Consider the following 251,262-nt stretch of genomic DNA (forward strand, 5'->3'; position numbering starts at 1 on the left):
CCCAAAGTGTTGGGATTATAGGTGTGAGCCACCACCCCGGCCAAATTTTTTTATTTTTTTGTGGAGACGGGGTCTTGCCATATTGCCAGGGCTGGTCTCAAACTCTTCAGCTCAAGCAATCCTTCCACCTTGCCCTCCCAAAGTGCTGGGATTACAGGCATGAGCCACTGTGCCCAGCATGCCTGGCAATTTTTAAGTGGATGCCAGACATAATTTTTACCTTGTAGGATGCTGGATATCTTTGTATTTCCAAATATTCTTAAGCTTTTTACCTGGGATGTGATTAACATAATTGAAACTAGTTTGACTCTCTCTTGGGTCTTATTTTAAAACTTTGTCTTTTTAAACTTTTAAACTAAGACCAGAGTTGTGTTTTGTGTAGGCTTCATGTTTCCCCACTAGCAAGCACTCAGAACTCTCCCTGATTGCCCGTGAGTTATGAGGTTTTCCACTTGGGTGGTGGAAGCTATAGGAATTGTTGTCTTTAACCCTTTCAGCCTGTTCTTTCCTCAGGCTCAGGTATTTATGTCACACATGTGCTGATTAGTACTTAACTGAATACTCAAGGCCAGGGCTGTCTACAGTTCTCCAGCATTTTCTCTTACATCGCTTTCCTTTCTGGTACTCTTTCCTGTTGACTCTAGCTGTCTTGCCCTCACTGGACTTCCAGCTCCATCTCCTCAATTCAGTGAGCCTGCTAGGCTCCACCTGGATTGCCCCAGCTGCTAATATTTCTCCAGCAATCATGGGGATCGCCTTGATTATTTCTCATCTTTCAAGAATTTCTATTCTACCAGCCTAGGCAACATAAAATAATTTTTAAAAATAGCAGGGTGTGGGCCAGGCGCAGTGGTTCACATCTGTAATCCCAGCACTTTGGGAGGCCGAGGTGGGTGGATCACGAGGTCAGGAGTTCAAGACTAGCCTGGCCAACATAGTGAAACCCAGTTTCTCCTCAAAATACAAAAATTAGCTGGGCGTGGTGGCAGGCACCTGTAATCCCAGCTACTTGGGAGGCTGAGGCAGAGAATTGCCTGAACCCGGGAGGCAGAGGTTGCAGTAAGCCGAGATCGCACCACTGCACTCCAGTTTGGGCGACAGAGCAAGACTCCGTCTCAAAAACAACGCCAACAAAAACAACAAAATAGCTGGGTGTGGTGGCAAATGCCTGTAGTCCCAGCTGCTTGGGAGGCTGAGATGTGAGGATCACTTGAGCCCAGGAGGTCAACGCTGCAGTGAGCTATGATCGTGCTACTGGACTTTAGCCTGGGTAACAAAGTGAGACTGTCTCTGATATGGTTTGGCTGTGCCCCCACCCAAAATCTCATCCTAAATTGTAATCCCCATTATCCCCACAGTCCCCATGTGTCAAGGGAGAGGGGGAGGTAATTGAATCATGGGGGTGGTTTCCTCCATGCTGTTCTTGTGATAGTGAGTAAATTTTCATGAGATCTGATTTTTTTTTTTTTTTTTTTTTTTTTTTTTTGAGACAGAGTCTCACTCTGTCACCCAGGCTGGAGTGCAGTGGCGTGATCTCGGCTCACTGCAAGCCCCGCCTCCTGGGTTCACGCCATTCTCCTGCCTCAGCCTCCCTAGTAGCTGGGACTACAGGTGCCCGCCACCACGCCCAGCTAATTTTTTTGTATTTTTATAGAGATGGGGTTTCACCGTGTTAGCCAGGATGATCTTGAGCTCCTGACCTCGTGATCCGCCCGTCTCGGCCTCCCAAAGGGCTGGGATTACAGGCGTGAGCCACCGCGCCTGGCCTGATCTGATGGTTTTATAAGAGGCTCTTACCCCTTTACTGGGCACTTCTCCTTCCTGACACCTTGTGAAGAAGGTGCCTTGCTTCCTTCCGCTTTGCCTTCCACTATGATTGTAAGTTTCCTGAGGCTTCCCCAGCCATGCTGAACTGTGAGTCAATTAAGCCTCTTTCCTTTACAAATTACCCAGTCTTGCCAGGCACGATGGCTCACACCTGTAATCCCAACACTTTGGGAGGCCAAGGCGGGTGGATCACTAGGTCAAGAGTTTGAGACCAGCCTAGCCAACATGGTGAAACTCCATCTCTACTAAGAATACAAAAATTAGCCAGGCGTGGTGGTGTGTGCCTGTAATCCCAGGTACTCGGGAGGCTGAGGCAGGAGAATTGCTTGAAATCGGGAGGCAGAGGTTGCAGTGAGCTGAGATCGTGCCACTGCACTCCAGCCTAGGTGACAGAGCAAGAGTCCATCTCAGGCAACAAAAATAAATAAATAAAGTACCCAGTCTTGGGTTTGTCTTCATAGCAGTGTGAAAACGGACTAATACAGTCTCTAAATACAAAAGAAAGAAGAATATATCTTTTGTTGCCTGGTGGTCAGTGTCTTGAGAAACATTTGCTATATGATTTCCCTTTTCTCGGTTGTTTCAGTAGAAAGAGTAAATCTAGTCCCTGTTATTCCAACCTGGCCAGAAGCTGAAGTTCTTGGCCCCAACAGTCTTTTTTTTTTTTAGATGGAGTCTCACTCTGTTGCCCAGGCTGGAGTGCAATGGCACTATCTCAGCTCACTGTAACCTCTGCCTCATGGGTTCAAGTGATTCTCCTGCCTCAGCCTCCTCAGTAGCTGGGATTACAGGTGCCCGCCACCACACCCAGCTGATTTTTGTATTTTTGGTAGAGATGGGGTTTCGCCATGTTAGTCAGGCTGGTCTCGAACTCCTGACCTCACGATCTGCCCTCCTGGTCCTCCCAAAATGCTGGGATTACAGGCGTGAGCCACCACGCCTGGCCGACCCCCACGGTTTTTTTAAATGAGTGGCTACTTTTACATATACTAGTCACTTTAATCAGTTTATCTCTGTATATGGTAAAACTATTAAGGTGACTATTAATTCTAGGCACTTTGTAAGAGGTCCTTCCACCACTACCTTTCATCTTGTTTTCCATAGCAGCTGCACTTACATTCCCACCAAAAGCGCACAAGGGTTCGTTTCTCCAAATCCTTGTGTAATTCCCATTCCTTTTAAAATAGTTTTAACATATTTGCTTTCGTTTTTTGTTCTTGTTTTTGAGAGACAAGGTCTTGCTGTGTTGTCCAGTCTGGTCTTGAACTCCTGGCCTCAAGTGATTCTCCTGCCTTGGCCTCCGAAAGTGCTAGGATTACAGGCAGGAGCCACTGCACCCAGCCCACATTTATTTTACAATCTCTTTATAAATTATGCTATTGTCTCAAGTTATTGTGGGTGCTAATTTTCCTGTTTATTAGGTCTGCTGATGGTTAAATATGGTAGATCGTTTCCTTGACTACTTTATGTTTTTCTATTGTGAGCATTCCATTTGGCTTGGGTTGTAACGATGTCTCTACAGAGAAGTTGTGCATGGATATTACTTGCCCAGGACCAATTTTTGCACTGCTTTCTTAGCTGAAGCTATCAATACCAGGAGGGCAGCACAAATCCCTACAAATCTAATCTACAAATAAGGTTCCCAAATCCATTCACAGTGTAGGCTTACAGTTTTGATTTTCCATGGTTGACTTGCCCTGATCCTCACTTCTATGCATCCCAGGCAGAGACAAGCTTCCTTTCTATTTCTCTGGACTGTTGTACTGAACAGTTTCTAGAACTCTCTTCAATGAATATATAGTCTGGGAGGAGTATCCAGTCTTTTTTTTTTTTTCTCTCCTTAAGACAGCACCTCACTCGGTTGCCCAGAGTGGAGTGCAGTGGGGCGAACATGGCTCATTACAAGCTTAAGTGATCCTCCTGCCTCAGCCTCCCAAGTAGCTGGGACCATAGGAATGTCACCACACCCAGCTGATCTTTTTATGTTTTGTAGAGACATGGTCTCACTTTGTTGCCCAGGCTGGTCTCGAATTCCTGGGCTCAAGCTATCTTCCCACCTCAGCATCTCAAAGTGCTGGGATTACAGGTGTGAGCCACCACACCCGGCCCTCCAGTCTTTATACATGGGCTTCAGTTCCAACTCTCAGGGCCACATGGACCCAAGGTTCCATCTCCCATCATTACATGTGTAGTAAAACGCAAGTCTCTAGCAGCTGGGTCCTGTCTGTATCCAACAACCACCTCCAGGACAAGAGAGACATCAGGCCACATCTTATTGCTCTGGTTCCCTTTTTGTTTTTGACTCCTGAGGATTTCCTCTTACACGTTCAGCAATGAATGTACTTTTTTTTTTTTTTTTTTGAAACGGAGTCTCGCTCTGTCACCCAGGCTGGAGTGCAGTGGCAGAATCTCAGCTCACTGCAAGCTCTGCCTCCCGGGTTCATGCCATTCTCCTGTCTCAGCCTCCTGAGTAGCTGGGACTACAGGCGCCCGCCACCACGCCCGGCTAATATTTTTGTAATTATAGTAGAGACAGGGTTTCACCGTGTTAGCCAGAATAGTCTCAAGCTCTTGACCTCGTGATCCACCTGCCTCGGCCTCCCAAAATGCTGGGATTACAGGCATGAACCACCGCGCCCGGCCAGCAATGAATTTACTTTCTTTCCCTGTGTGCTTGCTTGCTTCCTTTCTTGTAATATAATAGGCAGGGTTTTCTGGTGTTTGTGTTAGAAAAGATTCCCAGCCAGGCGCGGTGGCTCATGCCTGTAATCCTAGCACTTTGGGAGGCCAACGCAGGAGGATCCCTTGAGCTTAGGAGTTTGAGACCAGCCTGGACAACACAGGGAGACCCTGTCTCTATTTTATGTAACTACATTTAAAAGATAAAAATAAAAAAAGTTTTTAAAACGTTCCATACTAGCTCAGTCTGACGTTGGAACCAGAAGAGTTTTTATACATAAAGGGCACAATCCTGATAATTTCCCTAAAAATCTGCAGACAGTCACAATGGTGAATGAAACTCTATTGTAGGAACAGAATGGTGTGGGCTGCTTAGAAACAACAGTTTTCTTTTGTTTGTTTGTTTTACATACAGGGTCTTGTTCTATTGCCCAGGTTGGAGTGCAGTGGTATGATCACAGCTCACTGCAGCCTTGACTTCCTGGGCTCAAGCAATCCTCCCATCTCAGCCTCCCAAGTAGCCAGGACCATACGCATGTGCCATCACACCCAACTAATTTTTAAATTTTTTGTAGAGACTGGAGGGGGTCTGTCATTGATACAGGAGTGGGGCAGGGAAGTGCTGGGTAGAGAAAGGCAGGGTCCCTGGCGAGGGCCCCACCCATGGACCCAGGTGAAGACAGGCACTCCTGTTTTTGTGCCCAAATGTTGCATTTTCCAAGACCACTCTGGCCCGCACACCCCCCATCTTGTGCCTATATAAACCCCAATACCCTAGTGGGCACACATACAAATGGCTGGATATGCAGAGGAACACATCAGAAGAACACACGGACGCTGACAGGCCATCAACTGCAGAAGGATGCGGATGCCTAGGGAAATTCAGCTGAGGGTGGTTGAAGGAGAGCCAGGCAACTCCAGGGGAAGACCACCTTCCCACTCCATTCCCCTTCTGTTTCCCCACACATCTGCTGAGAGCAACCTCCACCATTCAATAAAACCTTGCACTCATTCTCCAAGCCCATGTGTAATCCGATTTTTCCAGTACACTAGGGCAAGAACCCAGGATACAGAAAACTCTCTGTCCTTTCAATAAGGCAGAGGGTCTAATTGAGCTGATTAAAACAAGCCGTCTTCGGACGGCTAAACTGAAGAGCACACGGTAACACACATCTACTGAGGCTTCGGGAGCTGTAAATAGTCAACCCTAGATGCTGCTGTGGGGTTGGAGCCCACGCTCCCCACTACCTGCCCGTCTGTATGCTCCCCCTAGGGTTTGAGTTGCAGGGCACTGAAGAAGCAAGCCACTCCCCCGCTGTCACACACCCTGCTAGGGGGATAAGGGAACTTTTCTTGTTTCATTACTATGTTGACCAGGCTGGTCTTGAACTCCTGTCATCAAGCAATCCTCCCACGTTGGCATAAGTGCTGGGATTACAGGTGTGAGCCACTATGCCTGGCGTAAACAACAGTCTTCTCAGTGCTTTGACTCATCAACATTTCAAAATATTTTGGGTCCATGCTTGAGCAGGGGGTTAACATGGAGAAGACAATGGGGGCTGTGAACTTGTGAAGAGGGGGCTATCACTTGAGGGGAGGACTGGACTTGCTTACTTGCTCCTGAAGGCAGACTGGTACTGGAAGGGGAAACTCTGGCTTCATGAGGCAGAAACTTCTCCAAATCATATTAACGTGGGAGCAGCTCTTCACCCCAGGATTTGGTGATCTTGATACCTGGTTTGTTTGCTTGACCCCTGTTCAAGCCAACAAGCCAGGTATCAAGACCACAAAAATACAGTTTTTTTCTTGGGTGAGGGGAGAGATTTTTTGTTTGTTTAGACAGGATTTCTCTCTGTTGCCCAGGCTGGAGTGCAGTGGCTCACTCATGGCCCACTTCAGCCTTGAGCTCCTGGACTCAAGCGACCCTCTCACCTCAGCCTCCCTAGTAGCTAGGGAGGACTACAGTTATGCGCCACCACACCCAGCTAATTTTTTTTTTTTTTTTTTTTTTTTGTAGAGACAGGATTTTGCCATGTTGCCCAGGCTGGTCTCAAACTCCTGGGCTCAAGCAATCCTCCCACCTCAGCCTCCCAAAGTGCCGGGATTACAGGCATGAGGCACAAAAATACTGTCGATAGCCAGAAAAATAATGTCTTAGCAACTCACATCCATGTTAGTTGTTTGTTTCTAGGTCTTGCTAGCTCAAATTCCACTTATCAGTCTTAATCACCATCTAAAAGATGCCTTTGTTTTTGAGAATCCATGTGTTTGTGTAGGTTCACCACTTTCTTTTAATCTTCTGAATACCTAAAATAAACCTTTGAAATCTAGATCAAGCACAGTCTAGGTTGAGATGAGAGAATACTGAGCGGATGGTTGTGTATGTATCAATGTGTAGAAAAAGGCATCCATTGTTATGGCAACCAGCATCCTTAACTGATGCAATCCTGTTCCCAATAATATGAGATGTGATTAAAAATTGACACTGCAGCAAGGAAGAACACATGCAATGCGTTGGCGTGGCAACCAGAATAGTTAAATTCTGCATAAATTTAAACCTGTCGATCACAGCAATTTGGAGAATTTGCCTACATTTCATTAGGAACCCTTTTCTCATCTGGCCTGGGAGGGAATCAGGAGCCTGGAGGTCTGACATGTGGCCATGACTTAAGGCCAAGTAAAATCAAGGGATTAAATTAAATCATTGTTTCTGTAAAAACAAGGGATTAAATTAAATCATTGGTGTGGGAGAGGGGGCTGGATGGTGGTCTGTACCAAAAGTTACCCTGTTTTCATCTGCATACCCTACATCATTTAGTCACTCAGATATTTATTAAGCACCCACTCTGTGCCCCGCTCTGGGCTAGGTACTAGGAATACAAAAACTAGTATTTCCTACCCTCTTGGAGCTTGAAACCTCTTCGCCTCTTGAATTACTCAAATCTATGTGAAGTGCCAGCTGTGGTATGTGTAAGCGAGACAGGTATCTTGTGTTACCAGAACCAATAACAAGGAGATTTGATTAATTAGAGAGATCAGGTGGAGGCGAAGAGATCAGTCAAAGTGAAGCAGAGAGGGGCAGTGACTGCTACACCACCACAGGAACCCAAACTGAAAACGACCATACGCCATCAAGTGGGTGATAGTCTTTACCAATGTCGAAATGGAGGACCTGGGGGATAGTGATGTTACCCAGCCCGTGGCAGTGGGGTCACCCAAAAGTAGACGCGGCTAATGCCGCTCTTTATGCCCGGCAGGGCCAGGACCAGAGCCCCCGCACGAGGGTTCCTCTCTCCGGTCGCACGTGCCCTTCACCCTTCCTGAGGCCGTTTTCTGACGCTCCTGAGCTCCCCTCCAGGGTGAGGGCAGGCGCGGTGGGAAGGCGTTGGACAGAGCAGACACTCGGCTGGGGTGCGTGCCTGGGTGCAGCCTCGTCTTTTGTCACTAACCACTCAGCTCGGTAGCCCTCCAGGCTCTCTCTTCGAGCTCCGCGGTCCCTGCGCCCCCGCTGCGCTCTGCTAGCTGTGATGCAGGGGTTCGGGGGCAGGAAAAATCTCGACCCGCCACGCCCGTGCGGCAAACCTGTCCTAGGTTGAGGGGGCATGAGGCGCGCACAACCAGGGCCTCGAAGGCAGGCAAGAGGGCGCGGGCGCCACAGAAGCCGGGGCCTGCGCCTGGGCCGTGCAGATGTGCCCGGCGCTCGGGCCCCGCGCTCTGCGTCCTGCAGGGAGGCGGACCCGCCCCCCCGAGCGCGCAGGCGCGCGGCGCCCGGCTCGGACCGTAGCTAGGCGCTGGGCGGCCACCGGCTGGCCAAGCAGGTAAGCACCCAGCGGTGCGTGGGCTCAGATCTTGCGTCCCCTGGGCGCCGCGCCACCCCGCTCCGTCCAGGGCGGCGAGGGCTCAGGTCTGTGGCCCCGGCGTCTCGCTCCTTCCGAGCGCCTCCGGCGGGGGGCGCGGGCTGGGGAGGAGGTTCGGGAAAACGCCGGGGAAAGCGGTCTGGGCGGAGCGCGCAGGGGACCAGGCGGGTGCGGGACTCCAGGCCCAGCCGACCCTGCGGCGTGGCTTCGGGCTGCGATCAGGAGGGGCGAGGAGGGTGGAGGCTGCGTGTTTGGAGATACGCAATCAATTAAGAGTTTTTTTATTAATGGAAAGGTGTGGAGGGCGGGGTTTTGGTTTTCTTGGGAAATGAATGAGTCATTTGGCAAACTTTCCTACCATTAATTTTCGATTTTTATAATGGAATATGGAATTTTTTTTGTTTCTCTTTTTTTTTTTTTTTTGGCCATAAAGAGAAAGAATAAAAAGAATTCCGCCATTTTAGCGTTTTAAAAAGTAACCGTTCTGCGGAACTGTCGGATCAGTGACCGCCCCGCCCGCCTTTGCCTATACCAGTCCCGGGAGGCTGGTGGCGGGTCCCGATCCTGGAACCCTGCGCTCAGGGCCGCTTCCGTCCCCTCCCGCGTCCGGGAAGCAGCTGCGGCGAGGGGCGGGGCCGAGGCCCCAAGTTTGTAGCGCTCAGCCTTGCTGTGTGTTGTTTTCTGGGTAGCTGTCGAGGGCTCTACTCCCCACCCAACACCTATAGTGAGGACATTTATTGGTCGTTTTTGTACACAAGGCCTTGGAAGGCAAGGGATTGAGAAAACCTTGTCAGACATCAAGAGAAAATACCCATGGACACATTCAGCCAACAGATATTTATTGAGCATCTGCTATGTGCACGGCTCTGGGCTGGGGCTACAATGGTTGTTTTAGGTCGGGTCCTCCGAAACAGACTCCGATAGCAAGATTTGAGTGTAGGTTTATCGGAGTGCTCTTGCGAATATCACCAGTAGGGGAATGACGGGTTGGGCGGAAGAAGAAGCTGAACTGCCGATGTAGTCTCAACAGAGGCCTCAGCCTGACCTAATGGAAGCTCTGGAACTGAGATGGCCCTGCAGAGGTGTTCCAAAGTAAGGCAAGGGGGTGGGGTCTTTACACCTCATAGCAACTCGTCATTGGCTGGCGGCTTCTAGGAGAGCCTTCAAGTGAGGTAGCTCCCTAGGCTCAGAGCAGTTCCAAGAGAGGCTGACGGCAGAAGGCTGAAAACTTTCTTCAGTGTCCACCAGAAACCCAGACTCTTCTGAGTCCCCCCTCACTTCATGGCAGACTCCTTCTCAGTCCCTTTTGCTAGACCCTTTTCTTCTTCCCAACCTATAAATGTGGGTGTGCTCCAAAGTTCCCACTTTTTTCTTTATACTCAGTTATGTGGTTTTTTCTTTTTTCTTTCTTTCTTTCTCTCTCTCTCCTTCCTTCCTTCCTCTCCTTCCCTCCCCTCCCCTGCCCTCCCCTCCCCTTTCTCTCTGACAGGGTCTTGCTCTGTCGCCCAGGCTCGAGTGTAGTGGTGTGATCATAGCTCAAGCAACCCTCCCACCTCAGCCTCCCCAGTAGCTGGGACCACAGGGGTGCACCACCATGTTCAGCTAATTTTTAAAATCTTTTGTTGAGGCTGAGGCCTCACTATGTTGGCCATGCTGGTCTCAAACTCCTGGGCTCAAGTGATCCTCCCACCTTGGCCTCCCAAAGTGCTAGGATTACAGGCATGAGCCACCAGGCCTCGCCCCAGTTCTGTGGTTTTAAATGCCATCTACACATGCTGGTCTTCAAATTTATACCTCCAGCCCTAACCTCATCCATTATCTCCAGAATATAAGCTTCATGAGAGCATTTTGTCATGTTTGTGACTGTAACCCCAGAGCACAGAATGGTGGTGACACCTACTTGGTCCTCCCATGCTTGCTGGAAAAGAGGCAGCGAACCCAAACAGAAACGTAGTCTTCAAATCCAGCTTCTTCAATACACCTGAGATGTGACAGGTTTTGACACAGAGTGAAATTCTTTCAGAAGTAACCACATTCACTCTTAACTGCCAGTGTTTCAAATAAAAAGATTAACTCTATTTATTTATTTATTTATTTATTTATTGAGACAGGGTCTCATTTTGTCACTCAGGCTGGAGTGCAGTGGCGCGATCTTGGCTCACTGCAACCTCCACCTCCTGGGTTCAAGGGATTCTCCTGCCTCAGCCTCCTGAGTAGCTGGGATAACAGGCGTGTTCCACCATGCCCAGCTAAATTTTTGTATTTTTGGTAGAGATGGAGTTTCAACATGTTGCCCAGGCTGGTTTTGAACTCCTGGCCTCAACTGATTGGCCTCCCAAAGTGTTGGGATTACAGGTGTGAGCCACCACGCCTGGCCTGCCTGGCTAACTTTTATACTTTTTGTAGAGATGGGGTTTCACCATGTTGCCCAGGCTGGTCTCCAACTCCTGAGCTCAAAGCGATCCACCCACCTTGGCCTCCCAAAGTGCTGGGATTACAGGCGTGAGCCACCACGTCCAGCCTAACTCTATTTAAAGGTATTTAAAATAGTACAAGTACTTCAGCTGTGCAAAGCAAATTGGAATTGAAATTCAGGGAATTATGTTTTATAATTTTCTTTCTTTCTTTCTTTCTTTTTTTTTTTTTTTTGAGGTGGAGTCTTATTCTGTTGCCCAGGCTGGAGTGCAGTGGCATGATCTTGGCTTACCGCAACCTCCACCTCCTGGGTTCAAGCAATTCTCCTGCCTCAGCCTCCCAAATAGCTGGGATTACAGGCGCCTGCCACCACACCTGGCTATTTTTTTTTTAATTTTTTTGTGTTTTTAGTAGCAATGGGGTTTCACCATGTTGGTCAGACTGGTCTTGAACTCCTGACCTCAGGTGATCTACCCACCTCGGCTTCCCAAAGTGCTGGGATTAGAGGCGTGAGCCACTGCGCCCAGCTAATTTTTTTTTTTTTCTTTAGAGACAGGGTCTCGCTCTGTCACCTAGACCGGAGTACAGTGGTGAGATCATGGCTCACTGCAGCCTTGACCTCCCGGGCTCAAGCAATCCTCCTGCCTCAGCCTCTGGAGTAGTTGGGACTACAGGCATATACTGCAACACCTGGCTTATTTTTATTTTTTAATTTTTTATAGAGACAGAGTCTCCCTGTGTTGCCTAGGCTGGTCTTGAACTCTTGGGCTCAAGCAGTCCTCCCACCTCAGCCTCCAAAGTACTGGGATTACAGGTGTGAGCCACTGCATTGGGCCCATACAGTGTTTTTTTGTTTTGGTTTTGGTTTTTTGTTTTTGAGACGGCGTCTTGCTCTGTCTCCCAGGCTGGAGTACAGTGGGACGATCTCGGCTCACTGCAACCTCTACCCTCCACCTCCCGGGTTCAAGCGATTCTCCTGCCTCAGCCTCCCCAGTAGCTGGGATTACAGGCACATGGCACCAAGCCGGCCCCATACACTGTTTTTTATTAACAAGTTCAAGTTACTGAAATCCAACACAAGGACTTACTAAGCACCTACTATGTGCCAGGTACTAAGTGTTGGGGATACAGCAATGAATAAGACAGACGGTCAGCATTTATGTGGAGATGACTGATCAAACACAGAAATAAATAATTGAAGATCACTATTGATTATAATGAAGGATGAGAAAGAAAGAAATATATAATAGTAATGAGACAGATAGTGGTGGGATGGGGTGAGGGGTGTGCTGCTGCTTTAAATTCCTTGGTCAGGCCGGACTCGATGGCTCACGCCTATAAACCCAGCACTTTGGGAGGCCGAGGTGGGCGGATCACCTGAGGTCAGGAGTTCCAGTCCAGCCTGGCAACATGGTGAAACCCCGTCTCTACTAAAAATACAAAAAATAGCCAGGCTATGTGGTATGTGCCTGTAATCCCACCTAGTCAGGAGGCTGAGGTAGGAGAATTGCTTGAACCTGGGAGGCAGAGGTTGCAGTCAGCCGAGATGGTACCACTGCCCTCTAGCCTGGGCAACAGAGTGAGACTCCATCTCAAAAAAAAAAAAAAAAATTGGTAAAGAAAGACCTCTTCTGAGGAGGTGACTATTGAGTTAAGGCCTGGAGGATGGGAAGGAGCCAGTCAAGCAGAGAGCTTGGGGAAGAGCATTCCAGAGGGAGGGAAGAGCAAGGGCAAAGGCTGTGAGTGGGAATGTTGGTCAAGCAATAGAAGGAAACCAGAGTCTGTTGAGTGCAGAGAACAGGGGAAGAGTGGTGGAGGATGAGGCCAGAGGGAAAAGCAGAGGTCAGATTTTCTAGGGCAAAGCACTTTGATTTTACTGTAAGGGCAATAGAGAGCCACTGAAGAATTTAGATAGGGAAATTATGTGATTTGGTTTATGTTTTTAAAACTTTTTCAACTGGAGAGTAGACTGTAGGGGTGCAGGAAAGGAAGCAGGGAGATGGGTTAGAAGGCAATTTCAGAAGTCCAAAGAGAGCTGATGTTGGCTGGGACTAGCATGGCAGCAATGGAGATGGAGAGAAGTGGTTAGACCTTCAGTGTGTTTTGGAGGTAGCACTGACAGGCCGATTTTAATACGTCTAAAGCTGTGCTGTCCAATACAATAGTCATAGCTACTGTTGCTATTTATTTACTTATTTCTTGTCAGAGACAGGGTCTTGCTATGTTGCCCAGGCTAGCCTCAAACTCCTGGGCTCAAGCCATCCTCCCGTGTCAGTCTCCAGAGAACTTGGGACTACAGGCATGCACCACTGTACCTACCTTCTGGTCACTATTTAAATTTAATTAAAATTAAATAAAATAAAAAATTCAGTTCCTCAGTCATAGTAGCCCATTTCAAGTGCTCAGTAGCCACATGTGGCTAGTGGCTACTGTGTTGGACAGTTTAATTATTGGACATTCTCATTATCACAGAAAATTCTACTGGACAGTGCTGGTAAGGCAAGTAGGACAGTGGTCAGTACATTTTAGGTGCTGAGTAAATAGATATTAAGTATATTCTTTGTATCTCTAGGTCTTTTTCTTTATGTCTTTACCTGTTGAATGAACTGTGAAATGCTTCTACTGCCTTTGCATTATTAAAACAAAATCACGTACTGACTTGACTGCGTTTTCGTACACTATGTCTTTGCTCTTCAGATGCATACATTTGTTCAGCAGATGTCTGAGTGCCCACCCTGTGCTTGGGGTTGGAGGGAGTGGTGGACAGGGCCATAAAAGAACATGATCAGGAAAGATCCCACCTCCCAGGAAGATGAACCCTGTATGGGTGAAGGAAAACCTGGTACTTGAGGTCTCTGAATCCCCAGAGGGAGGAGGGAGTGATTCCAGTGGGGATAGAGGTGGGGTCAAGAAAAAGGTGAGTTTGGATGTGGCCTGGGCTATGTCCTGGAGACAACTGGCCACACAGAACCTTGACCTGAGTCATGCTCCCCAGAGTCAGTTTTGTACATCACAGTTTACAAAGTACCCTCACACATGCCACCCTACCCATCCTTACCATCCTTACAGAGACTGGGGAGGTGCAGGGCCTGGCCAGAACAGGAGCCAGACCTGATGCTGGTCTCTGAAGACACCCTACTCCCCACAGGACTGAGGCCTTTCTCTGCAGGTCACGGGTTTGAAGGTGGCTAGCTTCTCAAGCCCCATCCCTTCACATCTCCATTGCTGCTGTAACAAAGGTCCCCACCTGATCACCCTGGGGGCTATGTTTGGCTTGTAGGCCTGCCAGGATGGAAGGGCATGCTGAAATGGAGATGCTGAGGACACTGAAGGGGCCTTCCACAGGGGAGGTCAGCATGCACTTGGTGGCCGGAGACAGCCCTGGTTCTGGTCCTCACCTGCCCGCAACTGCCTTCATCATTCCAGGTGAGTCAAGCTAGGGTAGGAGTCTGGGAAGGAAGAGCATCTCTGTACCTGCTCAAGCAAGTGTGGATCCTGGAGAGGGGATGACCGTTTTCACTCTCCTCCACCTGCCTTCCTTCACATGCCTACACATGCATGGCCGGATTGAGGTAGGGCCACTAGACTCACCTGTGTCCTGTCTATTTATATATCTGTTTACAGCCAGTTCGGCCACCCTCGGCCTGCCCAGCAGTGCCCTGGATGTGTCTTGCTTTCCCCGGGAGCCAATCCATGTGGGTGCCCCGGAGCAAGTGGCCGGCTGCGAACCAGTTTCTGCCACCGTCCTGCCGCAGCTTAGCGCCGGGCCGGCCAGCTCCAGCACCAGCACAGTGCGGCTTCTGGAATGGACAGAGGCCGCGGCCCCGCCCCCAGGGGGCGGCCTGCGGGTCAGTGTCTGTGGGGATTGGCTAAGCCTCGTAAACCACAGCCATGGGGCGGGGCTTACAGGCCCGGAGGCCGGACCTGAGACGGAAGTGGGGGAAGCTGGCTCAGATGATGGGCCCTAGGGGTGGGCTTTGAGTGAGGGACTCTCGGGGCGTGGCTTGAGTTGAAGCACTCCTAGGCCCTGGGGACTATGGGGGCGTGGCTTGGAGTGAGGCACTCTGGGACTGGGCCTGTGGGTGTCTGGGGCGTGGCTTAGACTGGGGCACCCTGAGTGGGCCTGTGGTAGTTTGGGGGCGTGGCTTAGAGTGGGGTACCGTGGGACTGGGCCTGTGGGAGCCTGGGGGCGTGGCTTAGAGTGGGGCACCCTGGGACTGGACCCCGCAGGTGCTTGGGGGCGTAGCCTGGAGTGAGGGTTTGGCTGGTATAGCTTGGAGTGAGGCGCCCTGGCGTGGAGTCTTGAGGCCTGCTGAGGGCGTGAGCTGGCATGAGGCGAAGAGAGGGCCATGGCACCGACTCCGAGGTGGGTCAAGGACCCGTACGGGAGTCGCAATCCTCAGACCCTCCCGCGCTCCAGTTCCGGATAAGCGAGTATAAGCCGCTGAACATGGCGGGAGTGGAGCAGCCCCCGAGCCCCGAGCTGCGGCAGGAAGGCGTGACCGAATACGAAGATGGCGGGGCCCCGGCGGGAGATGGCGAGGCGGGCCCCCGACAGGCGGGTAGGAGCCCCGCTCCCCAGGCCCTGAGCTGGGCCCTGTGCGGGTGGGGCGAGGCCTGAGCCCCAGAAGGTTCGGGGGCGGGGCCCGGGGTGGTCCTGGGGTGGAGAAGGCTGGAGGAGGCCATCCGATGCGGAGATGGACCCAGGCGGAGGCAGGGCCTGAGGGGGCGTGGGCGGAGCCTGAGTGTGGCTGCTATGGGGAGGGAGGCCTGAGGCCCATTTGGCCCCCGCAGAGGACCACCCCCAGAATCCTCCAGAAGATCCCAATCAGGACCCCCCAGAGGATGATAGCACCTGTCAGTGCCAGGCGTGCGGGCCTCACCAAGCCGCGGGTCCAGAACTTGGTTCCTCTAATGATGGCTGCCCTCAGCTGTTCCAGGAGCGGTAAGGGGAGGAGGTCGCAGCCCTACTTGCTCCACCTTCAGCCCCCAAAGCCTCATTCCTGTTCAGGGGTTAGGAGAGGGGCTGGGTGGTGCAGGGCGGGTGGTTCTTTCCCTAAGGCTGGCCCTTCCTCAGGTCAGTCATAGTGGAGAACTCCTCAGGCTCTACCAGCGCTTCTGAGCTCCTCAAACCCATGAAGAAGAGGAAGCGCAGGGAATACCAGAGCCCATCAGAGGAGGAGTCGGAGCCAGAGGCCATGGTAGGAAGAGGGCAGTGGGGAAGGGAGCGGGAAGCTATAGCCTATGCCTCAATTCCCACTGTCCCCTCCATCAATCCAGATTATGGAGCTGGGCCAGAGAAGACATGCATAATGACTCACTCATCATATTTTGGGGTCCCATCCTGAGTTAGGTCCTATACCTGGTTGAAGGGAAATGAATTAATCACTCTCTTGATTTTCCAGAGCTCCCATCTCAGTTTAGTGTCAAGGTTAAGACATAGTCAGGTGAACTAGCACCCAAAGTACATGTGCAGGCAGCTGGAAAACTCCATCACTGGAGTCCAGTGCCTAGGCCAAAGGCCGGGGAACACCCAGGGCTCTAGCTGCAGAAGCTGGAAGGGACAGAGCATGAATTCTACTGGGCGTGTAAGAGCATCACAAAGGAAGTTTTTGTGTACTCAGTTTGTCTACCAGATAATAAGGAGAGTTGTAGTCAGGCTGTTTAATTAGGATGTGCATGCTCATGTGAGTCTGTGCTCAAGTGATAGGGGGATGTCTGCTGGAGCTGCACTCCTGCTGGCGGCCTAGAAGAAATTCTGCCTGTTTGGGGCAGAACACCACATGGCCAGAGAGCCAGGTAGGGGCCAGGATCAGACCCTAGGGCTTCATCCCAAACCATGAGGAGAAGAAGCTGGGATCAGGCTTGCCTTCTACAGGAGAAGCAAGAAGAAGGAAAGGACCCAGAGGGACAACCCACTGCTAGCACCCCAGAGAGTGAGGAGTGGAGCAGCAGCCAGCCTGGTACGGTGGCTTGTGTGTATATATATTCGTGTGAGGTGTGTATATACCTTTGGAGGTGTGAGGCTGAGAATGTGGGTTATGATTGTGATGGTAGGTTGTACATGCATAAATGAGCATGAGTTAGTGTGTGTGAAAGAGAGAGAGACAGTGAGAGACTATTTTGGGTTTGTGTATTACTGTATGTGTTTTCTTGGGAGTTATATCATGTGTTTGTTTATCCTCTATTATCCAGTCATGACTAGGCCCCAGTGCCAGGGAGATCTTGGCTCAATTTTTGAAGACTTGAGTAACTTTTACTGGCACCACATGTCATTGCTTCTCTTTAGTGGTGGGGCAAGCCTGCACTGGTCATTGGTCTAACATTCCTGTTTGGAACCCTATTCTCACTCTTTGATTCTAAGAAAAATGGAGCAGAGGTCATTCATATCTCCAACCTTCAGGCCTTCTCAATTACCATCTCCACATTTCCCACGTGACAACTGTCAACTGTAGCTAAGTAGCATACTTGTAATCACATAGATACTGTGTAGCAGTTTGTTTAATGTCTCTCTTCTGCCCTCAAAACCATCAACACAAGGACAGTATCTGTTTTTTTTTTTTCTTTTTTAAAATGTTTTAAATTAAAATTTTTGGAGGGTGACCGGGTCTTGCTCTGTTGCCCAGGCTGGAGTAAAGTGGTGCAAACACAGCTCACTGAAGCCTTGACCTCCTAGGCTCAAGCAGTCTTCCACTTCAACCTCCTGAGTAGCTGGGACCACAGGTGCATGCCACCATGCATGGCTAATTTTTTAAATTTTTTTATAGAGATGGGGATCTTACTTTGTTGCTCAGGCTGGTCTCGAACTCCTGGGCTCAAGCAGTCCTCCTGCCTAGGCTTCCCAAAGTTCTGGGATTACAGGTGTGAGGTACCACGCCTGGCTGTCTTTTTTTTTTTTTTTTCTTTGAGACGGAGTTTCACTCTGTTGCCCAGGCTAGAGTGCAGTAGCGCCATCTTGGCTCATTGCAACCTCCACCTCTTGGGTTCCAGCAATTCTTCTGCCTCAGTCTCCTGAGTAGCTGGGACTACAGGCACATGCCACCACATGTGGCTAATTTTTGTGTTAATAGAGACAGGGTTTCACCATGTTGGCCAGGCTGGTCTCGAACTCTTACCTCAGGTTATCTGCCCACCTCAGCCTCCCAAGTGGTGGGATTACAGGAGTGAGCCAAGGCACCCAGCCTTTTTTTTAATTTTAATTTTTAATTTAAGAAATGGAGTTTCACTCTATTGCCCAAGCTGGCATGTAGAGCTGTTCACAGACACACTACAGCCTGGGACTCCTGGGCTCAAGGGATCCTCCTGCCCCAGCCTCCTGAGTAGCAGCGATTATAGGCATGTGCCATTGCACTTGGTTCTTGTATCTGTTTTATTAATCATTTTATCCCTGGTGCTTAGCTAGAGCCTGGTATGGAATAGGTTCTCAATCAGTGTTTGTTCAGTGGATGAATGGATTGAATGGATGATTGTATGTTGATGGTTTCTCTTGGACTATGGCTTAGTTGCCTCAGTCACTGTCTTTCCCGTCCCACAGAGAACCAGACAGATGAGGTCATTTCTTAGGACATTATCCTGCCTTGATGGATCCAGTGCCAGCTGGAGGAGCCCAATCTGCACCCAGGGCTCTGAACTTTTTATAGTGCTTCTTCCAACTTCTGCCCATTGTAGCTAAACCAGAACTTCACTATTATGTCTCACCCATGGTATTCATATCAGAAGGCAAAGGTTTAGCTCTCTTTGGTTTATGGCCTCTTAAGACTTATGCAGAGGAAAGAAGCAGTGTCTTAACTCCTGTGGGCTCAACTGCTGTATCTTACTTAGATAAATAGATTCATAAATCAACATTCTTTTAGCTGGGTCCTGTTGACCAGTACAAATCTTTTGAAGCATACTACTCACTGTCTCAACTGTGAATATTAGTGTGACATTTTCCCCCAACGCCTTTTTTTTTTTTTCGTTTTCCAAGGAAAGAAACTGTATCAGTAGACAGAAGTTTGCATCTATGACTGAAATGTTTTCTCATTTTCAGAGTCTTCTGACAGAAGAATCTGGGGGATAGGAATGGGGGTTGGGATTGCTTGAGTTTCTTGTATGTGGGAAGAATCTATGTTTGAGCTATACTCTATTTGGCAGTTTGATGGCCAGCTGTTCAATTCACGTCCCACAGACCTGACATACCTAGTGCTGACGGAGTGCTCCAGTAGTTTAAGAGTTAAAAACATGTGACTCATATGCCCATTCGGGCCTTCTGTCTCATAGATCTTCTCCTTTTCGATAACCATATTTTGTGAATGATGATTTTCTAACACACCATTGCAAGTTTCTACAACTTACTTAGTCGTTAATAGATATTCTGACTGTGTTCACAGTTATAGTAGTCCCCTTTTATCTGCAGGGAATACATTCCAAGAACCCCAGTGGACGCTTGAAACCATGGATAGTACTGAACTCTATGGATACTGTGTTTTTTCCTATCCATACCTACGATAAAGGTATGATAAATAATACACTTTAAGGCCGGGCACGGTGGCTCATGCCTGTAATCCTAGCACTTTGGGAGGCCGAGGCAGGCGGATCATGAGGTAGGAGTTTGAGACCACCCTGGCCAACATGGTGAAACCCCATCTCTACTAAAAATACAAAAAAAAAAAAAGCCAGGCATGGTGGCTCGCGCCTGTAATCTCAGCTACTCGGGAGGGTGAGGCAGGAGAATTGCTTGAACCTGGGAGGAGGAGGTTGCAGTGAGCCGAGATTGCGCCACTGCACTCCAACCTAGGCAACAGACCAAGACTCTGTCTCAGGGGAAAAAAAAAGAAAAAAAAGAATACACTTTAAGGCTAGGCATGGTCCCTGTAATCCCAGCACTTTGGGAGGCTGAGGTGGATGGATCACTTGAGCTCAGGAATTCGAGACCAGCCCAGGTAACATGGTGAAACCCTGTCTCTGCAAAAAATACAAATATTAGCTGGGCATGGTGGTGAGCATCTGTGGTCCCAGCTACTTGGGAGGCTGAGGCTGGAGAATCGCTTGAACCCAGGAGGCAGAGGTTGCAGTGAGCTGAGAGTGCACCACTGCACTCCACCCTGTGTGACAGAAGGAAACCCTGACTCAAAAAAAAAAAAAAAAAAAAAGGCTGGGCGCAGTGGCTCACTCCTATAATCCCAGCACTTTGGGAGGCCGAAGCGGGCGGATCACCTGAGGTCGGGAGTTCGAGAGCAGCCTGACCAACATGGAGAAACCCCATCTCTACTAAAAATACAAAATTAGCCAGGCATGGCGTCGCATGCCTATAATCCCAGCTACTTAGGAGCCTGAGGCAGGAGAATCGCTTGAACCTGGGAGGCGGAGGATGCAGTGAGTTGAGATCGTGCCATTGCATTCCAGCCTAGGCAACAAGAGCAAAACTCCATCTCAAAAAAGAAAAAGAGATGAGGTCTTGCTGTATTGCCCAGGCTGGAGTACAGTAGTGATTCACAATGCAGTCATAGCACGTTGTAGCCTCAAGCTCCTGGGCTCAAGGGATCCTTCTACTTAAGCCTTCTGAGTAACTGGGACTACAGGCACCCTGCTCTTGGTTTTTTGTTTTTTCTAAATGGTGTCTTTTAAGGAGCAGAAAGTTCGTTTTGATGGTGCCCAATTTGTCAATTTTTTAATGATTAGTGCTTTTTCCATACAGTTTTATAAGGTACCGGTTCTTAATAGCTTTATTGAGATATAATTCACACACCATACAATTCATCCATTTGAAGTGTACAATTCAGTGGGGTTTTTTTTTGGTGTATTCACAGAGTTCTGTAACCATCACCAAAACATTTCCATCACTCCCAAAAGAAGTCCTATATATCTATTAGCCATCATTCCCCCTAAAGACCACCAGCAGTCTGCTTTCTGTATACCAGATTTGCCTATTTTGGACATTTCATATAAATGGAATTATATATTGTGGTTTTGTATGCCTGGCTCTTCACTTAGCACAATGTTTTCAAGGTTTACATATTTTAGGCTGTATGTGCTTCTTTTTATTGCTGAATAATATTCCATTGTATGGGCATACCACACTTTGTTTATTCATCAGTTGATGGACATATGGATTGCTTCTACTTTTGTGCTATTATGAATAATGCCAGTATGAACATTTGTATACAAGTTTTTGTGTGGACATATGGACTCATTTTTCTTGGGTATATACTTAGGGGCGGAATTGTTCAGCCATATGGTAACTCCATGTTTAGCCTTTTGAGGAACTGTCACACTGTTTTTCAAAGTGTCTGTACCATTTTACATTCCCACCAGCAGTATATGAGGATTCCAGTTTATCCCCATCTTCACCAATGCTTGTTATTATCTTTTTTATTATGGTCATTCTAGAGGTTATCAAGTGGTATCTCATTGTGGTTTTGATTTGCATTTCCCTGATGGCTAATGATGTTAGCATGTTTTCATGTGCTTATTTGCCATTTATATATTTTCTTTGGAGAAATGTCTATTCAGATCCTTGCCCATTTTTAAATTGGGTTTAAAAAACAGATTTTATATTGAAATACAAGGACTGCCATATGGAGTTGGTGAACAAGTTGAGAATATGAGTGTGTAATTCAGTACCAGACATGGATCAGTATGCTACTTAAAGCAGCACTTACTTAACTGTGGTCCTTAATCTAAGTTCACATGCAAAATTCTGTGACTTGTTTATGTGAATTGTCCATGGCTTTCATTACATTTTCAAAAAGGGTCCATTTATACTTCCTAGAAACCAAAGGCAATTTTAATGGCTGACACCAGGTAAACAATAGACTATAACATTTTGGAGCCCAGCCTCTTCAGTTTGGTGTTCCCAGGCGTAGATCCCTATAAGGCACATGTTAAACATAAGTATCAGGCTCTTGGTTAAACTTTCAGTGTCTTAAAATGAACTGATTCTGAATTGGCTAACCATGCTCTATAGGAGAGGCAAACACACAAATATCTCTGTAGCAAATTGAAAGCAAAAAGACCCAGCACATAGTGGTACCCTGATGACTGCTTGTAATTAATTGATTCTTGAATCTTGGCATTCTGTTCTTCCCTTTACATTTTCTGTAGACATTGTAGTGAAAGGTCTAGAGCCATTAATTTTTTAATTATCTATACTGAGATAACTGAAAGTATGCTGAAGAAGCTTCCCGAAGGAATAAGAAAGGAAAGAAGATGGGAGGGAAGTACTGTGTTGGTTTCTAGGTTTGCACCATTGAGGAGCAGGGTTGAGGCAGGAGGAGGAAGAAGAATAGAGCTAAGAGAGTGTGGTAAGAAAGAAATGCCAAGATGGAATGGGTGGTTGGGAGCACATGAAGATCAAGAGTTGAAGAATAAGAATAGGTCATTGGATTTTGACCTTAGTAACTGAAGAGAGCAATTTCACTAGTGTGTAGAGGTAGGCATGAGACTAGGTGATTAAGAAAGGAATTCATCAAAAGGGCGTAAAGTTCATAATACCCCCTTTTAATTATTTTATTTTTTATCATTATTTTTAGAGACAGGGTCTTACTGTGTTGCCCAGACTGGCCTTAAACTCCTGAGTGCAAGCAATCCTCCTGCCTCAGCCTTCTGAGTAGCTGGGACTGCAGGCATACACCACTGCACCTGGCTCCCCTTTTTTATTTATAGTAAACTTTATTTTCACTGATATTCCATTTAACGTAATTTCAAAGTAGCTCTGTGCCCTAAGATGAGCAAAAGAACAGATATCCTAAATATCATAAGAGATTTTCTTCACACTGTTCCTCTGAGCGCAGCATGAGGTTTCAGAGCCCCCAGTGTTGCCACTTAACATTTTATTCCTTGAGATTTTACCTATAAGATACAGAAAGAGGCCGGGTGCAGTGGCTCACGCCTATAATCCCTGCACTTTGGGAGGCCGAGGTGGGTGGATCACGAGGTCAGGAGATTGAGACCATCCTGGCCAACATGGTGAAACCCCATCTCTACTAAGAATACAAAAATTAGCCAGGCGTGGTGGCGGGCGCCTGTAGTCCCAGCTACTCAGGAGGCTAAGGCAGGAGAATCACTTAAACCCGTGAACCAGAGGTTGCAGTGAGCTGAGATGGCTTCACTGCACTCCAGTCTGGGCGACAGAGCAAAATTCCGTCTCAAAAAAATGATACAGAAAGAAGATATAATATCAATACACAAGAATCAAACTGTATTAGGGTATCTGTGGGATTGTAATGGTAACTGAGTTTTTCCCTGCTAAGTTTTTTTTTTTTTTTTTTTTTTTTTTTGGAGACAGGATCTGGCTCTATCACCCAGGCTGGAGTGCAGAGGTGCGACGTCCGCTCACTGTGACCCCCGCCTTGCAAGACTCAAGCCATCCTCCCTCCTTAGCCTTCTGAGTAGCTGAGACTACAGGCGCACACCACCATGCCTGGCTAATTTTTGTATTTTTGTAGAGACAGGGTTCCGCCATGTTGCCCAGGCTAGTCTCAAACTCATGATCTCAAGCTGTCCGTCCGCCTTGGCCTCCCAAAGTGCTAGGATTACAGGCATGAGCCACTGCGCCCGGCCAATGGTGTCTTTTTTTTTTTTTTTTTTTTCTAAAGTAAAATGTCAGATGGCCGGGCATGGTAGCTCACGTCTGTAATCCCAGCACTTTAGTAGGCCAAGGCAGGTGGATCACTTGAGCTCAGGAGTTTGAGACCAGCCTGGTTAACATGGCGAATCCCATCGCTAATAAGAATACAAAAAAAAAAAATTAGCTGGGCATGGTGGTGCACGCCTGTAATCCCAGCTACTCAGGAGGTTGAGGCAGGAGAATCACTTGAACCTGGGAAACGGAAGTTGCAGTGAGCCGAGATCCACCACTGCACTCCAGCCTGGGTGACAGAGTGAGACCCTGTCTCAAAAAATAATAATAATAATAAATAAAGTAAAATGTCAGAATATGCAAAAATGCTGTACTTATTTCTGTTAATACCTTGAAAATAGTGGAAGTTTGAAGATTTTTAATTCTTAAAGAGTCCAAGCCGGAAGATGACTGCTACTGATGGGGTTTGTTCAACGTACTGATTCCAAGCTTGGCGACCATCAGCAAACTGGTACCTGCAGTTAAACCTGGAGACATAAATTTTCCAGAGTGGTAGAATCTCATTCCCATAATGCCAGCCAAGGTCTCAGACGTAGCAAGGAAAACCCAAGCATCCCTTGGATCCTGAGAGCTGATAAGCACCCAGGCCTGTTAAACCCCCAGAGAGGAATAGCATTCTACCTGCTTTTGCATAGTCAGTGATCCCTCCAGCAATCAGTGCTGCCTAGCCAAAACCCAAACCAGTGCAAAGGCACTAGTGGACCAGTATCCTGCGGCATTGTTCTCTTCTCACCCTGTCCTGTGCAGACAGTAGACTATAGCAGGCCTGCATTTGCACTGCTCTCCTGAAGGTCTGTACTGGTCAACAAGATCTCCTTATCCTTTTAATATCTATAGGACATTTTAAAATTTCTCTTATTTTCTTTTTATTTTTGACTTTTTTTAAAGATAGAAATAGGGGAGGCCAAGGCGGGCGAATTGCCTGAGGTCAGGAGTTTGAGACCAGCCTGGCCAACATGGTGAAACCCCATCTCTACTAAAAATACCAAAAATTAGCTGGGCGTGGTGGCGCATACCTGTAATCCCAGCTACTCGGGAGGCTGAGGCAGGATAATCACTTGAACCGGGGAGGCGGAGGTTGCAGTGAGCTGAGATCGTGCCACTGCACTCCAACCTGGGTGACAGTGAGACTCCATCTCAAAAAAAAAAAAAGAAAAAAAAAGAAACAGGATGTCACTATGTTGGCCAGGCTGGTCTGGAACTCCTGGCCTTAAGCAATCCTCCTACCTCAGCCTCCCAGAGTTTTTCTTTGTTTATTAATCAGTCTTTCCAGAAACTTACTAATTTTATTTGTCTTTAAAAAAAAATTTATTTCCATTTTCTTTGGGTTAATTTTACTTTTCTAACTTCATGAGACAGATTTATTTTGATTTTTAAATTTCATTAATTTTAGCCATCCTCCTTTTCTAATATGTTTATTTAAGGCTGTCATTTTCCTCTAAATACTGCTTTGGCTGCATCTCAGTTTTTGATACATAGTTATTTCCATCGTTGTTCTTTTATTTAACAAATACTAAGTGCCTCCTATGTACCAGATAGTGGGCTAGATGCTAAGAGTTCAGAGTAAGCAAAACACAGTACTAGCACTTAATGAGCTCATAATCTAGTTGCAGAAATAGATATGTCAACAGATTATTATGTAACCATATAATAAGTGTTATGTTTGAGGTATGTAAATACGAGGGGCTGTCACAGAACAAACTCTGCCTGCTGGAGTATAGAAAGGTTCCATGGGGTAGATGGGATGATATTCATCCATCCATCCACTCATCCATCCATCCATCCTTATAGTCATTTAACAAGCATTTGTTGTGCATCTATTTTATGTAAGTCTTGTGCTAGGTGCTGGAACTATGGCTACGTCTTGAAGGATGTGAAAAAAATAGGCTAATAGAACAAGGTGGGGGTGGGATTTTAAAGCAGAAGTATCAACCTATGCAAAGGCACAGAGGCACAGGGGCATGGAAATGCATGATGAAGCTGGCATGATGGGGAGTAGCTAGTTCACCAAGGCTGTGTGTGGTGTGGAAAGGTGTTTAGATTTTTGGGTTTTGGGTTGGAAATGAGAAGCCATGGAACTTAAAGAAAATAAACACGTTTTTTCATTTGATATGTATTCTGGCAGTAGAATAAGTGTGAGGCAGAGACCAGTTAAGAGGCTTTTGGACTAGGCTCAAAGCAAGGACAGTAAATGTGGAGAGATGGATATAGATCCAAGAGATAACTAGGAGTTGGAATCAGTAGAATGGAAGGATCCTGGGGAGTTAAAAAAAAAAAAAAAGGCATAAAGTATCACTTCCAAGTTTCTGGCTTGCGTGACTGGATGAATGGATGGTGGTGCCATTGACTAGGGTAACGAATACCGAAAGGGCCACAGGCTTTGGCAGAGAAGTTACAAGTTTGGTTTTAGATCAGGCTGAGCTTGCCAAAGAAAGTGCTATCCAAGAGCATCTGGTCTAAGGAAGCAGGAATAAACAAAGGAGCATTTCTGGAAGTGGAGAGAGGATCAGTGCCACCGCTAGCCAATATGGTACCTTCGTACAAGTTATAAAAAAAAAAAGCATCTCTCCTGGGCAGACCAATTAGAAAAGGGCAACCTTTCTTCACAGTAGACTCAGCCACTTGGCTTGGCAGAAAGCCCAGGATGGATTTTAGCCCCATTCACACCCTTGGCTGGGCACCTATGTATAGTGCACAGATTATACAACCATACACAGGAGCCTTGGGACTTACTTGGGTTTAGGGATGTGCCTAAGGGCTCAGCCCATTGTTCAACAATAGAAAAAGGAGGCAGGAAACTGAATTTGGCTGGGGGGGTTGGTCAGGGAAGGAATCTAGTAATTGCTGAAGGATTTGGTGGTCAGGCCTCTTTCCAGTGGATTACATTGAATCTTGTCCTCACCTGTGAAAGGGGTTACTATGAGCCCTCCCTATCATCTAAGGGCATTATGAGGACTCAAGGAGACCATGTATATGAAGTCTTTCCGGCATCTCTGTACCCCCAATTTCTAGTACCAGACATGGCACACAGGTTTAACCATTAAATGGTAAAAGGAATGGTGAAGGTCAAATGAAGAGGTGCATAGTGGTAAACTGAAGAATGTATACTTGGTAAGTGTTGTGACTAGTGAGCAAATATGAAGATAGTACAGGCCCAGGGAGGGACATCTTCAGGGGACCAGTGGTAAGAGATAATGGCAGATAAAGAGGGTGTTGGTCAGAGGTGTCTGCTGTGGCATGGGGGTCTCAGAGCTTGGTCTCTGGAGTATGGGTAAAGGGAAGCAAGCTGAGAATTGAAGCACCAAAGAGCAGCAGAGGCGCCTGAGACAAGAAATCTGGCAGGTAGTCAGCCCCTTAGCTGATGTTACGGTTTGGGAAGAGTGAGGCAAAAAGAAGAAAGTCATCCAGGGAGGAAGAAATGGCTGTTGGGAAGGGTTCTGTCATAGTAGAAGAGATTTGGGAAAAGTGAAGAGGTCTTATGCATGATGATGTGGAATCCCAGTGGCAAGAAACAGCAGGATGATGGCATCCTGAAGTCTACTCTCTCTTCTCTTTGCCCTACTCAGTAAGAATGGAGGAAGACTGAGTGGGAGAACTGGAGGGTTTCTTGAGGGAACATAGTAGGTGATATGTTATACTCAGGACAAAGGATAGCCGGAAGAGATGAGCTCTAGATTGGTTTCCGCGTAGGTCCTTGAGAGTTTGATAGCTTGCTTGATCCACTGATGAACAAAATATCTGTTGTGACCCAACTGGATCAGGCAGTTGAGATCTCAAGGTTTGGTACAGTGTCTGAGGAATTTAGGCAGCTGCAAGACAGGTGCTTCTAGGCCGAGTGCGGTGGTTCATGCCTGTAATCCCAGCACTTTGGGAGGCCAAGGCAGGCGGATCACCTGAGGTCAGGAGTTACTGGCCAACATGGTGAAACCCCGTCTCTACTAAAGATTTAAAAAATAGCCATGTGTAGTGGTGGGCACCTGTAATCTCTACTCGGAGGCTGAGGTAGGAGAATGGCTTGAACCTGGGAGGCAGAAGCTGCATTGAACTGAGATTGCACCACTGCACTGCAGCCTGGGCGACAGAGTGAGACTTTGTCTCAAAACAGACAAACAAAAACAAAGAACAGGTGCCTCTAGCCACTTAGGTCCCAACTAAAGCAAAAAGGGAAAAAGCATCTTCCTGAGAGACAGACCACTCCAAGCCTGAATTATCCAGGGTAGTAGCCAAGAGAAGCAGAGCTAGAATCCAGTCCTACAGCCTTAGTGAAGACCCAGGAAGCACTGGTAACAGAAGTCCAGCACTCTGTATTTCATAAGGATCTTTTATACATAGATCTGACTTAATCATCATAGTGATCCTGTATGGTGGGTATCTGCATTTCACAGATGACAAAATAGAGGTGTAGAAGTTTCTAGAAGAAGCTGGAGCTATTTACCTAAGGGATATGAATTGATTCTTGTGAGTTGTTACGTCTTTAGTTGTCTGTAGCCTTCGATTGGAGGCAGCTCATGCTAATCTGGTCAGCCTACATGTAACTGAATATTCTAGCCTTTAAAGGGTGTTTGTCCTCTGTTAGAGGCTAGGACTCCACCTCAGGTTAGATGGAAGGTGCTGCAGGAGTATTCATCTCCCTCCCCAGGACCCTGAGACTTGGAGGCATGGACAGGACCTGGGCTGTAGGTCCTGACCATAGTGTATGTGTGTTAGTGTATGTGTGTGTGCACATAGGCTGTGTGTGTGCACATAGGCTGTGTGTGTCTGGGAGGGCTGTGGAATCAGTATATCCACTCTGGGGGTACCCATCAAGCACACATATACACATTTGTGTAAGTCTCTGTAAGTGTTCAGGGGAAGAAGGATCAAAAAAGTGTTTCTTTTTTTTTTTTTTTGAGACAGGGGCTCCCTCTGTCACCCAGACTGGAGTGCAGTGGCATGTTCTCGGCTCACTGCAGCCCCCGCCTCCTGGATTCAAGCAATTCTTCTGCCTCAGCCTCCCAAGTAGCTGGGACTACAGGCGTGTGCCACCACGCCTGGATAATTTTTGGTTTTTTGTTTGTTTTTTGAGACAGAGTCTTGCCCTGTTGCCCAGGCTGGAATGCAGTGGTGCGATCTTGGCTCACTGCAACTTCTGCCTCCCAGGTTCAAGCAATTCTCCTGCCTCAGCCTCCCGAGTAGCTGGGATTACAGGCATGTACCACCACGCCCAACTAATTTTTGTATTTTTAGTGGAGACGGGGTTTCACCATGTTGGCCAGGCTGGTCTCGAACTCCTGACCTCAAGTGATTCACCTGCCTCGGCCTCCCAAAGTGCTGGGATTACAGGCGTGAGCTACCATGCCCAGCCGTGTTTCTTGTTTCTCCCAACCCTTCCACTTCTTCCTATTTTCATGTTTTCTCTCTCATTTCTCTTTTTCCTCTCCTTTCCTTGTGAGTTTAGATGGCATTGTGATTAAGTTCTCTGGCACAGGACTTGTCACTCAGCTTTGTCATGTCAGAGGACAGGGTCCCTCTGTGGCTGAGACTTTGTAACTTCAGTCAGTTGCTGAATAATCCAAAGTACTTCTGCTGACAGTGGCCTGAGCAGGTGGGGGGGAAGTGACGGGCAGAATTTGGTGTAGCCACACCTGAGACTGAGCCTCCCCTCAGCCCCGTGTCTGGCACCATCATGGTGGGTGGGACCAGAGGGTACATGTGAACACAGACAAAGATTTGTTTTGGGGGTGAAGGTAGAGCTTGGTCAGGGGAAGCTGAAGAAAGTCATATATCAGGAACAGCCCAGGAGTTAGCCTGTCTGTCCCCTTTCCACAGCAACAGGTGAGAAGAAGGAATGCTGGTCGTGGGAGTCCTACCTAGAGGAGCAGAAGGCCATTACTGCTCCAGTCAGCCTCTTCCAGGACGTGAGTTGGACAATTTCCCCGTAGGAACAGCTTGTCTTCCTAGCCTAGGGACACACCACCAACCTCAGGCCTTCTGGCGTTTTCTGTGTCAGGCATGCCTCAGTGGACTGGCAGAATGGAAAGGGAGAGACTGTTTAGGGGCCCAGAGTGGAAAAGGGCCCGCCATAAGGGGCTGGCAGGGTGGGAAGAAACAGAGAGGTGGAAGCTAGGCTCACTCATCACTGGGCCTGCAGACTTTTGAATTCTGGTGACTTCTACTCAATTCAGCATTGATCTTTCCATGACTTTGGTGAGAGGGAGCCCTTGAGTCCAGCCCTGACTCACCCACATTTTTCAAGGGACCTGGGAGATATTCTCTCTCTCTCTCTCTCTAGATCCCTGTAGTAACGATCCCCAAATAAGTTGCCCCTTTGGAAATACCAGGCGGGTGGGGCCTAAAGGCAGCTCCTTCACCCCAAGCCCACTAGGCAAGGATAAGGCTGGATGGAAGCTGGGTCCTCTCCACTCTGTGCGTTGACAGTCCCAGGCAGTCACTCACAACAAGAATGGCTTCAAACTGGGCATGAAGTTGGAAGGCATTGACCCTCAACACCCGTCCATGTACTTCATCCTCACCGTGGCTGAGGTGAGCTGGGGCTTGGTACCACCTTTCTGATGATGTCTCTCAGTGCAGATTGATGGATCTTGCTGGGGACATAGAAGGAAACACCTCCCTCCCCTCAGAGCACACACAATCTAGTAGTGGATGAAGCTGGAATACATAGAAAGCTTAAAACAACAAAAACCAGATGGAGTTCATGGGACAGTCCTATTACTGGATGAATGTATACTGTCCACTCTGGGGGAGCTTGAGGAGATCCCGAGGGCCAGGGATGTTGGCATGAGTCAAACAAGGTCTTTGTCCTCTAGGAGCTCACAGTTGTCTGGGGAATCAGCCAAATAAACATGTCAGTGACATGCCACAGGGGTGGCAGCAGACTTGAGCTGGGAGGCACAGTTGGGTCAGTTCTGTCTGAGGAGCAGCAAAAGCATAGAGGAAGGGCCTCCTTTGCAGAGTCTTGAGAGATAAGTTGTGAATAAGGAGGGAGCTCCAGGCAGAAGGAGCAAAGTGGGCAAAAGCCCTGGGGCACGGAACAGACTGCTACCTTCAAGGAATTGCCACTAGCTCAGCAAGACTGGAAGCAGAGTGCGAGTGGGGAGCAGTGAGAGAAGGTAGCAGAGGGAACGGTCATCAGGAGCCCTCAGCAGTCCTGAGCCTTGGTGGCTGCCCTCGGAATTCTGTCCAGGGCTCAAAAGGGCAGGAAACTGTCATAGGGTCCACCTCCCTTGCATCCAGAACTCAGGGCTCATGAGTACATGAACTGTCCTCACTGTAGAATAGGACAGGATGGGGTACAATTGGGAGGAAAGAAAGGTGGGGTTGGGGAACCTGCTAGCGTTAGAGCCCCTGAGACCACCAGACTGGGCCAGGAGAGGTGAGGGAGATGGGAAGTGGGGCATCTCCTGACATTGGAGTTCCTGATTCCCCTCATGGGGCCAGGTATGTGGCTATCGCCTACGCCTGCACTTTGATGGGTATTCTGAGTGCCATGACTTCTGGGTCAATGCCAACTCCCCTGACATTCACCCTGCTGGCTGGTTCGAGAAGACGGGCCACAAGCTGCAGCCTCCCAAAGGTAAGGCCTAGCTGGGTTGGTCACAGTGAGGCAGTGAGTCCTCAGACCCTTCGCTTCTTCCCCTTGGGTCCCCGGCTTCCAGCTCTTTTGTTTTCTGACCCTGTACCCTGTTCCAAAGCCAGCCTCTCTTCATCGCATCCTGATGACTCTGCGCTGGGGCCAAGTTGACCAGAAGCCCTAGAACTTCCGCTTTGCACTTGCCCTTTGAGTGTCTACTCAAGTCGTGTCCTGCTTCAGTAGTGGGGGATCCCTGGGCAAGTTCTTGAGGGTTGGGGGGAGGTCCTCAGGCATGCCTGATTCTGCTGCTTCACTGTGGGGTGCCCTCGCTGTGGCCCAGCCTCTGCACGGCGCTCTGTTCATCCCCCTCGAGGGGCCTAGGTTACAAGGAGGAGGAGTTCAGCTGGAGCCAGTACCTGCGCAGCACAAGAGCTCAGGCTGCCCCCAAGCACCTGTTTGTGAGCCAGAGCCACGTGAGTGCCCCTGAGTGAGAGTGGATGTCACTCCCATGTGCCAGAGTTCACTGCAGCTGGCCCAGGGTATCTGACTCATCAGAAGGGAGCTCATGTGCTGGTTCTCTCAGCTTTGTTCTGATCTCTCATATCAGATGGGAGGGGCACAGCTGGGCAGGGTCCAGGGCCAGAGATGGGAAGCTGGTTATAGGTTTTTCCCGACTTCCCTCCCTCCTTTGCTACTGCAGATACCCTGTCCTCACATCCCCTTGGAGCCCCTGGCCCACTACCCTAGTCTGAGCACTGAGATGTCATTGCTCATATATTTTTGCTTTGGCTTGCTCTGCAGTTCTTTGGTGTAAGGTCAATGCCTCTATCCTGGGAGCTTCTTTTTCTTTCCTTTTGCCCAACATTGAGACTCTTCCATTTATTTCCAACAATTCATCCCTTGTCCTTTCCTCTGTTGTTCAAGGCAGCTGGCAGCTTATCCAGCAGTTAAAGTATCTCATAATCCCAACCAAAAGGCCTAAGAGATACAGGGAGCCTCCATTAAAAATATCATACTGGACCAGGTGTGGCGGCTCATGCCTGTAATCCCAGCACTTTGGGAGGCTGACGCGGGTGGATCACCTGAGGTCAGGAGTTCAAGACCAGCCTGGGCAACATGGTGAAACCCCCGTCTCTACTAAAAATATAAAAAATTAGCTGGGTGTGGTGGTGGGCATCTGTAATCCCAGCTACTCAGGAGGCTGAGGCAGGAGAATCGCTTGAACCTGGGGGGCGGAAGTTGCAGTGAGCCAAGATCACGCCATTGCACTCCGGTCTCAGCAACAAGAACGAAACTCCGTCTCAAAAAAAAGAAGTATATATCAGTCTTACTGGCTGGGTGCGGTGGCTCACACCTGTAATTCCAGTACTTTGGGAGGCTGAGGCGGGAGGATCACTTGAGCCCAGGAGTTTGAGACCAGCGTAGGCAACATAGTGAGACCCCATCTGTACAAAAAATGTCATTAAATTATTAGCTGGGCATGGTGCATGTGCCTGTAGTCCTAGATACCACAGTAGCTAGCTGAACTGGGAGGATTGTTTGAGCCCAGGAATTCGAGGCTACAGCAAGCTATGATTGTACCGCTGTACCCCAGCCTGGGCGACAGAGTGAGACCCTGTGTCTAAAGAAAAAAAACCATATTGAATGTCTAGAGTTCCCCTGGGCCCAGGACTCCACCATGCTCTTCAGGCAGAGACAGTTACTCCCCTACCCCAGTCCAGCCCCAGAGTTCATACTTGCAAGTTCCCAGGTGACAGGTGGGGTCCTGCCTGCTGTTGTGACAATGAATGCCGACTTTTAATTCAAACTATTTAAATACTGGCCCCGCCATTGACTAGCATTGTGTTCTGGGCCAAGTGATTTAACTTCTTAAATGGGAATAGGGTTGTTGTAAAGGTCCAAGGAGGTGATGTCTTTTGAAGCTTACATGGCAGGTACTCAGTTTATACTGGTTCCCTGTCTGCCTCTATGCCATAGATGTCCGCTGTTTCTTCCCAGCCACCCCACTGTTGCCACAACTGCCTCAGGACAAGCTGGGAAGGGCTTGTCTGGGTAGGGAAGATTTATACTTGGTTCACCAGGTTCTTTGGGCGAACGCATAGCCTCCTTCCAGGCACTTACCTTCTGACACAAGCCAGGCCTCTGAGTGCACCTTGGAGGCCAGAGGTTCCTGAGTGCCTCAGGGCTCAGGTTATGATTCTGCCCTGGAGGGCCCTCTTTCCCAGCTTATTTCTCCTTCCTTTCTCACTGCCCACACCCCAGGCTTTCCTAGAGAACCTATTCCTTTGTTTGCCAATGGGCTCTGGGCTGGTCTTAGCCAGCTTGGCCCTGGCCGTGGCAGCTCCTTTTTTTCCCCTAGAGTCCCCCACCCCTGGGCTTCCAGGTGGGCATGAAGCTGGAGGCTGTTGACCGCATGAACCCGTCCCTTGTCTGCGTGGCCAGTGTGACCGATGTGGTGGACAGCCGCTTCCTGGTGCACTTTGACAACTGGGATGATACTTATGACTACTGGTAGTAGGAGGGCCCAGACTTGGCCTCAGGGGGTGAGGGGATGGCAGGGGGCAACTGCTTTCATATCTCAGGTACCATGTGGCACCACTCAGTCCAGTTCTGACATTCAGATCTTCCTCCGGTTGGAAGATAATTGAATTGAGCTTTATCATAAGAAATACAGCTCAATATTAAATGTTTCATCTAAAAATACCATGGTTAAGATGAGCAAGCCCCTATGATTCATGATTTTCCCTTAGATATTATGGTGATGGTAGAGTTTGTAATTCATGTTGCAATTTTCTAACTTTGTCCTTGCCATCTGTCTCCCTCTCACTAAGAAGTAGATGAGTGTGGGCCCTGAGCCATGCTTTCAGAGGATGGCAGGCTCAGGGCCTCAAGTTTCTCTTGGGACAGTGACATGTTCTTGGATTTCAGGTGTGATCCCAGCAGCCCCTACATCCACCCAGTGGGCTGGTGCCAGAAGCAAGGAAAGCCCCTCACCCCTCCACAAGGTGACCCTGCAGCCTGAGCAAGCCCCCTTTCCTAAGCCTGGCTCTGCTTCCCTCTCCACTGACCCCTCACCAGTAGTGCCCCAGTAGCTGGCTCTCTAGGGTCAGGGTGAGAGAACAGACATGTCCTGAAGCCTCAGCTTCTTGGCCTGGGAGTTGAGAACCCTTTGATTTTAGGAGACTCCTGTCAAACCCTGACTCCATTGGGGTTTAGGGGAAGAAAGTTACATGACCATCTCAGCAAGGAAACAGGGAATCAGAAGTAAAGAAAATGAGTCCTTCATCCTGGGAGTATTGCATTGGCCCAAATACAATAGAGATTGAAATGGGGCTGGGGTGGGAGCAACAGGCCAAGAGTGACAGGAGTCAGGGTTCCCAGACAGCCCTGTGAACTATTAGGGTGGTGCCTTGCTTGGTTCTACTAGCACCCATCTGCCTGAGGAGCCCAGTGCAAGGAGCTGGCTGTGGTGATGGTGGGAGAGATTCTACTCCAAGGGCTTCTGTCCCTTCCATGTTCCTGGTCCTGCCTGGGGGCAGAGGGCTTCCGCAGTACACCTGGGTGGCTAGACATTGCTCTCATCCTCTCCTCCAGACTACCCAGACCCTGATAACTTCTGTTGGGAGAAATATCTGGAAGAAACTGGGGCCTCTGCTGTCCCCACCTGGGCCTTCAAGGTGGTGAGTCAGTGCTCCCTGTCCCCAGAGCTGAGCTCAGAAAGACATGGAGCACTCAGCTAGCCAGGCTGGGGCCCTAGCCTTCTCCTTTGGGCAGGCCCCAGTTTCCCCAGGCACAGCATTTGGGCTCCCTCTGTGGGGCTCAGCTCTGCTGAGCTGCGCCTTGGCCTGAAGGCAGCTGTCCCCTCTGCAGCGACCCCCTCACAGCTTCCTGGTCAATATGAAGCTGGAGGCTGTGGACCGCAGGAACCCAGCCCTGATTCGCGTGGCCAGCGTGGAGGATGTGGAGGACCATCGGATAAAGGTGGCTCTGGGACCCTAGGGCTGGGAAGTGGACAGGCCAGTTGGGCAGGAATTCTGTAGACTGTTTAGAGGTCAGGGGCATCATGGCATGAGAGAGATGAAGCCAAAGATCTTGAATCTCATTCTTGCCTCATCTGTGACTTATTTTTGTGGGCTTGGACAAGTCATTTTCCCTCTCTAAGCCTTACATCATCTGTAAAATGGGCCTAATAATCCTCGTCCCACCTAAGGATTGCCAGTGGGAGATGCCAGTAACTTAATGAGTGATGCCCTTGGAAAATGTGGTGGCCAAGACTGATCATTGCAGGCTTGGCCCCTTGGTTCTTTCAATCCAGGATCTTGCTTCTGACAGGTCCCAGGGATGGGGAGAGGACCTTCTGGCTGAGCTGGGCTCCATGAGAAACGCCTGACTTCCAAGAGCCTTTCCTCCCCAGATCCACTTTGATGGCTGGAGTCATGGCTATGATTTCTGGATCGACGCTGACCACCCAGACATCCACCCTGCCGGCTGGTGCTCCAAGACAGGACATCCCCTGCAGCCTCCTCTCGGTGTGTACCCCTAGGGCACTCTGATCTTTTCCTTTCCCCCTAGGTTCTGACAGTCCTATAGTTTGCCTACAGAGCTCTGACTCCCCATGCCCAAATATGACACAGGGGGCTCTGATGCCTACCATGAGTTCCGGAATCCCCCATCTGCCCCACCCCCGGACCATCTGCTACACTAAGCAGTGCTTCTGGCTACCCCAGTTGTCGGGGTTTGGGGTGTTGAGGTGCAAAGGGGCAAGCTCACTTGGTTGCATGTGCTTCAGAGGTGGTCAGGCACCCAGGGATTTCTCTCAGCATCTAGCAGAGCCACACTGAGCGTGCACTGTTTGCTAAGGACATGATGGCTTCCTAAAGTAAATTCTGATTGTCTGTGCAGGCAGGGGTTAGAGTTCAGGTCACTGGGCTGCTCAGCCCCATTTTCACCCTTAGGATTTCCCTTCCTTATTTCCCTGCTGCAACCGTGTTTGTCTCACATGGGGTGTTGATCCTTCTTGAATGTTCTCCAAGCATAGGCAGAGCCTTAAAAAAGTTACCAAAGTCTTGGGGATGAAAACAAGAAAAAGAACTGAGAGTGACATGAATCTGCCAGATGTGGCTTCTAAGGTATGGCTACACCCAACCAGCTCTGAGTGGCTCTTCTCCCCCAGAGTTCTCTCAGAGACTGAGGGCATAGCCTGCAGGTTTCAACAAAGTATTAACATATGAGAGCTAAGCCCTCCTTACCCAGAGAGGGGCAGATATCCAGTAACACAGAATGGTGTCACAGCCAACGCAGGGCCCTCATCCTTGGGGAGTGGGTTTCTAGTGCTGATCTCCCCAGTGGAAACTGCTCCTTCCGTGCCCCACACTCCCCACCCCCAGGACTCCATGAGGACCGCCTCCTTTCTGCTCTTTTAGGACCCAGAGAGCCCAGCTCTGCCTCCCCTGGGGGCTGTCCCCCTCTCAGCTATAGGAGCCTGCCCCACACTAGGACCTCCAAATACAGCTTTCACCACCGGTGAGTGAAGGTTCCTGGTGAGAGACCCTCAGCGTTGTTTTGCACTTACTGCATGCAGGCGACTGGGGTCCACCAAAACACACTCCAGTTGGGACCAGGGCTGAGGAGGGCTCAGCGGGGACCAGTGGATTCAACCCAACTGAAGTCTCTTCTTCCCCAGGAAGTGCCCCACTCCTGGTTGCGATGGCTCTGGCCATGTCACAGGCAAGTTCACAGCTCACCATTGCCTCTCAGGCTGCCCACTGGCTGAGAGGAACCAGAGCCGGCTGAAAGCGGAGCTGTCTGACTCGGAGGCCTCAGCCCGCAAGAAGAACCTCTCAGGCTTCTCCCCAAGGAAGAAGCCTCGCCATCACGGCCGGTATGGGGGCCAGGGAATCAGGGCCCGGGCTTCCTGGGGGTGTGGGGCCTTGTAGCCTCTTGGACTGGGCCAGACACTGATTCCCTGCCATGGACCTGGTCCGTCTTTCTCCAGAATTGGACGCCCTCCGAAGTATCGAAAGATTCCGCAGGAAGATTTCCAGAGTAAGTCTGGGTTATCTGCTCCTATGTCCTCCACCACAGAGTGTTCACAGCGAGTGCTCTGTCATTGGTGGGATGAGACAGACTTCCCAGAGTGGGAGAAGCTAGAAGGAGGGCTGTGCCTCTTCGTTTGAGATACTGAGAGCGCAGAGCAGTGGCAAAAGCAGTGGAGGGGCCTTGAGTGACCTTGGGTTCCAATCTCATGTCCCCCATGGCCTTGCTGTGAGTCTGTGGGGAGGGTACAGAGCTTCTCGGGGCCTTTGGTTCTCACTGTGCAGCAAGATGATGCTCCTGCTCTTCTCTGATTCTAGGCTTCCTGGGAAGGAGGCCATGGCCATCACTTTCTACCTGTGTGACCTTAAGCAAGTCACTTAACATCTTTGAGCTTCAGTTTCCTCACTTGAGTAACTGGATAAAACCTGCCTTTCCATTGTCAATACCTGAAATAACAGTGGTTACTACCACTGCTTACTGAGCATCTACTATGGGCCAGGCACTATACCAGGTTCTTTACACATACTGTGTCTAACTCTCACAAGAGTTCTCTAACATGTATATTGTTCTTCTGTGAGAGGAGGAATGTGAGTCTCAGAGGTTGATGTCACTTGCCCAAGGTCATTCACCTTGTAAGGGGGAGAGCTGGCATTCCAACTCGGATCTGGCCTGACTCCTCCTGCTGCATGCTGCTGGTATAAGAGACATAAAGCACCTAACCCAAATGTCAGTTCACTTCTCACTCCCCTTGCACTAGCGTGCTTGCTGCTGTAACAAAAATACCATAGACTGGGTGGCTTACACAATAGAAATTTATTTTCCACAGTTCTGGAGGCCAGAAGTCCAAGATCAAGGTGTTGGCAGGCTTGATTTCTTCTGAAGCTTCCCTCCTTGGCTTGCAGATGGCTGCCTTCTTGCTGTGTTCTCACATGGTCTTTCTTCTGTGCACAAGCATTCCTGGGGTCCCATGATGTGTCCAAAGTGTCTCTTCTTGTAAGGATACCAATTGAATTGGATTAGGGCCCATCCTAATGACTTCATTTTAACTTAATCACTCTTTAAAGGCCCTTTTTCCAAATGCAGTCCCATTCAGAGGCACTGGGGGTTAGGGCTTCAGCATATGAATTTTGCGGGGACACATTTTAGCCCATAACATACTTCAGGGGGAGGGGCATAGTGGCTGAGCCCTCCCCTAGGTGGTGAATTCATCTTACATCTTCAGCCACTAGTACAGGGCCTGATGCACAGCAGGGATGCCTCAGTTGAATGGAATGCATGTCATTTTAAGGCTAAAAGAGACCTTGAGAAATCACCTGGTTTAGTGCACCTTTGGCAAGACCCAAGCTGTCCCAATTCTTCAAGAACAGTCTCTGTAACCTGGGCAGTAAGTAACATAGTGATAAAAAGCATAGCCCTGAAGTCAGACTACCTTTTACAGGCTGAGAGATCTTGGGTGGGTGACACTCCTCTCTGAGCCTCACCTTCCTCATCTGTAAAATGCTGATAATAATCGTACCCACCGTATGATGTGGTGAGAGGCTTAACTGAGATGTTCCATGTGAGGTGCTTAGCACAGCTCCCTGCCAGTATTATTAGTCTGAGTCTCTTGCCTCACCTCCTCTTGCTGTCATCTCATACTGTTTCCTCTTTGTGGGAACAGAAGCAATTTCTTCAGCCTTAGACCTGAGTGATGAGGGTCTTGGCCAGCACCTCAGAGTAAGGACTCCTAAGGATCAAACTGCAGTGGGCACCTCTTGTACCCATCTGTGGTACCCATGGTCAAGTCCACTGCAGGACCAAGTTCTGACCACCAGAGGGCACTTGCCTACTGTGTTCATCCCAGAATTAGGCTGTAGAATTCTTGGGAAGCTACATCTTTCCAGAGGCTGAGACTATGTCACGGAGCTGGCAAAGAAGGGCTCACCCAGATCCTTGAGGCACTTCAAGGATAGAGCAGGGGTCATTGCCCAGGTCTCACTTCCACAGGGCACCCCTGCTCTTCTAGCTGGCCTGTCACCCAGAAGAACCACTGGTCACTCTGGGTTTTGTTCCAGAGGCAACTTCTTACATGCTGGTGGGTAGACCTCCTTAGTGTAGGCTCTGAGGTTTGCTGGTGAACAATTCCATAGGAAGATCTGCCTGGAGAGGACAGGGCTTGGCTGGGCTTAGTCTTTAGGCCTAGGAGTGTCAGCTACTGAAGGAACTGAGGAGCCATGTCTGAGGAGCCATATCTGACCTGCAACTGGATGGTCTGCAGTTAGATAAGACACTGTAACTGCTGGTAAGCGCTCCTGGCCTGTGCTCTTCCCTGTGCTCTGGGGAAGAAAGATAAGGAGAAAAGCTCCCTACAAACTTGATGTTGTCTCCCAAACCCCACCCCAGGGTATGAAACCCAGATACAGGGTTTCAGAGAGGGAGTACCTGGGTGTACCAGAGGCCAAACCTGTGGCCAGGTAGATGAGGTGCTAGTGGTGCTAGCTGTCATGAGAGATGCTGAGTGTGCCCCAGACGGGCCATGAGAGGAGCTGGCTGAGCAGGGAGATGGGCTGTCTGGGGTATGGGCAGGTATTAGGATTTCGCTGATGAACAGAGAGAGCAGCAGGAAGGCAGTGGCACAGAAGTGTGGTTGGTAGGGCTGAGGATGGAATCCCAGAGGCTTTGTGGGTGAATGGAGGTGGAAAAGCCAGGCTGAAAGGCTGACACTCAGGGAGAGAGGGCAGGACAATCTGTGACCAACAGGGAGGGTCTTTGACAAGAGGGCACTTGGAGGTGCTGCATTGATGAGCATCTGGAATTAGCACCAGGAGAATAAAGAGCCAATGCTCCTGGACCATGGACAGAGGCTGGGAAAACCCCTTGGGAAAGTGGCCACATTGCACAAGGCCGGCCAAGGCTGACAGCAGTGAGTGGGGCCAGGTTTGTCAAAGCAGCCAGAGGGGGATGAAGTCCAAGTTGGCACGTGCCAGGCCCCACCAAGGGGGAGGCCAAGCTGAGCAGCATCGGTCATCAGCTCAGTACAGCTGCTTGACCTAGGAGGTTGGGGCCAGTGATCCCAGAGGCAGACCAGGAAGCAAAGCCACAGGCAACATGGAGCTGGGGAGTGGGTCAGGGATCACCCTCTAGTGCTGGCATAGGCAATAGTACAGACCGGGCTGGTGGAGGAAGGGGAGGAACTGGAGCTTGAGGCAATGGCAGTGGCCAGAGGGGTGGTCTTCAGCCTGGTCAGGGGGACTGTGATTCTGAAGCAGAATCACCCTGGCTCTGAGAAAGTTGGTCGTGGCCCAAAAGGACTCATGAGAAGAAGAGTAAACAGAGTGGACTTCTGACATCAAGGCTGAGCTTGTTTGGATGTTAAGGACCCTTTTGATGGTTGGCATCTAGAAAATTATGTCTTTAGAGATGCTGCAGCAGCTCCAAGAGAGTATCCTTGCAGGGCCCAGGGTGGTGCAGCCTCAGAGAGATGGGGTGAGGGTCATTCCGAATAGCTGACCTGAGAGTCTTTAAGAGAGTCACTTTACCAGCAGGAGTGAACACTGTGTGAGGAGTCAGGAGATACGGCTCACCCTCTTGACTCTACAGGCTGTCAGAAGGGGCCCGGAGTCCTGTCTACTCTGCCAGCCAGTCTCCTGAGTGGTGTGGGTATGCATGGGCTTCGGGAACAGTTTAGTCATCCTCGTTGGCCTGCCAGCCTCTGCCTCTGCTTTCCAGCCCTCACGCCTGATGTCGTGCACCAGTCCCTGTTCATGTCAGCCCTGTCGGCCCACCCTGACCGCTCACTCTCAGTGTGCTGGGAGCAGCACTGCAAGCTCCTGCCAGGAGTAGCGGGCATCTCAGCCTCGACAGTCGCCAAGTGGACCATCGATGAGGTGAGGAGCGAGGGCCCTTCTTTATCCTTCTCTTCCTCTCCTCCTCCCTCTCACCATACCCTGGTGGAAAGGCCCAGGTCAGGTAGAACCCGGTACCACTCCTGGCACTACCTCTTGCTCATCTGTCCTGTGCACAGTCCCTTCTAGCTGCCCAGTAGGGGCTGACTGAGACCCTTCCTGATAGGCCCATCATGGCAGAGGGGGCGGGGGCTGTGCTGCTGTTTCAGCCAGAAATCCAGCAGGAGAGGCAGGCTTCAGTCCCAGGCCTCAGAAGCAAGGGGCCCAACTTGGCACATCTGCCAGCATAGAAACCCTAGGATCCTTTTAGGCTGGTGAGAAAAAGCAGCATTGGCACAGCTCAGAAGCACCTAGGCTGTGGAGGCCAGCTCTCCCTACATGCCTAAGCTCTGTCCCCTGGTCAACATGTCATCTTTGGTTTCCAAGGTCTTCGGCTTTGTTCAGACCCTGACAGGTTGTGAGGACCAAGCACGCCTCTTCAAAGACGAGGTAAGGTGCAAGTGCAGAGTGGGAGACAGAGCCGGGGTCACTGTCCTTAAGACGGCAGGAAGCAGGTGCCCTCCCCAGCGTCACTTCTGCTAGGGAGGGACCCGTGTTGCCCCACCGGGCAAGAATAGTCAGAGTGACCCATGTGTCTGGGAAGACTCTAGTCTGGACTGTGGCCCAGCTTGGGGACCTTGTGTGCTCAGATCATCTTCAGGAAGGAAAAGGCATCCTGGAGACAGGAGTCCATTCACTCCTCTGCTCTCTACCCACTCATTTGCTTGCCAAACTTAGCTTTGCCAGTGATAGTCAATATTAAAGTGTACTTTTTTTCCCTTTAATCCAATATAGCTGATAATTAAAGTGTATTTTGAATGACACAGATATTGTGATTTACTGCAAGGATCCTAACACACACTTAAAATCAAGAGCCAAGGAGTAGTGAGTTGTAGATAAAAAAAGAATGTCAGCTTTGGAGACAGTCTGGGTTTAAATCCCAGTTCTGTCAATTTGAGCTGTTTACTGTCTCTGAGCCTACATCTTCTTGTCTGTAAAATGGAGATAAAATGGGTTTAATGAGGTCTACCTTGCAGAGCCATTGTGAGCATTGGAAATGATGAATGAATCATACCAGAATGTCTAGTATAATTACAGTCATGCATTGCTTAACGATGGGGATACATTCTTAGAAATGTGTCACTAGGCAATTCTGTCATTGTGTAAACATTATAGAATGTACTTACACAAACCTAGATGTTATATGTATTTTTATTTACATGTATATTTTCACATGAAAAACCAAATGTCCCAGCATTATTACCGAATGTCAGCCATTTCCCCTACTTGATCTGCAATGCCAATATCAAGGGCCATGTATCAGGTTTCTGTATACGTTCCACTATAATCTTATGGGACCATGGTTTTAAATGTGGAATCATTGACAGAAATGTCTTTATGTAGCATATGGCTGTGTATCACTAGTATATAATAGAGCAATATTATGGAGGAATATGTAGATCTAATCACTTTACCTATACAAAATGACTGCTATGGTGGGAACACAATAAACACCAGTTTTGACTTTTAGTGCATAGTTGACCTTAAGTAAAGAACTTTGTCGGCCGGGCGCAGTGGCTCACGCCTGTAATCTCAGGACTTTGGGAGGCCAAGGTGGATCACCTGAGGTCAGGAGTTCAAGACCAGCCTGGCCAACATGGTGAAACCCTGTCTCTACTAAAATTACAAAATTAACTGGGTGTGGTGGCATGCACCTGTAGTCCCAGCTACTCGGGAGGCTGAGGCAGGAGAATCACTTGAACTTGGAAAGAGGAGGTTGCAGTGAGCCGGGATTGCACCACTGCACTCCAGCCTGGGCAACAGAACGAAACTCCGTCTCAAAAAACATAAAAAGAAAGTAGTTGGCTCTTCTTGCCCTGGAAGAGTGTCTGTATCCAAGCCCAGCACAGCCAGTTTCCTCCTTTGAGCTGTGTGTGGTGGAGCTCCCAAACTCCTCCCACTTCCAGGTGCTTTCCTTGCCCTCTGTGTTGGTGATCTTCTCTTCATGTACGTGTCCAGAGCTGAACTCCCTGTTTTCGATGGCCTCTGGCCAACATAGAACACACCGGGGTGCTGCTCCCCTAGAAGTGTTTTAATTGAGATAAAATGCCTATAGAGAGATAGGCACACATCTTGAAAGTACAATTTCACAGGTTTTATGACATGTCTGCCCTTGAACTCAACACTTCAATCAAGGTACAGACATTTCCTCTCGTGTTAAGTCATACAAAAAAATTTAACAAAAAAAAAAAAAGAAAAGAAAAAGATACAGACATTCCCTCATACCAGAAAGTTCTTTCTCAGCCCCTTTTAGTCAGTCCGCACCCCAAAAGACAACCACTATTCTAATTTCTAGCGTCATAGATGAGCTTTGCCTGTTCTGGAACTCATATAAATGGAATCATAGAGCATGTACTCTTCTAGGTCTGTCTCTGCACAGTGTCATGTTTTTGAGGCTTCTCCATGTTGTTATCTGTATCTGTAGTTTGTTTATTGCTGACTGGTGTTCCATTTCATGAGTATACCATAATTTCTTGTTAATGGTCAACATTAGGGTTATTTTCTCTTCCCCTAGATTTGAACCCTATTTTTTTGTTAGCAAAACTTAAGTTTGCCCTAGCTTTATTATAGCCACATCACACTAGTTTGGGGTTCATAAAAGCCCCCAGGTGGTTTTCATGTCAACTACAGTCGAACCAAATTTTCCAGTGAGTACTTTCACCACTGAGTTTTTTTTTTTTAATTAACCTAATGTAAAACTTTACATCCACCCTATTAAATGTTATCTGGTTGGTTTCATAGCCTTGTTTTAAATCTTGATTCTGTCATCTATGATGTTAATAAGGCTTTCCAACCTCATACAGCTTGCACATTTGATAACTAAGCCTTCTGTGTCTTTGTCCAAGTCTTAACATGTTTTATGAGAAGGCAGAACCACGTGGCACCCTGTTTCAAACCTTTCTGTAGGTTGACCACAGGTCATAAGTCAACACTCTTCGAATGTAGTTGTTCAGCCAGCTGCAGAGCCACCCAAGTTTCATCCTCCAGCCTATGCTTGGCTTTGCATTCTCTTCTTCTTGTGACAAGGGTTGTGTCTCCCAGGAACATCTGCTGTGTCTCTTGGTTCAGCATGGTCTGTGATATAAAAAACTAGTGGCCAAAGGGAGGTGTACTGGTAGACTGCCAGCATTAAATAGAATCTCAGAGTGGAGCAGGACCTTTATGGGGTCTGAGGATCACCATCTCCAGTGTCTGGCCCATGTCATCAGTTTCCCCATGTAGGACAATGCTCCAGGAGTGGGCTCTCTCTGGCTTAACTGATGATTGGGTATTCAGGGACACCAATCAAGATGCTCTCCATCTGGGACACAGACCAGCCAGTAGAGGGTTGCTTCATGAGTGAGGAATTAGAGCAAAGTGCATAGATGGTCTTATGGTTGTTCTGTACTGGTGGCCCTAAAAGTAGTCTGTCCAGTCCTCTCTTTGTCATCTTTATTGTAGCCATTGTGTATTTGTCTAATTCATCAGCAAATAATTATTGATGTCTGCTTTGTGCCTGGCCTTGTATAAGGTGATGTGATACTGAAGCAGGTAAGAACAGGTCCCTGCTCTTAAGGTTCTCTGCATGGTAGGGGAGACAGAATTGTAAGTTGTTGCTCCTGGTGGAGTGTGGTAAGGGCCGTGAAAGACACATGTGCAGGTGTCCTGGGAGCCCAGAGGAAGGGGAGGACAGAGAGGGGCCAGTGGGCTCTACTAACTGTGCAGCCAGATGTTTACTGGCAGCTTCCTGCTTCCCAAATGTCTGATTTTCTTGGGCTCCTGGTAGACCACACCTTTCTGCTGTGAAAGCATAGAAGTCCCAGTGGGGTTTTGAAAGTGCCAATTAAATCTTAGCTTGACCTGTGTTAAACATTCCATGTGTGGCTCTCTCAAGATCTATCCAGATCACCTCAATTTTAGGAAATTCCCTGGACCTCTCCACAGCACTACAGGCTGTTGCTTAGGGTGGATTATTGTATGGCTTATTTTATCCATTTTCCTGTTGATTTCCTCTGTCTTCAAGGTCAGAACATGACCCTTTTCCTGATCATATGACTCAAAACTCCCGATAACCCACCAGCACACAGACAACATCTTAGATTTTCTGAGGTCATTCCATTGTTCCCTTACCTAGTCTCAGACTGCCAGACCACAGACTCTGGCCTTTGCTTTGAAGAACCTGGAACCTGGGCTTTGGCAGTTACCGTGGGTGAGAAATCTCAGGCGATATACAAGGAACCATATACCAGTGGGTTCTCTGAATGATAAGAACTGAAATCCTGACCGGGGCGGTGGTTCACTCCTGTAATCCCAGCAATTTGGGAGGCCAAGGCGGGCAGATTATTTGAGGTCAGGAGTTCGAGACCAGCCTGGCCAATGTGGTGAAACCCAGTCTCTATGAAAAATTTAAAAAAATTAGCCAAGCATGGTGGTGCATGCCTGTAGTCCAGCTACTCGGGAGGCTGAGGCATGAGAATCGCTTGAACCTGGGAGGTAGAGGTTGCAGCGAGCTGAGATCGTGCCACTGCACTCCAGCCTGGGCACAGAGCAAGACTCTGTATCAAACAAACAACAACAAAAAAAGAAAATAAATGAACTCCTGTAAGAATCCATGCTTAACTCTGCCAGGGGTTCCTTTCCTTCATATCCTGAACTTCGAGATCTCCCTGGCCAGGCTTTGTGATTCAATGGGACCATCAAGAAGGAGCCCCAGAGGCCAGGCATGGTGGCGCACATCCGTAATCCCAGATGTCAGGAGTTCAAGAGCAGCCTGGCCAACATGGTGAAACCCTGTCTATACGAAAAATACAAAATTAGCCGGGTGTGGTGGCACATGCCTCTGGTCCCAGCTACTCAGGAGGCTGAGGCAGAAGAGTCACTTGAACCCGGGAGGCGAAGGTTGCAGTGAGCTGAGATCATGCCACCGTACTCCAGCCTAGGTGACAGAGCAAGACTCAGTCTTAAAAAAAAAAAAAAAAAAAGGTGGGGAGCTCCAGAGCCAGACCGGCATGAGGTGTCTGAATCTGGATGTTTCTGCACAGACACATCTGCTGGGGGTCAGCAAAGAGAGCTCCTCAGGTCCAAGGGAGCTGCCTCCTGGGATGACCACTTGGCATCCCCCTCACAGCTCCCAGTGTCTTAGGCAAGCAGTATCTCCAGTGCTTCCCCATCGAGGGGGTGCTGGAGAGAGAATAGAATGGCAGACTCCTTGAGAAAGGGGGAAATGGGCTTATTCAGCAGACCCTGGTCTTAGACCTGAGAAGCCGCTTTTCACTTGAGGGGTCATTTTGGAGCATTAGAAAGGAAGCTTAATGCAGATAATCTCATCGGTGTGTTTGGCTACTAGACTTTTCATTTTCTTTTGGGGGAAAGGTTTTTAGCCATCAGAAGTGCCAGTTTTCAGAGCCTCCTTGGTTAGTGAATTGGGAAAGACCAGGTAACTGTTTTCTCAGAGCTGCTGGGGGGACAGATATATGGGGTTCATTCCCCCACTCTGTCCTGCCTCCGTTTAACCTCTAAGGTTGCCAGCCTCTCTGAGATACAGTCCTGTTGTCGCCACACCTCAGAGATCCTTTCATTCATTCTTTCTGGATTTACTGAGCACCTGACTTATGTCAGGTAAGCAGCCCCCTGGTGCTCCTGGAAGGCAAATGAAGAAATACGTACAATTCAGGGGAGTTTGTGGAACTGTGTGAACTCCAGACAGAGTGGAAGGAGTGGGCAGTTCTGACTGCTGGGGAAGCATGCTGACAGTGAGCAGGCCTTCCTGGCAGGGGTGGTAGAGGGAACAGAGCTGCAAGGCAGAAGACACCCAGTTATTGGGGAAGGGTCTGTAGTGCAGTCTGTGGAGCTAGGTGTGAGGAGGGCTCACTTGGAACTGTGGGGCAGGGCCAGGCTTGGGCAGCATCGCCCCCTGAGCTGCATGAGTCATGTCCATAGGATACCCCTACCCAGCTCTCACAGTGATTAAGAACACAGGTCAGCACTTATAAGCTAGGTATATCTTGGGCAAATTCTGTAGCCTGTCTGCCTTGGTTTCCTCATCTGTATAATCGAGATAATGCTGGTATTGCTTCATAGGGTTATTGTGAGGATTAACTGAGTTAATACACAACAGGTGCTTAGGAGCGGTGCCTGGCACGTAAGAAGCAACATAGAAGTGTTTTCATTGCTATGATGCTTGAGGGGTGAGCATAGGAGGGATGGCGTCTCCTCAAAAACAGGGTCCCCCAGCTCAGTCTCTTGACCCCCACAGCCTGCCTCCCAGCTCTCTTCATTCTATCCCGTCCTCCACAACTGACCAACTGACTTCCCTCCTTGACTCTACCCATATACCTAGCTACTAGAATTAACAATTACTAATATTTTCCATATTTGTTTCACCTATATTTGGATGAAGTAATTTTAAGTAAATTTTAGACATCATGACATTTCACCCCTGAGGACATAACTTGCATCTCTAAAAACTAAGGACTTTCTTTACATAACCACAATATTGTTATCCCACTACCAAATTGCAAGTAACTCCTTTATATCATCCAATACCCAGTCTGCATTCATATTTCCCCAGTTCTCAGGATACTTTTTGCAGTCTTTAAGCCAGAATCCAAACAAGGCCTACATAATTGGTTTTGGTTTTTATGTCTCCTAAGTTTCTTCTATTCTAGAAGAGCCCCTCCCATCCTTTTTTTCCTTTTTTAATGACTTTTTTTTTTTTTTTTTTTTTTTTTTTGAGACAGAGTCTTGCTCTGTCGCCCAGGCTGGAGTGCAGTGGCGCGATCTCGGCTCACTGCAAGCTCCGCCTCCCGGGTTCACGCCATTCTCCTGCCTCAGCCTCCCGAGTAGCTGGGACTGCAAGCGCCCGCCACCACGCCCGGCTAATTTTTTGTATTTTTAGTAGAGGCGGGGTTTCACTGTGTTAGCCAGGATGGTCTCGATCTCCTGACCTCATGATCCGCCCGCCTCTGCCTCCCAAAGTGCTGGGATTACAGGCATGAGCCACCGCACCCGGCCAATTGACATTTTTAAAAGTCTTTCAGAATGTGGTTTTTTGGATTTGTCTTGTTGCTTTCTAGTGGTGTCACTTAACTTGTTCCTCTATCCCCTGTATTTCCCATGAACTGAAAGTTAGATCCAAAGGCTGGGTTAGATTTAGGTTAAATTTCTCACTGTCACTGTCTCTGTTTCTCTCTCTGTGTCTCTCTGTCTCCCCCTGCCCCCCTCTGCTTTTGGCAAGACTAGTTCCTAGGTGATACTATGTACTTTGTACTGCCTCATGTCGGAATGCACACAATGTCTGCTCGTCTTGCTGTTAGCAGCACTAAGGTTGACCAATGAGGTCATGTGGGGACAACAAGAGCAGGTTTCTCAAAGCCACTGTCTGTGAGGACTCAAAAGACATTTTGCGGATACAAATGCTAAACCTCAGACCAGTCAGCAGAAAGAGAAAGAGAACAAGTGTGTGAACACGGGGAAACCAGTGGCTGTCTTTCTTTCCTTCTCCGTCCCCATTGCTGTCTTCCTTTTTTCCTTTCTCCCTCCCTTCTCCTTTCTCCTGGTCCTTTCTCTCCCCTTCTCTCCTCCTTCCCTTTCTCCCGCATATCCTTTACTCCTACTCCCCTCCCCCATTCCCCATGCACACCCCTCCCTTTCCTTCACCCCTGCCCCGTGACCCTTTCCACCTTCTCCACTTTCCACCTCCCTCCCACAACCCCTCAGATGATTGACGGCGAGGCCTTCCTTTTGCTGACACAGGCGGACATTGTGAAGATCATGAGCGTCAAGCTGGGCCCAGCCTTGAAGATCTATAACGCCATTCTCATGTTCAAAAACGCCGATGACACCTTAAAGTGACTGGCCCAGGGCTGGGCCCTCCTGCGGCCCCTGCTTGGCCTCCCTCTCCAGCTGATGCTCTCTTCCTGACCTGAGTTCCTCATACCCCACACGTCCCCATGCTCCACCTATATCTGACCAGGGCTGGTCCTTCTTAGAGGGTGCATGGGAGCTGAGGAGCCCTGGGGAGGGTAGGCACCCAGCCCCAAGTCCTAGAGCTCATTCGCCACCAGGCATGTCGGTGAGGGCGTGACTGGCAGGGGCATTACTCATGGAGTCAGTTGGACTGTGGCAGCCCCACAGCCCCAGTGGACTTTTATTGTATTACCAAAGGGTCTTTTTCTTGGCAGTGGAGGAGAGACTAGTAGAGCAGCAGTCCTTCAATCTGAGGCCCCTTTCCCTCTTTTGGTATCTCTGTGTACTTTTCTCTCCTTGGCTCCTTTCCTCCTGCCAAGAAGTGACCCCACCACAAACGTATTTACTCCTGGAGGTACCTCCTCCCTTTCTGTCTGCTGGTTTTGCTGCCCTCATTCTGCTGCTTCGTTTCCTGGGCAGTGCCCCCAGCCAGACCCCACTGGCTCTTCCCCCTGAGATATGTGAACCTCGGAAACATGTTTTCATAAGATCCCTTGGAAGTCTCTAGCTGCCTTTCTCTCTTTTGCCCAGAATTGAGAGATTCTGAGCCAAGATGCCTTCCTGAACTTACCCAGTTCTGGACCTGTTGGCATTTTAGTGTCCCACGCCAAGTCCAAGTTCCAGCAGAATGAGCAGGTGGTTTGAGCCTGTTTTATAGATGGCAGAGGTTGAGGTTCCACTGCTGTTTTCCATACACCCTTCATGTGTTGAGTCTGGGAAGGAGTAAGCCTAGCCTGCCAGTAGCCTAGGTTAGGAGACCAGCATAAGGATTTGTTAGACAATCTCGGGTCTTTGGCCAGAGGGGCAGCTCCAGCAGGCATAGTGGTGCCTGAAGTTAGGAATACTGTCCTCTCTGTAGCCTTGGACCTCAGCCAAGGTATTGCCCATGGGGTGATGGCTCCAGGCCTGCCAGGCCTTCTGCCATGAGAATGTAGCACTCTGTGTAGCACACACCCCCATGACATCATTCAACCTGTCCCTTAAATGTTGACCACTAGCTCTTGCAGCGTCTTACAAAGACGACTTGAAGTTGGGAGTTAGGAAGGTGAACTTTTCTATCTGAATTCTCCGGGTCCCTGAAGCCCTCCTTGCCGCTCTCCACCTGCCTTGCACTGCCAGCTGGGTCCCTGCTGGGGCTCTGGGACTTCCACTTCTCAGTCCACATAGGAACCCAGCTTCCACTGAGTCACTGCCAAACCTGCCTCCCAGCCTGGGTGGGAAGGGGGAGAGCCACTGGTAGGAGCCAGCCCCACATGGAGGTGAGGAGCCACTGCCAACCTCCCGTGCCCAGGTGCTGATGTGGGCCTGCAGAGTGTGGGGCCGGTGCCTTCCCCCAGACACCCCTTCTCTCAATCATGTGATGCGTGTGTGTGTGCATGTGTGTGTGTGTGTGTGTGTGACACTCTCAGAAGTGTTTGACAGGGTGCAGATGTGAGGCTCAGTGTTGGGAAAATGCCAAGGGCTATTATCATTAAAATTTGAAGCTTTATTTTTCCCTTAGAAGTGGGAAACCCAGAGCTCTGTTGATTTCCTACCACAACCCAGTAGGGGCCTCTCTCTCCCATGGGCTGGACAGCTTTTTGAAGAAGCCATTCAGCTCCCACAGTTGAGCTCCCACAGGGCTTTAGGTGTCCGTTCCCTTTCAACTGCTCAAAGGCAGCTTTGAGCACAGCCTTCCTGGAAGGAAGCTAGGCAAGACCTGCCACACAGCGAAGGTTGGGTTTACAAGGGTGACATGGGTACCCCCTTGGCCAAGAGTAAAGAAGAACAAGTCTAAGCCTTGCTTTTATCTTAGTTGTCTGGGTGGTAGCAGAACTCATCAGCTCCTTATCCTCAGTCTGTTCCTCTAAAAGATGAGAGATGTTCACTGACTTTGTGCAGTGAGAAGGCAGCAAGTACTCACGGCTGGTGCTGTGGGACCTCACAGCTTCTAAGGAGAGGGGCTGGGAGGGCCTTTGCCATCGGATCTGCCAAGCACCTAATGCTTGCCTGTGGTGAAGGCAAGATGGACCAAGGGCCTTGGAGAAAAGGGCTCCCAGGCCTCTGAACTTTGAGGCCTCAGCACTTTCTGCACTATTGTCAAACTCTTTGGAAAGAAACCAAATCATTAAAAAGTAGAAAGAAATCTGCCTCTTGTCTGCCCTACTGCCCCTTTACCCACACTCTGTCCCCAAATGATATTATTGCACCTTGACCTGGGAGCGCAGAGAGGGGAGGGAGTTGGCAGAGACTTCTGGTGCCCTCTGCCCTCCTAGCAACAGGTGCCACTTATATTTTGGCCCCTGGCAGCCTCGCCCAGCCCCTGATCAGCCCAGGCCTAGGGCAGTTAGGACCTTTCTGTTTATTTTCTGAAGCAGAGAGAATGATCTCAGAGTTTGCAAATGAAGCCTTTTTTGCACTTTCATTCACATGCACTTTGGTGGGGTTACATTTTTGTACTTGCCTCTTGTGTGTGCACATGTGTGTATGTGTTCTTTAAGAGAATCTTCTGGCTTAAGCTAAGGTGACTCTTGAAGGAGAAAAAGTTACAAACAAAATGTGGTGTGATTTGTCAGTGTATCAAAACAACATAAATAAACTTGAACAACTGATAACGCAACCAGAGTCTGTTTCTATTTTCATGATAAAACATCCAGAGAACACAAAATGGTTATCAGTAGTGGCATTACTGAAGAGACTAAAGTGTTCTCTTTGTTGTTAGTTAGGGGTCCTTATAGTTTTTAAGGAAAGAAACAAAGGATAAGGATAAATGGTTATCTGTCTGCACTGAAAGTGTAAACAGTGGGAACTCCCAGAGATCAGTGTGTAAAAGGGCCTGATCTTTAACATTTGATAAATGGTCAAGGGCAGAAAATTCAATGAAACCTGTAATTTTTAAAATAATAATATCAGCTGGGCACAGTGGCTCACACCTGTAATCCTAGCCACTTTGGAGGGCCAAGGAGGGAGGATCACTTGAGGCCAGGAGTTCAAGACCATCCTGGGTAACGTAGCTAGATCCTGTCTCTATAAAAAAAAAAAAAAAGTATTTTTTATGGTGGCGTATGCCTGTAGTCCCGGTTACTTAGGAGGCTGAGGCGGGAGGATCACCTGAGCCCAGGAGTTCGAGGCTGCAGTGAGCTGTGATTGCATCACTGTGCTGTATCCCAGTGCTCAAATAAAAAATGAAAACATCAAACTTTCAGATGGGGAAATGTCAACCTGAAGAGTTAGATTTTGTTAAGCTTCCCAGAGACTACGAGCAGGTGGGAAGGTGGCACCTTTCCCACCTTAAAGTGTTTGATCACTTTAACTGCTTTCTCATCAATATCCTTAATTTCTTTGCCCTGCTGCTGTTCCAGATCACTTGTCTAGAAGCTCCAACCATGGAGCTGTCCGAGAGCGCATCCTCTCCACACCACAACTGGGAACCTACCTGACCGAGATTGGTGCCATGATAGACTGGTAGTCCCTGGCTTCAATGTGAACTGAACCCTCAGGGCTACCCAGGAAGCACGTAGGGTCTGGGGGCTTTAGCTCTGACTTCCCTTTTCATGCTTCTCAAACCTCCTACCCCATTGTCTTGACAGATATCCTTACCATCCATGTCACAGAGAAAGTGGAAGTCATAGGAAGAAACACCTTCACCTTCCTGCTGTCTCATCTGCATGTCTCCTCCCACCCCCATTCATTCTGTTTCTTTCCTATTACAGTGGAAGACTTGATGCTTCCACTTGTCAGAAGCTAATCTTCTACTAGCCATGGCTGCAATAAAAGGAAAAGAAACATCAAGAGACAGGAAGAGGCTTTTGGACATTTAAAATGGGATTATGGAGATAAAAATTCAACACAAGGGTCAAAAGATAAAGTTGAAGACATTTCCCAGTAGGCAGAATAAAAAGAAAAAGAGAGGCCGGGCCTGGTGGCTCATGCCTGTAATCCCAGCACTTTGGGAGGCCAAGGCAGGCAGATCACGAGGTCAGGAGTCTGAGACCAGACTGACCAACGTCGTGAAACCCCATCTCTACCAAAAATACAAAAATTAGCCAGATGTGGTGGTGCGCTCCTGTAATCCCAGCTACTCAGGAGGCTGAGGCAGGAGAATTGCTTGAACCCGGGAGGCAGAGGTTGCAGTGAGCCGAGATTGCACCACTGTACTCCAGCCTGGGTGGCAGAGTGAGACTTCACATCAAAAAAAAAAAAAAGAAAGAAAGAAAAAAAGAAAGAAAAGATGAGAAATGGGAAAGAAGAAAATATCAGAGGACTAGTTGGAGGCCCAAATATATGATTAATAGAAATTCTAATAAGAGAGAACCGAGAAAACAAATTATATCAAAAACAAACAACAAACTTGTATACTGAAAACAACAAAACATTGCTGAGAGAAATTCAAGAACACCTAACTAAATGGAAAGAGATCTGTGTTCATGGCTAGGAAGACTTAATATTGTTAAGATGTCAATATTACCCAAAGATATTTACATATTCAATGCAATCCCTATCAAAATCTCAGCTGATTATTTTTTTCTTGCAGAAATGGAAAGACAGATCCTTAAATTCCTATGGAATTGCATGAGGCCTCAGATAGCCCAAACAATCTTAATAAAGTATAACAAAGTTGAAGAACAAACCGATTTCTTTCTTTCTTTTCTTTTTCTTTTTTTTTTTTTTTTTTACAGAGTTTTGCTCTCGTTGCCCAGGCTGGAATGCAAAGCCACAATAATCAAAACAGTGTGTTACTGGCATAAGGACAAATAGACCAATAGGATGGAATTCAGAGTCTAAAAACAAGTCCATATGTCCATAACCAATTGAAATTTTTTTTTTTTTTTTTTTTTTTGAGACAGAGTCTCGCCCTGTCGCCCAGGCTGGAGTGCAGTGGCGCGATCTTGGCTCACTGCAAGCTCCGCCTCCCGGGTTCATGCCATTCTCCTGCCTCAGCCTCTTGAGTAGTTGGGACTACAGGTGCCCGCCACCATGCCCGGCTAATTTTTTGTATTTTTAATAGAGGCGAGGTTTCACCGTGTTAGCCAGGATGGTCTGGATCTCCTGACCTCATGACCCACCCGCCTTGGCCTCCCAAAGTGCTGGGATTACAGGCGTGAGCCACCACGCCCAGCCTAACCAATTGATTTTCAGTAAGAATGCCAAGTCCATTAAACGGGGAAAGTACAGTTTCTTCAACAAATGGGTCTGGGGTAACTGGATTTATACTTGTAAAAGAATGAAATTGGATACCTACCTCACCCCGTATTCAAGAATTAACTCAAAATGGATTGATGACCTAAATATAAGAACTAAAACTATAAAACCCTAAGAAGAAAACATAAAGGTATATCTTCATGACCTTGGAATTGGCAATGAATTCTTAGCTATGACACCAAAAGCATAAGCAACAAAAGAAAAAATAGATAAATTGAACTTCATAGCTGGGCACGGTGGCTCACGCTTGTAATCCCAGCACTTTGGGAGGCCGAGGTGGGCAGATCATAAGTCAAGAGATCGAGACCATCCTGGCCAACATTGTGAAACCCCATCTGTACTAAAAATACAGAAATTAGCTGGGCGTGGTGGCACACGCCTGTAGTCCCAGCTACTCGGGAGGCTGAGGCAGGAGAATCGCTTGAACCCGGGAGGCGGAGGTTGCAGTGAGCCGAGATCTCGCCACTGCATTCCAGCCTGGGCAACGGTGCAAGACTCTGTCTCAAAAAAAAAAAAAAATTGAATTTCATAAAAATTTAAAGACTTTTGTGCATCAAAGAACATTATCAAAAAAGTGAAAAGCACCTACAGGATGGAAGAAAACATTTGCAAATTTTACAAGGGTTTAACATGTAGAATATATAAAGAACTCCTAAAACTAAGCAACAAAAAGCCCAGTTAAAAGATGGGCAAACAACTTAAATAGATATTTCTCCAAAAAAATACATACAAATGGCCAGTGAGCCCATGAAAAGTTGCTCAACATCATTAGACATTAGGGAAATGCAAATTAAAGCCACAATGAGATATCACTTTCTACCCATTATGATGGTTATAATTTTTTTAAAAAGGAAAGTAAAATGGTGAGGCTGTGGAGAAATTGGAGCCCCTGTACATTGCTAGTGGAGACATAAAATGGTGCAGCTGCTATGGAAGAGAGTTTGGCATTCAAAGCGTGATGTAGGCTGAAAAAAAGAGTTTGGCAGTTCCTTCAAAAGCTAAGCATAGAACTATCACATGATTCAGCAATTCCACTCCTAGTATATACCCAAAAGATTTGAAAACATACTTGAATGCCTATGCTTATTGCAGCATTATTCACAGCGGCCGAAAGATGCAAACAACCCATGTCATCATCAACAGAAAACAAAATGTGGTCTATCCATTCAGTGGAATCTTAATTCAGTCAAAAAAGAATAAAGTTCTGATACTTGCTACAACTGGATGAACCTTGAAAACATGCTAAGTGAAATAAATGAGGCCGGGCGTGGTGGCTCATGCCTGTAATCCCAGCACTTTGGGAGGCCAAGGTGGGCGGATCATGAGGTCAGGAGTTTGAGACCAGCCTGGCCAACATAGTGAAACCCTGTCTCTACTAAAAATACAAAAAATTAGTTGGGCGTGGTGGCAGGCGCCTGTAATCCCAGCTACTTAGGAGGCTGAGGCAGGAAAATCACTTGAACCCGGGAGGGGGAGGGTGCAGTGAGCCGAGATCGCACCACTGCACTCCAGCCTAAGCGACAGTGCAAGACTCCGTCTCAAAAAAATAAAAAACAGACACGAAAGAACAAATATTCCACATATATGAAATATCCAAAATAGGCAAATTCATAGAGATGGAAAGCAGATTAGAGGTTACCAGGGACTGTGAGGAAGGGGAAATGTGGAGTCATTGCTTAATAATTACAGAGTTTCTCTTTGGGGTGATAAAAACAGATTTTTTACTAATTAAATAATGATGATGTTTATACAACATCATGAATATACTTAATGACACTGAATTGCACACTTAAAAAATGGTTACAATGGCAAATTTTATATTTACCACAATAAATTTCCCTTTAAAAGAGGAAGACATAGGATCCAGGAAGCAAGACACACCAAGGAAAGAGACAAAGGGGATTTGCAGGCCAGTCACCGGTGGCTCACGCCTGTAATCCCAGCCCTTTGGGAGGCTGAGGCAGGTGGATCTCTTGAGGCCAGGAGTTTGAGACCAGCCTGGCCAACATTGCAAAACCCGTCTCTACTAAAAATACAAAAAAGTAGCTGAGTGTGGTGGTGAGCGCCGTAATCCTAGCTACTTGGGAGGCTGAGGCAGAAGAATTGCTTGAACCCGGGAGTGGGAGGCTGCAGTGAGCCGAGATTGTGCACTCCAGCCTGGGCGACAGAGAGACTCTTACTTCAAATGAAAAAAAAGGCGGAGGTGGGGACGGGTTTCCAGAGTGATGGCAAAGGAAGGGCCAGGTTCACCTCTGGACAGCTGTCTAGGTGAGAGTATGAGGATGAACGGCTCTAAGAAAAATGGGGGAAAAAACAAACTGAAACTGGTATATTGATGTATCAAGAGGATATTTTAGCTTTATCAGAACGTTACATACACATAATTATATATAATTCTCTAATAATTATATATATTGAATATGTTCAATTTCTAAAACCAAATGAAGCAACCATAAATTCAGGAAAAGCTGAAATGTGTGTTTGGATGGGCATAATCTAAGTATTCATGTTCCATAGTAGGAAAGAAGCCACTTGAAAATGTTTTAAACTGAAAAATGGAAGAATAGAAGTATAAGGCTATTAAGATACATGGAGGTAAATACCAAAGAAAGCAGCTTAAAAAGATGAGGAATGGGGCAAGGAACCGATCTTTTTCATTATTTGATTTTACACTTTGTACAATTATCACTTTCTAAAAATGTTTCCAGAAGGCAAACTGGGGCCCATATCTGGGCTATGTATGAGCTCTGTTGCCCAAGAGTCTGTTAGCCCATGTGGGTAATAGATTTTTCTCTGGTGGCCCGGTGTCTGTTATTCCCTTTGCCCATGGGTGAATCTGCAGGTGGGGCTGGGGGTGGGAATAGGGCTGGAGTCAGACTAAGGACAGAAAAGTGGGCTGAGGAATGTCAAAGTGAAGGGAATATTTCTGGAGGTAGATTTCCATTGGTTAAGTCTCTTGCTTTTCCCTTATGCCTGAGAACATGACTTTTACCTTCATACCCAAACAACAAAGTCTAGCCAGGGAGGGTGGGAGGGGAAAGAAGGAAGAGAGGAAGATGGGAAGGAGACGCATATCTGCAGTGGCCTATCTACACATATCTGCACGAGTGACCTTGGCTATTTCCTGCAGTATCACTGGGGGGAAGGGCAAGTTCAGCACTGCTGCTAGCCACGTTGGTTGGCACAACTTGTTACAGTCATTTGGTAGAGAGTTCATAATTAACCCAGCACTCACACTTAACAGGAGTTCATCTGTCAGAAATACTAGCGGAAGGCCACAGGATATTAAAGCAGAGATGTTTGCTGCAGCCTTGTTGAAATATTGTGAAACTGCTAACAGTCAAAATGTCCATCAGAAGGAACAGTGAATAGGGAATAGGGGTTGTGAAAACTCCACACTATGAAGTGTGGTGCAGCTGCTTAAAAGATGTATATATGAAAAAAAGTGAATTACTGATGGCCCATTTTCTGGAAAAAAATGGATGCAGTTATATAGATTAATACATATAGATTAAGATTAATATACATATAGATTTAAGACATAGACAAAAGTCTGGAAGGATTGTCACCCTTTTTTTTTTTTTTTGAGACGGAGTCTTGCTCTGCCGCCCAGGCTGGAGTGCAGTGGCATGATCTTGGCTCACTGAAAGCTGCACCTCCCGGGTTCATGCCATTCTCCTGCCTAAGCCTCCCGAGTAGCTGGGACTACAGGCGCTCGCCACCACGCCCGGCTAACTTTTTGTATTTTTAGTAGAGACGGGGTTTCACCATGTTAGCCAGGATGGTCTCGATCTCCTGACCTTGTGATCCACCCGCCTCAGCCTCCCAAAGTGCTGGGATTACAGGCATTAGCCATGGCGCCCAGCCGGATTGTCACCCTTTAGTTAACAGCAGCTGCCTCTGGAAATGAGATTGAAGATGGGCTGGAGGGAAAGCTTTCACTTTTTATTTGACATTCTTCTGTAAGTTGGAATTATTTGATACACTTTATGCAACCAATACCAGTATGTGGCATGTTTGGGGTTTTTTTAACCAGCTCTGGAAGAGCAGAGGAGAGGGAGCTTGGTGGCACAGCAGCAGCAGCAGGAGCTCTGGAAAGGGCAGGACCTTGTGCGCTGCCCTGATTTGCTCTGTGCACTTGGGCCAGCCACCTCCCCTATCTGGACCATGGCCAGACACATACTGCTATGTGTGTTGGTGGAGGTGGGGTGTGTGGCCATGCGGGGCTCCTCCGGAGCACAGCAGAGCAGCCGGTGTTTAAGGCACCAGAATTACCAGAAAGTTGTTGACATTTTAATGGAAAGGCAATGGAGGAAGCAGTGTGAAAGTCAGCCTGCTCAGGAGGGGTCACTGGGCAGAGCTTTCCTTACCTGTCCAGGGGTCCAGGCCCTGCCTGTGCCCTGAGTTAGAACCCAGGGCCGGCCAGGCGCGGTGGCTCACGCCTGTAATCCCAGCACTTTGGGAGGCCGAGGCGGGCAGATCACAAGGTCAGGAGATCGATACCGTCCTGGCTAATGCAGTGAAACCCCATCTCTACTAAAAATACAAAAATTAGCTGGGCGTGGTGGTGGGCACCTGTAGTCCCAGCTACTCGGGAGGTTGAGGCTGGAGAATGGCGTGAACCTGGGAGGCGGAGCTTGCAGTGAGATCGCGCCACTGCACTCCAGCCTGGGCGACAGAGCAAGACTCTGTCTCAAAGAAAAAAAAAAAAGAACCCAGGGCCTGGGAAGCTTTGGGTCAACCCCTGAGAAAGCCTTCCCTGTTCTCCAGGGTGAGCTCATCTCTGGTTCCTGAGCCTCAAATCTCTGAAGGGCAGAGTGGGGCATAGGTTTCAACTCAGCTGTGATTCTCCCAGAACGGTGCCAGGGCAGTGCTAGGTCGGGTAGGCTCTGGGTGGCAGTCTTCGGCTTAACACAAGAAATTGCCAGACGCTGGCTCAGGGGGAAATGAGCTGCCCAGTCCTGGAAGTTTCCATGAAATGACTGAACATAGGGGCTGGTGGCCCCCATTAGGGAAGGGGTGGAGGAGAGTGTTGTGTGAGACCAACCTTTCAGTTGCTGGTTCACTAGGTTCCAAGCGAAAGGGAAGATGACTCAGCGGAGGGAATCAGGGAAGGCTGTGTAGGAGTCAGCACTTAAGCTGGACCTTGAGAGAGTGCGGCAGTTCCAGTGTTGAAAGGGACTTCAGAAACCATCCCTCCAGCAGGACACACCATCCATCACCAATTCACATGAGGCTCAGGGAGCTGAAGTCAGTTGCCCATGGTCACATAACAAGTTGTGCTTTAAAAAATTCAGAGAGTCCCCCAGGCAGGGCCCATCCAGGAGCCAGTGTGTGCAGCCAGCTTGGTAATTCAGGTCCAGTGGTTAATTAGTAACTGGAAGGCCCCGAAGCCAGCTTCCAGCAGGCAGGGCTGGGAGGTTGAACTTGAGCCGGTTTGGGAGCCAGGAGCGAGTGGGTGACAGGTCATTCCTGACTGGGAAGGTTGCTTGACAAGTCAGGATTGTGCCTCCAGTCAGAAGGACCATGAAGAGAGAGAAGAGGGCAGAGCCGTGCATGGGGCTGCTCCCCAGGACCTGAGCAGGAACCTGGAGTTTTCAGGTGAGAGGCTCACCTGTGAGCAGGATACCTGCCTGCTGGCCTATTGGTCTCCAGATTGACTAGTTACCTAGCTAACATCTTTCCTAGTACCTGTTTACTTTCTTTCCTTCCTTTCTTCCTTGGCAACTTCTTTCCCTTCTCCCTCCTTCCTTTCCTTCCTTCCCTCCCAACTATCTGCTTTCTCGGCTGCCTAATTTTCTTCCTCCTTAACTAACCAACTTACATCCTCACTTCCTTCCCACTGACTTCATTTTTTCCTTTTCTAGCTTTCTATTGTCTTCCTGAAATTCCAGGCCATGGGCTTTGCAGTCAGATGGCCTGGGTTCAAATCCTGGTATGTCATTTATTAACTGTCTTGATCATGTCACTTCCCTGTCCTTGCCTCAGTTTTCTCCTCCTTGAAACAGGGACGATGATAGTTCCTAACCCGTGGGGTTGTGGGAACAAAATAAGATCAAGTTGGCACTTGAACTGGGCAGGCGTGTAAATGAACAAGTTACAGTGAAGACAGGGACAGCAGCAGGAGAGGGTGCATGGGATCGGAGGGTTATCTGGCTTCCAGGAAAGGCACTGAGAACAGGTGAAAAGGTGAGCTGGAAAGACCAGGTTTGTTGGGGAATGTTCCAAGGAGAGAGAACTGTGTGACACTGTCCCACCCCCACACCCCATTTGGCAGGGCCAGGGAGCTGTAAGCAGGTCCATGTAACAGTGGGACAGAGGGAGGCAAGTCTGGGCTGTGGCAAGTTAGGAAAGGGACAGGCTTGAGGACTCATGGAGGGGCTTGAGTGGGAGTTTGCGGAGTCTGAAGAGTTAGGAGAATATATTGATGTCCAGCTTCTGGCCAGAAAATTAGAACACCGTGGTGCGAGAGAGAAGAAAGCCTTAGGAACTGAGGGCTGCTTAGGCATGGGGGTCACAGTCAAGGTGATGGGGGAGGGTGTGATGGGCCATGGGCATGCCAGGTTCCCACCAGGAACTCAGTACTTGAATATTAACTCAACAGCAATATCTTGAGAAGCTTTACACAATAGTACAAAGATAAAAGTTAAAATAACCGGCCGGGTACAGTGGCTCACACCCGTAATCCTAACACTTTGGGAGGCCGAGGCAGGCGGATCACCTGAGGTCAGGAGTTCGAGACCAGCCTAGCCAACATGGGGGACCCTCGTCTCGACTAAAAATACAAAAATTAGCCGAGCGTCGTGACACATGCCCGTAATCCCAGCTATTCGGGAGGCTGAGACAGGAGAATTGCTTGAACCCAGGAGGCGGAGGTTGCAGTGAGCAGAGATTGCGCCACTGCACTCCAGCCTGGGCGACAGAGCGAGACTCCATCTCAAAAAAAAAAAAAAAAGTTAAAATAACCTAACCTAAGAACCCGCTGTGACCTTGGGTCATGACCCTGCAGTCTTTTTTTGGCAGCTGTGCTCACAAATGTGTACGTGCAGACATGTCTTTTGTTTTTCTTTTACAAAATTGGTACCCCTACAACACCTACTATTTTGAAACTTGGTTTTTTGCTTGATATTGTATCACATGTATGTTCCTGTTTTGGTTTATATAGGTTTTATATAGTTTTTGGTTGTGTAATTTTCCACTTTATATATGTACCAACATTTATCAATTCATTTATTGATTCATTAGTCAAATTGTACTGGGCATCTACTATATTCCAGGCCCTGTGCTCAGTGCTGAGGATTCAATAGTTGAACAGGAAGTATTTGCCCTCCTGGAGCTGATGTTCTAGTTGGAGATAGAAAATAAAAACTAATAAATATGTGATAAGGCATCAGTGCTACAAAGTAAAATATAAAGTAGACAAAATGTATAGGGAATGAGCAGGACTGGTATCAGAGTGACTAACCATCCTGGTTGGCCCAGGACTATAGCGGTTTTAGCACTGAAACCCGTCAGTCCCAGACAAACCAAGATGACCTGTCACCCGTAATCAGTACAAGCCTCTCCAAGAGGTGACTTTAAGCGGAAGCCTCTATGACGTTAGTGGAAAACAACCATGCAGGTGCCTGGGGGAAGAGTGTTGTAGGCAGAGGGAAAACTAAGTGCAAGGGGCTGGAGGCCAGAGAGCACTTAGTGTGTCTGAGGGACAGCAAGAGAAAGGAGAGAGGCTGAGGGCAGTCAGGAAGGAGGGGAGTGGAAGCCAAGGAGGAGATGGAGACAGCAAGCCAGGTCATATGGATCTCATAAACCATGGTAGAGGCTTTGGATTTTTTTTTTTTTTTTTTTTTTTTTTTTTGAGACAGAGTCTTGCACTGTCACCAGGCTGGAGTGCAGTGGCGTGATCTCAGCTCACTGCAACCTCTGCCTCCCGGGTTCAAGCTATTCTCCTGCCTCAGCCTCCTGAGTAGCTGGGACTACAGGCACATATCACCACGCCCAGCTAATTTTTGTATTTTTAGTAGAGACGGGGTTTCACCATGTTGGCCAGGATGGTTTCGATCTCTTGACCTCATGATCTACCCGCCTCGGCCTCCCAAAGCACTGGGATTACAGGTGTGAGCCACCGCACCCAGCTGAGGCTTTGGATTTTAATTCTAGGTGTCTTGAGAAACCACTGGAGTTTTTGAGCAACTAAGGCACATGATCTGATTTACATTTTAAGACTTACCGTGGCTTTTCATAGAGAAAGATTGTAGTGGGTAAATGGAGAAGCAGGGGTCAGTGGAGAAGCCATTGCAATAATCCATTCAAGTGACAACGGGGGCTCAGGCAGGGCGGTTGCAGCAATGATGGTGAGCAGCAATGGTTTCTGGATATATTTTGAATGGAATTTTATGATGGAGTGGAGGCGGAGTGAGGGTGCAAGCTTTCTAGAATGAACTCAAAGTTGCTGGCTTGAACTTTTGAGTAGGCGGTAGTGCCATTATTGAGGCTGAAGACTGAGGGAGGAGCAGACTGGGGCAGAGTGGAAGGAATATGAGTCAAGACCTTTGTTTTGGACATGTTAACTTCGAGATACCAGCCAGGCGCAGTGGGTCACGCCTGTAATCCCAGCAATTTGGGAGGCCGAGGCAGGAGGATTGCTTAAGCTCATGAGTTCAAGACCAGCCTGGGCAACATAGTGAAACCCTGTCTCTACAAAAAGTACAAAAAAAATTAGCCAAGCCTGGTGGTGTGTGTCTGTGTCTATAGTCCCAGCTACTCAGGAGGCTGAGGTGGGAGAATAGCTTGAGCCAGGGAGATAAAGATTGCAGAGAGCCTAGATCACTCCACTACACTCTAACCTGGACTGCAGAGCTAAACCATGTCTCAAAAAAAAAAAAAAAAAAAAAGATTGAGATGCTTTGGCCGGGCACGGTGGCTCACACCTGTAATCCCAGCACTTTGGGAGGCAGGGGTGGGTGGATCACATGAGGTCAGGAGTTCGAGACCAGCCTGGCCAACATGGTGAAACCCAGTCTCTACTAAAAATACAAAAATTAGCCAGGCGCAGTGGCGGGTGCCTGTAATCCCAGCTACTCGGGAGGCTGAGGCAGGAGAATCGCTTGAACCAGAAAGCGGAGGTTGTAGTTAGCCGGGATTGTGCCATTGCACTCCAGCCTAGGCAACAGAGTGAGACTCTTTCTTAAAAAATAAATAAATAAATAAAGATTGAGATGCCTCTAGACATCTGACTAGTGAATTGTCAAGGAAGCAGTTAAATATTTAAATCCAGAGTTCAGGAGAGAATCAGAACTAGGCTGGGCGCAGTGGCTCACGCCTGTAATCCCAACACTTTGGGAGGCCGAGGCAGGCAGATCACTTGAGGTCAGGAGTTCGAGACCAGCCTGGCCAACATGGCGAAACCCCATCTCTACTTAAAAAAATACAAAAATTAGCCGGGTGTGGTGGCGGGCACCTGTAGTCCCAGGTACTCAGGAGGCTGAGGCGGGAGTATCACTTGAACCTGGGAGGCAGAGGTTGCAATGAGTTGAGATAGCACCACTGCACTCCAGCCTGGGTGACAGAGCAAGACTCTGTCTCAAAAAAAAAAAAAAAAAAGAAAGAAAGAAAAAAAAAGATTTGGGAACTGACAAGTATAGTTGGTTAAACCATTAAAATGGTAGTGATCAACTAAAGAACAAGTACGTGTAGACAGAAGCCCAAAGACTAAGCCCTGGGATAGGCCTATGTTTAAGGATAAAAAGAGGAGGAAAATCCAGCACAAGAGATGGAGGAAGAGCAGTCAGTGAGCTAGAAGGAAAACCAAGAGTTCCTAAAGCCAAATGGGGAACATGAGCGCACCAAATTCTTCAGAGAAGTTGACTAAGATGAGGATGAGGAACTCATCACTGGCTTTGGCACATAGAGGTCACTGGTCCACGGTTTCATTGAAGTGTTGGGATGAGAGCCCGTTTGGAACGGGCTCAAAAGAGAACAGGAAGAGGACTGGAGACAAGGAGTCCAGACAACTCTTTCAAAGAGTTTAGCTGAAAAGGGGTACAAAGAAATGGGACCATATCTGGACACGGTATATGGTCAAGAGAGGGAGCTCTTGCAGCTGGCAAGTGTTCTGAAGTGCTCTGTGGTGGGACACTTAGGTTACTATTAGCACAATTATTTTGCTGTTATAAATAGTGCTGCTGAATGAAGGCCACATCAGGATCTTGTTTTTGAAAATAAATGTCCTTGTTCTGGGTATGTGTTTTGTCAACATGACATCCTGCTGATCATGAATTGGTTCCACGTTTCTATTTTGTTCAAGATGGAAGGCTTTGATACTGTGCACTCAGGTTTTCTCTGGTCAACACTTCCAGATCCTCCGCATTTCAGAACCCACAGAGAACCCCTGAGGCCCCTGGGCTCAGTTCCCTCCCTGACCAACTTTCTGGGCCCTAGCCCCGTGTGTCCCTCCCCTGTAGTATACTGTAGCCACACAGAAAGTTTGAGAAGGGCAGGGGCTGTGGGCCCATCAACTCCTTTATTCTTGAGAACATCTGCCTACCCCTCGGGATCCTGGGGAGAGGAAGGGACCCTGTGAGAACCTAATGACCGCCCCAGGCAGCAAGGCCTTCATGAGCCAGGGTGCTCTCTGGGACCGTTTCTTACGCAGCAGGAGAGTCGTGGGCCAACCAGGCCTGCCCTGAGGACTGGGCCAGAGCCCTTGAGGGGCCCGCAGGGAAAGGCCGAAAGGACCAAGTGCTCATTAAAGACCAAGGCAGGCTGGACTGAGCTAGACACCCAGGCTCCAGGTTCCTTCCTCTGAAACATCTGCAGGTTTTTGGGAGGCGAAGGGCTCTCAGCTGCCATGGCTGATGTCTGGGGACTTTTTCTTCAGCTCCAGATAGTCTACACAGGGTTCGTATACACAGGCCCCCTAGACGCACGCATGCGTGCGTGCACGCGCGCACACACATAACACACACACACCCCAGAGTAAATTCACTGATATACACCACTATGAACACACACAATGACTTACCTATACACACATTAATAGACACCCATACTGCTCTTAACACACACCTTCAGACATCCACACAGACTCACACTCACCCACATACACACACACTGACACAGCATATTCACATACAAAGATACACACTGATATGTACCACACAGAGACACGCTGAAACACATCCATATACACACCACACACACTGAGATACAGTGACACACACAGTCACAGATGCACAGACATATGCTGATGTAAATGTACAAATGTGGTCACACTGACACATACATGCAATCATCTACGCAGACTCATAGAAACCGACACAAATACCTGAAATACAGAGCCACAGACAGACACACACGGAAGCACTCTATGCACAAAACACTCACACAGTACACACCATGCTGCACATACCCTGACCCAAACAGTCTAACAAGCCCTGAGGGTCTCCAGGGCTGCCCTGGGGCTATTGCCCACCCCTCCCACCGTCCCCGCTAGGGTGAGATGGTGTTCCCCAGGGAACAGAAGTCTCCAGTCCCATCTTAAGCTCTGCTGGATCCCGCGTGACATCAGCTAGCCCCCTCGCGGCTGCCGGGAGCTGTGAGCTCTGTGCTGGGGCCAGGCCGGCACCAGGCACAGACACTTAGGCCCTTGTTGGGAGAACAGAGAGAGGCTCTCTTGTCCACTGCCTGTCTTCGGTTCCAACTGCTGGTTCTCCTAGAGGCCTCTCCTCAGACTCGCAGGTATGTGGGACCAGGGAGGCCAGGTCCTGGCCGAAGGGCCACTGGGGTCAGCCCAGGAGAGGGTGTGGCAGTGTTGTGGGCTGTTTGCAGGAGCACACACGTCTGGCATTGGCTAGGGGCAGGCTGTGCTTCCTTAGCAGTTCTGCAGCTTGCTCTTAAGGCTTGGCAGGGCTGGGCCTCTGAGGGAAGCCTGGGCTGGGGGATCCTCTCAGTTCCCCTTCACTTTCTCTGTTCCCAAGAAGGCCATGAGGTTGGTGCCTCCAGGACCCCCCCTTGTAAAGATAGGAAATCTCTACTCAGAGAGGCTGGGCTGCAGCCCAGGCCCCACAGTGGGCCAAGACTAAGGTCTTGAGATGCGCGGCAACTGGGCTCTCAGGTGAGATCTCTGCTCTCAGCCTTTGCCAAGCAAGGATGAGACTGTGGGGCCCCAAGCAATCTGTGGCGGGGCCTGGGCACCCTGGCCCCGTCTCCCCTGCAGGGTGGAAGCAAGGAAGACACTATTCCTGGCCACATAGATCAGCTGGTCACACCTTCTGTTGTTTGGCCCCGAATAGATATTGGCCAGTCTTGGGTCTCTCTGTGGCCCCAGCCCAAGGCTTCCAGGGCAGCTGTCTTTCCTGAGGCATTGGGCAGAATTCCTTGTGGCAAGGAGATCGTAGCACAGAGCCCAGCTGGGACTGCGCACAGTAATTCAGGGTTGCCATTGTTCCTCTATGGGAGTCCGGAGAGCCCAGCCTGTGCTTCACAAGGCTATGTGGCCTTAGGAAGGTCCTTTTTTAGGCCACAGGCCTTCCATCTGTGAAATGGGGGATGGGTTCAGACTTTATGCCCTGAAAAGATCCTTCCAGCCCTGGCCATCTTGGACTTCTGGAGCTACCCTGGCTCACAGGGGTCTTGTTGCCCTGGGTGTCCCCAGTTCTTGAAAAGAATCAGCCTGGGAGGGGCCACACCCTGACCATCCCCCTTTATCCCTTCTGAGATGTTTGTTAGGAAGTCTGGGTCCAGGGGATATCATTTCTTGTTCCATCCATGCAGGGGTTGCTTACCTCTGGGGTAGGAAACCCTCAGGTGGTGGCAGGTGCACAGGTAGGGGAGGATGGAGAGGGCAGTGGTGCCTGAAGCCCTGGATGGGCGGAGCTGACCCCCCAACACCAACTCTCTCATGCCTGCTCCTCCCTGTCCCCCCAGAGCTGCCTGATCATTGCTACAGAATGAACTCTAGCCCAGCTGGGAGCCCAAGTCCACAGGTGAGTGGTTCTTGGTCCCCCACCCATCATCAGGGGGCTCACTTCTTCCCAAGGCTAAGGAAATCTGTGGGTCCCAGACAATGTCAGGGGCTGAGAGGGTTACTGCGAGCACATAGAAATGAGCCACTTGCAGGGTGAATAGAGTAGAGATTTGAAATAGGGCTTCAAGATGAACTGGAAAAATCATGAGATTTGTCATGGAGACACCTGGGTCGTATCCCAACCTGGTTGCCTGTGAGACCCTGGGCAACTCCTCTCTGGGCCTCAGTTTCCTCGCCTATTCAATTAGCACAACAGCCAGCTGCCTCCCAAGGCTGTTTTGAGAAGTGGGTAAGATGGTGGATAAGTGGATTTGTGGGTGGGTAGAGGGAGGGAGGGAGGGAGGGAGGCGGGCAGGCGGGCAGGTGAAAAAAAAAGAAAAGAAAAAGGCAGGCAGGCCTAGTAGAGTTGTTGGAGAAGGGATCAGGGCCTGGGCCAGGAGAAAGGGAGGTAGCCAAGGAGTAGGGATCTGCTGATCATAATCACTTCTTTCTTTAGCCCTCCAGGGCCAATGGGAACATCAACCTGGGGCCTTCAGCCAACCCAAAGTGAGTTCTGGTCCCTCAAGCACCTTTCCTACTTGACTCCCCTCATACCTGGCTCCCCTTGCCTTGGGAATAAAATCCAGATTCTCTGGTCTAGCATTCAAGACTCTCTGCCATCTGGGCCCAGGACCTTTCCCCAGCTTTATCTCCCACAAATTCCTCAGCCTCTGCCCATGCTGAACCCTCTTCCTGCAATGCCACCGAAATGTCTGCATTGTTAGCAACTCCCCACACTTCAGGCCCTTCTGAGGGGCTTTGGGTACCAGAACCCTGCCTTCTATGCAGGCCTTCTGTGCAGTATGTCTGGTTTTATCTCTACCCTCTGCCTGTTGTTTAACTTGAATTTGAGTTCCCCTGGGGCCCGGGTGAATCTTACAAGCCCTCTTTCGGCTGGGAGAACATGGGGTTCTTCGGGGGTGAGGAGGCATGGCTCCTGGAAGGCGCTCTGTATCTCCCCATTCTAAAGTTAAAAAGAAGCCCAGGTTTGTTCTCAGGCACCAGGTTTCCAGACGTTGCAAATGCTGATCCGTGTTTTTCCCTCTTCCCCCAGTGCCCGGCCCACGGACTTCGACTTCCTCAAAGTCATCGGCAAAGGGAACTACGGGAAGGTGAGTGACTTGGTGAGGGTGGGAAGCCTGGGTCTTCCCTTCTGCAGCCTCTTCCAGCCCCTGCTGCCACTTGTATGTATGAAGAGAGAGCACTCGCACCTGCAGACAAAAGCAGGGGCAGGCGGGAGGCCTTGTACTGCTGTTGGGAAGTCCAAAGTCACCTACAGGGCCTCAAATTCATGTTTCTGCTCAGGTCCTACTGGCCAAGCGCAAGTCTGATGGGGCGTTCTATGCAGTGAAGGTACTACAGAAAAAGTCCATCTTAAAGAAGAAAGAGGTACCAGAGCTCGGGCACAGGCATTTCTTCTTCTGCTTCTCAAACCGCAGCCTAGGGTGGCTTTCAAAGATGGGTCCCACCTCTGACAGGTCCATGGGGCTGGGTGCAGAAGTGGTCACAACAAAGGGTAGAGGGGAGGTGGTACGCAGGATGCTGGCCCTTCTCAAAGAAAGCAGGCCAAGCCACCTCACCACAGGGCTTTCAGGAAAACCAGCCTGGCTTTGCCTTCCCCTGGGAAACACAGGCTCCACGATGGACAAGTCTTCTGCCTGCTCCAAGTGCCAGGCTCCCCATCTGTATAATGTGGAGCCCCACTTTATTCTCTCTGAAGACCCTTCATGCCATCAGGCCATATGGCTGGAGTGCAGTAGTGCAATCACAGCTCACTGCAGCCTCAAACTCCTGGGCTCAAGCAATCCTCTCGCCTCAGCCTCCCAAAGTGCTGGGATTAGAGGCATGACCTACATGCACAGCACATCATGGACTTCTTTTTTTGTTGTTGAGACAGAGTCTTGCTCTGTCACCCAGGCTGGAGTGCAATGGCACCATCTCAGCTCACTGCAACCTCCGCCTCCTGAGTTCAAGTGATCTCATGCCTCAGCCTCCCCAGTAGCTGAGACTAAAGGCACCCGCCACCACTCCTGGCTAATTTTTGTATTTTTAGTAGAGATGGGGTTTTGCCATGTTGGTCAGGCTCCTGGCCTCAAGAGATCCCCTGGCCTCAGCCTCCCAAAGTGCTGGGATTACAGGCATGAGCTACCACACTCAGCCCCATCGTGGATTTCTTGATGCCTCAGCTGACCTGAGTTCCTTTAACACCTGACTCCATTAGTAGGCCAGAGCAGGCCCAGAGAGAGGATTGCATAGGAGATCGGGGGACTCAGAGAAAAGAGAGATTAATGTTAACAAGGTCTCCGTGGGGGGTGGAATGGGAGGTCTTCCTGAGGGAGGCAGCGGTGCAGCTGGCCTTGATGGTGGGATTCTGATGGTCTGAAAAGAGGGTGTGACATCCAGGAAGAGGAAATAGCATGAGCAAATGCATGAATATGGATAGTGCGTGGCTTCTTTCCCTCAGGAACTCATTTATGTAGGCATCACACATGCTTTGCTTTTCACTCCAAGGGCAAGAAGCTCTGATACAGGGGCTAGAGCTGTGCCCTCATGAACTAGCTTAGGATGAGGCTGACCACCCTGAGCCCTGAATACTAAGGAAGGAACTTGGGCCTGGCTCTAAGGGCAATAGGGAGCCATTGTGGGTGTTTGAGCAGGGGCATGAGAAAGTCCTGGGTAGGATGACCCCCACCCACAAGCTTATATGGGCTGAGCCGGGATAAAAGAGGCTGTTGTGGGCTGTGACATGGACCCCTCTCTTTGTGACTCCACAGCAGAGCCACATCATGGCAGAGCGCAGTGTGCTTCTGAAGAATGTGCGGCACCCCTTCCTCGTGGGCCTGCGCTACTCCTTCCAGACACCTGAGAAGCTCTACTTCGTGCTCGACTATGTCAACGGGGGAGAGGTGGGTGGGCCCACAGGGAGGCTTCCCTGGGCTGGCTCTCGGCTGGGAGCTGTCCATCCCACATGCCCACTGCATGCCAAGTTCTGGAATGATCTCACTTCATCTTACAATAGACCCATTTTGTAGCTGAAGAAACTGAGGTTCAGGGAGGTAATCATTTGCTCAAGGCCACCCAGCCCATACCTGGTAGAGTCAGGACTTGAATTCAGGTCTGTTAGACTCCCCACCATAATGCTTTCTTGCCTTCCTCATTCCGAGTTGCCCATAGACGCACTTTGATAGACCCGGGAAAGGTCAATGCTAAGAGGAGCTCGTGGTCAAGGTTTCTAGTGCTCCCATTTTGCCCCATAGGCCACAGGGTGGGATTGACTGGTCACTGTGGTTAACAGAGACCTCAGGCCACCTGGTGACCCAGAAGCACAGCTGGGACAAGCAGAGCTCCCTCCTGGGCTTCACTCTGTCTCTCTGGTCAAGATGCAAAATGTAGTGGAGCTCCAGTCAGTGACCCCAGATTTAACCTGCGTGATCTCTTGCCTTTCAGAATGATGCTAAGAGGGGGGTTTTTGTCCTGCATCCCTAAGTGAAGGGCTTTCCATGCCAGCAAAATAGTCCAAAAACATTGGCCCGTGGGTGGATCTAACCTGAGCTCAGTCTGACAGCCGTATCATCTTATCGCCTGGATTGATGGAAAAGCATAATCTTTGAACCACGCAGGTTCAAATGCCAGCTCTGCCAATTATAAGCTACATGACCTTGGGCAAGTCACCTAACCATTCTGACCCCTCCTAGCTTCCTCTTACATGAAACTAGCATGACACTTGTACCTTGAAGGTTGTCATGAGGATTAAATAGGAGATGTGGAAGGGCCTGACTTGGAACCTGGAACACAGGAGGTGCTTAAGCAATGCTAACTCATCTCTTCTTCTGCTGACTCTTTGGACACCCGGGACTGCTGTGTGGGCAGGGGCCAGCATGCGCTCTTTTGGTAGGAAGAATGCTGCAGGTCAGAGAGGGAGTGAGCTCGCAGCCGCACAGGGCAGGGAGCAGGTGCACCCTAGCCCTACAGCAGCCACCCAATAACTCCTGTCACACTCCTCCTCCCCTCCAGCTCTTCTTCCACCTGCAGCGGGAGCGCCGGTTCCTGGAGCCCCGGGCCAGGTTCTACGCTGCTGAGGTGGCCAGCGCCATTGGCTACCTGCACTCCCTCAACATCATTTACAGGTGAGGCCTGCCTGTGGCTCAGAGCCAGGACCAAGCCCTTCTTGCTCCAACAGCTAGGGGTTGTGTGGACACTAAATCCTGATGAAATCCTGGTGGACTTGGTCCTTTGTTTTGGGTGGGGTTGGAGTCTCCTCCTCCGAGGTCCAAGTGCCCAGCCTTTCTGGGCTCTCCTTCTGCATCTCTGGCAACCTCCATGAATAGTTCTCCTGCCGGGACCACCCCCCGCCCAGGTCTCCAACTCTCCTCACTAAATGGCTGAGACACCTCAAGGCTGTTTTCTCTTATCTTCTGCAGGGACCTGAAACCAGAGAACATTCTCTTGGACTGCCAGGTTGGTGTGTGTGTGTGTGTGTGTGTGTGTGTGTATGTGGTTGCACAGGTACACTATCTGACCATGAGTCTGTGTGCATGGGTGTGCATGCATTGTACATGTATGCATATAGGTAGAGGAGGCATTTGAGCATATGTGTGTGTGCCCATGCACATGTACACACATACATATGTGCACATGAGACTGTACATGTATATGTGTGCATGCATGTACATAAGGGGCAGGGGTGGAGCCAGGTGGAGGCTGGTGGAGTTTGTCTTAGACTGGGCTCCATGGAAACAGACTCTGAGATGGAGAGGAGGCAGAAGCTTTATTGGGGAACATTCTCAAGAGATAACACTTTTAAAGGGGTAAAAAAACAGGATTGGGCAAAGGAAGAAGCTCACCTGCATTGTGGTTGCCAGTGGGGCCTCGGCTGATCTTGCCGGCAGGGGGAGGGCCTGAGCTGGGGTGGGTCTCTAGGATTGTCCCAAAATGAGACAAAGAGGATGGGCCTTTGTGCCCCTGGACATGGATTGCTCCTAGGGAGGGGGCATAACTTTGGGTGCGGGCAATGTTCTAGCAGCAGGGGGATGGGGATAGGCATGGTTCTTCTGTAGCCTGGTTTCAGAAGAGGGATCCAGGCAGAACCCCACAGTATCTACTCACTCTACCTTCCTGCCCAGCTGCCACAAGGTGTGATTGCTTTCTGAGTCCCCAGCCTCTGTCTAGGGGTTTTCTGTCCACAAGCTGCCACTGTTGTAGGGGTGGGTCTGAGTTTGTGATGAGCCGTGGGCAAACAGTGGAGTGCCCACCTGGCCCCCTGTGCTGCTCCTGGCATCCAGTCCAGGAGCCCTGGGTTGGAGTGGAGCCTCCAGCCTGTGCCTGAGCATCAGATCCCACAGCTGCTGCCCTGGGGTGTGGCATCTGGGCTTTGGGGGTTAGGCCTGGCCATACCCTTGGCTCATACCACCCTCCAGCCCATGCCCTCCGTCATTCTCAGGGACACGTGGTGCTGACGGATTTTGGCCTCTGCAAGGAAGGTGTAGAGCCTGAAGACACCACATCCACATTCTGTGGTACCCCTGAGGTAAGCGTAAACATCCCAGGAGAAGGGGAGGTCATGAGTGGGTGAGGCCACAGCTCCTGATTAGAGCCAACAGGTTACAGTGAAGGGGACTCACTCCTTTGACCCAAACACTTCTCCTGAGTGGGCTGTACACTGAACTTTGGTTTCCTCATCTATGTAATGGGGGCACCAGCTCTAGGACTGCTGAGACCCAGCCAGCTAGCTGCTGGTGAAGCTCTACCGCAGTGCTATCCAGTAGAAATAGAAATAGAAACGCAGGCTGGGCACAGTGGCTCACGCCTGTAATACCAGCACTTTGGGAGGCTGAGGTGGGCAGATCACCTGAGGTCAGGAGTTTGAGACCAGCCTGGGTAACATGGTGAAACCCCATCTCTACTAAAAATACAAAAAATTAGCTGGGCATGGTGACGGGCACCTATAGTCCCAGCTACTCGGGAGGCTGAGGCAGGAGAATCGCTTGAATACAGGAGGCGGAGGTTGCAGTGAGCCAAGACTGTGCCACTGCACTCCAGCCTGGGCAGCAAGAGTGAAACTCCATCTCAAAAAAAAAGAAAAAAGAAAGAAATTCAAACCACATAAACACTTTAAAAATTTCCAGCAGCCACATTTAAAAAGTAAGAAAGTAACAGGTGAAATTAATTTTAATGATGTATTTTATTTAACCCAATATATCCAATATTCTCATTTCAACATACCATCAATATAAAACTGGTTGAAATATTTTATTCCTTTTTTTTTTTTCTAACTAAGTCTTGAAAATCTGGCATGAATTTTAACACTTACAGCCCATCTCAATTTGGAGCAGCCACATTTTAAGTGTTCGATAGCCATGTGCAGCCAGTGGCTGCTATATTGTACACTACTGATCTGCAGGGTGAAGGCCACGTGCAACAAGAGGGCCTGGCCTGAGTGTTAAGACCTGGGCTGGCAAGGGTAAACCACAGGTCCGTGTCCATCTTCCAGCTGCCAAGAGCCTGGAGGGTTACAATTTGCAGATCTCAGCAGTCATTTAGACATGTCTATATGTCCCGCCAAGGTCTCTCTGCAGCCCTGAAGTTAAAACCTTTCTTTGGGCCAGGCGTGGTGGCTCACGCCTGTAATCTCAACACTTTGGTAGGCCGAGGCAGGCAGATCACCTGAGGTCAGGAGTTCGACACTAGCCTGGCCAACATGGCGAAACCCCGTCTCTACTAAAAAATACAAAAATTAGCCAGGTATGCTGGCAGGCACCTGTAATCCCAGCTACTCAGGAGGCTGAGGCAGGAGAATCGCTTGAACCTGGGAGGCAGAGGTTGCAGTGAGCCGAGATCGGGTCATTGCACTCCAGCCTGGTGGACAAGAGCAAGACTCTGTCTCAAAAAAAAAAACAAAAAACTTTATTTGAACTCCCACCAGTCTTGGACCTTGGACCTTGGACCTGAAGGGGTCCCCAGTGGCTAGACAGACGTCAGGGTGAGGGTTGGAGGGCTGAGGCTACAGACTGGGAGACTCCTCCCCACCTGGCATGAGACAGGACCTCAGCTGCTCTCTTTTTCTCCATATGCTTGAAAAGCTGGGTCTTAGATCTAATGGCCTCCTCACTTTGGTTCTAGGGTAGCTGATGGTCGGATGAACTCTCTGAGCAGGAGCCATGGTCTGTGTTTGGGTATGGTGGGTGGTGTTTGCTGGATAAAGCCAGCGCCCCAAAGCCTGACAGTCCAGCCATCCCTTCCTTGGACGTTGCTAGGGACGGGAACAAAGGATATGGAACCCCAGCTCATGTAGGAGACATGTGGCCCCAACACATCACCTTTACCACGACTCAGCCACTGCCATGGTGTTGGGGGGCATAGGCAAGAGTAGCCATGGTTGCTCCCATTGTTTGAGGGCCAGCACATATGTTAGCATCTTAGAACAGCTTCTAGGAGGGATTTGGTATCTTCACATTTTTAGGATGAAAAAACCAGGGTCTGAGAGGTTAAATGCCCTGCCTGAGACCACGTACCAACCACGGCTCAGGTCTGTGTGACTCTGCCCTTCCCTAGACCCACACAGTCTCTCAGAGCAGCTTTTCCTGTTGCTGAGACCTTGCCCCCGACTCGGTGGCAGAGACACCAGGCTAAGAAGTCAGTAAGCCTCTTTTTTTTGTTCCCAGGTTCTCTTCCTCATGCAAGGCATAGAGACATGGTGTACATTTATTTATCAATAGCTCAGGGGTCACCCCCTCCTTCCTGACCCTCTCGTCTGACCCTAGGGTTTCCAGCACAAGGATATGCCACATTTACTTTTACTTACACTCACATTAGTCTCCACACTGCCCTGTGAGAGTACTCCCGGGGCCTTCCATTCCCAGGACACGGATAGCCAGTTGAATGCCCTTGCAAAAATAGAAAAAGGCATCCCCTCCGGGCAGACTAATTAGAAAAAGCACCCCTTGAAACAAAAATAAAGTTGCCGGATAATACCTTTGAACTAGTGTTGCGGCTTGGTGAGTGGATTACAGCCATGAGTGCAGCCCCCTTTACCCTTTTGGCTGGTGCTTTTGTGTGGTACACACCATGTAAATTGCACAAAGCAGTCCTGGCTGACCTCTTCTACATCCCCAACCCATGGCAAAGGGCCCTGCAGAAAGCAGGCCTTTGCTGAATGACTGATGCATGAACACACGCACAGCCACAGAGCACACGCACAGCAGGGTCAGCTCTTGGTCATCTTCCTCCAAGTGCCTTATTTACAGCTGGGGCAACTGAGGCTTAACGACTTATTTCAAATAAGTGTGTTTCCTTCTAACAGTACTTGGCACCTGAAGTGCTTCGGAAAGAGCCTTATGATCGAGCAGTGGACTGGTGGTGCTTGGGGGCAGTCCTCTACGAGATGCTCCATGGCCTGGTGAGTCAGGGGTAGCCATCTACAAGGGTCATCTGGCTAGGGATGGGTCTGTCTCTCATGTGGTCTACACAAGCTCTGTCCAGGAAAATGAGCAAGCCATCTCTTCATTCCAGACTAAAAAAGATAACGCCAGGGCGAATATGCGAATTTTTTTTTTCAATAATGTTAGTTTAGGCCAGGGGCGGTGGCTCACATCCATAATCCCAGCACTTTGGGAGGCTAAGGCAGGTGGATCACCTGAAGTCAGGAGTTCAAGACCAGCCTGGCTAACATGGTAAAACCCCATCTCTACTAAAAATACAAAAATTAGCTGGGCGTGGTGGCGGGCACCTGTAATCCCAGTTACTCGGGAGGCTGAGGCAGGAGAATCACTTGAACTTGGGAGGCAGAGGCTGTAGTGAACCGAGATCGCACCACTGCACATCCAGTCTGGGTGACGGAGACTCTGTCTCAAAAAAAAAAAAAAAGTTAGTTTACAACACACTGTCTCACCTTGGGTACCTCAAAATAGCCTTTGGAGGCTGACACAGCAGGAAATGGAGTTATTCATATTTTGCTGATAGGGAAATTGAGACCAAGAGAGATCACAGTCCTGATAGGTTGTGGAGCCAACCCCTGACCCCAGTCCTAGGCTGCCTGCTTAGGTAGAGGCATGTGTAGATTTGCCCTAGGCCATGCTTTGCTTTGAAGTGGTTTCACCAGCATAGCTTGGTCCCTAGGAAGGAACAGGCTCTGTGGATTAAGGGGAAGGAACAGCTGGAAGAGGTGTGGGAGGAAGAATAGTAAGAAAGAGAAGAGGACCCTGGGTATGGTTTGGGGCCTGGCTGTCTTCCTAACTGTGCCGCATAATTGCTCTGAGCCTTGTTTTCTTATCTGAAAAATTACAACTCTCTTGGAGGATGGTTATGAGGCTGGGGTGAAATGATTAAGGTGAAAGTGCAAATGTTGCCAAATGCAAAGTTGGTGCACAAGCTAGATGAAAAGAGATGGGCCTCACGATGGTGGGAAGAGACTTCTGACCTTCCTAGCAACTCTCTCCATGTGCCGGAAGCCTGGAGTCCTGTCTCTTTCCAGTCTGCCATGCGAGCCATTGCACAAGACAGGGGTCATACTGAATCCTCCCAGCCGCCCACCTTGCTCCAAGTCTCCCCGAGCCTGTGTTCACTTTGCATGGGTGATCCTCCAGCTGTTCTCCCTCTCTCCCCAGCCGCCCTTCTACAGCCAAGATGTATCCCAGATGTATGAGAACATTCTGCACCAGCCGCTACAGATCCCCGGGGGCCGGACGGTGGCCGCCTGTGACCTCCTGCAAAGCCTTCTCCACAAGGACCAGAGGCAGCGGCTGGGCTCCAAAGCAGACTTTGTAGGTGACCTACCAGTGGAGCACTGGCCCCCATGGGGCTCGCAGCTTCCTGCAGAGGCAGCTCAGAAGCACATTAACACGCATCCTGCTGCCTTCTAAAACCAGGCGCTGCTCACTTGTTCATTTGGAAATTCACTACTGCTACTAGCTGACTACTTTCTCTAGTCTAGTTCTCTTAGTCAATCGATATTTACTAAGCACCAACTATGTGCCAGGTATTGAGCTAGGTGTTAGGGATTCAATAGGCTGGGTCTCTGCCCTTATTAAGTTTGGGGTGGGGGCCGGGTGCGGCATACACGCCTGTAATCCCAGCACTTTGGGAGGCCAGAACGGGTGGATCACCTGAAGTCAGAAGTTCGAGACCAGCCTGGCCAACAATGGTGTAAACCCTGTCTCTACTAAAAATACCAAAAATTAGCTGGGCATGGTGGTGGGCACCTGCAATCCTGGCTACTTAGTAGGCTGAGGCAGGAGAACCACTTGAACCCGGGAGGCGGAGGTTGCAGTGATCTGAGATCATGCCATTGCACTCCAGGCAGGGCAACAAGAGCAAAAATCCACCTCAAAAACAAAAACAAAAAAAGTTTGGGATTGGGGGCAGGCAAAAACCCCAAACATTATATACAATTATCACAAGGTATGACAAGTGTCAGGAAGAAAATGAATAATGAGCTGAGATAGACAATAATGGGAGGGGGGGCAAATTAATAGCGGCATGATCAGGGAGTTCTCTCTGAGGAGGTGACAATTAAGCTGAGGCTTGACGGATGAGAAAGAGGCAGCCATGAAGACAGCTGGGCAAAGGCTCCCCAGACACAAGGCACAGCATGTGCAGAAGTCCTGCTATGGGAACAAGGAGGAGAGTGGCCAGTTTTAGGGTGTTTTGAGCAGAGGTCTGGCATGACCTGATTTAAGTTTTTAGAAGATTCCTCAGGCTTCTTTGCAGAGAGTGGACTGCACTGCATCTGCTTTTTTTTTTTTTTTTTTTTTTTTTTTCGAGACAGAGTCTTGCTCTGTTGCCAGGCTGGAGTGCAGTGGTGCAATCTCGTCTCACTGCAACCTCCTCCTCCCGAGTTCAAGCGATTCTCCTGCCTCAGCCTCCCAAGTAGCTGGGACTACAGGCACCCTCCACCACGCCCAGCTAATTTTTGTATTTTTAGTAGAGACGGGGTTTCACCAAGTTGGCCAGATGGTCTCGATCTTTTGACCTTGTGATCCGCCCACCTTGGCCTCCCAAAGTGCTGGGATTACAGGAGTGAGCTACCATGCTTGGCCTTTTTTTTTTTTTTGAGACTGAGTCTCACTCTGTCACCCAGGCTGGAGTGCAGTGGCACGATCTCAACTCACTGCAACCTCCATCTCCCAGGTTCAAGCAATTCTAATGCCTCAGCCTACTGAGTAGCTGGGACTACAGGCACCCGCCACCATGCCTGGCTAATTTTGTATTTTTTTAGTAGAGACGGGGTTTCACTATGTTGGACAGGCTGGTCTCGAACGCCTGACCTCAAGTGATCTGCCCGCCTCAGCCTCCCAAAGTGCTAGGATTACAGGCATGAGCCACTGCGCCCAGCCAGCACTTGCTTTTTACAAATATCTGAGTACTTCTTCCTTGCCAGACCCCAGGCTGGGCAAATGGGATATAGGGATAAATGATTCATAGTCCATTCTTAGCAAATTCATTATATTCATTCATTAAAGTGGCACTTTAAAAATAATCCTACTTTTTTATTCAACACAAGGTAATTTGGATTTACAAAAAGAAGGCCGCAATATTTTCTCACCAGGAGTTTGCTTTCTTTTCTAACATAGTGGTTAAGATGAATGGACTAGGCCAGGTGCAGTGGCTCACATCTGTAATCCCACCACTTTGGGAGGCCAAGGCGGGCGGATCACCTGAGGTCAGGAGTTTGAGACCAACCTGGCCAACATGGCGAAACCCGGTCTCTACTACAAGTACAAAAATTATCCAGGTGTGGTGGTGGGTGCCTGTAATCCCAGCTACTCAGGAGGCTGAGACACGAGAATTGCTTGAACCTGGGGGTGGGTGGAGGTTGCAGTGAGCTGAGATGGGCACCACTGTACTCCAGCCTCGGCAACAGAGTGAGACTCTATCTCCATATCTCCAAAAAAAAAAGATGAATGGACTATGAGGCAAACTACCTGGGTTCAGCAGATCCCTCCTTCACTGCTTACTAGTTACAGGACCTTGGACATGTTGCTTAATTTCTGTCTGTGAGCCGCAGTTTCCCCATTGTAATAACAGCACCTAACATAGCTGTTTTGAAGATCAAATGGATTAGTATTAATGTATGCAAAGTACTCTCAGCAGTGTCTGGCACACAATAAGTGCTTTTTAAGTGTTTGTACCAAAAGCTTCACATTCCAGTTACTGTAAATCGTAACAACATTTAGGGCATCTGCTGCCTATTCCTGGCCAGCTTAAAGAATAGGAGCTTCCGTGAAGATGTCTCCTGTTCCAAGCAAAAATTTGTATCTTAAAAAAATACATATGACTCTTAAAATAAGTTATACATTCACATAGATCAAAATTCAAAGGGTACAAAAGAGTATCTAGAAAAAGTCCTTCCAGCCACCCAGTTCCTCAATTCAGAGGCAACCAATGTTACCAATTTCTTGGGCATTCTTTTTTTTTTTTTTTTTTTTTTTTTTGAGACGGAGTCTTGCTCTGTCGTCCAGGCTGGAGTGCAGTGGCGCGATCTCGGCTCACTGCAAGCTCCGCCTCCCGGGTTCACGCCATTCTCCTGCCTCAGCCTCCCGAGTAGCTGGGACTACAGGCGCCCGCTACCACGCCCGGCTAATTTTTTGTATTTTTAGTAGAGACGGGGTTTCACCGTGTTAGCCAGGATGGTCTCGATCTCCTGACCTCGTGATCCGCCCGCCTCGGCCTCCCAAAGTGCTGGGATTACAGGCGTGAGCCACCGCGCCCGGCCTCTTGGGCATTCTTTTGGCGGCTTTTTTTTTTTTTTTTTTTTGAGACAGAGTCTTGCTCTGTTGCCCAGGCTGGAGTGCAGTGGCATGATCTCGGCTCACTGCAACCTCTGCCTCCCGGGTTCAAGCGATTCTCCTGCCTCAGCCTCCCAAGTAGCTAGGATTACAGGCACACACCACCAAGCCTGGCTAATTTTTCTATTTTTGTAGAGACGAGGTTTCACCACGTTGACCAGGTTGGTCGTGAACTCCTGACCTCAGGTGATTCACCTGCCTTGACCTCCCAAAGTGCTGGCACTACCAGCATGAGCCACTGCACCCAGCCTCTTACGGAGATATTTTGGATCTGGGTTGTTAACCAGCCCACTGGGGTTCCTGATATAGGGAGGTGGAGAATAATTATTTGAGAAACACAGATAGAGGATGTGATGGAAAGAAGTTGGTGCCAATGTTGATTTTGATTAGGAAAGGTGGTGAATCATGACCAGGGCTGAGTCCTAAAATCTGGGTGTCTGGGAATCTGAAGGTCTTCTTGGGGGCTTTATTTTTCAAACCTTCCCTAGTGAGTTGATTTAGTCTACTTCTCTGGTTTGCATCCTGGAAAACTCAAGATGTACTGAAGCAGAGTGAGGGGAGGGGTCTCCAAGCTCCCACTGGTACTCCCCCACCCCCAGAGCAGATTCCGATGTATTATTCACTGACACCCCCAAAGCCTAGCAAAGGGTTCGTTCCCAGAGAAGGTGCTCAGTAAATAGTTTTGGAATAAACAGATGCTGTAGTGGGGAGAAGGGTTTGGATTCTGGATGATGAGAGAAACTTGGCTGCAAAACTCTCTTGTCCCAGGAAACTAGCCAGAACTGCAAGTTAATTTCCAGTTGACAGCCAGTTGCTGGTGGAGCTCTGGAGGATGTGGGGGTGAGGTGAGAGCACCCATGGGGAGGGCTACTTCTAACCAGAACCTTTTTTCTGCACTTCCTGCAGCTTGAGATTAAGAACCATGTATTCTTCAGCCCCATAAACTGGGATGACCTGTACCACAAGAGGTTAACTCCACCCTTCAACCCAAATGTGGTAAGAGGTCACAGCATTCTAGACTCTGGATTTCCGGGGCTGGGGGAGCTTGCTATGCTTGCCAACTCTCCTTATCTAGATGGAAAAATTGGGGGTCCAAGAAGCTCAGTCATTTGTCCTAGGCTACACAGTCAGTCAGAGACAGAACTGGGCCTGACTACAGGTGCAGCTCTTGGATAAACAGCCATGTTGCTGCTCCTTTGTCTTGAGCACCAATAAATAACTCTGGCTGCCGAGACTTTTACAGTTTGTGAAGTGCTCTGTGTCGCACAGCACACCCACATAGGGCCAAGCCCTCTAGAGATATTTTATCCTTTTCTATTTATAGACTTTTTCCTGATAATAAAAATGACATATATCCTTATAAAAAGTATGTAAAACACTGGCCAGGCACAGTGGCTCACGACTGTAGTATCAGCACTTTGGGAGGCTGAGGCGGGTAGATCACTTGAGGTCAGGAGTTTAAGACCAGTGTAGCCAACATAGTGAAACCCCATCTTTACTAAAAATACAAAAATTAGCCAGACATGGTGGTGCACACCTGTAATCCCTGCTACTAGGGAGGCTGAGGTGGGAGAATAGCTTGAACCTGGGAGGCAAGGGTCACAGTGAGCCAAGATCATGCCATTGCACTCCAGTGTAGGCAACAGAGGGAGACTTCATCTCAAAAAAAAAAAAAAAAAAAAAAAGGGAATGTATGTAAAACAGAAAAGTTTAAAGTAGCAGTGGGGAAACGCTTATTATCTCACTACTTAAGGGAAACCACTGGCATATTTCCTTCCAGTCACTTTTCTATGTGTTTTTTGTTTGTTTGTTTTGTTTTGTTTTTTTTCTTGAGATGCAGTCTCACTCTGTTGCCCAGGCTGGAGTGCAGTGGCACAATCTCGGCTCACTGTAAGCTCTGCCTCCTGGGTTCATGCCATTCTTCTGCCTCAGCCTCCTGAGTAGCTGGGACTACAGGCGCCCACCACCATGCCCGGCTAATTTTTTGCATTTTTAGCAGAGATGGGGTTTCACCATGTTAGCCAGGATGGTCTCGATCTCCTGACCTCGTGATCTGCCCGCCTCGGCCTCCCAAAGTGCTGGGATTACAGGCGTGAGCCACCGTGCCTGGCCTGTTTTGTTTTGTTTTTAACCTAATTAGGTCCTACTTTATAGTATCTATATGTGTGTGTGTGTTTATTCATCTATATTATCTTCCTCCTTTTTTGGCTAAAAACTATGTTATAATTTCCTCATGTCATACAAAATTTTATAAATACAATTTTTAGTGGCTGCATAATATTTCCATCTTATGTTGGTAACATAATTTACTTACCCATGTTCCTAATGGCAATCTTATGGTTGTTACTATGTTTTTTCTTTATCATGATGTGCTGATGAACAGCTTTAAGTATATGTCTTTGCCCAGAATTCTGGTCATTTCTTTAAGATGGATTCCTTATGGGGAATTCCCAATGCTAATGTTTTTTAGATTCTTTTTTTATTTTTTATTTTATTTATTTATTTTTTTGAGACAGAGTCTCGCTCTATCGCCCATGTTGGAGTGCAGTGGCACGATCTCAGGTTCAAGCAATTCTCATGTCTCAGCCTCCCGAGTAGCTGTGATTATAGGCATGCGCCACCACGCCTGGCTAATTTTTGCATTTTCAGTAGAAACAGGGTTTCACCATATTGGCCAGGCTGGTCTCGAACTCCTGGCCCCGAGTGATCCACTTGCCTTGGCCTCCCAAAGTGCTGGGATTACAGGTGTGAGCCACCGCACCTGGCCATTTTTAGGTTGTTGATTCACACCACCTTTTCACTGTGTGGAAGGGAGAACCATCTACTTCCTACCAGCGGCACTTGCTGGAGAATTCTCATCTTGCTTGCACTCTGAAGCATGTGTGGTTATTGTTTTTTACTTTGCAAATTTGGTAAGTAAAAAACAGCATCTCTTAATTGTTTTAATTTATATTTCTTTGTCTTATAGTAAAGATGGTTAGTTTTTTAAATTTATTTATTTTTTGAGACAGGGTCTCACTCTATCACCCAGGCTGACGTGCAGTGGCATGATCTCTGCCTATTGCAACCTCCACCTCCTGGGGTCAAGCCATCCTCCTACCTCAGCCTCCTGAGTAGTTGGGAGGTGGGTGCCACCACACCTAGCTAATTTGTATTTTTTGTACAGATGATGTTTTTCTATGTAGCCCAGGCTGATCTTGAACTCCTGGGCTCAAGTGATCCACCCCCTCAGCTTCCCAAAGTGCTGGGATAACAGGTGTGAGCCACCACACCTGGCCAGTTTTTATTTTCATTTTTATTTTTATTTTTATTTTATTTTATTTTATTGAGGTGGAGTCTCACTTTGTTGCCTAGGCTGGAGTGCAGTGGCACGATCTCAGCTCATGGCAGCCTCTGTCTTCTTGGTTCAAGCAATTCTCCTGCCTCAGCCTCTCGAGTGGCTGGGACTACAGGCATGTGCCACCACACCTGGCTAATTTTTGTATTTTTAGTAGAGATGGGGTTTTACTATGTTGGCCAGGCTGGTCTTGAACTCCTGACCTCAAGTGATCTGCCCACCACAGCCTCCCAAAGTGCTGGGATTACAGGCATGAGCCATCGCGCCTGGCTTTTATTTTTATATTTTTGAGATAGAGTCTTGCTCTGTTGCCCAGGCTGGAGTGCAGTGGCACGATCTCAGCTCACTGCAACCTCTGCCTCTCCAGGTTCAAGCAATTCTCATGCCCCAGCCTCCCGAGTAGCTGGGACTACAGGCACTCAGCACCATGCTTGGCTAATTTTGTTGTTGTTGTATTTTTAGTAGAGACGGAGTTTCACCATGTTGGCCAGGCTGGTCTCGAACTCCTGACCTCAAGTGATCTGCCTGCCTTGGCCTCCCAAAGTGCTAGTTTTGCAATGTTAATTGGTAGTGGCAGTGTGAGTGAAAGGAGTCCTATTGGAGGTGGGCGTGTGAAGCTGTGTGGTCTACCTGTAAAGCATGGTGCCAAGCCCCTTCCATCGAAACAACCTGCATACCAAACACTGCCAATGTTAATTCACCATTTACATTTCTCACTTGTTTAATTACCTGTTCATGAACTTGTCTTTGGGCACTGGATCAGATAGGATACACTCGGGCCAGGCACCAGGAAAGCTTCTTTTCCTTGGGATTTTAAAAAGACAGTGAAGATAATGTCGAACTTATACCCTGGAGAGAGAACCATACATGGAATACTAGGCAGAGATGAATGGACTTTAGAATGAGACACTCCGGAGCTGGATTCCTGGTTTTGTCACCTACCATTTGTGAGGTCTTCAGTAAGTCTCTTTAGTATCATTTTCTTCTACAGTCACACAACTAATAAGGGCCAGGATGCACATTCTGATCTTGGAACTCTGAGTGCTGGGCTGGGACTACCTTGTCTTGTAGCCTTATTGAGAAGCTAGAAACTGTGATCTGTTTGGCTCCATAGACCTATTTGCACACTAAAGCAGATTTGCAAGCCCTTCCCCTTCCTCACCTGCTTACTTCATAAAACCCAGGCCTCCTCCACAGAGAGACTGTATTGGTTAGCTCTTGGTGTATAACAAGCAACTCCAAAGCTAGGTGGCTTAAAACAACAATCTTTTGGCTGGGCATCGTAGTTCATATCTGTAACCCCAGCACTTTATGAGGCCGAGCTGTTAGCATTGCTTGAGGCCAGGAGTTCAAGACCAGCCTGGTCAACATGGCGAGACCCCCATCTTTATAGAAAAATAGAAAATTAGCCAGGTGTGGTGCTGCATGCCCAGCTACTCAGGAGGCTGAGGTGGGAGGCTCGCTTGAGCCTGGGATGTCGAAGCTATAGTGAGCTGTGATCATGCCAGTGCACTCCAGCCTGGGTGACAGGCAAAAAAGACCTTGTCTCTTAAAAAAAATTATTTTGTTTGGATTCTATGTGGTTTTTTTTAAAGTCTGAGTCAGGCCAGCTGGTCTCTGTGGAGCTCTCTCATATCTGTGGTCAGCTAGTGGGACAGTTGGCAGTTGTTGATCTAGAATTGCCTCACTCCCATGCCTGGGAGTTGGCAGGCAGCCAGGGCAACTGAGTTCTTCATGAGCCTCTCACGCTCCAGCAGGCTAGTCTGGGGCTGTTCACATGGTGGCCTCAGGGTTAGAAGTACAGCAAGAGAGCAACTCCTGATGTGCAATTTTCAAGCCTCTGCTTGTGTCATATTTGGTAATGTCCCATTGGCCTAACCAAGTCATATGGCTAACTTACATTAAAGGAATGGAGAAATAGACTCCACCTCTAGATGGGAAATGGAGAATTTGTGAACATTTTTGTAATCTCCCTCACAGGTCTTCCTCCAAAATAGCTAAAGCAGCCCCAGTCAATCTCCACCATATCACCCTATTTTATCTTCTTCATAGGACCTATCACCATCCTAAGTTACCTATTTGTACATATGCTTATTATCAATCCTCCTACCCCCTACACAATGTAAGCTCCATGAATGCAGGGGCTCACTTTATCTTGTTCTCCTGTGTTCTCAGCGCCGTGAACAGTACCTGGTAGGCATTCAGTAAGTGTTATGTTGATTAACTGACTTGCCTAACGATTGGTGTGGAGGCAGAATACCAGGGGGTGAGAGGAATCAAATGATCAATGTAAATGCACAGGAAAGTGACAGTCAAGTATGGATGACTGTGAAGCATGGGGCACTCACAGAGGCCTGACATCCCTCTCTGAGGATCTGGGCTCCTTTGGCAGCTCTGAACCCGGTGTTTTCTTCTCATCATTGGCTTTTATTGACAGACAGGACCTGCTGACTTGAAGCATTTTGACCCAGAGTTCACCCAGGAAGCTGTGTCCAAGTCCATTGGCTGTACCCCTGACACTGTGGCCAGCAGCTCTGGGGCCTCAAGTGCATTCCTGGGATTTTCTTATGCGCCAGAGGATGGTGACATCTTGGATTGCTAGAAGAGAAGGACCTGTGACACTACTGAGGCCAGCTGGTATTAGTAAGGAATTACCTTCAGCTGCTAGGAAGAGCGACTCAAACTAACAATGGCTTAAACGAGAAGCAGGTTTATTTTTTCCACCACATAAAAGAAAAATAATGTTTCGGAGTCCAGGACTGGCAGGACAGGTCATCAGATACTCAGAGGCTGTATTTCTGCCCTGCCAACCTTGACAAATGGCTTCCAATGTTAGGTTTGCTACAAGATGGTTACTGGAGCTCTAGCTGCCAATTTTGTGTTTAGGGAAGGGAAAATGGAGGAAAGGGGAGAAGAGCAAAGGGAGCTTTTAAAGAGCTTTCCCAAAAGCTCCACCCAATGACTTCTGCTTCCATCTCACTAACCACCCACCCCTACCTGGAATGGAGGCTGGGAGATGTGGCTTATTTGCTGGGTACGTGACTATCCCTAATAACAAAGGGGTTCTGACACTAAGACAGAAGGGGAGAATGTTGGGTAGGCAGCCAGCACTCTTTTACCAGAGGGCCTCCTGGTGTTTGGATTTTGATCTCGATGTGTAAAATGACAGAGATGTAACAAGCTCATAGGGTATCAATATCTCTTATTGTTCTATGTTGATGATATTTGTCTTTGTTGTGGGTAATACTGGACATTTGTTATTGGGTCTGGGTGCCTGGTATCTGAACCCCTTCTTGTCCCCAGAGAATCCCCTATTTTATGAGACTTCATGGGGGGGGGCAATAACTACCTCCACTTAAGAGTACCTGAAAATGCTAGACACTGACTTTCCCAGCCTCCCCTTAGCTAGGGCCAGGCATGGGGACCAGGGATAAACCTGTGCCACATTTTGACTCAGGGAAGGGATCGGGAGCGCTCTTTTGTGTGGTAACTGTGACAACAGTACCCGCAAAATTGAGTTCCTGGTGTAGAAGTGGCAAGGATGCAAACTGTAGCAGTTGGTGCTCAGTGGCAGCAACGCCATCAGACCAGCCCTGCAATGTCATTCCTGGAAGCCTCAAGTCTTTTTTTTTTTTTTTAAGACAGTCTTGCTCTGTCGCCCAGGTTGGAGTGTAGTGGTGCTATCTCAGCCCACTGCAACCTCCGCCTCCTGGGTTCAAGCAATTCTCCTGCCTCAGCGTCCTGAGTAGGTGGAACTATAGGCACGCGCCATCACACCTGGCTAATGGTTTGTATTCTTAGCAGAGACAGGGTTTCGCTATTTTGGCCAGGCTGTTCTCGAACTCCTGACCTCAAGTGATCCTCCCGCCTCAGCCTCCCAAAGTGCAGGTATTACAGGTGCGAGCCACTGCACCCGCCCAAGCCTCAAGTCTTGTCTAGCTTTTCAAATGATCTGAGAATTTCTGATCCTTTTTAACACACTCCTTTTTTGCTTAATTGGCCAAAGTTAGCTTTAGATCGCCTGCCTATGCTTGGCTAGTTGCTGTACTAGACTCTTCCATGTCTGTTACAAATTTTCCATCCAAACAACCCTGAGGTAGGAATTATTACTGTCCCCTTTTTACCAATGAAGATGCAGAGTCAGAGAAGCTGTTCCTTGCCTGAAGGTCACATAGCTAATGAGGGCCAGAGCTGGGACTTGGAGCCCTACAAGCTGGCTCCAGGGCTCTCACATTGAACTTTTGTGCTGATCTGCTTCTCACCCTGGCTATTAGGTCCAGGCAGAATGACTGCCAAAATCTCTAGTGAGGAGCTAAGTCAAAAGTTGGCTGGAACAAGCCAAGTATAAGAAATGGGGTATTGAAGAGGAGACATTGAACGGGATGCCGCTCCTGGTCTGAGCCTGGCTGCCAGGTTCATGCCGTGCTCCACCGCACATCGGGGAGCTCAGAGCTGGACAGAGCTGGAGGCTGCTGCAGACTTGATGCCTAGAGCTTCCTGTCCACCATGGAGCTCCATATGTTCAAGATTAGTCTTTTTTTTTTTTTTTGAGACTGAGTTTCGCTCTTGTTGCCCAGGCTGGAGTGCAGTGGCACGATCTCGACTCACCGCAACCTCCGCCTCCCAGGTTCAAGCAACTCTCCTGCCTCAGCCTCCTGAGTAGCTGGGATTACAGGAATGCGCCACCAGGCCTGGCTAATTTTGTATTTTTAGTAGAGACAGGGTTTCTCCATGTTGGTGAGGCTGGTCTCCAACTCCCGACCTCAGATGATCCACCCACCTCGGCCTCCCAAAGTGCTGGGATTACAGGCGTGAGCCACCGCACCCAGCCAAGATTAGTCATTTCTAAAGATAATTCTGATCGGACAGAACGTGAGCGGTAACACCTCATAAATTCAGAACACCCTGCACTTGTGGGATGGATTGTGCTTCCTTACTTCAGTGGAAAAGTGGTTCGTTTCGGCTGGGCGTGCTGGCTCACACCTGTAATCCCAGCACTTTGGGAGGCCGAGGTCAGGAGTTTGTAGACCAGCCCGGCCAGTATGGTGAAACCTTGTCCCTACTAAAAATACAAAAATTTAGCTGAGTGTGGTGGTGCATGCCTGTAGTCCCAGCTACTCGGGAGGCTGAGACACGAGAATCACTTGAACCCGGGAGGCAGAGGTTGCAGTGAGCCAAGATCGTGCCACTGCACTCCAGCCTGGGCGACAGAGTGTGACTGTCTTATTAATAAATAAATAAATACGAAAAGTGGTTTGTTTTTTTACAAATGTGTGGTTCATACTCCTGGGTGGCCTTATTAGCTTTTTTGGTTGGGAGACAAGGGAAGGAACTTTCTTGGATCAGTGTGTGCTGGTGATTTTATTGCCTTTTCCTCTTAATTCAATCCCACTCTTTCCCTTCCTCAAGTCTTGTTCACCCAGCCCCCTGCCCCAGGAATCACGGGGAAGAAGTCTGGGAGACCATAGAAAAAACACCAATGACACTGAGCTATTAGAGATCAAAACTGGGTCAGGAAGAGTTCATGTTAAGCTTTCACATGTGCTAAGAACGCTGAAAGATACACACTGATTTCCATCTTAATAGTGCCGGATAATCGACAAATTTGGGACAAGATGAGGGAGAGGTCAAAATCCCCCTAACTTCCCAAAGCAAAAAAACAAGAGTATAATGATCAGAAACGTAATAGTAGTGTCAGAAGCACACAATCAGCTGTGGACGGTGAAACATATAATGGTTCTATCTGTTCTGAGATTGTAAAAGCACAATTATTTTCATCAGGCTAAAAAATAAAAATGAAAAACTATGCTGTTGAATGGAACATGCTACAACCTGTGTTTATTGAGCACATTCCAAGTTTTATATGCATTATCTACAATCCTCACTATAAGCCAGCATTTAGAAATTATGAACTTCAGACTGGGCGCAGTGGCTCACGCCTGTAATCCCAGCACTCTGGGAGGCCAAGGCAGGCAATTCACGAGGTCAAGAGTTCAAGACCAGCCTAGCCAAAATGGTGAAACCCCGTCTTTACTAAGAATACAAAAGTTAGCCGGGCATGGTGGCGGGTGCCTGTAATCCCAGCTACCTGAGAGACTGAGGCAGGAGAATTGCTTGAACCCAGGAAGCGAAGGTTGCAGTGAGCGGAGATCATGCCATTTCACTCCAGCCTGGGCAACAGAGCAAGACTCAGTTTCGGCAAAAAAAAAAAAAAGAAAGAAAGAAATTATTAACTTCACTTTACAGATAGGATACATTTGCTCAGAGATTATGAAAACTGCCCAAGGTCACCCAGCTGGTACAAGTCACAGCGAGGAATTGAACTTGGTGACAACTACTGATTCTAAAAGTCTTACTCTTGCTTTTTTTTGGGGGGGCGGCGGGGATGGAGTTATGCTCTTGTTGCCCAGGCTGGAGTGCAATGGTGCAATCTCAGCTCACTGCAACCTCTGCCTCCTGGGTTTGAGTGATTCTCCTGCCTCAGTCTCCCAAGCAGCTGGGATTACAGGCGCCCGCCACCACACCCGGCTAATTTTTTGTATTTTTATTTTTATTTTATTTTTTATAGAGACGGGGTTTCACCATGTTGGTCAGGCTGGTCTCGAGCTCTTGACCTCAAGTGATCCACCTGCCTTGGCCTCCCAAAGTGCTGGGATTACAGGCGTGGGCCACTGCACCCGGCCAAAACTCTTACTCTTTCTGCAATCTCCAACAGTGGGAGAAATGCTCTGGGCAGGTGCTGTAGCAAACACTGACTGCATATCAGGCAGAAAGATCCCAAGATTTGTCCCAGCCTTCAAATGGGACGGCCTACTCTCTCTTCAGTGAGAATACTTCATTTCCATTATTACCTTAACTGCAAACTGTATTCACCCAATTCTGCACCAAAATACAGCATCCCCAAGAAGATAACTTTTTTTTTTTTTTTTTTTTAAGAGACAGAGTCTCACTCTGTTGCCCAGGCTGGGGTGCAGTGGAGCGATCATGGCTCACTGCAGCCCGAACTCCTGGGTTCCAGCGATCTTCCCACCTCAGCCTCCCAAGCAGCTAAGACTACAGGTGTGTGCCACCATGCCTGGCTAATTTTCTTTTTTTATTTATTATTACTATTATTATTGGAGAGAAAAGGTGTTACTGTTACCCAGGTCCCAGACTCCTGGCCTCAAGCAGTCCTCCCACCTTGGCCTCCCAAAATGCTGGGATTACAGGCAGAAGCCACTTCATCTGACCAAAGAGAATTCTCAAATCACCCTCTTCTCCACTTTCTTTTTTGAGACAAAGTCTCACTGTGTTGCCTAGGCTAGAGTGCGGTGGCACCATGACGGCTCACTGCAGCCTCAACCTCCTAGGATCAATCAGTCTCCCACCTCAGTCTCCCAAGCAGCTGGGACTACAGGCGCGCGCCACCACGCCCAGGTAATTTTTCCTATTTTTAGTAGATACCGGGTTTCGCCATGTTGCCTAGGCTGGCCTCGAACTCCTGGGCTAAAGAGATCCACCTGCCTCAGCCTCCCAAAGTGCTGGGATTACAGGAGAGAGCCGCTGCGCCCGGCCCGTCTCCACTTTTAAAATTTCGAGTGACAGAAATTGTGGAAAGCAACACGAGTTGTATGTGTTTTAATATCCTAAACTCGAAGACAAACATAAATGTAAATAAAAACTGTCAGAGCTCTCTGCAATCTTCAGTTTGGGTCTTCCAGGCTGCTGCAGGGTTGTTCACAAATCCACACACCTCTAAAGGCAGGCACAGAGCACTTTCCTGGGTAGTCGGGTGGCCTGTTGGTAGTTGCAGGCGTCTGGTTTCCCACCTTAATGGCGATGGCAGGGCAACCTGTATTGGTGGTGCTTTTGCACAAGCAGTTCTTTCTGCCCGGAACGCCCTTCCCCAGCCTTTGCCTTAATGAATACCACTCTCTCTTCAAATCTCTGCTCAACAGGGGCGCCTTTTTGACCAGCTTAGTCGTTAGACTCCCTAATACAGTTCATAGTTTTCACATTTTTGTAGAATCTATTCAAGTTCTAACTCCCCGCCATGCTCGCCGGCGCTCAAGCCTAGTACCATGGCAAGCAAAGATGCGGAGTTAATAAAACAGAATTATACGCTGTTATCATTCTCAACACTAAACCTGCGCACCCTTTTCCGTTAAGTAGTTCCCAATAGTCCACCCCAGCCTTCCGCCCGGCCCCGCCCTCGCCTGGCTCCACTCTGCTCCTGCGCCTTGGGAATCGAAGCTGGGGCGTTCTCCAACCCCCCCGCGATGGAAGCCTTCACTATTCTCCTCCCTGTGGGTGGAGGGAAGTTTGGGCACTTGGGTCCTACCGTTGTTATTAGTCTTTACTCGTAATTGAGACTAAAGAACAAAATTAAATGGGTTTATTTTTGGTGAAAAGTTAATTCTCCTTATGTTTGGATTTGCCCCTCATGCACCAAATGGTACAGCCCCACATCAGTCAGGCTGCCTACCCCTGACGCCTGCGACGGAGAGGCGCCTTCCGTGATGTCGTCATCACGTCGGCCGGAGCTAGCGCTGCGTCTTGGGCCACGCCTCCCGGCGCACCGACGCGCCTCTCCGGTTACTAAGCGGCCTTGGATACCTGGCCGCGGGATGCTGGGCGGCGTCAGGTGACCGGTGGTCGCTGGGCCTCAGGTAAAGGGCTCCAACAGTGGTGGGCCGGCTGGGGCGTTGGTGCGGCCTGGGAGCTGGCGAGGGACTCGCCACACTCTTCGAGGCCGCTGGGCCGGTCATAGAACATCCAGGGTCCCCCGGGGTGAAGTAAACTGTGGGCGCGGACGTAGCCCGGGTTCCTGGCGCCCCGGCTGGGCGCCCATCTCCACGGCCTCGGGTGGTGCAGGTGTTTAGTCGTTCCGCTGACTATGAAAGAGCATGGGACGAGGAATCGTACAGTCTTAATCTCTCTTCTGTCGTGGCTGCGACCCCTCGGTATTCATGTGGGAAAATACTGATTTGACTGGTAATGTTATTGAAAAGAAAGCGAGAGAATGGTTTGGCAGCGTTACCCAAATATTTGTTATTTTTATAGTTTTAAAGGCCTTATACTGTTATTAAGGAAATGCATTTCTGACTAAGTCTGACAGTACAGGAACGCAGACCTGCTACTCTCACCAGGGGCTGAACTAACAGAACAAAAAAAGATAGATGTATCACGGTGGTGGGACCATGGAGGGGGCAGTTTTTGAACTGGACAAAACGATGTTAAAGTGCTTAAAGAAGAATAAATATGTGAAAGTAGCCAGGAAAATTCTAAAATTAATGCTAATAAGGGAGATTAGCTCTCCAGAACCACCAGATATTATAACATAAAGGTATAGCAATTAAACTAGCATAGAAGATGGGTGCAGCAGTGTGGGCCCGTAGTCCTGGCTACTTGGTAGGCTGAGGCGGCAGGATCCCTTGAGCCCAGGAGTCAGAGACCAGCATGGGTATCAAAAGGAAACCCTGTCTCTGAAAATAAATAAATTAATTTAAAAAGTTTGGAACTCAGCAGGAGCTTACAGGTAGATAAAATATATTAGAACTCAGAATAAGAGCGATTTATATATAGGGATTTATTATATAGGCGAGGTGGTACTGTATTTCAAATCAGCATTGAAGAGATGAATTGGGGTCAGGCAGCTTTTTTAGCAATTTAGAAAATAATTAAACCAGTCGAGCGAGGTGGCTCACACCTGTAATCCCAGCACTTTGGGAGGCCAAAGCGGGTGGATCACTTGAGGTCAGGAGTTCCAGACCAGCCTGGCCAACCTGGTGAAACACCGTCTCTACTATGGCGCGCGCCTGTAATCCCAGCTACTGGGGAGGCTGAGGCAGGAGAATTGCTTGAACTTGGGAGGCGGAGGTTGCAGCGAGCCGAGATTGCACCACTGCACTCCAGCCTGGGTGACAGAGCGAGACTATGCTTTGAAAAAGAAGGAAAAAAAAAAAAAAAGGAATGAAGCCCATTTTGAGCACCACAATAATTTCCAAATGGACTAAAATTTAAATGTTAAAAAATTACATCACGAATTAGCCGGGTGTGTTTGGGCGCCTGTAGTCCCAGCCGCTTGGGAGGCTGAGGCACGAGAATCTCTTGAATCTGGGAGGCAGAGGTTGTGGTGAGCCGAGATCGTGCCACTGCACTCCAGCTTAGGCCACAGAGCAGACTCTGTCTCAAAAAAAAAAAAAATTACGTCATGAAGTACTGAAGTAAAGCATTGTTGAATTTATTTATAATCTTAGAATGACAAAAAACTCTTCTAAATGTTTCATGTCATCCAGAAGCCAGAAAGGAAAAGATTCATACTTTTAACTCTATAAAATTTAAAATCTATATGGCCTGCAAAATTCAACCAAACCAAAAAAACTACCAGAAGCCAAATAAAGTTATGAAAATGTTTGTTTAATGATCAATTAGAAAATTATGAAACCCGACTGGGTGCAGTGGCTCATGCCAGTAAACCACCACTTTGGGAGATTGAGGTAGGAGGATCACTTGAGGTCAGGAGTTCAAGGGCAACATAGCAAGACCTTGCTTCTACAAAACATTTAAAAATTAGCTGGACACTGGTGCGCGCCTGTAGTCCCAGCTACCCAGGAGGTTGAAGTGGGATGATTGCTTGAGCCTGGGAGGTCAAGGCTACAGTGAGTTGTGATTGCAGCACTGCACTCCCAGCCTGGGTCACAGAGTGGGACTTTTATCTCAAATAATAATAAGAAGAAGTTTTTAAAAAGAAAAATTTAAAGAGAAAAATGATCAAGAGTACCTGGACAAGAAAATCAGAAGAAATACAAGTGGCAAAAATCTATAGCAAGAGACAACTATCTCACTAACTTCAAAGTGGAAATTAAAACAGTAATGAGGGGGGTTTTTTGGCCCTTTATTGGCAAACATGACAAAGACTGGAAATAGGATTGTGTGGAAACAGAAGTGTGTTAGTGGAAATATCAATGAGTATAACTTTTTGGAGGGCAATTTGGAAATGATTTACTCAGCCATTCAATAGGTAAGAATCTCTACAAATATGCAAATTGCAGAAAAACATGTTGTTTAACATTGATGTTTTTAGTATTGTTTTAGAAAATATTTGATAAAAGATGTCAGCCAGTAGATGACTGGTTAAATAAATTATGGTAGATCCATAAAATGAATACTGTGTAGCTGTTTTTGTTGTTGTTGTTGTTTAAAGACAGGGTCTTGCTGTGTTCTCCAGGCTGGAGTGCAGAGTGGCGTGATTGTGGCTCACTGCAGCCTTAACCTCTTGGGCTCAAGCAATCCTTTCACCTCAGCCTCCCAAATAGCTGGGACTACAGATATGTGCCACCATGCCCTGCTAATTTTTTTTGTAGAGATGTGGTTTTATCATGTTATCCAGGCTGGTCTGGAACTGCTGAGCTCAAGCAATCCTCCCACCTCAGCCTCTCAAAGTGCTGGAGTTACAGGCGTGAGCCACTGCACCCAGCCCTGTGTAGCTGTTTAAAAGAATATGGTAGATCCATGTGTACTGACAAAGAAAGATGTCAAATATACAAGGTTAGGTGAAACAGGTGTTTCAGAATAATGCATATGGTAAGATCCTATTTCATAAAATAAAACTGTAAGTTAATATATGTATAAAAAGAATCTCGAGCTGGGTGCAGTGGCTCACACCTGTAATCCCAGCACTTTGGGAGGCCAAGGCAGGTGGATCACGAGGTCAGGAGTTTGAGACCAGCCTGACCAACATGGTGAAACCCCGTCTCTACTGAAAATACAAAAATTAGCTGGGCATGGTGATACGTGCCTGTAATCCTGGCAACTCAGGAGGCTGAGGCAGGAGAATCGCTTGAACCCGGGAGATGGAGGTTGCAGTGAGCCAAGATCACACCATTGCACTCCAACCTGGGAGACAGAGCAAGACTCCGTCTCAAAAAAAAAAGAAAAATAGAATCTAGAAGACTATACCCCGCGTTTAACAGTAGTTAGCAGTAATGAATCAGGTTGGAAACATGGTCTTGGGACACAAGAGCAGGGTGATGGCAGGGCAGGGCCATAGGTGTAGGCTGTTGGGAGGATCTGGGCAAGAGGCAGAAAGCAAAAGCGGGTAGGGGAGGGCTGGGTTGGTTTTGGTCTTAGGTTTCTGTGCTATGCTTTTGCATTTCACTCTCAACCTTTGAGAATTGTAGGAGTTTCCTAGATAGGTTTCAGTTGTATACCCTTTCTTGATAAATTAGTAGTAGAAGGCAACTATTTATTACTTTTAGGGTCTTTGGAATATTGTTTATTGATTTTCTGATCCCATCTTTCTTCCATAAGGTAACCATGGAGAAAGAGCTGCGGAGCACCATTCTTTTCAATGCCTACAAAAAGGAGATATTTACCACCAACAATGGCTATAAATCCATGCAGAAAAAACTTCGGAGTAATTGGAAGATTCAGAGGTGACTGACCATGTATATTGTTTTCCCTTCTAAATGATATTGTCCTGCTGATAAAGCTGAGAAGTCTTTATTTTCTTAGGTAACATAGATTGTTTAGGTGGGAGAAGCTCAATTTAAAGATTATTCAGAATTAGGTCTGGCGTGGTGGCTCACACCTGTAATCCCAGCAGTTTGGGAGGCTGAGGCGGGCGGATCACGAGGTCAAGAGATCAAGACTGGCCGGCACGGTGGCTGACACCTGTAATCCCAGCACTTTGGGAGGCCAAGGTGGGCGGATCATGAGGTCATGGGTTCGAGACAAGCCTGGACAAGATGGTGAAACCCCATCGCTACTAAAAATTAAAAAAAAAAATTAGCCAAGTGTGGTGGTGGGCGCCTGTAATCCCAGCTCCTTGGGAGGCTGAAGCAGAGAATTGCTTGAACCCGGGAGGCAGAGGTTGCAGTGAGCCGAGATTGTGCCACTGCGCTCCAGCCTGGGCAACAGAGTGAGACTCCGTCTCAAAAAAAAAAGAAAGATCAAGACCATCCTGGCCAACATGGCGAAACCCCGTCTCTACTAAAAATACAAAAATCAGCTGGGCATGATCGTGCGTGCCTATGGTCCCAGCTGCTCAGGAGGCTGAGGCAGGAGAATCACTTAAATCCAGGAGGTGGAGGTTACAGTAAGCCGAGATTGCGCCACTGCACTCCAGCTTGGTGACAGAGCGAGACTCTGTCTAAAAAAATAAAAAAACATTATTCAGAATGAAATAAATTCTTATTAAAACGTCTCTTGGGCAGGACGCGGTGGCTCATGCCTGTAATCCCAGCACTTTGGGAGGCTGAAGCAGGCAGATCACTAGAGGTCAAGAGTTGGCGACCAGCCTGGCCTACATGGCAAAACCTCATCTCTACTGAAAATACAAAAATTAGCCAGACATGATGGTGCATGCCTATAATCCCAGCTACTAAGGAGGCTGAGGCACAAGAATCCCTTGAACCCAGGAAGTGAATGCCTGCAGTGAGCCGAGATCATGCCACTGCACTCCAGCCTGGGCAACAGAGGGAGACTCTGTCAAAAACAAAAATTAAAAAAAATGTCTTTCGAAATCAGCAATTAGGATATTATTAAAGCAGCATATTATTAAGTTGTTTTCCAAATCACAAGCCAAAAGATTATTCTAATTATACACATGTAGCTTTTTAAGATGTTAGAGGCTTTCTTCGTATTTTGACTCAGGTCAGTACTAGGGAAAGGAAACATGAGAATTAAATGAGAATAACTTTGTGTATGTGCATGTTTTTCTTAATAGGTGAGGATATGTAATCATACAAGCTAATGGTAGGGCTGATTGAATTAGTAGTTGAAGACTTCCTTATGCTTTAGCATGGCTTGATTTGAACACCTTGACTTACTGGAAGTATTTGAACAGAGGCCAGATGACTCTGGGGCAGGCCTGTAGAGGGAATTCTCACTTTGGGAGAGAGACTGGACCAGTTACCTGTAAATCCCTTCATCTCTGAGCCTCTGTGGCCTCTGCTTCCAAATAGTTAAGAGACTAAAATAATACATAAATTGGTTTAAATTATGGACCTCATATTTGCTTTTAAAATTGTATTTCTAGCTTAAAAGATGAAATCACATCTGAGAAGTTAAATGGAGTGAAACTGTGGATTACAGCTGGGCCAAGGGAAAAATTTACTGCAGCTGAGGTAAGAAATATCCACTAAAGAAGGAATATGGTGAAATGATTAGGAGTCTGAGCTTTGAAATACCGGATTTGAATCCCCCTTCACCACTTACTGTGTGGCCTTAAGGTAGTCACTTCATCTCTCTTTTCATCATGGAGTTGTGATGATTAACTGAGATACTCCATGTAAAGTACCAAACACATAGTGTGGGCCAATTAAATATTAGCCACACTTCTTCTTTTTTTTTTTTTTTTTCTGAGACAGAGTCTCGCTCTGTCGCCGAGGCTGGAGTGCAGTGGCGCAATCTCGGCTCACTGCAACCTCCACCTCCTGGGTTCAAGCAATTCTCACTGCCTCAGCCTCCTGAGTAGCTGGGACTACAGGTGCCCACCACCACGCCCGGCTAATTTTTGTATTTTTCGTGCAGATGGGGTTTCACCATATTGGCCAGGCTGGTCTCAAACTCCTGACCTTGTGATCTGCCTACCTCAGCCTCCCAAAGTGCTGGGATTACAGGTGTGAGCCACCGAGCCTGGCCACTAGCCACATTTCTTTGCTGTATTTTTGCTTTGAAAATAGGAAAATTCCGCCAGGCGCGGTGGCTCACACCTGTAATCCCAACACTTTGGGAGGCCGAGGCAGGCAGATCACCTGAGGTCGGGAGTTCAAGACCACCCTGACCAACATGGAGAAACCCCGTCTCTACTAAAAATACAAAATTAGCCAGGCGTGGTGGTGCACTCCTGTAATCCCAGCTACTTGAGAGGCTGAGGCAGGAGAATCGCTTGAACCTGGGAGGCGGAGCTTGCTGTGAGCCAAGATCGCACCATCTCACTCCAGCCTGGGCAACAAGAGCAAAACTCCATCTCAAAAAAAAAAAAGAAAAAGAAAGAAAATAGGAATTCATTTAAAATAAAAGTGTTTATTATTCTAGTTCATGGAATGGATAAAGAATGATAAATGTAAGGCCCAGAATACAAATGACAAGTATTGGTGAGAGTGGGAAGTTATTGGAACCCTTCCACACTGATGGTGGGAATGTAAAATGATGCAGTCACCATGAAAAACAGTATGGTAGTTCCTCAAAAATTTAAGCATAAAATTGCCATATGATGGCTGTGTGTGGTGGCCCACGCCTGTAATCCCAGCACTTTGGGAGGCTGAGAAGGGTGGATCACTTGAGGTCAGGAGTTCGAGACTAGCCTGGCCAACATGGTGAAACCTCATCTCTACTAAAAATACAAAAATTAGCCAGGCGTGATGGTGTGCGCCTGTAATCCCAACTACTTGGGAGGCTGAGGCAGGAGAATCACTTGAACCTGGGAGGCGGAGTTGCAGCGAGCAGAGATCGGGCCACTGCACTCCAGCCTTGGCAACAGAGTGAGACTCTTTCAAAAAAAAAAAAAAAAAAACTGCCATATGATCTAGCAATTCCACTTCTGGGTATATGCCCAAAAGAATGGAAAACCAGATCTCAGAGATAGTTGCACACCTATCTTCCTAGCAGCGCTATTCACAATAGCCAAAAGGTGGAAATAGCCCAAGTATCCATCGGCAGATGAGTAGATAAGATATGGTATATACATACAATGGAATATTATTCAATCTTAAATAGGAAGGTAATTCTGATACATGCTACACACGGATGAATCTTGAGGACATTATGCCAAATGAAAATAAGGCAGACACAAAAAGACAAATACTGTATGATTTCACTTATGCAAGCATGAGGTACGTAGAGTAGTCGAATTCGTAGAGACAGAAAATAGAAGGGTGGTGGTTGCCAGGGCCTGGGGGAAGTGGGGAATGGAGCGTTGCTGCTTAATAGGTATAGAGTTTCAGTTTTGCAAGATGAAAACAGTTCTGCAGATTGATTGCCTAACAGTGTGAGTATATTTAATACTGCTGAACTAGGCCAGGTGCGGTGGCTAACACCTGTAATCCCAGCACTTTGGGAGGCTGAGGCGGGTGGATCACTTGAGGCTAGGAGTTTGAGACCAGCTTGGCCAACATGATGAAACCTCATCTCTACTAAAAATACAAAAATTAGCCGGGCTTGGTGGCACATGCTTGTACTCCCAGCTACTTGGGAAGTGGAGGTGGGAGAATCGCTTGAACCTGGGAGGCGGAGGTTGCAGTGAGCCGAGATTGCGCCACCGCACTCCAGCCTGGCGACAGAGACCCTGTCTGAAAAGAAAAAACAAACAAACAAAAAACTGCTGAACTATATACTTCAGAATGGTTAAGATGGTAAATTTAGGAAAGATTAGGTGTGTTTTTTCACAGTCAGTAAAACAAAAAACCCAGAACATAGAAAGAGCCATTTTACAGAGAATGGGAAGTACCTTTGTGCTGAGAGAGAATATGGGGAGTAGAGAGGTTGAGGCAGGGCAAGGCCAATGTGGTCCTTAGATTGAGGCAGGCCAAGGTCTCCTGCTGTTACTCTGGGTGGTGCCATGGGGAAGAGGTCCACTGGGGAGCATTTCTAGTGCACTTTGTTTCTCAATTTGATTGCAAGGTGACCTTCCTCGCTGGGAATGGCATGGAGAGGGACATGATTGTTTGATCAGGTTAATTGACAGAAGGAGTAGAAATTACCATTGGGAATGTGGAGGTAACCAGCAACTCCTACCCACTGAGACCCTGAGGGATATGTACACACAGAGGGCAGTGGCCTGCAGAGCAACACTCTATTGCTTGTTGGGCTTCGGCTCCATCTCCCCATCCACCTAGCGAAGCCAATGAGAGAGTTGGCCTGATGTTTGCCAGGGACCAACCAGCCTCAGGAACACAGGGGCATCCAAAGAGAGGGTCAGAACCTGGTGCCTGGGCCTTTTCCCAAGTGGAGATGGGTGCCAGGCCAAGCCTTAGTTTGGGCTTCCAGGGATGGTAGGCTGATGCATCCAAGAGACACAAGTCCTTCGAGAGGCAAATTTGATGTAACTTTAGCCTAATAAAACGTCCTCTCCCAGACCAGTCCCTGACACCATACCTTCTCTTTAGAGTTGGAGTGAGGTGGGAAGAAAAGGGAAAAAAGCTGTTAGCTTTTTTTCTAGGAATCAGCATTCCTTTGTGTTACAGTTCTTCCAATGGGCTCATGCTTGTGAGATCACTGCTTTCCTTGTCATTGCTGCTGGCCTCCTAGACTGTTACCCCTGGAGAGCTGTGTGATGCCTTTTTCATGTTGACTTCCAGAAACTTCTGTGACAGGACAGACATCATATGTCTGATATTAGATGCTAGTATCATGCTAGAAACGAGGCTGAACAGTCTTTCCTTATTTCCACCTCAACTACATTGACGCATTACACTAGCTTTGTGGTGGTATTCAGTTACGACCAGGTAACCACGTGGCTGAGACGAGTATTTTCCAACCCTAACAGACCAGCATCCACCTATATTACAGATGCCAACTTTGTTACCCTGAATTGAAATGCAAAGATAATCTAACCCACCACCATTAAAAAAGTAAAGCAATATAACTTCCTAACTTTAATGTACAGAAATTAAAGGATGATTTATAAAAGAATATGTGTATTTCAAATTGTAAATGTTTATGCATATATATACTAGAAGAATATACATATTTCAGTTTGTTAATGCTTGGTCATACATGCATTAGAACACTTCTTTATGTTTGACATTTTGAAATAAATGTTTAATAAGTATGTAGAACTCCGATGAATGGGATAGGTACATATGCAGACTGGTGGAAGTGACGTATTGGCAATTCAAATCATGAGCCGTGTTGCTGTCGGTGATGTGATTTTTCCAAAATACTGACTAACTCTTGGTAAAGTTCTACTTTTTTTTTTTTTTCTGAGACGGAGTCTTGCTCTGTCGCCCAGACTGGAGTGCAGTGGAGTGATCTCAGCTCACTGCAAGCTCCGCCTCCCGGGTTCACGCCATTCTCCTGCCTCAGCCTTCCGAGTAGGTGGTACTACAGGTGCCCACCACCACGCCCGGCTAATTTTTTGTATTTTTAGTAGAGATGGGGTTTCACCGTGTTAGCCAGGGTGATCTCGATCTCCTGGCCTTGTGATCTGCCCGCCTTGGCCTCTGGTAAAGTTCTGTTAATAAAAAGAGTATAATTCTTCTCTCAGTTTACATGGTAGTTGGGTACCTCCGAATTCAGTATATGTTAAATCGTGCAAAAAATACTTTGTACAGTATTTACATAGAATTTGAGCTGGGCGCAGTAGCTTACTCCTATAATCCCAGGAGTTTGGGAGGCCGAGGCGGGTGGAACACCAGACGTCAGGAGTTTGAGACTAGCCTGGCCAACATGGTGAAACCTTGTCTCTACTAAAAATACAAAAATTAGCCAGGTGTGGTGGCAGGCTCCTGTAGTCACAACTACTCAGGAGGCTGAGGCAGGAGAATCACTTGAACCCAGGAGGCGAAGTTTGCAGTGAGCCGAGATCGAGCCACTGCAGCATGGGTGACAGAGCAAGACTTCATCTCAAAAAAAATAAAGAAATTGGAGTTAGATTTTAGGCTAAGCTTCTTTTGTTTGTTTGCTTTTTCTTTTTTAAACCTACGTGACTATCTGAGAAGATATTCAAATGCTGTGGAATAGTTCTTTACTATGTGGGACTGGTCTGAATATTGCAGGACCTTAACTTCCCTGCCCTTCACCCACTAAAATGTCCTTAAACATTAATATTATGGCATTAATATTTTGCCATATTAATATTAATATTATGGTGATCCAGAATACATGCTAGATGGTTTAAATGCCTCCACTGAGAGCCACTGGCCTGGATCATCCAGTCTCGATTACCGGAAATACCTCACATTTGCTGCCACACTAACAATGTGAATGCATTCTAAGCCAATTTCTAAAATTTAAGTCTGCAAAATTAATCTTTCTTCCTGTTTTTGCCATAAAGAAATAAGAAACCTCCAGTTTGTACCAAATATCCATTCTTTTGTTAGAAGGGTCTCACTTACGTGCATAGCTGGAAACTGGGTCATAATTCATGGAAGCTCCTTCAACTTTTGCCCACCTGTGTTATTGCACACCACATCCTTCATGTATCTTTTTCTTAAAATGCCAGATGGACAATAGTACACAGTAGATACCAATAACTACTATATACTCATTGCATTTAGGCAACATGGACAAATCCCAGAACCACATAATCATGAAAACCAAGTCCCAGTAGAATTTCCCAAGCAAAAGCTATGTTCTGAGAATATATATTGCAAACTAGACCTGGCTTGCTATTATCAGTCATAGAACATAGCATATATTTAGGGCTATCTGGGAAGAGGAGTTTGAGAGGAAATCAAAAGGAAGGAAAAGGAAGATGAATTTAGGGAGAGATTCAGTCTGTTGTTCAGGGTCCAGGATCATGCAGTTATAACCCATTTGTTTTGTTTTTCTGTTGTTGTTCCAAAAAATGTTTACTAAGGATCTGTTACACACCTAGTAACAGGTCCTAGGACTAACGCTAGGGATCAAAGTCAAATAGCACATGATCTCTCCACTCGAGGAACTGATAGTCTAGGGGAAATGACACAAATGGACCATCTACCAATAATGATCAATGTTCTATGTTCCACATTTCTACAGAAACACAGAAAAGAGGCATTGGATTATTGGGTCCAGAGGAAATGGACTTTGAGCTGATTTTTATTTTATTTATTTATTTATTTATTTATTTTGAGACAGAGTCTTGCTCTGTCGCCAGGCTGGAGTGCATTGGCGCATTCTCGGCTCATTGCAACCTCCGCCTCCCAGGTTCAACTGATTCTCCTGCCTCAGCCTCCCGAGTAGCGGGGATTACAGGCATCTGCCCCCACACCTGGCTGTTTGTATTTTTAGTAGACACGGGGTTTCACCATGTTGGCCAGGCTGGTCTCGAGCTCCTGACCTCAAGTGATCCACCCACCTCAGCCTCCCAAACTGTTGGGATTACAGGCATGAGCCACTGCACCCCGCCTTAATTTTGATTTTGAAATAATTCATTTTTTATTTTGTTTTTTTTTTATTGTGTTTCGTTTTTGAGATGGAATCTTGCTCTGTTGCCCAGGCTGGAATGCAGTGGTGCAATCTCGGCTCACTGCAACCTCCACCACCTGGGTTCAAGCAATTCCCCTCCCTCAACCTTCCAAGTAGCTGGGGCTACGGGTGCATACCACCACGCCTGGCTAATTTTTGCATTTTTAGTAGAGACGGGGGTTTCACCATGTTGGCCAAGCTGGTCTCGAACTCCTCACCTCAAGTGATCCGCCTACCTTGGCCTCTGAAGATTCATTTGTTTTATACAGTGTGGGGAAGGCAGGGGGAGAGGAAAATTCAGGGAGCATACAAGAGCGAGAGGGCCGTGCTGTGGCAAATCTAGTCTGGGCAGTAGTTTCCAAAGTAGGATGCATGTGATGAATCAGTGGGGTGCCAAAAGGAAATTATGTTTATTATTCATATTTTCATTACCCTTAAAACATTTCCTTTTTGGGAGTTGTTTTGAATTATAAAGTACATATTTTATATAGAGATACATACATACTGAATGTATTTATATACATGTTCAGATTTTTTTCTGCTGGAGTGCTTGATGAAGAAAGTTGAGAAACTATTTGTCTGGACCACCCACCCCAGATTTTCTCAGGCTAGACCAGCAAGATCAACCCTAGATTTTTCTCCCTTCCCCAGCTTTGTGAAAATGAGAGAGCTTCCAGGAGATAAGCAGAAAACATGCGTTTCTCTCTATGGTTTGGTTGGTCAATGACCTTGAACAGAATTCCTCCCAGGTGTGGTATGAAATGACTTCATCCTGATATCCTCTGTGGGCAGTCAAGAGAAGGCATTGTCTAAATCAGTGGTTCTTAACTAGGGGTGATTCTATTTCTTCTTCTCCTGAGGGAACATGTGGCAATCTCAAGAGACATTTTTGGTTGCCAGGGGAAGGTAGGTACAACTGGCATCTAGTAGGTGGAGACCAGGGGTGCTGCTGAATGGAGAACTGAGTGCTTCCTTTAGTTAAGTTTTTCACTTTTGACTTGCTGTCTAGATAGTCAGCTTTGAAATTGTCAATTTACTTTGAGTATTTTGGAGCTTTATGCTCAAAGACAAGCTTGGAGATCCTACATAGAGAGTACTTTTTATCTTATATACATTTATATGTAAATGCCTTATAGATTTGAAATATGTATTTTTCATCTAGTTAAGGTCTTATTCATGGTATTTCGGGCAAAAGTCTTTCAAGTATATTCATAGATTGCTTTTTTCCTTTGTGTAGTTTGAAATCCTGAAGAAATATCTTGACACTGGTGGAGATGTCTTTGTGATGCTAGGAGAAGGTGGAGAATCCAGATTTGACACCAATATTAACTTTTTACTAGAAGAATATGGAATCATGGTTAATAATGGTAATTAGTATTATTATTTTCAGTAGAGGCAGTACTTTTCTATCTATTATTTGATATCATAGCCCTCTAGGTCCAGTGGCATAATGGAAAAAGCCCTGGGCTGTGTGTGCGTGTTTTAATGTTCCATTCTCATCAGCAGTCTGAGCCTCCTAGGCTTGGGCTGCTTCCATTTATAAAGCGAGATGGATTGGAACCAAGTTCCAGGGTGCCCTTCAGGTCAAAATTGGTATGAGTCTATAATATCGAATTTATTTATAACCTAAAATATACCTCCTTCTCTTTTTCCCTCATAGATGCTGTGGTTAGAAATGTATATCACAAATATTTCCATCCTAAAGAAGCTCTAGTTTCCAGTGGAGTCTTGAACAGGTAAGCATGTTGAAAGCAGAAATATCTTGGCCAGGCATCGTCGCTCACACCTGTAATCCCAGCACTTTGGGAAGCCAAGGCGGATGGATCATTTTGAGATCAGGAGTTCCAAACCAGCCTGGCCAACATGCTGAAACCCCATCTCCCTGTCTAAAAATACAAAAAAAATTAGCCAGGCATTGTAGCAGGCGCCTGTAATCCCAGCTACTCGGGAGGCTGAGGCAGGAGAATCACTTGAGCCCGGGAAGCAGAGGTTGCATTGAGCTGAGATTGCACCATTGTACTCTGGCCTGGCTGACAGAGCGAGACTTCATCTCAAAAAAAAAAAAAATAAAGCAGAAATATCCTTACACATAACTCTTATTTCTTCTACATAAATCTTCCCTCGTCTCTTCTCATACATTCTTTTCACTGCCCCTTCTTCTTTCTTGCCTTTTTGTTTTGTGTTATTATAATTTATTTTACTATATTACTACTACTCATTCATCAAATTATTTTTCTTCATCTTTTGAAACTTACTTCACATTCAATTTATTTTTTGTTTATATATATATGTATTTTTTGAGACAGAGTCTTGCTCTGTTGCTCAGGCTGGAATGCAGTGGTGGGAACACAGTTCACTGCAGCCTTGACCTCCCAGGCTTAAGCAATCCTCCCACCTTAGCCTCATACTTGCTGTACTAATGAATGCAGTGTGAAATTCTCAAATTTTTTTTGTTTACTAGATTTTAATTTTTCTTCTTCAAGGGAAATTAGCCGAGCTGCAGGAAAGGCTGTGCCTGGGATCATTGATGAGGAAAGCAGTGGAAACAATGCCCAGTGAGTGTGTTTTCTGATGCCACATGAGGAAGATGTATCGTTTTGGAGTCTTCTTTTTCAAAATGAAAAGAGCTTTTGTTTCTGGTTACAAAAATAATCAGAATTTGAACAGTTCAAGAGGAAAAAAGTAGAAGCTCTGCACTGTAAGTCCATGCTCCTCCCCCTGAAGGTAGTCTTAATATAGTATTTAGGCCCAGCACGGTGGCTCACGCCTGTAATCCTAGCACTTTTGGGAGGCCGAGGTGGGTGGCCCACCTGAGGTCAGGAGTTAGAGACAAGTGTAACCAACATGGCAAAATCCCATCTCTACTAAAAATACAAAAATTAGCCAGGCGTGGTGGTGTGCACCTGTAGTCCCAGCTACTCGGTAGGCTGAGACAGGAGAACTGTTTGAACCCCGGAGGCGGAAGTTGCAGTGAGCCAAGATTATGCCACTGCACTCCAGCCTGGGCAACAGAGCACGACTCCATCTCAAAAAATATATAGTATAGTATTTAGATTTCTAGGTTTTTTTTTTTCCATGTATAAAGTTATAGGTGAGTACCTCTTCATTTTTAATGACTGGATTAAATTGGATATATCCCAGTTTATCTAACCAACTCCCTATTATTGGACATTTAAGTAGTTTATAATGTTTTTCTTTAATAATACCACCTAATGTTTGTCAAGCATCGACTGTGTGACAGGCATGTATTACCTCATTTAATCCTTACAACTCTGGAAAGTTAGAGATGAGATACAGAGATGTAATTGCCCAAATGCACATGACTACTCTGTGTCAGAACTTAGATGCAAACATAGGCAGTCTATTCTAGAGCCTGCACTCTTAACTTCTGTTCCGTATTGTTGTTATAAACAATTTTATAGCCGGGTGTGGTAGCTCACTCCTGTAATCGCAGCACTTTGGGTGGCCAAGGCGAGTGGATCACCTGAGGTCACGAGTTTGAAACCAGCCTGGCTAACATGGCGAAACCCCGTCTTTACTAAAAATAGAAAATTTAGCTGGGCGTGGTAGTGGGCGCCTATAATCCCAGCTACTGGGGAGGTTGAGGCAGGAGAATCACTTGAACCTGGGAGGCGGAGGTTGCATTGAGCTGCCATCGTACCATTGCACTCTAGCCTGGGGGACAGAGGGAGACTTCGTCTAAAAAAAAAAAAAAAATTATATTTGTCACTATAGATAATAAAGCACAAATGAACATCTTTTTTTTTTTTTTTTTTTTTGAGACGGAGTCTCACTCTGTCACCCAGGCTGGAGTGCAGTGGCATGATCTCAGCTCACTGCAACCTCCGCCTCCCAGGTTCAAGTGGTTCTCCTGCCTCAGCCTCCCATGTAGCTGGGATTACAGGCATCTGCCACCACACCCAGCTAATTTCTCTATTTTTAGTAGAGATGGGGTTTCACCATGTTGGTCAGGCTGGTCTTGAACTCCTGACCTCAGGTGATCCACCTGCCTCGGCCTCCCAAAGTGCTGGGATAAGTGAACATCTTTGTATGTACAGTTTTGTGCACTTGTGGTAGTATATATATATTTTTTAATTGATCATTCTTGGGTGTTTCTCGCAGAGGGGGATTTGGCAGGGTCATAGGACAATAGTGGAGGGAAGGTCAGCAGATAAACAAGTGAACAAAGGTCTCTGGTTTTCCTAGGCAGAGGACCCTGCGGCCTTCCACAGTGTTTGTGTCCCTGGGTACTTGAGATTAGGGAGTGGTGATGACTCTTAACGAGCATGCTGCCTTCAAGCATCTGTTTAACAAAAACATCTTGCACCGCCCTTAATCCATTTAACCCTGGGTGGACACAGCACATGTTTCAGAGAGCACAGGGTTGGGGGTAAGGTCACAGATCAACAGGATCCCAAGGCAGAAGAATTTTTCTTAGTACAGAACAAAATGAAAAGTCTCCCATGTCTACTTCTTTCTACACAGACACGGCAACCATCCGATTTCTCAATCTTTTCCCCACCTTTCCCCTCTTTCTATTCCACAAAACCGCCATTGTCATCATGGCCCGTTCTCAATGAGCTGTTGGGTACACCTCCCAGACGGGGCGGTTGCCGGGCAGAGGGGCTCCTCACTTCCCAGTAGGGGTGGCTGGGCAGAGGCGCTCTTCACCTCCCGGACGGGGCGACTGGCCGGGCGGGGGGCTGACCCCCCCACCTCCCTCCCAGACGCGGCGGCTGGCCAGGTGGGGGGCTGACCCCCCCACCTCCCTCCCGGACGGGGCGGCTGGCCGGGCGGGGGGCTGATCCCCCCACCTCCCTCCCGGACGGGGCGGCTGGCCGGGCGGGGGGCTGACCCCCCCACCTCCCTCCCGGACGGGGCGGCTGGCTGGGCGGGGGGCGACCCCCCCACCTTCCTCCCGGACGGGGCGGCTGGCCTGGCGGGGGCTGACCCCCACCTCCCTCCCGGACGGGGTGGCTGCCGGGCGGAGACGCTCCTCACTTCCCAGACAGGGTGGCTGCCGGGTGGAGGGGCTCCTCACTTCTCAGACGGGGCGGCTGGGCAGAAACGCTCCTCACCTCCCAGACGGGGTCGCGGCCGGGCAGAAGCGCTCCTCACATCCCAGATGGGGCGGCGGGGCAGAGGCGCTCCCCACATCTCAGATGATGGGCGGCCGGGTAGAGACGCTCCTCGCTTCCTAGATGGGATGGCGGCCGGGCAGAGACGCTCCTCACTTTCCAGACTGGGCAGCCAGGCAGAGGGGCTCCTCACGTCCCAGATGATGGGCGGCCAGGCAGAGACGCTCCTCACTTCCCAGACGGGGTGGCGGCCGGGCAGAGGCTGCACTCTCCGCACTTTGGGAGGCCAAGGCAGGCGGCTGGGAGGTGGAGGTTGTAGCGAGCCGAGATCACGCCACTGCACTCCAGCCTGGGCACCATTGAGCACTGAGTGAACCATACTCCGTCTGCAATCCCGGCACCTCGGGAGGCCGAGGCTGGCGGATCACTCGCGGTTAGGAGCTGGAAACCAGCCCAGCCAACACAGCGAAACCCCGTCTCCACCAAAAAAAATACGAAAACCAGACAGGCGTGGTGGCGCGCGCCTGCAATCGCAGGCACTCGGCAGGCTGAGGCAGGAGAATCAGGCAGGGAGGTTGCAGTGAGCCGAGATGGCAGCAGTATAGTCCAGCTTCGGCTCGGCATCAGAGGGAGACCGTGGAAAGAGAGGGAGAGGGAGACCGTGGGGAGAGGGAGAGGGAGTGGGAGTATTTTTTAGGGTAAATTTCTCAGCATTGAAATTTCTGGGTCAGAGGTCTTCCAACAGATGGGTTACCAAATGTAATGTGTTACCAGATGTCTCTCAGGGAGGTGGTACCACTTACAGTCCCTATGAGCACACACCTTTTTCCTCTCTTGCCAGCATGGAGTATTCTAGTAAACATCATATCTCTTTCTTTTAATTTGCATTTTTTTAAATTATTAGTGCATAGGATGACCTTTAAAGTCTATTGGCTGATTGTATTTCTTCTGTGAACTTCATGTTCATTGCTTTTTGGCCATTTTTCAATTGATGGTTTGTCTTTTTGCATTCATTTATAATACCTCTGTACTTTGAAATATTTTACCCAATAAAAATTGACATTCTTATGTAGTTAAAGCATGTTACAAAGTTTTAGTAGTGAAAATAATGTGGTCCGGGTACCGTGGCTCACCCCTATAATCCCAACACTTTGGGAGGCTGAGGCAGGCAGATCACTTGAGCTCAGGAGTTCAAGACCAGCTTGGGCAACATGGCGAAACCCTGTCTTTACAAAAAAATAAAAAATTTAGCCGGTCGTTGGTGGCTCACACCTGTATTCCCAGCTACGCAGGAGACTGAGGCTGGAGAATTGCTTGAGCCCAGGAAGCAGAGGTGGCAGTGAGCCGAGATCGCGCCGCTGCACTCCAGCCTGGGTGACAGATGAGACTCTGTCTCAAAAAATATGTAAATAAAATGAAATTTAAAAATAAAATAATGTGATTGGCTGTGTGCAGTGGCTCACACCTATAATCCCAGCACTTTGGGAGGTCGAGATGGGCCAATGGGTTGAGGCTAAGAGTTCAAGACCAGTCTGGGCAACATAGTGGGACCCTGTCTCTACAAAAAAAAAACCCTGAAAATTAGCCATATGTGGTGGCACACACCCATTGGCCCAGCTACTCTGGAGGCTGAGGCAAGAGGATTGCTTGGACCCAGAAGGTTGAGGCTGCAGTGAGCCGTGATCATGCCACTGTACTCCAGCCTGGGTGACAGAGCAAGACTATCTCAAAAAAATAATAAAATGTGGTCATAGTTCAGAAATAGTTTTAAAAAAATAAATAATACAGATTAAAATTAGACCAAAAACATATATGGAGGGTGGGGATTATTTGTGTATAGTAAAAGTGGCATTTCAAATATTAGAGATGGATGGCATAATTCTGGGTAAACATTTGGAGAAATAGTTTCATTTTCATACCACACCCCAAAATGTATTCTGGATAGGCTAAAATTTTTAATATTAAAAATGAAAGCATATGCCGGACGCGGTGGCTCACGCCTGTAATCCCAACACTTTGGGAAGCCGAGGTGGGCGGATCACCTGAGATCAGGCGTTCAAGACCAGCCTGACCAACATGGTGAAACCCCATCTATATTAAAAAAAAAAACAAATTTAGCCAAGGATGGTGGCGGGCACCTGTAATCTCAGCTACTCAGGAAGCTGAGACAGGAGAATCACTTGAACCTGGGAGGCGGAGGTTGCATTTAGCCGAGATCACACCATTGCACTCCGGCCTGGGCAACAGGAGCGAAACTCCGTCTCAAAAAAAAAAAAAAAAAAAAAAAAAATTAGCCTGTCGTGGTGATGCATGCCTGTCATCCCAGCTACTTGGGAGGCTGAGGCAGGAGAATTGCTTGAACCCAGGAGGCAGAGGTTGCCGTGAGCCAAAATCGCACCACTGCACTCCAGCCTGGGCAACAGAGCAAGACTCCGTCTCGAAAAAATAAAATAAAATAAAATAAAATTAAATTAAATTAAATTTTAAAAGAAAGCATAGAAGTACTTAAAGAAGCCCAGGTACGATGGCTCATGCCTGTAATCCCAGCACTTTGGGAGACTGAGGCAGGCAGATCACCTGAGGTTAAGAGTTCAGGACCAGCCTGGCCAACCCCCATCTCTACTAAAAAATACAAAACTTAGCCAGACGTGGTGGCACAAGCCTGTAATCCCAGTTACTCGGGAGGCTGAGGCAGGAGAATTGCTTGAACCCGGGAGGCGGAGGGTGCGATGAGCCGAGATTGCACCACTGCACTCCAGCCTGGGCGACAGAGCGAGACACCAATGCAAAAAAAAAAAAAAAAACCTTAAAAAAAATAAGTGAATATTTTAAATTCTTGGAGTAGGGAAGACCTTTCTTAGTAGAAACAAAGTAAAGTCATAAGGGGGAATATGTATAGCAATATAATTCACAGAGTTAATATTTTTGACTGTCAAGAATCAATCTAGGCTGGGCACGGTGACTCACGCCTGTAATTCCAGCACTTTGGGAGGCTGAGGCGGGCAGATCACGAGGTCAGGAGATCAAGACCATCCTGGATAACACGATGAAACCCTGTCTCTACTAAAAACAAAACAAAACAAAATTAGCCAGGCGTGGTGGCGGGCACCTGTAGTCCCAACTACTCGGGAGGCTGAGGCAGGAGAATGGTGTGAACCCGGGAGGCGGAGCTTGCAGTGAGCCAAGATCACGCCACCGCAATCTAGCCTGGGCGACAGAGCGAGACTCCGTCTCAAAAAAAAAGAAAAAAAAAAAAGGAATCAATCTAATTATTTCACTTTGTGTCAGCTTATCCAACTGGTATAGGTAAAAGAACTGTAGACTTGGAATTAGAAGGAATTGTTAGAAGTTCCTGATTCCCTCTCTTACTTGCCAAGGGTGACCCAAGGCATAGTAACTGTTAGTGTCTGTTTCCCTATCTGTGTAGTGGGGATAATGTTAACCTTACAAAATTGTTGGAAAATTTCAGTAAGGTGATATTTGTGAAAGTGCTTTGTAAAGTTGAAAGCCTAGTGCCCTACCTGTTGTTGCGTTATGACTTTGTAATTAATTATAGTGAAGGGAATATGTCTAGTTGTTCCTTTCCTGGATTATCCAGGAAACAGCTTCCTGGTAGGCTTTGAGGTATGGGCTAGTCCTGCTTCTTGCTTTGAAGTATCTTTGCCTGTTGGAGTCTCAGATTCTCCTTTATCCTTATTTCCTGTTATGTCCCTTCTCCCTTCTCTCACTCTGCTGTAGCCACACTGACTTTGTTTCAATCCTTAAATAAGTGAAGCTTGTATTCATCTTAGGGACTTTACACAAGCTATTCCGTCTTTTAGGAAAACTCTTTCTGAAACTTTTCACTGAGCTAATCTTATTCATTCACATGGTTTGGAAAGTTCTGTTTTAGGGATGGGTGTTTAAGTTTATACTTAGTCTTATCAAAATGTCAGTCTCATTTTTTTTTTTTTTTGGAGACAGAGTTTCGCCCAGGCTGGAGTGCAATGGCACCATCTCATCTCACTGCAACCTCCACCTCCTGAGTTCAAGCAATTCTCCTGACTCCCGAGTAGCTGGGATTACAGGTGCCCGCCACCACACCCGGCTAAGTTTTGTATTTTGAGTAGAGACAGGGCTTCACCATGTTGGCCAGGCTGGTCTTGAACTCCTAACCTCAGGTTAGTCTGGCCTAGTCTCATTGATTTTTTTAGTAGTAATAAAAGAAATACAGGAGTGTAAATAATAGCAAATAGGCCGGTCACAGTGGCTCACACCTGTAATCCCAGCAGTTTGGGAGGCTGAGGCGGGTGGATCACCTGAGGTCAGGAGTTTGAGACTAGCCTGACCAACATGGTGAAACCCCATCTTTACTAAAAATACAAAAAGTAGCCGGGCGTGGTGGTGCACACCTATAATCCCAGCTGCTCGGGAGGCTGAGGCAGGGGAATTGCCTGAACCCAGGAGGCAGAGGTTGCAGTAAGCTGAGATCACGCCATTGTACTCCAGCCTGGGTGATAAGAGCAAAACTCCATCTCAAAAAAAAATAATAATAATAATAATAATAGCAGATAGTTTTTATCTTGCTACTCAAGTGTCCGTTCTCCCTTATGCCTTGAGAATCATCTTCCATTGATTGCATTTTGGGAAAATGTGGGGGATAGATGTGCATTGACCTCCATATGACTATTTCTCCCACCTACTTTTTCTTCCTCCATGGACAACTGCTTGTTTTCTTCTGCTTCTGGCCCAGAGATCATGGGCTGTAATCCACCTTGCTGGGATACTGCTGGAGTAAGGGTAGAAGGTGGAGTTTGGAGAAGGTGGGCCAAGTACCACTTCTCTTTCATAGTATGACAACAAAAGTCATAGGGTAGATGAGATTTTACTGAAGGAATGGGGAAGATTAACACCAGAGGGAGGCCGGGCCCGGTGGTTTATGCTTGTAATTCCAGCACTTTCGGAGGTCAAGGTGGGCGGATTGCCTGAGCTCAGGAGTTCAAGACCAGCCTGGGCAACATGGTGAAACCCCGTTTCTACAAAAAATATAAAGATTAGTAGGTGTGGTGGCATGCACCTGTGGTCCCAGCTACTCAGGGCACTAAGGCAAGAGAATCGCTTCAGCCCAGGAGATTGAGGCTGCAGTGAGCCATGTTCATGCCACTGCGCTCCAGCCTGGGCAACAAAGTGAGATCCTGTCTTAAAAAACAAAACAAAACAATCAAACAAAAACACTAGAGGGAAATAATTTTAAACTTAAGCCAAAAAGAATTTTTGTTGTCTAAAGAAAAAGGGAAATTAAAATCTCTATGAGGAACCCCTCATGGGTGCTTCCCCTATACCCCCTCCCCCAGTTTCTAACCTTATGCTCTGGTGTTGAGATCTGTGTTTCTCTCCATTCTGAGAGCACTTCCTTCAAGCTTTGCAGAGCTCCATCTTTGAGTAAAACCCTAGCCCCTCCTACATGGGTTGGCTTCACCCCAGAATCTGTACCCCACCTTTGCTCCTCTATCCCACACCCTCTCCAGGAGTACATTGCCCCAGGTCAGACCAATTCACTCTAGATAATCTAAGACAAGTCTTTGTTAGGACAGTGGAGAGTAGAGGAGGGACTCCAAAGCAGATCTGTGTAGAAGTGTCCATTGTAGCGTATATTTATGCCTCTGTTCATGTGACATTTAACTGGTAACATACCCATCCAGTGACATACATTAATTCTTAGAGATAGCACTAGCCAAACCTAAGGAAGAAGAACGTATTTACCACTAAGATATAGTTATGCAGAGCAGCTTGAGTTCAGTTCTTGGATGAGGCCCCATCCTCTTCCTCCTCCCTCCATCAGGGGCTTCTTTAGTTCTCCCAGTTACAGTCATTTACACTTTCCTGTTAATTTACTTTCATGTTTTTTAAAATGCTTTATTAAATGTGTAGCTAGAGTTGTCCCAGTTTTTAAGTTAACAAACCAAAGCTTAGAAAAAATTTTTTGTTTGATAATGAATCAAAGAGTGTTACTCGGCTGAGCACCGTGGCACACGCCTGTAATCCCAGCACTTTGGGAGGCCAAGGCGGGCAGATCACTTGAGGCCAGGAGTTCACGACCAGCCTGGTCAACATGGTAAAACCCTGGCTCTACTAAAAATACAAAAATTAACTGGGCGTGATAGCAGGCACTGAGGCTGCAGAACAGCTTAAACCTGAGAGGCGGAGGTTACAGTGAGCCAAGATGGCACCACTGCACTGCAGCCTGGGTGACTGAGTGAGACTGTTTCAAAAAAGAGTGTTACTCAAGAAACATTGAGATTATTTTCAGAATTTTTGTATTCATGTTTTTAAAATTTGAATGTGTTTCTTTAATTTCTTACAGGGCTCTCACCTTTGTGTATCCTTTTGGTGCCACATTGAGTGTCATGAAACCAGCAGTGGCGGTTCTGTCTACAGGTTCTGTCTGCTTCCCACTTAACAGACCCATTTTGGCTTTCTATCACTCAAAGGTACAGCTTTTCTTAGATATGGGTATAGATGTTATTTTTATTGTTGAAATAATAAAAACCACCTTACCATTTCCAGAAGGCTTTTATATGTTTTCTCACTGGTCTTCCTGCCAGTCCTGCAAAGTAGTATTTCAGCTATATACATTTTGCTTATGGGGAAACAGTGGATTGTCCAGTAATTGATGAAGTTAAGGCCTAAACCTAGCTCTTATTATTCTAAACCCAAAGCTTTTCCACTGTAGCATGAGGCTACCTGTATTATAACTTTTTTTTTTTTTTTTGAGATGGAGTCTCACTCTGTTGCCCAGGCTGGAGTGCAGTGGTGCAATCTTGGCTCACTGCAAGCTCCACCTCCCGGGTTCACGCCATTCTCCTGCCTCAGCCTCCCGAGTAGCTAAGACTACAGGCACCTACCACCACGCCCAGCTAATTTTTTGTATTTTTAGTAGAGACAGGGTTTCACCATGTTAGCCAGGATGGTCTCGATCTCCTGACCATCCTGCCTCGTGATCCACTCGCCTTGGCCTCCCGAAGTGCTGTATTATAACTTTTAAAATAACTTTTTTTTTTTGATCCCATGGCAGCATATTGATGAAAATAACTTTTAATCCTGTCTGTGACTATGGGCTGTCACCCTCAGTGTAAAGAGAATACATTCAGGAACAGATGGAGTTAACATATTACACAAAATAGCACAGAATTATGTTGCTGTTAGTTTATACTAGGAAAATATATCAGAAAACTATTTTTCCAGTTATTTTCCTAGAGACCCCATAGAAATGTGGGCACAGCTAGTCCCAGGCAGTGACCCAACATCCTACTGTCTTTCTTTTTCTTTTTTTTTTTTTTTTTGAGATGGAGTCTCACTCTGTTGTGCAGGCTGGAGTACAGTGGCATGATCTTGGCTCACTGCAACCTCCGCCTACCAGGTTCAAGTAATTCTCCTGCCTCAGCCTCCCAAGTAGCTGGGATTACAGGTGCCTGCCACCAAGCATGGCTAATTTTTGTATTTTGGGGAGAGATGGAGTTTCACTATGTTGGCCAGGCTGATCTCGAACTCCTGACCTCAAATGATTCACCCACCTTGGCTTCCCAAAGTGCTGGGATTACAGGCATGAGCTCTGTTGCCCAGGTTGGAGTGCAGTGGCGCAATCTTGGCTCACTGCAATCTCTGCCTCCCGCCTCAGCCTCCCAAGTAGCTGGGATTACAGGCCTGCACCACCACACCCTGCTAATTTTTGTATTTTAGTAGAGATGGGGATTTACCATGTTGCCCAGGCTGGTCTTGAACTTCTGAGCTCAGGCAATCCCCCCCACCTCGGCCTCCCAAAGTGCTGGGATTACAGGCATGAGCCACTGTGCCCAGCCCCCACTGCGTTTTAATTCACATTTTGCTGAATTTACCTTCATCTGCCCCCTAAGACAGAATTCACCAGCTGATCTCCTAATTTTTTTTCTAGGGACCTAGGTGTCTCTAGCTCTGAACAATCCTATTTTTCTTTGTGGTACCTAGGAATTACCTTTCCCTTCTTATTTAAAAGCTCTCGGGCTGGGCGTGGTGGCTCACACCTGCAATTCCAGCACTTTGGGAGGCCAAGGTGGGTGGATCACTTGAGGTCAGGAGTCCAAGACCAGCTTGGCCAACGTGATGAAACCCCGTCTCTACTAAAAATACAAAAATTGACCAGGCGTAGTGGCTCACGCCTGTAATCCCAGCACTTTGGGAGGCCAAGGCAGGTGGATCACGAGGTCAGGAGATTGAGACCATCCTGGCCAACATGGTGAAACCCCCTCTCTACTAAAATTACAAAAATTAGCTGGGCGTGGTGTGGTGGCACGTGCCTGTAATCCCAGCTACTCAGGAAGCTGAGGCACGAGAATCGCTTGAACCCAGGAGGTTGCAGTGAGCCGAGATTGTGCCACTGCACTCCAGCCTGGAGGCAGAGTGAGACTCTGTCTCAAAGAAAAAAAAAAATATTGAAAAATTAGCCAGGCACGGTGGCAGGCTTTGCAGCATTTGCTTTTAACCTGGTACAAATCAGAGTTTTTTTTTTTTTTTACCAATTTTTTAAAAATTTATGGAATGTGTGTATTTATGTCTCTTGACATCTCTGGCTTAGTATAATTCTTTTCCTGGGGAAGTTATAACTATGCCTGTTCCCTGTATGTGATGTAGCTAAAAAAAACCGATTTCATTTTGTATTTTTACTATTGAACTGGTTTTCTCATTACAAAAGTAATAATGTGCTCATTGTTGGGCTGGGTGTGGTGGCTCACAACTGTAATCCCAGCACTTTGGGAGGTCAAGGCGGGCAAATCACTTGAGGTCAGGAGTTCGAGACTAGCCTGGCCAACATAGTGAAACCTTGTCTCTACTAAGAATACAAAAATATTAGCCCAGCATGATGGTGAGTGCCTGTAATCCCAGCTACTCCAGAGACTGAGGCAAGAGAATCACTTGAACCCTGGAAGCGGAGGTTGCAGTGAGCCAAGATCATGCCACTGCACTCCAGCCTGGGCAGTGGAGCAAGACACTGTCTCCAAAAAAAAAAAAAAAAAAAGTAATATTGTAGAAATGTTACAATAATTGTAGAAAAAATGAACAATACAGAGATAAAGCAGAAGAAAAAAACTCCCCCATCGCACTACTCCAAGACTCTAAGACAGCCCAGGTTGACATATTATTCACTTTCTCCTACTTTTGCTTTGCCTTATTTTTATTTATTTGCCTCGTAAGCTTTAAAGTAGGATAGCAATATAATTTATAGTATAGGTCAGGCATGGTGACTCATGCCTATAATCTTAGCACTTTGGGAGGTTAAGGAGGTAGGATCACTTGAGGCCAGGAGTTTGATACCAGCCTTGGCAACATAGCAAGACCTGTCTCTACGAAAAAGTTAGCTGAGTGTGGTGTTATGCTCCTGTAGTCCTGGCTACTTGGGAGGCTGAGGCAGGAGGATCACTTGAACCCAGGAGTTCGAGGCTACAGTGAGCCATGATTGTGCCACTGCACTCCAGCCTGGGAGACAGAGTGAGACCCTATCTCTAAAAATGGGAAAAAAATTATAGTATACTTTTTTTTAACCGAATGATGTGTTGGAAGCATTTTCCCATGTTACTGAAAACCCTTTATAATATGAAATTTAACTGCTGAAGAAGGTTGCATCATTCTGAATTACTTTTTTGTGAACATTTGGATTTATTTCTAATTTTTTGTGACTATAACTACACAACTGGGCATAGAATTTTTTATGTTTCAGACTGCTTTTGTTGCATATGTTAATAGTTTCAGCAACAATGTGTGAAAGAACTTATTTCACTAAAATTTGACTAGCGCTGTTTATATAGTATTTTCATATTTATTTATCTGATAGGAAAAAGTACTTTGTTTTTATTTGTTAAAAGTTACAAGTATTGAAAATTTTTCTTATTAACCAGTCATTATTTTATGACTCTCTCATGCTTGTGCCTTAGTTTTCTGGTTTTTTTTTTTTTGAGACGGAGTCTCACTCTGTCGCCCAGGCTGGGGTGCAGTGGTGCGATCTTGCTTCACTGCAACCTCCGCTTCCCAGATTCAAGTGATTCTCATGCCTCAGCTTCCTGAGTAGTTGGGATTACAGGCATGCACCACCATGCCTGACTAATTTTTGTATTTTTAATAGAGACGGAGTTTGGCCATCTTGGCCAGGCTGGTCTCGAACTCCTGGCCTCAAGTGATCCACCCGCCTCGGCCTCTTAAAATGCTAGGATTACAGGCATGAGCCACTGCGCCCAGCCTTGCCTTAGCTTTCTTTGAGACTGAGTCTTACTCTGTTGCCCAGGCTGGAGTGCAGTGGCGTGATCTCAGCTCGCTGCAACCTCGCCTCCCAGGTTCAAGCAATCCTCCCGCCACAGCCTCCCAGGTAGCTGTGGGAGTACAGGCGTGTGCCACCAACCCCAGCTAATTTTTGTATTTCTAGTGGAGACAGGGTTTTGCCTCCCATGTTAGCTAGGCTGGTCTTGAACTACTGATCTCAGGGTGATCTGCCCACCTTGGCCTCCCAAAGTGCTGGGATTACAGGCGTGAGCCACTGCACTCAGCCTGCTTTAGCTTTCTATTTGGATCTTACTTAAATACTTTTTTTTTTGGTACCCATAGGTATCTTTAATTGTACAGACTGTCTTTGAGTTTATCTTTTTTCCCTTTAAAATTATGATCTTCGTTTATAAGATAAACAACAATGGGAAAATGCTGTAGAACCAATTTAATTTTTTTTTTTTTTTAATTTTTAGAGACAGGGTTTCCCAGGCTGGAGTGCATGGTGCAGTCATAGCTCATTGTAACCTCGAGCTCCTGGGCTCAAGTGATTCTCCTGCCCCAGCTTCCCAAGTAGCTAGGACTACAGGTATGCCTCACCACACCCAGCTAATGTAGAATTAATTTATGTTAGTTTTCGTTAAAGCCAAAAAAAAAATACAGAAGTACCTAAAATGAGAGGCAGGTTAAAGTGTAGTAGTTATTATAGTTGGTCTTTCTTTTTTTTGTTTTTTGAGATGGAGTCTCGCTCTGTTGCCCAGGCTGGAGTACAGTGGTGCGATCTCAGCTCACTGCAACCTCCGCCTCCTAAGTTCAAGCGATTTCCCTGCCTCAGCCTCCCGAGTAGCTGGGACTACAGGCACATGCCACCACACCTGGCTGATTTTTTTTATTTTTAGTAGAGACGGGGTTTCACCATGTTGGCCAGGCTGGTTTTGAACTCTCAACCTCAGGTGATCCGCCTGCCTCGGCCTCCCAAAGTGCTGGGATTACAGGCTGAGCCACTGCGCCTGGCCTATAGTTGGTATTTCTAAACTTTAAAATCTGGGTGTGAATTGGCACTCTTCAGTATATAAGACAGTTGCTAGCATGATTCTGATAAGTGTCTGGGGACTAGGATACATGAGATGCACTTTCGGATTTGAGTATCTGACCCTGCTTTGTCATCAATAGAACCAAGGTGGGAAGCTGGCAGTGCTTGGTTCATGTCACATGTTCAGTGATCAATATTTGGACAAAGAAGAAAACAGCAAAATCATGGTAAGCTTTTTCTTTTGTCATATTAATGTACAATGTGTATTATTTTCATGTCATTTAAAAAAATACTGGTAAGTTTATTTGCTCATTTAAAAGCAGCTACTCAGAACCCATTATATGCCAGGCACTGAGAATACAAAGTTGAGTCAGGCATAGTCCCAGTCCCTGCTTTGGAAAAGTTTGTAATACACTGAGAGAGAGAGAGACAAATTAGTAAACCCGAAGGGTGTTTCTGAGCATGTCAGGTGGGGTGGGAGCTGAGCCTGGAGAAGCGGAGAGGAACAGGCTCAATAGCAGTATCACGTGTAAGGCCAAGGAGCTTGAACTTGATGCTGAAAGCCACAGGGAGCCCTTGGGTTTTCAGCAGCCTTGAGCATAGCCAGATCTGTGTTTCTTCTTTTTTTGTTGTTGTTGTTTATGAAAGAACTTCTAGAATGTTTTGGAAAGATTCTTCTGTCAGTTGTGTGGAAAGTGGAAAGGAGGAGGCAGCCTAGAGCCAATTAGGAAGGTGGTGGTGTCACCAGGCAAGGAGAAATGGGGACCTGAATTACGGGAGTCAAGGTGTGAGTGGAGAGGAGGGGCTGGTAGGAATGGGAATTAGGAAAGGCTCTGTAGAGGACTACTCACTGACTGATGTGGCAAATAAAGTAAAGGCATTGCAGTTTTGTCAAAAAAATGCCAAGGGAACATGTCTTGCGGAAGATGGCAGAGTAGGGAAGCACATGTCTGCACAGCATGTGCCAGAGCTGTCCATTGGTGATTCCAGTGAGAGAAAGAAACGCCTTATAATTGTTATATTGGGAGATTGATAAAGATCTTATTTCTGTGGAATTTACATGAAGTTTCAATGTCTCTAGACACATTATGGGAGATCTAGATATTCTACTTTTTTTTTTTTTTTTTTTTTGACATGGAGTCTCTGTCTGTCACCCAGGCTGGAGTGCAATGGCACCATCTCAGCTCACTGCAACCATCGCCTCACGGGTTCAAGCGATTCTCCTGCCTCAGCCTCCTGAGTAGCTGGGATTATAGGTGTGCGCCACCACACCAGGCTAATTTTTGTATTTTTAGTAGAGATGAGGTTTCACTATGTTGGCCAGGCTGGTCTCGAACTCCTGACTTCAGGTGATCCACCCGCCTCAGCCTCCCGAAGTGCTGGGATTACAGCTTGAGCCACCACACCCGGCCTAGGTATTCTTCTTTTCAAAAGTTTTAATTTCAGACTGTCATCACAGTAAATAGGGATTAATTCAGGATTGTGAACAAAGGTTAATAAATTTTAGCTTGTGGTTAGAGGTTAGAGTGCTTAAAGATACATTATAAATTTCTGATAATAAAAGTTGCATTATGCTGGTCATGGCAGCTCATGCCTGTAATCCTACCACTTTGGGAGGCCGAGACAGGTGGATCACCTGCGATCAAGAATTTGAGGCCAGCCTGACCAACATGGTGAAACCCCATCTACTAAAAATACAAAAATCAACCAGGCCTGGTGGCAGGCACCTGTAATCCCAGCTACTCAGGAGGCTGAGACAGGAGAATCGCTTGAACCCGGGAGGTGGAGGTTGCAGTGAGCCAAGATTGCGCCACCACACTCTAACCAGGGCGACGGAGCGAGACTCTGTCTCAAAAAAAAAAGGTGCATTAGGGTGAAGAAAACCTTTGAGTTCTCATATGATTGCATCAAGACAAGGCTGGCTACCCTTTTCTGAATCACTGGTTTAATCTTTTTTCCTTTATCATTCTTCTTGATTTAATTCTCTAGTCCTGACCTTCAGCTTTTTCAAATAACCAACTGTCCTAATTATATACTTTTTTTTTTTAATTTAGGATGTTGTTTTCCAGTGGCTCACGACAGGAGACATCCACCTAAACCAGATTGATGCTGAGGACCCAGAGGTAGACACCGAATTATTAGAAACTTTTAAATGAAAAATGAGTCCAGCTTCTCAGTACCACTTCTCACAGCTCAAAAGGAACACATGACTGTCTTACCTCATCTGTAAGACAGATGGAACGAAGGAATGATTTGGGGGAGATGAAGGCCATACTGTAAAAAATAAGTCAATAAACAATATATGTAATTAATCATAGAATTAATTGGAGGGGGAGCATACATACATACAGTATGTATATAAATTAGAATTTAAATTATGGGCACTCTGGCCCAGACTTTCAAAATGAGCATCTGCAGAAAAATACTTTTTTCAGAAATCTGAAATTTTCTCATAAAGAAACAAAGAGTATCAGAATTTATGTTGTAAACTATAATTTTGTTGCCTTTAGATTTAACAGTTCTAAAGGCATTATAATAATATTCATCAGACAAGGGAAAGTGGTGAAACCAGCACAGTGAAATCACCACCGGCTCTTGGACCTTATACAGGTTCTTTCTGACCATTTTTCATCCTAGTTTTCTTTATTAAAAAAAATTATTTTATTGTATTTATTTTTTGAGATGGAGTCTCGCTCTGTCGCCCAAGGCTGTAGTGTAGTGGCACAATCTCAGCTCACTGCAACCTCTGTCTCCTGGGTCCAAGCGATCCTTCTGCCTCAGCCTCCTGAGTAGCTGGGATTACAGATGTGAACCACCATGCCTGACTAATTTTTGTATTTTTAGTAGAGGCAGGGTTTCACCATTTTGGCCAGGCTGGTCTCAAACTCCTGACCTCAAGTGATCCACCTGCCTCAGCTTCCCAAAGTTCTGGGATTACAGGCGTGAGCCACTGGGCCCAGCCTTCTAGTTTTCTTATCTGTGAACAGGGAACACTAATACCTGTGTTCTCTGCCTCACAGGATGGTTGTGTGGGCTAAGTTAATAGATGGTAATGTGTCAGGCATTGTATGCCATATACTTCCACATAAGTCATCTTATTTAATCCTCATAACTGCCCTGGGAGGCACGTGGTCTTATTCTCATTTTATAGATGAGGAAACTGAAATCCTTCAAGATTGCAGTGTGTTCAAATGGCAGGCAAGTGCAGAGCCAGGATCCAAATCCAGGTCTCCTAATTCAAACTGCACTTACTCTACAATTGTTTCTCTATTTCTTAAACTCTGAAATGTCAGGAAAATGATTTCCTGGCCATTGGTCATAGGAGGTAGGTGAGAAGACAGTCGAAGATGGCTGTCCACTGACTGCTTCCTCCCTCACCTAGGGACATGGCTTCTCAGAGACTGATTTGGGTTAGGAAACAGGAGAGCTGCATGTCTAAAATATTTCCTTATGTGGAAACATTAAGCATGTGGATATTTTGCTTCATTATTTAAGTGTAATATATTTAACCACTCTCGGCCGGGCGCGGTGGCTCACGCCTGTAATCCCAGCACTTTGGGAGGCCGAGGCGGGCAGATCACGAGGTCAGGAGATGGAGACCATCCTGGCTAACACAGTGAAACCCCATTTCTACTAAAAATACAAAAAAAAAATTAGCCGGGCGTGGTGGCAGGCGCCTGTAGTCCCACCTACTCGGGAGGCTGAGGCGGGAGAATGGCATGAACGCAGGAGGCAGAGCTTGCAGTGAGCCAAGAGCATACCACTGCACTCCAGCCTGGGCGACAGAGCGAGACTCGTCTCAAAAAAAATAATTTTTTATACATATATATATTCTATATTTATATTTATATATATTTTATATGTAAATATAAATATATACATATTTTATGTAAATATGAATATATACATATTTTTATGTGTAAATATAAATATATACATATTTTTATGTGTAAATATAAATATATACATATTTTTATGTGTAAATATAAATATATACATATTTTTATGTGTAAATATAAATATATACATATTTTTATGTGTAAATATAAATATATACATATTTTTATGTGTAAATATAAATATATACATATTTTTATGTGTAAATATAAATATATACATATATTTAACCACTCTCCTGTTGGCAGGCATTTATGTTTTCCTGGTCTTTTACTAGTCCACAGCATGTGTCATGACTGAGGGCTCTCAGCAATGCTGGAGGGATGTCCTTGGCTAGGGGAGAAGGACTGGGATCTAGTGTACCAGTGGAGGAACTGTCTGTACTGGTGTCACAGGTGCTCTGGCATGTATCAGGAGGAAAGAAGCAGATAGGGCCTGGATGCTAGGGGGTGGGCACATGTTATGGTGGGAGCTTGTGGACTTTCTTTCATGATTTCCTCTATTTTCTTACTAAAATAGAAAATAAGGTCATTGCTAAAATGGTGAAAGGGAAAACCAATTTTTTTGTTTTGAGACAAAGTCTTACTGTGTCACCCAGGCTGGTGTGCAGTGGTTTGATCACGGCTCACTGCAGTGTTGACCTCCTGGGCTCAGGTGATCCTCCCACCTCAGCCTCCTAAATAGCTGAGACTACAGGCACACACCACCATGCTCAGCTAAATTTTTTTGTATTTCTGTAGTGACAGGGTTTTGCCATATTGCCCAGGCTGATCTCCAACTCCTGGGCTCAAGCGATCCACTCACCTCAGCCTCCCAAAGTGTTGTAGGTGTGAGCCACTGCACCCAGCTGGGAAAATCATTTTGATGGCTGAACTGACAAAAGGGAATTATTATCTAGAAGAATGGGAAAGTGAGTACACTACGGAGATGTAGTTGATTGCTGAGCGCTCAAGATCAGAGATGAAATTAAAAGACCAGTTGATAGGGTTGTATGTTTCTCCAGCTGTTTTCAGCCATGTGAGTACTGGTGTAATTGGAGATTTGGATTTAGCCAGTGCTGGGGTTTAGCCAAGTGAGTTTTGTTCCTCTTTGCACATAAATTGGCTTATTTAAGGTTTAGTGTCAGTGATCATGAACAGTAAAATTTCTTGGCAAGAGAATATAAATGTTGCAGATTTAGACCTGAGACAGTGGAGACTTGACAGAATAAATGCTTGCTCTTGCTGTGCTAAAAGGAACCCTCTTGTGGCTTTCAGATTTCTGACTACATGATGCTGCCCTACACAGCCACCCTATCAAAGCGGAATCGAGAGTGTCTCCAGGAGAGTGATGAGATCCCAAGGGACTTTACCACCCTCTTTGACCTGTCCATCTTCCAGCTGGATACCACCTCCTTCCACAGCGTCATCGAGTCAGTACCTGTGGGCCTCTGAGCCACACTGCACTCCATTCTGAGTGTTTGGTTTGGAAACATGAACCTGGGAACGGGAATTAGGGTCACAGTAAATGTGGCATGCAGAACATGTTCTCAGATCTATGATGAGGTCAACAAAGAAACTGGGCTGGGCATGAGGGGTTGATGTAGAGGAACTGCCAGAGGTTATTAGCCCCTGCGTGTTCCAGATTCTGGACCAGGCATTTAGCATGACCAGCTTGTTTCATTTTGCCCCAGACTTCTGGTTTTAGCACAGAGAGTCCCAAGTCCCAGGAAAATGGAGTCCCAAGTCCCTCAGTAAATGGAGATGGTGGTCACCTCATTTCTCTCTGGGTATCTGGGCAACTGGTAATGCTATTAACTGGCACTTAGAATGCAGGAAAAGGAATGATAAATGGGCTGTGTTCTGGGCACTCTCAGTCTAGTGCGGATGTGCAGGTGGAACTACAAGTTTAAAGATGAAAAGATCTGTAAAGCCGTTAGGGAAGCCGTGGGATGGGATGAGGACATCAGGGACAGCACAAGAATGGGAATTGGCCTTGAGACAGGACCTCACAGCTGTCAGTGCTTGAGAGGCAGGAGAAGAAGAGGGCCAAAGACAGAAGCTGGGGAAAAGCAGTTAAAAGTACAGGACAGCGGGCAGCATCCTGAAGGCAAAGGAGGAGGAAATGACACAGAAGCAGAGGGGTTCAGAAAGGGGCCAGGGCTCATCTTCACTGTTTCTAACCTGAATTTTGCCCAGGGAGAAAATTGTTTAGCTTGTCTTCCTTTCTCACCCCCGTGTATCCGGAGAGCAAGAGCCATGTCTTATCAACCTGGAATCCTCATTGCCTAAGACCCAGAGCCCAGCACATCCTGGGCATTTGGGGGATGTTTGTGAAATTAGCATGCTGCCATTCTCCCTGTGCCTTGCTTATACATCCACTCAGCAAGTATTTGTGGCACAACTACTGTTCCAGGATCTTGGGATGCTTCAGGGACCTCAATAATGAAAATCTTTGCCCTTTTGAAGTTTATTATCTAGCAAAACAGACAGGCATCAAGACATTTCTATATGTGTGATGTAAATTAAAGAATATGTTAGAAGATGATTACATACGTCAAGCAGAGTACTGGGGTAGGGGAGTGCCAGGCACATTGCATTTTTAATAGGGTGTTCAGGCCAGGCGTGGTGACTCACACCTGTAATCCTAGCACTTTGGGAGGCCAAGATGGGAAGATCACGAGGTCAGGAGTTCGAGACCAGCCTGGCCAACATGGCGAAACCCCGTCTCTACTAAAAATACAAAAATTAGCTGGGCACGGTGGTGGGCACCTGTAATCCCAGCTACTCAAAGGCTGAGGCAGGAGAATCGTTTGAACCCAGAAGGCAGAGATGGCGGTGAGTCAAGATCATACCATTGCACTCCAGCCTGGGTGACGGGAAGACTCCATCTCAAAAAAAAAAACAGGGTGATCAGGATGGCTTCATTGAAAAGGTTAGATATTTGAGGAAAAACCTGAAGGAGGTAAAGAATTTAGCCTTGTGGCTATCTGAGGGAAGAGTATTCTGGGCAGAGGAAACAGCCAGTCCTAAGACTGCAAGACGGAGGAATGCCTGATACATTCAAGGAAGAGCAACAAGGCCATTGTGGCCACTGCAGAGTGAGTAGGGGTGAGAATGGTGGGAGATCAGGCCTGGCCTACTTTTTTGCCTCTGTAAGGACTTCCTTGGCTTTCACTCTGGGTGAAAAGAGGAGCCACTGAGAGTTCTGAGCAGAGGTATGGCATAATGACTTCCTTATATCCCGAACGTCAAGGAGCAAGAATGGAGGTAGGGCCTGAAGGGAGCGGTCACAGTAACTCAGGCATGAGTTACTTGGGAGGCTGAGGTGGGAGGATTGCTTGAGCCCCAAAGGTTAAGGCTGCAGTGACCCGCTCCAGCCTGGTCAACAGAGAGAGATCTTGTCTCCGAAAAAAAAAAAAAAAAAAAAAAAGTTGCAATAACTGAGTTGAGAAAGACTGCGAGTAGATTTTGCAGGAAGAGCAGAAGTTCAGTTTGAAGTATATGGAGTTGAGATGTCAATTAGGTATCCAGATGATGTTTAGTAGCAGTTTTATATTTTAACCTGGTGGTCAGAAGAGATATCTGAGCTGCACATTTAATTTGGGAGTTTGGGGGCACATCTGTACTTCATCTAAAGCATACATCTTTTCCTTTTTTTTTTTTTTTTGGAGACAGAATTTCACTGTTTTTGCCCAAGCTGGAGTGCAGTGGCGCAATCTCTGCTCACTGCAACCTCTGCCTCCCAGGCTCAAGCAATTCTCCTGCCTGAGCCTCCTGAGTAGCACCACCATGCCCAGCTATTTTTGTATTTTTAGTAGAGTCGGGGTTTCACCATGTTGGCCAGGCTGGTCTCGAACTCCTAACCTCGGGTGATCCACCTACCTTGGCCTCCCAAAGTGCTGGGATTAAAGGCATGAGCCACAGCACCTGGTCCTATTTTCAAATCTATAAAATCAGGATGAATCTTTTTTCTTATTTTTTGCCTTTTTTTCTTTCTTTTCCTTTTTTTCTGTTTTTCAGGATGAATCTTAACAATAGATGATGTATGAGTTTAATTAGCATTTTTTTTATTTCAATGGACCATAAATTATGATGCATCTTACCTTTGGTGGATTCTTAGATTTGATGAAATATGGTAGATAGTATGTAAAGCCATGTGACTGGATGAGCTCACAAAATGTTAAAAGTGTTGATAGAGAAGAAAAAAGGACCATCTATTGAGCCCTGGGGCACCCCAGAGTTTAGAATTTAGGAAGAAACAGAAAAGCCAGCTGGGCACGGTGACTCAACGCCTGTAATCCCAGCACTTTGGGAGGCCGAGGTGGGTGGATCACTTGAGGCCAGGAGTTTGAGACCAGCCTGGCCAACATGGTGAAACCCCATCTCTACTAAAAATAGAAAAAAAGTAGCTAGGCATGGTGGCACACGCCTGTAGTCCCAGCTACTCGGGAGGGTAAGGCAGGAGAGTCACTTGAACCCGGGAGGCAGAAGTTGCAGTGAGCCAAGAACACACCACTGGACTCCAGCCTGGGCAACAGAGCAAGACTCCATCTCAGAAAAAAAAAAAAGAAAGGAAGAAATAGAAAAGCCAAAAGAAGAGATGGAAAAGCACCAGCGAGTGTGAGATGAAGAAAATCAAGTGCATGGTATTCTGAGAGCCAAGCAAAGAAAGTCTGTCAAGATGGAAAGGGTAATCAGCAGTGTCAGATACTTCTGATGGGTCATAAAAAATGAGGGTTGAGAATTTATCATTGGATTTAGCAACATGGAGGTAACTGGTGATCTAGACAGGGTCTTTTTTATGACATGGTGAGGGTGAAAGCTCATTTGAAATTGGTTTAAGAGAGAATTGGACATAGCAAACATAGATAGCTCTTTTATGGTATTTGCTACAGAGAGGAACAGAGCAGGGGCAAGGGCCAGGGTCAGTAACTAGCTGGAGGAAGTAAGGTCAAGAAGGTGTTTTTTGGGTGGAAGAAGTCACAGGATATTTTTATACTGGTGGGAATGTTCCAGTAGAGAGAAAAATGGATAATGTAGGAGAGAGCGAGGAAAATGGCTGGCGTGAAACACGAGAGTAAGCAAGAGACAATGGGAAAGGGGGTTTGGTAAGTTGTCTTAGCTCTTTTTCTTTTTTTTGAAGACAGGTTTCACTCTTGCCCGGGCTGGTCTGGAACTCCTGGGCTCAAGCAGTCCTCCCACGTTGGCCTCCCAAAGTATTGGATTATAGATGTGAGCCACCATTCCCAGCCTGGCCTTCGCTTTTATTTTTATTATGTCATATATATATAGAGAGAGAGAGAGAGTTTTTTTTTTTTTTTTTTTTTTTTTTTGAGATACAGTCTCACTCTTTACCCAGGCTGGAGTGCAGAGGCACGATCTCGGCTCACTGCAGCCTCCGCCTCTCAGGTTCAAGTGATCCTCCTACCTCTCAGCCTCCATAGTAGCTGGGACTACAGGCGTGCACCACCACACCTGGCTAATTGTTGTATTTTTAGTAGAGACGGGGTTTCACCATATTGGTCAGGCTGGTCTCAAACTCCTGACTTCAAGTGATCCACCTGCCTCATCCTCCCAAAGTGCTGAGATTACAGGCATGAGCCACCACGCCCGGCCCAGTCTTAGCTTTTAGACAGAAGCATGGATCATTCAGTTGGTACCCTGACTGGGGCTGCTGCCTTTCTTTCAGAGATGCCCTGCTCAGAGGGGAGGAATCTAGAGAGGCAGTCTGGCTACAGTGGTTTTGTGGCGCTGCAGTTGGCTCCACCCAGTTCAGACTTCCCAGCAGCTTTGTTTACGCTGTAAAGGGAAAATCGCCTACTCAAGCACAGATGGGAAACATGGGTGCAGACTCTGGTGGATGAGAAAAGTTGTTGATTGAAGATTGTGGAAGTTCTCAGGGCTTCAGTCCTTTTGATGAAATAGGAAACAAGATCATCAGTTAAAAATTACCAAAGAAGCCGGACATGATGGCTCACGCCTGTAATCCCAGCACTTTGGGAGGCCGAAGCGAGCGGATCACGATGTCAGGAGTTTGAGACCAGCCTGGCCAGTATGGTGAAACCCCGTCTCTACTAAAAACACAAAAATCAGCCGAGCTTGGTGGTGCGCGCCTGTAGTCCCAGCTACTCGGGAGGCTGAGGCAGAAGAATCTCTTGAACCTGGGAAGCAGAGGTTGCAGTGAGCCGAGATCGCGCCACTGCATTCCAGCCTGGGCGACAGGCAGAGCGAGACTCCATCTCAAAAAAAAAAAATTGCCAAAGAGATAGTGGAGATTTAGGAGAGAAGGCATATATTAGGCCTCTAGGGTAGTGGGAGAGGGAGTAGACAAGGTTTCTGTAGAAGGATTTGCCAATCCCACGGGAGGTTAGAGGTTTTGGATCTAACTACAAACCAGTAGAGTGGTATGTTTTCCTCCAAACTTGTTTAGCTGTGTAGCTGCAGGCAGAGTGGGCCCAGACATGGATTTAACTATTGTGATTTTGTCAAGCAAGTAGTATAAAGAGGAAGGGGCAATATCTTTTGTAAATGCCCAGGAATTACTTAGTTGCATGTTTTAGTATAAACAGTAACTGCTATAATTGTGGTTTTAATTAGCTTATTTTGTAAAACCTTATACATCATATCCAAAAGCTCTGTTGTACGTTTTTGTTTTTTTGTTTTGTTTTTTATTTTTTTGAGATGGAGTCTTGCTCTGTCACCCAGGCTGGAGTGCAGTGGCGCCATCTCGACTCACTGCAAGCTCCGCCTCCTGGGTTCACGCCATTCGTCTGCCTCAGCCTCCCCAGTAGCTGGGACTACAGGCGCCTGCCACCACATCCAGCTAATGTTTTGTATTTTTAGTAGAGACAGGGTTTCACTGTGTTAGCCAGGATGGTCTCGATCTCCTGACCTCGTGATCTGCCCGCCTTGGCCTCCCAAAGTGGTGGGATTACAGGCGTCAGCCACCGAGCCCGGCCCCAACTTAAGTTTTACAGACATTGAACCCCCACTTTCTGCCAAGAGCCTGCAAATACTACCACATTTACCGTTTACAACAATTCTGAAAAGTAGAGAATAGCTCCATAGTTAACTTCTAAGAAGCTGAGGCTTGGGACAATTTGCTCTAAGTTAAACAGCTACTAATCAAGCCCTGACTAACAATTGTCTTTAGCTCCCCTCTCATCTCCCCTTCCTTCAATATTAATAACAACTAACATTTATGTACTTTGCATTATCATGTAACAACCACAGTGAGGCTGTTATCTCCATTTTACATCTGAGGACGCTGAGGCACAGAGAAATTAAGTGATTTGCTTGAAATCACACAACTAGTTTTCATTGGGACCTGAATTTGAAGCCAGGCAATTTTAACTCTGAATCTTGGAAGAAATTATCTGAAAATATGTTACTGTAGGAGGTGAGGGTGCTTTTAAGAAACACCAGGACCAAAGCCTTCAGAGCTACCAGGGCGTGACATCTGCATCACCCCTTCCACAGGTGACAGCCTGGTCACAAATCCTGTAGCTCCTGGCTGCATGTTTGGCTCTTAACTTGCTTGGTTTTGAGCTCTGGTGTTCTCTTCCTCCTCTGCAGCTCAGGGCTTTTCTTAGAATAAAAAAAGATACATCTGACCACTCCGCTAGCCAGTTGCAGTCTGACCAGCTTCTGCTGTTTTGGCCTAATTCTCCCCTGATATGTTTAAACCAGATCATTATGATAATTCTTCAGTGTTAAATGAAGGATTAATTGGAGCTGCCTAGTGTCTTAGTGTCAGCAGAGTCAAATAGTGGATGTTTCAGAGACTTAGACAACTCTTGTATTTGTCTTACATACCACAGCAGAGGCCAGCAGTTACTGGCTTCTGGTGTCTATATGGTAAGCTCAGATATTTTCATTTGCTAGTAACATCTTTCAATAGTTTGTCTTTTCTGAGTTAAAATTCAGTTAGGCTTTAAATATTTATTTCAACTACAGGGTGTTGCTCTGAAGTAATTTCATTTGTCCATTGGGTGTTTATCAATGCCTGTGGAGTATGAGGTAGAGGCAGATGGTGTGGAGTCCCTGCCCTTAGAGTTCATGGTCTGATGGGCTGGGGCTTGAAACATGGAGTGGTGAAAACGCAGTGCCAGAGGTCAGGCCATTCCCGAAAGATCTAGTTCAGCGCCATTTCACAGATTTATATTTAGCTTTTGCATCTGTTCTTCCCTTGGTTTTAAGATGAGTTTCTGCAGTCCCTTACCCGGTTCCCATCAAGCCATGTTGGCTAATGGTAGGAGGATAATTAGGGCAGGTGGTGAGCAGAGTGGAGGAAGGGAAGACTTAATGGGACAAAGCCTTTGCTCCAGCACAGTCAGCTCTCTCTGGGGACGGAAAGCGGAAATAAATTCACAGCTGGGATAGCCGAGGCTAGGACTCAGCAGCAGGATTCTTTGTGAGCAGGTAGTAAGAATTTTAGTTTAAAACTGCCCCTAGTCACTTTTGATTTTGGGGCGGACCAAAGTAAAGATTCTGGTTGGCAGAGATTGGCTACGTCTGAGTTCTGATCTTGCCTTTGTCCCATCTTAACCATATGATTTTGGGAAGCTACTGTTTATCATTCCTGTACCTCAGTTTCTTCTATAAGAGATTATCCACTTTCCACAGTTGTATTGAGGATTAAATAAGTTTAAGTGCCTAACACAGGGTTGGCATAATACATGGCATATAGCAGGTGCTTGATAAAAGTTATTTCTCTTCCCTCTGTGGAGATCTGTTGCTCAGTGCTAGGAAAGATTCTCCCCAAGCACCTGGAAATAGTGGAGGAGGTGACAGCAGTGAGCTCATTTAATCATCTTTCTGCAGTCACAGACCTCACTCATAGAAAAAAGCTGCCATGATCTTTGTCCACTCATTGGCATTTGGTTTTCTAGCTTAACTTTGAAGGGCTACAAATATATGTACAATTTAAACTGGATGACAATATTTTACTTTGCCTCTTCCCCAGAAAAGTTTAGCCAGCTTAAAAAATTGCATACAATGCAAAAGGATAACATGAATGTTTGAGAGAATGAAGGCAAAGGAGAAGCCACAATAGAAAAATAATGCAGGGGTAAGATGAGCTCAGCCCTGTGGGCTCGCTGCTAACACTGATCCTCTGCTGGAGTCACTCTGGCTGGCCTGCTATTCTGTGAAAATGCCGGGCACCCTTCTGCCTGTTCTTGCTCTTGCCTCTGCCAGGGACACTTTTGAAGATAACTGTGTGACTTCCCCCCTCCCTCACTCAGGGCTCTTCTGACAAGCCACATTCCCTGACTCTGCCCCTTCCCTGTCTCTTTCTCCTCTGATTTGTCTTTTTTTTTTTTTTTTTTTAAGACAGAGTTTCGCTCTTGTTGCCCAGGCTGGAGTGCAACGGCACGATCTCCGCTCACCACAACCTCCGCCTCCTGGGTTCAAGCAATTCTCCTGCCTCAGCCTCCTGAGTAGCTGGGATTACAGGCATGCACCACCACACCTGGCTAATTTTGTATTTTTAGTAGAGACGGGGTTTCTCCATGTTAGTCAGACTGGTCTTGAACTCCCAACCCCAGGTGATCCGCCTGCCTCAGCATCCCAAAGTGCTGGGATTACAGGCGTGAGCCACTGCGCCCAGCCTATTTGTCTTCTTAATATTTATCAGTTCCTGACATCTTTTTTTTTTCTTTTTCTGAGACAGAGTCTTGCTCTGTCTCCCAGGCTAGAGTGCAGTGGTGCAGTCTCGGTTCACTGCAACCTCCGCCTCCCGGGTTCAAGCAATTCTCCTGCCTCATCCTCTTGAGTAGCTGGGATTACAGGCACGCGCCACCACGCCCAACTAATTTTTGTATTTTTAATAGAGACGGGGTTTCACCATGTTGGCCAGGCTGGCCTCCAACTCCTGACCTCAGGTGATCCACCCACCTCAGCCTCCCAAAGTGCTGGGATTACAGGCATGAGCCCCCGCACTCAGCCAGTTCCTGACATCTTACTAGTTTTTTTGTTTAGTGTGTGCCTCCCCTCCCCCTACAATGTAAGTTCCGTGATGGCCTGCCTTGGCATCTTCTTTTACTGTTGCTGTACTCCTCATGTGTAGAACTGCCTGGTACATAGTGGATATTCAGTAATTATTTGTTGAGTGAGCACGCAGAAGTGCATATCATACAGATCTGTTTACTTGCCAGAAACAGATTTCAGATTTGACTCCTATCTCTTAATGGTGAAAAGAAATAAAAAAAACACAGGAGTTGCAAGATTCACTGTGTCCATCAGGCAAAACAAAAAGCTTATTTAGGAGAAACCTGATACGAAACTTCAAAGAAATGTTTCTTTTCAGTTCTCAATGAGTAATAATGTATGATACGGTAGAGAAGATTCCTGAAAGGATCATTACATTATTTATAACAACACATTTTGTCTCTTTTTAATTTGGACTTTATTGTATTCATAGCTTTAACTTTTTAAAAGTCAAAATTGGCCGGGCTTGGTGGCTCACACCTGTCAATCCCAGCACTTTGGGAGGCCGAGGTGGGTGGATCACCTGAGGTTGGGAATTCGAGACCAGCCTGACCAACATAGAGAAACCCCGTCTCTACTAAAAATACAAAATTAGCCGGGCATGGTGGCGCATGCCTGTAATCCCAGCTACTCAGGAGGCTGAGGCAGGAGAATTGCTTGAACCCGGAAGGCGGAGGTTGCGGTGAGCCGAGATCGCGCCATTGTCCTCCAGCCTGGGCCACAAGAGCGAAACTCCGTCTCAAAAAAAAAAGGTCAAAATTATTTATCTTTCAAATCATGTATTAACTATTATTTGTAATCCACTATGATTAAGACAGAATTTGGGGCTGGGCACAGTGGCTCACACCTGTAATCCCAGCACTTTGGAAGGCTGAGGCGGGTGGATCACGAGGTTAGGAGTTCGAGACCAGCCTGTCCAACATGGTGAAACCCCATCTCTACTAAAAATACAAAAATTTGCTAGGCATGGTGGCACGCATTTGTAGTCCTAGCTACTCGGGAGGTTGAGGCAGGAGCATCGCTTGAACCCGGGAGGCAGAGGTTGCAGTGAGCTGAGATTGCACCACTGCACTCCAGCCTGGGCGACAGAGTGAGACTCTGTCTCAAAAAAATAAATAAATAAAAGAGAATTTGGCTGCCTTAGGTGAGCAGTTAATACCAATCAAAAGAAAATTTAAGATTGAAGTAGCTGTAAAGAATGATGAAGACCCTCATTCCCAGGAAATCAATTTCCATCTTTGGACAAATCTCAATACCAGAAACTGATTTAAAAAGAAAAGGTTGGGTGCGGTGGCTCATGCATGTAATCCCATCACTTTGGGAAGCTGAAACAGGAGGACCTCTTGAGGCCAGGGGTTCGAGACCAGCCTGGGCAACATAGTGAGCCCTTGTCCCTACTAAAATTTTTTTTAAAAATTAGCAAGGTATGGTGGTGCACACTCGCTCGTAGTCCTGGCTACTCAGGAGGCTGAGGTAGGATGATTGCTAGCTAGAGTCCAGGAGTTCAGGATTAAAATGAGCTATGATCATACCACTGCACTCCAGCCTGGGTGACAGAGTCAAAATTTATCTCAAAGTAAGTGTTTAGATTGTGGTTTTTGTGCATAAATGAAAAAAAAAATAGAAGAAGAAGAAAAAAGATAAAGCACATAATACTTTAAACATATTGATGCATATGAGTGATATGGGAAGAATAAATTCAAATTTCAAAGTTGGAATTAATATAGGTATTATTATTTTGGAAGGGGAAATCTCAAACCTTTACACTAAATCAAAGAAAAAAATTCAAAATTTCAACCAGTCACCAAAGAAAGTGAAACACTGCATATCTACATGAGTATCTGAAACAGACAGAAACTAGACTAACTGCCATGAAATTAAATTCCATTAAAATATTTCATTGAAATCCCCTTGAAATACGTTAACATATTCTGATCTAAAATGAAAAAAGATTTAACTATGTAATCTATGTAAGTTAGAATGCATATTCTATTTAGAGAGTTGATTAAGTAACATTGATATTATTTTATGAGGTGTTTTTTTTTTTTTTTAACTTTTAAGTTCAGGGGTACAAGTACAGATTTGTTACCTAGGTAAACTTGTGTCATGGGGGTTTGTTGTACAGATTATTTCATCACGCATGTGTTAAGCCTAGTATCCATTAGTTATTTTTCCCGATCCTCTCCCTCCTCCCACCCTCCAACCTTCTATAGGCCCCAGTGTGTATTCTCCCCTATGTGTCTGTGTGCTCTCATCATTTAGCTCCCACTTATAAGGACATGTGGTAGGCTGGGTGCGGTGGCTCATGCCTGTAATCTCAGCACTTTGGGAGACTGAGGCGGGTGGATCACGAGGTCAGGAGTTCAAGACCAGCCTGACCAACATGGTGAAACCCATCTCTACTAAAAATACAAAAATTAGCTGGGTGTGGTGGCGCGTGCCTGTAATCCCAGCTACTTGAGAGGCTTAGGCAGGAGAATCACTTGAACCTGGCAGGCAGAGGTTGCAGTGAGCCGAGATCGTGCCACTGCACTCCAGACTAGGTGACAGAGCAAGACTCTGTCTCCAAAAAAAGAGAGAAAAAAAAAAAAAAAAAAGGACATGTGGTATTTGGTTTTCTCTTCCTGTGTTAGTTTGCTAAGGATAATGGCCTCTAGCGCCATCCAAGTCCTTGGCAAAGGACATGATCTCATTCTTTTTTTTTTTTTCTTTTTCTTTCTTTTTTTTTGAGACAGAATTTTTGCTCTCTTGCCCAGGCTGGAGTGCAGTCGCACGATCTCTGCTCACTGTAACCTCCGCCTCTTTGGTTCAAGCGATTTTCCTGCCTCAGCCTCAGCCTCCTGAGTAGCTGGGATTATAGGCGCCAGCCACCACACCCGGCTAATTTTTGTATTTTTAGTAGAGACAAGGTTTCACTATGTTGGCCAGGCTGGTTTCGAACTCTTGACCTCAGGTGATCCACCCACCTCGGCCTCCCAAAGTGCTAAGATTATAGGGGTGAGCCACTGCGTCCAGCCAATCTCATTCTTTTTTATGGCTGCGTAGTATTCATGGTATGTACCACATTTTCTTTATCCAGTCTATCATTGAGGGGCATTTGGGTTGATTCCATGTCTTTGCTATTGTGAATAGTGCTGCAGTGAACATATGCATGCATGTGTCTTTATAATAGAATGATTTATATTCCTTTGGGTGTATACCCAGTAATGGGATTGCTGGGTCCAGTGGTATTTCTAAAAATAGTACTGAACCACTGTATTTCATGGAGAACAACACAGTGTGGTCAGTTAGACGTGCTGAGCTATAGTGTCTTGTACCCTGCTTTTTCGTTTGATTATGAACACAGGGCTCACGAGCAGCTAAATGTGAAACATGAACCACTCCAGCTCATCCAGCCTCAGTTTGAGACGCCGCTGCCAACCCTTCAGCCTGCGGTGAGTAGGTGTGCTTGGGAGATCCCACTGCAGAGCCCCACTGTTGCCCTTATCTTGTCAGCAGGCATTCGCTGTGGTCCCTTCCATGTGCCATTTGTGGCACTCCTTGTGGAGTCATAGTGCTCTGTCTCTAAACATGCATGGACACCAAATTTGTTAATGTTCTATAGAGACTTCCATGTGGTATGCTTCCAAATTGAGGAATCAAGGATGTGGAGCCTTCTGGCTATTAAACATTTCCTATTCTCATCTTGTGGGGTTGGAGGGCATATATGAGATTTCTTGGATAAAAAGGAAGAAAACTTTGTACTGCCATTCCAGGTGTCAGGGCCTGATTCATAACATAATTCTCACAGCCCAGGGGATAGTTATGGTCATGTGTGTAAATAGGTTATTTTTCAACATTTCAGTCCAACATTCAACTTGCCTTTAAAATTACCTTGTCTCACCACATTCTGAAATGTTATGAGCCAGTTAGCTTGATCTTGCTTGGTAGCTTGAAATTGGCCATGGTGAGAGGATTTACATTACAGAAAATGGTAAATGCTACAAAACAGGCCTTCAGTTTTGTTTTGTTTTGAAAGTAGTTAAACATTTACCCGCCTACCATTGGTTCATACCTACAAAATGTGACTCCAGGTTCAATACTTTCTACACTAATCTGCATCTGGTTCTCCAAATAACTTCCATCCCTAAAAACTTATGATTAAATGAGAAACAAGTTGTACAATCAAATGTTCAACACAAACCTAAGCCCCAAGCTTTGTGTCATCGTTCTGAGTTAATTAGCATTGGTATGTCAGCTTGGTCAGTTTAGTGGTAATTAGAGCTGGTTCCACTTGGTTGTTTACAGTGGGCTAATAATCTTTCTTGGTATGGGTCTAATGGGTGAGGGTAGACGAGGTGATGGGAGTTTGGGTATTTCATCCTCAGGGAAGAGCCGAGTTACTGTTCTGTAGGGGTTTCCATGTGGTGTGGTTCCCAACTGAGGAATTAAGGATGTGAACTTCCTTATTCTCCTTGTGTCTTATCACTGTTAGTTATGACTTTGGACAAGCTCTTTCTTGAGAGACTTTATTTCCTTTACCTTATCCTCCCTCATTTCTAAATAATGACTTTATTTCCTTTTAGGTTTTTCCTCCCAGTTTCCGGGAGTTACCACCTCCTCCTCTGGAGCTATTTGATTTAGATGAAACGTTCTCCTCCGAGAAGGCACGGCTGGCTCAGATTACCAATAAGTGTAAGTTTGGCGAACTTTTTTTTTTTTTGAGACAGAGTTTCACTCTTGTTGCCCAGGCTGGAGTGCAATGGTGCGATCTCGGCTCACTGCAACCTCTGTCTCCCAGGTTCAAGCGATTCTCCTGTCTCAGCCTCCCGAGTAGCTGGGATTACAGGCATGCGCCACCACGCCCAGCTAATTTTTGTATTTTTAGTAGAGACGGGGTTTCATCATATTAGTCAGGCTGGTCTCGAACTCCTGACCTCAGGCGATCAGCCCGCCTCGGCCTCCCAGAGTACTGGGATTACAGGCGTGAGCCACCATGCCTGGCCTAAGTTTGGCCAACTTTTAAACTTTGTTTTCTCTTATGAGTTTTATTTAATCATGAATTTCTGAGAAATGCTATGAGAGACAGCTTAGAGTTTGTTTAGGGAAAACAAAATATGAATAGGAGTATAAACTTACCATTCTTATTTATGTCATGTAAATAATGTTGGTTGTTCTTCTCGAGGCTATTTAGTTCAGTGAATTAGAACATAGTGCCAAGCAGAAAGCCAAAGGTCTCAGCTTTGATCCCTGTGAGTCCTTAGTTCTGACCTATTGAGAGACCATAGAATTAATCTTGACCCTGGCTGCCACTTAGCAAATCTCAGTCAGTGGTCATAGGAGCAGCTAAATAAGGAAATTGAGTAAGGCCCAAAGAATGATAGAAACTTCAAATTGGACAGGATCTGAGAGAGAGCCAAGGGTGCCCACCTTGACATGTGGATGAAGAAATGAGGCCCCAGGCCACACAGCTCCACGGTGAGTGGTCCTCCTGACTTTTGGTCTGGGGCTGCTCCTGACATGAATTGCCTCCAACACAGCAAATGGGTCTGCACATATATGCTCAGAGGCATAAAATTAACCATCCACTTTGAGGCAGTGACCCCACTCCTGGGAGTCTAATCTAAGGAGATTATTTTTTTTTTTTTTGAGACAAAGTTTCACTCTTGTCGCCCAGCCTTGGGTGCAATAGTGCTATCTCAGCTCAAGGTAACCTCCGCCTCCTGAGTTCAAGCGATTCTCCTGCCTCAGCCTCCCAAGTAGCTGGGATTACAGGTGCCCACCGCCACGCATGGCTAATTTTTGTGTTTTTAGTAGAGATGGGGTTTTACCATGTTGGCCAAGCTGGTCTAAAACTCCAGACCTCAGGTGATCCACCCGCCTCAGCCTCCCAAAGTGCTGGGATTACAGGCATGAGCCACCACGTCCGGCCAACTTCTACACTATTTATTTTAAAAATACAATAAACTCGGGAGGCTGAGGTAGGAGGATCGCTTGAACTTAGGAATTTAAGACCAGTCTGGGCAACATAGCAAGACCCTGTCTCTAAAAATATATTTTAAAAAAATAACAATTTTTAAAAATAGAAAAAAACTATAAATTTGGGAATAGCTTTAATGTCCACTAGCAGAGTAATGGTCTTAAAATGCGTCACATTCATTTGGTAGGAGAATATGTAGTCATTATAAAAGAGGTTCACAAAGGCTAGGGAATGACACATATGACACAGACAGAATTTAAGAGAGAATCCTGAATGAAGAAAGCAAGATATAAAACTGCATGTACAAGAGGATACCAGCTATGTCAGTAACATCTGTATGTGCCCAAAGCCGAGAAAGAAGTATGCAAAATGGAAACAGTTCAGTGTAAACGAAGACCTTTACTGCATCTCTCTTCTGTGGCAGGCATTGCTGTGGGTCCTGGGCAGTCAAAAATGAGCAGGACATAGTGATGAGTCCAGGAGGAATCACAGAACGGTGAAGAAGCAGCTTTGACTTGGCATTTCTGTTTCTAGCAACTGTCCTATGGAAATCCTTGTAGAAATGCAAAACCAAAAAGATATAGATATTAATTATAGCATTCAAAAAATTGGAAACAGTCTAATGGTCCATCCATCATTAGTGGGATTGGTTAAAAAGAGTATGAAATAAGCCTGGGTCACATAGACCCCATCTCTACAAAAAAAAAAAAAATTGCCTGGGCACGGTGGATCATGCCTATAATCTGAACACTTCAAAAAGCCAAGGCAGGAGGATCAGTTGAGGCTGGGATTTCAAGACCAGCTTGGACAACATAATGAGACCTTGTCTCAAAAAACAAAAAGGCTGGGTGCAGTGGCTCACGCCTGTAATCCCGGCACATTGGGAGGCCAAGGTGGGCAGATCACCTGAGGTTGGGAGTTCAAGACCAGCCTGACCAACATGGAGAAACCCCTTCTGTACTAAAAATACAAAATTAGCTGGGTGTGGTGGCGCATGCCTGTAATCCCAGCTACTGGGGAGGCTGAGGCAGGAGAATCGCTTGAACCCAGGAGTTGGAAGTTGCAGTGAGCCGAGATAGTGTCATTGCACTCCAGCCTGGGCAACAAGAGCGAAACTCCATCTAAAAAAAAAATTTTTTTTAAGTAGCCAGGTGTGGTGATGCATTTCTATATTCCTAGCTACTTGGAAGGCTGAGGTGGGAGGATCACTTGGGCCCAAGAGTTGGAGGCTGCAGTGAGCTATGATACACCTTGCACTCCAGCCTAGGTGACAAAGGACCCTGTTTCTGAAAAATAAATAAATAGAAACAAAATAGAATATTACATACCTGTTAAAAGAAAAATGTAGCCTGGGTGCGATGGCTCACACCTATAATCCCAGCAATTTAGGAGGCTGAGGCAAGAGGATCACTTGAGACCAGCCTGGGCAACACTGTGAGACCTCTTCTCTATAGAAGAATAAACAAAATTAGCCGGGCATGGTGGCTCACTCCTGTAGTACCAGCTACTCAGGAGGCCCAGGTGGGAGGATTGCTTGAGCCTAGGAAGTCAAAGCTGCGGTGAGCTAAGATTGTGCCACTGCCCTCCAACCTGGTTGACAGAGCGAGACCCTGTCTCAGAAAAGAAAAGGCCAGGCGCAGTGGCTCATGCCTGTAATCCCAGCACTTTGGGAGGCCGAGGCGGGTGGATCACAAGGTGAGGAGTTTGAGACCAGCCTGGCCAAGATGGTAAAACCCTGTCTCTACTAAAAATAAAAATAAAAAAATTAGCCAGGCGTGGTGGCAGGTGCCTGTAATCCCAGCTGCTTGGGAGGCTGAGGCAGGAGAATTGCTTGAATTCGGGAGGTGGAGGTTGCAGTAAGCCAAAATCACACCACTGTGCTCCAGTCTGGGTGACAGAGTGGGACTCCGTCTGAAAAAACAAAAAAAATTTAAAAAATGCAGGGCATAAACTTTGATTCGGAATGTCCATAATACATCATTAAATGATGAAGTCAACTTAGAAAACTATTCTAGTTTGATCCCATTTTTGTGAAAACTTACATTTACACACAGAAGCATACATAGCAATAATAATTCTAGGTAGTTGGTGGCAGTAGAACTAGGATGAAACATTGATACAGCTGTGGGTTTGAATGTCTTAGTAAAAAACATACATTTCTATCAAAACTTAAAATGCAAATCAGAGGGAGAATAAATTAATTACAGCCGGGCTCAGTGGCTCATGCCTATAAGCCCAGCACTTTGGGAAGCCAAAGCAGGTGGATTGCTGGAGCTCACGAGTTCGAGACCAGCTTGGGCGACATGGTGAAACCCCGTCTGAAATACAAAAAATCAGCCAGGCGTGGTGGTACACACCTGTAGTCCAAGCTACTTGGGAGGCTGAGGTGGGAGGATGGTTTGAGCCCAGGAGGCGGAAGTTGCAGTGAGCTGAAATCATGCCACTGCACTCCAGCCTGGGTGATAGAGCCAAACCTTGTCTCAAAAAAAAAAAAAAAAAAAAGGAAGAAAGAAATTACAGTATAATGTGAGAAGGGCAGTAATGGCTGTCTATCCTACACGTAGGGCTCCAGAGGATGGCTTCACAGAGCTATGTTGTTGGTGGAATTATGGGTGATTTTTTTCTTTAATTTTCTTTCTATAATATTGTTTGTTTTTTGGGGTTTGGTTTTGTTTTGTTTTGTTTTGAGACCTAGTTTTGCTCTTGTTGCCCAGGCTGGAGTGCAGTGGCACGATCTTGGCTCACCACAGCCTCAGCTCACCGCAACCTCTGCCTCCCGGGTTCAAGCGATTCTCCTGCCTCAGCCTTCCTGAGTAGCTGGGATTATAGGCATGCACCACCACGCCCGGCTAATTTTGTATTTTTAGTAGAGATAGGGTTTCTCCATGTTGGTCAGGCTGGTCTCGAACTCCCGGCCTCAGATGATCCACCTGCCTCAGCCTCCCAAAGTGCTGGGATTACAGATGTGAGCCACCACGCCCAGCCTTGTTTTGTTTTTGAGACGGAGTCTTGCTCTGTCCCCCAGGCTGGAGTGCAATGGCGTAATCTCAGCTCACTGCAACCTCCGCCTCCCAGGGTTAAGCAATTCTCCTACCTCAGCCTCCCGAGTAGCTGGGATTACAGGTGCGCACCACCATGCCCAGCTAATTTTTTTGTATTTTTAGTAGAGACAGGGTTTCACCATGCTGGCCAGGCTGGTCTCGAACTCCTGACCTCGTGATCCGCTCACCTTGGCCTCCCAAAGTGCTGGGATTACAGGCGTGAGCCTTCACGCTCGGCTGTTTTGTTTTGTTTTGTTTGAGATGGAGTCTGTTCTGTTGCCCGGGCTGGAGTGCAGTGGCGCAATCTCTGTTCACTGCAACCTCCATCTCCCCAGTTGAGGTGATTTTCCTGCCTCAGCCTCCCAAGTAGCTGGGATTACAGGCCTGCATCACCACATCTGGCTAATTTTTGTATTTTTAGTAGAGATGGGGTTTTGCCATGTTGGCCAGGCTGATCTTGAACACCTGACCTCAAGTGATCTACCTGCTTCAGCCTTCCAAAGTGCTGGGATTACAGGCATGAGCCACCACGCCCAGCCAATACAATATTGTTTTAGTAAATGCTATTTTTAATTACCCATATGCTTCTCTATAGTCATCTTTGTTGCATTCAGGGAATGATAATTTGATTTCCTACTGTTGCACCTGTTCTTTCTAATGTAGGAATACTAGATCTGAGGAATAGGAAAGCCAGTACCAGTCCAGTTTTATTCTGATTAGGAGTGCTTTTATTATAAAAGCAGCACATTAGAGAGCTCTAGGGTTTTTCAGTGTTGAAATCCTGTAGTCACATTACTTTAGGAAGAGGTGAGTGATCTTAGGAAATGTGGAAACATGACAGGGCATACCTGAAACACACTAAGTCTGTACTTTGGGAAGGGCAGAAGTTAAGAATTAATCTAACTACTACTCCAACTGTCTTAGGTACTGAAGAAGACCTGGAATTCTATGTCAGGAAGTGTGGTGATATTCTTGGAGTAACCAGTAAACTACCAAAGGACCAACAGGATGCCAAACATATCCTTGAGCACGTCTTCTTCCAAGTGGTGGAGTTCAAGAAATTGAACCAGGTACAGAGCCTACAAGGCACAGTGTAGTGGGAGCCCCTCCAGTACTGGTATCTTCCATGGACTGTGCTTGCCATGTTTTATGATGTTGATTCAGCCTGTAAATATTTATTAAGCATCTACTAGGTGAACAAAACAGACAATAAACCCTGTACTTATGGAACCTATATACTAGCTGGAGGATGTAGACAATAAGCAGTAAACGTAAGTGAGTCACATAGGATGCTAGAAAATGGTAAGTGCTTTGGTATAAAAGAAGTGGAGGCTGGGCGCAGTGGCTCACGCCTGTAATCCCAACACTTTGGGAGGCTGAGGTAGGCAGATCACCCGAGGTCAGGAGTTCGAGACCAGCCTGACCAACATGGTGAAACCCCCTCTCCACTAAAAATACAAAAATTAGCCAGGCATCATGGTGCGTGCCTGTAATCCCAGCCACTCAGGAGGCTGAGGCAGATGAATCACTTGAACCCAGAAGGCGGAGGTTGTGGTGAGCTGAGATCGTGCCGTTGCACTCCAGCCTGGGCAACAGTGAGACTCTGTCTCAAGAAAAAACAAAAAAACAAAACAAACAAAAAAAAAAAACAGCTGGGTGTGGTGGCTCACACCTGTAATCCCAGCACTTTGGGAGGCCGAGGCAGGTGGTTCAGCTGAGGTCAGGAGTTTGAGACCAGCCTGGCCAACATGGTGAAACTCCATCTCTACTAAAAATATAAAAATTAACCAGGCGTGGTGGTGCACGCCTGTAATCCCAGCTACTAGGGAGGCCGAGGCAGGGGAATCTCTTGAACCCAGGAGGCGGAGGTTGCAGTGAGCCAAGATGGCACCACTGCACTCCAGCCTGGGTAAGAGAGTGAGACTGTCTCAAAAAAAAAAAATATATAGAGCTGGGTAAGAGGAATCAAGTGTGCTGAGTGTGGCCATGATGACTGGTGAGTATTAAATAGGGAGATCAGGGTGGGTTTCATTGCAAAGTTGTATTGGAGCAAAGATTTGAAGGTGTTGAGAGACTTAGCCATGCAGATATCTGGGGGAGGAGTGTCCCAGGCAGAGGGGAGACGTGTGCAAAGTTCCTAAGGCTGGGCTGTGCCTGGTATGCTTGACGAACAGCAGTGATGCCAGTGTGACAAGAGAACAGAGGAAAGGACAGAGCAGTAGAACATGAGGTGATCACCTTATGTAAGAAATCATCTTTCTCAGGCCGGGCACCGTGGCCCACACCTGTAATCCCAGCAATTGGGAGCCCAAGGCGGGCAGATCACAAAGTCAAGAGATTGAGACCATCCTGGCCAACATGGTGAAACCCCATCTCTACTAAAAATACAAAAATTAGCTGGGCGTGGTGGTGCATGCCTGTAGTCCCAGCTCCCATACTTGGGAGGCTGAGACAGGAGAATTGCTTGAACCTGGGAGGCGGAGGTTACAGTAAGCCAAGACCACACCACTGCAGTCCATCCAGCCTGGCGACAGAGCAAGACTCTGTCTCAAAAAAAAAAAAAAAAGAAATCATCTTTCTCTGACTGAGGACCAAGAACTTTAAAATTATCCCTGGCCTTCTTTTTTCCATTCCTTGACAGGATTTCAAAAATTGAATGCCCAACCAGCTTTGGTAAATAGGCATTCATACACTACTGATGGAGAATAAGTTGGTTCCACTTGTCTGGAGATATTTTTATAATACTGTTGAAAAGCCCTAAAATGTATATACCGTTGACCCATTCTAATCTTCAGAATTTGTTTTAATAATATAATTCGGAATATGTACAGATTTATCAACCAGGATTCTCAGTGCCACATTATTTTATAGAAGAAAAATCTTCATCAATAGGGAACTGGTTAAGTATCCTAGGGTACATCCATAAGATAAAAAATGTTTTTAAAAATGTTTGGCCGGGAATGGTGGCTCACGCCTGTAATCCCAGCACTTTGGGAGGCTGAGGCGGGTGGATCACGAGGTCAGGAGTTCAAGACTAGCCTGACCAACATGGTGAACCCTCCTCTCTACTAAAAATACAAAAATTAGCCAGGTGTGGTGGCGTGCACCTGTAGTCCCTGCTACTCAGGAGGCTGAGGCAGGAGAATTGCTTGAACCCGGGAGACAGAGGTTGGCAGTGAGCCGAGAACGTGCCATTGCACTCCAGCCTGGGAGACAGAGTGAGACTCTATCTCAAAAAAATAAATAAAAAATAAAAATAAAATGTTTAAGGACTTGGGCCAGGCGCTGTGGCTCACATCTGTAATCCCAACACTTTGGGAGGCTGAGGTGGGCGGATCACTTGAGGTCAGGAATTCGAGACCAGCCTGCCCAACATGGTGGTGCATGCCTGCTTGAACCTGGGAGGCGGAGGTTGCAGTGAGCCAAGATTGCACCACTGTACTCCAACCTGGGCAACAGAGTAAGACTCAAAAAAAAAAGTTTAAGGACTTGGGAATACATTCGTGATACAGTAAATATGTGGTGGGGAGAGACTAAAGAACAGTATATAGAGAGATTCTACTTTCTTTACAGAATACAATACACACATAGAATTATTTTGCATAATAAAAAAATAACATAAAGATATTTATCCCTGGGGCCCAGTGCGGTGGCTCACGCCTGTAATTAATCCCAGCACTTTGGGAGGCCAAGGCAGGTGGATCATGAGGTCAGGAGATCGAGACCATACTGGCTAACACAGTGAAACCCCGTCTCTACTAAAAATACAAAAAATTAGCCGGGCGTGTTGGCGGGTGCCCATAGTCCCAGCTACTCAGGAGGCTGAGGCAGGAGAATGGTGTGAACCCGGGAGGCAGAGCTTGCAGTGAGCTGAGATCATGCCACTGCACTCCAGCCTGGGTGACAGAGTAAGACTCTGTTCCCCCCCCCAAAAAAGATACTTATCCTTGGGCTGGGCACAGTGGCTCACGCTTGCAATCCCAGCACTTTGGGGGGCCAAGGTAGGTGAATCATTTAAGCCCAGGAGTTCTAGTCCAGCCTGGGCAACAGAAACTCCACATCCATAAAAAAATTCAAAAATTAGCCAGGTGTGGTGGTGTGCACCTGTAGTCCCAGCTACTTGGGAGGCTGAGGTGGGAGGATCATCTGAGCCTGGGGAGGTTGAGGTTGCAGTGAGCGGTGATCGTGCCACTGCACTCCATCCAGGGTGATAGAGTGAGACCCTGTCTTAAAAAAAAAAAAAAAAGATAGTGTTTAATTTTTATTTTCCTTCTTTATTAAAATTTCTATAGTGGGCCAGGCGCGGTGGCTCACGCCTGTAATCCCAGCACTTTGGGAGGCCGAGGCAGGAGGATCATGAGGTCAGGAGATCGAGACCATCCTGGCTAACATGTGAAACCCCGTCTCCACTACAAATACAAAAAAAAATTAGCCGCACGTGGTGGCGGGCACCTGTAGTCCCAGCTACTCGGGAGGCTGGGGCAGCAGAATGGCATGAACCTGGGAGGCAGAGCTTGCAGTGAGCCGAGATCACGCCACTGCACTCCAGCCTGGGTGACAGAGCGAGACTCGTCTCAAAAAAAAAAAAAATTCTATAGTGACTGTGTCACTTTTGCAGCAAAAAAAGAGTGTTTTGTTGTTTAAGCAGGCAAAATTCAAGCTTAGGATTTCAGATGCTGAGTGGAAAGACCAATTAGGTTCTGAGCCTCTCCTGGAAGGAAGCTGGCTGTGCCGGATGCTCATTTGGCAGTGTTTTACTCTCCACGTCTAGCATGGTGCTGGAGGCTGGGGCCATAGCAGTGAACAAGATGATTGCGGTCCTTGCTGTGCCTCTCAGAGCTCTGTGTAGTGGGAGACGGAAGTGTATGGGCAGTTACCGTGGTCTAAGTGCCATCCATGAAGGGAACCCAGAGATGAGGGTTTTGATGTGGCTGCTCAGCAGTGAATGATGGGATGGGAGGTCAGGTAGGTTCCCAGCAGTACTCACTCTGGTGGCATGCTAGGACAGACACCCAAGGCCAATATAAGAAGTCTGGTGTGGTCTTTGCACCAGTGCTTTCAACTCTGTTACTCATCATGGTGGGTGGTGGGCAGTGGTCACAAGCCCTGCCATGGTAGGGCAAAAGGATCAAAATTTGATCCTTGGGTTGGATTCAGCCCTAAAGCCAGATATTACGTATATGTCCTAATTAATAAAGATTCAGAATCTCTAAATTCCAAAGCACTGAAGAGTTTACATTTCAGGCTTTATACTGAAATACTAAAATTCTGTGTCTTATTCTCTCATCCAGGAACATGACATCGATACAAGTGAAACAGCATTCCAGAACAATTTCTGAAGACCATGCCTCTTGAAGCTTTTTCTGCCTCCTGATTCTCTCTTTGTAAACTATTTTCAAATTGTTTTTCAACTCCTTATCAAAATTGTTTATACAGTCTTTCCTCCATGAGCTCTGGAAGGTATATGCATCTTCTGTAATACTCAGATAGGTATAAGATTTTTCACAAAATCCTTATGTAAGATACATTCCATTTTTAAAAATTAAATGTATGGTTGCATCTGTCTTTTTATACCCTATGAAACAGTCTTGAATTTTTTTTCTCAACCCCAGTTCTGGATTCGAGTCTTTTATCAAAGACATAATTAACTCTCAAGCTTGTTGTAAATACTGTACAGCTTTCTGGACCGGTTGAAAGGATACAACAGTGGCTGGACACGGTGGCTCACTCATGTAATCCCAGCACTTTGGGAGGCCGAGGCGGGCGGATCATTTGAGGTCAGGAGTTCAAGACCAGCCTGGCCAACATGGTGAAACCTGTCTCTACTAAAAATACAAAAATTAGCCAGGTGTGGTGGCATGTGCCTGTAATCCCAGCTACTTGGGAGGCTGAGACAGGAGAATCACTTGAATCTGGGAGGCAGAGGTTGCAGTGAGCCGAGATCACGCCACTACACTCCAGCCTGGGTGACAGTGAGACTCTGTCTCAAAAAAAGAAGGGGGGGATGGGAGGCTAGGTGCAGTGGCTCATGCCTGTAATCCCAGCACTTTGGGAGGCCGAGTTGGGTGGATCACGAGGGCAGGAGATCGAGACCATCCTGGCTAACATGGTGAAACCCCATCTCTACTAAAAGTACAAAAAATTAGCTGGGCATGGTGGCACACACCTGTAGTCCCAGCTACTTGGGAGGGTGAGGCAGGAGAATCACTTGAACCTGGGAGGCGGAGGTTGCAGTAAACTGAGATCACACCACCACATACCAGTCTGGGTGTCAGAGCAAGACTCTTGTCTCAAAAAAAAAAAAAAAAAAGGATACAGAACTTAACCCATAGTCTGTTTACCCCACTGTACCTAAAGAAAAAGATAAAAGAGTAGATAGATACCTTCCTTATATAGATCTCATCCCTTCATCTCCCAGTTGCCCATAGGACACAACCATGTAGAGCAAGCTTGTCCAACCCGCAGCTGCAGCTCAGGACGGCTTTGAATGTGGCCTAAAACAAATTTGTAAACTTTTTTTTTTTTTTTTTGAGACGGAGTCTCGCTCTGTCACCCACGCTGGAGTGCAGTGGCGCGATCTCGGCTCACTGCAAGCTCTGCCTCCTGGGTTCACACCATTCTCCTGCCTCAGCCTCTCCGAGTAGCTGGGACTACAGGCGCCCGCCACCACGCCCGGCTAATTTTTAGTATTTTTAGTAGAGACGGGGTTTCACCGTGGTCTCGATCTCCTGACCTCATGATCCGCCCGCCTCAGCCTCCCAAAGTGCTGGGATTACAAGCGTGAGCCACCGTGCCCGGCCTACAAATTTGTAAACTCTTAAAACATTATGAGGCCAGGTGCAGTGGCTCATGCTTGTAATCCCAACACTTTGGGAGGCCAAGGTGGGTGGATCACCTGAGGCCAGGAGATAGAGACCAACCTGGCCAACAGGATGAAACCCTGTCCCTACAAAAAATACAAAAATTAGCCAGGTGTAGAGGCCTGGTACGGTGGCTCATGCCTGTAATCCCAGTTCTTTGGGAGGCCGAGGTGGATGGATCACTTGAAGTCAGGAGTTCAAGACAAGCCTGGCCAACATGGCGAAAACCTGTCTCTACTAAAAATACAAAAATTACCCGGGTGTGGTGGTGCAGGCCTATAATCCCAGCTTCTCAGGAGGCTGGGGCAGGACAGTCGCTTGAACCCCAGAGGCAGAGGTTGCGGTGAGCTGAGGTTGTACCACTGCACTCCAGCCTGGGCAACAGAGCAAGACTGTCTCAAAAAAAAAAAAAAAAATTAGCCAGACATGGTCAGGCATAGTGGCTCATACCTGTAGTCCCAGCTACTTGGGAGGCTGAGGTGGGGAAAATCATTGAACCTGGGAGGCAGAAGCTGCAGTGAGCCAAGATCACATAACTGCACTCCAGCCTGGGTGACAGAGCAAGACTGTCAAAAAAAAAAAAATTAAGAGATAGATGTGTTTTTTTTTTTTTTTTAAGAAGGAGTCTCGCCCTTTCGCCCAGGCTGGAGTGCAGTGGCGCTATCTTGGCTCACTGCAAACTCCGCCTCCCAGGTTCATGCCATTCTCCTGCCTCAGCCTCCAAAGTAGCTGGGACTACAGGCACCCATCACCATGCCTGGCTAATTTTTTGTATTTTTAATAGAGACGAGGTTTCACCGTGCTAGGCAGGATGGTCTCGATCTCCTGACCTCATGATCCACCCGCCTCGGCCTCCCAAAGTGCTGGGATTACAGGTGTGAGCCACCGCACCCGGCCATTATTATTTTTTTAGCTCATCAGCCATTGTTAGTGTATTTTGTGTGACCCAAGACAATTCTTCCAATGTTGCCCAGGGTAGCCAAAAGATTAGATACTCCTGATTTAGAAGCTGAGCCTGGGGAACAAAAGTGAAAGTCCATCTCTACAAAAATGAAAATTAGCCAGGTATAGTGGCACACACCTGTAGTCCCAGGTTTTTGGGAGACTGAGGTGGGAGGATTGCTTGAGCCCAGGAGTTCAAAGCTGCACTAGCTATGATCATACCACTGCACTCCAGAATGGGCCACCCACGCTTCTTCCCTGTCCTCTGGCTTCCTGAAGCACTCAGTTCTATCATCATCTTGGGTTATAATGTAGGGCCAAATTTAATCATCTGTTCCAAGGAGGCTAGAGGGTATTGTCATGGGACAATGGGAGAGACTGCACCTGTCAGAATGGTGCAGTTGGTGTATAGAAATGCACAGCAGTGTACTGACATACACAGATAACCAGCTTTGGGGAACTCTGAAAGCCAGATGGAAGGTTGCAGAGTCACTGAGGATAGGAGAGGAGAGAAAGGAGAGGAGAGGAGAGGAGGGGAGGGGAGGGGAGGTGGGAGGAAAGGGGGGAGGGGGGAGGGGAGGAGAGGGGAGGAGCAATTCCCATTGCTGCACAATGGGAATAGTTTAGCTGGTGGGTTCTATAAAGATGGGAATGGTAGAAGGATGGTCATTTAGAGAAGAGTTTGATACAACCCCAAGAGCAAATAATAAGGATGTGGACTAAGGTGGTATTATAGGAAAAGTGGCATTTTGAAACACTTTGGTCTGGGTGTTGAAAGTTAGATTGGCAAGATTTGGGGCTTGATTTCCTGGGACAGTGGGGGCAGCTATTAAAAGATGGGGAGTCTAGGCCAGGCACGGTGGCTCATGCCTGTAATCCCAGCAATTTGGGAGGCCGAGACAGGCAGATCACCTGAGATCAAGAGTTCTAGACCAGCCTGGCCAACATGGTGAAACCCCGTCTCTACTAAAAATACAAAAATTAGCCTGGCGTGGTGGCAGGCGCCTGTAATCCCAGCTACTCGGGAGGCTGAGGCGGGAAAATTGCTTGAACCCGGGAAGTGGACGTAGCAGTGAGTCAAGATCATGCCATTGCACTCCAGCCTGGGTAACGAGGGAAACTATTAAAAAAAAGATGGGGAGTCTGAAGGATGAGTGGTTTTGGAGCATAAGAGTCCAGTTGAGACTATGGCAATTAATACAGGTGGAAATAACTAGTAAATGGCTGGAAATCCCTAATTTAGGCTTAGAAAAGATGTCCAGTCTCAAGAGTGGAGTTGTTCATATGGAGTGGTTAATTAAAGTCATGAGAATCATTTGTCAAAGAGTAGTGTTAGAAATTTAAAAGCTTGGGAAGAACAGCTCAAGTCAAATCCTGAGTTTCAAATGATTTCTTCATGGTAAAGCTCTGTTCATAGGCTTCCATTCTCTCCCATACTCAAGCCCTAGTACACGGCTTATTCAGAGTTGCCAGCCAGGGCAGGGCACTGGGGAACGGGGAAGCCACTCCAGGGGCAGAAGAATTTCGGGGCTCTAGCTCAAAGCTGGGAGATAAGCAGCTAGAGGACAGGCCTGGGGAGTGCTGTGGCAGTGTGTTCCAAATACATACCCAAAATGTGTTCAATGATTGTCTCCCAACCCAAATGCTCTTCTCTTATCCTGTGGGCTTGATGCTCCTCCCATTGAGAGGTGGGGTCTCTGTTCCCTCCTCTGAATCTTTGAATCTGGCACCGTGGCAGAAGTGATGCTGGTGACCTCTGAGGCTAGTTCATAAAAGGCTATACAGCTTCTGCCTGGTTATCTTGGAACACAAGCCTCCATGTAAGAAGTCCAAGGCCATGTGGATAGGCCATGTATAGGTGTTCTGGCCAACAGCCAGAGATCTCAGTCTATACCAGCATCTTGGTATAAATCGCTTGCCAAACATGAATGATGATACCTCCAAATGACTCCTGGCCCCAACCATCAAGCACCTCAGCCTTTTGTCATCCCAATTTAGGTCCCAGATGTCATAGAGCAGAGACAAGCCATCCCTGCTGTGTTCTTTGTGAATTCCTGACTCCCAGAATCCATGAATATAATAAAATGGGAGGGAAGGTGTGCCCTCACTGCCATTTTGTTATATTTGTTTTTATTTTTATTTTTGTTTTTTTGTTTTGTTTTGTTTTGTTTTTTGAGACAGGGTCTCATTCTGTCTCCCAGGCTGGAGTGCAGTGACACAATCTCAGCTCACTGCACCCTCCGCCTCCCAGGTTCAAGTGATTCTCCTGCCTCAGCCTCCCCAGTAGCTGGGATTACAGGCACGTGCCAACACACCTGGCTAATTTTTTGTATTTTTAGTAGAGACAAGGTTTCACCATGTTGACCAGGCTGGTCTCAAACTCCTGACCTCAAGTGATCCACCCACCTCGGCCTCCCAAAGCGCTGTGATTACAGGCGTGAGCCACTGCGCCCAGCCTTGTTTTTGATTTTTTTGAGACAGGGTCTTGCTCTGTTGCCCAGGCTGAAGTGCACTGGTGTGATCATAGCTCACTGTAACCTCAACCTCCTGGGCTCAAGCAATCCTCCTGCTTCAGCTTTCCGAGTAACTGGGACTACAGGTGTATGCTACCATACCCAGCTACTTTTTAAAAATGTATTTTAAAATACATTGAGTGGCTGGGCGCAGTGGCTCATGCCCGTAATCCCAGCACTGTGGGAGGCTGAGGGGGGCAGATCACGAGGTCAGGAAATTGAGACCATCCTGGCTAACACGGTGAAACCCCATCTCTACTAAAAAATACAAAAAAATTAGCCGGGCATGGTGGCAGGCGCCTGTAGTCCCAGCTACTTGGGAGGCTGAGGCAAGAGAATGGCGTGAACCCAGGAGGCGGAGCTTGCAGTGAGCGGAGATCGGGCCACTGCACTCCAGCCTGGGCGACAGAGCGAGACTCGTCTCAAAGAAAAAAAAAAAAAAAAAAAAAAAATATATATATATATATATATATATATAGAGAGAGAGAGAGAGAGAGAGTGTGTGTGTCTTTCGTCTGAGCCGCCAAAATGCCATCCAGACTGAGGAAGACCCAGAAACTTCGGGGCCATGTGAGCCATGGCCATGGCTGCATAGGCAAGCTCCAGAAGCACCCCGGAGGCCACAGTAATGCTGGTGGAATGCATCACCACAGGATCAACTTCAACAAATACTACCCAGGTTACTTTGGGAAAGTTGGTATGAGGCATTACCACTTAAAGAGAAACCAGAGTTTCTGCCCAGCTGTCAGCCTTGACAAATTGTGGACTTTGGTCAGTGAGCAGACACAGGTGAATGCTGCTAAAAACAAGCCTGGGGCTGCTCCCCTCATTGATGTGGTGCAATCGGGCTACTACAAAGTTCTGGGAAAGGGAAAGCTCCCAAAGCAGCCTGTCATTGTGAAGGCCAAATTCTTCAGCAGAAGAGCTGAGAAGATTAAGGGTGTCAAGGGGGCCTGTGTCCTGGTGGCTTGAGGCCACATGGAGGGAGGTTCATTAAATGCTAACTACTTAAAAAAAACAAATAGGCCGCGTGCGGTGGCTCACGCCTGTAATCCCAGCACTTTGGGAGGCCGAGGTGGGTGGATCACCTGGTTTGGGAGTTCAAGACCAACCTGACCAACATGGTGAAACCCCGTCTCTACTAAAAATACAAAAAGTTAGCCAGGTGTGGTGGCGCATGCCTGTAATCCCAGCTACTCGGGAGGCTGAGGCAGGAGAATCGCTTGGACCCGGGAGGTGGAGGTTGTGGTGAGCCGAGATCGTGCCATTGCACTCCAGCCTGGGCAACAAGAGTGAAAACTCCGTCTCAAAAAATAAATACAAATTTTAAAAATTATATATATATTTTTTGGGCTGTGGGGAGCTGGGCATAGTGGCTCATGCCTGTAATCCCAGCACTTTGGGAGGCCAAGGCGGGAGGATTGCTTGAGCCCAAAAGTTTGAGACCAGCCTGGGTAACATAGCAAGACCCCATCTCTATTTATTTATTTTTATTTGAGATGAAATTGCAGACATCATAGCACTTTACCCCAAAATAAATAAATATCTATAGAAATAAATATTGCCCAGGCTGGTCTTAAACTCCTAGCCTAAAGCGATCCTCCCACTTTGGCCTCCCAAAATGCTGGGATTACAGGCATGAGTCACTATACCTGGCCTTAAAATGGCAGTTTTAAGCCACTGATTTGGAGTAATTTGTTATACAGCAATAGGTAACTAGAATAAACACCTATAATCTTACAAGGAACTTTTTGGTTCTATCTGAATCTAATCCAACTTCCACTTTCACTTTTCAAAGGGATAACTGAGGCCTAGTTGCGGAAGAGACTGGCAATCTGCCTACTAACCAGGAGTTTCTCCCACCACGCTCTCCTGACCAAGAAGGTGCCTTGGAGGAAGCAAGGCCTGTTCTGCCACAGGGTCAGTAGGCTTTTCGCCTTCATCTATGGATGGTTTGTGGCAAGGATATATTTTTTCTCCCATTTATGTGAAAACTTTGAAACTAATTGTGTGTTCTGTGAATGCTTAGCTCTCTTGAATTGGGGTAATGGTTATTGTTTATAGAGCATAAGCCAAGTTTTATATTCTACAATGCAAACAGGTACCTGTTTCTAAATAAAACTGTTTACATTAAAAAAAAAAAAACACAAAACTTTGAGGGCCGGGCGTGGTTGCTCATGCCTGTAATCCCACCACTTTGGGAGGCCAAGGTGGGCAGATCACTTGAGGCCAGGAGTTCAAGACCAGCCTGGCCAACATGACGAAACCCCGTCTCTACTAAAAATGCAAAAATTATCCAGGTGTGGTGGTGTGCGCCTGTAATCCCAGCTACTCAAGAGGCTGAGGCAGGAGAATCCCTTGAACCCGAGAGACAGAGGTTGCAGTGAGCCAAGATCGCATCACTGTACTCCAGCCTGGGTAACAGAGCAAAACTCCGTCTCAAAAAAAATAAAAAACCCACTTTGAAACAGAAAAGTGTGAAGAATACTACATTAAACACCAGTGTGCCCATCAGACTTTTAAAAATTGTTAATATATTGCCATATATGCTTTCTGTATGTATAATCATTTTTATTTTTATTTTTTTACATGTAGACCTTAAAATCCCAATGTATAGGCCAGGCGCAGTGGCTCACGCCTGTAATCCCAGCACTTTGGGAGGCCAAGGCGGGCAGATCACTTGAGGTCAGGAGTTCAAGACCAGCCTGGCCAACATGGCAAAACCCTGTCTCTACTAAAAATACAAAAATTAGCCGGGTGTGGTGGCGGGCGCCTGTAGTCCCAGCTACTTGGGAGGCTGAGGCAGGAGAATTGTTTGAACCTGGCAGGCGGAGGTTGCGGTGAGCTGAGGTTGTGCCATTGTACTCCAGCCTGGGCGACAGAGCAAGACTCTGTCTCGAAAAAAAAAAAAAAATCCCAATGTATGCATAATCTTTTTTTTTTTTTTTTTGAGATGGAGTCTTGCTCTGTCACCCAGGCTGGAGTGCAGTGGCATAACCTTGGCTTGCTGCAACCTCTGCCTCTCGGGTTCAAGCGATTCTCCTCCTGAGTAACTGGGACTACAGCCATGAGCCACTGACCCTGGCCTGTATAATCAATTTTTTTTTTTAGACAGAGTCTTGCTCTATTGCCCAGGCTGGATGGAGTGCAGTGGCACAATCACTGCAACCTTCGCCTCCTGGGTTCAAGTAATTATCCTTGAGCCTCCCGAGTAGCTGGGATTACAGGCATGCACTACCATGCCGGGCTAATTTTTTGTATTTTTAGTAGAGACAGGGTTTTACTATGTTGGCCAGGCTGGTCTCAAACTCCTGACCTCATGATCCGCCTGCCTCAGCCTCCCAAAGTGCTGGGATTATAGGCGTGAGCCACGTCACCCGGCCCTGTATAATCTTTTTTACCAAACATTTGAAATGAAATTGCAGACAGAATAGTATTTTACCCCTAAATACTTCATTGTATAATGCCATTATCATTTCTATTACCTAATGTTTAATACATATTCACTGTCCCCTAATTGCCCCCAGAATATGTTTTATAGATTTTTTTTTCAAGCCAGGATTTAGTCAGGCTTCACACATTGTATTTGACTGTCTCTTTAAATCCAGAACAGTCTCCCTCTTTTTTTTACAAATGATTTTTTTTTTTTTTTTCAGACAGGGTCTTGCTGTGTTACCCCGGATGGAATACAGTGGCACAATCATAGCTCACTGCAGCCTCAACTTTCTGGACTCAATTGATCCTCCCACCTCAGCCTCCACAGTAGCTGGGACTACAGGCGTGCACCACCATGTCCAGCAAATTCTTTAATTTTTTGTAAAGACAGGGTCTCACTGTGTTGCCCAGGCTGGTCTGGAACTCCTGGGCTCAAGTGATCCTCCCACCTTGCCCTCCCAAAGTATTTGGTTTACAGGCATGAGCCACTCCTCCTGACCAGACACTGATTTTTTGAAAAGATCAAATTAGGGGTCTTGCAGATCATCTCACATTCTGGATTTATCTCATTGCTTCATCATGGTGTCTATTAATTTGTTCCTTTATCTTATTTCCTGTAAACTGAAGTTAGGTCTGAAGGCTTGACTGTGAATTAAACATTTTTGGCAAGAATATTTCATAGGTGGTGATGTCAGATTAGTTTTTATTAGTAAAATTAAGCTTAACTAGCTAAAGTGGTGAGCAGGGGTGTTTTGTTTTGTTTGGTTTTTTGTTTTTTTGAGACGGAGTCTTGCTCTGTCGCCCAGGCTGGAGTGCAGTGGCACAATCTCGGCTCACTGTAACCTCCGCCTCCCAGGTTCACGCCATTCTCCTGCCTCAGCCTCCCGAGTAGCTGGGACTACAGGCGCCCGCTACCACGCCTGGCTAATTTTTTGTATTTTTAGTAGAGACGGGGTTTCACCGTGTTAGCCAGGATGGCCTCGATCTCCTGACCTCGAGATCCGCCCGCCTCGGCCTCCCAAAGTGCTGGGATTACAGGCGTGAGCCACCACGCCCGGCGCAGGGGTGTTTTTAAATTCAAACAAGTGTTCCAACTTCACTCTTAAAAATAAAAAAGCAACGACAACCAAAAACAAAACCAAAAACATATATACCAGTCCTAGCAGGTAACAGTGTAAAAATAACTGGAGATCGCGCCACTGCACTCCAGCCTGGGCAACAGAGCGAGACTCCGTCTCAAAAACAAAAACAAAAACAAACCCCTCTGATCCCCGAGTTTTCTGGGAGACTGATTTGAGTAATAATACAACTCCGGTCTCCCGCACAGCCCGCTCCGCGCGTGAATTACCCTTTCTCTATTGCAATTGCCCTGTCTTGATAATCGGCTGTGTCCAGGCAGAGGGCAAGGTGAAACCCCTTCGGCAACCTTACAGGGCTGCCCTTCCGCAGCTCACAGTCTAATTGCTGAGAGAAATTAACCTAATAATAGTTGCAAACGGAACACCGGGCATGCAGTGTGAGGGGCTGGTCCAGAGCCTCTGACCCACACTGGGAAGTCATGGACGGTTCAGGGGTCGGGGGCGACACAATGTCCGAGGCCTGCGACGTCCCTCCCTTGCTCCCTCTCATCCCTGCGACTTTCTTTCACCCGTCCTCCACACGAACGAGACCACGCCACCGAGAAGAAGCTTCTGGGGCGCGGGGCTGGTTAGAGCCCCAGAGCCTCCGCAGCCCGGCTCCAGGTGTCCCTGCGCACAGGCGCCCCACGGTGACGTCAGGGACGCGACTCCCGCGATGCCCCGCGGGCCGCCTGATCCCAGGCGCGGGCTCAGACTGGGATCTCGGAGTTCCCCTGCGCCCTCCTGACGGTGCAGTCTGGCGGCCCGTGGCGCGGGCGCTGCCATGGAGCATCCTGGAGCCTTTGGCCTCGGTTTACATGGGAGGCCCCTCGAAACAGGGCACGTCACTTGCCCCGGGTCACCTGCGGGCGGCGAGACTCTCGGGTTGACTCCAAGGCCTGACATTCCCCTCCGGTTTTCACGGAGGAGGGTGAGGATGTTGCCAGGAGCTGCCGTAAGGCTGGAGGAGCTTGCGGTTGGGTCCACCCGCCTCTGGACAGGCCTTAGCGTTCACCCGCGGTTTCTCCCTGACTTTGAACCCAAACTCCCTACCCCGCAAGTCCTTCCCTGTTTGATTGCTGAACTGCAAGTGACAGAAGAACTAAGTGTTGGCGAAAGCTGATGCTCCAGAGGGTGCAGAGTAGAGGTCAGGGGTGGGGGCCTCGCCATGGGGTATGTATAATGTAGCCCAGGGTCCTGGCACCGAGTCTCTTCAGGAATGCAAGGGATTTGGATTAGATGGTGTCTTAGAGATCTAAATTATCCCCCTTTGCAATTGCATACCTAAAGAAACCGCTAGGGCTGGCATGAGCCTGGAAAAACACAGGCAGGGTTAATGGCCCTGTCCTTTAGTCAGTGGCCCCACACTTCTTCCAGTGACTCAGAAGGGGCCCCTGGAGTCATGCAAATGGAACATATCCATCATGCGCCAAAACGTGCTTGTGTCTCCTTGTAATCCCTTCCTCTCCACAACCATCGTCACTTTAGATTGGTTTCTGTCACTTTAGATTGGTTTCTGTCACTTTAGATTTGTGTGTAACTTCTAGAGTTTTTTTTTTTTTTTTTTGAGGCAGAGTCTCACTCTGTCATCCAGGCTGGAGTGCAATGGCGTGATCTCGGCTCACTGCAACCCCTGCCTCCCAGGTTCAAGTGATTCTCCTGCCTCAGCCTCCCAGGTAGCTGGGATTACAGGCGCCAGCCACCGTGCCTGGCCTAGAGTTTTATATAAATAGTCTTATAGGCCGGGCATGGTGGCTCACGCTTGTAATCCCACCACCTTGGTAGGCCTAGGTGGGTAGATCACTTGAGGTCAGGAGTTTGAGACCAGCCTGACATGGCGAAACCCTCTCTCTACTAAAAATACAAAAATTACCCGGGTGCAGTGGCTCGTGCCTATAATCCCAGCCACCTGGGAGGCTGAGGCAGGGCAATCACTTGAACCCAGGAGGTGGAGGTTGCAGTGAGCCGAGAACATGCCACTGCAGTCCAGCAGGGGCGACAGAGTGAAACTCCATCTCAAAAAAAAAAAAAAAAAAAAATTAGCCTGGCATGGTGGTGTGTACCTGTAGTTCCAGCTACTCAGGAGGCTGAGGTGGGATGATGGCTTGAGCCTGGGAGATGGAGGCTGCAGTGAGCCGAGATCACTCCACTGCCCTCCAGCCTGGACTATAGAGCCAGACCTTGTCTCTAAAAAATTTAAAAATTAAGAAAAAAATCATACAGTATGCTCTCTTTTGCTTCTTTTAGCACAGTTTGTAACTTATTTATATTTTATCAATAATTTATTCCATTTGCTGAGTAGTATTCCACTGTATGGATATATTTGTTTTTTATCTATAATTTGTTTATTCAGTCACCTGTTGACATTTAGGTTGTTTCCAGTTTGGGGTTGTAACAAACAAAGCTATCTAAAAGCTTTGTGTGGAGATATGTATTCATTTTTCTTGGAGTGGCTAGATGATATGATAGGTGTATATTTAAGGTTTTTTTTTCTTCTTTTTTTGAGACAGAGTTTCGCTTTGTTATCCAGGCTGGGGTGCAGTGGTGTGATCTTGGCTCAGTACAACCTCCACCTCCCAGGTTCAAGTGATTCTCTTGCCTCAGTCTCTCGAATAGCTGGGATTACAGGTGCGCACCACCATGTCCAGCCCTTTTTTTTTTTTTTTTTTTGAGATGGAGTCTTGCTCTGTCGCCCAGGCTGGAGGGCAGTTGCGCGATCTCGGCTCACTGCAAGCTCCGCCTCCCGGGTTCACACCATTCTGCCTCAGCCTCCCGAGTAGCTGGGACTACAGGCGCCTGCCACCACGCCCGGCTAATTTTTTGTATTTTTTAGTAGAGACTGGGTTTCACCATGTTAGCCAAGATGGTCTTGATCTCCTGACCTCGTGATCCACCCGCCTAAGCCTCCCAAAGTGCTGGGATTACAAGCGTGAGCCACTGTGCCTGGCCCTATTTAAGTTTTTAAGAAACAGTTTTCAGGCTAGGCATGGTGGCTCAAGCCTGTAATCCCAGCCTTTGGGAGGCCAAGGCAGGTGGATCACGAGGTCAGGAGTTTGAGATCAGCCAGTCTGAGTCACCCCGGTCAACATGGTGAAACCCCGTCTCTACTAAAAATACAAAAATTAGTCAGGTGTGGTGGTGTGTGCCTGTAGTCCCAGCTACTCGGGAGGCCCAAGCAGAAGAATTACTTGAACCTGGGAGGCGGAGGTTGCTGTGAGCCAAGATCTCACCACTGCACTCCAGCCTGGGATACACAGCGAGGCTCTATCTCAAACAAACAAACAAACAAACAACAGTTTTCAAAGTGGTTGTACAATTTTACATTCCCACCAGCAGTATTTGAGAATTCTAATTGCTCCCCATCTTCATCAACATTTGGTATAATTAGTCTTTTTAGTTTTAGCCATTCTAATAGGCATGTAAATCTCATTGTGGTTTTAATTTACATTCCCCTAATTACATGGTATTGAGCATCTTTTCATGTGCTTTTGCCACTGGATATAGGATTTGCAGATGGATCAGATACGTGATGTGAGAGAAGAGTCAATGATTTTGAACCCTTGCCAATCCCTGAGTACTTCCTAATCCCCCTCCTCCTTGCCATGTGCTGGCTATTTCCTGTGCCATTCCCTGCACTGCAAATTCCTAAATCATCCAGCTCTAAAGAGCCTTCAGTGATCCTGTTGGGTGGGCACTCACAGTCCTGGCAATTGATCTTCACCTGTACAGAGCTAATTTTCCACTCATTATCTTCTGTACCAGTTGGTGAGCTTCCTGAGAATATGGATGGTTGGATTTTCTCGTTATGACTAACCTCTAGTTGTAGCCCAGACTCAGACTTTGAGTGTACATCACAAATGGTACTCTCCAATCTCATATCAAGTTGTGGATGTTTTGCTTCAAGCTACCAGCCCTTAGCTATGTGATCAGTGCAATTTACTTAATATCTCTGTGTCTTAATTTGTTTGTTGTTAAAATGTTATCTGCCGCACAGAGTAATAAGCATTAAATGCAAAATAAGCCAGCGCAGTGGCTCATGCCTGTAACTCCAGCAAGTTGGGAAGCTGAAATGGGAGGATTGAACCCAGGAGTTTGAGCTTGTTTGAGCTCAGGAGTTCGAGGCTGCAGTGAGCTATGATGGCACCATTGCACTGCAGCTCCCCAGATTGGAGTGCAGTGGTGCCATCATAACTCACTGCAGCCTCAAACCAGAGTGAGACCCCATCTCTAAAAAAAAAAAAAGGCAAAATGAATGTAAAACTCAATATGGTGCCAGGCACATAGTGTCTTCCCTAAAAAAATCATCCTGTTATTCTTATCTTTTTTTTTTTTTTTTTTTTTTTCCTAGACAGGGTCTCACTCTATCACCCAGCTCAGAGTGCAGTGGCAAGATCTGGGCTCACTGCAACCCCTGCCTCCCAGGTTCAAGCAATTCTTGTGCCTCAGCCTCCCGAGTAGCTGAGACTACAGGTGAGTGGCACCACACCTGGCTAATTTTTGTATTTTCAGTAGAAATGGGGTTTCACCATGTTGGCCAAGCTGGTCTCGAACTCCTAGCCTCAAGTAATCTGCCCACCTTGGCCTTCCAAAGTGCTGGGATTACATGCGTGAGCCACCTTGCCCAGCCAAGCTGTTATTATTTTCTGATCTGAATACTTTGATAGTCCATTTCTGAAACTCAAAGATAGGTGTTTTGCAAATGGTTATTAATGTAATCTCAATCTTTTGAGTAGTAAAAGCTGACATTGGGGGCCTGGCACGGTGGCTCACGCCTGTAATCCCAGCACTTTGGGAGGCCAAAGCAGGTGGATCACCTGAGGTCAGGAGTTCAAGACAAGCCTGACCAACATGGTGAAACCCCATGTTTCTACTAAAAATACAAAATTAGCCAGGTGTGGTGGTACATGCCTGTAATCCCAGCTACTTGGCAGGCTGAGGCAGGAGAATTGCTTGAACCCGGGAGGCAGAGGTTGCAGTGAGCCAAGATCATGGTGCCATTGCACTCCAGCTGGGCAAAAAAGAGCAAAACTGTGTCAAAAAAAAAAAAGCAGGTATTGAATTAGTTTGATTCCTTGAATCAAGTAATTGAATTGCTTTCCTTCCTCCTTCCATTGAGATCCACATTGTTGTAGAAAGTGTCCCTTTCCAGGCTGAGTCCTTGGCCTCTTATGTCTATGTGGCCACTTGTTTGCTACCATGTCTCTGTTCTCTACACTGATGCCCTGGAGTGGGACAGAAGAGTCTGAAAAACATCCCTTTGTTTCAAAATCTCTCTCTCTCATTTTTAGTAGAAACGAGATCTAGCTGTGTTATCCAGGCTGGTCCTGAACTCCTAGCCTCAAACTATCCTTTCACCTTGGCCTCCCAAAGTGTTGGGATTACAGGATTACATGTAAGCCACTGAACCCAGCCAACAGGTGTATGTAATAGTTTAAGGAGACTTGGTATTTAGGTTTTGATTTAACAAATTTTTTTGTACAGACGGGTTGGGGGGGGGGTGTCTCACTATGTTGCCCAGGCTGGTCTCGAACTCCTGGCTTTACACAATCCTTCCACCTTGCCCTCCCAAAGTGCTGGGATTATTACAGGTATGAGTCACTGCGCCTGGTCCCAAATCTCTTTTTGAGACAGAGTCTTGCTCTGTCACCCAGGCTGGAGTGCAGTGGCAGAGTTTGGGCTCACGGCAACCTCCTCCTCCTGGGTTCAAGTGATTCTCATGCCTCATCCTCCTGAGTAGCTGAGACTGCAGGTTCGTGCCACCATGCCCAGGTAATTTTTGTATTTTTAGTAGATATGGGGTTTCACCATGTTGGCCAGGCTGGTCTCAAAGTCCTGACCTCAAAGTAATTTGCCTGCCTTGGCCTTCTAAAGTGCTGGGATTACGGGCATGACCACTGTGCCCAGCCTGAATCTCTTTTGATGACCCATATTTTATGAGATACAACTCAAACTCTAGCATTCCCAGCTTTCTCACTTGAGGTCCAAGCCTTTTTAACTCTCCAGCCCAAATGTTAGCTTTGTAACATTGCATCCACTCAATTTAAATGGAATGTGTAAAACCCCTTCCATGAGTACCTACCAGAAGCCAAGCTATAGTAAAGGTCTGAAGCTTAAAATGTGCACAGGCTGTCCTTTCTCTTGAGAGAGAAATAAAATGGTGGAGGAAGTGTGATGAGGACAAGAATGATAAGGAGGATGCTCTGGAGGTGGAGGGGGAAGACTCCAGCCAGAAGGGCCATGTGATTCTACTTATCATCAATCAGTGTTTGGTGTCCAAGCTGGTGCTGAGCCCTGAGCATTTAATAAGTTGATTTGACCCTTATCTTCCCAACACAGGGTCAGGCCTGGGGGTTGGGGCAAATTGTGGAATAACCAAATACCTGGAGCCTCCCTGTCCAAGGAGGGCGTGTTCAGGAAAAGTTTCCCAGCAGAGATAAATTCTGTATGTTATTAGTCCAGAGTCCAGGGACCACTCCCAGGTGTGGTTTCACTCGGGACACTGGGAATCCTCTCTCCAGGGGATATCTGTTGGTATGATGATAACTGGAGAGGAAATGTGTGAAGATCATCAGATTCCATCTGGCACTAGGGTGATCTCCCTGCTGCCTGACTCACAGCACTGACTCCAGGCTTCTTTGGCTCTGGGGCATTGGTTAACTGGCCCCAGTTCCAGGTTGCAAGTGCACTCTGTAGCTGTTCCCTGCCTCTTGCTTTGGGCAGATACCTTGCCCAAGCTGTCAGGTCCTGCCTCTCCCTGAAATGGGATGACTAATGTGTGGACCTCAAAGGATAAGAGTGAGGGCAGCTGAAGAATTACAGTAGTAATAATAGCTAACAGTAATATAGTTCTTTTTTTGCTGGGCGCGGTGGCTAACGCCTGTAATCCTAGCACTTTGGGAGGCCGAGGTGGGTGGATTGCCTGAGATCAGGAGTTTGAGACCAGCCTGGGGAACATCGTGAAACCCCGATCTCTATTAAAATACAAAAAATTAGCCAGGCGTGGCGGAGTGCTTCTGTAACCCCAGCTACTCAGGAGGCTGGGGTTATTGAGACGGAGTCTTGCTCTGTTGCCAAGGCTGGAGTGCAGTGGCACGATCTCAGCTCACTGCAACCTCCACCTCCCGGGTTCAAGTGATTCTCCTGCCTCAGCCTCCTGAGTAGCTGGGGTTACAGGTGCATGCCGCCACACCCGGCTAATATTTTATATTTTTAGTAGAGATGGGGTTTCACCATGTTGGCCAAGCTGGTCTCAAACTCCTGACCTTAGGTGACTCACTCGCCTCAGCTTCCCGAACTGCTGGGATTACAGGCATGAGCCACTGTGCCCGGCCAATATAGCTCTCATTATGTGCCAGGAACTGTTTTTGGTGCTTTACACATATTAATTTATTTAATCATATAATTACCTACAAAGTATAGTGATTAAGAGCATAGACTCTAGAACTAGACAGGCCAGGTTTGAATCCCTGCTCTGCCATTTACTAGCACTGTGACCTTGGGGAAGTCTGTGCCTCAGTTTTCCCATCTGCTAAAAGAGGATAATCCCAGTATCTACCTCATAGAGTTGTTACAAGGATTAAATGAGTTACAATTTATAAACAGAATGCTGGCTGGAAATATTAGCTGGGCATGGCGGCGTGCTCCTGTAACCCCAGTTACTTGGGAGGCTGATAGTTTAAAAACTATCTAAAATTTTGATAAATCCCATTTTTCCAGGTGAGAAAACTGAGGCACAGAAGAGTTAGGTAATTGGCTGGGCATGATGGCTCATGCCTGTAATCCCAGCACTTTGGGAGTCTGAGTCGGGTAGATCACCTGAGGTCAGAAGTTCAAGACCAGCCTGGCCAACATGATGAAAACCCATCTCTACAAAAATACAAAAAATAGCCAGGCATGCTGGCACATTCCTGTAGTCCTAGCTACTTGAGAGGCTGAGGTGGGAGAATCATTTGAATCCGGGAAGTGGGGGTTGCAGTGAGCCAAGATCACACCACTGCACTCCAGTCTGGGCAATAAAGCAAGACTGGGTCTAAAAAAAAAAAAAAAAAGTTAAGTAATTTGCCTAAGATACCGCAACTGAATGGTGGAGCTGGGACTCAAACCCCAGGAAGTTTGGCTGTGGAGGCTGTGCTTTCAATGAAGTGGGCATGTCCACATTAATTACTTTATAAGGGGAGTGGGCGGGAGAAACCCTGAATTAAGTGATGTGGAAGCTTCTAGCACTTAAGATGTGAGTTAGTCTTCCTTCTTCTGTGGTAAGTGAAGTTTGCAGCAGCTGGTGGCTGGACTGTCCCCAGGTGGCCAGCAGCTTCTGGAAGGGGGCTCTGAGGCCTGAACAGGGGCTAAAAGGCTGGGGTTTGGTTTGGTTTCTTCAGCGTCCTGTCTCAGAGCTCATTTGTCTTCCTCTCAGCACTGCTCCCAGGAAGTCCAGTGTGACTTGATCCTTGGTACTTGGTAAATGTCAATCTAATATAGAAAACCTTTGCTAAATCTCAAGGAGAGACAGTCTCACTGTCTGTCGCCCAGGCTGGAGTGCAGTGGCGGGATGACAAGGGCTTGAGCCCCTCGAACTCCTGGGCTCAAGCAATCCTCCTGCCTCTGCCTCCCAAGTAGCTGGGATTACAGGCATTCACCACCACAGCCAGGTAATTTCTTAATTTTTTGTAAAGACAGGGTCTCACTCTGATCCCCAGGCTGGTCTCAAACTTTTGGACTGAATCAGTTCTCCCACCTCAGCCTCCCAAACTGCTAGGATTACTGGCATGAGCCACTAAATCTGGGCTAATCTCTGGGAGTTTAAACCCAAGGTAAACAATTCAATTCAACAAACCTTTGCCTGGGGCTTCTTATGTCAGGTCTTCTACTGGGCCCTGGAGATACTGGTGTGCATCGAGAGGCCACCTGGACCTCAGGATGCTCCCAGTTCAAAGGGGGAAATGCAGAAGTCTACAGGCAGATTGTGGGCAGTGGACCCCAAATTAAATAGGAATCAGCCACGTGGGAGGGGCAGGAAGTGTTCCTGCCCTGGGTAATGGCTCAGGCAAAGGCAAAGAGGCCGTTTCTTTTGGCCAGGGCTGGGTGGTGGTCTGGAAGATCAGATAAATGTGATTGTGGAGTAAGGAATTTACCCTGAGGGAGAGGAGGATGGTTTTAAATTCTGGAAAGAGCTCACGCCTGCAATCCCAGCACTTTGGGAGGACAAAGCGGCAGGATCTCTCGAGCCCAGGAGTTTCTAGACCAGTCTAGGCAACAGCAACATAGCAAGACACCCCCTTCTCTTAAAAAAAAAAAAAAAAAAGCGCGGTGGCTCACTCCTGTAATTCCAGCACTTTGGGAGGCCGAGGCGGGCGGATCACGAGGTCAGGAGATCTATACCATCCTGGCCAACATGGTGAAACCTCGTCTCTACTAAAACACTAAAAAAAAAAAAAAAAAAACAAAAATTGCGGGGCGTGGTGGCGTGCGCCTGTAGTTCCAGCTACTTGGGAGGCTGAGGCTGGGGAGTCGCTTGAACCCGGGAGGTGGAGGTTGCAGTGAGTCAAGATCGCGCCACTGCACTCCAGCCTGGCGACAAAGCGAGACACCGTCTCAAAAAAAAAAAAAAAAAAAAAAAAAATCAGCCGTGTGTAGTGGCGAGTGCCTGGTCTTAGCTACTCGTGAGTTGAGGTAGGAGGATCGCTTGAGCCTAGGAGGTGGAGGTTGCAGTGAGCTATGATCGCGAAACTGCACTCCAGCCTGGGCGACAGAGCAAGACCCTGCCTCTAAGAAAAATGAACAACAAAAAATAAAGTCTATTAAGGAGGGTCTCTTGGAGGCAGGAGAGGAAGCAGGGAGAGGCACAGGTAGGGTGAGGAGCCGCTTTAGGGTGCGGCTCTAGGGACCCAGGAGTGGCTTGGACTAGCGTGGGGGATTCCGCCCTGGCGCTTTCCCTGGCTGGCTCTCCCATGCTCGCGCCTCGCTCCCCTTCCTCGGTCTTCGCTATGTGGGATACTCCTGGGCCGCCCCGGACTGACACCTGAGCCAGGCCTCGGTCACATCCCGGCCCGCTCCACAACTCCGAAGTCGCGGCCGCCGCCCCTGTCCTGCAGCCGGCCCTGGAGGGTCTGGGCAGGTGCCGCCCCGCAGGCCCCGCCCCGCCCCTGGCTCCGCCCCTCACTCAGGCCCCTCCCCCGGCGCCCGCGCGCCAGGACCGGGCGGCGCCGACGCGCTTGGCGGGAGATAGAAAAGTGCTTCAACCCGCGCCGGCGGCGACTGCAGTTCCTGCGAGCGGGGAGCGCGGGACCTGCTGACACGCTGACGCCTTCGAGCGCGGCCCGGGGCCCGGAGCGGCCGGAGCAGCCCGGGTCCTGACCCCGGCCCGGCTCCCGCTCCGGGCTCTGCCGGCGGGCGGGCGAGCGCGGCGCGGTCCGGGCCGGGGGGATGTCTCGGCGGACGCGCTGGTGAGACGAGCCGGGAGGACTTGGGCCCCTCCCCCTCCCTTTAACTCACCCCTCCCCCACCCAGCTACCCCCGACCCTCCCCAGGCTCCCACCAAGCTGGGGTGTGTGTGTGTGTTGGGGGCGGGGTGTTTCCGCGGAAATGCTGCGTCCTGGGCCCTCTGAGGCAGGGGCGCGCGTAAAGCTGGGGGGCTCTTGGGCGTCCCTCGCGGCTCCCCAGGCCTGTTGGGCCTCGGAGCTGGGACGGGCGGGTCTCCTGGGACCCGGGCCAAGCCGTGCATGATGTCATTTTGTCTCCCGCCTAATTGCGGGATGGGGGTGGGCCGGCCGGTGTCAGCTGGCAGGGCCTTCGCCGGCGAGGGAGGCGACCCCTGGGAGCGAGAGGGAGTCTTCAAGTCCCAGCCAGTGGGAGACCGAGCCTGGGAGGCACTTGTTGCAGCCTAGTTTTGGGTCAACTTGGTGGGTGGGCTTTGCTCCTTAACATTCCGGGAAGCACAGAGTCCCCCAAGCCCTCTCCCCTGGACTGAGAAGGGTGCTGAGTTGGGGGCTCTTTTGTCTCTCCCACCTGGGTTCCGCGCCCCAGCTTGGTTCGGTTTGAGACCTCTCTTCCTGTTCCCACGAGGAGTTTTGGGCAGCTGGGGTTGAAGGTGCGGGGGAGAGAGAGAGTCCCTGGGGCAAAGGCAGGAACTGCGGTCTCCATTTTACTTATTTCCCCAGAGACTTAAGTGGCAGAGCCGAGCCCGGAGCCAGGTCTGTGGCTCCAGATCCCTGTCTTACACCTGTGCGCCTGGGGCCTGAGCTCCAAGCTTTTCAGCCTGCCTGGGAGACAGGACAGTGGGGTCCTGACCTCTTCCCTGCCTGGATCGCTGCAGCTCAGATAACCTTCGGTCCCTCTTTTTTTTTTTTTTTTTTTTTTGAGAAGGAGTCTCGCTCTGACGCCCAGGCTGGAGTGCAGTGGCGCGATCTTGGCTCACTGCAACCTCCGCCTCCCAGGTTCAAGCGATTCTCCTGCCTCAGCCTCCCGAGTAGCTGGGACTTCAGGCGCGTGTCACCACGTCGGGCTAATTTTTTGTATGTTTAGTAGAGACAGGGTTTCACCATGTTAGCCAGGATGGTCTCGATCTCCTGACCTTGTGTTCCGCCCGACTCGGCCTCCCAAAGTGCTGGGATTACAGGCGTGAGCCACCTTGCCCGGCCAACCTTCGGTCCCTCTTTAGACGATAGCCTCATCTAAAGATGAAGCCTTCCATCCCTCTAGATTTTTGCCCTTTCAGGCTGAGGATAGGGATCTGAGCACAGGGACTGTGTTCCTCAGGCCCCACTTTCCCAGGGCAGCGCCAATGTCCAGGAAGAGTTTTCTGTTCAGGCGCCTATCAGACCCTGCCCTGGTTTTTTGTTTTTTTTTTGTTTGTTTGTTTGTTTTGTTTTTGAGGCAGGGTCTCCGTCTGCAGTCCAGGCCGGAGTGCTGTGGTGCTGTCATAGCTCACTGTAGCCTCAACCTCCCAGGTTCAAGTGATCTTCCCAACTCAGCCCGCTGGGACTGCAGGCTGAGTAGCTGGGACTATGGGCACGGGCCGCCACAACTGGCTAATTTATTTAATTATTTAGGAGACAGAGCCACTCTGTGTTGCCCAGGCTGGAGTGCAGTGGCACAATCTCGGCTCACTGCAGCCTCTGCCTCCCGGGTTCAAGGAATTCTGTCTCAGCCTCCCAAGTACCTGGGACTATGGGTGCACGCCGCCACGCCTGGCTAATTTTTTGGATTTTTAGTAGTGACGGGTTTCACTGTGTTGCTCAGGCAATCCGCCCGCCTTGGCCTCACAGAGTGCTAGGATTACAGGCGTGAGCCACCGCGTCTGGCGTGTTTTATTTTGTGTAGAGATGGAAGGGGGCGGGAGTGGCCTCGCGTTGTGTCTCACCTCACTATGTTACCCAGGCTGGTCTCGAACTCCTGGCTTCCAGGGATTCTCCCCCCTTGGCCTCCCAAAGTGTCGGGATTACAGGTGTGAGCCACCTAGCCTGGCGCCATCCTGATTTTTTGTTCAGGAAGAGTTATTCCAGGAGTGACTGCCTCTAGACCACCCCAGGTCCTGGGCTACTTCTCCCATGAGGGGCTCAGTGGAGGAACCCCTCCCGTGTGAATGGTGGCAGCTCCACAGCCCTCAGCCCATTTCCTGGCCACTTGCTGTAACTCTCCTCTGCCCTAGTGCCCCACTTCCCGCTTTGTCTCTGACTCACCCCTGTCCTGGAGCAGAGCCCAGCACGTTGAAGGGCAAAAGGTAGGGTATGTTGGACCACAATGTGGTTGCCACCACTAACTGGACTCAACTTTTTCAGCTGGGATTAGGATGTGAGGACTTGCAGGTGTCTGGAGTTAGGAAGGTTCAGAGCCTGGCTCTATGAACTTGGCAGGTGGCCTCACCCCTCTGAGCCTCAATTTCCGCATCTGTTAAGGGGGATAATGAGAATGTGGGTGAAGTTGATGGCCAGCACGTATGGTAAAGTATATCATCTCACAGAAATGCCCCAGCTGTCTGAGATGCTGACCCTATCAAACAGCATTGGAGGCTGGGTGTGGTAGCTCATGCCTGTAATCCCAGCACTTTGGGAGGCCAAGAGTTCAAGACCAGCTTGACCAACATGGTGAAACTCCTCGTCTCTACCAAAAATACAAAAATTAGCCGGGCGTGGTGGTAGGCGCCTGTAATCGCGGCTATTCGGGAGGCTGAGGCAGGAGAATTCACTTGAACCCAGGAGGCAGAGGTTGCTGTGAGTCGAGATCATGCCACTGCACTCCAGCCTGGGTGACAAAGCGAGACTCTATCTCAAAATAAATAAATAAACAAACAAACAAACAGCATTGGAGCACCAGGGAGTGTCCATGCAGACATCATTTCATCCTTGAAAGAATATTTGCTGACCTTCTGTTAGAAGCCAGGCCTTTGTGCTGGATGCTGGAGAAGCAAAGATGGTTTCTGTCACGAGCTGTCTGGGGGCAGTTGATTTTAAAGCCAGCTTCATTCTGTTATTAGTATCTTCTGGATTTTTGCCTTCTATGTTGAAGTGGTGGAGGACCCATGAACTGGGTCAGGAATGAATTCCAGATCCTTCTGTATTGCTGACTGTAGACACCGTCCCTCCTTTCCTATTTCTGAAAATTTTTTTCTTTTGAAATTGGGTCTTGCCTGGCCTAAAAAATTTAATTAGTATTTCTTATTGACTAATAGGCAGCAGCTTTGCACATTTTTTCATTTATTTGTATATTCAGTCAGTCCCTGGGCAAACATTTCTTAAGCCCTTTTGGTGATAAACCCTGGGATGCCAAGGTGGAGCTGACCTTTGTAGATGATGTGGAGGAGACAGGCAGTTGCAGAGTAAGGGCCCGAGACAGGAGGGTTTCCCATGTGCTATGGAAGTATAGGAGTGACTCTAGGAAGCAACGGTGAGCTCTGGAGAACAAGGAGAAGGTAATGTGGATAGCACAGTAGGCCTTCTTTCATTTGGTCACAAGACCTAGACTTGCCTTGTTTGGAAACCTGTAAGCTTTTTCCAGTTTACAAATGTCTGACCTAGCAACTTACCTGACCAACGTGACCTGATGCAGGTCCTGTCGGGTGGAGTTGGGGAAAGATTACTAACCTTCCTCAAGCACCTGACATCTCTGGAGGTGGATCCTATGATTTCTTTTTTTTTTTTTTTGAGACGGAGTCTCCCTCTGTTGCCCAGGCTGCAGTGCAGTGGCACGATCTTGACTCACTGCAACCTCTGCCTCCTGGGTTCAAGCAATTCTCCTGCCTCAGTTTCCCGAGTAGCTAGGACTACAGGTACATGCCACCATGCCCAGCTAATTTTTGTGGGTTTTTATTTTATTTTTTTTTGAGATGGAGTCTCGTCTGTCGCCCAGGCTGGAGTGCAGTGGCACAATCTCTGATCTCTGCTCACTGCAACCTCCGCCTCCTGGGTTCAAGCAGTTTTTCTGCCTCAGCCTCTCGAGTAGCTGGGATTACAGGCGCATGCCACCACACCCAGCTAATTTTTTTGTATTTTTAGTAGAGACATCATTTCACCATGTTGACCAGGCTGGTCTCGAACTCCTGACCTTGTGATCCACCCACCTCGGCCTCCCAAAGTGCTGGGATTACAGGTATGAGTCACCGCGCCCGGCTGATTTCCATTTTTTTTTGTGTGTGTGTGTGTGTGAGATGGAGTTTCGCTCTTGTTGCCCAGGCTAGAGTGCAATGGCTTGATCTTAGCTCACCGCAACCTCCGCCTCCCAGGTTCAAGCGATTCTCCTGCCTCAGCCTCCTGAGTAGCTGGGATTACAGGCATGCACCATCACGCCCGGCTAATTTTGTATTTTTAGTAGAGACGGGGTTTCTCCATGTTGGTCAGGCTAGTCTCGAACTCCTGACCTCAGGTGATCTGCCTGCCTTGGCCCCAAAGTGCTGGGATTACAGGTGTGAGCCACCACACCTGGCCCGATTTCCATTTTTGTAACTATTAAACTGGATAAATACGAGGATTTTTTGGAGCAACTTGGAAGATTGCCTGGTAGAGTAAAAACACTCAGAATTCAAAGCAGCTCGTACTGTTTTTTTTTTTTTTTTTCCCCTATAGCCGTGTTAGAAGATATTGTACACTGGGCCGGGCGCGGTGGCTCACGCCTGTAATCCCAGCCCGTTGGGAGGCCAAGGCGGGTGGATCACGAGGTCAGGAGTTCAAGACCAGCCTGGTCAAGATGGTGAAACCCTGTATCTGCTAAAAATACAAAAAAAATTAGCCGGGCGCGGTGGCAGGCGCCTGTAATCTCAGCTATTCAGGAGGCTGAGGCAGGAGAATCGCCTGAACCTGGGGGGCAGAGGTTACAGTGAGCTGAGATGTCGCCACTTCACTCTAGCCTGGGTGACAGAGTGAAACTCCGTCTCAAAAAAAAAAAAATAGATACTGTACACTGATTTTTCTCTCCATTAATTATGCCTGTGTGTAGGCAATTGTACACTGATTTTTCTCTCCATTAATTATGCCTGTGTGTAGGCAAGGATTGAAAAGGGATTTGCAAAAATGGACATAAGCCAGACACGGTGGTGCACACCTGTAATCCAAGTTACTTTGGAAGGCTGAGGCAGGAGGATCCCTTGAGCCCAGGAGTTCAAGACCAGTCTGGGCAGCATACTGAGACCCTGTCATTACAAAAAAAAAAAAAATCAACACACGAAAAAACAACTTGGCCAGTCACAGTGGCTCAGGCCCGTAATACCAGCACTTTGGGAGGCCAAGGTGGGAGGATTGTTTAAGGCCAGGAGTTCCAGATGAGCCTAGGCAAAATAGTGAGATGTTTCTACAAAAAAATACAAAATAGCCAGGCATAGTGTCATATGCAAGTTGTTCCAGGTACTTGGGAGGCTGAGGTGGGAGGATTGGATTGCTTGAGCCTAGGAGTTGGAGGCTGCAGTGAGCTGTGATTATGCCACTACATTCCAGTCTGGGTGACGGAGCCAGACTCTGTCCCTAAAAGAAGAAAAACAACAAATGGACATAGAGAATATATTCAGAATTTTTTTTCCAAATAACTAATATCTCTTAAAATCTTGATGCCTGTTAACTTCATCAACTTTATTCCTTAAAATATCCATGCAGGTTTGTTACTGAAAGGAAAAAGCGATAGTCTGATTTTGAACATAATATTCTTGGTGAAATCTTAACTTTCTTTTTCCTTTGCTTTTTTTGAGACAGTCTTGCTTTGTCACCCAGGCTGGAGTGCAGTGACATGATCTCGGCTCATTGCAACCTTCACCTCCCGGGTTCAAGCAATTCTTCTGCCTCAGCCTCCTGAGTAGCTGAGATTACAGGCATGCGCCACCGCACCCAGCTAATATTTGTATTTTTAGTAGAGATGGGGTTTCACTGTGTTTGATCAGGCTGGTCTTGAACTCCTGACCTCAAGCAATCCACCCACCTTGGCCTCCCAAAGTGCTGGGATTACAGGTTTGAGCCACTGTGACTGGCCTCTTTTTTTTTTTTTTTTTTTTACAGCTTTTGAAATCACTAGGGCATTCCTGAAAATAAAAAAGAAGAAAGTAGCTCTTAACCCTATTTCATTAAAAAATTTAAAAAGAGGTGAGGTCGGGTGTGGTGGCTTATGCCTATAGTCCCAACACTTTGGGAGGCCGTGGTGGGAGGATTGCTTGAGCCCAGGAGTTCAAAACCACCCTGGGCAATATGGTGAGACCCCGTCTCTACAAAAAATACAAAAGTTAGCCGGGTGTGGTGGCATACCCCTGTAGTCACAGCTACTTAGGAGGCTGGGGCGGGAGGATCATTTGAGTCCAGGAGTTCAAGGCTGCAGTGAGCTACGATCATGCCACACTGAATTCCAGCCCAGTGACAGAGTGAGACCCTGTCTCAATAAAAATAAGTGAAGCAGAAGTGCCTATGTCTTAAAAAGAAGAAAAAGTAAGAGCCTCTCTCCCCCAGACCTTTCCCTAGGGTGGGCTGGCCGCTGCCTACACGTTCTCCATTATGTAAAACATATGGACACACCATCCTTGACCCTTGGCCTGCTTTCCCCATAGCGAGGATCTGGATGAGCTGCACTACCAGGACACAGATTCAGATGTGCCGGAGCAGAGGGATAGCAAGTGCAAGGTCAAATGGACCCATGAGGAGGTGAGTGCCATGGGGAAGAGAGGGTTGATGGCAGCTGGGGGCTGTCCAGAGGAACTGAGCCTGGAGTGTCTACCTGATGTCTCATCAGATGGGATGAAGAGGAGGAGCCGGTGAAGGAAGGGATGGGTCCTCTGATTGTCCTCATGCCTCTTCTCAGAGCATTCTGGGGGACTCTCAATTCTGAGGACTCAGTGGGTGGGAAGGGGATGTGTGTCCTAGACCTCAGGGCCCATTGTGTCTCCTGAGCAGCTGCCATGTTCTATGTCATGGACATTGATTGTGCTTTTTGCCTTTTGACTGCTAGGAGGTTTGGCCAAGTCTGTAACTCCCCCCCCTTTTCTTTTTTTTTTTTTTTGAGACAGAGTTTCGCTTTTGTCACCCAGGCTAGAGGGCAATGGCATAATCTCAGCTCACTGCAACCTCTGCCTCCTGGGTTCAAGCGATTCTCCTGCCTCAGCCTTCCGAGAAGGTGCGATTACAGGCGTGAGCCACCACATCCAGCTAATTTTTTTTTTTTTTTTTGAGACAGTCTCGCTTTGTCACCCAGGCTGGAGTATAGTGGCATGATCTTGGCTCACTGCAACCTCTGCCTCCCAGGTTCAAGCAATTCTCCTGCCTCAGCCTCCCGAGTAGCTGGGATTGCAGGCATGCGCCACCATGCCCAGCTAATTTTTTTTTTTTTGTATTTTTAGTAGATACGGGGGCTTCACCATGCTGGCCAGGCTGGTCTCGAACTCCTGACCTCATGATCTGCCCGCCTCGGCCTCCCAAAGTGCTGGGATTACAGGCGTGAGCCACCGCACCCGGCCTTAATTTTTGTATTTTTTAGTAGAGACGGAGTTTCACCATGTTGGCCAGGCTAATCTCGAACTCCTGACCCCAGGTGATCCGCCTGCCTCGGCCTCCCAAAGTGCTGGGATTACAGGCATGAGTAACTGCACCCTGCCAACTCCCACTTTCTTTTTCTAAAATAATTAACTGTATTGAACCTTCTGACATCAAGCCCTGAATTGGTTTCCTTCTAGCTCCATCTTTTTATTTTATAATAAATGTGATTGAAATATAATTTATATGTAATCATATGCAATCAAATGCCCTTTTTAAAATTCCTTTTTGAGACAGGGTTTTTGCTCTGTCACCCAGGCTGGAGTGCCGTGCTAGCATGGCTCACTGTAGCCTCAACTTTCTGGGCTCAAGCAATCCTCCCCCGTCAGCCTCCTGAGTAGCTGGAACCACAGGCATGCGCCACCACGCCTGGCTAATTTTTGTATTTTTTGTAGAGACAGGGTCTCGCCATGTTGCCCAGGCTGGTCTCAAACTTCTAGGCTCAAGCATTTCTCCCACCTCAGGCTTCCAAAGTGCTAGGATTATAGGTATGAGCCACTGTCCCTGGCCAAATGCCCCTTTTTATGGTGAACAGTTTGATGAGTTTTTTTTCTTTTTTTTTTTTTTGAGATGGAGTCTCTGTCTCCCAGGCTGGAGTGCAATGGCGTGATCTCCACTCACTGCAACTTCCGCCTCCTGGGTTCAAGTGATTCTCCTGCCTGAGCCTCCTGAGTAGCTAGGATTACAGGCACCCGCCATCATGCCCAGCTAATTCTTGTATTTTTGTAGAGATGGGGTTTCACCATGTTGGCCAGGCTAGTCTTGAACTCCTGACCTCAAGCAATCCACCCACCTTGGCCTCCCAAAGTGCTGGGATTACAGGCGTGAGCCACTACGGTGAGCCGGTTTGATCACTTTTGACAAATGCATATACCAATGTAAGCACCACCCTGATTATCCCAAGAAGTTTTCTGTGGTCCTTTGTGGTCAGGCTTCCCCAGCTCCAGGCAATTGCTGATTTGATTTGTTTTGCCTTTTTCTTTTTGGGGTGTGTGTGTGTGTGTGTGTGTGTGTGTGTGGTTTTTAACTTTAGGTTCAGGGGTATATGTGCAGGTTTATTATATAGGTAAATTGCATGTCGTGGGAGTTTGATGTACAGGTTATTTTGTTACCTAGGTAATAAGCGTGGTACCCAATAGGTAGTTTTTTTTTTTTTTAAGGCAGTCTCTCTCTGTTGCCCAGGCTGTAGTGCAGTGGTGTGATCTCAGCTCACTGCAACCTCTGCCTCCTGGGTTCAAGTGATTCTCCTACCTCAGCCTCTCAAGTAGCTGGGATTACAGGCACGTGCCACCACGCCTGGTAAATTTTTGTATTTTTAGTAGAGACAAGGTTTCTACTTGTCTCTACTAAAATGTTCACCAGGCTGATCTTGAACTCCTGACCTCAGGTGATCTTCCCACTTCAGCCTCCTGAAGTGCTGGGATTACAGGCGTGAGCCACTGCACCCAGCCCCAATAGGTAGTTTTTTGATCCTCATCCTCCTCCCACCCTCCACCCTCAAGTAGGCCCTGGTCTCCTTGTTCCCTTCTTCGTGTCCATGTGTATTCAGTGTTTGGCTCTTACTTATAGATGAGAATATGCGGTATTTGGTTTTCTGTTCCTGTGTTTGCTTAGGATAATATGTTTTCCTGTTCTTGAATCTTCTATAAATGAAATCATACGGTTACATTCTTTGCACCTGGCTTTTGCTCAGCATTGTGTTGGGTGATTCAGTAACTTGTCCTTTTCTGTCACTGGATAGTAGTCCATTGTATGGGTATACCACACAGCGTTTCACCTGTTGATGGATGTTTGGACTGTTTGCAGTTTTTGGCTATCGTGTATAGCGCTACCTTGAAGATTCTTGCATAAGTCTTTTTGCAAATACATGTTTCCCTTTCTTTTGGGAAGATAGGTATGGTCATGGGGTAGGTGTATGTTTAGTTTTACAGAAACTGCCTTTTTCTTAATTGATTGTACCATTTTAGACTTCTACTGGCCTTTTTATTTTACCTCAGTTTTTCTTAGTGTCTTCAGTTCTTCAGTGTTTTTTGTTTTGTTTTGTTTTCAACCCACAGTTAACATCATAGATGTCTTTAATTTTAGGATTGGGTTTTTTTTTTTTTTTGTATTGTATTATTTGTATTGCTTTTGTTTTTTGTTTTTAAATAGAGAAGAGGGTCTTGCTATGTTGCCCAGGCTGGTCTCCTGGGCTCAAGCAATCTTCCTGCCTTGGCCTCCCAAAGTGTTGGGATTACAGGCAGAAGCCACCATGACTAGCTTGTTTTGTTTTTTCTAAAACTTGCTGTGTGAGTGGTAAACTCCTTTTAAATCATGAAAGATGTTTTTCCAGATGCGTGCAAAGCAAACCTTTTCTGCTCATCCTGTTGTGGACCAGGGACTATATTTGGCTCTTGTGGGCTTAGAAGAATAAACAAGACCAAGTTCCTACCCCAGAGCAGATTTCTCTCTGGAATGGAGAGATAAGACCGTGTGCAGGTCCCTGGAATGTGCTGTGGTCATCCGCGGCACCGGTAGGATCAGTGTCTGTTGGTTCTCACTGTTGTAGCTCTGGGCACCTGATAATTGTAAGATGAGTGGATGGCAAGTACCTTTAGAAGGAGAGATTACTGCTGCCTGAAGAGGTTAAGGAAACTTATGTGGAGAAAGTGACCTTTGAGCTAAGGATGAGGATTTGGAAATTTAGCAGTGAGGGAAGACCTACAGTGTGCAAAAAGTGGGTAAGTCAGATCAGGAAAGGGGCTATAGGTGGAGGAAAGCCAGTACAGGAGGCCAGTTTGGTTGGAGGGAAGGGTCCTTGAAGGGGAGAAATGGTTGACGGAGATGAAAGGATACACTGGGGCTGATTCCTCAAGGGCCTTGAATGTTGGGCTTAGAAGCTGTAGGATTGTTCAGCTCTCAATGCAGAGCCAGGTTAGCTTGGTTTTTGGTTTGTTTTTTCTAACTCTGAACTGGACAAAGATGGAAGGTTTTTAATGCAGGGAGTGATGTGAATGTAGCCGGGCTTCAGGGGAGTTCATCTGCTGTGTGGGGGATCGATAAGAGAGATGGGTGGCCTGGCGTGGTGGCTCACGCCTGTAATCCCAGCACTTTGGGAGGCTGAGATGGGTGGATCACCTGAGATTAGGAGTTCCAGACCAGCCTGGCCAACATGGCTGAATCCTGTCTCTACTAAAAATACAAAAAATTAGCTGTGTGTGGTTGTGGGCACCTGTAATCCCAGCAATTTGGGAGGCTGAGGTAGGAGAATCACTTGAACCCAGAGGCGGAAGTTGCAGTGAGCTGAGATCGCACCATTGCACTCCAGCCTGGACAACAAGAGCTAAACTCCGTCTCAAAAAGAAAAAAAAAAAAAAACATATAGAGCACAGGCTGGGGCTGAGAGACCAGTGCTGAGGGAGTGGGAGAGGGCGCTGTGCCAGGCAAGCAAGAGGTGGCTGTGGAGAGGGCAGTGCGGGGATGGAGCTGACCACGTTGGGGAGTCCCAGGGTGGGTGGGAAGAATGTAAGTTTGGAAATGATAGTATCCAGGTCAGTTGTCAGGGAGGGTGGTGGTGCCAGAAATGGACTGGGGAACACAGAAGGAAGCAGGTAAGAGCCTGGCCAGGGCAGGGAGGGGGCATGGTATAGGTAGGGAAGGGTGTCCTGGGCTGGCTCACCCAGAGAATTTATGGTGACTTTGCCCAGCCTGTGCTGGTTCTGGCCAAGCTGTAGTTGAGGGCTTTGATACCTGTCGTGGGCCACGTTGTGACCAATTTTTCTGTCTAGGAGCATGTATACATATATACACATATAAATTTGTATGTGTGACAAAACCACCTCACTTTAAATTTATCCCCTTTTCCTCCCCCTTAAATCTACCCCTTAACCATCTTTAACTTTGTAGTTCAGTGGTGTTAAGTATTTTCAGATTGTTTTGCAAAAGATCTCTAAAACTTTTTCATCTTTGAAATTGGAAACGAGGCTGAGTGTGGTGGTTTATGCCTGTAAACCGAGTACTGTGGGAGGCCGAAGCGGGAGGATTGCCTGAGTGTAAGAGTCCTAGACCAGCTGGGAAAACATAGCAAGACCCTATCATTAAAAACAAAACAAAAAATACCCACCAACTTGGTGGGTCACGGTGGCTCAGGCCTGTAATCCCAGCACTTTGGGAGGCCGAGGCAGGAGATTGCTTGAGGCAGTCTAGACCAGCCTGAAGAACATGTGAGATCCTGTCTCTACAACAAAAAAATGAAAATTAGCCAGGCATGGTGGTGTGTGTCTGTGGTCCCACCTACTTGGGAGGCTGAGGTGGAAGGATCACTTGAGCCCATGAGGTTGAGGATGCGATGGGCTGTGTTTGCACCACTGCACTCTAGCTTGGGTGACCAAGAGAGACCCTATCTCAAAAAAAAAAAAGGATGGAAAACTGAAACTAATTAAACATGAATTCACTCTCCTCCCACCCTCCAGCCCTTGGCAGCTATCTTTCTACTCTGTTTCTGTGATTTTGACTATTTTATTTATTTATTTTATTTTTTCAAGACAGAGTCTTGCTCTGTTGCCCAGGCTGCAGTGCAATGGCATGATCTTGGCTCACTGCAACCTCCACTTCCCGGGTTCAAGTGAATCTTCTGCTGCAGCCTCCCGAGTAGCTGGGATCACAGGCGCCCGCCACCACGCTGGGCTAATTTTTGTATTAGTAGAGACGAACTTTCACCATGTTGGCCAGGCTGGTCTCAAACTCTTGACCTCAGGTGATCCACCTGCCTCGGCCTCCTGAAGTGTTGGGGTTAAAGGCGTGAGCCACTGCTCCCTGCCTGATTTTGACTATTTTAGATGCTTCCTGTGAGTGGAATCCTGAGTATTTGCCCTGTCTGGCTATTTGACTTAGCATAGTGTCCTCAGCTTTCATCCATGCTGTAGCATGTGTCAGAATTCCCTCGACTGAGTAATATCCATTGTTTATATGCATGACATTTTCTTTCTTTTTTCTTTTGTTTGAGACGGAGTCTCACTCTTGCTTTGTTGCCCAGGCTGGAGTGCAGTGGCATGATCTCGGCTCACTGCAACCTCCGCCTCCCAGGTTCAAGCAATTCTTCCTCATCCTCCCGAGTAGCTGGGATTACAGGCACCCACCACCACACCTGGCTAATTTTTGTATTTTTAATAGAGATGGGGTTTCGCCATATTGGCCAGGCTGGTCTCGAACCCCTGACCTCGTGATCTGCCCGCCACGGCCTCCCAAAGTGCTGGGATTACAGGTGTGAGCCACTGCGCCTGGCTTGACATTTTCTTTATATATTAATTGATTTGACTGAGGAAAACTTTATATATAATTAACTACCACCATTTGTAGTACAATTCAGTAGAACCACCAGCACAGCCGGGCTATAGGACATTTCCATTGTCCCCAAGACATTCCTTGCCCCCTTTGCTGTTCATCCCTTTCCACCACTGGCCTCAGACAACCACTTTTTGTCCCTATAGCTTAGTTTACATTTTCTAGAACTTCATGTGCATGGAATCATACGGCATGTACCCTCCTGTGTCTGGCTTCTTTCACACATCATAGTGACACTGAGATTCATGTTATCGCGTGAATTGGTAGTTCATTTCGGGAGGCTATTTTGATAGATACTAGCCTGTCTTCTAACTACTCTTGTTTTTGCCCAGACCTCCAGCTTCTAGTGCTGAATCACTGTCAGCTCTGGCCTGAGTTCAGTAATGACCTCCTTATGTCCGCTCGGCTCCCTTCCAGCCCCTTTCCCACCCTGTAGCAGGCAAAGAGAACTTTATAAAGTTCTCTTTATAGAACGTTTGACTGTGACCACCCACTGTTCAAACACATCAGTGGTTTTGCATGATAGATGGTTGAACTGATGCTGCGAATGGTCTGGACCCTATGGTTCCCTCCAAAATCATCTTGGATCTGTTTTGCTTCTTCCGTTTTAGCTATTCTGCATTTCCTTGGAACCTGTCCCTTAGTGTCCCTGAGTAGGCAGTCACCACGTACCTCTCCATATCTCCCAGCAGGGGGTGGCTTTACTTTTGTTCCTGTGAACCTTCCATTGGCAGCTGGCTCCCTCCCATGAGATCAGGGGCAGCTCTTTTGCTGCCTGCTGCTGCAGCTGTAGTGCCTGGCACCTTGTACGTATTCACTTCATGACGGAATGGATGAACGAGGCTGTTCTTTTAGATTGGGCTCTGTCACGGGCAGCCCTGAGGTTTTCTGCACGTATGTGTGCTGAGCCCCTGTCTTTCTGGTGTTGGCAGGACGAGCAGCTGAGGGCCCTGGTGAGGCAGTTTGGACAGCAGGACTGGAAGTTCCTGGCCAGCCACTTCCCTGTGAGTACAGTCCCGCTGTGGCCCTCCCTCGGGGCAAGGGCTCTGGGAGAACAGTGTGCCTGGGACAGACTTTGCCAAGGAGGGGAAAAGGGAGTTCCTTACTCAGCCCCTGAAAACAAAACCAAATAAAACAGGGCAAATGGACCTTTGTAGGATCTCTCTTCCCAAGCTGGCATTCAGGGTACACTGCTGTAAACATCTTCCAGCTCCTCAGCATGCCTGGTGGTCTTCAGGCTCTGAGACATTTGCAGCATGTGGTGCATATTTGCATTTCTTCCTGTAAGTCAGGAGTGAACAGGTGTTCGGTTTCTCAACAGTGAGACTGAAACTGAGGGGAAGTGATGCTTTCAGCAGGCTTCATGGTGAGGCCCCTGCAGGGCTGGCAGGTGCTACCACATTCGAGTATTTAGAGCCTCCTGATGGTGAGGGGGTTCCCCTCAGGACCTCCTTCTCAGGCCCTCCCACCCCTGACCCACAGGTGTCTGGGAGGGAGGGGGTGTGGCAGGAGCTGCCATATATCTTACTGCCTGGGCTGCTCAGAAAACATGTCACCAGATCCCTTCCTGCCCCATTTCCTCATCTCCCCCTCTTCCGTGTAATCTGAACTCTTCAGGGAATAAAAATGCTCTCCTAGAAAAAAGCAGAGGTCCCTGACATACAAGGAATTAAAGACTTGTGATGGTGGCCCCTTGTGTTCGGTTGGTAGGGGGCGGCTTCCCACAGGGGCCCGAGTTTGCCCTCTCGTGTAGCAAAGGGAAACCGCCCATGTTCCGGCATGTGGGCTTGCAGTGAGTGGTGGCTGCATGGAACAGGACACACCTACCCAAGGTGTGCCTAGTCCCAGGCCATAGGCCCCTGAGCCTAGTACTTAACCAGGCCCCCAGCCCGAGGTCCCAGAAGTTCTCACAGATTGGTTTGTTCTTCTGTTCTTTTCCCAGAACCGCACTGACCAGCAATGCCAGTACAGGTGGCTGAGAGTTTTGAATCCAGACCTTGTCAAGGGGCCATGGACCAAAGAGGAAGACCAAAAAGTAACTGCTGGGACAGTGCCTTGCACACAGTGGGTCTTCACCCACCAGTGTACCTGGGGACTGTGAGATTGCCTTGTGTTGGGGTTGGGGGTGTCAAGCTGAGCATTGGGTGTGAGTTGTCTACCAGCCAGTCTGGACACTCTTATGCTGCCCTGGCTCCAGCCCTGAGATTCCAAGTTTCAGAGTGTCTCCAGGCTTCCTCACTCATGGTCTGAGGGCTATTGGGCTGATTACTCGGCTTCTCTTGTTCCACCCATGGAGGGGAGCAGTAGCAGTGCAGCGTTGTCATGAGAATTAAGCAGGTGATGCTTGTAGGGGGCTTGCAGGTCCTGTACATTTGCTCTCAGCAAATGGCAGCTGCTGCTATTCCTGATTTAATGATGATTGCACCCTGTGACCTTCACAGGGCACAGATGCGTTCTTTTGATCGCCACAGCAGTCCTGTGAGGTGGGCAGAAGTTGTTAGTCCCATTTTACAGATGGAGAGAGCAAGGCTCAGAGAGGTTGGGGATGTCCCCAACCTAGAAGAGGCAATAAGTGCCATGACTGCCCGGGGCTACCTTGGGAGTTCCCTCATCTCTTCTCCTCGATACCAGCCCAGAGGATGCCATTCCACTGAGGCAGGCATGGCTTATGGGAAAGAGGGAGATGAAGGGAACTAGGCATTTTTTTTTTTTTTTTTTTTGAGATGGAGTCTCGCTTTGTCGCTCAGGTTAGAGTGCAGTGGCGCGATCTCAGCTCACTGCATCCTCCGCCTCCCGGGTTCAAGCGATTCTCCTGTCTTAGCCTCTTGATTAGCTGGGATTACAGGCACGTGCTACCACACCTGGCTAATTTTTTTTGTATTTTTAATAGAGATGGGGTTTCACCATGTTGGTCAGGCTGGTCTTGAACTCCTGACCTCGTGATCCACCCGCCTCAGCCTCCCAAAGTGCTGGAATTACAGACGTGAGCCACCGTGCCTGGCCTGGAACTAGGCATTTTTAAATTAATTTTTTTTTGAGACGAGTCTTACTCTGTTGCACTGGCTGGAGAGTGTTGGCTAATTTTTTTGATTGATTGAGGCGGGGGTTCGCTCTGTCACCCAGGCTGGAGTACAGTGACACAATCACGGCTCATTGCAGCCTCGACCTCCCAGGCCCAAGCAATCCTCCCACCTCAGCTTCTAAAGTAGCTGGTGCCACATGTGCCACCATGTCTGGCTAATCTTTTTGAAAAATTTTTGTAGAGAGAGTATCTCACTATGCTGCCCAGGCTGGTTGAACTTCTGGGCTCAAATGATCCTCCCACGTCAGCCTCTCAAAGTGCTGGGATTGTAGGTATGAGCCACCATTCCTGTTCTTTTTTTCTTTTCCTTTTTAATTTTTTTGAGACTGAGTCTTGTTCTGTCGTCCAGGCTGGAGTGCAATGGCGTGATCTTGGCTTACTGCAACCTTCGCCTCCTGGGTTCAAGCAATTCTCTGCCTCAGCCTCCTGAGGAGCTGGGATTACAGGCGCCTGCCACCACGCCCGGCTAATTTTTGTATTTTTAGTAGAGACGGGGTTTCACCATGTTGGCCTGACTGGTCTTGAACTCCTGACCTTGTGATCTACCCACCTCAGCCTCCCAAAGTGCTGGGATTACAAGCGTGAGCCACTGTGCCCGGCCTTTTTTTTTTTTTTTTAATTTGTAGAGACAGGGTCTTCCTATGTTTTCCAGGCTGGTCTTGAACTACAGGGTTCAAGCTATCTTCTCGCCTTGGCCTCCCAAAGTTCTGGGAGGCCAAGTCATGAGCCATGGCTGGCACTTCGCCTTAAAATTAATTTTTAATTAACTCGGCGTGGTGGTGGGGTGCCTGTAGTTGGGAGGCTGAGTTGGGAGGATTGCTTGAGCCCAGGAGTTCAAGGCTACAGTGAGCTACGATCACACCACTGCACTCCAGTCTGGGTGACAGAGTGAGACCCTGTCTCTTAAAAAAACACAAAACAAAACACCTGGGCGTGGTGGCTCACACCTGTAATCCCAGCATTTTGGGAGCCCGGGGTGGGTGGATCACCTGATGTCAGGAGTTTGAGACCAGCCTGACCAACATGGTGAAACCCCGTCTCTACTAAAAATGCAAAAATGAGCTGGGTGTGGTAACCCATACCTGTAATCCCAGCTACTTGGGAGGCTGAGGCAGGAGAATGAAGTGGGGAGGCGGAGGTTGCAGTGAGCCGAGATGGCGCCATTGTACTCCAGCCTGGGCAGCAGGAGCGAAACTCTGTCTCAAAAAAAAAAAAAAAGAACGAAATAAAATTTATTTATTTATTTATTTTTGAGATGGAGTTTTGCTCCTGTTGCCCAGGCTGGAGTGCAGTGGCATGATCTCAGCTCACTGCAACCTCCTCCTCCCAGGGACAAGCGATTTTCCTGCCTCAGCCTCCCGAGCAGCTGAGATTACAGGTGCATGCTACCACGCCTGGCTGATTTTTGCATTTTTAGTAGAGACGGGGTTTTGCCATGTTGGTCAGGCTGGTCTCGAACTCCTGACCTCAGGTGATCCACCCGCCTCGACCTCCCAAAGTGCTTGGATTACAGGCGTGAGCCACCGGGCCTGGCCTGAGACCTTGTCTCTTAAGAATAAAATAAAATTTAGTTTGAAAATACTTTTTTGGCTGGGTGTGGCCAGGAGTTTGAGAACAGCCTGGCCAACATGGTGAAACCCTGTCTACCAGAAAATACAAAAATTAGCCAGGTGTCTTGGTGTGCCTGTAATCCCAGCTACTCAGGAGGCTGAGGCGGGAGAATCGCTTGAACCCAGGAGGCGGAGGTTGCAGTGAGCTGAGATCGCCCCACTGCACCACAGCCTGGGCGACAGAGTGAGACACTGTCTCAAAAAAAAATGGCGGTGGCTCACGCCTATAATCCCAGCACTTTGGGAGGCCAAGTCGGGCGGATCACCTCAGGTCGGGAGTTCAAGACCAGCCTTATCAACATGGAGAAACCCCATCTCTACTAAAAATACAAAATTAGCCGGACGTGGTGGTGCATGCCTGTAATCTCAGCTACTTGGGAGGCTGAGGCAGGAGAATCACTTGAACCCGGAAGGCGGAGGTTGTGGTGAGCCAAGATCGTGCCATTGCACTCCAGCCTGGGCAACAAGAGCGAAACTTCGTCTCAAAAAAAATAAATAAAAAATAAAAAGTGAAAACATAAAATCTTTAAAAAAAAATCAAAGTGACATGTGGTTGCTATAAAAATTTAAACCATACAGAAGTGAAGTCAAATATTTCTTCACCAAAATCTTTGCCAAAAGAAGCATCCACTCTTCCCAGTTTCTTGTGGCCTGTGTGCACATGAGAACGCGTGTGTCTGTTGTGTAGGTGGGGCCTGGCCTGGCTCTTGTGGCTGCGTATGTTGTGGTTTGTGTCCTGAGCTAGGAAGCCTGACTGAGGGCAGGTGGGGACTCAGGTCTGGCTAGGTCAGCCCGCCATGCCTGCTACCATGGCTCAGCCTGTGCCCTCCCAATTTCCATGGAAGTGCTGGAGGGTCTTGCGGCAGCCTGGGGCCTGGCTGGTGTGGGAAAGTCTATTTCCCACCTTTAGTTTGGACTCCGTGTGTGTTGTTCCTCCTCATCCCTCTGCTCTTTTCTACTTAGCTTATTGGGTTGAGCCCTGGAGAGGGAAGCAGGACTCTGGCGCCTTTGTTTACCCCCACTTGATCTCTACTCTAGAAAGGGTCTCTGGTATTCTTGGCCTAGATTTATTCCAGGCAATAAATGAGGGGGATGCGGTCAGATCCTCAGGTAGGCCCTGTGGGCTACACAAAGTCATCCTGGGTGGCATCCCCTGCAGCTCGCTCAGTGTTGCCTGAGGGGATGTGGTAGGTGGCACCTCTCAGGGCCATGGCAAGGCTCAGGTGAATGTGAAGGGCTATGGTGGGGGTGAGGGAGGGGCCGGTGCAAGTGGCTACCCAGAGACTTTTCTCTAAGGTCATCGAGCTGGTTAAGAAGTACGGCACAAAGCAGTGGACACTGATTGCCAAGCACCTGAAGGGCCGGCTGGGGAAGCAGTGCCGTGAACGCTGGCACAACCACCTCAACCCTGAGGTGAAGAAGTCTTGCTGGACCGAGGAGGAGGACCGCATCATCTGCGAGGCCCACAAGGTGCTGGGCAACCGCTGGGCTGAGATCGCCAAGATGTTGCCAGGGAGGTAAGCTGTCTTCTTGGGGGTTGGGGCAGGTTCCCGGGAGGCCAGGCCCGTGTTTCTGATAGAGGAGGGTTCCTGGGTGGGTATTGTGGTCCTGTGCTCTTGTTCTGTAACACCCAGCCTCGGCTCCAGGGCTCCCAGAGGCATGCATAGTCAGGAGGAAGGGTGGTTCCCCAGGGAAGGCCCTGTCTTCTGTCAGCTTAAAAGAACAGATGGTGATAAGGGAGGCCTCAGCAAGAAATCGGGAACCCTGGAGTCTAGTTCTCATCCTGTTCCCAGCTCACTGTGTCTTCTTGGTTAGCCTCTTCTCTTCGACTTCAGTTTCTTCTAACACAGAATAGGCTTGAGATGTGGGGTAGATGGGCTTTCTTTAAGAAGAAAATGATCAAAAATCAGGTAGTACTATAATCTGCTAAAAGGTGTTTTTTGTTTTTCTTTTTCTTAAAAGGTTTAATAATGAAAAACATCAGTCTTTGTCACCACTCTGTTAAATGTCTCTACTAAAACAGACTCATCTTTTTGAGTTCTTTATCTCTTTAAGTGATGTGCCATTTTTCATATTGATCCTCTGCTATGGGAGATTAGCTTTCTTAGGCTTTCCCACTCCCCATATGTCCCTATTGCTCCAATAATGTATGATAGTTATTAAAATAATAATGTTTATGGACGGGCATGGTGGCTCATGCCTGTAATCCTAGCACGTTGGGTGGCTGAGGTGGGTGGATCACTTGAGGTCAGGAGTTTGAGACCAGCCTGGCCAACACAGTGAAGCCTCATCTCTACTAAAAATACAAAAAATTAGCGGGATGTGGTGGTGAGCCTGTAATCCCAGCTACTTGGGAGGCTGAGGCAGAATTGCTTGAACCCAGGAGGCAGAGGTTGCAGTGAGCCGAGATCATATCACTGCACTCCAGCCTGGGCGACAGAGCGAGACTGTCTCCAAAAAAAAAAAAAAAAATTTTTTTTTTTCCCCTAAATACTGAAAGCATTCCATGATCTTTTCTCCTATTTTTCATCTGTTTTGCTTCATTTTCTAGGAGACTTCTTATCTTCTCTTTTTTTGAAATTATTTTCCCTAAAAATTTTACTTTCTAAGGGCTCCTCCCTTTTCTGGCACTCTTTTTTTATTTTTTATTTATTCTTTTTTTTGGGAGACCAGAGTCTCGCTCTGTCATCCAGGCTGGAGTGCAGTAGCGTGATCCGGGCTCACTGCAACCTCTGCCTCCCAGGTTGAAACGATTCTCCTGGTTCAGCCTCCCAAGTAGCTGGGACTGCAGGTCTGTGCCACCATGCCTGGCTAATTTTTGTATTTTTAGTAGAGATGGAATTTCACCATGTTGGCCAGGCTGGTCTCGAACTCTTGACCTCCTGCCCACCTCAGCCTCACAAAGTGTTGGGATTACAGGCATGAGCCACTATGCCCAGACTCTTTAAAACAGGGTTCTCACTCTGTCACCCAAGCTGGAGTGCAGGGGCATAATCATGGCTCATTGCAGCTTCACCCTCCTGAACTCAAGCAATCCTTCTGCCTCAGCCTTCCAAGGACCTGGGACTACAAGCGCATGCCAGCATACCCAGCTAGTTTTAAAATTTTTTGTAGGGGCAGGGTCTCCCTATGTTGCCCAGGCTGGTCCCAAAGTGCTGGGATTACAGGCATGAGCCACCACACCTGGCCTGGCACCCTATTCTTATTTTGTGGTTTCAATAGCTTACTTCTCTGTCAATATTATATCTTTTTTAAGACTGAATTTCGCTCTTATCACCCAGGCTGGAGTGTAGTGGCATGATCTCGGCTCACTGCAACCTCTGCCTCCTGGGTTCAAGTGATTCTCCTGCCTCAGCCTCCTGAGTAGCTGGGATTATAGGCGCCCGCCACCACACCTGACTAATTTTTATATTTTTAGTAGAGATGGGGTTTTGCCATCTTGGCCAGGCTAGTCTTGAACTCCTGACCTCAGGTGATCTGCCTGCCTTGGGCCTCCTGAAGTGCTGAGATTACAGGTGTGAGCCACCGCACCTGGCCCTAAGCTGGATATTGTTCCCCTGTTTTCCATCTTATGAAAACTTGTAAAAAATCTCTTACTAGTGGCTGTCTTCTACCTGTTTCTCTTTGTCCTTGTGAATTTTTGCCTTGCTTTATTTTGAATCCCTTTTTTTGTCATGGCAGTGTGGTCCTGGCAGGGAAAGAAAATGCCAGATGGTGTGTTTTCCCCAAAGTCTGAAATGATCCCTTTTCAAAGCTCAAACCTGAATGTGTCATCTTTCTGGGGCTTCCCCTGACACTTGGGTTGGAAACTCTGGCTTCTTTCCCCCCATGGCCTGTTTGGCTCACAGGTGCCACCAGCCTCACCTTGATCCACTGTCACTTGTGCTTACTCGGTGTTAGCTGCTTTGCCTCCTTTCAGTCCCTCGAACCCTGAGCTCTTCTCAGAGCTCCTAGTGCTCCTCTGTCGGCCTGCAGTGCACTCCCACTTGTGCCTATTGTGTAGCTAATGTGTTCTCATCCTTCAGTTCTCAGTGGGGGTGCTATTTCTTCAGAGAAGTTTTCTCTGTTCTCCCAGACTGTGGTTGGTCTCTGGTGACCTCTGTGTTGTGCCCACACCTGTCTGCAGAGTAGTGTGTACCCCAGTTGTAGCTGAAGATAACATTCATCTCCCCTGCTAGATTTAACTGTCAATGGCAGCCACTTATTTACCGATGGATCCCCAGTGCCTACAATAATGCCTGGCACACAGTGGGTGCTATTTATATGCGAGCAAAAGAATGAGTCTCACTATAGCTTGGGGCACCCCAGACTCTGGTCTTGGGGAGTGGGAGGGCTGGGGAGGTGTTTTGGGTCAGGTTCCCTGGAAGCGGAACCTGTGACTCAAGAGTTTCAGGTACATGGGATCTCTTGGAAAGGTTCTCACCTGTGAGGGAAGGAGTGGAGAAAAGTAGGGAAGGGGCCAAGCAAGGGATGGGGTCTTGGAAAATAGAGCTTTGGCCTGCTATAAGGCCAAGGAGTGTGTGTGTTCACATGTATACATGCGAGGTATGTACATATGAGGAGGGCGCATGTGTACATGGGTTGGGGAACTCCTGGGGCATCTTTGGTTGTGCCTTCCAAGAGCTGTTTTTTGTTTTTTTTTTTTTGAGACGGAGTCTTGCTCTGTCGCCCAGGCTGGAGTGCAGTGGCGTGACCTCAGCTCACTGCAACCTCCGCCTCCCAGGTTCAAGCGATTCTCCTGCCTCAGCCTCCTGAGTAGCTGGGATTACAGGTATGCACCACCACGCCTGGCTAATTTTTGTATTTTTGGTAGAGACGGGGTTTCACCATGTTGGCCAGGCTGGTGTTGAACTCCTGACCTTAGGTGATCTGCTTCCAAGGGCTCTTATGCAGATAAAGTCATAGTAGAAGCCGTCGGCAGCATGCCCGGCAGCTGGGGGATTGGATTCGCTGTAGGGACAGAGGATCTGGGCAAAGCACCAGGAGCACCCCTTACCCTACACCTTTGCCCAGTGAGCATTGTGTCCCTGAAGGCTTAGAGTGCAAATGATCTGAGGATATCCTCTTAGACTGGGTGCTCAGTTAAGCTGTTACTCTCTGTTCACTTTTCAAGGGAAGAGTATTCTGCTTGGCACTCCAAAGAAGGTGGTGACTACTATGTGTCAGCACAGTACCTTTGTATTTTTAGTAGAGATGGGGTTTCACTATGTTGGCCAGGCTAGTCTTGAACTCCTGACCTCAGGTGATCCACCTGCCTCAGCCTCCCAAAGTGCTGGGATTACAGGCGTGAGCCACCGCACCTGACCTGCCGCTTGCTTCTCACCACTATACTTCTATACACTTTCGTGGTACTATCCCATCCTTCTGTATTACTCTATGCCTTTATTACTACATGTTTCTCTGCTAATCTACTCTGTGCTTTATGCTACTGTTCTACTGTAGATGTGTCTCCTCCCTGAATCTTCAGTGAGTGATGGAGTATGACGTAGTCTTCTGACCTTCCAGATAAAGAAACCAAGGCTCAGGGAGGTGAACAGTTCTGGGCCTTCTGCCCTCTTTGGCTACTTATCAGTCTGTGGGAGGTGAACAGGCCTTGCATCTGAGGTCAGCGTGAGACTCAGTGGAAATGAGCAGACAGTGTTGCTTATGGCTTCTACACATTCGAACTGGGCAGGGAAGGGGGTGAGAGTTCCAAGCACTTATCTTCAGTTTTATAATTTTTAAAAAATTTTTAATTTTTTTTTCATTTTTATTTATTTTTTTATTTATTTTTGAGATGGAGTCTCACTCTGTTGCCCAGGCTATAGTGCAGTGGCGCGATCTCGGCTCATCACAACCTCCACCTCCCGGGTTTAAGCGATTCTCATGCCTCAGACTCCCAAGTAGCTGGGATTACAGGTGCCTGGCATCACGCCCAGCACCTCCCAAAGTGCCAGGATTACAGGCGTGAGCCACTGTTCCTGGTCTTATATATACATTTTTTTTTTTTTTTTTTGAGGTGGAATTTTACTTTTGTTCCCAGGCTGGAGTGCAATGGCATAATCTTGGCTAACCACAACCTCTACCTCCTGGGTTCAAGCGATTCTCCTTCCTCAGACTCCCAAGTAGCTGGGATTACAGGCATGTGCCACCATGCCTGGCTAATTTTGTATTTTTAGTAGAGACAGGGTTTCTCTGTGTTGGTCAGGCTGGTCTCGAACTCCCGATCTCAGGTGATCTGCTAGCCTAGGCCGCCCAGAGTGCTGGGATCACAGGCGTGGTGAGCCACCGCACTCGGCAATTTTTTTTTTTTAAATTAAAAAAAATTTTGTTTTTTACCTGAACCCGACAGTAGCTGGTGCCATTTTATAATTTTTGCCATAGCCTGAATGATTCAGTTGCTTATTTCACAGAGCTTCGTGGAAATGCTCTGTAAATTATTAGGGCTAGAGGCTTGTGAGGCTTCATCTTGGAACTGAAAGAGACCTTAGAGTTCATCTAGTGGAAGATTCATTTACAGGAACAGGAACTTGGCTTAGGGAGGTTAGTGATGTGCCTGGTGGCACCCCACCCACAGAGCTGGGGTTCAAAGGCCCCCTGCTGCCCCCCTGCAGGACAGACAATGCTGTGAAGAATCACTGGAACTCTACCATCAAAAGGAAGGTGGACACAGGAGGCTTCTTGAGCGAGTCCAAAGACTGCAAGCCCCCGGTGTACTTGCTGCTGGAGCTCGAGGACAAGGACGGCCTCCAGAGTGCCCAGCCCACAGAAGACCAGGTGAGACAGCTGCTCAGCCTTTGGCTTGGTTTGATTTCACATTCATCTGACACCATCTCATTGAACACCTTGTCCACAGCTATTGGTCCGTTTCTGCCACAGAGTCTAAAAGTGGGCTATGTGCTTCTGGGGCCTTGTGAGACTTCTGCACATAACTGGCACTTGTCTGCCTGCAGATGAAGGATAGCAGAGCAAGCTGATTATATAAAACTGTGAATTAGTTAAGGAGATCCTCAGCCTCCATCTCTCCTTGCTGGTGGCCGCCTTCTTACCTGTTGCTCATTTTAATTTTTTAAAACTGAAAGCATGTTTGCAATTAAAAAATCAGAGGTGGCTGGGTGCGTTGGTTCACACCTGTAATCCCAGCAAGTTGAGAGGCTGAAGCTGGCGAATTGCTTGAGCCCAGGAGTTGGAGGCCGGTTCAGGCAACATGGTGAAACCTTGTCTCTATCTTTTTAATTAAAAAAAATTAAAAAATGTATTGAGTTGTAATTTACGTACTCTAATAAACAGTTTTGAGTTATGACAAAGCATACAGCCATGTAACCACTGTCACAGCCAAGGTATACAGCAGTCCCATCACCCCAGAATTCCCTTGTGCTCCTTTTCTTAGCCTTTTTTCGGCCCTTAGCTCCTTGCACTGTGATCTGTTTTCTGTCTCTATAATTTTGACTTTTCTAGAAATTAACAATTAAAATCCTATAGTATTACATTTGCAGGCTGTTTTTTTTGAGACAGAGTTTTGCTCTGATGCCCAGGCTGGAGTTGTAGGGTGTGATCTTGGCTCACTGTAACCTCTGCCTCCTGGGATCAAGCGATCTCATGCCTCAGCAACCTGAGTAGCTGAGATTACAGGCATGCACCACCACGCCTGACTAATTTTTGCATTTTTAGTAGAGATGGGGTTTCACCACGTTGGCCAGGCTGGGTTTGAATTCCTAGCCTGAAGAGATCCGCCTTCCTTGGCCTCCCAAAGTGTTGGGATTACAGATGTGAGCCACCATGTCTGGCACTACATTTGCAGTTTTTATTTATTTATTTTTTTGAGATGGAGTCTCACTCTGTCGCTCAGGCTGGAGTGCAGTTATATGATAGCTCACTGCAACCTCCGCCTCCCAGGTTAAAGCGATTCTGCTAACTCAGCATCCCGAGTAGCTGGGATTACAGGTGCACACCACCATGCCTGGCTAATTTTTGTATTCTTAGAGATGGGGGTCTCACCATGTTGGTCAAACTGGTCTCAAACTCCTGACCTCAAATGATCCACCCACCTGAGCCTCCCAAAGTGCTGGCATTACAGACGTGAGCCAGCATGTCCCAGCTACATTTGCAGTTTTAAAAATGAAATCAGTATATACTTATGTTAACATCCACTGTCCTATATACCAGAGCAAAGTTTTTATTTATATTTTTTAGCTATATCTCTAAAGGTTATTTTTCAAAATAAAAATTTGGGCAGGGTGTGGTGGCTAACATCTGTAATCCCAGCACTTTGGGAGGCTGTGGCTTTTGGATCTCTTGAGCCCAGGAGTTTAAGACCAGCTTGGGCAACATGGTGAAACCCCATTTCTATAAAAAGGAAAATTAGCTGTGTGTGATTTTGTGCACCTGTAGTCCCAGCTACTTGGGAGGCTGAGGTGGAAGGATTATTTGAGCCTGGGAGGTGGAAGTTGCAGTGAGTTGAGATCCCGCCACTGCACTCCAGCTTTTATTTATAAATAAAATAAAAATGTGAAGGCCGAGCACGGTGGCTCACGCCTGTAATTGCAGCATTTTGGGAGGCCGAGGCAGGCGGATCACGAGGACAGGAGATTGAGACCATCCTGGCTAACACGGTGAAACCCCGTCTCTACTAAAAGTACAAAAAATTAGCTGGGCGTGGTGGCGGGTGCCTGTAGTCCCAGCTACCCAGGAGGCTGAGGCAGGAGAATGGCGTGAACCCGGGAGGCAGAGCTTACAGTGAGCCGAGATCACGCCACTGCACTCCAGCCTGGGTGACAGAGTGAGACTCTGTCACAAAAAAATAAAATTAAATAAAATTAAATAGATAAATAAAAATTTGAAGCAAGCATGACAAAACATTAAGATTTGATGATGCCGGATGTGTGGTAGGTAACACAATTGTCCTTTGTTATTTTCTAATCTTTTCTGTCATGGTGTGAACTATTTAATAATTTTTAAAAATCTTTTTCCCTCTTCTTACTGGGTAGAGATAACTTGTTGACAGTTACAATTCTTCCACAATGCCCTGCTAGAGCGATATATTATGTTTTTGCCTCTATTTCTTGAATTTTCAATTTTAGAGAATATCTCTCGATTTCCCAATATGAATGCACCTATGGGGTAACTTTCAAAGGGCAGAGAAAGGTATAAAATGAAAAGTAAAATGACTTCTTTTTCTAGTTTCAACTCCCTGTGCATCTCTTAACCGGAGGAGTCTACTTCTGACAATTTCTTGTACATCTAAGTAGTATGTGTTTGATCTTTTACTTCTGATTGAAGAAAAGGTCTCCGTTCCACAAAGAGAAACAGCGGGCATCAGCCGACTCATAGAAGACTTTCAGCATAGGACAGAGTGAACAGATCTCTAGTCTCTTAAAAACTCTACTGTGCTGAAAGCCAGTTATTGACTTGGCTTTTGTCCCCTGACACTTTGAGTGTCTGGAGTGCTGGCTGTGCTGGGCTGGGCGGGACCAAGCCCCAGACCATGACCCTGAGCACAGGAGGTCAATTTTTTTTTTTTTTTTTTTTTGAGACAGAGTCTTGCTCTTGCCCAGGCTGGAGTGCAGTGGTGCCATCTCTGCTCGCTGCAACCTCCACCTCCCAAGTTCAAGTGGTTCTCCTGCCTCAGCCTCCTGAGTAGCTGGGAAGCTGGGATTATAGGCATTCGCCACCATGCCTGGCAAATTTTTGTATTTTTAGTAGAGATGGGGTTTCACCATTTTGGCCAGGCTGGTCTTGAACTCCTGACCTCAGGTGATCCACCTGCCTCAGCCTCTCAAAGTGCTGGGATTGCAGGCATGAGCCACCATGCCGGGCCTGTGTTGATTTCAGCCTTACCCGTGTCTCTCCAATGTGGTCTTTCTGGTGTGCTATTTATTTAACTAGTTTCTTACTGATGAAGATAAGGATATTACTGGTTTTTTGTTATTAGAGATAAAACTCTTAACAGTCACCCTTGTGGCCAAATGACTGCTTCTTTGTGCAGTTATTTCTTGAGAAATTCCTAGAGATGGACAAATATATTTGGTGGTGGGGGGAACCCTTTTGGCTGAGTATGGTGGCTCATTCCTGTAATCCCAGCACTTTGTGAGGCCAAGTTGGGAGGATTCCTTGAGGCCAGGAGTTTGTGACCAGTCTGGGCAACATAGGGAGACTGTCTTTACAAAAAAAAAAGCTGGTGCGGTGGCACACACCTGTAGTTCCAGCTACTTTGGAGCCTGGGGCAGGAAGTTCACTTGAGCCCAGGATTTCGACAGAGTGAGATGGGGTTTCACCATGTTGGCCAGGATGGTCTCGATCTCTTGACCTCGTGATCTGCCCGCCTCAGTCTCCCAAAGTGCTGGGATTACAGGCGTGAGCCACTGCGCCTGGCTGGTTGATTTTATAGATGTGGAATGATTGGGTAAAATAGTGTGGACATTTGAAGTTTTCATAAGCATTGCCGAATTGCTGCCAAAGGGATTGTACTGTTTAATCCTGCTATAGGCAGTATATAGGACTGCTTGTTTCCAGCCTTATTGTCAATACCGGCTATGGTTATATGAAAAGAAATCTTTGCCAGTTTTAATGAGCAACAAATGCATTATCATGTTCTTATTTTGATTGAATTACTTTGGAGTTGATCTTTTTTTTTCAGCTTTATTAAAATATAATTAACAAATAAATTGCATATATTGACCAGGGGTGGTGGCTCATGCCTGTATTCCCAGCACTTTGGGAGGCTGAAGTGGGCGGATCACTTGAGGCTAGGAGTTTGAGGCCAGCCTGGCCAATACGGTGAAACCCCATCTCTACTAAAAATATAAAAAATTAACCGGGTGTGGTGGTGCACGCCTGTAGTCCCAGCTGCTCAGGAGGCTGAGGCATGAGAATCACCTGAACCTGGGAGGTGGAGGTTGCAGTGAGCTGAGAGTGTGCCTCTGCACGCCAGCCTGGGTAACAGTAAGACTCTGTCTCAAAAAACAAGGGCTGGGCGCAATGGCTTACGCCTGTAATCCCAGCACTTTGGGAGGCTGAGGCAGGCGGATCACGAGGTCAGGAGATCGAGACCATCCTGGCTAGCATGGTGAAACCCCATCTCTACTAAAAATACAAAAAAGAACCCAAAAAATTAACCGGTCATGGTGGCGGGCACCTGTAGTCCCAGCTACTAGGGAGGCTGAGGCAGGAGAATGGCGTGAACCTGGGAGGTGGAGCTTGCAGTGAGCCGAGATCGCGCCACTGCATTTCAGCCTGGGCGACAGAGTGAGACTCCGTCTCAAAAAAAAAAAAAAAAAAATTGCATGTATTTATGGTGTGCAATGTGATGTTTTGATTCATTGTTTTGGTTTTCATTTCTTTTACTATTAATGAGGGTGAGTAACAGATTACCCCTTAATTTGTTATTTGGCTTGGTTGTCTTTTTTTTTTTTTTTTTTTGATCTTGTTACTGGTTTGTACATTTTATTTGTATGTTAAGGATGCTACTCCTTTATCATGTAGTAACTATTTTTTCCCAGTTTGGTAGCTTTTTTTCTTTATTTTATAAAGATATAATTTACATACAATAAAATTCACTTTTTGTTTGTTCGTTTGTTTTATAGAGATGGGGTTTGCCCAGGCTGGTCTCGAACTCCTGGGCTCAAGGGATCTGTCTGCCTTGGCCTCCCAAAGTGTTGGGATTACAGGTGTGAGCCACCACGCCCCGCATTTTTTTTTTTTTTTTTTTTTTTTGAGACAGAGTCTCGTTCTGTAGCCCAGGCTGGAGTGCAGTGGCGCAGTCTCGGCTCACTGCAAGCTCCGTCTTCCAGGTTCACACCATTCTCCTGCCTCAGCCTCCCAAGTAGCTGGAACTGCAGGCGCCTGCCACCACACCTGGCTAATTTTTTGTATTTTTAGTAGAGATGGGGTTTCACTGTGTTAGCCAGGATGGTCTCGATCCTCCTGACCTCGTGATCCGCCCGTCTCGGCCTCCCAATGTGCTGGGATTACAGGCGTGATTTTTTTTTGTTTTTTTTTAAATGAGCAGGGTCTTGCTCTGTACCCCAGACTGTAGTGCAGTGGCGTGATCATAGCTCACTGCAACCTTGAACTCATGAACTCAAGGGGTCCTCTTGCCTGAGCTTTTCAGAGTTCTGGGATTACAGGTGTGAGCCGCCACACCCAGCCCCCTCCCCCCTCCCTTTTTTTTTTTTATTAGAGTCTTGCTATGTTGCCCAGGCTGGAGTGCAGTGGTGTGATCATAGCCCATTGCAACCTTGAATTCAGGAACTCAAGGGACCCACTTGCCTCAGCCTCCCAAAGTGCTAGAGTTACAGGCATAAGCCACTGTACCTGGTCTTTTTATTTTTTAATGTTTATTAAGCATTAAAAATTTATTTTTTAATTTTTTTGAGACGGAGTTTTGCTCTTGTTACCTAGGCTGGAGTGCAATGGCGCGATCTCAGCTCACTGCAACCTCTGCCTCCCAGGTTCAAGCAATTCTCCTGCCTCAGCCTCCCGAGTAGCTAGGATTACAGGTGCCTGCCACCACACCTGGCTAATTTCGTTTTGTTTTGTTTTTAGTAGAGACAGGGTTTCACCATGTTGGCCAGGCTGATCTCGAACTCTTGACCTCAGGTGATCCACCAGCCTCGACCTCCCAAAGTGCTGGGATTACAGGCGTGAGCCTCTGCACCCAACCTCTGTGTATTACTTCTTTCATCTGAGCCATTTGAGAGTTAGTTATGTAGCATAGATTCCTAAGAATAAGGCCATTGGCTTACATAACCACAATAAAGTTATATTCAATCCAGGGAATTTAAGCCTAATTCAGGATCTTTATCTACAGTTTATATTCCATTTTTCCCTGTCCATGATGCAGTCTAAGACCAGACATTGCATTTAGTTGTCCTATCCCTTTAGTCAGCCTTTCTTAGTCTCATGATGTTGACATTTTGGAAGTATATGGTATGGCTAATTATTCTGTAGAATGTTTCTCTATTTGGGTTCATCACAGTTTCCTTCTTAGATTCAGGTTGTGTGCTTTAGCTGGAAACTACTATATAGTCTATATCTCAGCGAAATGCAAATGGTGTATTCTTGTGTCTTACAGGGAAGTCTTCTGACCAACTGGCCCTCCGTCCCTCCTACCATAAAGGAGGAGGAAAGCAGTGAGGAGGAACTTGCAGCAGCCACCACATCGAAGGAACAGGAGCCCATCCCTACAGATCTGGACGCAGTGCGAACACCAGAGCCCTTGGAGGAATTCCCGAAGCGTGAGGACCAGGAAGGCTCCCCGCCAGAAACGAGCCTGCCTTACAAGTGGGTGGTGGAGGCAGCTAACCTCCTCATCCCCGCTGTGGGTTCTAGCCTCTCTGAAGCCCTGGACTTGATCGAGTCGGTATGTTGGTCACAACACTTCACAGTGAGCACAGAACACCCCCAGCAGGAAGTGCTTCTCTCTCGGGTCCACATCCTTTTGCTCATTCCATCGCCCTGCTAACAGTTACTGACTTGAGGCTGAATGCCTAGCCCTGACCCAAGGGCTGGGGACACCAGGGTTGTCAGCATGCAGTCCCTATCCTTGGGGAGCTCCTGGTGTGTGCAGCAGGAGTTTGTGGTGGCATCTGACCTCTATGTATGGCACAGGGCGGGGTGGGAAGGCTGCCCAGAGGAGGTGGCACTGAACTGAGTCCTAAAGGTTGACTGGCAGGTGACAGCACAGGACAGCGTGGTATTTGTGGCATCACACATGGTTGGGTCTCCCTGAAGAGGAGCCCAGGAAATGCCAAGTCTTGGTGCTGGTCTTGGAGTGGTGAGTGGGTTCTGGTTACTCAGGGTGGGGCAGCCATTGAGCCCGTGTTGTGGTTACTGTGTTGGCTGTGTGGTTGTGTCCTTTGAGGAGGGCTTCTTGGTGTGACACCCTGGCTCCTGGCTGCATCGGCCAGGCCTGCTGTGTAGAGCGGGTTTTGGGAAGTGAAAGACCAGAGGCCTGGTCACTAGGGTGGGGAGTTCAGTATGGGGGTCCGTGTTCGCCTTTCCACCCAGGTGTCTCCCATCCTAGAACATCTAACTGCCAGGGTCTGAGCTTAACATACAGTCTGCGTGGTATCCTGTGAGGTGTGTCATTTCTGTTTTTTAGGTGAAACTGAGGCTCAGAGAGGTCAAGTAGTGTACCCAAGGTTGCACAGCAAGTATACTTGGTGGTCTTGACTGCCATGCTATGCTCCTGCTACTATCCGATGAAGGGTTGGGGGACCATCTACTCAGGCCTTTTTTACTCTGAGTCTCACCTCTTGACCCCAGTGGCTGGGACTGGACCCAGCTGTAGGGTCTGTCTGTGGTGCCCCCACCTCCAGGGAGTGTCAGAGGCACTAGCATGTTCTTGGATTCTCAGCACAGCTCTGAAGCAAGCACTGGGCCCCATCCCTCCCCCAGCCCTGAGGGGAGTGTTGAGATGAGAGTTGGCCCCTCTTTGCCTAGCACACGGTGTGTACCACAGCATCACCTCCCTTTACCCCAGACCGTTCTGTTTTCTTGTGCTTGGCAGGCACAGCTCGCTTGTATTGAGCACCCACTGATTGCCAGAGCCAGTGCTTAATGAGTAATTACAGTACCTAACATTGGAGTGCTTGCCGTGTGCCAGGCCCATCACTTGCTACCTAATGTGTAGGCTCTTAGTTGGTCTTTAACAGCCTGTGAGGTGGGTAGTGGACTCATCAACAGTGAGAGCACCCCACGCTCAGAGAGGTTAGGAGACTTGGCCAGGTTCGCACAGCCGGTGACCTCCAGGAACAGGAGTTAAACCTTGCTGTCCGGCTCAGAGCTCAGGCTCTTTCCACAATGACCTTCAGTGCCTGTTGGGGGAGTTACTGCTTGTGTGGAAATCCCATCTTCCCTCCTCTGCTCCGTCCACTTCAGTGGTCCTTGTAGGATGTACTTCTGGTCTACCAGACACTGTCAGTGCTGGGTCCTCCCTGAGTTGGGGTGTGGGCCTGAGGTCGGTCCTGCCCCCCAGCTGGCCTCCACCCTTAGGAGTGAACTACCCCAGGGAACCAGAACTCGGCTTTAGTGTCTGGGTCCACTCAGAAGCCAGAACGCAAAGACCAAAGTGGAAGCCTCTGTGTCCAGAAGCCTTTTGGTTTGTGTTGTGATTTATTGGGTAAAGGAGGGAAAACCTGTAGTGACTCACGGGCTTGTTCTAGAAGCTGAGTGAGTAACTTCGGGAAGACCGAATCCCCTTAGCTCAGCTTCCTTGGTATGAAAAGGAAAGTAATGCTTCCCTAGCAGAATTGTGGGGATTGGAAATAACTTTTGTGAGCTGCCCCAAGGAGGCATCAATGATGAGTGACATCCCATTCACTGCTCTATATTTCGTTCTATAAAAATATCTGCAGGCTGGGTACTGTGGTTCATGTCTGTAATCCCAGCACTTTGGGAGGCTGAGGTGAGAGGATCACGTGAGCCCAGGAATTTGAGACCAGCCTGGGTAACACAGTGAAACACAGTCTCTATAAAAAATATTTTTAAAAATTAGCTGAAGCCGGGTGCAGTGGCTCACACCTGTCATCCTAGCACTTTTGGAGGCCAAGGTGGTCAGATCACCTGAGGTCAGGAGTTCGAGACCAGCCTGGCCAATATGGGTGTGGTGGCACACGCCTGTAGTCCCAGCTACTCAGGAGGCTGAGGCAGGAGAATTGCTTGAACCCGGAAGGCGGAAGTTGCAGTGAGCCGAGATTGCACCACTGCACTACAGCCTGGGCGACAGAGCAAGTCTCCGTCTCAAAAAAAAGTAAAAAATAAAAAATTAGCCGAGAATGGTGGTACATGTCTGTAGTCCCAACTACTCGGGAGGCTGAGGCGGGAGGATCACTTGAACCCAGGAGTTCAAGCCTGCAGTGAGCTGTGATTGTGCTACTGTACTCCAGCGTAGGCAACAGAGTGAAACCCTGTCTCTTTAAAGAAAAAAAGAATCTATGAAAATATAGATGTATAGTCATAGAAAACTTTGAGGAAATGCATGAAATATTAATGATTGGTCCTGGGCTGTGGGATCATACTTGACACTTAAATATTTCCCTTAATGAATGAGTCCTCTTGTATTAAGAGCATAGTAATTGCAATTCCTAACCTCCCTCCCTGGACAGGACCCTGATGCTTGGTGTGACCTGAGTAAATTTGACCTCCCTGAGGAACCATCTGCAGAGGACAGTATCAACAACAGCCTAGTGCAGCTGCAAGCGTCACATCAGCAGCAAGTCCTGCCACCCCGCCAGCCTGCCGCCCCGGTGCCCAGCGTGACCGAGTACCGCCTGGATGGCCACACCATCTCAGACCTGAGCCGGAGCAGCCGGGGCGAGCTGATCCCCATTTCCCCCAGCACTGAAGTCGGGGGCTCTGGCATTGGCACGCCGCCCTCTGTGCTCAAGCGGCAGAGGAAGAGGCGTGTGGCTCTGTCCCCTGTCACTGAGAATAGCACCAGTCTGTCCTTCCTGGATTCCTGTAACAGCCTCACGCCCAAGAGCACACCTGTTAAGACCCTGCCCTTCTCGCCCTCCCAGGTGCGTGGACCCCACTCTGGCTACTTATTGGGTCGGTACAGACACCTAGTGTTCAGTGCTGGGGCAAGGGTGAGCAAAACCAGACCTGGCTCTGCCCTCATGCAGCTTATGCTCTGGTAGGAAGACCAGTTAACTAAAAAAGACTCAGAAAATGTGATAATCAGGATGAAAGAGAAGGCTTATGGTGCTGCATATGTGTATCTAGTCTGGGCAAGTCCAGGAAGACTGCCAGGAGGAGAAGGAGGATGCTGGTAACTGGGTAATGAAGGAGAGGAAGAGAACTGTCGTGTTTGTTCAGTCCATGTATGGAACCTATTTCATAGCAGACTTGCTAGCACTGGGGAGCAAAGATGAAGATGATGGGTTGTCCCCAGCACTGGCTGGCCCTGCCTGGTCCTGGGAAGACCTGGGATAGCCAGTGCTGGGGATGGGCTTGTAATGAATTAACCAGAATAGAGTGTGGGAAGTGCCATGTGATAGCAATTGCGAAGTCACTGAGAACTCACTGTTCTGGGTGTTGCCCCTGGGTGCTCTGTTAGTAACACACAGAGCCTCGGGAGCCGGGATGGGTGCCAGGGTCTCTCTGAGATAGAGGTCATGGGGGGCACCTGGCCTTCCTGCAGAGAGGTGTCTGGGCTGGGTCTCCTTGAGCACCTTGACCAAAGGCACAGAAAAGGAAGGACAGAGTAGATGTGTGGAGTGGTGGGGGGTGGCGCAGGGCCTTGGTGGTCCTAGGTATAACTTAGGGCTTTGGCTCTCATTAGGTTTGTTCTTCCTGTGAGGCTGTGGGAGAGAGCGAGGCCCTGAGGTGGCCTGGTGCAGGAGGCCACCCTGTCATCACGGGTCAGGATGGCTAGTGGCATTTTGAGAGAGACCCTGTGTCGGTTTGCTCTGGCTGCTTAATGGAGTACCACAGACTCGGTGGATTTGACAAGAAATTTAGCAGTGTTGGTTTCTTCTGAGGCCTCTCTCCTTGGCTTGTAGATGCTGGCGGCTCCTGTGTCTTCACGTGGTCACCTGTGTCCTAATCTATTACTTTTTCTTGTAAAACCTCTTATTTTATAATGTTATAAGGACACCCGTTATTGGATTAGGGCCCACTTTAATGACTTTATTTTTTGAGAGTCGCTCTGTTGCCCAGGCTGGAGGCTGGAGGCTGGAGTGCAGTGGCACGATCACAGCTCACTGCAATCTCCACCTTCCAGGTTCAAGCAATTTTCCTGCCTCAGGCTCCTGAGTAGCTGAGATTATAGGCATGAGCCACCATGCCCGGCTATTTTTTTTGTATTTTTAGTAGAGACAGGGTTTCACCAGGTTGGCCAGACTGGTCTCGAACTCTTGACCTCAAGTGATCCACCTGCCTCGGCCTCCCAAAGTGCTGGGATTACAGGCGTGAGCCACCGCGCCTGGCCTAACTAACCACTTTAAAGGCCCTATCTCCAAGTATTAATACAGTCCCATTCTGAGGTGCTGAGAGTTGGGACTTCAGGATGTAAATTTGGGGGAGACACAGGTCAGCCTGTAACATGCCGCAAGTGAGGGCTGCTGGCTGGAGAAGGAAGGCAGCGGGTCCCTCAGCTACTATTTGGGAAGCTCAGGATGATGGAGCGTGGTGGCCGCTCTACTCCAGAGACCCCATTTAGGGTGGTGACCCTGAGGTTTGCAGATGGCTCTCTATTATAGCACCTTCAGGGCAGGGAGGGAAGAGAGGGGGGTGCTTCAAAGGATGGATGTTGGCTTAGATCTAGATTTGATTCTCACTTCTAGCACTCAGTGCAAGACTCAAAACCTCTCTAAGCGTTGGTTTTCTTATCTGTAAAAGGGGGATAGTAATAGTGCCTATGTCTCAGGATTTGTGGTAACTAATTGAAATTATTTGTGTGAAGTGCTTAGCACTGGCAAGAGAAGGTGCCCTCTAAATGATAACCCCACCGCCACCAGCATCACTACAACTGTCACATGCCTTTTGCCTTCACAGGTCAGTTCAGAGCTAGTTTTATTTCTTCTGAGAAGGAGCCACTCTCCCACAGTTGGCTTCCTGTGCCTTAACTGCGTCGTCAGCACTCGAGTAGAGATGGCAAAAGCTAGGATTAGGGTGACGGAAGCCCAGAGGCCTGTGTGAACCTGCTTGGTGGGCTCCTGGCATCGATCTGTCCCAGTCCTTGTTCTCGGGTGTCTGATGGGTCAAGAGGGGACCTCAGTATCAGAGCAGACGTTTTGGGGGAGAGGCTCAAGGATTTCTCCCCATGATCCCCTGAGGTCTCAGGGATACACATGCAGGTCATCATTTTGTCTTGTTCCCTCTCTCTTCTTTGGCAGTTTCTGAACTTCTGGAACAAACAGGACACATTGGAGCTGGAGAGCCCCTCGCTGACATCCACCCCAGTGTGCAGCCAGAAGGTGGTGGTCACCACACCACTGCACCGGGACAAGACACCCCTGCACCAGAAACATGCTGCGTGAGTGCTGCAGTGCCCCCCACCTTCGCCGTCCTCTCCCTCAGCAACACCAGACCATGGGCCTTGGGACCACTGGTGGAACAGTGGGGAGGGGGCACCCTTGGAATAACACCAAAGACTGTTTTAAGAAAGCCCTCTCCTTTCTGGCCACCACGATTTATCATTTTTATCAATATAGTTTTGGGCTCCACCTTTGCTTTTCCTCATTTGTATTTTTTAATTTGATAGTTTCCTTTTTTGTGATCCTTCTGCCTCAGCCTCCTGAGTAGCTGGGACTCCAGGTGCATGCCACCATGCTCAGCTAATCAAAAAAATACTTATTTATTTATTTATTTATTTATTTATTTTGAGATGGAGTCTTGCTCTGTTGCCCAGGCTGGAGTGCAATGGCGCGATCTTGGCTCACTGCAAGCTCCGCCTCCTAGGTTCATGCCATTCTCCTGCCTCAGCCTCCCGAGTAGCTAGGACTACAGGCGTGCGCCACCGCGCTCAGCTAATTTTTTGTATTTTTAGTAGAGACAGGGTTTCACCGTATTAGCCAGGATGGTGTCGATCTCCTGACCTCATGATCCTCCTGCCTCAGCCTCCCAAAATGCTGGGATTACAGGCGTGAGCCACCACACCCGGCTAAAATTTTTTTAAGAGGTGAGGTCTTGCTACTTTATCTGGGCTGGTCTTGAACTGGCCTTAAAGTGATCTTCCTGCCACAGCCTCCCAAAACGCTGGGATTACAGGCGTGAGCTATTGCACCTGGCCCTCATTTGATAATTTTCTGTCTCAGGAATGGAGAGTCCAAATTAGCCTGAAAAACATAATCTCTTCCCCTTCCTAAGGTTTCAGGTGCAAATTCGTTGTGTTTGAACAGCCTTATGTGCAGGGTGGAAGTGCCCGTCCCTCTATCAAGAGTGGAGACTGCATTCCTGTCCTCTGAGCTTACGGAGCATGGCGTTTTCTGTCTGGAAGCCTGTACAGGTTGCTCGCCAGCCTGCTTTTACAATGGAAGTGCTTTTACAATAAGTTTACTTCCTTGGGTCATCATGATTCTAAATTCCAGGTAGAGAGAGTTGCTTAACTGTTCCTCTGCTTGATACATTTGCTGGAGGAGGAAATCGCTATTTTGTGATTCAGAAATCAGCTCAGGAATTTTAGCCCTGATAGTGATACATAATTTCGGGAAAAGATTTGTGAATCCCGTAGTCAGAAATCAGTCTCCAAAGTCCGGCTCAGTGGCTCACACTTGTAATCCCAGCGCTTGGGAGGCCAAGCTGGGAGGATCACTTGAGACTAGGGGTTTAAGACCAGTCTGGGCAATATAGGGAGACCCTGTCTGTACAAAAAAAAAAAAAAAATTTTTTTTTTTTTTTTTTTTTTTTGAGATGGAGTCTTGCTTTATCACCCAGGCTGGAGTGCAGTGGTGCAATCTTGGCTCACTGCAACCTCCGCCTCCCGGGTTCAAGCAGTTCTCCTGCCTCAGCCTCCTGAGTAGCTGGGATTACAGGCATGCGCCACCACACCCAGCTAATTTTTGTATTTTTAGTAGAAACGAGGTTTCACCGTGTTGGTCAGGCTGGTCTCAAACTCCTGACCTTGTGATCCACTCGCCTCGGCTTCCCAAAGTGCTGGGATTACATGTGTGAGCCACTGCTCCCAGCCAAAAAAAATTTTTTTAATTAGCTGGGCGTGGCCATGTGTGCCTGTAGTCCCAGCTACTCGGGAGGCTGAAGTGGGAGGATTGCTTGAGCCCAGGAGTTTGAAGCTGCAGTGAGCTATGATTGGCTACTGCACTCCAGCCTAGGTGACAAAGCGTAACTCTCTTTCTAGTTTTTTTTAAAAAAAAAAAAAAAGGAGAAAAAAGAATCAGTCTCTAAAGAGTTGATCTAAAGCGTAACTTAGATAGGTTTCGTGAGAAATGATTGTCCGTTCAAACCAGAATCTTGAACTTCGCATCTAAGCCCTTAAACAGAGATGCTGTCACTACAAAAGGCATTGATACTTCTCTCTCTCCCTTTCTTTCTCATCCATGTGGCCTCATTTGCTGCCTCCTTCCAATTCCTTTTTTCCATAGGAAGAAGCATCTCCAGTGCTCTTCATTCCTCTTTAGATCCATATTTCCATCTGGTTCCTTCTGAAGGCCATCCTTTAACCATGTAGTGTGGGCCTGCTGGTGATGAATTCTAATTTTTATATTTTTTGCTAATTTTTCTATTTTTTTGTAGAGATGGGGTTTAGCCATATTGGCCAGGCTGGTCTCGAACTCCTGACTCAAATGGCCTGCCTTGGCCTCCCAAAGTGCTGGGATTACAGGCGTGAGCTGTAATCCAGCTGTTATTCCTTTGTAGAGAGTCTCTTTAGTTATCCCTCAAATTTGACAGGCTGTATGGTGGTGTGGTATTTCTCTATTTTTTTCCCCCCCGGCTTTCATATCAGACTAAAGATTCAAACCTTGAGCTGAGGAAGTGTTTATTTCTTTAGTTTTTCTTTCCCTGTCTGCCCCTTCTCCTACCTTAGGAATTCCTTCATATATAGGCTGGATTGGTCTCTGTGTCTTTTTCGTCTTCATACGCCTCTTCACCATCTTAAGCCATTTCCTTAATCTTCGGAGAACATGATGGGATTGTTTTCTGATTCACCAGTTTGGTTGTCTGTGGTTTCCAACTTGCTGAATTCTCTGATTTACAGAGCTGCATTTTTTATCTCCAAGCAATCTTTTGAATTCCCTTTTCAAGTCAGCCTCCCTGCCTCCCTGAGTTTTCTTTTTGAGACAGTCTTGCTCTGTCCCCAAGGTTGAATACAGTGGTGTGATCATGGCCCACTGCAGCTTCTACCTCCCAGGATCAAGTGATCCTCCCACCTCAGCCTTCTAACTAGCTGAGACCGCAGGTGTGCACCGCCATGCTTGGCTAATTTTTTTGTTTTTTTGAGAGACAGGGTCTCACTGTGTTGCCCAGGCTAGTCTTGAACTCTGGGACTCAAGCAATCCTTCCGCCTCAGCCTCCTAAAGTGCTGGCATTACAGGGGTGAGCCACAAGGCCCGGCCTCTCCCTGAGTTTTCTAATGTGTGTATATACACTCTTTTTTTCCTTTTTTCCGAGACAAGGTCTCTCTTAGTCACCCGGGTTGGAGTGCAGTGGTGCAATCATGGCTCACTGCAGCCTTGAATTCTGGGCTCAAGTGGTCCTCCTACCATAGCCTCTGGAGTAGTTGGGACTAACTACAAGCACCGCCATGGCTGGCTGATTTTTTTATTTTTAGTAGTGATGGAGTCTGTGTTACCCAGACTGTTCTTTAACTCCTGGCCTCAAGTGATCCTCTCCTGTCAGCCTAACACTAATCCCAGAGTGTTAGGATTACAGGCGTGAACCACTGCCTTTGGCCATGTGTGTGCTCTTAGTCCTTGTTGATGCCACGAATTAAAGAGGTTCTGGAATTTTCTCATGTTCCTCAGAAACTCCATGTCCCATGGAGATGCTGGAGAGGCTCAGATTCACCTCTGTGAATTGTGGTTTGAACTGTAAGATGTGTACATTTGACTTGTGCTTATCTGTCTTCACTCTTCCTTACAGAGGGGGATCTCTGTGTGTCCCAGATGGGGGATAACAAGGGTTTGGGAAGAGACTGTGGATCCCTGCCTAATCTCTAGGTCCTGAGGAAGGAAGAAAAGAATGGTCTGCATTTGTTCTAGTTTTTTATCTCCCCATGGAGTGGCTGGCCAGCTGCGAGAAGTGGAGGCGGCGAGGCCGCAGGCTGCTGTTCCTAGGAGTTGGCCTCATCACCCAGGTCCCTGGCTACCTGGGGTGTTTCTCTCATCCTCTAAGTTCCCTGGTTATGCCATGAGAGTCAGCCATGGTGGTATCTCCAGGTGACTAAGGTCACATACCAGCACACAAGGGTTCGTGTTTGTGGAACCTGGTAGCTTCCTTCAGAGCTGACATTTGCCCACAGCCAGCCTGGCCCAGCCCCATACCACCAGCCCTGGCGCTCTGGGGCGTGAGGTGCCTTTTCTGCCCCCCTGCTCTAGGGCAGGTGGAAATCACCCATGGTGGGTCTACATCTGATAGAAGCATCTTATAGTTCTGCTTCTGGACCAGACCATCCTGGGTTTTTCTCTGTTCTGCTGAAGGGTTCCCTCTACGTGTCCATCACCTCGGTGAACTCTTGGGAGACCTGGGAAGATGCTGGCCTCACCTCTCGCCCCTCCTTTCCCTCATTGTGCTGCCACCATCCTTCTCACACAGGCTCTCCAGGGAGAGCTGGGCAGGATGGGATCTTCCTGGGTTCCCACCTTGCTCCGTGCCCCCTCTCACTGTTCCTGAAGTGTGGCCACGGACTGCCTTGTTTTCTGGAAAGTCCCAAGTCTGGACCATGACTGAGCAGCATTCTCGGCTATCTGCCACCCGTCTGGGGCTCCTGGCCCCTCTTAGACTCCCCTCTCCCTTCTGTTTCCCCCGAGCCCCTGACTTGGACCTGCAGGGTGGGGAGAGGGATGGGACGAGAACCTGTGCTGGGGTCAAAGGTCACACTGGGGGAAGGTGGAGCCAGGGCAGCAGAGTGCCTGGCGTCGGCCCCTATCCTGTCACTAGTTCCCCCGTTCTGGCCCCTGGCAGGTTTGTAACCCCAGATCAGAAGTACTCCATGGACAACACTCCCCACACGCCAACCCCGTTCAAGAACGCCCTGGAGAAGTACGGACCCCTGAAGCCCCTGGTACGTGGTGTGGTCGCTGCCGTGGATCTCTGCACAGTGGGATCCCTTCGGTTCATCCAACCATGTTCAGTCCACAGGACCCTTCCCTCTGAGGTCTCATTTGATTCTTTCTCCTGAGAAGATGCAGAGATCCTGATAATATAAATGGGGAAGCTGAGGCTGCTCTTTGTCACTTCCTCCGACTGCTCCTGAGCACCTGAGTTTGCAAGCACGTGCCGGCTGGTGCTAGAGACATGGTGGTATCCCGTGACACTCAGCCTCAGGATGGGGGAGACTGATGTGAAATACAAATAACTTAAACACTTTCAGGCAAAGATAAGCACTGGGCCTAGTTCAGAGAAGTGGCAAATTGCTGCTCTGGCCTGTCTCTGACCAACTCCCAGTTCTCTACAGAGCACGGGAAAGCCCCTCGGGGACGTCTTTCCTGCAGTGTGCAGGCTGCCCTTCTCCCCTGCTCTTCCCAGTTGATGGGATGGTTGTGTTTTCTCTATGAAAAAAGGAGTTGGCACCTTGGGCTTTCTGAAACACACAGGTGTTTTAGAAATCAGTGGAGGGTGAGAGAAAGGCATGGTTGTGGAGGCACTGGACTGTGAACAAGGTCTGCAGCGGGTCCCCCTGCTGTCTCTCTCCACTGCATGGAGCCTCCTATGAAGCCCAAGGTGGCTGGGGGCTGAGGCTCCCTTGGGCCTGCCATGGAACTGATTCTGAGTCAAGCAGACTTTCCACGGACCATGCTACATGAGCCGAGGTGAGGCACTAGTTAGTGCTCCTTTCCTGTTGCAGTGGAGATTCGGCTCCTCTGTACTAAAATATCTGCATGCTCTCCAAACAGGTGTGAGGGAAAATCACATGACCTTGGCAGCTGTAATTAAAGTTTGCGGGGGCTTTTCGGATGACTTATGAGGAGTGGCTGTGATTCGCACCTTTCACTCTTAGTAGCACTCGCCCTCCCCTGTTCTCTGTTGCCTGAAGCTGGAGAGGTCCTTGGAACCCCGAGGCCTGGGAAAGGGAAATGGGTTTGAGAGCCCCCATTAGTGTGGAACAAAGGGTTGAGTGAGCCTGGGCTTTGAGCTGTCGGGGTCCTAATTCAGCAGCTGTGTGACTGTGTGCCAGGCTGTTGATCTCTGAGCTTCTGTTTCTACCTGCTTAAAATGACAGTTACTGCACAGGGCTGTGTGAGGGTTACAGTGCATCTCTGGGCTGCTCCCAGCCATGGCAGGCCCCCGGGAATCAAGGTCATCAGCTGCTTGTCCAAGGCAGCAGTTAGTGGTTGTGAATGGTGCGTGTGAGATCTGCATCCTGGCGTCAGGCCTCCTTCCTGCCTTACCCAGGACAGCCCAGTTGCAGCTGGGTTGGTCCCACAGTCCCACACACACACAGCCCGAGTGTGGTGCCTCACGTGGGCTGCCCCATGCCTACCCACAGCCACAGACCCCGCACCTGGAGGAGGACTTGAAGGAGGTGCTGCGCTCTGAGGCTGGCATCGAACTCATCATCGAGGACGACGTCAGGCCCGAGAAGCAGAAGAGGAAGCCTGGGGTGAGTAGGGTAGGGGTGGGAGAGCCTGGGCAGGGGGAATTGGAGCCGTGGCATGGGGGAGGCGTCTGGGGACAGGTTGTAGAAAGTGAGGCGCTGGGGAGAATGGGGGCGTAGCATATCCCCTTTGCCCCCTTTCGCACGGTGGTTGTTGAGGAAACTGACAAGATAAGGACAGTGTCTCTGGGACCCTCCTCTGCTCTGCTTTGAAGGATTCACTTACTTATCCAGCATTGTGTTCGGACCCTGCTCAAGTGGGGCTGGGCTGGATGTGGTGGATGGAGCAGCGATTACGACCCAGACTGGATCTCCCCTTAGTGTTCAGGGGGCAGAGACAGATGCTAGACAGACACACCATGACTGAATTCACAGGGTACCAAGGGCCGCAGAAAGGGAGGTTCCAAAGGAATCTTGGGTGGAGGCGAGGCGGTCGGGATGAGCCAGCCAGGCCAGGCAGTGCCTGGCTGAGTGTCAAGCTGCATGAGCTGGGGGTGGGGGAATGGGTTCAGGTGAGGTGGAGTCTGCAGGGACTCCTGGGCAGGGGGGCAGGGAAGGGACTGTCCCAAGCCTCCGTTCTATGCCAGCCTCCCTCCCACTGCGTCGTTAGCTTTCATGACAGTGCGCGATCCCTTCGAGTCTCCTAGTGCTCCTTTTTCCCAGACTGCTCTCCTCAAGGGAGAGCTGGGAACGGTGGGATGTACAGGGTGTTAGGTAAGGAGGGGAGGTGGGCGGTCAGCCTGGGCGGGACTTGCCCGAGCTGGCACCCCATGTGCACGTGGAGAGAACTTGGCCTCTGGCCTCCAGGGTCCTCCCTGGCCTCTCCTTGGTGGGGATGGTTGTGAGCCATGGCAGCCCCTGCTGAGTGCACTGTTGGGTAGAGTGGGGGTGTGACTCTCAGAGCCGCTCCCTGGTATCGGAGCAGACCCTGGACCTGCTTCTGTGAGGTGCACGGTTAGGAATGGGGCATTTCTTGATTGTATTAGGCATTGTAGAGGGGCTTGTCCTGAGGTGTTTGTGTTCCCATATTACTGGCCTGTGGGTGCTATTTTAGGTGTTACTGGGGTGATTCTCTGCTGGGCCTGTTTGAGGGGCTGTGTCTGGTCCATTCGGGGTGAGAACAGGTCACTTCGTGGTGGAGGTTCATGCTGTGTTCCTGCTCACTGTCGCAGCACCTGGCAGGATGGGGTCTACCTTGGGTACAGAGTCTAATGGGGCCATGGGGCCTAACTTTCCCAGCCACCCCATTCTTCTGATAGCAGATTCCCACTAGCTGGGCCTTGCTCCAAGTCTGCACTGCAGCAGGCCTGGTTTTGTGACCATCCATGGCCATGACCATCCAGGTGCTGACCATGGGGAATCCAGACACTCACCCTAACCCCCTTCTATCTGCCAACCCCTAGCTGCGGCGGAGCCCCATCAAGAAAGTCCGGAAGTCTCTGGCTCTTGACATTGTGGATGAGGATGTGAAGCTGATGATGTCCACACTGCCCAAGTCTCTATCCTTGGTAAGGCTTCTGCTCCTTGGAACTGTTGAGTTTTGGAGAGGACCCTCAAGGTGGAGTTAGTGTAGTGACTCTCCAACTGGGCTTCTGGAACCCTGGGCTCTGCAGGGAGGGGCTATCAGGGAGGGTGGGTCCGGGCACCCACTCATGGCTTCAGTCAGCAGCTCTGCTTGTCTCTCACAGAAGGTTTTGTTTGGCAGAGTTGCGCGGCTAGGACATGTTTTAAAAACATGCGTCTGGGTCTCCTGTGCCCTCCCAGAGAGGGTCAGTGATGTGTCTTTTTTTTTCTTTTTTTTTTTTGAATTGGAGTTTCACTCTTGTTGCCCAGGCTGGAGTGCAATGGTGCCATCTCGGCTCACTGCAACCTCCGTCTCCCGAGTTCAAGTTGTTCTCCTGCCTCAGCCTCCCAAGTAGCTGGGATTACAGGCATGCATCACCACGCCCGGCTAATTTTGTATTTTTAGTAGAGACGGGGTTTCTCCATGTTGGTCAGGCTGGTCTCGAACTCCCCCCCTCAGGTGATCGGCCTGCCTCGGCCTCCCAGAGTGCTGGGATTACAGGCGTGAGTCACCGTGCCCAGCCTAGTAATGTGTCTTAAGGTATAGCCAGGCACTTGGGCACATCAGTCCTGGGATGGGTGCTATACGGCCCCCAGGCCAGTGGAGTTGCTGTACCGGGTGCTACAGTCAGGTCGACCTCAGAAAGGGGGTTGTTGCCTGTGCAGAGCCTGGGTCCCCAGAAGCCAGGGTGTGCTGCTGATCCCTCTCTGCTCACAATGGGGTGAGTTGGCTTGCCCTGGCTCAGAGTGGGGAGGCGGTGAGAGGCATGGCGGCGTCATGAACAAAGGTTAAGGGTTGCCTGATCTTCCAAGTAGACTGCTGCCCTCACGGTCCTTGCAGAGAAACCTTGTCCTGGCTAGGGGTCTCTGACAGGCTGGGAATCTGCAGCCAGGTTACTGCAAAGAAGAAAACATCACTGCAGGGAGTGAAGAGCACAGATTGAGTCAGGTGGGCCTGGGTTTGAGTTCTGACACCATCACTGCTCTCTGGGATCTTTCAGGTTCCCTGAGCCCCAGTTAAAAGCCTATAAAAGGGGTGCCAAGCCTAAGTCAGGAGGGCACAGTGCCAAGCAGAGCAGAGAGACTGGAAGGGCGTGGGAGGGGCTTTGTGCAACTCCGCTGTGCTTGGGGTTGAAGCTGCGTCTTTATGATGCTTGTGGATGTTTCTGGTCCCAGGAAAACTAGGAACAGCCTTGGCTCCTCCTGAGGCTTTATGTGACAAAGGCAACGTTATTGAGTATGTTATTACTGGATAATGCTCAGTGATACTCCACATTTATTGATTATGTTATTATGGCCTGGGGGCTGCACGGCACCCATCGCAGGGCTGATGTGCCCCCACGTACTTGACTGTGCCTCCAGACACACCACTGAATCAGGCTCTGAAACGCACACACGTTTCTTTACTTGATTACTTGATTTTTTTTTTTTAAGTAAGTTCTTTAGAACAAGATTAAGTTCTTTGCTTAATTTTTTTTTGAGACGGAGTCTCGCTCTGTCTCCCAGGCTGGAATGCAGTGGTGCAATCTCGGCTCACTGCAAGCTCCACCTCCTCCCAGGTTCGCACCATTCTTCTGCCTCAGCCTCCCAAGTAGCTGGGACAACAGGCGCCCACCACCACACCCAGCTAATTTTTGTGTTTTTAGTAGAGATGGGGTTTCACCCTGTTGACCAGGATGGTCTCGATCTCTTGACTTCGTGATCTGCCTGCCTTGGCCTCCCAAAGTGCTGGGATTACAGGCGTGAGCCACCGCTCCTGGCCCTTTGCTTAATCTTTTAAGTATAAAGTAAGCTTAAGCTCATGTAAACTCCCTATCTGAAAGCAGAAACTGAGGCTTGGAAAAGTGTGTATCCTCTTTCAGGTCTCAGCAGCCAGGTGGTGGTGCTGGGGTGGGATTGCGGGTTTTTTTCTTCCCTCTCACAGCTTCTGGCAAAATGGTGACTCCTTGACTTGGTTTTGGTTTCAGCCGACAACTGCCCCTTCAAACCCTTCCAGCCTCACCCTGTCAGGTATCAAAGAAGACAACAGCTTGCTCAACCAGGGCTTCTTGCAGGCCAAGCCCGAGAAGGCAGCAGTGGCCCAGAAGCCCCGAAGCCACTTCACGACACCTGCCCCTGTGAGTGCTGTGGCCATCTCTGGGGGTCCTGCAGTGCCCGCCTTCTTAGCTCAGGGCTGAGTGCTGGCCATCCCTGGGGGTCCTGCAGTGCCCACCTTCTTAGCTCAGGGCCTTTGCATAGGCTGTTCCTCTGCCTGGGTGCTTTTCCTGCTACTTCCCGTGGCTGCATTTGCTTAACTTACTCTTCTGATTTCAGTCTCAATGCTGCTTCCTTAGGGGTAAGCCTTCTCTGACCCTACATTCTGTAGAGATACCCCCATTCTGCCATTCTCTCTTTTGTGGCCTGGGTTTCACTTGTAACTAAGTCATTATCCCTGTATTTGGTTTGCTTAGTACATGTCTGTCCTCAAGCAGGGGCTGGCTTCAGGCTGCTGACCTGTCTCACTGCTCCTTCTCACCCGCCTCCTGGCTGTGGCTTCTCCTCGAGGCTGGTGCTGCACGGGGCGGGCAGTGCATGGCCATGTCTCCTTGTCCAGCTTCCTACTTACAGTTGAGGAAGCCCACAGCCAGGAAGTGACTTGTCCAGGGTCACAGGGAATGTGGAGAGAGAATAAGAAGGCTCTGGCTTCTAGGGGAGGGAGGCTTATAACTCTACCCTTCCCTGGCCAGGATCACCAGGGTCTGTTGGGAACACATAGTCCCTGCCTGGATGGTAACCCTCTTGCCTCCTCCCAGATGTCCAGTGCCTGGAAGACGGTGGCCTGCGGGGGGACCAGGGACCAGCTTTTCATGCAGGAGAAAGCCCGGCAGCTCCTGGGCCGCCTGAAGCCCAGCCACACATCTCGGACCCTCATCTTGTCCTGAGGTGTTGAGGGTGTCACGAGCCCATTCTCATGTTTACAGGGGTTGTGGGGGCAGAGGGGGTCTGTGAATCTGAGAGTCATTCAGGTGACCTCCTGCAGGGAGCCTTCTGCCACCAGCCCCTCCCCAGACTCTCAGGTGGAGGCAACAGGGCCATGCGCTGCCCTGTTGCCGAGCCCAGCTGTGGGCGGCTCCTGGTGCTAACAACATAGTTCCACTCCCAGGTCTGCCTGGTTCCCTCCCCAAGGCCACAGGGAGCTCAGTCAGCTTCTCCCAAGCCCACGTCAGGCCTGGCCTCATCTCAGACCCTGCTTAGGATGGGGGATGTGGCCAGGGGTGCTCCTGTGCTCACCCTCTCTTGGTGCATTTTTTTGGAAGAATAAAATTGCCTCTGTCTTTGTGCTGGTCTGGACTCTGCCTCTCTACTGGGCCCTGCTCATGGTTCCCTGGTGACCTAGGGGCCTCTTCTGGGATATAGGGACCTGAATGCTCATCCTCAGAGGCCAGCCTTATCGGCACAGCCCAGGCCTGAGCCCTTGACCCTGTTTCCACAGAGGGGCACAATGAGATGAGAGCAATTTCTCTCGTCTCTGCACCCAGTGGGCATCTCTGCAAAGCTCTGAGTATTATTGGCCATGGGGTTGGGCGGGGGTGGGCAGAGACTGGGGGCAGAGGAGGACGATGGGTTGGTGCAGTAGGGCCTTGCCTGCCCCTTGCCTTGGGTGGCTCACCTGCCCACTAACAAGCCCCTGCCTCAAGCTGAGCGTGGCCCCCAGGTCAGACCAGTAAGCAAGGAAGAGGGGTGAAGGCAGCTGGGCAGAACCCTCTAGCCCCATTGGCCAAGGCTGAGCAGGAGGCCAGGATGGGCCAGAGCCTCTGCCCTTGTGGCCCTAAATCCCTAGGGTTGTGGCTACAGAGCACAGTGCTTGGCAGGTGGTTGGGAAGAGTCACTGGGGATTGAAGAGGGGAAGATGCCAAGTCTGAGAATGTCTAAATGAGGAACTGATGTTTTCAGCAGCGGGCTTCATGGGACAGGCACATGAACATCCTTGTGGGCAGAGGTTGAGCGGACTTGGGGCAGGTCCTCACCTGGGGCAAGAGATGCGGCCAACTCTAGAGGGATGGGGACTGAGTTAATTAGGGTGCCAGAGTTCAGATGTGTCTGGCCTCAGACACACCCCTTTCTCCCTGCTGAGCTCCCACCTACAGTCCCCCTACTCCTGTCCATTCACATGCAGGCATGCCGTGCTTGGTCCTGGCAGTGTCCCAGTTCTTGATCTAAAGCCGAGGAGGGGCGGGGGCTCTGTGCTTCCCACCCTGCACCCCGCACCCCGCAGCCCATGTGGCTGGGCTGCATGCACCTGCAGGTTCCATGGATGAACCACACCTAACTCATGCCCTGAGCTTTTGTGATTTGTCAGCATGGAACCTATCCCCTCCCCAACTTCTTCCCCAAGCTCTGTCACTGGCCGCTCCCTACAGGCCTTGGTCACCCAAGGTGGATGACCTGTGCCCCACGGTGAGGATGGAGGCTGCATTACCTTGTCTCCTATAGCTCACACCAAGACTCGGTGGAACAACTTTGTCAAACTCAAATGCAGTGCGCTGCAGGCTGATGATGAAAATTCCTGGGCCCTCTGAGTCAGGTACCTGGGGTGGAGCCTGCAAAAAGGGATTTTTAACAAACCACCAGTGGGTGATTCACATGCAGGGCGTTGACTGGCTACACTCTGAGCTGACGCCTGTGAGGCTCCAGGGGCTTGTACCCCATGCCCTCTCTTGCCTGAGGTCTTGCTCATTCCCAGGGACTGCCCTCAGGCCCTTTCCTGTCCTGGAGGGAGGAGGCTGTAAAGAACAGAGTGGCTGCAGGTAACAGCAAGCTTAACATACCATCCTCACTGAGCTCTGTGTGTTGTGGGCTTGTTCTTTGGTTCATGCATTAAATAAATACTTAGTAGGCCGGGTATGGTGGCTCACGCCTGTAATCCCAACACTTTGGGAGGCCGGGGAGGCCAAATTGCTTGAGTCCAGGAGTTTGAGATAAGCTTGGGCAGCATCATGAAACCCTCTGTCTACTAAAAAAAAAAAAAACAAAAAATTAGCTGGGCATGGTGGCATGTGCCTTTAGTCCCAGCTCCTCGAGAGGCTGAGGTGGGAGAATTACCTGAGCCCAGGAGGTCGAGGCTGCAGTGAGCTGAGATCATTCCACTGCACTCCAGCCTGGGCAACCAGAGGGAGACACTGTCTCAAAAACAAAAACAAAAAACCACATTTATTGAGGGACCCTCCAACCCTACCCCCACATGTCTGGCATAGTTGTAGTGCTGAAGATATAGCAATAAAGGATAGAAACCAGGCCGGGTGTGGTGGCTCATGCCTGTAATTTAGTACTTTAGGAGGCTGAGGTGGGAGGATCACTTGAGCCCAGGAGTTTGAGACCAGCCTGGGCAACATGGTGAAACCCCATCTCTACAAAAAATTTTAAAAACTTAGCATGATAGCGTGATGGCTCATGCCTGTAGTCCCAGCTACTCAGGAAGCTGAGGTGGGAGGATCTCTTGAGCTGTGGTTGTGCCTCTCTACTCCGGCCTGAGTGACAAAGCAAGACCCTATCTCAAAAGACAAAAACCAAAAAACTACCTTATTCTCATGGAGCTTAAATTCTTTTTTTTTTTTTTTTTTTTTTGAGATGGAGTCTTGCTCTGTTGCCCAGGCTGGAGTGCAGTGGTGCGATCTTGGCTCACTGCAAGCTTCGCTTCCTGGGTTCACACCATTCTCCTGCCTCAGCCTCCCGAGTAGCTGGGACTACAGGCACCCACCACCATGCCCGGCTAATTTTTTTTTTGCATTTTTAGTAGAGACAAGGTTTCACCGTGTTAGCCAGGATGGTCTCGATCTCCTGACCTTGTGATCTGCGTGCCTCAGCCTTCGAAAGTGCTGGAATTACAGGCGTGAGCCACTGCGCCCGGCCATGGAGCTTAAATTCTAAAAAGCAGACAGATATAAACCAACCAATTGATATAAAATGTGCCAGAGGGAACACAAACTTTGAAGTAAAGCAGGGGGTACCGTGAGGCCAGTCATCTGCTCAGAGAAAGTGGGGAGGAGTCAGATTTGACAGCTCCTGGCCATCATGGGGACAGGGAGAGCCCACATGGGAAGGCAGATTGGTTGCCACTCAGGAGGTGCTGGGGGCCCAGCTGCTGTTTGATCAGGAGTTTGGGGAACTTGGTCATGAGGATTGATCCAGGCCTGATGTTTCCCAGGCTAGTGTGGCAAGCAAGAAAGAGCCAGATAGCGCTGAGGGGCAGAGGGCCTGAGTTCAGAATGGTAGTACAGGAGTGGGGGTGCTGCGGTCAGCCTGGGAGAGGGACAGGCAGGAGGGAAAGATGAGGCTTAGTTAAGATGGCAGAGGGAGGCTGGGCGTGGTGGCTCATGTCTGTAATCCCAGCACTTTGGGAGGCCGAGGCAGGCAGATCATCTGAGGTCGGGAGTTTGAGACCAGCCTGACCAACATGGAAAAACTCAGTCTCTACTAAAAATACAAAATTAGCTGGGCGTGGTGGCGCATGCCTGTAATCCCAGCTACTTTGGAGGCTGAGGCAGAAGAATCGCTTGAACCCAGGAGGCGGAGGTTGCGGTGAGCCATGATCGCACCATTGCACTTACTCTAGCCTGGGCAACAAGAGCAAAACTATCTTGGAAAAAAAAAATGGCAGAGGGTGAATCTGCCATTCTGGCAAGATCCAGATGATTGTCTGGCATTTGGTGACCAGCATGGCCTGGAGGTGAGAGGCTCACAGATATAGAGGCTGTGGTAGATTGTTCCAGCAATGGCTCCCTAGGGATCACTGCTCCCTGTAGCTATTCCCATGAGTGGGTCATGTGGTTGACTTTGCCCCTGAGGGACTCTGGGAGAATCTGCTGAAGGAGGTGAGAATTCTAGCTGTTCTGGTTGAGACTCCAGACGTGAGTAAGGCCACCCTAAACCATCCAGCCTCACCTGATCTGGCCCAGACTGGAGGAACTGCCCATCTGATCACAAAGTCATGAGAATAATAAATCAGTATTGCTTTAAGCCCTAAGATTGAGGATGGTTTGTTACACAGCAGAAGCTGACTGATACAGATGCTGGCATGAGGAACTGGGACATGTGAGTACTTAACGTGGTCCAGGATAAAGATAAAGTGTCCTTCTCAGAGCAAGGCAGGGACTGGGGCAGGAGCAGTTTTGATAGGCCAGGAGTAGTTTGGGAGTCTTAATTAGCCACTTTTTCAGCAGACCCTGGTGTATCACTGAGGAAAATCAACACTGAGCCATGGGCTCATCAGGGTTGGGGAGAAACAGGAGACCTAGGGTTCCAGGAACTTTGCGGGAAATGAATGGGGTGAAGGATTCTGGAGTTCAAAGCCACTGTGACCATACCTGCGTCTTGTTCCCCAGAGCTGAAGGCACTGGGGAGAGATATGGCTCATGGCATCTGGCAGACTCTCCCAGGTCCTCCTGCAGTCCTGGGTAGAGCTCTTACTTTGGATCAGACAGACTTGGGTGTAAACCCAGCTTAGCTCTTGGGAGCTGTGTGTCTCTTCAATGCACTGAGCCTTGGCTCCTTGGCTGTAAAATAGGGAGAATCCTTCAACTTCAGACTTGTTGAAGGGATTGGGAAGAACATGGCACATACTTGGTGCTCAGATAACATGGGCTCTTAGTATGTTATTACTTAGTATGTTTTTACATGTTTCTCATTTCTTTGTTACACACAATATACCCTGCAAAGGAGAAATTAGTGCCCACGTTTCAGGTGAGTGCTGGGAGGGAAGATGGTAGACAGTGGTTGAGTCAGGACTTGAGCCCAATCCTGGACAGCAAGTCTGGCATTTTAGTATGCCCCATTCCATGCCATCCTCTGTGTCATACTGTTATGGGCTCTTTGGGTTGTCACTTTTCTGGCCAGAAACATCTGTGGCTGATGGCATCTTTACCCGAGTTCTTGTCCTGTGTCCAGGAGGTACGCAGACAGGTGGAAGGTGAACATGATTAAGAGAAACTTTATTGAGTGTTACAACAGTTCACAGGAGACCCTCAGTGAGTAACTTCTGTCTGTAGGCAGATGGTCTGCAGTGTTAACTCTCAGCAGAGAGGAGGCCCTGGAGGATGTTGCTCCTCTCTGCTACTGTTTGTCCCATTATCTCCAGTTACCAGCAGAGACAGTAGCTCCTCTCTGCAGCTGGTCATCCCTTTCTCTGTCCTCTCTCCTGCTCTGGCTGAGCCCGGGACTTTCATAGACTTCAGAGAGGGTAAAGTGCATGCTGATTGCTCTGTGGGTGGCCATGGGCAGCAGGGAGGGAGCACCACAAGTCCCCACTCCGGCCCTCAGGACTGGCAGCTGGCTCCCAGCCTTCAGGCCCTCCCTGGCCCGAAGGAGGGGCCTTACTGGGGACTCGCCCCCTTCTGCCCAGGAATCTGACTCCCGCTGCCATTCATGGCCCCTGGGGTGCAGCCCCAACCCTGCTCCCAGATTGGAGCAGGTGCCTGGAGAGGAGAGAGTCCAGGCAGTGGGAGCAGACACCCCTGAGCCTGCAGGGATGGGGAGCATTCCCCGCCTGAGAATGCAGGCTGCAGAGATGCCCAGGTCCTGCACTTGGGAGGGCCGCTGCAGCTGCACCCAGGGAGCTCCCGCCCCGCCAACTTGGAAGGGGTGGGGATCCTGCTTGTCCCCAGCTCCTGCCTACTTTGTGGAGCAGGAGGCCCAGGTCTGCAGCCGCCAGTCGGGTGGCTGCAGCTGCACCCAGACAGGCAGATCTTGCCTGCTCCCAGCCCCGCTAAGAGCACGGGAAGGCTTGGATCCACAGCTGCAGTTTGGGCAGCTGCAGCCCCGTCCAGTAGGGCAGGGTTCCTGCCTGCTCTGTGGAGCTGGAGGCCTGGGTTGGCAGCTGAGATTTGGGCAGCTGCAGCGGCCCCTGGGGAGCACCAGATCCATGGAGTGTGCAGCTCCCGCTGCGCTTCCCTGCCACAGGTGCCTCCCTGCTGCAGCCCATGTGATGGCAGCGGCCAATGACAATACCTGTCAGCCAGGGTAGGAGTATGGTGCCATAGAAAAAAACCATAAGCGTTAGATAGAGGTTCAGTTAAAATCTTTCCATCGGAGTGCAATATTCATACAGAAGAGTGCATGAATCCCACGTGGCTGTGGATATGTTTTCACAAAGTGAACGGACTCGCATAACCAGCACCCAGATCAAACAACAGAACAAGAGCAGCACTGGAAACCCCCTCTCCACCCACGAAGGGTAACCGCCATCCTAACATCAAACACCAGCTTTGCTTTGCCTTTTTATTTTCGTTAAATATTACGTCAACAGAATTTCACATTATGTGAGATTCATCCAAGTAGATCTGGGTAGTTATCATTTGTTCATTCTCATGACCATTTTGTTTTATTTTCTATTTTATTTTCTATATTTTATTTTATTTTATACATGGTCTTATTCTGTCATCTAGGCTGAAGTGTAGTGATGTGATTTCCTCACTGCAACCTTGAAATCCTGGGCTCAAGGGATCCTCCCACCTCAGGCGTCCCGAATAACTGAGACTGCAGGTGCACCACCACGCTCGGCTAATTTTTTAAAATGTTTTTATAGAGACATGGTCTCACTATGTTGCCCAGGCTGGTCTTGAACTCATGGGCTCAAGTGATCCTCCCGCCTCAGCCTCCCAAAGTGGGGCTGGGATGAATTAGAGGCATGAGCCACCACACCTGGCCAATTTAATTTTAATTGACAAATAATTGTATATGTTTATGGGGTATGATGTGATGTTTTGATATGTTTATACATACACAGTAGAATGATTAAACCAAGCTAATTCACATATCTATCACCTCACATGCTTTTTTTGTGTGTTGAGACCATTTAAAGTCTACTCTTCTCAATTTTGAAATTTACAATATTGGTTTTTCATTGTGTGACTTCCACAATTTACCCATTATCTCAAAGGATGTGTGGATTGCTTCCAGACTGACTATTACACATAGTGCTGTTAGCACCTCTGCCTCGCCACCCCACAGTCTGGGAAGTAAGAAGCACCTCTCCCTGGCTGCCACAGCATCTGGGAAGTGAGGAGCACCTTTGCCCGGCTGCTGTGCCAGCCTCCAAGTGTGAAGTGGTAGCCTTGTGTGTGATCTGTCTGCCCTCTCCACGTCTGCATTTTCGAAATTAAAGTTTACTTTTAAATTAAAAAAAAATAGTGCTGTTATGCACATGTCATCCTCATGTTTTGGTGAACTGTCATGCCCATCTGGTTTATACATATCTAGGAGTGGAACTGCTGGGGATGGATTCAATTAGGCCACTTGCCATGCACTAACTTTGTGAACCAAGGCACATTATTTAGGTTTTTTTTTTTTTTTTTTTTGAGACGGAGTTCTGCTCTATTGCCCAGGCTGGGGTGCAGTGGTGCAATCTCGGCTCACTACAACCTCTGCCTCCTGGGTTCACGTGATTCTCTTGCCTCAGCCTCCCGAGGAGCTGGGATTACAGGCACACACCACCACGCCCAGCTAATTTTTTTGTATTTTTAGTAGAGACTGGGTTTCGCCATGTTGGCCTTGAACTCCTGACCTTAGGTGATCTGCCCACCTTGGCCTCCTCAAGTGCTGGAATTACAGGTGTGAGCCACCACACCCGGCCGTCATTTAGCTTTCCTGAAACTCACTTTTCATATCTGTATATTGGAGATAAAAATACTTTGTGGCCTGGATTTAATGGAATTATTTCAGCAAGGCACCTGACCTGAATATAGTTCCTCTCTCTTCTTCCTCTGCCAGCCAGAGCACCCTCTGCCCCAAGACACAGCTTTTCCACGGCACTCTCTTTGCCAGGAACCCTCAGCATGAACCTGCAAAGCTTGCCTGTTGCCCAGGGTTGGTGGGGCTGCCTTTCCCCACTGCCTGGTGGCCAGCTGCCTTTTGGGAGCTTGGAGGATACCTACAGAATGCTCCAGGCTGCCACTACATAGTGACAGACGTCAGCTCTATCTTGCTCTGTCTTGACAGAGCCCCTGTGGGTAGCGCTTCCACTAGGCTCACTCCCTTATGGCCCAATTCAGGGAGTTTCAGGAAGAGTAAGTTTTCCTGGTCCTGTTGGCCTATGGTTTATAGACATATATTCTCCACATCACTTTTTCCCCCTATTTCCTGTATGTCAGTTCTCTAGTTCATGCACTTCATTAATCACTGTCATCCAGAACTTTTTTCCCCCCAAGAAGTCTTTGTTTATAATACTTCGTGTAAGCAGTTGAAGGGGCCAGCTGGGTGGCAAAGTTATGATTACTTAAAAAAAAAAAAAAAACCAGTGAGCCTAGGTAACATAGTGAGACCCCATCTCTACAAAAAAATAGAACTAGCCAGTTATGGTGGTGCACGCCTGTGGTCCCAGCTAGTTGTTAGGCTTTGACGAGAGGATTGCTTGAGCCTTAGAGGTTGAGGCTACAGTGAGCTATGATTGCGCCACTGCACACCAGCCTGGGCGACAGAACGAGGACTCTGTCTCAACAAAAAAACAAAAAAAACTTAACAGTTAAGATTTCCTCCTGAAAAACTTTCAAAGGACTTAAGTCTTCTACCTGCTGTTTAAAAAAATATAGTTTAATTTTTGACCAGATAACATATTCATATACATTCCCATGTAAAAGATTCTAAAGAGTCAATAGTAAAGAAGGGCTCTCTCTTGTCTTCCCTGGAGGCAGACAATATCAGTTTCTAGCGAAGAGGCAAGTAAATTTTTCTATTAGGCAACAGGTTGAAAAAACATTTCAGGCTTTGTGGACAGATGTCCATTCTAGAGTATACTTAAAGAGAAGTTTTATGCAAAAGCAAGCACATACATATTCATGTATTCTCCCGCAACTCTCCCCAAATGGTGGCATACTGTATAGACTGTTCTGGACTTGTTTTTGTTTTTTCTTTTCTTTTTCCTTTTTTTTTTTTTTTTTTTTTTTTTTTTTGGAGACAAAGTCTCGCTCTGTCACCCAGGCTGGATTGCAATGGAGTGAGCTTGGCTAACTGCAGCCTCTGTGTCCCGGTTCAAGCTATTCTCCTGCCTCAGCCTCCTGAGTAGCTGAGATTACAGGTGCCCACCACACGCCCGGCTAAGTTTTGTATTTTTAGTAGAGATGGGGTTTTGCCATGTTGGCCAGGCTGGCCTCGAACTCCACACCTCAGGTGATTGGCCCACCTCCGCCTCCCAAAGTGCTGGGATTACAGGCATGAGCCACCGGGCCCGGCCTGGACTTGGTTTTTATCAGTTAAACTGGGGGTTGGCAAACCATGGCCCACTAGTCAAGTCCAGCCTGCCACCTGTGGCTGTAAGTCATTTTATTGGAACCTCTGTTCATTTGTTTACGTATTATATGTGGCTGCTCTCATGTTGCAGTGGCAGGGCCGAGTAGTTGCAACACAGACTGCGTGGCTGACAAAGGCTAAGATATTTGCCATCTGGCCTTTTACAGAAAAAGTTTGCTGACCTCTGAGCTCAACAGTGTGTCTCAACCTTTCTATATCAGCACAGAAAGAGCTTCCTCACTTTTTTTCAAGGCGGCATAATATTTTGTTGTATGGCTGCAGTATAACTTATTTTTAATCAGGCCCTTTTAATGGATATTTAGGTCATTTTTGACTTTTTTTTTGTTGCTTAAGACAGGATCTCACTATGTTGCCCAGGCTGAACTCAAGCGATCCTCTCGCCTCGGCTCCCAGAGTAACAGGCTACAGCTGTGATTCAACACACCTGGCTCATTTCTAACTTTTTTGCTGCTGCAAATAATGCTGCAGTGAATAAGCTAGTACTTAGCTCATTTTCCCCATGTGTGATTATATTTACAGAATGAAGCCTGGAAGTGGAATTGCTCAATCAAAGCCTGTATGCATTGATAATGTTTATAGCTACTGTCAAATTGCCCTCTGTGGAGGTTGTACCAACTGACATTCTCACCAATGTTATGAAAGTGCCCATTTTGCCCTACCTTTGCCAGCAGAGTATTTTAAGCCTTTTGATATTTATCAATCTGCCAGGTTAAAAAAAGAGGTAGCCCAGGGTAGTTTACTTTGCATGTCTTTTATTCTGATGCATTGCACGTTCTTCCATGCATTTATGAGGCGTGTGCTCCTTCCTCAGCTGACAGTTTACTGTCCTGGTCTGAGGATCTTCTGGGGACTGGTCTCTCTTGCTGACTCTTTCGTGTCATTTTCACAAACAACCTTTTGAGGAAAAAAAGTCTTAAGGACAAACACATGCTGGCAATTAGCGCCATCGACATTCCAGATATCGGGGCTGGGAAGGCAGGGTGAGACCTGCTGGGTGTCATCGTTCTGCTCTGAACTAGGAGGACTGACTTTCAGAGGGTTCTCGGTGTCCTCTTCTTCCACAGCGCTCCTGTTGACACAAACAGCCTCATGTTCCTCCAGATTTTTGATGCGGACCACGTGGCAGGCGTTGTATTTGCAGGTGGCCATCTTTTTGGCTTTCTTGGGGTTCTTTCTCCTGCACGATGCCAGGTGGTACTGGAATCTGCTGAGTGGGATTCGGTGGTGAGGATCATAAGGGCAAATTTCAAAGGTTTCTGGCTCCATGAGAAATTCTTGAAGCAGGGTATCTCACTGCTAGAGTCTAACGGAAATGCTTCTTGTGGAGAAGCCCTTTTGTAAGAAGGATGGAGTTGTCCTCTGCCCAGTTTTGGCCCTTGGGATTCTGTAGGTGACGGTCTTAACTTGTGGTCTGTTCTCTAGGACCGTGAGTGGTGGATTAGAAGAGAGATGAGGAGCTGCCAAAAGCAGCTACACAGAGAACAGAGTTAGCAAATGGCACCCGAGACAGAACTATAGCAGATGCAAGAGCCAAAAACCCACAGCCGCTTGACTCACAGATATACTATGATGTCAAGCTGCAGTCACCGGTTGTCACAATGGGCAGCCTAAGTCATCAGGAAGAGGCTATTGTGCACTGCTTGGGAGGGGTGGATGGCTTTGGGAATGCTGCCATCTAAAATTGTTCATGGATGTATGTTGTGACTTAAGTCTTTTAACTATACATATTTGTTTTTTGTTTTGGTTTTTGTTTTTTTTGAGACAGAGTCTCGCTCTGTTGCCAGGCTGGAGTACAGTGGTGCGATCTTGGCCCACTGCAATCTCCGCCTCCCAGGTTCAAGTGATTCTCCTGCCTCAGGCTCCCGAGTAGCTGGGATTACAGGCACCCGCCATCATGCCCGGCTAATTTTTTGTATTTTTAGTAGAGACGGGTTTCACCATGTTGGCCAGGCTGGTCTTGAACTCCTGACCTCAGGTGATCCACCCGCCTCAGCCCCCCAAAGTGCTGGGATGATAGGTGTGAGCCCCTGCGCTTTGCCAGGGCTGGTTTTTGGATGTGATTCTCAGGGCTGTCTTTCTTTACCCTTCTGCTCTGCTGAGGCCCACAGCAGCCTAGTCTCCTTGGGGGTGGGGGAAGGGTTTAAATCTATTCATATATCGCAGAAGGTGAAGCCTTTTGGTGTTCCAGCTTAACATGGGAAACATTTCCTATAAAACGCCCCATCTTAGGTCGACCCTGCCGTTGTCCCTCACAGAACTGGACCAAAGTCTGAATGGACGCAATTGACACATATCTCAGGGTGTTAGTGGTTTTGGTCCTCTGACATTCTATTTACATGTCTGGTGTTAGGTAGGATTTCTTCTAAAAATTGGCCTGGAGCTCCTTCCCACCCCCCACCCCGTTAAATTGTTTCTCAAGATCTGAGTGACAGTAGAGAAATACCATATTCCTGAATAGGAAGACTCAAAATCATAAATGAATATTCTCTGTAAACTAAATTACATAAATTACATAGTCATCCTAAATTGATACATAAATATAATGCAATTCCAAATAATTTTTGTGGCTTTATTTTATGTGCTGATATCTGATAGAGCAAGTCTCTGCTTGTTATTAGTTTTCCCCCCAAAAGCCTTGAGTATCTTCAAGGATTTGTTATTCTAGATCATGTGTCAACAAACTATGGGCCCATGATTCAAATCCAGATGGCTATCTGCTTTTGTAAATAAAGTTTTATTGAAGCACAGCCACACCCATTTGTTTACATATTGTCCATTGGCTGCTTTTGAGCTAGATTTGAGTAGTTGCAACAGAATCCAGATGACCCAGAAACCTCTAATGTTTTCTGTCTGGCCCATTATAGAAAAAGCTCACCCATCCTATTCTTGGTGGTGGTTAAGGAAGCTGACTGTATTCAAATTCTACCTCCTGCCACTTACCAGCCATGTGACCTTGGGGAAGGTGTGTGTGTGAGTGTGTGTGTGTATATGTGTGTGTGTGGTATTTACTAAGCTCTATTGATGGTGTCTTTTCAGGTAGGCTTGGTAGTTTTCTTTCTATTTTTTGCATGTTAAAAAAAATTAATCTATGATGCTTTATGGTTTTTTCTTTTTCTTTTTTTTTTGTCATTATAAATGACACTTTTTCCATCTCTCCACATCCTAGCTATGGTGTTCAGCCTTTTTTGAGAATTGAAGTGATTGGCTTTGTCTACATTGTTACATAATTGCAACTGATCATACATGTGGGATGTCTTGTTACTATCATATGACATGCAGACAATTTAGCAACATGACACTCACTGATGTCATAGTAAGAAATTGTAATGGGAACCCAGGTATAGACAAAAGATTAGACAAAGGATTCTAAAAAAAGGCATCTTTCATAACTACGCCATTTATTCTGGGTGTGCCAGTCAGGATAGGCAAGGTCAGGCTGCAATAACGTACAGTGCCAAAACTTCAGGAGCTTAAAACAACGAAGGCTTATGAGTCACTTTCAAGTCTAAAGCAGGTTTCTGGGTTGGGGAGGGGTATTGGGGATCTGCTCCTTGTGGTTAATGGAGCCAGGCTGATGGAGCCTCCATAGCAACACTTGCTTCCTTCTAGAAGAAGGAAGGGGATGTGGGGAGTCATGCGCGAGCTTCCACCAGGAAATGATAAACATCACTTCCGCTACTGTTTCATGGTTCAAAGTAAGTCCTACCTAACTTCAAAGAGCAAGGAGGTACGGTCTTTCCACATGCCCAGAAGGAGGAGAATAGGAACTTTGGGAAGTCCTGAGGGCTTCCCCAGTCTGCCCTTCTCGTCACCAGCATTCATTTCTCTTTTCTCCACACACACGGAGCATATTCTTCCCCATGGAAGAAAACCCAAAGTCCTAGCTCAGAGTGGGGGATCAATGGCTTACTCAGTGCTCTCCTGGGGCTTCTTGAGATCTTGAGATCTGGCTCTTACCCCAGACCAGTGGAATTCTAGTGCCTCAAACCAAGCTGGCTCCTATGAGGAGTGTGAGGCCAAGAAGTTGTGTTCCCTGTACCCCAACCCACTCACCCTAGGGATAGCTCCTGGTTTGCTCTGCTGAGTGTCCTTGGTAAACTGTACCTTCCATATCATGCATGTAACACAGAGCCCATTTTCTTCAAGCCTACAGCCCACTATTAAAGGAAACATGGTCGGGTGCAGTGGCTCACTCTTGTAATCCCAGCACTTTGGGAGGCTGAGGTGGGCGGATTGCTTGAGCCCAGCAGTTCGAGACCAGCCTGGGCAACATGGCAAAACCGTATCTCTACAAAAAATACAAAAATTAGCCTGCTGTGGTGGTGCATGCCTCTAGTTCCAGCTACTCAGGAGGATGAGGTGGGAGGATCGCTTGGGAAGTTGAGGCTGCAGTGAGCCTAAATTGTGTTACTGCACTCCAGCCTGGGCAGCAGAGTGAGACCCTGTCTCAAAAAATATATTAAAATAATTTTTTTTTTTGAGACGGAGTCTCTCACTGTCGCCCGGGCTGGAGTTCCGTGGTGTGATCTCCGCTCACTGCAAGCTCTGCCTCCTGGGTTCACGCCATTCTCCTGCCTCAGCCTCCCGAGTAGCTGAGACTACAGGCGCCTGCCACCACGCCCGGCTAATTTTTTGTATTTTTAGTAGAGATGGGGTTTCACCGTGTTAGCCAGGATGGTCTCCATCTCCTGACCTTGTGGTCCGCCCACCTCGGCCTCCCAAAGTGCTGGGATTACAAGCGTGAGCCACCACGCCTGGCCTAAAATAATATTTTTTAAAAGGAACTATAGTGTTGTCCTTACTGGGAGTTAACAGGGAGTTCAGCATCTGCTCTTCCACACCCCCAAGCCTGGTGCAGTGTCTGCCAATGATGCTGAGAGCAATCTTCTTTTTTTCTTTTTGGGATACAGTCCCTCTCTGTCACCCAGGCTGGAGTGCAGTGGCAAGATTTAGTCTCACTCCATCTCAAACTGCTGAGCTCAAGTGATCCTCCCACCTCAGCTTCCGGATTGCTGGGACTTACAGGTGCAAGCCATGACACTCGGCTGATTTTTTTATTTGTTGTAGAGATATAGTCTCTCTATGTTGCTCAGGCTAGTCTTGAACTCCTGTGCTCAAGTGATCCTCCCACTTTGGCCTCCCAAAGGTCTGGGAATTACAGGCGTGAGCCACCATGCCCGGCTGACAGTGACTTTTTAATCCCTAGTGCCATAGTCTTTTTCATGCTTCCGACCAGAGGTGGCCCAGGCTGGAGTCTTCAGGCTTCTGTAATTCTGGTTGTCTTTGATCGTTTGTGGTTTATTGTCCTTGAAAAATTATTTGCGAGGGTTTCCCAAAGCCTAGGTTACATGTGCCTGGCTGAGAGAGGCTTTTAAATTCTGCATATGGAGATCACAATGAAAGCACTGTATCCATCATTGAAATCCACATAATGAGGAGTAAGACATTGCTGTTGCAGGTTTCTTTGTGGCCACGCACCTATTAGTGTGGCAGGCTGAGATTCAGTCCATTATGGAGAGAGGGAAGGCTGGGGTTGTTTGTGCTTCTTCTTTTTTTTTTTTTGAGATGGAGTCTCACTCTGTTGCCCGGACTGGAGTGCAGTGGTGTGGTCTCGGCTTACTGCAACCTCTGCCTCCCGTGTTCAAGCAATTCTCCTGTCTCAGCCTCCTGAGTAGCTGGGATTACAGGCACCCGCCACTATGCCCAGCTAATTTTTTGTATTTTTAGTAGAGATGGGGTTTCACCATGTTGGCCAGTCTGGTCTCGAACTCCTGACCTCGTGATTCGCCTGCCTCGGTCTCCCAAAGTGCTGGGATTACAGGCGTGAGCCACCGCGCCCGGCTGTTTGTGCTTCTAATGGACATCTTGAATGGTCCTCAAGCCTGCAGCCTCCTCCTGGCACCTGCTCTGAGCCTGGGACCTGAGAGGTTGCTCACCATGGCAACCCAAGAGGAGCTAGGGATGCACACACATCTGTCTGTGAGAAACTTTTCAACCCTGTCTGTGCATGTGTGACCAGTGCTGCAAATAAGATCGGACCTGCTTTCCTCTCACTCCCCTCCCTGCTGATCTTCATCCTGAGAGATGCTGCCAACAGATGGTAACACAGGCATGGAGAGGAGGTCACAGAGTGTGCAGAAACAGTGTTTTCTGAAAATGAGAAATGGCATGTCCTGGTTAGCTGAGTCAGCAATTATCATTATGGGGTGGGATGCAGCCATCGGAGGATTAGTCATCATGAATCTGAAGTCTCCAGGCGAGGAGAGAGTCTGACGTCATGCAGGCCAGCTTCTCTCCCAGGGCCGGCATGCCCCCCAGAGCATCCCTGGAGGATGGTCAGACAGCGATGGGGAGCTCACTACCTCTCCAGACAGTTCAGTTGTTAGGTTGCACACCGAGCTGACCGCCTCCTCATACCCTGTAGCAGTTAGTGTCAACACTGTGCCCTCTGCCCCAGGCACCTCCTGCAGGTTAAAGGAGATCCTAAGCATGCTAAACTCAAGCTGTGTGTATGTGGCGTTAGTATGGGTGGCCACTCCATTTCTGGCTCCTTGAGTCTCCCTGCCATGTCCAAGAGACAGGTGTGGACAGCATAGGTAGCCCCCATGGGCTTTTGGGCTCTGGCCCAGGGCTTCTCCATGCTGACCGCCTCTGTGGGCCGCCCCTTGCCCAAGGGCTTCTCTGGTCTCAGCCGTCTGGGCACCTGCCAACTCCTTTGACTCAAGGACCTTATTTAGAAAACTCTCTTCATGTAGTGACAATGAGTGTAGCACCATGTAACATTTCTCAAACTATAATGTGGCCAGGAATCACTTGGGTTCTGGTTAAAATGCCTGACTGGGTGACGTTTGGTTGTCTTTGTCGGGTTCCATGTCACAGCTATGCTAGATTTGTAAACTGAATCAGAGCACATTCTCTTTTTTGCTTTCTGGATGGCTTAAACAGCCTACAAACATTCTTTGAAAGTCTGAGAGAACTTGTCTGCTAAACTCTCTGACCCACACCCTGTTGGGAAATAGTCCTCTGTCAGTTTTAAAGTTGATTCCATGGTTTTTTACTTCTCTTGGCAATTCTCATTTTTCTAGAAAAGTGTGCTGTTATGGATTGAATTGCGTCCCTCTCAAATTCATATGTTGAAGCCTGTGACCCCCAAATATCTGAGACAGGTCTCAGTCGATTTAGAAAGTTTCTTTTGCCAAAATTAAGGATGCCCCCGTGACACAGCCTCAGGAGGTCCTGACGACATGTGCCCAAGGTGGTCGGGGCTCAGCTTGGTTTTATACATTTTAGGGAGACATGAGACATCAATCAGTATATGTAAGATGTACATTAATCCCATCCGGAAAGGCGGGACAACTGGAAACAAAGGCGGGACAACAACAAAGGTAGGGAGGGGGCTTCCAGGTCATAGGCAGATAAAAGACAAACAGTTGCATTCTTCTGCATTTCGGATTAGTCTTTCCAAAGGAAGCAATCAGATAGGCATTTATCTCAGTGAGCAGAGGGAAGACTTTGAATAGAATGAGAGGCAGATTTGCCCTGACCAGTTCCCAGCTTGACTTTTCCCTTTAGCTTAGTGATTTTGGGGTCCCAAGATTTATTTTTCCTTTCACAAGCCTTAACCCTCAATGTGACTGATTTTGGAGATAGGGCCTTGAAGGATGCAATTAAGCTTAAATGAGGTCATAAGGATGAGGCCCTGATCTGATAGGACTGGTGTCCCTAGGAGACGAGGAGGAGACACTAGAGCTCTCTCTACTCCTGCACAGAGGAAACGCCAGGTGTGCACAGAGCAAAAAAGGCTGATATCAGCAAGCCAAGAAGAAAGGCCTTACCTTTCCCTGCTGGCACCTCGATCTTGGACTTGCAGCCTCCAGAACTGTGAGAGAGACATTTCTGTTGTTTAAGCCACCCAGTCTGTAGTATTTCCTTAGGGCAGCCCAAGCTGAGGAAGACACGTGTTCTCCACTGAACTCTCCCAGCTGACTAGCACACTGCATGTATTTAATACTCTTCTAATCTGAAACCTCTCCTCTGTGTCTTTGATTACATTTCCTTGACTTCTGTAATGTGTTTTTGTGTTCTCTCTCGCTCACTTGCTTCCTACTCCCTCCCCCTGCCCACCCCACAACCTTTTTTTTGAGTCGGAGTCTTGCTGTGTCACCCAGGCTGGAGTGCAGTGGTGCGATCTCGGCTCACTGCAACCTCCACTTCCTGGATTCAAGCAATTCTCCCATCTCAGCCTCTCGAGTAGCTGGGATTACAGGCGCCTGTCACCACGCCTGGCTGACTTTTGTATTTTTAGTACACATGGGGTTTCGCCATGTTGGCCAGGCTGGTTTCAAAGTCCTGACCTCAGGTGATCCACCTGCCTTGGCCTCCCAAAGTGCTGGCATTACAAGCATGAGCCACCGCGCCTGGCCGTGTGACCCCTCCCTTTATTGGGCTTCCACAAGGCTGGGTGTCCTACAGCTGTTTACAAGAAACCGAGTCTTTGATTTATCAGTTCTATGGATTTTTATGTTTTCTATTTCATTAGTTTTTATCTGTATTTCTGCTTCTCTCCCTGGGTTTATCGTGTTGCTTATTTTCTAGCTCCTTAAGTTGGATGCTTCATTTGCCTTCAGTCTTCCTTGTTGAATAACAGAAACATTTGCAGCTATGGGGCGTACTTCGGTTTCATTCCCTAAGTATCGCTACGTGGAGTTCCAATTGTCATGATGTTCTGAATGGCCCATAACTGCAGTTTTGTTCCTTTCTTTGATTCAAGTTATTTAGGCATAAATTTCCAAGTGATTTCATTTTTTTGTTGTTGTTGTCTATCCTTTTGTTTTTAATTTCTGTTTTTATTGCACGGTGGATAGATAATGTGGCCTGAGAAAACGATGGCTCGTTAGTGCCTGTGAGGTGTTCTTGGTGGCCTAAAATGTCATCAGTTTTGGTCACTTCCTTACAGATGTTTGAATTAAATGTCTTCCCTGTTTATACCTATTTATTAAATAATGCTTGTTTTTCCAAGCTGGCATTGCTTGGAATGCGAGTCCTACAAGCTGCTCTGGGGATTGTCACACTGTACCTTCTCCTGGGGAATGTCAGTGGACATCAGCACAGATCCAAGAAGGCCTAAGGAAAAGCCAACCATGAACCTTTGCTTCACTCAGTGTCTCCCGGGGCAGCCTTTTCTCTTTAGCACCTGTTGCTACCTCTACCAGCTAGTTTCCTGTGGAACTAGTTCAGAAAACTCTGTTTTAAGGTTTTCTATTTCTTGGGGAGTAACTATTTGTTAAGGGTCATCAGTACTCATTTCTCAGGTATAACCTCACTCTGCCTCACCAAGGCTAGAGTGCAGTGGTGCAATCTCGGCTCACTACAGGCTCTGCCTCCCGGGTTCAAGCGATTCTCCTTCCTCAGCCTCCCGAGTAACTGGGTTTACAGGTGCCCACCACCATACCCAGCTAATTTTTGTATTTTTAGTAGAGATGGGGTTTCACCATGTTGGCCAGGCTGGTCTCGAACTCCTGACCTCAGGTGATCCACCTGCCTTGGCCTCCCAAAGTGCTGGGATTCCAAGCATGACACTGTGCCCAGCCAAACTCTTCCTTTTTTTTTTTGAGACAGAGTCTTGCCCTGTCGCCCGGGCTGGAGTGCAATGGCTTGATCTCAGCTCACTGCAACCTCTGCCTCCCGGGTTCAAGTGATTCACCTGCCTCAGCTTCCCGAGTACCTGAGATTACAGGCATGCACCATCATGCCCAGCTAATTTTTTGTATCATTAGTAGAGATGGGGTTTCACCATGTTAGCCAGGCTGGTCTCAAACTCCTGACCTTGTGATCTGCCCACTTCAGCTTCCCAAAGTGCTGGGATTACAGGCATAAGCCACCGTGCCCGGCCAACTTCCTCCTTTTTTTAAAAAATTAGAGACGGGGGTCTTGCTTAGTCACCTAGGTTAGAGTGCAGTGGTGCAACCGTATCTCACTGTAGCCTGGAACTCCTGGGCTCAACCAATCCTCCTGCCACCACACCTGGCTAAGATTTTAAAATTTGTTTTAGAGACAAGGTCTCACTATGTTGCCCAGGCTAGTCTTGAACTCTTGGCTTCTGCCTTAGCCTCTCGAGTAGCTGGGATTACAGGCATGAGCCACAGTGCCCAGTTGACCTCTTCCTTTTCATCTCTGGGCCCATCTGTGAGTGCTGAGCTGCTTCTCTGCTGGAATGGAGTGTGTCCATGTGGCTTCTGTCTGATGTTGAGGCTGTCTCAGTTCAGGCTGGATTCTCTGTCCTTTTGCTCTTGGAGACTTGGTTATCGAGGGACCCAACCAAGGAGTGAAGCTGTGTAGTGACTTTACTGATGCGCCCAAGGGTTTTTCTCTTTGTTGTAGCAGCCCAAAGTTAGCTGGACCTCAGGAACAACCCACAACTCATTCCAACATCAGCGCAGGAGGGCGTGAGATGTGGCCACAGCCTGTGGCACCATGGGATGGGCCAGCCCTCCTGCCCCTTCAGCAGGGGCAACATCAGCGCTGAGCTTTAGTCCTCAGCGATACCCGGTGGCATTTGCTTCTCTGCCACCTGCTGCTTTGAGCTTTTCAGTTTTGTGGAGTTCTACTGGTATTATGCTAGAGTTCTTCCAGAAGTAGACCCTAAGATGAGATTTCAGATATAAGTAGTTCATTCGGGAAGTGCAGGTAAGGCTGTGGAGAAAGAGTAAGGAAGATACATTTATAGATGTACTCACATACCAATATTTAAAACTAATAAGAGCCAAAAATTATAACAACTTTTTGTATTTTCTTTTCTTTTCTTTTCTTTTTTTCTTTTTTTTTTTTTGAGACAGAGTTCTACTCTTGTTGCCCAGGTTGGAGTGCAATGGTGTGATCTCGGCTCACTGCAACCTCCACCTCCCAGGTTCCAGCGATTCTCCTGCCTCAGCCTCCCGAGTAGTTGGGATTACAGGCATGTGCCACCACACCTGGCTACTTTTTTGTATTTTTAGTAGAGACGGGGTTTCTCTATGTTGGTCAGGCTGGTCTCAAACTCCCAACCTCAGGTGATCCGATCCCCTCGGCCTCCCAAAGTGTTGGGATTACAGGCGTGAGCCACTGCGCCCAGCCTTTTTTTGTATTTTCTAAAGTTTTAATGGGCATATTTTTCTGTAACAAGAAAAATCAAGCAAAAATTATATTTAGAAAAGCATGGAAACTAGTAAAGACTTTCAAAGGTCAAAGTGTGAAAAATCCCCCACGTGATTCAGCTGTCTACTTCAGTGGGCATCTGAGGCCTTTAGGGGAAACTGTGGGAAGTGATACAAAACACTCAACTCAGAACTACCCCACCCAAGGGGTGGGGGAGCTGGGGCATTTACACCCCAACCCTCAAGAGAGTCATTTGTTAAAAGCTATTTCTGGGGTTGTGAGATAGGAGGTGAGACTTGACTCCAGAGGTGGGGCTCAAACACTGGTCTAGATTGAGGACTAGCTAAAACAGGGCTAGGGTGAAGGCAGCTTTCAATCAGACACAGCCACCAGTGTGTTAAGTCAGTTTACTGTTGCCATGGCAACACCCAGGGTTACCACCCCTTTTCAAGGCAATGACCTCAAAGTTACCACCCTTTCCTTAGAAATTTCTGCATAAACTGCCCCTTTATCTGCATGCAATTAAAAGTATGTGTAAATACGATTGCAAAAGTGCCCTGAGCAGCTACTCTCTGCCTATGGGGTAGCCCTGCTGTGCAGGAACAGTCACAGAGCTATAACACCGTCTCTTCAATAAAGCTGTTTTCTTTTACCTCTGGCTTGCCCTTGAATTCTCTCCTGGGCAAAGCCAAGAACCCCTGTGGACTGAGCTCCACTTTGGGGCTTGCCTGCCCTGCATCATAAGGTCTTTGGCAGTTCCAACCTGCCAGGCATGGGCAGTTCTGGGAGCAAGAGCCTCATTTCTAGTTGCAGAGGCTGGAAGTGGAAGCTGGCCAGAGCACACTGAAAAGTCACAGGGATACAGGTGGGGTGCAGGCCACTTGTGCCATGGGTCCCTCCAACTTAGAGATTCATGTCTTCTTACTTGGTGACTTATGGGGTAGTCAGTCCCACAAATGCTTAAACAGCCAGCATTTTAAAAAAATCATCCATTTGTAGCATCTGCCAATTTCCATGGTGTCAATATTCCCACCATGGCCAATTTCAAGCTACCAGTGGTTTAAGAGCTGTCAACAGGTGAGGAAAACAGGTAAAGTAACACTCCTTGAGATAGACCTGTAGCAAGTGACAGAGTTGGGGGTGCAGCCCAAGCCTGCCAAACTAAAATACTCTTGTGCCTTTTTTTTTTTTTTTTTTGAGATGGAGTCTTGCTCTGTCACCCAGGCTGGAGTGCAGTGGCAAGATCTCAGCTCACTGCAACCTCTGCCTCCCGGGTTCAAGTGATTCAGCAGCATGAAAACAGACTAATACAGCTATGTTGGTCTGGCTGGTCTCCAACTGCCAACCTCAGGTGATCTCCCCATCTCAGCCTCCCAAAGTGCTGGGATTATAGGCATGAACCATCGCACCCGGCTTACTCTTGTGCTTTTTGTGACATCAGGTTCAGGTGAGCTCAGGTGTTTACGGTGTTGACCTTATGGGTCAAAGATCTCTGGTGGGAAGACAGACAGACATCCTTCTGATCAGGATACAGTGAGTGCAAGGATGAGGGGACAGCCGGCTGCTGTCTTTCAGATAAGGACTGAGCTGGCCTGGAGGATAAGCAGGAACCAACAGGCTGTAGGAAGGGTGTTCCCGGCAGGTGGGCCAGCATGAGCAAAGCACCGAGGCAGTAAGAGCGGCTGGGCTGGGGACTATATATGAGATGTCCCCTACAAAGTGGGGTGGCAGGGGAGGGGTGGAAATGCACATGGAGTTCAGACCTGAGGGCACCCTTGCTGGGTGCCGAAGTGATGGGTTGCTGAGGAAGGCTTCAAGTAAGGAAGTGATGTGGACAGGTTTCCATCTTATTTTCTGTCTCTGGGGCCTGTGGTTTTAAGAGCAGCAAGAAAGGCAGGGGGACTGGTTAGGGGGCTAAGGAGGCAGAGATTAGCCTGGAGTGGTGGCTCATGCCTATAATCCCAGCACTTTGGAAGGGTAAGGTGGGTGGATCACTTGAGCCCAGGAGTTTGAGACTAGCCTGGGCAACATAGTAAGCCTCCATCTCTACAAAAAATGAAAAAATTAGCCAGGTGTGGTGGTACATGCCTGTGGTCCCACCTACTATGGAGGCCGAGGTGGGAGAATTGCTTGAGCCCAGGAGGTTGAGGCTGCAGTGAGCTGTGATTGTGCTACTACACTGCAGCCTGGGCAATAGAACTAGACCTTGTCTCAAAAAATAAAAATAAATAAAAATAAAAAAGCAGAGATTAGAGAAATCTGCCCAGAGAGGTGGTTTATAGAAGCCCACACACACAAAGCCATGGTCTAAGCACAGCTGGACTGTACAGGAACCCAAGCACACAGCAACCACTATTCTCAAGCACAACAGGAGGAACCCCTCTGAAAGGCCAGGGCAGGAGAACACATCCCAGACAGAGGGCAGGACCCCCTGCCAGCCCTTGCCAGCCCCTCCCGGCCCCTCTCCCCTGGCGAGGGCCACACTGCGGCAGAGGGTAAGGAGAATTGGATTCAAAACCTAATAGACTGGTGGCTTTGAACAAACCAGTGCTCCTCCAGTGCAGGCTTCTCATCTGTAAACTGAAGACTGACTAGAAGATCGTATTAAACACTGCCGTGCTCAGGACAATCTTTTCCTAGACTAGGCATTTAGCAAAAGTGAAGCTGATTGAATTGAGAAGTAAATTCTAGCCCTATGGTTTCAGCTATCCTGGTCTTTCAGTCTTGTGGAAATGTGAGTGAGTCGGTGTGGGCCAATTCCACCAGACACAGCACTGGGCCGGTTCCTCACTCTGCCGGGTCCGCCTTATGTTCCAGTTCACCTCAAGGGCTTCTAGCATGTGTCTGGCCTCCTCGCTGGTTTACATGTGAATATAGATTTTCCTGTGTTTTTCCTTTGACCATTTTAGCAAGCATTTGGCAGGGAGCAGTTAAATGGATCCCAGAGTCAGTCATCTGGAAATCCCTTTGCTTTTAACCTTTATGTAGCATTTCATTGGCCGTGGGCTTTTTGTAAACAAGCTATTTGTGTATGGGGAGGGAAAGCTCTGCCCTTTGCTCTCACTCTGTCTTCTCTCCAGGAGGAGCTGCTGACCTGGGATTCCAGATTGAGGAACCCAGTTTTCCTGGTGGGAGGGTTGCTCCCTCTTTTACTTTGGTCCTCCTGGGTCTGGGAGGGGGCCATCTGCCCCTTTCTTGGCTCTCATTTTCTAACACACCTGTTATGGTGTGCTGGGTTGCTACATGCGATCCAGGAGGCCAAGTTAAATTTCAGATAAACAATGAATAATTTTCTTTAGCACAATGTCCCAAATATTGCTTGGGACATATTTATATTTAAAAAAAGTTTAGGCTGGGTGTAGTGGCTCACGCCTGTAATCCCAGCACTTTGGGAGGCCGAGATGGGTGGGTCACCTGAGGTCAGGAGTTCAAGACTAGCCTGACTAACATGTTGACACCCCGTCTCTCCTAAAAATACAAAAATTAGCTGGGCGTGTTTTCCATTTTCTTTTGTTTCTTTTGAGAATCTGTTCCTTGGAACTTCATGAGGAAGGTTAATGGGTGCCTGCAATCCCAACTACTCTGGAGGCTGAGGCAGGAGAATCGCTTGAACCCAGAAGGCAGAGGTTGCAGTGAGCTGAGACCACGTCATTGCACTCCAGCCTGGACAACAAGAGCGAAACTACGTCTCAAAAAAAAAAAAAAAAAGAAAAGAAAAAGAAAAAGTTTAGTGTTTGTGTGAAATTCAAATTTAACTAGGCGTCTTCTATTTTTATTTGCTGAATCTGGCAACCCATGTACTCTAAGAACTATTCTAAGGGGTTCTCTGGAACAGCTGGCCGTCAGATCCAGATTTGGGTTTCCATGGAGCCTCTGGTTAGGTCTGCAATGTCATTATAATAATGTGGAAACACGTTTTCCGTTTTCTTTTGTTTCTTTTGAGAATCTGTTCCTTGGAACTTCATGAGGAAGGTTAATGGGCAGGGTAGGACTTGGGTATTCCCTCCAGCGAGCTGCCATCATATATCATTAAAACCTCACTTTGGCTAGGCGTGGTGTCATGTGCCTGTAGTTGAAGCCACTCAGGAGGCTGAGGCGGGAGGATTGCTTGAACCCAAGAGTTCAAGTCCAGCCTGGGCAGCCTAGCAAGGCCCTGTCACTGAAAAAAACCAAACATAACCACCAAGCCAAAAACAAAACACTAAACATCTCACTTCTTTGAGGTCTAACAATCTGTAGTTTAGATTTTGCTTTTTGATTCAACCTAAGCATTTTAGATGAATTTAACTCATGCACATTTATTATGACGGCTGTTACCCGTGGTCTTAATTCTGTTATCTTGTTATGCTTTTTGTTTTTAGCGAGCCATGTTTTCTTGAATTAGTTTTCTTTGGTGTCTTAGAAGTTATACATCCTTTATTATATCAGAAGTTATTTTAAATAGAAAAATATTGAGACCATTTTGTTTACTTATCAAATGGCAAGAATAAAAATAACCAGAATACCATCTCATTGGTTGACGACATCACTCATCTACTTCCATTCACTCCTGCAAACCAGGAGTTTTGATTCCTTTCTTTTCCTCCTTCCCCATGTCAAATCCATTATCAAGTCCTGCAACTCTTAACTTCTGAACAGATTTTGGATCTATCCAATTTATCCTCATCACTACTACTCCAGTACTATTGACCATTATCTCATGTCCAGTCTGAGATATGATTCCCCATGCCATTCTTCTTTTACTTCCTTTCATGTATTTCTTTCTTTTTCTTTTTTTTTTTTTGAGACGGAGTCTCCCTTTGTCGCCCAGGCTGGAGTGCAGTGGCATGATCTTGGCTCACTGCAACCTCCGCCTCCTGGGTTCAAGCGATTTTCCTGCCTCAGCCACCTGAGTAGCTGGGATTACAGGTGTGCACCACCATGCCTGGCTAATTTTTTTGGTATTTTTAGTAGAGACGGGATTTCACCATGTTGGCCAGGCTGGTCTTGAACTCCTAACCTCAAGTGATACACCTGCCTCGGCCTCCCAAAGTGCTGGGATTATAAGCGTGAGCCACCATAGCTGGCCCTTTTCATATACTTCACACTTGGGGAAATTATTTGGGATTTTCAGAACCAGATGGTTATGACCTTCCTACCCTAACCTGGTCATTAATAAAAAATTATTTTAACATATTGTGTATCTTCAGCTTTAATATTTATTTTGGACATATGCAATAGGTTGCATGCCTCATTATTTGTGGTCAGCCCTGTATTTTTGCATTTTCATTGTTGGCTTTTATTTTCTCTGTACTGTTTCTTCCCTATTTCTGAATTTGCTGTTTGGATTCCTCAATCTTATTCTCTGCTGCTAGGCCATCAAATGCTGGAGTCCTGTGAGCTTAGTTTTCTCTTCTCTCTTATTGTCTAGATGTAGATAACTCACCAATATGCATCTGGAGGTCTAAACCATCTGCATAGTGCAAGCCTGTGAATCCACATTGGACATCTCATGGATACCTCATACTTAACCTTCTCCAAACCAATCTAAAACTGACCTTCCTGCCCTAACCTGGTCCTGTTTTAGAGTCTCCATCTGTACTAGTCAGGGTTCTCCAGAGAAACATAATGAACAGGATAGGAAAAATGAGGAATTGGCTCACGTGATTATGGAGGCTGAGAAGTCCCATGATTTGCCATCTGTAAACTGGAGACCTAGGAAAGCTGATGGTAGAATTCAGTTCAAGTCCAAAGGCCCGAGAAGCAGGGGAGATGATGATATAAATCCTGGTTGGAGGACAGGAGAAGATGAGAAATGTCTCAGCTCAAGCGGTGAGTTAGGAAAAAAGGGACAAATTCCTCCTTCCTCTGCCTTTTGTGCTGTTCAGGCCCTCAGTAGATTGGATGGTGCCCATCCGCATTAGGGAGGGCCACCTCCTTTACCAAGTTCACTGATTCAAATGCTCATCTCAGCCAGAAACACTCTCACAGGCATACCCAGAAACAGTGTTTAATCTGGGTACCCTGTGGCCCAGTCAAGTTGATGAATAAAATTAACCATCACCCATTTCCTCTGCTGACATCACCCATCCACTTCCATTCAGTCCTGCACACCAGGAGTTGTGATTCCTTTCTTTTCCACCTCCCCCACGTCTAATCAATCACCAAGTCCTGTTATTCTTAACTTTTGAACAGCTTTTGAATCAATCCAGTTCTCTTCATCCTCATCACCACTGTTCTAGTCCTATTGGCTATTATGTCTCGCCTAGTCTAAGGCAGTAGTCTACTAACTAGTCTCCCAACTCCCTACTGGTCTCTGTCTTCTAGACCTGACCCCGAGGGAAGGTCTAGAAATGCAGGCAGGCTGTCCCCATTCTGCTTCCTCTACACTAAGATTTAGTCAGGATCCTTCAGGTGCCCACAAGGCTCTGCACCCTCCGAGGGCTGCCATACCTGGCCATACCTGGCATGCGCTTCCTTCCTATCCTCTCTGCACAGCAGCCACACTGGCCAATCCTGGCCACTCCTGGGCTCTGTGCTCTCTGCCACCACAGGGCCTTGGCATCTCCTGCTTTCTCTTGTCTTCTTTCTTTACGTGTGGAAGCTCCTGCCTGGCCTTTGGAGCTCAGCCTCCCGTGAACTCTCTGACTCAATTAAATTCCTCTATTCTGTACCCTCGTAGCCTCACATGCCTTTCCTTCATAGCATTATATGACACCTGTCATTTTACATTTATTTCTTTCTATTTTCTGATGAACGCCTGCCTCCCCCAGTAGACTATCAGTCCCCAGAAGCATGCACCTTGTCTTTTTCAATTCATTGCTGTATCTCCAGTGCCCAGCACAGCACCTGGTGCATAGCAGGTGCTCAAGAAGTATTTGTTTTGAATAAATGAATGATTCAGAGCTGATCACAGCTGGAAGAGCTACTGAAGGTCATCACTATTATTAAAAGTAGATCTCAAGGCTTAGATCCCAGGGAAGGGAGGACCCCAGAGAAGCCTGTGAAATGAGAGTCAAATTTTAGAGTGTTGACGGGCATGGTGGCTCACCACGGCCATTTGGGAGGCCGAGATGGGTGGATCACCTGAGGTCAGGAGTTCGAGAGCAGCCTGGCCAACATGGCAAAACCCCATCTCTTACTAAAAATACAAAAACTAGCCTGGAATGGTGGCGCGCACCTATAGTCACAGCTACTCAGGAGGCTGAGGCAGGAGAATGGCTTGTACGCGGAAGGCGGAGGCTGCAGCAGGTTTTTTGTGTTTTTAGTTTCCTATGCTTGGCTTGGCACAGCACGCACAAAGCCACGGGGACCCAGAGCTTGTGACTTACACCGTGAAGCACAGGGTGGGGAAGAATGAGTGACGGTGAAGAATGTTCCTTGCCCAAAAGGAGATGATTCGGAAAAGAGCAGATGGAGGAGGTGTGGTTAGGGATAGGAGTTACTGGGTCCCCAAGAATGAGTCCAGCACCCCATCCCTCAGGGGATAGAAACCCATGTTAAGGTTGTAGGGATCCTGGAAGACTCACAGAGAAGCCCACTTTGGTGGAGCAGCAGTGCCAAAGGGAGGTGTTGGAATGCAGTGGCCTCAGGACAGCCTCCTGGGGATCTGGGATCCTGCACAGTGTGAGGGAGCAGATTAGAGTTCTCACACCCCTGGAGAGAGCGTGCACGTAGCTGGGGTGGATGACTGTCCTGGCTGGGCTCAGGCTCCCAGGAATGGGTGATCAGGGACCATGGCAGACCTATAGTCACCTCTGCAGAGGCAGTGGGGACTGGGGTGACTCAGACTCCAGGGAGGTCAGCGAGGAACCCTCCCAGCCAGGCGACTCACCCCAGATGCTGGAGTGGTAGGTAAGCCCCTCCCCACACCAGCTGCACCACCTCTGGGTGGAGTGTGTGTGTGTGTGTGTGTGTGTGTGTGTGTGTATGCATGCCGGATGCGTGTCTGAAATCTGAATGCAGTGAGTGTTTACCTAAAGAACAGTGGAGTGAAGTGGCTGCTGTACTTCATGTTTGCAACTGTTTCCCACCTTCAGTGGAAATGGGAGCTTAAAAGCTCAGATAAGCCGGGGCGATGGCTCATGCCTGTAATTCCAGCACTTTGGGAGGCCAAGGTGGGTGGGTCACTTGAGGTCAGGAGTTTGAGACCAGCCTGGCCAACATGGTGAAACCCTGTCTCTACTAAAAATACAAAAATTAGCCGGGAGCGGTGGCTCGTGCCTGTAGTCCCAGCTACTAGGGAGGCTGAGACAGGAGAATCACTTGAACCTGGGAGGCAGAGGTTGTAGTTAGCTGAGATCACACCACTGCACTTCAGCCTGGGCAACAGAGTGACCAAAAAACAAAAACAAAAACAAAAACTCAGATAAATTAAATATGTAGAAATAGAGAAAGTAATAGGTTTTTAATCCCTGAAGATATAGTCTGGGAAATTTATACTCATTCCATAGTATTTATACGAGTATTTTTACTCATTCCTTGTATTGCTTGAAGTTCCAGCAAAGAACAGAATCCTACTCAGTTGGATTTCATGGACTATTATAGAGAGGTGGGCGGGGCAAAGAGCCCAACCAAGGCTGCAGAGGCTCCCAGGCACCAGCAGCAAGGGGAAGCCTGCCGGGATGGGGTAGGGGATTATGCTGTTGAAGTCCATTGACAGCTGGAGACAGAAAGTAGAACCACCCAGCAAGAGCTGGGGTTGAGGGACTAAGCCACTGCCCGGAATGAGACCTGAAGAAGGAAGGAAGCGGGAAGAAATATCCCTACTTCTCTCTCTCCTCCCAGCGTCCGAAACCTGGAAGCCAGCCAGCAACGATGTGTGGGTGATGCAGTCCACAGGGGCCAACCTTCCAGGGCCCACGGCAGGGCGGAAAGATGGGTGGAGGGGGGCTTGAGTTAAAGAACAGATGGGGAAACTGAAGCCCAGACAGGGTAAGGACTTGCCTAAGGTCTTTAACAATTGAAGGGCACCATGAGGACTCAGCCCCTGACTTCCTTCTTCTCATAGGAGGGCTTCCTGCTCAACACCATGCTTTATTGCCTGCACACACAGCTGCATGGTCGCTTCTCATTTTCAGACTTTGTTGTAAAAAGAAGTCGGAAAATGCAAACGTTGTATGAAGAAGAAAAGAATGTGTTGGCGTCTAGTCTTCCAGGCTGCCTCTCTGTGTGTGGACACATATTGATTTATTTTAATGTTCTTAATTTTAGATTCAGGGGGGTGTGTGGGCAGGTTTGTTCCGTGGGTATATATTGTGATATGGGTTTGGGTTTCTGTTAATACCCAACAGTGAACACAGGATCCGATAGGTAATTTTTCAACCCCTGCCCCTCTCCTTCCCTCCTTGCTTTTATTTATTTTGGAGACAGGGTCTTGCTCTGTCGCCCAGGCTGGAGTGCAGTGGCATGGTCTCAGCCCACTGCAACCTCCGCCTCCTGGGTTCAAGCGATTCTTGTGCTTCAGCCTCCGGAGTAGCTGGGACTACAGGCGTGACCACCACTCCCGGCTAAGTGTTGTATTTTTAGTAGAGATGAGGTTTCATCACGCTGGCCAGGCTGGTCTTGAAGTGACCTCAGGTGATCCACCTGCCTTGGCCTCCCAAAGTGCTGGGGTTACAGTCGTGAGTCACCGCTGTGCCCGACTCCTTTCTTTTAGAGTCCCCAGTGTCTTTTGTTCCCAAATGTGTGGACACACATTTAGTAAAAATGGGAGTGGGCTTTGTAAACCTAAAAGTATTTGAGACAGGCCTCAATCAATTGAGAAGTTTATTTTGCCGAAGTTAAGGACATGCCCAGAACAGAACACAGAATCACAGAAACAGTCTGTGCCTTTCTACAAAGATGATTTTGAGGGTGTCAGTACTTAAAGGGGAAAAGCAGGCTGGAGGGGAACGAGGGAGGGTGTGGTCATATTACTGAATTCACATGTTGCAAGAGAAAAGGAGTAGATGGGGGACTCGTCAATTATGTATTCATCTAGCACTCAGTAAATTGGCACTTTAAGTAAGATAAGGTGAACCAGAGTAATTGGAGATATCTGGCCTTTTATCTCTACCTATCTGCTTAGGCACAAAAGGGAAGGCGGTTTCTTGCATGACTCAGCTTTCAGCTTAATTTTTTTCCTCTGGGTAGAGTGAATTGGAGTCCCAAGTTTTATTTTCCTTTCACAGTTTAGGAAGTCGGGAGAGGTGGGTTCGCCTGGGAACTCATAGTGGGACCTGCACTCTGAATTCCTTGGAAGAAAGAGGAGAAAAATGAAGGGAAAAAAAAAAGGTGGGGAGGTGGTGGAGGGAGAGAGGGAATGGTTGGTGCTTTGGCCAAGCCTGAGTTTCCCCAGCTGCTCCTTGTTTAGGCAGGAGAGACAGGCAAACTGCAGAGCACTTGTGAGTTCCCATGGGAGCCCCTGCGCCCTGTGGGTCTGTCTCAGCATTGTCCTCCGTGCTGGGGATATCCCAGCTCCCAGCTTCCTGGAAGGCTGTCGTGTTAACCACGTTAACACTTTGTGTGGGGCTCAGCACTTGTGAGTGCCCGTTTAGTTCTTAGAGTCGCCCTGTGCAGGGCCAGGTAATGCCCACCACGTCCTAAAATGCACTGCGTGCCCCACCGTGCCCCACTGGAGGTATGTGAGTGACATTTCATGGTGTTTTGGTGGACAGTTTTAATTTCAGTAATTACATATTGATATGGTTTGGGTTTGTGTCCCTGCCCAAATCTCATGTCAAATTGGAGGCGGTCCCTAGTGGGAGGTGGTTGGATCGTGGAGGTGGATTTCCCCCTTGCGTTCTCGTGGTAGGGAGTGAGTTCTCATGAGATCTGATGGTTTAAAAGTGTGTGGCACTTCCCCCTTCGTGCGCGGCACTTCCCCCTTCGTGCGCTCTCTCTCCAGCTCTGCCATCGTGAAGATGTGCCTGCTTCCCCTCTGCCTTCTGCCATGATTGTAAGTTTCCTGAGGCCTTTCAGCCATGCTTCCTGTACAGTCTGGGCAACTGTGAGTCAATTAAACCTCTTTTCTGTCTTTCTTTCTTTCTTTCTTTTTTTTTTTTTTTTTTTTAGACAGAGTTTCGCTCTTGTTGCCCAGGCTGGAGTGCAATGGCACAATCTGGGGTCACTGCAACCTCCGCCTCCCGGGTTCAAGTGATTCTCCTGCGTCAGCCTCCCGAGTAGCTGGGATTACAGGCATGCGCCACCACGCCTGGCTAATTTATTTTTATTTTTTTTTATTTTTAGTAGAGACAGGGTTTCTCCATGTTGGTCAGGCTGGTCTGGAACTCCCGAGCTCAGGTGATCCGCCCACGTCGGCCCCCTAAAGTGCTGAGATTACAGGCGTGAGCCACTACGCCTGGCCTAAACCTCTTTTCTTTATAAATTACCCAGTCTCAGGTAGTTCTTTATAGCAGTGTGAGAACGGACTAATACACATGTGTTTTAATGCATCTTAGCGGGGCTGATCATAAACATATTTGACAACTGAATGGCACAGGCATCAACGAATCAGAACGGATGCTAGCAGTAAATAGCCATGAATGTCTCTGGGACTCATAACTGAACTGAAAGGAGCTCAATTTTCCCCACCCGCCTGGTGATTGGGGTGCTCATAGTCCCCCAAGAGTGGGTTCCTGCTGTTTTCACCACACCACCCTGGCCTCCAGAAATCCACTCTGAGCTTTGAGCTTCCATACAGGGAGCTCAGGGCAGGGTAGGGAAGAAGAAAGGAGCGTGGGGGTGGGGGGAGGGCTGCTGCCTGGAGCTGCCTCTCACACAGGACCCCCTGGATGGTCACTCTGTTTCTGGGATATTTAACCCCTGAAACTGTCCCCTGAGCAGTTGTGTCACCCCTGACCTGCTTCTCAGTGTCACCCCCTCTTTTATTTTAAGAAACAGAGTCTTACTCTGTTGCCCAGGCAGGAGTGCAGTGGTGCAATCATAGCTAACTACAGCCTCAAACTCCTGAGCTTAAGCAATCCTCCTGCCTTAAGCAACCCTCCTGAGTAGCTGGGACTACAGATGCATGCCACCATGCCTGGCTGATTTTTAAATGATATTTTGTAGAGACAAGATCTTGCTATGTTGCTCAGGCTGGTCTCAGATTTCTGGGCTCAACCAATCCTCTTGCCTTGACCTCCCAAAGTGTTGGGATTATAGGCGTGAGCCGCTGCGCCTAGCCTCATCTCTCCTGTTTTCAGGTGTGCCTTTGTAAATTACTTGTATTTCACTGGTTACTTTTTGTTTCTATAACATGTTTTATTGTGACACATAAAATGCAGGAAAAAATGCATAAAGCTCATATGTGCAGGTTAACACAGGACTGTAAAAATATCCTACACAAAGAAGGAGAACTGGGTTCCCTGGGGCCCCCACCATCTCTTCCCATGACAGCCTCCTGACCCCCAGAGAAAAGCACTATCTTTTTTTTTTTTTTTTGAGATGGAGTCTCTCTCTGTTGCCCAGGCTGGAGTGCAGTGGCACAGTCTCAGCTCACTGTAACCTCTGCCTCCCGGGTTCAAGCGATTCTTCTGCCTCAGCCTCCCGAGTAGCTGGGACTACAGGCGTGCACCACTACGCTGGGCTAATTTTTGTATTTTTAGTAGAGACAGGGTTTCACCATGTTGGTCAGGCAGGTCTCAATATTCTGACCTCAAGTGATCCGCCCACCTCGGCCTCCCAAAGTGCTGGGATTTACAGGCGTGAGCCACTGTGCCTGGCTATCCTAATTTTTATAACGCTAATTTCTTTGCTGTTCTTTATAGTTTCACCACTTAGGAAAGCCCTTGTTTGTTTTATTTGTAAAATGACAGTCTTTTTATTTATGAAAATCTTGGTAATCCTGGTTTTGTTTTCATCCCCTCCCCACCATGTCCCCTCCTCTCCCCCAGCCCACCAGTTATGGCAAGTGAAATCCACCTCTGTTTACTGTGGGTATTCATTTCTCTCTTAACATGAATTATAATACATAAATACGTTTATTAAAAAAAATTTTTTTGAGACAGGGTCTCGCTCTGTTGCCCAAGTTGAAGTGCAGTGGGTGATCATAGCTCCCTGCAGCCTCCAACTCTTGGGCTCAAGCGATCCATCCTCCTGCCTCAGACTTCTGAATAGCTGGGACTACAGGAGACAGCCACCACCACACCCGGCAATTCAGAGAAAAATTAAGTAAAGAATAGCATGTATAAATGAGATGGGCAAGATGATGAAGGTGGTACCCAAAGAACTGAAGTTTGGGAAACGTTGATTATCTTCCATTTATGAAGAAAAAAAAAGTCTTGGGGAGGTCTCTGGAGGGTCAGGGACTGGAACCCAGGTGCGCTGACCTAGGCCGACGTGGGCCACCAGGACACCACGGCCCTTGGGGCGCCGGCGGCCGGTGCTCCTTCAGGGAGCCCAGAGGCTGCAGTGCCGCTATGCACCACCAGAGGGCAGCACGGCCCCGGCTTGTGGCTCCCGGCCACTTCCCACGCGGGCGGCTGGGGTGGCGCTGGGCGGCTCTCCCTGGGGATTCGGGTTTGCCTGGACTCACCTTAGTCCAGAGATCCTCAAACGAGCTCTGGGACACACTCCCTTCTAAATTACCTGGGTGCTTGTTAACAGTGTAGAGTTTGGGGCCTTCCTGGACCCACAGAATCAGCATCCCGGAAGCTCCAGGTGTGTGGCGTGGGAGCTGGGGGTTTGGACAGTGGGGTGCTGGTCAGGGGAGTTTTGAGAACACTGCTCCAGGGAGGTGGGCACTGTCTCCCAGGGTCAGAGTTTGGGGGTGATGTGTGTGTGTGTGCGGAGGATTATCACACACACCGAGAGGGATTGCCGGTCGGAAGCCTGGGCTTGCATTTGGGCCCACCTCTTACTTGGATGGGTGGCAAATTCTTCGTTAAGCATTTTGCATCTACCCACCCTCCATTTGACCACCCATCCATCCATCATCCATAAATATATGATAACTAAACCCTTACCATGTGTCCTTTCTGTGTGTGGAGACATAGTGGTGAGCAACACAGACACCATCCCTGCCCTCCTAGAATTCATGCCTGTGTGGAGGAGCCAGATAGCAGCAAATAATCCCTTAAATATAAAATTACATGTTAGGCTGAGCGCAGTGGCTCACACTTGTAATCGCAACACTTTGGGAGGCCAAGGTGGGAGGGTTGCTTGAGGCCAGGAGTTCAAGGCCAGCCTGGGCAATATAGCAAGACCCCATCTTTACAAAAAATTTAAAATAAAATTACAATTTATAGGAGCTGCCTTGAAGGAGGAGGGATTCATAGGGTGCTGTGCGGATGAAAAGAGCTCTAGGAACCTGAGGATGTGAAGGATTCTTCCCTTAGGAAATTATGCTTGAATTGAGATCTGAGGGTGAGAAGGAGTGAACCAGGTGGAGTCAGAGAGAAGAGTGTTTCAGACAGAGGAATCTCATGTGCAAAGGCCCTGAGGTGGAAATGAGCTCACTGCCTTGGCAGAAGAGTGTGGTTGGAGCAGGAAGGAAGAGAGGGACTGGCTAGACCTGGGGTGTGGGCAGTAGACAAGGACCAGTACCCTGAGGTTCTCAAATTTCCCATCTTCAAATGGGGCAACAAAAGAACCATCTATCTTGCAAAGAGGATAACATGTAATGATGAGCCCAAAGCATCTAATGTAGTGCCTGGTACACAGTTGGTGTCAATATTGGGGGTGGGGGTGGATCTGGGCAGAGGGTACAGCCTGGTTAGAGAGCTGTGGGGAAGCACTGGGCAACTGCGGGGACCAGAGCTGTCTTGGCCGCCTGCAGGGACCAGCTGAGAAGCGTGTTTAACCACAGTGAACATTACCGTTGGCATCGCTGTCTTGTTGAAAACAAAGTGAAATTGGAGAACACACTGTTGTCTTGAACTAGGCCAAGATGACTAATTATTAGACTCACTTTTGAAAGGTTACCATATACAGACATGCGCTGAGGTGGAGAGAGGAGAGTTTGGAAATCTGATTCATTCTGAAACCCCAATAGATGGAACTCTTGCTCAGTTTCTGAGCATAATGACTGTGAACATTCGGTTTAACTCAGCTGTCACCACAGGCATGGTGCAAAACAAAATGTTTTGCATCAGCTCCTTGGAGTGTCATGGGGCAGCTCATGGCAGCCCTGGGGAGATCTCTGCTAGATGGTGAAGGGTATGCAACGTGGGTGCTGGTGTTGGGGAATTGAGGGGACGCCAGACCTCAAATCTGGGATCTGAGTCTGAGGGATGGCTTTGCCACAAGTGGACCATGTGGCTTAGGTTAACTTCCTCCTTTCTTTGGGCCTTAGTTTCCTCATCTGGAAAATGAAGGGCTAGACCAGATGCTCTCCAAGAACTTCTCTAGTTTTGTTGTTCTATGGCCTTTGCTGGTGGTGTGACTTTGGATGTTACCTTCAGCTCCTGGGTTTTAGTTTCCTTTTGAGCATTTTAGAGTTCCCCAAGAGTGTTGGTTTATTTCACTCCCCATTTGCTGCCCCCACCAATGAAGTCTAGTGACTCGAAATCTCCTTCTCCAGACTCCACTGAGAACAAACCACCCTAGTTCCTTGCCCTGTGGGTCAGTGGTTTAATCTGGGGATGCGTGAGTCCCTTGGTCCTGTCTGGAGATGCATAAATCCACTGT

At 48.0% G+C, this 251,262-nt stretch overlaps 6 protein-coding genes and 2 pseudogenes across 27 annotated transcripts; 5 read left to right on the forward strand and 3 right to left on the reverse strand.

The window, feature by feature from the left end:
• Nucleotides 1-8,251: 8,251 nt before the first annotated feature.
• Nucleotides 8,252-51,532, forward strand: L3MBTL1 (L3MBTL histone methyl-lysine binding protein 1). 14 transcript variants are annotated; one of them, XR_010154030.1, is made up of 22 exons: nt 8,253-8,324; nt 14,059-14,204; nt 14,403-14,626; nt 15,199-15,340; nt 15,573-15,723; nt 15,856-15,979; nt 16,657-16,741; nt 29,206-29,294; nt 29,815-29,919; nt 30,835-30,970; nt 31,349-31,440; nt 33,327-33,478; nt 33,896-33,972; nt 34,562-34,647; nt 34,838-34,948; nt 35,382-35,496; nt 36,391-36,490; nt 36,651-36,848; nt 36,963-37,012; nt 40,692-40,869; nt 41,314-41,376; nt 48,685-51,532. XR_010154030.1 is itself a non-coding variant. In XM_016937937.3 (22 exons), exons 2-22 carry the CDS (start codon nt 14,069-14,071, stop codon nt 48,817-48,819), a joined length of 2,658 nt encoding a protein of 885 aa, XP_016793426.1. In that variant the 5' UTR covers nt 8,253-8,324; nt 14,059-14,068; the 3' UTR covers nt 48,820-51,532. The 14 variants fall into 14 exon arrangements, 12 of the variants coding, with proteins under 12 accessions (XP_016793429.1, XP_016793430.1, XP_063658603.1 ...); XR_010154031.1 differs by having other exon boundaries at nt 48,721-51,532; XM_016937937.3 differs by having other exon boundaries at nt 40,583-40,869.
• On the reverse strand, nt 23,791-24,116 carry LOC104003589 (transmembrane protein 14C-like; annotated as a pseudogene).
• Nucleotides 51,533-59,529: 7,997 nt separating the features above from the next.
• Nucleotides 59,530-86,515, forward strand: SGK2 (serum/glucocorticoid regulated kinase 2). Of its 5 annotated transcripts, none has more exons than XM_009437267.4 (13): nt 59,530-59,715; nt 67,039-67,097; nt 67,635-67,684; nt 68,232-68,289; nt 68,483-68,566; nt 69,955-70,083; nt 71,192-71,304; nt 71,599-71,635; nt 72,618-72,704; nt 75,477-75,572; nt 76,780-76,935; nt 80,866-80,955; nt 85,734-86,515. In XM_009437267.4, exons 2-13 carry the CDS (start codon nt 67,062-67,064, stop codon nt 85,896-85,898), a joined length of 1,101 nt encoding a protein of 366 aa, XP_009435542.1. In that variant the 5' UTR covers nt 59,530-59,715; nt 67,039-67,061; the 3' UTR covers nt 85,899-86,515. The 5 variants fall into 5 exon arrangements, with proteins under 5 accessions (XP_009435542.1, XP_001142856.2, XP_003316989.1 ...); XM_001142856.6 differs by having other exon boundaries at nt 59,531-59,715; nt 69,952-70,083; XM_003316941.6 differs by lacking the exon at nt 59,530-59,715 and adding an exon at nt 62,030-65,850 and having other exon boundaries at nt 69,952-70,083.
• LOC134809167 (zinc finger protein ENSP00000375192-like) lies at nt 63,064-65,043 on the reverse strand (annotated as a pseudogene).
• A 5,283-nt stretch (nt 86,516-91,798) lies between the features above and the next one.
• IFT52 (intraflagellar transport 52) lies at nt 91,799-148,218 on the forward strand. 3 transcript variants are annotated; one of them, XM_016937943.3, is made up of 14 exons: nt 91,799-91,944; nt 95,588-95,712; nt 97,317-97,404; nt 104,628-104,757; nt 105,051-105,126; nt 105,874-106,088; nt 114,812-114,938; nt 119,908-119,994; nt 121,822-121,890; nt 124,921-125,075; nt 136,982-137,069; nt 138,201-138,309; nt 143,560-143,705; nt 147,927-148,218. In XM_016937943.3, the coding sequence occupies exons 7-14, from the start codon at nt 114,855-114,857 to the stop codon at nt 147,972-147,974; spliced, it is 786 nt and encodes a 261-aa protein (XP_016793432.1). In that variant the 5' UTR covers nt 91,799-91,944; nt 95,588-95,712; nt 97,317-97,404; nt 104,628-104,757; nt 105,051-105,126; nt 105,874-106,088; nt 114,812-114,854; the 3' UTR covers nt 147,975-148,218. The 3 variants fall into 3 exon arrangements, with proteins under 3 accessions (XP_016793432.1, XP_001149852.1, XP_054530749.1); XM_001149852.5 differs by having other exon boundaries at nt 105,874-105,945; XM_054674774.2 differs by lacking the exons at nt 91,799-91,944; nt 95,588-95,712; nt 97,317-97,404; ... (2 more) ...; nt 105,874-106,088; nt 114,812-114,938 and adding an exon at nt 119,211-119,323.
• Nucleotides 148,219-153,450: 5,232 nt separating this feature from the next.
• LOC739021 (large ribosomal subunit protein uL15-like) lies at nt 153,451-153,964 on the forward strand. The gene has a single exon (XM_054674405.2). The coding sequence runs from the start codon at nt 153,479-153,481 to the stop codon at nt 153,920-153,922; it is 444 nt and encodes a 147-aa protein (XP_054530380.1). The 5' UTR covers nt 153,451-153,478; the 3' UTR covers nt 153,923-153,964.
• Nucleotides 153,965-167,694: 13,730 nt separating this feature from the next.
• On the forward strand, nt 167,695-215,580 carry MYBL2 (MYB proto-oncogene like 2). 3 transcript variants are annotated; one of them, XM_024352033.3, is made up of 14 exons: nt 167,695-167,942; nt 174,512-174,605; nt 181,745-181,816; nt 182,755-182,847; nt 186,801-187,021; nt 192,098-192,260; nt 198,556-198,843; nt 201,590-202,003; nt 204,323-204,462; nt 209,067-209,166; nt 210,592-210,705; nt 212,103-212,207; nt 214,230-214,379; nt 215,055-215,580. In XM_024352033.3, exons 1-14 carry the CDS (start codon nt 167,923-167,925, stop codon nt 215,181-215,183), a joined length of 2,103 nt encoding a protein of 700 aa, XP_024207801.2. In that variant the 5' UTR covers nt 167,695-167,922; the 3' UTR covers nt 215,184-215,580. The 3 variants fall into 3 exon arrangements, 2 of the variants coding, with proteins under 2 accessions (XP_024207801.2, XP_063659049.1); XM_063802979.1 differs by having other exon boundaries at nt 167,705-167,942; nt 182,755-182,876; XR_010154234.1 differs by having other exon boundaries at nt 167,719-167,942; nt 209,067-209,914.
• Nucleotides 215,581-225,276: 9,696 nt separating this feature from the next.
• GTSF1L (gametocyte specific factor 1 like) lies at nt 225,277-226,118 on the reverse strand. Its single transcript, XM_009437270.5, has one exon. It carries the CDS (start codon nt 225,805-225,807, stop codon nt 225,361-225,363), a length of 447 nt encoding a protein of 148 aa, XP_009435545.4. The 5' UTR covers nt 225,808-226,118; the 3' UTR covers nt 225,277-225,360.
• Between the last annotated feature and the right edge of the window lie 25,144 nt (nt 226,119-251,262).

The sequence above is a fragment of the Pan troglodytes genome, chromosome 21 (genome assembly GCF_028858775.2).
Source record: "Pan troglodytes isolate AG18354 chromosome 21, NHGRI_mPanTro3-v2.0_pri, whole genome shotgun sequence".
Classification (NCBI taxonomy): Eukaryota; Metazoa; Chordata; class Mammalia; order Primates; family Hominidae; genus Pan; species Pan troglodytes.

Excerpts from the sequence above, each read along its gene's own strand:
- IFT52 (XM_001149852.5), top strand. The coding sequence starts at position 95,594 with ATGGAGAAAGAGCTGCGGAGCACCATTCTTTTCAATGCCTACAAAAAG. Across the intron at positions 138,310-143,559 it reads GGCTCAGATTACCAATAAGT|GTACTGAAGAAGACCTGGAA; the intron begins GTAAGTTTGGCG and ends CAACTGTCTTAG. Across the intron at positions 143,706-147,926 it reads AGTTCAAGAAATTGAACCAG|GAACATGACATCGATACAAG; the intron begins GTACAGAGCCTA and ends TCTCTCATCCAG.
- GTSF1L (XM_009437270.5), bottom strand. The coding sequence starts at position 225,807 with ATGGAGCCAGAAACCTTTGAAATTTGCCCTTATGATCCTCACCACCGA.
- L3MBTL1 (XM_016937937.3), top strand. The coding sequence starts at position 14,069 with ATGGAAGGGCATGCTGAAATGGAGATGCTGAGGACACTGAAGGGGCCT. Across the intron at positions 16,742-29,205 it reads GTGGAGCAGCAGCCAGCCTG|CAACAGGTGAGAAGAAGGAA; the intron begins GTACGGTGGCTT and ends CCCTTTCCACAG. Across the intron at positions 33,479-33,895 it reads GATGATACTTATGACTACTG|GTGTGATCCCAGCAGCCCCT; the intron begins GTAGTAGGAGGG and ends CTTGGATTTCAG.
- MYBL2 (XM_024352033.3), top strand. The coding sequence starts at position 167,923 with ATGTCTCGGCGGACGCGCTG. Across the intron at positions 181,817-182,754 it reads TCCTGGCCAGCCACTTCCCT|AACCGCACTGACCAGCAATG; the intron begins GTGAGTACAGTC and ends TTCTTTTCCCAG. Across the intron at positions 210,706-212,102 it reads AGCAGAAGAGGAAGCCTGGG|CTGCGGCGGAGCCCCATCAA; the intron begins GTGAGTAGGGTA and ends GCCAACCCCTAG.
- LOC739021 (XM_054674405.2), top strand. The coding sequence starts at position 153,479 with ATGCCATCCAGACTGAGGAAGACCCAGAAACTTCGGGGCCATGTGAGC.
- SGK2 (XM_054674775.2), top strand. The coding sequence starts at position 66,978 with ATGGGCGGAGCTGACCCCCCAACACCAACTCTCTCATGCCTGCTCCTC. Across the intron at positions 71,305-71,598 it reads TCCCTCAACATCATTTACAG|GGACCTGAAACCAGAGAACA; the intron begins GTGAGGCCTGCC and ends TATCTTCTGCAG. Across the intron at positions 71,636-72,617 it reads ACATTCTCTTGGACTGCCAG|GGACACGTGGTGCTGACGGA; the intron begins GTTGGTGTGTGT and ends CGTCATTCTCAG.